At 56.0% G+C, this 269,805-nt stretch overlaps 18 protein-coding genes across 40 annotated transcripts; 6 read left to right on the top strand and 12 right to left on the bottom strand.

Moving 5' to 3' along the window:
- Positions 1-1,442: 1,442 nt before the first annotated feature.
- Positions 1,443-25,905, top strand: ADGRA2 (adhesion G protein-coupled receptor A2). Of its 2 annotated transcripts, XM_064472871.1 has the most exons (19): positions 1,443-1,768; positions 10,285-10,356; positions 14,799-14,870; positions 14,968-15,039; positions 15,315-15,386; positions 15,498-15,661; positions 15,738-15,951; positions 16,613-16,777; positions 17,384-17,585; positions 17,675-17,824; positions 17,958-18,119; positions 18,294-18,503; positions 18,575-18,776; positions 19,030-19,238; positions 19,378-19,505; positions 21,569-21,692; positions 21,858-22,003; positions 22,193-22,282; positions 22,567-25,905. In XM_064472871.1, exons 1-19 carry the CDS (start codon positions 1,551-1,553, stop codon positions 23,777-23,779), a joined length of 3,885 nt encoding a protein of 1,294 aa, XP_064328941.1. In that variant the 5' UTR covers positions 1,443-1,550; the 3' UTR covers positions 23,780-25,905. The 2 variants fall into 2 exon arrangements, with proteins under 2 accessions (XP_064328941.1, XP_064328942.1); XM_064472872.1 differs by lacking the exon at positions 10,285-10,356.
- Positions 25,906-26,350: 445 nt separating this feature from the next.
- Positions 26,351-29,617, bottom strand: BRF2 (BRF2 RNA polymerase III transcription initiation factor subunit). Its single transcript, XM_064472873.1, has 4 exons — positions 29,402-29,617; positions 28,714-28,773; positions 28,039-28,360; positions 26,351-27,321 (listed from the first exon to the last, which is right to left on the bottom strand). Exons 1-4 carry the CDS (start codon positions 29,553-29,555, stop codon positions 26,610-26,612), a joined length of 1,248 nt encoding a protein of 415 aa, XP_064328943.1. The 5' UTR covers positions 29,556-29,617; the 3' UTR covers positions 26,351-26,609.
- A 681-nt stretch (positions 29,618-30,298) lies between these two features.
- Positions 30,299-45,205, bottom strand: RAB11FIP1 (RAB11 family interacting protein 1). Of its 3 annotated transcripts, none has more exons than XM_064472844.1 (6): positions 44,768-45,205; positions 41,112-41,554; positions 40,098-40,893; positions 36,839-36,997; positions 35,517-35,622; positions 30,299-33,509 (listed from the first exon to the last, which is right to left on the bottom strand). In XM_064472844.1, the coding sequence occupies exons 1-6, from the start codon at positions 45,112-45,114 to the stop codon at positions 33,291-33,293; spliced, it is 2,070 nt and encodes a 689-aa protein (XP_064328914.1). In that variant the 5' UTR covers positions 45,115-45,205; the 3' UTR covers positions 30,299-33,290. The 3 variants fall into 3 exon arrangements, with proteins under 3 accessions (XP_064328914.1, XP_064328912.1, XP_064328915.1); XM_064472842.1 differs by having other exon boundaries at positions 36,839-39,121; XM_064472845.1 differs by lacking the exon at positions 36,839-36,997.
- Positions 45,206-46,725: 1,520 nt separating this feature from the next.
- LOC135317132 (prolactin-releasing peptide receptor-like) lies at positions 46,726-49,589 on the bottom strand. Its single transcript, XM_064472846.1, has 2 exons — positions 49,177-49,589; positions 46,726-47,480 (listed from the first exon to the last, which is right to left on the bottom strand). Exons 1-2 carry the CDS (start codon positions 49,587-49,589, stop codon positions 46,847-46,849), a joined length of 1,047 nt encoding a protein of 348 aa, XP_064328916.1. The 3' UTR covers positions 46,726-46,846.
- Positions 49,590-55,143: 5,554 nt separating this feature from the next.
- On the bottom strand, positions 55,144-56,602 carry LOC135317044 (nucleoplasmin-like). Its single transcript, XM_064472585.1, has 5 exons — positions 56,482-56,602; positions 56,171-56,253; positions 55,942-56,061; positions 55,582-55,675; positions 55,144-55,217 (listed from the first exon to the last, which is right to left on the bottom strand). The coding sequence occupies exons 1-5, from the start codon at positions 56,540-56,542 to the stop codon at positions 55,144-55,146; spliced, it is 432 nt and encodes a 143-aa protein (XP_064328655.1). The 5' UTR covers positions 56,543-56,602.
- Positions 56,603-58,462: 1,860 nt separating this feature from the next.
- Positions 58,463-62,465, bottom strand: ADRB3 (adrenoceptor beta 3). The gene is made up of 3 exons (XM_064472572.1): positions 61,010-62,465; positions 59,913-59,980; positions 58,463-59,484 (listed from the first exon to the last, which is right to left on the bottom strand). Exons 1-2 carry the CDS (start codon positions 62,302-62,304, stop codon positions 59,941-59,943), a joined length of 1,335 nt encoding a protein of 444 aa, XP_064328642.1. The 5' UTR covers positions 62,305-62,465; the 3' UTR covers positions 58,463-59,484; positions 59,913-59,940.
- A 13,191-nt stretch (positions 62,466-75,656) lies between these two features.
- On the top strand, positions 75,657-83,031 carry EIF4EBP1 (eukaryotic translation initiation factor 4E binding protein 1). Its single transcript, XM_064472574.1, has 3 exons — positions 75,657-75,877; positions 81,035-81,205; positions 82,622-83,031. The coding sequence occupies exons 1-3, from the start codon at positions 75,730-75,732 to the stop codon at positions 82,651-82,653; spliced, it is 351 nt and encodes a 116-aa protein (XP_064328644.1). The 5' UTR covers positions 75,657-75,729; the 3' UTR covers positions 82,654-83,031.
- Positions 83,032-88,932: 5,901 nt separating this feature from the next.
- Positions 88,933-92,133, bottom strand: NODAL (nodal growth differentiation factor). Its single transcript, XM_064472589.1, has 3 exons — positions 91,905-92,133; positions 90,284-91,065; positions 88,933-90,185 (listed from the first exon to the last, which is right to left on the bottom strand). The coding sequence occupies exons 1-3, from the start codon at positions 92,131-92,133 to the stop codon at positions 90,033-90,035; spliced, it is 1,164 nt and encodes a 387-aa protein (XP_064328659.1). The 3' UTR covers positions 88,933-90,032.
- Positions 92,134-93,613: 1,480 nt separating this feature from the next.
- Positions 93,614-104,446, top strand: ASH2L (ASH2 like, histone lysine methyltransferase complex subunit). 2 transcript variants are annotated; one of them, XM_064472893.1, is made up of 17 exons: positions 93,614-93,782; positions 94,067-94,136; positions 95,896-96,041; positions 96,837-96,925; positions 97,286-97,380; positions 97,516-97,611; positions 97,836-97,931; positions 98,169-98,244; positions 98,945-98,962; positions 100,335-100,428; positions 100,803-101,020; positions 101,243-101,410; positions 101,770-101,963; positions 102,380-102,472; positions 102,822-102,920; positions 103,238-103,297; positions 103,760-104,446. In XM_064472893.1, exons 1-17 carry the CDS (start codon positions 93,643-93,645, stop codon positions 103,865-103,867), a joined length of 1,860 nt encoding a protein of 619 aa, XP_064328963.1. In that variant the 5' UTR covers positions 93,614-93,642; the 3' UTR covers positions 103,868-104,446. The 2 variants fall into 2 exon arrangements, with proteins under 2 accessions (XP_064328963.1, XP_064328964.1); XM_064472894.1 differs by lacking the exon at positions 98,945-98,962.
- STAR (steroidogenic acute regulatory protein) lies at positions 103,912-108,412 on the bottom strand. Its single transcript, XM_064472898.1, has 7 exons — positions 107,808-108,412; positions 107,116-107,229; positions 106,699-106,826; positions 106,459-106,617; positions 105,689-105,873; positions 105,400-105,493; positions 103,912-105,311 (listed from the first exon to the last, which is right to left on the bottom strand). The coding sequence occupies exons 1-7, from the start codon at positions 107,869-107,871 to the stop codon at positions 105,204-105,206; spliced, it is 852 nt and encodes a 283-aa protein (XP_064328968.1). The 5' UTR covers positions 107,872-108,412; the 3' UTR covers positions 103,912-105,203.
- A 2,308-nt stretch (positions 108,413-110,720) lies between these two features.
- On the bottom strand, positions 110,721-120,753 carry LOC135317146 (G protein-coupled receptor kinase 5-like). The gene is made up of 16 exons (XM_064472895.1): positions 120,574-120,753; positions 115,622-115,717; positions 115,364-115,476; positions 114,439-114,516; positions 114,105-114,205; positions 113,939-114,031; positions 113,787-113,850; positions 113,564-113,704; positions 113,294-113,484; positions 113,172-113,209; positions 112,939-113,028; positions 112,635-112,843; positions 112,416-112,553; positions 112,197-112,334; positions 111,965-112,096; positions 110,721-111,860 (listed from the first exon to the last, which is right to left on the bottom strand). The coding sequence occupies exons 1-16, from the start codon at positions 120,623-120,625 to the stop codon at positions 111,741-111,743; spliced, it is 1,794 nt and encodes a 597-aa protein (XP_064328965.1). The 5' UTR covers positions 120,626-120,753; the 3' UTR covers positions 110,721-111,740.
- Positions 120,754-122,271: 1,518 nt separating this feature from the next.
- LSM1 (LSM1 homolog, mRNA degradation associated) lies at positions 122,272-125,730 on the bottom strand. Its single transcript, XM_064472903.1, has 4 exons — positions 125,439-125,730; positions 124,989-125,057; positions 123,945-124,060; positions 122,272-122,791 (listed from the first exon to the last, which is right to left on the bottom strand). The coding sequence occupies exons 1-4, from the start codon at positions 125,728-125,730 to the stop codon at positions 122,621-122,623; spliced, it is 648 nt and encodes a 215-aa protein (XP_064328973.1). The 3' UTR covers positions 122,272-122,620.
- On the top strand, positions 125,679-131,184 carry BAG4 (BAG cochaperone 4). The gene is made up of 4 exons (XM_064472896.1): positions 125,679-125,812; positions 127,691-127,951; positions 128,312-128,554; positions 129,685-131,184. Exons 1-4 carry the CDS (start codon positions 125,729-125,731, stop codon positions 130,186-130,188), a joined length of 1,092 nt encoding a protein of 363 aa, XP_064328966.1. The 5' UTR covers positions 125,679-125,728; the 3' UTR covers positions 130,189-131,184.
- A 6,317-nt stretch (positions 131,185-137,501) lies between these two features.
- DDHD2 (DDHD domain containing 2) lies at positions 137,502-149,870 on the top strand. Of its 3 annotated transcripts, none has more exons than XR_010376248.1 (18): positions 137,502-137,966; positions 139,253-139,443; positions 140,310-140,399; positions 140,756-140,876; positions 141,887-141,976; positions 143,183-143,318; positions 143,946-144,154; positions 144,301-144,371; positions 144,549-144,668; positions 144,881-144,976; positions 145,435-145,563; positions 145,670-145,825; positions 145,906-146,008; positions 146,361-146,525; positions 147,036-147,198; positions 147,492-147,610; positions 148,164-149,516; positions 149,658-149,870. XR_010376248.1 is itself a non-coding variant. In XM_064472892.1 (17 exons), the coding sequence occupies exons 1-16, from the start codon at positions 137,774-137,776 to the stop codon at positions 147,580-147,582; spliced, it is 2,124 nt and encodes a 707-aa protein (XP_064328962.1). In that variant the 5' UTR covers positions 137,502-137,773; the 3' UTR covers positions 147,583-147,610; positions 148,164-149,870. The 3 variants fall into 3 exon arrangements, 1 of the variants encoding a protein (XP_064328962.1); XR_010376247.1 differs by having other exon boundaries at positions 148,164-148,691; positions 148,832-149,870; XM_064472892.1 differs by having other exon boundaries at positions 148,164-149,870.
- Positions 148,219-155,370, bottom strand: PLPP5 (phospholipid phosphatase 5). Of its 5 annotated transcripts, XR_010376249.1 has the most exons (10): positions 155,195-155,370; positions 154,857-154,965; positions 153,359-153,449; positions 153,048-153,111; positions 152,148-152,272; positions 151,578-151,748; positions 150,928-151,242; positions 150,163-150,307; positions 149,648-149,710; positions 148,219-148,272 (listed from the first exon to the last, which is right to left on the bottom strand). XR_010376249.1 is itself a non-coding variant. In XM_064472899.1 (7 exons), exons 1-7 carry the CDS (start codon positions 155,275-155,277, stop codon positions 151,073-151,075), a joined length of 813 nt encoding a protein of 270 aa, XP_064328969.1. In that variant the 5' UTR covers positions 155,278-155,370; the 3' UTR covers positions 150,429-151,072. The 5 variants fall into 5 exon arrangements, 4 of the variants coding, with proteins under 4 accessions (XP_064328969.1, XP_064328972.1, XP_064328970.1 ...); XM_064472899.1 differs by lacking the exons at positions 148,219-148,272; positions 149,648-149,710; positions 150,163-150,307 and having other exon boundaries at positions 150,429-151,242; XM_064472902.1 differs by lacking the exons at positions 148,219-148,272; positions 149,648-149,710; positions 150,163-150,307 and having other exon boundaries at positions 150,429-151,242; positions 154,857-154,937; positions 155,195-155,301.
- A 503-nt stretch (positions 155,371-155,873) lies between these two features.
- NSD3 (nuclear receptor binding SET domain protein 3) lies at positions 155,874-204,605 on the bottom strand. Of its 9 annotated transcripts, none has more exons than XM_064472685.1 (24): positions 204,239-204,605; positions 195,004-195,731; positions 191,388-191,456; positions 190,776-190,935; positions 190,189-190,343; positions 188,859-189,362; positions 187,926-188,052; positions 183,896-183,996; positions 181,400-181,445; positions 180,679-180,809; positions 179,988-180,116; positions 179,202-179,328; positions 178,599-178,796; positions 177,833-178,003; positions 173,376-173,525; positions 170,899-171,055; positions 170,117-170,319; positions 169,540-169,652; positions 168,432-168,701; positions 164,827-164,943; positions 164,350-164,491; positions 163,657-163,763; positions 163,087-163,291; positions 155,874-161,505 (listed from the first exon to the last, which is right to left on the bottom strand). In XM_064472685.1, exons 2-24 carry the CDS (start codon positions 195,685-195,687, stop codon positions 161,264-161,266), a joined length of 4,308 nt encoding a protein of 1,435 aa, XP_064328755.1. In that variant the 5' UTR covers positions 195,688-195,731; positions 204,239-204,605; the 3' UTR covers positions 155,874-161,263. The 9 variants fall into 9 exon arrangements, with proteins under 9 accessions (XP_064328755.1, XP_064328757.1, XP_064328756.1 ...); XM_064472687.1 differs by lacking the exon at positions 204,239-204,605 and adding an exon at positions 202,151-202,285; XM_064472686.1 differs by lacking the exon at positions 204,239-204,605 and adding an exon at positions 200,605-200,742.
- Positions 204,606-209,785: 5,180 nt separating this feature from the next.
- On the top strand, positions 209,786-217,612 carry LETM2 (leucine zipper and EF-hand containing transmembrane protein 2). The gene is made up of 10 exons (XM_064472775.1): positions 209,786-210,112; positions 210,851-211,307; positions 211,483-211,626; positions 211,972-212,106; positions 212,558-212,761; positions 213,836-213,955; positions 214,573-214,683; positions 214,827-214,913; positions 215,663-215,737; positions 216,380-217,612. The coding sequence occupies exons 1-10, from the start codon at positions 210,066-210,068 to the stop codon at positions 216,428-216,430; spliced, it is 1,431 nt and encodes a 476-aa protein (XP_064328845.1). The 5' UTR covers positions 209,786-210,065; the 3' UTR covers positions 216,431-217,612.
- A 10,188-nt stretch (positions 217,613-227,800) lies between these two features.
- FGFR1 (fibroblast growth factor receptor 1) lies at positions 227,801-258,469 on the bottom strand. Of its 5 annotated transcripts, none has more exons than XM_064472772.1 (18): positions 258,241-258,469; positions 251,194-251,402; positions 241,194-241,445; positions 240,355-240,438; positions 239,680-239,855; positions 237,586-237,709; positions 236,644-236,834; positions 234,998-235,142; positions 233,240-233,443; positions 232,515-232,659; positions 232,219-232,340; positions 231,983-232,093; positions 231,651-231,841; positions 231,392-231,514; positions 231,169-231,239; positions 230,523-230,660; positions 229,829-229,934; positions 227,801-229,713 (listed from the first exon to the last, which is right to left on the bottom strand). In XM_064472772.1, the coding sequence occupies exons 2-18, from the start codon at positions 251,282-251,284 to the stop codon at positions 229,537-229,539; spliced, it is 2,451 nt and encodes an 816-aa protein (XP_064328842.1). In that variant the 5' UTR covers positions 251,285-251,402; positions 258,241-258,469; the 3' UTR covers positions 227,801-229,536. The 5 variants fall into 5 exon arrangements, with proteins under 5 accessions (XP_064328842.1, XP_064328841.1, XP_064328840.1 ...); XM_064472771.1 differs by having other exon boundaries at positions 232,515-232,660; positions 233,247-233,443; positions 241,194-241,457; XM_064472770.1 differs by having other exon boundaries at positions 241,194-241,457.
- Positions 258,470-269,805: the final 11,336 nt, after the last annotated feature.

Below are 269,805 nucleotides of genomic sequence, written 5' to 3' on the forward strand. Positions count from 1 at the left end.
GCTTCAGCTACAGGCTCTGGGACCAGCATCCTGCAGCGCTGAGCACAGGAGGGTCATTTCTGCAGTGGAAACTTTGCTCGGTGGAAAAACAGGGGAAAAAAAAAAGAGGTAAAGATGTGGGTACACTGCTGATTGTCATATTTTTACTAACAGGATGATGCCGATCTCCAGGGCTCTGGGTTCCTACAGCTGACTCCCCGGGGCTGGGATGGGCCGTAGGATTGGTGCGATTGGCCATGGAAGAGCCCTTGGGGCTCTTGTCACTCCCTGGTGGGAGGCAGTGAGTGCCCGGACAGGGTCGAGTGCAGGTAGAGAAGAGCTGGAGGAAGGAGGGAACCGCTGGTTGAGCGGCTAACGAGTGTGTGGGGCCCTGGGCTGCTTACGCTCCCAGACAAAAGCGCATGTGGAAACAGCTTGGGAGTATGTGCTGATGAGTATCTCCTCTTTCCGACGCCCACTGCCCCGGCAAGATGTATTTATTTGGAGAAAGGAGTAAATTTCTTTTCCCCTCCAGGAAGTGTTGGTCCTGGAGAGAAACCGCATTCCCAGAGCCGTCCCTTGTCATCCTTCCATGACCCTCTTCCTCTGCTCCCTGGCGCAGGGTCCTGGAGGCTTCATTGCCTGCTTTTGATCCCTTTTGATTTGAAGCTGCAGTGAGCCGTGGCCTCAGAGAGGCCGAGCCCTGGGGGGAGAGAGGGCTGGGGGTAGCGCAAGAGGCAGCGGGGACATGGGAGGGGGGAGTGGGAAGGAAAATATTGAACTTAGCGTGAAAACCAGTGAAGCAAACAGGGAAGGCAAGAAGGGAAGAGTGTTAACTGCGGAGCGGAGGCCAGGAGGGCACGGAGCAGCGCACCCATGAAGCGAACGGTGTGAGTTTGTGCAGGGGATTCCTCCATGGCGTGGGGTCCCAGGGTCCCGGCAGGCACCAGGAGGCCACAGACCCCCCACGTGCAGGAGGGCCCCGTGCATGCCACCACCCTGGACACGGCACCCTGTGCTTGTCGCAGCCGGGATGCTACAGCGAGCCATGGCATCGGGGCCTGTATGGACCATGTGTGCTCTTGGACCACGCTCTTGGTCCAGCCCTCCCCGCTGACTCCCAGGGCTCCAGCTCAGAGCCAGGCTGGGCCGGAGCTTCTCGCCCTCAGGGAGGATGCTCATGTCCACGGGGGCTGCAGCTCTTGGTCCTGTGGGACCCCACGGAGCCCCAGCCCCTGCCCACGGCTGCTCCAGCTCTGCACCGTGCAGGCTCCATCTCCCTCCCACGCAGGCTCCGGCTTCGCAGGACCACTCCGAGCCCCAGCCCGGGCCCACGGGGGACCCCACCTCTCTCCCACGCAGACTCCCACCCAGGGCGGCGGGGGGGGCAGGCGAGCCGATGCCCGGGGCGGGGCGGTGCGGGGCGGTGCGGGGCGGGCCGGGGGAGGCGCCAGGGCCGGCGGCGGAGCGCGGCGGGCGGGGGGAGGCGGTGCCGCCGGAGCCGCCCCGGGGAGCGGGGCGGCGGCGGGCGCGGAGCCGGAGCCCGTCTCCCGTCGCCCGGGGCCGGGGCCATGCGGCGGGCGGCGGCGCTGGTGCTGCTGGCGGCGGCGCTGAGCGGCGGGGGGACGGCGCGGAGCTGCCCCGCTCAGAGCCTGGGCTGCAAGTGCACGGCCGAGCGGGCCAAGGCTACCGGCGGCCCCGCCGCGCCCCGGCGGCGGGTGGTCTGCAGCGGCGGGGGGCTCCCGGTGCCGCCCGAGCCGCGCCTGCTGCCCGACGGCACCGCCACGCTGTGAGTACCGCGCCCCGAGCATCGCCCCCCGTCCCCGGGCATCCCCCCGCCCCGGGGCTGCTCCGGCCGGGGCATCTCCTGCACCGGAGCGCCTTCGGAGGGGTGGGAGCCCACGCGTGGGTCGCGCCGAGTCCCCTCCGTGGGCCCGGGGTGGGGGGGCTGGAGCAGAGCGCGGCGGGTCGAGCCCCGCATCGCCCCACGCCGGCGGGTCCTGGGCCGCGCTCCCACGGCGGGCAGGTGCTGGTGGGGGCGAGGGAGATGGGGGGCGACGTCCCGCGGCGTCGGGGAGCGCAGCACGAGCAGTTCCTTTTTCCCGTTATTTTCTTCACTTAATAAGTGAATCCGCACCAACAAAAGCCTTGGTCGGTTCTGCGTAACCTCGTTTAAATTGCATTAAAGCGGGGTGTTGTGGCCAAAGACTAAGGGACAGGACCCCGCTCTCCCCACGGCGCAGCGGCAGCAGAGTTTAAAGTGTGGACGTGAGCTGGAAATCCAGGAAACGGGCTCCTTTTCCACGCTTCCCTCCGCAGCGTTTGCTGTCTGAGTGCTGGGGGAGGATGTTTTTGTTTGAAAGCGACTGTTCTCACTGGAAATATTTGCTGAAAAGAGATCAGGAGCAGTAAGTGGGGTTTGGGTTTGTGCAAAGCTGCCGCCTGCTCCCTAAAAGCTTTCTCGTGTCCTCGGTGCCGGGGAGGGTTGGGGTTTCGGCCGGCGCTGGCAGCCGGCGCGCCTGCTCGCTGCAGCAGCAGATTGTAGGGTTTATTTATAACTCCAGAGGAGACGTTTGAATTAAAATCTGGTTTGGAGGGTAGGGCCGGCAGCGCCGTTGCTGGAGGGAACATCGCTTTTGCCCCGAGTGTCATCCCACGAGGGTGGCCGTGCCTGTCTGCCTGCCCACGCGAGCGTGCCCGTGGCCTCAGCTCTGCACCCGCTGCTCCTCGGGCGGGTTTTGCTGGACGCTGCGGAGGATTGCGCTGGGCTGGGGGCTGCCGTGCTCCTGGTCCGGTCTGCGCTCGTGTGTTTGAACCCGCTTGGCCACGTGTCCGCGCGCACGCTGGAGTTGCTGCTATTTCTGAAGCATCTGTGGGTTCCCCTGTGCTGTGCCGCTGGCTGCGACGAGGCTTCATTTTGGGGTGGCGATGTCAGCTTTGTGCAAATGGGGCGGCTGCGAAGGACACCCAGCCGATGCCGCCGTCCTGCCCGGCCGTCACGCACGTGGAGCACGTCATGATACGGGCCTGTGCTGAGCGGGCGCCACGAGCGGGGCCTGAAGCGCAGCGGTCGTGATAAAAGCGTAAATCATCCTGGAGCAAAAACACTGAGCTTGTCCTGAGCGTCCCCTCGATGGGGGACGCTGGGAGGTTGCAGGGCAGGTGGAGCTCGCTCTCTCCACTCGCACTCTCCCTCGGGTGGGCTTTACTCTTTGTTTCTTTCCTTCTATGGCCTTTTCTTACGTGTCAGCCCCTCGCAAATACCTGTGGGGACATTCAAGTCCTTTGTCAAGTTGTACTGGGAGAAGCATCCGATTAGGTGCCTGCTCCGGTGCGTTCTCCAGCGCAAGCGAGTGTAACTGCAATGTTGAGCACGAGTTGAGCCCCACTGCGGCCCCATGCTGGCAGAGTGGCCGAGGTGGGCTGTGCCCAGTGGGACAGAGGGGTTTGGAGCTGTCTGTGCTGGGGCCGGCTCCCTTGGAGGGGCCGAGATGACCGTGCAGAAGCATCAGGGCATTACACGATCCCACTAAAACGTGACATGAAACCTACAGGCGTAGGCAGAAACCTACAAATATGCGGTGACCCTGGGCTCTGCTCTCGCGCAGTAAACATGATTTATTCTAAACCCTTTCCAGATGGAACAATCAAAACCAGAGGCTCCAGCTTCGGGAACGTCTCCTGGAGCTGCTGGGGTGCAAGCAGGGAGTGGAGGAGGCAGCAGGGCCCAGGCAAGTGGCAAGGGCTGCACGTGCCTCAGGGGACACCCTGCTGGGGACAGCCAAATCTTGAGCTCTGTGGGTGAGCAGGGTCCCAGCAGGGCTCCTGTGCGTGCCCCGGGGATGCTCAGGTCCCATCCGTGCGCCGGGGATGCTCAGCATCCGTGTTGCCCCAGTTGCAGGAAACGCATGGTGTGTTTTGTACAGAATAACGCTTAAAAGCAGAGCCCTGTTCTAGTCTTCGTCCAGCCTGACCTGGAAGCAGGCGTGCGTTGGTGCTAACGAGCGGCGCTGGTGCTGCACTCGGGGCAGAGGCTGCCGACGCGGGACTGCTGCTGTCCCGGCTGCAGCTCCGGCCGCCCGGGCGATGGCTGGGGACATGCGGGCGGCTGGAAGAGGTTGGGTGGCTGCAGAAGGTCTGGCGCCCTGTGGGTCCCTCACCCTGGCTCTTATTTGGCTTTTTCCCACACTCTCGCTTTGCTTCTTTATTTATCTTTTATTATTAGGCCTGTGCTGAGGAATCCAAGGCTGCCTCAATGGCAGCTGCTGCTTATTTACCCCCTGTGCCTGAGAAATGCTCGCTGGCATCACAGCCTGCGGATGGGCAGAGCAGGGGACAAGGGATGAGGGATGCCTGCGGCCCCGGGGACCTGCCCTGCAGCCGGTGCTGGACTCGGCCGTGGTGTCCCGACATCTCCGGGGGTCGTGGCTGTTTCTCACGGGGAGCAATCCGCCGAGCAGAGCTGCGGCTCCTTTTCTCTTCCCTCAGCCCCTCGCAGGGATTGCTGCTTCAGGAGAGAGCAAACCAGAGCCAAGGCAGTGCCCGCAGATGTGGAGCTGCAGAAATTAACTCCATGTGGGGAAGCCGTGGTGGTGGGAATCAGACCCAGCGCGGATGGGGGTGCTGGGAACCGGTGGCCCTGCTCCGTCCTGGTGGTGGGTGCGATGCCTGGGGCTGTGGTGCTCCTCGAGCTGCAGAATGATGGAGGGACAGGGAGACTGGGCGCTTCAGTTCTTGCCTAAATATCTACAGCCATCCCAGCTGTGTCCTGCTGGTCCTTGGTCCTACCTGAGAAACTCATGCCGTGGTGAGAAGAGCGGCCAGCGGGTACGGAGCAGCCTGCCAGGACCAGTGCAGGCAGAAGCTCTGCCTTCATCACAGAGCAGGCACAGGGAGCCGGCATGGGGATACGTGTGATGTCCGGTGGGCGGGATGATGCTCACAGGGGTGTGATATCCCTGTGCAACCCCAGCAGACATTACAAGGCTTGTGCTCTCTGACACTGGCCCTGTTTTTATACCTAGAGGTTAATTCTTGTCCACAGCTCATTGTGGGGAGGAAGGAGGGATGCCAGCCCTAATGGGTTGGCTCGTCATCCCTTTTTGACTCGTAGCCCTGCAGAGCTCACCCGGCTGTGGCCGTCTCAGCAGAGCTTGCACTGATGCAGCCTGGGGCACAGCGCTTCCCTCGGACCCTCCATCATGGTCCAGCCTCCCAGGACTGTGGCCTTCTCGCGGTTTGGGGCCAGAGGACTTGGCACCTCTCGGGGACATCCCTCTGGCATGGCTGCGAGGTGCTGGGGCTCTGCAGACATGTATTAACAAGGCTTTAATTCCCTCCCCCTCCAGCTGACCCCTGTGCTAATCGCCTAATGGAAAAAGCACTGTATCCCTAACGAGACCCAGATAGCCGCGCCGGCCGTGGCCAGCCCCGCTGTCACACGGGCGGGAGCCCAAACCTCTTCCAGATGTGGAATCCCAGCACAGGCCTCATTTATGTGCACAGCTTGATTGCACAGAAATTACAGATTGTCTGCAGGGAATAGAGGGCTTTGACTTATGACCAATTTCCAGTTCTACTTGAACTCCCCTTTCCGAGGCCGGTTTAGCCTGGGCCCTGCAGATGGTTTCTTTCTCAAACCTTTTTCAGCTTTTTATTTGTTATTTATTGCGCTGCAGCTCCGACAGGTTTGGTTTTTCAGGGGGCTGTGGGTCGCGGTGCTGCCCGGTGCATTGGAGCATCCCAGCCCTGCCGCCCCGCGCTGGCTCTGGAGGTTTCGCCCTCTCTCTGGGGCTTATTTTTCCTGTTCTAACAAAAGCCAAGTGTTGGAACAATAATTTTCACCATCCAAAATAGCCCGGCGTGACGCCAGGCTGGAGGCAACGCCCGGGGCACGTTGCGGGGAGGGGAAGAGTCCCTGAGCGCCCAAACAAAGCGGGGACGGGGCAGCCCTGGCCATGTCGGGGGGTCTCCAGCCCCGTTGGGCTGGGAATTGCGGGGTCCCCCCGGGGTTGCTGCCACCTCCAGAGCCCTTCCCGGTGCCAGAGCCCTCGGCGCCTCTCACCAGTCCCAGGGCCCCTCTTTTCTCTTCCTAAAATCCCTCTGCAAACCAGCGAGCTATGCTCGGGGCGCAGCCTGCGCCATATCTGCTGCGAGCATATGCTTTGAATTAATGCACTTGGAGAGCAAAGCAGAGCCGGCCTCCCCGCCCCCACCGTGCCCCCCCCCCCCCCGTATTAACCTCTGTGCTGCTGCCTGCGCCTTTCCCCTGCCTGCCCGGGCCAGGGAGCCACCGTCTCCCCGCATCCTTTTTTGGTTGGGTCCAGAGGAAGTTTATTGTTTCAGCAGCCCAGTTTCTGGAGCCGTTATTTATCCAAGTGGATTCCAGCACGCTTGAAAAAACAATCTTGTTTTTTTCACTTTTGGCTCCTCTTTTTGAGATGAAAAAAAGAAGGAGAAGAAGGGATCTATCTACCCGCCTGCAGCTTTGCGGGTCCAAGCCCTGGCGCTGGCAGGTTGGAGGGAGGAAACTGAGCCCCTTGCAAGGCTGAATCCCCCCGGGACAGGAGGATGCTCTTTGGGGGGCTCCCTCCCACCGCCCAGCCACCCCGTCCCCGCCCGCTGCCGTGCATCCCCTGCCGTTGCCGTTTGACTCGATGCTCTGGTCCTTAATCCCCGCATTGTCCAGAGAGACTTTTCCAGCCGTCGCTCAATTAGCCGATTATTGTCCCGCCAGCAGGGCTGTCCCTGGCAGGCGGCGGGAGCCCACCCGCCCATGCACCACGGTGCTGGAGGGTCTCGGGGTGGCCGGGCGGGCTGAAGGTGCTGTTTTGGGCGGGAGGATGCTGGAGCAGCACAAGGGCGGTTGGGTGTCGAGCGCTGAGGGTGTGCAGGGGTCCCCCAGCCCTTCCCACCGTACTGTTCTGGGCACATCTCTCCTGGGTTTGGGGGGGGTACCTCTTGCCGCAGCATTTACTGGTGCTGCCGAGGTGAGGAGTCCCAGCCTGGGCCAGAGCCAAGGCGCAGCCGAGCAATGGCTCCTGAGGAGCACAGATGTGCTTTTATGGCTTGCCAAGTCCTACGGATGGCTGGGCTGGGACGTGGGGGCACCGCATCCCCTCTGCACCCCCAGCCCCGCACAGACCTCGGCTAGCATCTGGGAAGCCACCGCATCCCCTGCTCGGCACGCTCCCCGAGCCACCGGCAGCAACAGCCACCTCGGCCACGGCGAGCCAGGGGGACAGCAGGGTTTGCTTCCAGCCTCCCATCCATTTCCCTGCCCCGCTGATCCCTCCTCCCGCCGGGCATGAGAGCGGGGACAGCTCTTGGGGTTCGAAATGTGACCGAGGAGCTCATGTCCTGCCCTGGTCCCGCGTGCTGAGGGCTGGGTCCCAGTGCGGGGTCCCAGTGCGGTTTGGGGGCTGCTCGCCCTCGGCCCCCGTGTGCTGGGTCGGGGTGGCCTCATGGGCACGCTTACGCCGTCGTATTTTGGGGTTTCTCAGTTGATGGCCTGTAAGGGGATAGTGCTGGCGACCAGCGCATGGCTCTGCTGCCTGTGGATGCGTGGGGCTGGAAAGTCCCATGAAGCCTGATGGGAACTTCCTGGGGGGAAAAAAAGAAAAAAGGGAAAATGCTTTAGAACATAATAGCCATAAAAACATCAAAACTAAAATAAAACTGGGTTTGAGGATGTGAGTTGTAACAGCATGACCCGGCTGGCTTCTACAGGACAGGGAAAAGAAGAGCCAGGCTCACTACCTAGAAAAAGTTTATCAGGAAGAAAACTTTCAGTCAAATCGTTCTGCTCAGTGAAATTTTTGTGTGCCAAACACTCATTTTGGTTGAGGACCTCTTCTCCTTAAGGGAGGGCAAACCAGGCGCCGAGCAGTGGGGCATTGCAGGGGTGGGCAGTGCCCGTGGCTTGGGGTGCCCCCCGCGCCGTGCTGGGGTCCCAGCTGTTCCCACGCTCCCTGACAGCCCGTCTGGAGGGGCTGGCGGCTCCGGGGGTGGTTTCGCCCTCGGCCGAAGTGCAACACGGGGAAGGCATCCTGCGGCTGCTTTCCTGGCCGTCGGCGGGCGGGTTGCTGGCCTGGCCGCCTGGCCGCCTGGCTGCAGATCACAGGGGAGGCTGATCCCATCGGGGCCGCGGGAGCGTTGCCTTTTAAGGCGGGGAGCTCTGTTTTTATGGCAGAGGCGCTGATGGTCCCAGGGGTCTGTGAAGAAAGCAAGCATCCCTGGCACCGGGGCTCAGCCCTGGGATGGCCGGGGGCTACGTTCCCAGCTGGGCGCAGCTCTCGGGTGTGCTGGTCCCCTGGTGCAGGCAGCCGGCTGCCTGCTCTCTGCCTGCCACGCTGGTGGCATGTCCATGGTCACAATCCTCTGCAAAGCCCATGCGCTGGGAGCCTCTGGCACGGCCGGGCCCAGCTTGCCTGGGGTGTCCTGCTCCCCCCTGCCCAAAGGCTCCATGTGTCCTTGGCCATGCTGGGGACCGCCCCAGGACAGGACACGGGACAGAATGTGGGAGGTCTGAGACCAGAATCTTGTGCACTCGTCGTCTGGTTTCTGCATTTGCAGCTCACATGGCCCCAAAGGGCTATTTCAGCAGTGTCCAGCGTGTACCCCGGCTCAGCCCCCGAGACCCGTGGTTTCTGCTCACCCCTGCTTTAGCGGAGAGCCCCTGAGGTCCCCCCATGCGTGCACAGCCTGTGGAGGCTTTGCTGGGTTGTGAAATCTGCTGCTGCTGGAATTAAAACCTTCTGGAGCCATTGGGGCCAGCATGGCCTTGAGCAACAGCCCCCACCGACACCGTGATGGGGAATCAAGGCGTGCCGTGGGGCTGCTGTGCCCTGGAGCCGGGGCTGCTCCAGGAGCGATGCTGCTCTGGGAGCATCCCTGCTGCCCTCCGCGCTGGGCAGGGTCCTGGGGCTGAGCCGGCCAGCACCGGTGCTCGCTGCTGCTGTGCTGGGGCGAGCCAAGCCCTGCAAAAGCAGGGTCCCCGCAGGGAGGAAGGGGTGAGACATGGCTCTGGCCGTGGCGGCTCTGGCCGGCAGCGTGTGGAAGCAATTTGCAGGCTGGCGGGGCTGCCGGCCGCTTCCGCTCCCCGCCGCTGGCCAGGTCGCGGGGCCCTGCGGACACGGTGGTGCCCGGTGGCAGCTCCTCATTAGCACAGGATGCGGCCCAGGGCGGGGGGCTGCACTGCCTGCCCCCAACCCTTCCCTCCCCACCACCCTTTGGGGGTTTGGCAGCCGCCCCAGCTGCAGCGCAGCCCCCCGAGCCGGGTCCTGGTCTTGCCGCTCCCTGGGCAGCCCCAGCAGAGGAGCCCAGCCAAGGAGAGCCGAGCATGGCTGCCAGCGGCTGCCCGGGCTGGGTGTTCGGAGGGGATGGAGTTCTGCAGCACACAGCCGCCATTCAGCCCGGCTGCGGAGCCTGCCCGTGTGTAAACAGCCCCGGCTCCAGTGCTCAATAAGCCCTTTTTTCCCCACGCCTCTCTCCCCTGGCCAGGGCTCCAGGGTGCCCTCCCGGCCCCGGCTGACAGCTGCTCCCCCCTCGGTTTTGGATCACGTTTGCTGGCGGGAGCATCACCAGTGCCCGCGCAGACACCCAGGAGCACTAAGGAAGCACCTCTGGTCCCTGAGAGCCAGCTCCCATCCCCAGGTGGGGTCTGGCCCTGCTAATTGCCACTGATGTGCTTTAATGAGCTCCTGGCTGAATTGTTGGGTACTTGTGCCTTTCCTCCCTCTCCTGACACCCCACAAGGGCCCCTTTGCCCAGCAAAGCTGTTTACTTTGGGATAAAATCTCAGCTCTGCAAGGTTCCTGGGACGGCCGTGATGCTGTGACTGGAGGGTGGTGAGGCTGGGGAGGGGGGGTAGCAAAAGCTGGGGGTGCTGTGGAGTCTCCTCCTGGCTGCAGGTCCTTGGGGGTGCCCTCTCAGTGCAGGTGCTGGGGTGGGGATCTTGTCACCCGCACATGCAGCTCCTTGCACCCAGGCCTAGGTACAGGAGCGATGCCCCAAGAGCCAGCACAGCCCCGGGCACCTCCAGCCCGGTGCTGCCACGCGTGTGGACCTCAGCACGGCATCCTGACACGGCCGTTGCATCCCATATGTCCCCACCTGGCCATGCAAGCTTGTTCCTGAGACTTCACCATCATCACCATGCTGGTGGCACAGCTGGGGCTGCTGCTTCTCACCGCGGGTCTGGCCATCCCCACTCCTCCTCCAGCCCCGCAGGTCACCAGGGCACGGATGGGGCTGCCGGGCAGGTCAAGTAACGGGGCTGCCCCTCTCCCTCTGCTCTTCCCACAGGCTGCTGAGTAACAACAAGATCACGGTGCTGGAGAACGGCTCCTTCTTCGGGCTGCGGGCTCTGGAGAAGCTGTGAGTGCCCGGTGGGCAGCTGGCGGGGTCTGGGTGGGGGGCGTGGGCAGCAGGGTGCAGGCAGGGCTTCTGCAGGGTGTGCGCTGGCAGCACTGTGCAGGTCCTGCTCCCAGAGTCGCCCCTGGGTGCTGGAGTGGAGCCAGCCCGGGGGTGCGGGGTTTGCTGCCGGCACCCGCGGGTGTCCTGGGGACCCCAGAAGCTGTGCTGGGGCAGGAGGCACCGGGAGGGGGGCCACACTCTGTGGGGGCCACTATGAAAAGCGACATTGTCCCCCCAAACAAAGTCAACTTTCTTATCTCTCCATGAAAGGCATCTCTATGGAGGGAGCTGTAATAAGGGGAGATTTATGGCCCCCATATGGGTTTGATCTGTAAGTATGCAGGAGCGGGGACCAGCACACTGAGGGCGTTTTGTTCCCCGCCGCAGCCCCGCGAGGGTCTCGCGCATTCCTGCACCGAGCAGGGCCGGGCGGGCGCCCGCTGCAGGACGCTGGCCCGGTGTGACAGCGGCCTGGCTGCCGGCGTCCGCGGGCGTCGTGCACCGCAGCCCGCCTCTGCCCTGGGCATCCCCACAGCGCGCGGTGCCGGGGCTGCGGTGGCGGAGTCCCCTCGGTTGGGCAGCGGGTCCCTGCCCCGCAGTGCCTGGCCCCGTGCTGTCCTGCAGAGCATCCCTCTGGGTGCAGAGGGGCAGGGGTGGGCGGCCGGGGCAGCAGGGAGGTGAGGGCAGCAGGGCACAGGCAGGGGCAGGCAGCGCGCCCGCGGCTTGGGGACCCACCGGGCCAGGCGCTGCCCGTCCCGCGCTGCAGCTGCACTGGTGCGCTCGGCCGGCAGCGGGCCTGGGGAGGGTTCCAGCCCTGCCGAGGGTTTGGCACAACCCTGGCACGCTGGCCCTGCCAGCTGGGGGGCTCGCAGGGGGAGAAGGGGCTCCCCAGGGGTACTGGGACCCGCACTGCCTGCGTTTCATTAGCCCGAACAAGGAAGCATTTATTAACGTGGATCTTGGTCGAGTTACACCTGCCCTGCCCTGGCCCGCAGCGGAGCCCGGCTGCTCCGGCGGGCACGGGGACTGCGGGGCCGTGCTGCGGGGCCTGGGGCGCACAGTGCCCGCTCGTGGCATTGCTCTGGGACGGGCAGCCTCCAGCGGGTGCCAGCCCCTGGGCAGCACCCAGTGCACAGCGCTGTGCGTGGGGTGCACGGCGTCGGGTGGGGTGCAGGCACCCCGTGGCGCACGGTGGCTGGTGCACAGCACTGCGGTTGGGGTGCACGGCGCTGGGGTGGGGTGCAGGCATGACGGAGCACGCAGTGCGTGGTGCACAGCCTTGGGACTGGTTTGGTATTTTAAAGCTGTGGAAACCCCTTTGGAACTGTTTTAAGGGTGAGCGGGAAGCAGTCGCCTTGGGGACCCCGTCTCCCCCCAGTCCCAAGTGGCCAGGTCCTCCCCGGCGCAGTTCCAGCCATGGGGTCACCTCCTCCTGCTCCTGGCACCCAGCTCTCATTAGCGGGAGGGATTAACGTGCGCGCGGGCAGGGAGCAGCCGGGGCCGCCGCCGGTGCTGTGCTCGCCGGGAAGGGCCGTGGCGGAGCCGGGGGGCAGCACCCTGGGGGGACCATGGCTCTGCAGCCCCCAGGGTGCATGGGGTCCCCCAAAAAGTCTCCGAGCTCTGGGAAAGCAGCAGCCCCACGTCACCTCCCGCTCACCTCTGCTGTGCTGAAACCCCATGCGGGTTGGAGGGGGAGCAGTAGCGCATCTGGGGGGGGCCGTGGGCAGCGCTCCCCCGTCCCAGGCCGGCCAGCATCGCGCCACGCCGCGCCTGATTGCTCTTGACAGGAGCCGTAATTATTTTCATCGGGTCGGTCTGGGGCCACAGCGCAGACGTGCCCCATGGAGGGGCTGTGCTGGTACAGCAGGGACATGGTGGGGGCTGCGGGGGGGCCCTCACTTCTGGTCCTGGGGCTTGTGGGACCCAGTGCTCACCCCAGCTGCCTGCTGTGGGTGCTTCAATGTCCCACTATGATGGGGGGAGCCATTCCTGGGGTGTTGGCGGCATGTGGGGTGCCCCTGTGGACCACCGCCCCTCTGGGCTTGCAACTTGGCATCTCCGGTGATTTGTAGCGGCGTAATGAGATTAATGAGTCTGAGCGGGGCCGGTATGCAGCCGGGACGGCCGTGCTCATTAGCACAGCCCCGCTTGGGAACGTCCTGCCCTCCGCTGGGGCCAGTGCTTCCCCCCCTGGGGCTTCGGGCTGCGAGGGGGCTTGGCCAGGTGACAGCAGTGACGGGCATGGAGCCCATCCATCTGTCCATCTACACTGGGCTGCAGTGAGTGCTGCTGCACGCAGGGAGCTGCTCGTGTGGCTGCAGGCTCAGCCCCAGGGTGCTGGGCTCCTTGTGGCTGCACTGGGCTGGATCAGGCCCTTTGTGCCAGGGTTTGCTGCGCACATTGAGGCTCGCTGCCTCGGGGCAGGAGGCGGTTGCTTTGCGGGGTCCCCCACACGTACATGGTGGCAGGGGTTCCCCGTGCACACGCGGCACCGTGCCGCTGCTGGCTCTGGTGCCTGCAGCGCGTCACCCCGCCGGGGCAAGGGGAGGAGGGGGCTTGGGATCGGCGGAAACACGAAGGCAAACAACTGCGGTGTGGAGAGAAGAGCCTTATCGTATATCAGCAGCAGCAGCCCCGGGCCCCTGGCCAGGGGGAGGAAGTGGCTGAGCGAGGAAGGCTCCCCACTGGGCCATGCGCCGGGCTGGTCATGAGCCCCTGGGGCCCAGCATGGTCCCCAGTGGGTCCCATCCCTGGCCAGTGGTCCCCTGCAGCCCCCAGTCCCGGGCTGCACACCAGCCACAGCCAGGGGCGCTGAGTTTTGGCAGCGGTTGTGTTTTGGCTGTTGTGGCCCTGACCGCTGCGGGCTGTGCTGGTGGTGTGTGCTGGGTGGGTGTCCAGCACGCGGGGGTCCCCAGGGACCTCCGGCTGGCCCCAGGCGGGGGACAGGGCCGGCACGGGTGGTCTCCCTGGCCGTGTATGGGTGGCTGTTTGCAGGACGGCTGTTTGCAGGACGGCTGTTGGTGCAGCGGGTGTTGGTGCAGCGGGTGTTGGTGCAGGTGAGCGGAGCTGTTCCTTCAGCACCGGCACTCACCTGGCCCCTGTGCACACCCGCCCGCACACCCGCCCGCACACCCGCCCGCGCACCCGCCCGCACACCCGCCCGCACACCCGCCCGCGCACCCGCCCGCACACCCGCCCGCACACCCGCCCGCGCACCCACCCGCGCACCTGCCCGCACACCCGCCCGCACACCCAGCCATCAGAGCTGCCAGGACATGCTTTTGCCTGTTGGGGAAGGTCAGGAAAGGCAGGCGTGGGCAGGGTTGTTGCACTGGCCGAGCACGGCCAGGACGATGCTGTCCGGGAAGGCGTCACACCGCGTTTCCCTTCCCCGGGGTTTGCACCGCGGGGCCGTGCACCCCCTGCACCGAGCCCAGCACATTTGGGGGTCAGCTGGGGACCTGCAGAAGCCACTTGGGTGCATCGTAGCCTGGAAGGAAAGCACGTCCATGTGTTCACGGTGTGCAGGCAGCATCGCCTGTGTCCCTGCTCCCTGCGTGGCCCCTCGTGTCTCGCCAGTGGGACCCCCATGCCCACCTGCACCCCCAGGTCTGCCTGAAGGGTTTGCACTGCTCCCCTGTCCCAAGCTCCAGCTTGTGGCCTTGAAACAGGGGCTGCAGTTCACAGGGCGTCCCCAGGGCCGCACGCAGAGCAGCGGGCGACCCAGCGATGAGCACCGTGGAGCCTGCTATAAATAAACACAGCGTTGCCATGTGGTTCCCATTTCCTCTCCCAGCCGGGGCCGGTGCTCAGCGGGAGCAGCCTTGCCGGTCCCCTGGGAGCGGCCAAAGCCACCAGCGCTCCTCGGCTCCCCGCCGGGCCGGCAGCCGCCCCACGCCGGCGCACGCTTGGCATGCCTCCGATTAGATATATGCCTCCAATCAGGCTAATAAACCAAACGAGCTTCTTCCGGGCTGCAAAGCCCGTTAGGGGGCTGTGCTGGCAACTGCAGCATGCTCTTATCCCGCGCGCGGGAGGTGATAACCCACCGGGATACGGCTGCTCCGGAAACAGCTGTGCAGGAGGGGATGGTGGCCACCGCCGGCGTGCACGGGCGTGCAATGCTCTGCAGTGCGCGTTTGGAGCGTGCAGAGGGGCTGGCGTCCCCCCGCCCCCCGCGAGTGACGGGCAGCCTCGCACCTTCCCTTGGAGAGATAACGAGAGGGAAATGGGATGGGAAGCTGCTAATCAGGCTCCCGCGTGGGGTTTTGCAGTGCCTGGGGCTGCCCAGGAACCCACGCGTGGGAGGTGGGGGCTGGGGGTGCGCTCAAGCCCTCGGCCCCGCTGCGTTGTGCCAGGGCTCCCTGCTGCACACCCTGAGGTCTGCGTCTGTCTCCCCACAGGGATCTGAAGAACAACCTGATCAGCACGGTCCAGCCGGGCGCCTTCCTTGGTCTCCTCGAGCTGAAACGCCTGTAAGTGTTGGCACAGCCCCCCCCAGGGAGCACCCGGGGCCGCCCCGGGGGGAACGGGGACTCCCCAGCCCTGACGGCCCCTCCGCTTGCCTTGCAGGGACCTCTCCAACAACCGCATCGGCTGCCTGAGCGCCAGCGTCTTCCAGGGGCTCCCCAACCTCCTCAGGCTGTAAGTAGCCCCCTGGGGACACCCTGGCCAGCCCCTCTGGCTCCCAGGGAGAGCCCCCACTCACTGCCCTGGGACATCGCTGGCAGTTTTGCACCCCGGGGCTGTCCCCATGCCGCAGCCCGAGGCCGGATCCTACCCTTTGCCTCTGGCCGATGCTGGGGCTCCTCAGGCTGCGGCTGCCTTGTGCCCACCCTCGTCAGGTGCCTCTGGGAGGTGTTCCCTCTCCCAGCAGGTCCCTGGTCCCCTCCACGCCACCTTTCTCTCCTGTCCCACAGGAATATGTCCGGGAACATTTTCTCCAGCCTCCCGCCCGGCGTCTTCGATGAGCTCCCCTCCCTGAAAGTCGTGTGAGTTTGCGCCCCGGGATTTCGGCACCCGCGGGGTTCCCTGCCGGAGGGTCTCAGGGCCGGTGGCGTGCCCTGGCCCTGCGGGCGCCCCGTGACGCCGGCCCTTTGCAGGGACTTCGCCACCGAGTACCTGACGTGCGACTGCAACCTGCACTGGGTGCTGCCCTGGGCTCGCAACCGCTCGGCGCAGATCTCGGAGCGGACGGTGTGCGTCTACCCCCGGCACCTCCACGCCTTCCCCCTGCGCAGCGCTCGGGAGAGCCAGCTCCGCTGCGGTGAGCTGGGGCCGGGGCGGGGGCGGCGGCGGCGGGCGGGGGCGCGGGCTCACCCGGCCGGCTGTGTCCCCCGCAGCGGGCGCCCCGGAGCTGCACACCCACCACCTCATCCCGTCGCTGCGCCAGGTGGTTTTCCAGGGCGACCGGCTGCCCTTCCAGTGCACCGCCACCTACCTGGACAACAGCACCCAGATCCGATGGTACCACAACCGCGAGCCGGTGGAGGAGGATGAGCGGATGGGCGTCATCGTGGAGGAGAGCCTCATCCACGACTGCACCTTCATCACCAGGTCAGGGATGGGGGTGGGGATGGGAACGGTGATGGAGATGGCGTGGGGATGGGATGGTGGCAATGATGGAGGTGGGATGGGAATGGAGGCAGGATGGGGATAAGGATGGGGATGGGGATGGGATGGGATGGGGATGCGAATGGGGACAGCAATGGAGATGGGATGGGGATGGGATGGGGCTGGGATGGGAATGGAGACAGGATGGGGTTGGGGATGGCAATGGGGACAGCAATGGAGATGAGATGGGAATGGAGGCAGGATGGGGATGAGGACAGGGATGGGGATGGGATGGGATGGGGATGAGAATGGGGACAGCAATGGCGATGGGATGGGGACAGGAATGGAGATGGGATGGGGACAGGAATGGAGATGGGATGGGGATGGGATGGGGATGGGGACAAGGATGGAGACGGGATTGGGATGGGGACAGGGATGGAGATGGGATGGGAATGGAGGTGGGATGGGAATGGGGACCGGGATGGACACTCGTGGCCGCAGGGCTTGCTGGTTTGCAGGTACCAAGTGCCATGGGTGGGATGCCAAGTGTGGGCACCTCCTGTGCTTTGTGATGTGTGTCCTCATGTCCCCAAGCTTGGGGGACTGCAGCCGCCGGTTCGCTGTGGGCAGAACTGCTGTGCCAGCCCGTCCCCTCTGCCCACAGCGAGCTCATCCTCTCCAACATCCACGTCTCCGCCAACGGCGAGTGGGAATGTGCCGTCTCCACCTCCCAGGGCAACGTCAGCAAGAAGGTGGAGATTGTGGTGCTGGAGACCTCTGCATCCTACTGCCCTGCTGAGCGGGTCACCAACAACCGCGGGGACTTCAGGTAGGGACCGGCGTGGTGTGGCCACGGGGCGGGTGCCGCGGCGGGACGGGGGATGCTCATGGTACATGCCACGTACAGCATGAGCGGTGTGTGCTGGGGCGGGGGGCTCGCCACAGGTGACTGGGCGTCTGGTAGCGATTAGCGGCCGCAGGGAGCACGAGCGCCTTTGAAAGGCTTCCCGTGCCGGCGGTGCAGCCCAGCTCCAGCAGCAGAGGTGTTGGAATTTCTCTGGCACGAGACAAAAGGCTCCAGGCACCCGTTGTAACCCTGGTGGGGCCATTACGGGATGTAAATTACTGGTACAGCCAATGTGGCTTAAATTAGTGGTGTCCCCTCCCGCCTGCTGTGTCCCTCTGTGCTGTGCTGAGCCGAGTGGGATATGGGACTGGGTGGGGGGGTGGCTTTCTGGGGAGCATCACCCTCAGCCCCTCCCAGAGCCAAGGGAAGGCAGAGGCTTGTTCAGGGGATTTGGGGGCTGTGGTGCCCATGGGTCGTGGCATGGTGCTGGGCGCAGGGTCCGCACGGGGGAAGGAGGCTGGGGGAGTGCAGCCGGGAAGGGGTATTGGTGGCGAATGCCCCACGGTCACCGTGTGCCTGCACCCGCAGGTGGCCCCGCACCCTGGCAGGCATCACCGCCTACCAGCCCTGCCTGCAGTACCCCTTCGCCGCCGGGCCGGCCGGTGGGGGCTCGGTGGCAGAGAAGCAGGCATGGCGGCGCTGCGACCGTGCCGGGCGCTGGGAGGAGGGCGACTATTCCCACTGCCTCTACACAAACGACATCACCCGTGTCCTCTACACCTTCGTGCTGGTGAGCTGGGGGACCAGCAGGGGCTCGGCCAGGCCGGGGGGGCTGGGCGCAGCCGGTGACCGTTCCCCTGCGGCCGTGCCGCTCTGCAGATGCCCATCAACGCCTCCAATGCCCTGACCCTGGCTCATCAGCTCCGCGTCTACACGGCCGAGGCGGCCAACTTCTCAGATATGGTTGACGTCCTCTACGTGGCCCAGATGATAGAGAAGTTTATCGGCTACGTGGATCAGATCAAGCAGGTAATGAGCGCTTCTCCTGTCCCCTGCTTGTCCCAGCCCTGCCAGTTATTTTGGGGATGGAAAAGCATGAATTGGGGTGTTTGCCGCTGGAGACGGCAGTAGCTCTTTGTGGAGCCGCTTGCTGTCCTCGCAGCTGACGGACGTGATCGTGGAGATGGCCAGCAACATCATGCTGGTGGACGACCACATCCTGTGGATGTCGCAGAAGGAGGAAAAGGCTTGCACCAGCATCGTCCGCTCCCTGGAGAAGATCGCCGCCCACACGCTCAGCAGCAACTCCCAGCACATGGCGGTGGTGAGCGGGGGGCAAGGAGGGGGCTGCCTGGAGATGGGGAGCTGAGGGAGGAGGAGGAAGAGGTTGGGCTGCTGGTGTGGGGTCTCTGCCTGTGCCAGAGGGTCTCTCTGCCCCTGCTGGGGGTCTCTGGCCCTGCCGGGGCTGATGGCCGCCCCGCGGCACTGTGCCCGGCAGAACTCACGCAACATCGCCTTCGAGGCATACGTGGTGAAGCCTGAGAGCTACGTGGGGCTGAGCTGTGTGGCCTTCCAGCGGCGGGACGGGGGTCTGGCCGGGCGTCCCACCCCGGCTGAGCGGGGGGCCGAGCCCATGCCCGACCAGCAGCTGAGGCTGCGCTGCACCACGGGACGCCCCAACGTCTCCCTGACCAGTTTCCACATCAAGGTATGGGTAAGCCGGGGGACTGGGGGTCCTGGGCGGGTGGTCTCTGCTCACTGGCGACCATGTGCCCGCAGAACAGCATCGCCCTGGCCTCCATCCAGCTGCCGCCCAGCCTCTTTGCAAGCCCCGTCCCAGCCACACCGCTGGCTGACTGCAAGCTCCAGCTGCTGGTCTTCCGCAACGGCAAGCTCTTCTGCAGCACGGGCAACTCCTCCCGCCTGGCCGACGACGGCAAGCGCCGCAGCGTGGCCACGCCAGTCATCTATGCCGGGACCTGTAAGGGCTGCCTGTTGGTGGGGGGCTTGGGGTGCCCTATGCGGGGCTTTTCTTGGGGGATGGAGCTCCATGAGGTTCCTTGGGGTGTGTCCTGGTGCTCTTGCAGCGCAAACCCATCCCTGGGGATCCTCATGGGGAGGTGGCAACATGCCTGTGGGATGTAGGGGGGGGGTCCCGCATGCCCAGCCTCCTTTTGGGGGTGCAGACAGAGGGTGTCTCTTGCCCTGCTCACCACCTTTCTCTGTTGCTGCAGATGGCTGCGGAGTAGGAAACCTGTCAGAGCCGGTGACTGTGTCGCTGCGGCACCCTGGGGAGGGCGCGGACCCAGTGGCCGCATACTGGAACTTCGAGGTGCTGGGGGGTATGGGGGGCTGGAGCGCCGAGGGCTGCCAGCTGGCCGCCCGGGAGCCCAACGTCACCTCCCTGCACTGCCGGCACCTCAGCAACGTGGCTGTGCTCATGGTAAGTGGGGGGTGGGCAGTGGGGTTGGGAGGCTTGCCTGGGGGTTGCAGAGCCTGGGGGGTGCAGGACGGCAGTGGGGTGGGACAGGGGAATGGGGAAGGGTGGCACAGGGTCTGATGGGCTGTGCTGTCCCGTGCAGGAGCTGAGCGGTTTCCCCAGCGAGGCACGAGGCGCCGTGGAGGTGCTGCACCCAGCCATGTACACCTGCACGGCCGTGCTGCTGCTCTGCCTCTTCACCACCATCATCACCTACATCGTCAACCACGGGTGAGTGAGCATCAGCGCCGGCCTTGGCGTGGTGATGGCTGGAGGGGGCTGCGCTTGGGTGGGCGTCTCTGTGGGCATCTGGGGTGGCTCCCCAGGCACTGCCGACAGCCCGGAGGAAGGGGTGCAGGGATGGCTGTCCAGGAGATGACCATCCAGGGGATGGCTCTTCAGGATCGTGCCCTCCAGGAGATCAGCTTTCAGGAGGTGGCCCTCTAGGACCTGGCACTTCAGGACGTGGGCTTTCAGGAGATAGCCCTCCAGGAAAGTGCTGCCAGGCAAGTGGTGCTGCCACAGGAGCCCATCTTGGGGCAATGGCTGGATGTGTCCTGCCTTTATGGTGTTGGGGGCCTTGGGCTGGTTGGCTATGTCTTGTCCTGAAACGTGAGGCGTGGAGGAGGTCGGTAGTACTATGAGGATGGGTGTGAAGACCCCCTGAGACTTCGTTGGGTCAGAAATGGTGAGCAGCTGGGGCTCAGTGATGGGGTCCCCCCATAGCTGGGGCCAACAAGCCCCTCAGGCGGGGGGACGGTGAGGCAGTGGGCAGCTGAGTGGTGGCTGGACAGGAGTGGGAGGGCCTTCCTTCTACAAAAGCAGTGTCCCATGAGCGACCGGGAAGGAATGAACAGGGCACTCAGCGAAGGCCAGGAGCAGGGCCAGCCAGCGCATCATCCCAGGCTGGTGCTGGGCTCCTTCTGGGGCCAAGGGGCCTCCGCCGCTCCTCCATCACCCCTGCAAGGCAGCAGCAGGCAGCACTCAGCAGCGGGTCCTGCTCAGAGCCCCAGGCACAGCAGAAGCCCCTCACTGCCCCACAATTAACACCGAGCCCCGCACCAGGATGCAGAAGGGCTCAGGGCAATAGGCACCGCACGAGCCACTCACCAGCAAGCTGCCTTCTTTAAAGCAAAAGAACACAGAAATGGTTGGATATAACAATGCAATGCGCATAGGGCCAAAGTAAGAGCCTCCTGCTATAAGTGAAACAAACACTAATGAAGCTGAGCAATGTTCTCAGGCCACATCTATTACCCTGGTGGAAGAACCCAACAGGTACGATGATATCTAACACTTAACAAACCCTTAATGAGATACATGGATATGTATCTCATATGTATATGTATATGTATATGAGATGTATATGAGATAATGTAAGGCCAAAACATTCCTCTTATTATAAGTGAAACAAACACAAAGTCAAGCAGCATTAGTAGCCCACATCTATTATCAGTTTCTCAGCAATAACCCATTAATAAGTATTATTTTTAACACTTAACAAGCATTTAATGAAGTACACATAAGGCCAAACCATTCCCCTTACTATTAAGTGAAACAAACACTAACAAAAAGTCAAGCAACGCTATCAGTCCGTATCTAGCTATCACCTATTTGGAAGAACCCAGCAGAAATTATTGTATTAAATGCTGAACAGTACTTAATGAGCTACATATAAGGCCAAACCATTCAATTTATGATAAGTGAAGCCAGTATTAGCAGTTAAACCCAAGGAACAATATCAGGCCACATCTTAACTACTACATGGTTGGAAGAACCCATTAATAATTATTATATTTGATGCTGAACAAGTACTTGTTTAGATAAATATAAGGCCAAGCCATTCCTGTTGCTGCAAGTGAAGCAAACACCAGCCAAGCTGGGCAGCGCGATCAGCCCACATCTCGCGGTGGAAACGTGACTGCTGCCCAGCAAAGCCAGGGACAACCCGGAGCCAGGGGCACTAGAAGAGCATCCCTTACCTCCAGCCTGGCTCCTGCCGCCCCCTTCTCCACGTCCCAGCACCGGTGCCTCCCTGCCGACGGCCCCGTGGTGGTGACGTGGCCAGCAGCTATGACAAGACCTTCACCCGCATGTATGTGCATGGGTTGTTCATTAGCCACGCTCCGTTGCCTGGGCAGGGCCTGTGTGGAGCATCCCTCCAGAGCAGCGGAGGCAGGATTTGTGCGGGCGGGAGCTGTGCCATAGGAAAGGGCCCTCTCATGTACTGCAAATACCTGTGCTGCTTGGGGACGGGCAGGAGCTCACAGCTGCCCGTTGTGCCTCTCTTCCAGCACCATTCTCATCCCGCGGAAGGGCTGGCACATGCTGCTTAACCTCTGCTTCCACATCGCCATGACGGCCGCCGTCTTCGCAGGGGGCATCACCCTCACCGGCTACCTGATCGTCTGCCAAGCGGTATGTACCGGGGTGAGGGATGGCCCCCGCACGCTGCTGCTGCCCGGGGCTGCGGAGCCCCGCACAGCGAGGTTTCGCCCTGCTGAGACCCGCAGGACGGTGACTGGCGGGGACACAGCCGTGTCTGCAGCACCCCGCTTCCCGACCGGCGCCTCTCTCCTGCAGGTTGGCATCATCTTGCACTACTCCTCCCTCTCCACCCTGCTGTGGATGGCCGTGAAAGCCAGAGTACTCTACAAGGAGGCGACCTGGAAGGCGCCGCGGCAGCCGGACGGGGACGCGTCCCAGCCGGCCCCCAGGCCCATGCTACGGTACAAACACCCCTTCCCTTGCCCCGGCCCCCATAGGGGAGGAGAGAGCGCGGGGGGGCTTCCCCTGCCCCACGTCCAGAGGCTGGGGCAGGACTTGCTCTGCCGTACAAGCCTATCCCATCCGCAGCTGTGCCGTGCTCTCCCGAGGGCTCGCTCCGGGTGTGCGGTGACACCGTCCCCCCCATGCAGGTTCTACCTGATCGCCGGTGGGATCCCCCTCATCATCTGTGGGATCACGGCAGCTGTCAACATCCACAACTACCATGACAACAACCCCTAGTAAGTGCCCCTGCTCAACCATTCCATCCTCCCCAAACGGGTGGCTTCCGTCGCCAGGGCAGGGGAACTGGCAGCACTGTGAATCCAGGCAAGGTTGGGAAAGGCCAGAGAGATTTTTCCCAAGAGCTCTCCATATATTGGGAAGAAACCAGCCAGGCAGCCAGCACGCCTCTGCAGAGCCTGTGCCACTGGGGCAGGGGTGCCGAGCATGCCGGTACCACAGGTGGCTGATGGCTGTGCAGGCACCCAGGTCTGCTCATCAAAGCCCCTTTCCTCCTGTACAGCTGCTGGCTGGTGTGGCGGCCCAGCCTGGGGGCTTTCTACGTCCCCGTGGCTTTCATCCTGCTCGTCACCTGGATTTACTTCCTCTGTGCCGGGCTCAGCCTCCAGTGCCGACTGTCACACCAGAAAGACGTCCCCGAGCCGCTGGAGCCCCCGCCGCGGCTGGGGGGTGCCAGCGACCTCCTGACAGACTCCGGGTCCATCTCGGTCACGCTGAACTCAGGGCCACCCTGCCCCGAGGCAGACGGCGTCTACTCCCTGCAGGTGCAATTCTGGGCACTGGTGACCACCCACGCCTTGTATGTCGCCCTGTGGACATTCGGCGCCATGGCTGTGTCCCAGCGCTGGTACCTGAACATCGTCTTCAGCTGCCTCTACGGCATCACTGCTGTGGCGCTGGGACTCTTCATCTTCATCCACCACTGCGTCCGGCGCCGGGACGTCCTCAACTCCTGGTTCTCCTGCTGCCCCTCCTACAGGAACGCGCTGCCCATGCAGGCGTACGTCCATCCTGGGCTGGCGCCGGAGGATGGCTCACAAGTCTTCATCGGCTGTGACCCGGAGGCGGCTCGCTCTGGCGCCTCTTCCTCCTCCTCGCCCAGCAGCGCCGGCTCGGCCGGGGGCCGCTGCAAGCTCACCAACCTGCAGGTAGCCCAGAGCCAGGTGGAGGCCCGCCCAGCCGCCTGCCTGGAGCCGGACCCCGCCGACGGCAAGACCGCCGGTGCCGGCAGGCACGCCAGCAACCTCCACGGCCGCAGGAACCACCGGGGCAGAACTAAGCAGTGCCGGGATGGGAAGCACCACCGCTTGAAAATGCTGCGGGGCGCCTCCTCGGAGCATCCCTCCAGCGAGAGCGGCAGCCTCCACAACAGCCACTCCGAGAGCTACCACAGCGGCAGGAACAGCCCCGTCTGCAGCGGCCGTGCGGGGCCGCGGGGCCCCCAGGACGGGGAGACGGCACCCAGCCACTCGGAAGGCAGCGACGGCGGCCGGCGGGCACCCGACTTCGCCGAGGCTCGCCGGAGGAGCGCCAGCAGGGACAACCTGCGGCAAGCCAACGCCGCCGAGAAGGAGGCGAAGCGCCGGTCCTACCCGCTCAACGTGGGCAGCCACAACGGGGGCCTCAAGGGCAGCAAGTACGACATCAATCTGGCCAGCGCCGACAGTGTGGCTGGGATGAAGACTGGCCTCTGGAAGAGTGAAACCACCGTATAAAGGCGGAGAAGGACCATACGGCCGCAGCGCCGCAGCGTTTTCCTCCGGGAGCCGCAGCCGGAGCCGCTCGGGGCGTCTGTGAGGAGGCGACGCTGCGGGAATCGCCACGTGCACTAGCGGGGATGGGCGGCGCGGCCAGGGGCTCTGGCTAACCCCGGGCGGAGGGCGATGCCGAGCCCAACCCGTCCCCCCCCCCACCCCGTGGAGGCTCAAAGCTTCCCGCGGCCGCGCCGGGGTCTCAAGGTGAAAGGCACTTCTTGCTCTTCAGCAGCCTGAATTGCAGCCGTACTTTAATCACTCCTGCATGTCACTTAAGACTGATCCTAAATGCTATTTTATAATATACAGAGGAAACAAATGTCTATTTTTCAAAGCTATATTATTGAATGTATATATGTATAGACAGATCAGTAAGTGATGCGAGTGCCTCGTTACCGACCAGTGTTCTCCGGGAGCGGGCATGCCCCCGGGCACTTTGGCAATAGCCCGCTTGTGCCGCGACTGCAATATCCCCGCCGAGGGGACCACACCGAGCGCCCTTTATGTATAGGCACCGTAGCACCGATGCCTATGTGACCCCAGCCTGAGAAAGCTGCTTTTAACATACGCAGAGAGCAGCTGCTCCATCTGAAATGTTTTTTTTACATGCAAGACTTTTTACCCGCCTGTGTCAGACGCCAGGTTTAGCCCTGTGGGTTACACGGCTGCCAAAGTAAAAGCCATATTGCAAAGCAAGCACAAGGTAAGAGGAGCCTCAGCTCCAAGGCGAGGTGATTGTCTGCACTGTGTTAATGCCAGACACTAAAATCATGGCCAGAAAAGGCTCCCAAGCCCTCAGAGGCATGAGCTATGCAATGGGTGGGCTGGCAGAGCCACGCCGCTGCCGGAGCTGAGACTGACCCTCTCTGCCAAAGCACCAAAGAGCCGAGCCATGGGCAGAGACCCAGAGCAGGTCCTTGTCCTGAACCCAGGGGTGCACGCTCACAAAACACTTGGGTTTGCTCTTAGGAAGGCAGAGACCGCCCTGCCCCCAGCTACCAGCCTTGCACTTGTGTAAGCTGAGAGGAAAGTGCTGGGAGCAGGGGCCATTCCTGGGAAAGTGGGAGAACGATGCCGATTAATTAGGGACCTTCCCTGGACAGGCCACGGGATGCATTCGAAGGGCTGGAACTTGGATAAGCACTTATTTTTTCCCCATTTAAAAAACAAGTCCTCCCTTTTTTTTTTTCCCCTAGCACGCAGATAAAAAAGGCCACACTGCAGGCAGCAGCAGGCTCTGGGAGCCTTCCCCTGCCTGCTCTTGAAGGTTTCCTGAAGCAAGAGGAGGTTGCTTACCCCGCAGCTGGGCAAGGAGCGCCCCGTCCCTGTGCTGGTACAGTACAGCGCTGCCTGCCCCTGCGCACGCTGGACCGGGGCTGTATTTCACCCCTTGTCCAGCACCGAGCCCAGCTGACGCTGACCACAGCCACAGCGTGATGCAGAGGAGGTGGGACAGGAGTCTGGTGCTTGCTCGGCCCTTTCCAGCCTCCCCCTGCCTCAGTTTTCTCCTGCGTACAAATGGGTTTCATTGTTTAGCTACCTCCCAAGGGGCCGCGAGGACGAGGCGGGGGCCGGCGGGGAGGGGGAGCCACAAGTGGAGGAAAAAGCACTTAGTGGCCGATTTGTCTGACCTTCAGAAGCTCTCGGGGAACCCTCACCCCGCAGGGCTGGGGAACCCCTGGGCTTAACGCGGTTCAGCCGCTCCCCACCTGCCTCGCCTTCTCTGCCCAACTGACGGCTTAAGCCGCGTTTCATTACACCCGATAGTTAATACAATTTAAATCCTTAGTGTCGATACCGCAGCCTGCACGGTCTTGCTGATGCTGAGTTGTTATATATGCTTGCTGCACTGTGACAGTATTATATAAAAAGCTTTGTATTATTAATTACACTTTTTTTTTTGTCTGTTTACATTACAAGCAAATGACATATCAACAGAGAGCTTCTTGCAATATACGTGGGGGAGGGAGGGGAAAGTATGCCAAAGAAATGTCTTTAAAGGGGTCTTTTTGCATTTTTATATAAATAGAATGTTTCTAGCAGATATGTTTTGTTTAATATATTAAAGATTTGCCAATCTGCCAACACCTACTGTTATTTCTCGCAGTCTTCGTGTTTAAATACAAGAGTCCACCAGGCATGGAGAGGGCACTGTTTTATTGAGCGAGCAGCACGCTGCCACCAACAGCACTAGGCACACACAACCCAAAGCTGCGCCTTTGCCACAGCTTTCCAGCAGCTTCACATCCCTTATTTAACCAAGGATGGGGCAATTTTCTCTCAGCAAGTTTCTCTCAGTCTTTCCTTGACGCTCACAAACCCATTCTGTCAAAGGAGGTGAAGCAGGTGGTGAAACCGTCCATAGAAAAGCTGGAGCAGCGCTACAGCTACCAGTGAAGGTGCTGGAGACCTTCCCCTGGGCATCACCGCCGCTGCAAGCCCACGGGCTCACCAGGCTCACTCGTGAGGCCGCCCTGCAGGACTGGGACTCACCAAAACACCTTTTGCCAGAGGCTGCAAAGAGAAACCAGCTCTGGCACCTGTGCTTTTATTGATTGCTAAGAGAAATGTAACATGACCTAAAGCACTCCATAAAATGCCCCACTTTGGTCGAGAACATGCAAGAGGACATAGCCCACTCCCTCCTCGTAACCCCGCTCCCTTGGGCGACTTCCCTGCAGCGTGCGATGGCGCTGTCACCGTCGGGTTTCACACTTTTGGTCCCTCAGTCCCCGCTGCCCCGGCGTCTCTGCCACCACCATCCTCTGGACTCTGGCACAGACGACCATCTTCATGGCCAGGCCTTGGCCTTCCTGAAGGCCCGGATCTCCTCTGGGCCCCGCAGGTACTGCTCGATTTCACTGTCGGAGATGGGCTCATCGCCGGTGATGGCAGAGTCTGAAGCGCTCGGGGCTGCCGTCCGCAGTCTCTTCCTCGGATTGATAAGGCAGGGTGGCAGCAAGGGCCTCGGGCCGCCCTCACGCTGGCGTTTCCCTTCCGAGGGACAGCCCTCCTCCTGCACTGCCCCTCCTGCCGCTGGAGGAGAGCCGGGGGAGCCCTCGCCGGGGGCTGCGGCATGCTGCTCCTCCCCGTCCTCCAGGCAGAAGGCACTTTTCAGCAGGAAAATTCGGTGTTGCAGCAGGTCCCCGATGTGCTTGACCACTGTTTTCTTGTCCATGTTAAACACCCTCAGCCAAGCGAGCTGGGAGGCCATTCTCAGGAGGATCTCGAGAAGCTCCTTCAGCCTCAGGTGCGCCGGCGGCGGCAGATCAACACCCGCCAGCTTGCAGAACCGCGCGAAAGTGCAGGTGAGGCGGGCAGCAGGCTGCAGCGACTGCCACGACAGGAATGCCGCGGCTGTGACGATGGGAACAGGGTGACGGCCAGTGACCAGCCACGTCTCGCTGGCCAGCTCCACAATCTGCATCGTTCGGGCGACCATCTTCTCCTTGTCCTCCACAAACGGGGCAGGGATGTCAGCCGCGTGCTGGAACAGCCGAAAACTGCAAGAGCAAAGAGCCCATCGTTAGCACCAGGGTGCAGGGAAGCCTCACCATGCAGAGCCTCAGCTCAGTGTGGGAGCTGGCTGCAATAAGGTCCTTTAGGAAAAACACACCCTCCTCCTGCAATGGGCTTCTGCTCATGTTACCTAGCTAAGTGCTGCACTGCCCGCTCTCCAAACTGAGGAAAAAGGGGCAGGAAGAGAAGAATCACAGCCCAGACTGTGACAAGGGAGGCAAAAAAGCCATCACAGTCGGTAAAAATGCCATCACACACACGCACCATCGCCCCCAGCCCACCAGCAAACACCAGTCCTGCTCCTTCAGCTGCTCACATCCACCTCTGGGCTACTCTGTTGTGCTGCGACCGTTGGCTGGAGCAAGAACTCGATGGAGTTTGTCATTCAAGTGACAACAGAGATGCACTCCCAGATCACAAATTTTAGATGCTGCTGCACCAGTACTGCCACCCAGCCTAACGGGCTCTTGGTAAAAATACCTCCCCCCTTAGCACGCAGGGCTGCGAACTGTCCAGGGAATACTTTTCCAGATGATCTGGTTTTGCCTCAGAGCGTGCAGCAACACCACACCTGCGTAACAGCAGAGGTCACCCTGTGAGTGCTTGTGGGCTTCTGCCCCGGCCACGGCTGCGTTTCAGAAACTTTTCCACCCGTGGTGTCAAACTCAGGACTCTGAAACGGCTGAAAGGGGCCCCGTTACCTGTTGAGGTGTGTCTTCACTAGATCCACCAGGCTCAGGGCCGGCACAGAGAGCCCGAGCTCTTTCTGAAGGCTCAGGTAGACACTGGCAAACAGCTCCTGCTTCGCGTAAAGGAGGGAGCAGATCGTCCCCATCGTCAGGGGCCAGTTGCGTTGTCGACAAGTCACAAAGACACAGCAGCCCCCCAGGAGCTCCTTCTTCTCCAGACTGACCAGGTGGAAGGAGGGGTGCTGCAGAGCTCTCTGGAAGTATGAGACTGCTGTTTCCTCAAACACCGTTGGGAGCTGGAGGACTTTACAGAGATCCTGGACCCGCCTGATCCCTGTGAGAAGAAGCCACCTTTAAAGACCAGCTCAAGCAGCTTCTGATATGCATCTCTCCTCAGTATTACCCTGCAGGCAGCAATCACACAGCCCCCCGCAAAGGTGTAAGAGCAGCCCAGTCCCTGCAGCCCTGCAGATAGTGTGCAAAGATCTCCCAAGTCCCTTAGTGCAGGTGAGGCACTTTGCTGAAGGCAGGCACTGGCTGGACACAGAGCTAACCGCCTTCTTCAGGCTTTACCGCCAGCTCCAAAGGGTTTTAGCATTTCAGAGAGTATTAGAAACATGTTAAACAAACCAGAGTAGCAGCAAGAGAGAATCAGGGTGTGAAGGAAACCGAACGGCACACTCTTACCTCGCTGCAGGCAGCGGCTCAGCTGCTCTTTCTGGCCAGTGCTCTGGGAATATGCCACCTCTGAAAAAACAGCCAGTGTTAGGCCAGATAGTCTCACAGTGACCCTGGGGGACACTGCCATTTAGATTTTGGGCAACCAGGTGCCTGTGGTACTGGATTTCAATTATCAGAACTGACAGGCCTTTGTGGCCACTCAACAAGAGCTGGCAGCATAGATTAAGTTAATAGTGAGGAGCAGGACCCCTCCACAAACTGAAGAAGCAAATGGACTCGGGGCTGCCCCACTACGCTTATGAGATTTAAATGCCAAAGAGCAGCTCACCACCAGTTCCAAGCCCAAAACTTGGCAGGGAAGTGCTGTCGGTCTGACCCTATAATGGAATAACCACACTGGTCTTTTGCTTAGGGAGGGAGGGGTAAAGCGGCCGGTCTAACCCCGGCAGCTCCCAGCGCCGCCCTCCACACGGAGGCCCTTTCGGACACCGAGACCCGCAGACGCGCGGGGTGGGGAAGAACAACGGCCCCTGGCCCAAAATGGCTGCTCGGGGAGTGCTTGGTCGCTCAGACCGACTCAGAAGGGTCAAAACAAGCGTTTCACGGGCAGTTCTGCCGAACGCACACGCTCCCGGGACGCTCGCCCCGCGCCCAGCCGTGCCCGTGACCCCGCCGGGGCCGGGCCCCGCCGCACCTCGCAGGTGCTCCTCCTCGGTGTAGGTGGTGGTGAGGAGCCCCTCGGCGAGGACGCAGCCGCAGGCGGCGCAGACCAGCTGCTGCTGCGCGTAGTGCGCGTCCTCCACCAGCGCGGCGGAGCCGCAGCCCGGGCAGTTGCCCCGCGCCGCCATCGCCGCCGCCTCGCCGGGGGAGCGCTGCGGCCGCCGCACCGCCGCCCACCAATAGCGGCACCGCCCCGCGGTCCGTCCCGCCGCTCCCCCCGGCTGAGGCGCCGCCCCCGCACGCCGCGTTCCGGGCGTCGACAGTTCCGCCCGGGCGGGACCACCGTCCCCGGGCAGGAGGCGGCGGCGGCCTTCCCCTCGGGAGATTCAGCAGCAGCAGGTCGTCATCCTCGTTGTTGTTAGAGCTGTCGGTGCTGAGGCGCGTCCTACCCCAGAGCCCCCCCGCCCCCCGGTTGCCTCGCATTACAAGCAGAGGATGAGGGCGATGACAGCCCTCAGGGGTCCTAAAGCACAGATGGGTTTCAGGCTAAATGGCCCCGAGGCAGCGGGAGGCTGATTTCTTACTGATTTCTCTGCTTCTCTTCAGCTGCCCGCAATTTCACAGCCATTACAATTAGGGACAGGGGTGATTTAACTGGCTCCTGGCTAAGAACCTTTACCACATTTTTTTTTTTTTTTTTGTGCTTTACAGAAACTCTCGATTCTCCTGATGTGGATGAGCTCGTCCATCAGGTTTCCCCACCCTGTGAGGTGTTTACCATGAACTTCCTGCACGGAAAGCTTGCAGGGATGGAACTAGCCCAAAAATACCTTGAGGATGAGGAGTTTCGGGCAGCAGAGCAAGTCACAAGGAGGGTATGAAGGCCTTTTGAAACTGCTCTTTCAGATAAAAAGACAAAGGGATCAGAACACTGGTTTAAAAGTATTTTTATTTTAGTGTTCCATGAAACCAAAAGGCATTTAAAAACAAGTAACCAGGCTAAAAGCAGACAGTATAAACAGGGAAAAACACATTCAGATCCTTCAATAATAAAACAATACATTTGATTCTTAAGGCCCTTAAAGTCAAAGGTGAAATAACCTTGCTGCACATAAAATGCCCATCCCTTTATGCCAAAGAAGGGCTTTAGCTATTATTGCCAATAAAAGACTGAGGTACAAGGTTTGTGCGATGCTTTCACGGCCATGGGAGTTGAAGCTCTGGCAGGCGGCTCAACACCTGCAACCACCGCAGAGGAAACCCCAGGGGCAAAAGCCAGGCACAACCCGGGGCTCACCTCAACGGACATGGCTGTAACTGGCAAAAAAAGGCTGCCAGGAGAGGATATTACAAGTTTTAAGGCTTCATCTCTAAGGAGACGGCCAAGAGCGCATATTACCGCTTTGTTTCTGTGCATGTAACTTCAAGGCGCACGCTCTTGCCAACAGGAACGCACACGATCCAAGCCTCAAAATCCATGCGCCAAAAGCATCGCACGCAGCACCGGGGTGCCTTCTGCAGCTGCGGCTCAGTAGTACCCATATTGTTTTAAAACAAGGCCAGCAAGAGGGAAGAGCCCCATCTTGCTCCCCATGTGTCCAGTTATGACTACCGATAACACCACTTTTGGTTTTTGAACCGTTAAGTCACCGTTCAAAGGCACAACCGGTTTTTCTCTCTGACCTAGAACATCAGAAAGCTGTGGAATAATGTCTAGAAGACAAGTTTATTAGTGAGGTATAGGCAACCTTTTCTTTCCAGAGATCTGCTGAGGCACAAGGAGGAAACAAATTAATCCTTCATCTTCCTCACTATTTCAAGGCACAAGAAGCAGCAGCAGTTTTCAGTAAGGCCAACCAGTACCACTCAAAATTAAAAGCACCAGCCAAGAGCTGAAGATGCCGCTAAGACCTTCTGCGTTTCAGACCCTTCATTCACAGAAGGGGGTACAGTAGGAAAGAAATAACCCCTTCAACTGAAGACATCTTCTCAAAGAAAAATAAAATTAGAAAAAAGTACCTGAAGCCTTATAAGACTCTCAACGCTTAAGACTTTGTTCAACTCAAGCCTCCCATGAAGGAGAGCTCTGCCAGGAAAGCTCCAGACTTTGGTAGTTACTCAGTTTACAGTAATAAAAATGTAATTAACAGCATTTTTTGAGTTTTCCAATAAATGTATACATCTCTAGGCAAATATATTAAACTACTCTTCACTACAAAAATAGAGTATTTGAGAAGTCTCCAGTAGTTTTCAGTGTTTTATGAAAATAGTAAGCAGACTATTAAGAGGTTGATAGTTGATCCAGCTAGTCTAGTCCCTCAATAAAGTGCTTTGCTATAGAAAAATTGAGTTAGAAACTCACCCCTAAGCCAGGAGTGACCCAACAGACCCTTTCAACTTCCAAAGGTAGGAGCGTTTGCTTTGGTCCTCTGCTACCCTCTCTTTTGGTATTTCAACTTTCTTCTAAGGCTTTTACGGACTCTCACAACCCCGATACATCCCAGAGTTGCAAAGAGGCATCTGATTTTTTTTGACCTTTGACAAGAGCTCACCAAAACCAAAAAGCCACATTTAGTTTTTCAGTGGAGGAAGCCTGTTGCGGTGGCTGCTCGATAGCGCTATGCTGTTATTTGCTAACCGATGAGACGGGGAGGAGAACATACCTGTCTCTATCGAGCTGCAACGCAGCTGCACATTAGGGAGGCAAACTGAGGGAACCGACTGTCTAGCAAAACCAGCACTCTCTCTGTTATATAAAATTTTCATTCCATTCTGAGCAGCAAGTCACAAAGAAAACCGTATCAGAATCAGGCACTAGCGCTGTGATGCTCCCACCCCAGGGGAGGGCGGTTTGGTTCCTCTCTTGGCTCTATAACAAACGCAAGTAAGAAAGCCTTGTAAGACTGATCACCTTTGAAGGCCATTCCAAGGAAAGCCCCAGCTCCCAAATCCAAGGTATTTAAATGTAATAAACTGCAACAGTGTAAAGGAAAAATCGTCACAGAACACCCATAGAGCAAGAGACACGAGCCAGGCACGAGTACCATGAAATCCACACCTATTTAAGTCTACAGAACAGAAACCAGGTGTACCTTTGCCTCCCTCATTTGAACGACCTTCAAATCAGGAATTTGAAGTCCATAAGAGGACAGCTTCTGATTTAAAATGCACCTTCGGCCCAAATTCATTACTATCGCTCCTAAGGCAGACAAACGTACCGTGACATCTCAATGTTTCCTGTACCAGAAAAACCTGTAAACCTTCCCCGTGGAGAACTGCTTTGAATCTCATAAGGTACGTATTGGTTAACTAAGCTTTGCTTCTTCCTTTCCAATCTATGGTTAAACTTGCATTCAACTTTTAGGGCATTAATTACTTTTAAAATACAGCCCACACAGCCCTGGTCTGAAGCACACATCTTTGGACTTCTCCAGTGTAGTAGTTTTTTTTTCTTTTTAAAAAACAATCAAATCCTCAAGCTCTACTGTACAAGATTTTTATATTGCACTACAACTTAAGATATGGAAAGAAGAGTAATTGATCTATCAAAGCTGCTATGAAATAAAACCATTTAAAAAAATCTTTATAAAGGATCATCAGTGCCTTGCTGGCAAGCACAACACACCAAACCCCCTTCATCCTTCCTATCGCAAACAGCCTTTGGATTAGACGCCTGACCAAACCTTCCGAAATAATGGAAAGGAAACCAAATAAATATGGTAAGTTGACTCCACTTCTGGACTCCATACACAAGACCTGATGTAACTACTAATCAAACCGAGAGTTGCTCAAGGCAGAAACAGGAAAGAGGTCATTTTCTGTGGGCAGCACAACTGGTACCACCTACTTCACATCGTCTCCTTATTAATCAAACTCCACTGGTGGGAATTCAGTCCTTTGTTCCACCAACTTCCCGAGAGCTTTTACATCTTTCCAGCTTTTTTGTTTCCAGACACTGAAACACGAAGGATGTTTGGGGTTTCTTCCATGACTCTGACAAGCAAGTTATCAATGTAGTCTTCAAGCTCACGCACCTGGAGATCCTTCTTGGTAATTGTATCCTTCTGTTTCAAGACCAGCTGGATCAGCTCATCGTGTGTTAGCTGAGCATAAGCATAGGCAGGATCTGAAGGATCATATTTCTTTGAGAGAGAAGAAAAGCAGGGTCATTACAGACATACGGGCACTTCCACATAGCAACAGAATGATACCTGGTAGCTGGCTTGTGGGATTTAAAGCACCAACGAACAACTTCACACACGGTGTTTTCAGAACTACAGCTGCTCTTCAGAAGTATTACTGTGCTTTGTATCTCATTTTAAAAAATAAGTTCCATCCAAACAACATTTCGGAACATCAGTCATTAGCACTTTATGATCAAGAGCAGCAGGCTGCCCAGGGCAAAGCCGCGCAATGGCCAAGGCACTAACAACGACAGGGAGAGGCTGGCAGGCCAGGCAAGCTTTCTGCTACAAAGCACCTTTTGGGCCATTAGCAAACCTAGCCTGGAAAAATTCATACAAACCACTATTTACTCATGCATTGCCAGAATGCAGATTACCTTTCTGAAAGTATTTGGAGGAAAAAAGAGCAACTGCCTCAGAGTAAGTGTGTGCTATTTACGGCACAGCAACACCATTTACAGAGCTTAGGCAGTCTTCTCCAGGACAGAAGGCAGGCTCAGAGCCAGAGGGACATTAAGCACAGTAACCAGGCTGTCAGTTTTAGCATAAAATCTTTGCATAACGTCAGTTCTGTAATTCACCTCTTCTCCAATTTACGCTGAAAGAATGTCATGCTGACTCCAGGCAGCAGCCCATCCAGCTTAGCGAAGGTGCATGCAAGTTACAGCCATGCACCATCAGCTATCATTGTTTACAGACCAGCACAGGGACGGTTGACTAAAACATACTGAAGACTAGGAAAGCCAAATTCAGGTTAAACAGCAAGAAACACCCACCTACGCCTTTAGCATTTCCCTCTTGTTGTGGTTAGCGCTGTGAAAACACATCGCAACACAGTTTCTCCAAGAAGTCTGCTTTTAACCCTTCAGCAGATTTGGCAGGTACTGCCAGTTCCTCCAGCTACCTTCTCAGGCACTGCACTGGAATGCCAGCCCAGGCTTTTCTTTCACAAGGAGCATGCCTACAACAGGCTCACGTGACTACATCAAGCATAATTTCTTATGTGGAATCAGAATACTAATTACAACTTCTCAACTCACTCAAAATAGCAACATGTCATTTTGAATCATTAACTCGCATTTTCTTCTTTCCCACTTACACCAGGAGGCGGCACTACAGTTATTTTGGTACTAACTTTTCATTTTTCCCAAAAAACCCTTAGAGACAATAATGGTACCCAGGGATTTTTTTCCCTGCTGACCCAGAGATGCTTCTAGCCATTCTGATCAACACGACTTTTAAGCTACGCCTCAAGCCTGCAGGTCTCTTCTGCAGCCAAGATTATGCAAAAAGCCCCTTGATAGCTGAGTGGTTATGCAAGCTGCACAGCTACGCTTTTAGGAAGCAGCTGTGCTTTAATGGCAGGCGCCTGGCTCTCAATCTGCACAGGATATTAATGCAACGCATTACAAGGCAACAGCCACCCTGAGGTTACTTTTGCCACCTTCTCAGCTTTAAGAGCCACATGCTTATTTCAGGGTGAAAATGAGCTTCGGGGACTAACCATGTCTGACAATCAGCAGTGACTAATTTGTCCAGTCTTTGGTGCAGATCCAAGTTACATGGCTCCCACACGTCACCAACGGGACTATCTTCCAGAGGGAGCGCCGCCCGTGAGTGACCCATCAGTCCTGCCACAGCCTCCTCACGGCTCACACACACCCTGCTCGCCTCTGGGGTGGTCCGACGGCACCCTGCACACCTCTCCGCTGAGATTCCCCTCCGCAAACAAGAGGCACCAATTCTATTACAGATCAGTTTGCAAGAAAAAAAAAATATTTAAAGACTGTCCTCACCTTTGGGGACTGACAAAAAGAAAGGTCATGCCCGCCATGGTCTGATAACCACTGTTCTTTTTCTGCTCAGGATATTTGAGGTATGACGCTAGGCAAACTCTCTTGAATACACAAACTCTAAACCAAAGCCTAAGCAGTAAATTGAACAAAGTGCCGCTTTCCTCCATACCTTCACGTTCATCTCAAGCAGCTTTTCATCCATAGTGCTGATGACATTCAGGTTTTTACTCTGAGATTTGTTTGCTGTGGCATTCATTGGCTTCACAGGATGGAGTCTGCAATATTAACAAAGGTTTTTAATGCCTAAGTTATTTAGGCAGTACATATAACACCAGCACTACACAGATCTTCAGACTAAAAACAGATATAGCAAGAAATTGCGGAAAATTCCTACCCTTCTCTATCTCCAGAGAGATAAGAGATTCAGCCTCAGAAAGACAAGGCATTTCTGTCTAAGCTATAGGCTTTTTCTAAGTACACACCAGTTCTCTTTCCACTATCTTTATGGACTTAAGGCATTGGAGATAAAGAAGCAAAACAAGGGAAATACATCCTGAATGGTACGTCACCGAAGAGCCAGGCCAGTCTACATGAGAAGGCAGCGCACAGCGGTGGTTACTCTGATCTCACACGCACTAGTATTTGAGCCTGACTTTCCTAGCGAGAACATATTTGTGGTTCTTGCAACATATCAAGTACTTCTAACTATGCTGGGACAAGCATGTATTATTCCTTTTCCAATCTGAACTTAAGCCATAAGCTGCCAAAAAAGTCATACCTTCATCTGCTCGAGCAGGATTTATATATTGCCAATTTCAGTAGAGGAAGAAAATTTTACTTGTCTCAGCAAATGCCGGCCCAGAAGCATCCTAGACCCTAGATGGAGTTCTGCAGATAAAGCACTGAGGGCTGACAGGTCAGCGGCACTGCTCCTCCGACAACAGCACCCCAGCAGGCAGGAGGAGCTGCAGACAGCTCCGGAAAGCAGCCATGCGTTCGAGGCAGAGAGAGGCTTTAGCTGCATTGCTTGCTGCAATTCGCTTCGAGGCTCAGGAGCCCAGTTCAGCCAGGAAAGGAAGCACTGCAGTTTATCAGGCTTCCTGTGACCATTCTCCCATTTCTGAAAAATGGAGGAATTGCAGTCCATTTCCCCAATTTGATGAAATGACCCTATTTCTAAAAACTGTGACTGAGCTTCCCTAACATTTCTCCTAAGAGGTAGCACCATGATTAATGGCAGATCCCCTTGCGTGCTCTGGGCGTCCTTAGTAGCTATACCAAGACATCTGGTGCCAGCAATGATCCTACGCTGGCATGACAGGACCCAGGCCCTGACAAATCCACAGGCCGGAGGAAGTTAAGGCTATACAATGCCACGTCACTGCAAAGTAAATTCCTGCAGCTGGAGAGACAGATCTGCGCTCACAGAAGGAAAAGCAAGGCTCACATCAGCACTGAGATACTTTCTGGGTATTTCCCGTATTTTCTCACCTGTGCTTAGGAGACACAGTTTCACCACTCTGCTGAGTTTGGTTAGGATATGTTTCAGAGGGTGAAACCCATGCCTGAAGAAGCTTCTTCTTGCCAGAATTTCCTGCTTTATCTGCGAAGCCCTCGGCTGTTGGCTTTTTCGGAGACTCTGCTCTACGACTTGGGGCATCAGAGGGGAGAGAATGAGAGAAAGAGTAAGGCTGGGAAGGACTTGACAGGGAGGAAGATGAAATAGAAGGCTCAAAGAAGTCACAGTCTGCATGCTCCGAAACACCTGCGCTTATTTTCAGTTCTTGTTTCTCAAAATGACTCTTACGCTCCCTAGAATGAGATGTCATACCTGAGCCTGAGTCAGCTACCTGGTTATTGACACTGTGAACATCTACTCTGGCAGGCAGGAGAGGCAGTTTGCTTGGCTTGCAAGCACCAGGAACGCTTCCTCCTCCTCCTGGAGCAGCTGGAGTTACTCGGGCTTCAGCAGAGCTATCACAGTGCTCTTCCAGTTCTTCATGCAAAGGCATTAAATCTAGGGACTGCTTTCCTGAAGTGTTTTTATCACCTGCAGTGACACCACAGTTCTCCTGGCAGTCACCCAGCAGCTCGTCATCAGAGCCTCCCTCTGGAATAACTGGAAGACCAGCCAGTTTCGAACCACGGTCTCCAGTAATGGGATTGGCAGACTTTAAATTTGTAAGACAGTCAAATAAATCATCATCACCTTCATGTTTGAAATGCCTATTGCTGCTGCCATCTCTGGGTGTCACTGGTGGAGCGATAGTCTCTAATGAGCCACTTTGGGGGAGACATCCATGAGCATCCAAGGCTTTCTCATTAGGTAACAGCAGCCCAGGCACAGATTTCATACCATCGCCTGAAGAAGGCACATCACCACTTAACTCACCAGCCTGAGAAACCACCAGGCACTTTTTCAGCGTTAAAGACATCCGTGGTGCTGGTTTTGGAGTGACTAACACCTCACAGCCAGCCTTCCCTACACTGGCTTCCCAAGTGGATGGTGTGTGAGCTCCCAAGGTTGGTTTGGCGGATCCTACTTGAGAAAGACAGTCATTTTTATCAAGTGGAGTTGCTTGGGGCTCTAATGTGGGTGCACATTCTTCTTGTCTCTTTTCACCAAAGGTCTCCTGCTTCTCATTCAGCTCACCCTGGGGGGAAGGTGGCTGTTCAGCACTGATCTCTGGCAAGAGGCTATTACTACACTTTCCATCTCTCTCAAAGTGTTTGCTGTCCTTTGTGCAGGGTTGAGTGCTTACACCACCTAGTTCCATGCCACCCTGAACAGCGGTCCTGCTGCCTCGGATGGGACCTGTGCTGTCACTAGAGAGTTTTGAGGACAGGTAGCACCCCACTTCCAGCTCTCCTGTTGCATCTGAACCTGTCAACATTTCACTGAAATCAGAGTGCTGTTTTTCACGTTCCTGCCCACCCATATCCTCATCACCTGATATAACACCCTGTGATCCATCAAGGAGAAAGGACACAGATTTCCCTTTGCCTAGCTTACTACTTTTCAAAGAATTGTCAACCTGAAGCTGGGGAGAATCCCACTGCTTCTTTGGAGCCAGACCAGGGTTGTCAGAAGGGGTGCCGAGAGGGTTTGATACAGCTTTGACATTACTAGTTAAAGCCATATCTGAAGAGCTCCCTGAAGTATTGCGACCAGGGCGTTCTGCTGAGGAACAGTCTTTATCACAAGGAAGGCAGAAAGGGGAAGAACTAGCAACAGCTTGGAAACCTGGTGCATCTTGCTCCCACCCAAGGTTGGACACAAAAGGATTATTGTCATTAAAATGACAATCAGAGGGGCAAGAAGGTGCAGGTGGGCAAGAGAGACCCCGGGAAGCCTGCATATCAGAGCTTTCAGGATCCCGGCCCCGTGAGCTCTGCCCCCATTCAGCAGCAAAAGGATTATTGCCACTACCAGACACCTGCCCAGGAAGAGGTGCTTTGGGAAGGGAGGCTGCAAGATGATGGGACGAAGGGAAACAGGCAGCGCCTTCAGGATCCAGAGCTGCGGATGCCCTGCCCCACTCAGAAGTAAAGGGGTTCTTGCCATGAAAAAGCTCTGCAGCAAAAGGAGAAGTAATAGATGCAGGAGAACTAGTAATGTTTTCAGAGTCTGGCACTTCAGCTTTTTGTCCCGTTTTAGAAACAAAAGGATTATTGTCACTACTGATATGGTGTACAGAAAGAAAAGCAGGAAGGGAATCAGGTGCAAGAGTAGGAAGCGTGGCTTTGGTTTCCTCCTCTGAAGACACGCCCAGTCTGCAAAAAGGGACAAAAAACTCGCATGTCACTTGCGGATGCAACATGAGGCAGGAACAGACAAGCTTTAGCACCAGACTCCATCAACTCCTAACACTGGAGATGAGTTATACTTGCAAGAGACCTCAGAGCCTATCTGATAGGCTTTACACACTTCAATGCACCTTCACAAAGCACTCAATTTATGTCAGAACACTTCTGCTGTAGAGCTTGCACAGGTTACTGTGGCACTGCTTTTAAGCACTATCTCATCTTTTGCACCCCAAGCAATTTCATTAGTAAGACACTTCATATGCAAGTCGTTTAAACATGAGAAGCACTGGAGGTAAGGAGTTAGAGACAGACACAAAACAGACTTATTAGTAGGACACACCCACACATATAAAAACACATACACATGCCTATATATATAAAAAAAATAGACAGAGAGGGATAAAGGAGCAGGATTTCCGAAAAAGCCTTGTGTACAAATTAACACAAATGTCCTTCATGTTGCTGTGAACAATGCCAAAGCAGAAGGGCTCCAAGATTAACACTTTTGAAGACCACAGCCAAATAAGGAAAAGAAAAGTAGAGATATTAGAACTGGTATTTCAGCCCCTGGGTACGTTCAAGCCACGCAGCTCAGAAGAATGTTAGTTTTTGCAAAAGATCAGCAAGAAAAATCACCCCTACAATACCTGCAAAGATGCCTGCACTCAGAAAACCACTATTTCAGCATCACTTATAAGGAACAACCCTATATCGCTCTCTTTTTCATACTGAGAAAGAACTCAGATTTATTATTTCTTATCAAAGGGCCCAATGGCTAGTTTAAAACCACCAGGTAATGTGCAGAGCAACAAGCTTCAGCTGCATGCAGCATGCCAAGTTGTGAAGCGCTCACTGCTCTGCGGCAGGAAGCAGCCTAGTTAAAGCCTGTCACTGTCACAGCACATCGCTATTTATGTCAGCCTCTGAAGCAAACACGACTGACCTGGGCTTGACAGCTTTGGTCTTCACCGGCACAGCAGCTTTTTCAGGTTTCTGCTCTTCCTCGAAAGGGTTGAGTGTCTGCTTACTTGCAAAGATGTCTTCTGCACGGTGACTGTCTTCTGAGGGATTCCCTCTGCTTAGATCTGCTGGAAGTTCAAGATGTTTGGCCTCTTGTTCTCTTCTCTCTTCCATAACTTTGTTTTCCTCATCCTGAAGGGTCCTGTCGGGAATATTCTCAGCATCACTGGTCTTCACTGCTTCCTTCTTCCCTGTGACCAGAGAGAGCAAGGCAGACTTTTTGTGGTCAGTTTTTTTCGTCTCTTTAATAACCTCGACACTCGGAGTAACACTAGTTTCCAGGTATTCTTCACTGCTAAGCAACTTGTATGACGGCAAAGTCATAGATTTAAAGGTCTCCAAGGATGCAGACCCAGAGAAAGCATGACTAGGAGACGTTCTTCCCGTCTCTTCAGGTCCTTTAGTAGATCGGGAACACAGATTCTCTTCTGAAGCAAAGAGCTGCTTCCTCCTGAAGTGGTGAGGAGAGGGGGAAGAGGCTGGTGTGTTGTCCTTCGTTGAGCTCTCTTCCATATATACATGGCTGCCATTGATACACAGACTAGACTTGGAAACAGGATCGCTTTTGGATTTAAGGCCACTGAATAGAGAGAGCCCTTCTTTCTTGGTGTGGCTAGTGGTTGCTTGGTTTAGTTGCCTGCTGTCCAAAATTGCTGGTTTACGAGATTTAAATACAGGAGAAGGAGAGGACTTCTCTTCCAGGACATTTCCAAAGGCTCCTGGAAAAAATAAACGGTAAGAAATTCAACATGCAAGAAAATCCTGTCCTCTGGCACTTGCTACTGACAACCGCAGCACTTCACAGCCATCAGTGGACGTCAGCAACAGAAATATCCCAAATGTGACTTAATTAGAACTCTGAAAAGCGTGAAAAGCACAAGTGAACCTTTGGAAAAAGGCTTTGTGCTTCACCAGTGTAGTCAGTGCCAATACTCACTTTCTGAGGTCGGAGAGGTCTCAGACTCCTCGTCATCCCATTGCGACTGGAAGTCGCTGGGCCGAAGCCGAACCCTCTCGGTGACGGGCTGCTGCGTCGGTAGGACTGACATGGACTGGGAGAGGGAAGTCTTCTGCAGGCCCGGTTTGGAAAACAGGGTTTTGAATTTTGACTTCTTCTTTTCCTTCTCCACTGACTCATCCTCACTGTCAGCAGGGGAGTGAGTCGTGCTGGGAATGATTGCCGACGCCGTGTCAGAAAGGCCACTGCTTCTCTTCCCCTTGATCTTATCTTTGAGCTTGCCAAAGGGAGAGCGAGACTTGTCTTTCACGGACAGATCAAACATACTGGCTGTCATGTTGCTCCTCATAAACTGGATATCCACTTCAATCTCCCCTCTCTCCTTTTCCTTTTTCCCTGGTTTGGAGCGAAGCTTGTACCACCTGCAGAAACAAGGAGATTTCTTTTCAAACAAGTTCTTGAGAGGCATGGGTAACTTAGAACAACAGAGGGGGGTTATGTCTTACAAACCAAATAAGCCTACAGTGTAGGGGGAAAAAAAAGCAAAGCCTTTAATCTTACAACTACATCATAATCATATGGCCCCAGGTACCAAGGAAAACATTTCTTATTGTAAATAGAAAGTTATTAGTAAAATCTGTTTTAAAACAGAAGGGGTTAAAAAAAGAAGAAAAAAAATGGAAACACGACATGGAATTCCCATATTTCAGCTCATCCACTCTCTTCTCTGCTTTTATCTGGCTTCCCGAAAGAAATTTGCAGAAGCTAGGACTTTGAAGTGGGTGCGAAAGAAGCACCCTCAGAGAGCTGAAACTGGTACCAGAGAGCTTGCGCACACATCCCACGCCCTCATACCTTTCATTCCAGCCTCTTTTCAGTTGTTATCTTAATGCCTCTTAAGCTAAGGAACCCCTAATCAACACAAGGGGAGCCAAACCAAACCTTACAGGGCGTCTGGGCATTTCCACTCACCTCCCGGAGCTCGTGACTGGGGTGCACCAGGAAGGACATTCCTTACAGACAGAATCTTATTCCTTTCTGAAACGCAGCTCCAGAATATTAAGCACTGCATATTAAGCAAGTGCTCAGGGTATCCTGAACTGCAAAAACACCATCTGCATGGCACTACCACATGTGCTCAATTACCACTTAATGACATTCAAACCACATTAGGGTCAGAGAAGAAAGTTATCAGCACTGCACACCAATACTTGTTTGTCTATTGCTGGAGCCGCAGACTTCCCAGCTCCGCAGAATCGACAGCAAAGGCCACCTAGAAAATGCAGCTTCTTCCTCCTTACCAGCTGGTACATGAAAATAGAGGAAGCAAACACAGCATGCAAATCTGCCTCTCCATCAGATTTGCACTTCATTCCTTTGAAGGTGCACTGGAAGCAATGAAAGAGAATGGGGAAAGGCAATTTGCTTCAGAGAAAATTCAAAACTGATGAGCATTAGCTGAAGGAGATGAATTCAGAAATCTGCTAGAGAGAAACACGTTACAGTGAAATGAACACTCAAGCACCACGCTACAGTTAGAGGTTCAGACCTGAGGTTACAAGACACCAGCACCAGGGGAGGGATTTTATAAGGAGACATTCAGTTTTGTCAGGTCCTTAAAAGCTGAAGTCCCACAGCAGCGAGGGAAGCACGAATCCTTTGCCTTTAATGCAAGCCAGCACTGGGCGCTTTTGTTCTAAACCGTGTGATTTCTAGGAGCATCCCGCACTTGTACAGCACCACAACTACTCATTTGGCCGGCACTTTGCCCCGGGGAACGAGCAGGCCCTGTTCGAAAAACCACACGTTCAGCAAAAGGCTGCTTCGCACTGAAACACGGCCATCGCTCTGAGAAGCACACCCCTGCGTCTGCCTCAGAGTGTCTGCAAGCAAATGGCATACCGACAACCTCCCCCCAAAACTACACAATATAAATCTTATCCGTTTATTATGTTAGAGTGCACGTGTCAATCAACACGCATTTATTTTCCAAATAAAGCCAGCCCTTTACACGTACATGTCACCACGGCAGCTAAGCAATGACAAAAGAAACAGGCTTCAAACAGGAAATCGAGGGCTGGGGGCACGACACTAACAAACAGTAATATCAGGAGTTTTTCCAGGAGCAAAGTTGGGGTTCCCCCTCCCTTCTTTTTTTCTTTGGCCCAGACACAAAGAAACCAGGCCGGGAGGACCCGCGACGCTCACCTCGAAGGGCTGACTCTGAACTCTGCTGACTGAAGGCACATCACCCCTCCGCACTGTAAACACATTAGCGCTTGACACAACCTTAATGACAGCCACATTATAATTAAGGCTTCACAAGCATCGACGGCTTTGTCAAGAAAGACGATGCAGATCTCTGCTTTGGCCAAGCTGGCGTTAATACCTGGATCTGCTCAGGTGAGTGAGAAGAGGAAGGTGACTCACCAGCCACCTCAAGCCACATTACAAGGCTGCTGACTCCCAGTAAAACCCTCCCAGTAACCACCCCTGGGATTTCAGCCCATCGTCCCAGTGTTTACATTCAAAGGAGCAAGTATGACACAGAGCTGGCGCTCGGCATTAAAGGAAAACTCTCCCAGCTCGGCGTGCTGCTGACACCAGTGAAGCCAGCCCATACCACACTGAATTGCCTACTCTTACGCATGCTTCGGCTCTGCTAGGTATTTATTAAGAAAAATACATAAGCAGCTGGCTGTAGCCTGTGCTCACTCTCTGTCAGAAGGAGAAGGCATTTCAAGTACATTAAGTTTCTCAGGTCAACCTGCCTGTTCGCAGCGTACCCTGTCAGCACTTGCACATGAATATTGACAAACAAAGCCAAGCACGAGGCAGGACTGGCTGAAAAAGCACCACCTGCATTTCCCAGGCCATCCCAGCAGCCACAGGTCCCAGGACCCCCAGCCTCTTCCATGGGGCAGGCACCCTGGAGCTGTGGGGGGCTGACCCACATCGGGGGGACCCTGCCCTGAAGGAGCACCCCACAGGCCCTCACAGGGCTTGAGAACACCCCGTGGGGCACAGGGGTCCCTCACCACAACCCATCTCCAGTGGGGGACTGGGGTCCCCCACCAGAATCCCAGTGGGGCTCAGGGGTCCACACGGGGCACAGGGGTCCCCCACCAGAACCCCAGTCCCCTGTGGGACTCACAAGTCCCCACGGAGCACTGGGTCTCCCATCAGAACCCCAATCACTTGTAGGGCACAGGGGTCCCCCACCTGGTCCCCACACAGACACACACCCCCCCCTCCCCGGCCCCCATGGGGCACAGGGTCCCCCCACCTCATGTCCCCAGAGGTTCCCCCTCACAGCCCCTGAGGCCCCTCCCCGCCCCGTGTCCCCTCGCAGCCCCTGAGGCCCCCCCGCCCCGTGTCCCCTCGCAGCCCCTGAGGCCCCCCCGCCCCGTGTCCCCTCGCAGCCCCTGAGGCCCCCCCGCCCCGTGTCCCCTCGCAGCCCCTGAGGCCCCCCCGCCCCGTGTCCCCTCGCAGCCCCGGAGACCCCCCCGCCCCGTGTCCCCTCGCAGCCCCGAGCCCCGGAGACACCCCCCCGCCCCGTGTCCCCTCGCAGCCCCTGAGGCCCCCCCGCCCCGTGTCCCCTCGCAGCCCCTGAGGCCCCCCCGCCCCGGGCCCACCTGGTGTGCCGCCGGCCGCCATCGGCCCTCAGGGCCGCCAGGTCGACTTCGGCGCGTCCCAGGAACTTGTCGAGGCCGACGAGGGCGCGGTGCAGCACGGTGAGGCGGAGGGCGGCGGGCCGCGGCGGCGGCGGCAGCTCGAAGGTGGCCTCCTCCCGCCAGAGCGGCTCCCCCTGGCACCGCTCCGCCACCGAGGTGGAGAACTTGTCGCGGCCCAGCGCCATCACGGTGTAGGCGTCGCTGCCGCCGCCGCCCGCCGCCGCCTTGGCCCGCAGCCCCCGCGCCCGCAGCACCGTCACCTGGACGTGGGTGGGCGCCCAGGCCGGGGCCAGCCCCGGGCCCGACATGGCGGCGGGAGCGGAGGGGAGCGGAGCGGCCCGGTGCGCGGTGCCCGCCCGGTGTGCCGTGCCCGGCCCGGTGCGCCCCCGCCCCGCCCGATGGCCCCGCCCCTCTCGCGAGAGCACGGGGCGGGGCCGGCGGGGGCGGGGCCCGCGCCCCACAGGTGTGTCCAGGCGCGTGTGCAGGTGTGCAGCGGGAACAGGGGACGCACAGGTGGGTACGAGGGGTGCGCAGGAGCGGGGGTGGGTACAGCCGGGTGGGGGTGTGAGCTGCTTGTGTGTACAGAGGTGTCTGTACAGCTGGGTGGGTGTGAGCTCTGTGTGTGTACAGCTCTGTGTACAGGTGTGGGTGTGTACAGCTGAGTGTGTACAGGTAGGGGTGTGTAGAGCTGGGTGGGTGTGTACAGCTGTGTACAGCTGTGTGCACACAGCTCTGTGTACAGCCGGGTGTGCAGGTTTGTGTACGTGTGCATACAGGGGTATGTGTGTATACAGCTGGGTGTACAGCCATGGGTGTGTGTGTACAGCCGTGGGTGTGTGTGTACAGCCGTGGATATGTGTGTACAGGGGCGTGTGGGTTTGTGCACATGCAGGGCTGTGCGTGTCTGCACAGGGCAGTGTGTGCACATGTTTTGGGGGACACACAGGTGCCTGTGCACGTCCAGGGGTACAGGTGTGTGGGGGTGTGCAGTCCAGGGGCTGTAGGGTGAGCGGTGTGTGTGCAGGCGGGTGCAGGGCTGAGCCAGCTGACCTGTCCTGGCGCCAGCTCTGTCCCCTTGCCCACTCGGAGGCTGCAGGAAAAGTACCGGCGCTTCTCCAAAAATAATCTCGCAGGAGAAATGCCATTTCCAACACCCAATGTGATGAAAGCCGTGTGATTCATTTAATGAAACAGGCAGCTACTTACAGCCATCACGCCAGCAGAAGGCTTTTCACCCCTTCCTCGCACCCCCGCAGGCCCATTTCCTTCATTAATTTAGAATTATGACGCCGCAAGGCGCCGAAGCGAAGATGCAGCCTGCTGCCCCTCCCGCGGGGCTGAGCACTGCGTCCTCGGGAGCTTTGCTCCCCCATCCCACCTCCTGCTCCCTGGGAGCATCCGCCCTGCACACAGCAATGCTGGCAATGCTCTGGTCCCCCCCTCCGAAGCCTGACAGCCTCGGAATGAGGCTGCAGCAGCCCATCGGACCGCAGCATCTCAGGGTGACCCACAGAGCAGCACATGCAGGGAGCAGCCAGCCCCGGGGACAGCCCTGGGGACAGCCCTTGGGCCATGCACGCTGCCCTGGGGGGCTGCCTGCAGCCAGGAGGGGAGAGGGCAGCCCCGTGTGGGTGTAGCCTGTGCCCCCCACGGAGGTGCAGGTTCACCTTTTGGACCCTCACAGGAGGGATGGGCTTTGCTGGGGCTGGCGGGGTCGTGGATGCGCAGCTGGTGACAGCTGTGGCAATGTTGCAGGGAAGATCTGAAGCAAATGCATTTTTGGTCGTGCTGGCTGCTGTCCTGGAGGCAAAGGGAGCTCAGGGCAGGAAGGGAGCAGAGCCGAGCACCCCAATGCAGCGCAGGCATAGGGAAAGATGCTGCAGCGAGTGCTGCAAACCCCTGGGCAGGCAGAAGGGCCACATTTGCCTCCGGTCCCACAGGCAGGACAGGCATCCCTGACCCTCCGGCAGCGGGGAAAGCTCTGCCATGCACGGGACAAAGTGCACGGCCGCGGAGGGTCTGGGGAGTGGGACCCCAGCCTCAGAGCACGCCGCCAGCAGCCCCGCAGTTCTTGGAAGGGATGATCTTCCTCTTACAGGTGAACATCTTCCGGAGCTCCCCACGGAAGCGGTCGTGCAGCCAGGCGTAGAGGAAGGGGTTGCAGCAGGAGGAGCTCATGGCAAACCAGTGGCAGAGCAGTTGGATGAGGAGGAAGTAGTGCTTGTTGATGAGGTTGATGTCGATGTCCCGGATGATGTTGAAGACGTGGATGGGGAGCCAGCAGACCCCGAAGGCTGCCACCACCAGCACAATGAGGCGGAAGATCTTCCTCTTCCTCAGGCGGTCGAACTCGGCTTGGCTCTGCGTGGGGTGGCCGGGCACAACGCGGTTCCTCAGCTTCACCGAGATGCAGATGTAGGAGAGGGAAACGGCAGAGAGGGGCAGGATGTAGGTGACGATCAGGGTGCCGTAGGCGTAGGCCAGGCGCTGAGTCTCCTTCTCCATCCAGAACTCCTCGCAGATGGCGAAGCCCTCCTGCTGAAACTCCACGTGGTACGTGTGGGCGATGGCGGGGGCCACCAGCCCGCAGGAGAGCAGCCAGATGCCCCCCACCACAGAGATGCAGCTGGTAACCGAGATGCGCTTCTTCAGGGGGTGCACGGTGGCATAGTACCTGCGGGGAGAAAAACGGGGGAGCCCAAGCCCCAGAGCATCCCCCCAGCAGCCCAAGCCCCCTGGCAGCCCGGGAAACCCACAGCCACCATGGCCACCCCCATGGCACTTCCCAGACACTTAACGAAGGCAGAAGGGCTGGCACGAGGGGCTGCGGGAGGCAGAGCCCCACCAGCTGCTGGGAGAGGGCTGGCTGGGGACAGGGACGATGACCATGTCGCCTTGCTCTGCCATGGAGCTCAAGGAAGCACCAGGCCCCCTCTGCTGTTTTGCAAAGCAGGGTGCCCGGCGGGGCTAGGCGTGGAGCATCCCTCCCACAGCCTGTCTCTGAACCTGCCTTGAGGACCACAGGCAGCACTGAGTGAATAACAATAAAAGCTGGCAATTCCTCTTTTACTTCCTCCTTCCTTGAACATCTTCCACTCCTCTCCACGCTGCCTCATCTTACGATCAAAGGCTTGCCCTAAGCGAGCTCCCAGCAAGGGATCTTCAGAGCCTGTAATTTGATTTTATGCAGCTCCTTCACATACTAAATGCTCTGCCCCCTGTGACAGCCCGTGCTGGCGGCTGCTTCGTATCGCAGCGTTCGCTATCGCAACGATTTGTATTGCAGCGTTTCACATTGCAATGTCTGGTAGTGCAACACACAGCGCAGTTGCCCGTGCAGAGAAAAGCACCAACAGCTCTTCGGCACATGCTTTGCTTGAGGGCTCACACTGAAGTCCAAGACCGGCAGAGCCCCGGTGTGGCTGTGTGCTCCCCTCCGTCAGAGCTGGAGGATTTGGGCTGAAATCATCCATTTGGGATAAATCCCAGTGACGTTTTATGAATGCGCTGAGGACAGTACAACTTGGTGGCTGCCTCTTTAGCAGGAGAAACATAAGCAAATCCATTTCACCCCCAAAAAGGGGCTTTTTTGAAGAGCAAAGGAACAACGGTAGCGCTCCTGGGGACATCTCAAGCCCATGGCGAGGGGAGCATGGCTCTGCCAGCAGTCCAGGCTTTCTCAGCTATTCCACTCAAATCTTCCCTTTTATTTGGCCCTTCTCGTGATGGTCCTGCTCTGCTGTCCCCCAGGGACAGAGACGAACCAGCGTGAGAGGCACAAGAGGCACTCCCGCCCTGCTGTAGGCACTGCCGTCATCACACCCATCCCCGCGGGGTTTGCAGCACCTTTCATGAGAGGAGAATCTCTATGGAAACACGGTTTTTAAAACACCACCCCCCCACCATCAGCCCCTGCTCAGGTGCACTCAGGGAGGTTCAAGTGCTCTCCACTCGGGCCAAAACTCAGCGTGATTTGGGTGCAAATTTATCCAGCAAAGTATGAAGAACTGGGTGCAAACTCCAAGAGCCTTGTGCAAGAGCTGTGCCTGCCGGCAGCGCAGAGCTGGCCGCGGGAGGTCTGGATTCTGGTAGAGATGGCTTCATACAGGCAGGCATGAAACCGCACAACATCACTTCCCGACGCAAAAGAGCCGCCAGCCGAACACCCCCACTACGCTTCCTCCGCCCAAGGCCGAGCCCTGATGCTAAAGAAAAGTCCACAGAGAGACTGCAAAGATCCCCTGGATTTTTCTTTTTCAAATTTTGAGTGTTTGGCATGTAACACCCTGAGCCGAGCAAGCAGCAGCCTCAGGGGGACTGGAGGGGGGACAGACCCGGACCCCCGAGCCATCCACCCTGCCAGCGCTTACCTGTCAACCGCGATGGCTGTGAGCGTGAAGACGGAGACATAGACCGTCATGGGCTGCATCAGGAAAACAAAGTAGCACAAAAACTTCCCAAAAACCCAGCCCTGGGGGTTGAAGGCATAGGCCAGGGTGAAGGGCACGCACGTGGCACACATCAGCATGTCGGAGAATGCTAGGTTCCCGATGAAGAAGTTGGTGACGTTGTGCATCTTCTTGGTCTTGCAGATGACGTAGAGGAGCAGGTAGTTGCCAAAGACGCCGACGAGGACAACCAGGGCGTAGCAGGGGATGATGAGGGGTTTGAAGGACTGGATGAGCTGCACCCCGATGAACTGCGCGCTGGTGTTGGAGCGGTTCTGCAGGGCGAGCTCGTAGACAGTGGCGTTGGTCACGTCCCTGTCCCCATCGGGCTCCATGGCTGAGGCTGAGACTTGAGAAGTCCCTCGTTTCAGCCAGCCTCGGCACCCCAAAAATCCGTCGGTCGCAGGTTTCAGGTGTGCATGGGGCGCATCTTGCTCCTCGTCACAGCTTTGCCGTGGCTGTCCTCCCCTGCAGCTGTGTGGGACCCTGCCCCACACCCAGCGAGGCTCCTTGGGACAGCGGCTTCGTCCTGCAGGCTCCTGTGGAGGGAAATGGAAAATCAGGCTCAGGAAAGGGCTGATATTGGTGAGCAGCCCTGCGTCAGGGGGGACAGACAGCCCTGGGCTCAGCAGCAGTTATGGCTTCGGGGGGAAGAGGAGAAGGAGAAAAGCAGCGGGGCTGACTGTGGGGTCAGGGGAAGCACTTACCGAAATCTGGCCTCATCAACACCCCTTTAAATGAAGCGTTTACAGCAATCCTGCCTCTGCCCCAGCCCAGCTGGCACAGAGGGGCAGCTGCTGGCAGAAGGAAAAGGGAAGCGGCAGCTGAGCCAGAAAATAGCTCCTAATGTTTCTGGAAATAACAAAGGACATTAATGGATAAATGAATAAAGATGCTCTGCTCCTTTTACACTGCCTCAAAGCCCCATGCGCCTGCACCCCACTCAACCATCCCCCTAACGAGATTAACCAGGCTCTCCTCAAATGCTAAGTCTGGCAGCAGCCAGCCTGGGTTTCGCTGCTGCTCCAATCCAGGGGCTCAGCCGAGGTATTTTCATAGACCCCGGCACAGTCCTACCAAAAGCAATGTTTTTGTGTAATCAGCTGCAAAGGTAATGGGACGGGGGCCAAGGAGTAAATTCAGGTGCAAAAATTAGATCAGTCCTGGCAGACAAGTCCCTGCCCACCCGGAGCTGCCTCCCATGGGCAGCAGGGTCCTGCCAGGAGCCCCTCGCCAGCAGCCGGCCGCGGGGGAGCGCAGGCAGCACCTTTCCCATCCGCAGAAGACAGTGCTCCCTGCCAGACCCCCAGGACCCCCTGCCTGGTGCAGCCCTCTCTCCCGGGCTGCTCCCACATCCCCTGCCTTTCTCCTGCCCACTGAATCATCTCACCACCCACTACAGTCCAACTTCAATTTCCTGGGCTATTTCCATATATTATCTTCCACTCTTTCCCAGGACAGGACTTGCCACCCTGTTCATTTCTCTCTGTACCAGCTGTTATTTCACCCTTTAGCCCTCATGAACATGATCTAGTAAGACCAAAACCCAGCCAGCAGACTTTAGAGGTCCTCAGGGGAACCCAATGAAGAGCTGCACCCAGCCACAGTTTTGTAATGTGTCTCAGCAGCCCCCCAAAAGCTCCACAGTCCAAATTCATATTAACTAGGTTTTTAGATCAACTTCCATGCACCCTGCCTGCTTCACCCCACGTGTTTGCAAGGCACCCCACCTCAAAGGATGCACTCGGTGACAGGAGAGGCATTTCAGAATGAAGTACTTCTTACCAAATATTTGCTGCTGAATCCAAAGCTGGCCAACTGCCTCCCCCCACAGCCAGCCCCGTGCTGCTCCTTGTTCTGCTCGGGGAGGGATTTTGCCAGCTGAGCATCAGCAGGTAAAAATCCCCTGTAAATAAATTTCTGCGTGCAGAAGCCTCCTTCTGAGATACAGCCTCAGCCCTGCATGAGCCCTCAAACCAAGGGCCACTTTTCTAAAGGAAGCATCTGCAGCAAAGAATTAAGTTGTGCCGCTCAGCAGCGTTTAAAGGCAGCTGCCTTTGCACGGACTGGGCAGGTGTCTGTGCGGGGGCTGCCCTGGGGACGCAGAGGGGAGCAGGACCCCCCCCAGTACCCCTCTCACCAACTGCCAGCGTGTGGTGAGACTGCAGTGGATTTGATCCGGCTCTGCCCAGGCAGGCGGCTTGGCTGTGCACCCCATCTGCAGGCTGCGGCTGCCCCTGCTCCCAGAGCGGGGCCGGATCCAGCCCCCCATGCCCTTTGGATGAGGCGGGGAGACCGGGTCAAAACAACCTCAGCTGGGGGAGGTTTGACTTATTTTATTACAATCAACACAAGCTTCTCATCCCGGGAAAGGGTATTGAGACAGCAGAAGGTGTAAATAATTAAAAGGTATTTGGGGAAACACCTCCCCTGTCCTGAGATAGCGGGGGCTCATACCAGAGCTAGCTGGGCACACACCCACACCAACCAGGCACCCAAGGACAGTAACAGGGTGCCACGTGCACATACTGGGTGCCCAGGTTTGCACTATTTAACCCCTCATTCATTTAGTTGGGTACTCATGGGTGAACTGATGGGGTGCTCATGCATTAAATAATTGGCCACTTATGCACAAAATAAACGGGCATTCCTGCATTTATTAATCGGGTGTTTGTGCAGAAGGGCAGGAAAGGCTGTGACTTGTGCCGGGTGGAGGTGGGGGACCACCCCTGTGCAGGGGAAGGCACAAACATTTCTGCCCAGGCAAAGCCTGGGGCGAGCCCTCGCTCCCTAGGGGATCTCCTACAGCTCCCCTGGGCTTTAGGGTGTGAGCGTGAACATCTGGAGGACACGCACACAGCTGGAGCTGCACAGCACCGGGTACCCAGCAAAGCCATCCCAGACCAGCTCCCAGCCCTGCCATGCTGCGAGTGCTCGGGGCTGAGCATCGAGCACTGTCTTCTTGCTGAGCCCAGGACAAGTCATGCCCACCGCCCTGTGCAAAGCCCATAAACTCCCCAGGGAACAAGTCAGCCTAATAGAAGTCCCTGAAGTAGCTTCTAGCCTAACAGGAGCATCTTCTGTATTAAAATATCATTCTCACCACCCTCTTCTCTGCCAAAACTCTTCTGAGTTATTCCCCAGAGAAAGTCTTTAAGCCACCAGCCACTCAACCGACAGTCCTGCTGCTGTGTCACAGGCCGGCATCCATCCTGCGTACGAACGCTACGAGGAGCTCGGGGCTGCCTCTTCGTGCCCAGTGCCTGCAGAGCCCCGTCCTGCCCAGGGGACGCTGGCTGCCGCATGCCACCCTTGCAGCAGGGGTGTTCTTGCCATGGGGGAAGCTGAGCCCATTTCGATGCCAGCTGGACGGACACAGCACCAGCTGCACACACCGTGCCCAGGGGCCGCATCCTGCGCTGGGGGCCTCCACACCCAGCCGGGCAGGCGTGCAGCCCCATGCCCCACACGCTGTGTTTGTGCCTGTTTTGTCTCCACAACATTGAGACTCATCTATTAATTGCCTGGCAGTTGCCATGGTTATGTCAAAGCCCTCTAGGAGATGCTGCTGTGCAGGATGCAGGACAGGGCGAACGCACCGCTGCCAGGGGCTGCGGGAAGGGGGGCAGAGCATCTCCCCAAGCACCCATCCTTCCCGCTGCCAGGGCTACACTGGCTCCACCCGTGGAGCACGACTGTCCAGGGTCCCACGCTGCATTTGCAGCCATGGCTGTGCATGCCATCCTGGAGACCAGGCTCCAGCAAAGGGCTTGCGCGGGGTGACAGCCCTGTCCCCGTGCACCCACCAGCAAGCACCCAGGAGTTAGTCCTCACACGCTGGGGGCAGCTGGGGGGTGCCTTGGTGCCAGGCCCCCGCCGCTCTTGGGAAGGCACGGGCACATCAGCAGCTGCTTGTGCACTTCGCTGCCGGGCACTCCCCTGACACGCACTGGGAGTTGAAGAGGCCACTGTGCAAATTCACTGGCACTGACCTTAATCTGCTTTATGTTTCTTTTCATCCTGGATTTCTTTATAGGGCTTAATCTGCACTCAGTGAGATGTCTTAATGCAGCTGCTGGATCGTGCTGAGTGGCCAGCATTCACAAGCTTTCCAATTAACAGCACGTTTCATTCCCGCCTGAGGAATTAGGAGCAATGAATTCATCAGCCTTTATTCCTGCTCCTCTGTGGCTGGCACCCCTGCCTGTGCCCAGCACCTTCAGAGCATCTCTGGGAGAGGCAGCGGGGGGGGCTGCATTGCCCCCAGGCTCACGCAGAATGCTCTGGCCCCTGCAAGGCACCTTCAACCTGAGCAGCCCTGGCAGCAGGGTGCAAGGGAGAGCCCGCACCTCCCAGGCAATGCATTGTCATGCTGACCAGCTACAACCAGAGACAGGTCCCGGAGCTGATCCCGGTGGGGAAAACAAGCCAGACTCACCTGTTGCCATGAGAAATGCAAGGGTTGTGGCTCTGACCCTCCCTCCAGAAGTAGCACATGCAGCGTTATAGGCTGGGAGCAAGGGCAAAGGCAAGCGGATGAATTAATTGATCATTATAGTTGTGCTCGTCCCCTCCTCTCCCCCCTCTCTCACCTCCAGAGCTCGGGGCCGTGCACAGCGCTGGCTCTCTGCTCCTCGTCCCAGCGCACATCTCAAACCCACGCATAGAGAAGAGGCTCAGGGTGCTCACTTGCCTTCCGGAAGGTGATGCCCAAGAAACCCCTTCCTGGGGCGAAGGCTGCGTGCGACCACCCTGCGATCCTGTCCACAGGACCAGGCACAGCCCACGCTGGGGGCCGACGTGCTGCCAGGCTGCAGCCCATCAGGGCTGGCAGCTGGTTTCACCCAGGCCCACCTCTGGCCTCTCCCAAGCCATTACAGCGTGACGACAGCAATCTTCCCTCCATGCGCCGATCAGCTCATCTCTGTGGCTTTTTTTTTTATTATAAATGGGGGAAAAAAAAAAAAAAAAAAGACCTATGTGCTCCCTTCCCAGCCCACCCCATCTGCAGATTAGATTCAGGGTTCCTCTTTAAAGTCAACCTCGCTGCCAGCTAATATCATGCATATAATGGATTTGGGCAATTTTTACAATTGGGAGTTTTAATTATATTATTTCAGTGGCTGCTTGTTCTGGGCAGCTTTTGGCTGCGTTTCCTGGGCTGCCATGAAGACGGCAACACAACTTTTGCCTGTTTGGATCAACAGGACGTGGTCAGAGTGATTCCTGCCAGAACAAAAGGACCATTAGAAGGAATCACGCAGGATAATTGGTGCCAGAGCTGCATGGGGGAGACACGAGCACCTCGGCATCAGAACACCGTGTCCTCCCCAAGACGGGGTGGCTGAGCTTATGCAGACACACAAGCCCCGAGTCAAAGCACGGTGCAGCCACGCTGGGGCTGGGGCAGCCCCTGAGCCCCCTGTCCTGGCAGCAGGCAGGGCAGGGCAGCAGCCCACAGCTCCCCAGGGGCTGCTCGCTGGGATCCCCAGCCCCCCCAGACCCACGGGCTAGCACCACGGCCCACAGCATCACAGCAATTGCACATGTGAAATAACTTTTCCCGGGAGGAGGCAGGGAGGTGCCCGAGGCAGCGGGGACAGGACAGCAGGCGAGAACAGGCTGGCACGGGAGCACCAGAGCACAGTCCAGACTAACTCCAGGGTATTTGCATTTTCCCATTGTTATTACAATGAAAGAAAGAGGAAAATAGGGCATTTCTGGGAGCAGAGTAGGAATGGAGAGGGCAGGGAGAGGAGACAAGGGGCGATATCCAAAGCCCGGACAGTTTGTGTCCCCCATTCAAGGATCATCCTGGCGCAGGGCATCCCCACCATCACACCAGCTCCACTCCAAGAGCCGCAAAGTCTTCTCCAAGCTGCAGCTATTCTATGAAGCTCTAGGATCATCCTCATCACCTATGTCTTCCTCTGAGAGCTCTTCCTCATGGGCATCATCTTCCACTGAGAAGAGGAGATGCCGGGCTCCAGTGAGAGGGGTGGCCCTCACCCACTGAGGGGAGGCAAAACCCCCCAGCTGCAAACACAGCCAGCAATCCCAGCCCATGCTGGGAACGGGCACACGGACACCATCCCACCCAGCAGCAGCAAAAGCAGAGCCGAGAGCCGGCACAGACCACCAGATCCATCCCACAAATGCAGACCAGCACTAATCCCCACCACAGACTAGCAATCCCTCCGTCCCTGGGCAGAAGCAGCCCTGCTGAGGGCAACAGCTGCCACTAAAGCCACCACGGGAGCCAGGAGCATCCCCCGTGCAGCCCCCAGCCCACGCACTCGCCCTGGCCCTGCAGCCCAGCGCACTCACGGGTGACGTGTTGCCCACTGAGATAGACCGGTCCAGCTCCACACTTGAGCACAAAGGTGACAGGAGGAACCAGCTCCAGACCTCTGAGGCTGATCTGCGAAGAGCTGGAGCTCAGAGCCACGCCGAGGCCAGCCCAGGTGGGCAGCAGCCCACATTAATCCCTGCAACACTGCCACAGGGCAAGCAACTCCTCTGCACCAGGGAGGGGTTTGCAGGCAGTCAGATGGTCACAGCCAGAGCGGGAAGGAGCCCCCAGCATTGCCCAGAACCTCGACCATGGCTCAGTAGAAACCAGGCCCCCAGGGTGAGGTTATTGCCCCATGGCTGGGGGCTGCACACCAGGCATTTGGCTGCCCTTACCATAGGGAGGACTGAGGTCCGCAGCGCCGCGATGGGCACCGGCTTGTGGTCTCCATAGGTGTTTTTGGAATCAACAGCCACCACGTGCAGCTCGTCCCTGGCCTCAGCCCCCAGGCAGATCTGCAGAGCCAAGCAGAGCCCCCATGGCACAGAGCCTGGCCATCAGCAAGCCCCACTGCTGGGGCACAGGCTCACTCCAATGGGCTCTTCGGCAAATCTCGGATCTCACCGTTCTCAGCAGGACCAGGTGCTCCAAGAAGTCGTTGTCCTCCATCACCACGCAGGTCCGGGTGCCCATGTCCAGCTGGCAGCCTGCAGGGACACAGCATCAACTGTGCACGCAAATGATGCTCCCCCTGTGCAAGCCTCGGGCAAGCCAAAAGCAAAGGGGAGGCTTTGCTGGGTGCACACACCACAAGAAATGGTGAAACACACCCCATGCAAACCCACCCCAGCTCCCCACAGGACACCGCCGCTGTCCCCTCGCTCACTCCTGCCACCAGGTCCCACCAAGCCAGCCCGGGGTGTGCAGCTCCGTACCCCACAGGGCAGCAACGGGCCTCTCTGACAGCAACCTGGAGAAGGGAGAAGAGCTGTTCATCCTCCACAGGGGATCCGACACTGGCAGCGGGAACCAGCTCCTGTGGAACAAACACCAGAGAAAACAGTGTTCAGTTGCTCTGCAGCAGAAACACGACTTAGTAGGGCTGAGAACAAACTATCCAGCCCCAAGAGCCCAGAGCCAGGACAGCAGCACGCAGACAGCTTGCACCAGGACAGTGGCTGGACCAGCCTCCCCTGGGCAGGATAGCATTGCTAAGCGAAGAATAAAACCACCTAGGCACTTATGCATCCCCTGGGGAAAGGAACAGCCAGTTAAAGGCATTTACAGCCAAAGCCAGCTCTAAGAGGACAAGCAGCCTTTCTGCAGCAGGGGAGCTCCGCAAGCAGAGGCAGCTCAGGGCAGTCGGTGCACCTCCTCAGCACAGAGCAAATTCAGCTAATCAGAGCAGCTCAGGGAAGCATTTAATACAGAGAGCACACTTGCAGGCCTCCAAATGCCACATGGGCACCAAGGGCTTTGCCAGCATCAGTATTTAATCCAGCAGCACAGAGCCTAGGGTGTCAGAGGGAGCTGCCCCCTGCCCCACACACAGCAGCAGCCCCAAGGGGCTGCAGGACACATCCCTCCCCACACACTGCCCAGCAACCCTTACCCAGCCAGGGAGAGCAGCACCGAGACAGGCAGGAACACCAACACCTAGTGCCTGCTGCTAATAAAGAAAAGGGGGACCCTCGAGGGAGGTGCAGTTTGGGAATGCAGCGCAGGTGCTTCAGGAGGGCAGGTGGCTCCCCCCAGCTGGCACCAATGCACCCACCACCCCCTCAGCACCACACACCCCCCAGGAGGACCTACAGCAAACCATTAAGCTTGAAGGCAGAAACAGATCTACTTGAACGAGCTTTAGCTTGATTACAGGCAAGGATGCCAGCCCTGTGAGCAGGACACGCAGAGAGCTGGGGTCTCCCATTCCCTGGGACAGCCCCCCTTTCACCCCCTCCCCGGGGCTTCCCTGTGGTTTGGGAAGTTATTCATTAACACGGTGGCTCTTGGGGGGCTAAAGAGCAGCTCCTGGACTGGTGTTGGACTGCATCCCCTTGGCATGTCACTGAGGGTACCCTGGGGACGATGAGGCTGTGGCAGGGCTGGGGGACACGCAGGACCTGTTTGTGCTTGGGGTCAGGTGCAGGGATCAGAGACCAGACCCCCAAGAGCCATCAGAGCCACCAAACTGATGTCTGAAGCTCTAAAATGGAAATGGGCACCTAGAGCTGCATTTTTCTCTTTATTTAGTGATTTCATCCTTGCTGGGTATTAAAACGTGCCAAGGGAGGATCCCAGCAGGGGGGAAACTCAGCACCCCGGTCCCTGGGGCTGCAGCTGGACCCCACAGGTTCCATGTGGGAGCTGGGGCTTCCCCAGTACCGGGAGGTGGCACTGGGCACCTCTGTGCAGGCTCCCGGGGAGGGACAGGATGGCCGGGGCAGCTCGGGGGCCTGCAGGTGCGTGGGGTGCTCCGGGGATCATCCCAGCAGAGGGCTCTCTGCCTCTCCTAAGCAAATATTCACCCTGGTAAAAAAAACTCCTCTTTTATGGTGGGATGGAGGTGCCTACTTTCTGGTGCATTCCCCGGCTGGGGGTGTACAAAGCTCCCTGCAGGGCACAGGGCTGGTGGGTGCTGTGCCTAGCCCTGGGGAGGGACACCCCTGCCTGCTGGGACCCCCGGCAGCGCCTGGCTCTGCCTGCCCTTTCGAGGTGCAGGGAGATGTGACAGGGCTGGGGGCTGGCACTGTGGCACACCTATAGCACAGCTTTTCCCTGCCTGCCCGCTCAGCCGGTCCCTGCCAGCCATACCCCCAGGAGCCTGGGAAGGGGACGTACCCCCGAGCCACGGGCAGCCCCTTGGGAAGGGCACGTGGAAGAAACACCCCTCTGCTCAGCACAGATTCAAAGGCTTCACAGAGTTTCAAAGGTTTATTTCACGCAGAGGGCGGGGGGAGACAAAACAGGACAAAAACTCTACAATCACCGCGACACATTTAAATCATCCCCAAAAGCCGCTGTGCAGCAGCCTAGCGTGGGCACAGCCACAAACACGAGCGCCCGCCTGTGCACGCACCCTGAGCCCTGCTCGCACCGCGGGGTGCGCAGAGGAGCTGGACTGGCCCTGTCCCGCTTCCCACCACGCTGGCAGCCCAAGCTGGTTTTGAAGATAGAGCAAATCACCTCCCTGCCCTCACCCACTGCCCCACGTACCCAGACCAGCGTGCAGGGGCCCTGCGATGAAAACCTCCCTTCTACTCTCCCATCTGACCCCACTGCTGCTCCTCCAGCTTCATCTAAACAACCCCCTGATTCCTGAATGGCAGGGAAACACAGACATCTGCCCCAAATTGAAAGGGAGAAACAGGAGATTTGACAAGAGTATAATTCACATTTTTTGCCCAGTCCCCCCTGCTCAGAGCACCCCTCGCTCCCCTGTGCTTTTCCTTTGCTAAAGGTATCACCGCAGCTCCCAGGATTGCACCCAGCCCTGGGAATGCAGCAGCTGGGGCAGGGATGGAGCGGAGATCCTGGAAAGGGCTTGTGCCTGCAGGAGTCTCTTCTCCCCTTCCTGATGGGCTGTCTGAAACCCAGCCCAGGACGATGGGGTCCTTTGTGAGAGAGCCACTGGCCACTGCATCCCAATGCCAGCTGCACCAAAAAGCACCCCCGGGGAGCTCGTCCCCCATCTGCATGGGGAAAGGCACATCTCCGAGCCTGTGCTGCCTCTTGGTGAGCTGCTTGGGAGCTTTTTCCCAGCTGCCTCCAGCCCTCCAGCACCAACTGCACAGACGAGCCAGCTCCTCAGGCCCTGCTGTGACTGCAAGCGCTCCCGAGGAAGAGCCCCTCTCTTCTCTGGGTCGGTGCCTGCACTGGAGGGTCCTTCCAGCGCCGTGGTCCCCAGCACTGCTCCTCTGTCCCCTTCGCAACACCCCGCCCTGCAAGAAGAGGGTGGGATGTGATGCAGCATCACCCACCGGGCTCAGCCCTTGCAGCTGCGTAGCGCCAGGGACAGGGACCCAAAGCAACTGCCCAAGGGGAGCAGCGTGCGTGGAGAGGGATCTAGGACTGGAGCCGGGCAAAAAGCACCATGCGCAAGGTCTGGAGCTCCAGCAGCCTGTAAGCCAACGCAGCAGGGGCAGCCACCCCGACGGGGGTTAACGCATCCCGGGGCAGGCAGGGAGGTGTCAGCAGATGGCCGGGCTGATGCCAGGCTCACGTGCCCAAAAGCGGGCAGCTGCACGTGGGTTGGCCAAAGGCTGCGCTCCCCCAGGGAAGGCAGCGGCCAAAGCGGACAGAGGAGACGCCGTGAGGGATGATCGCCCCGACCCCACCGCAGGGCTGGCCGAGGGGGAAGCACACTCACTCTCTTCCCGGCTCTCGGCTGCTCCCAGTCAGATGGAAGGACCCGCTGGCGTCTCTCTGCCGGCAAACCTTGAACAGGAGAGCACAGTGTGTGAAGAGCTCAGACATTTCCCACGGTTTACCATCCGTGTTCCTAGGACGGGTGAATCCTTCCTCAAAACACGCGACTCCAGGAAACGCTTTCTGGCACCTCTTTCTGCACATCTCTGCCGACAGCAGCTCTGCCTGCGCTCGCTGGCAGGAACCTCTCCTGCCTTCAGGTGCCAGGAGGAGTTTTGGACCAGAGAAAGCCGGTTAAAATCCACAGTAATCAGAATAATTCAGATTTTGCCATACTAATAAAAAACTCAGGGGGGAAAAGCCCACCCTGCAATTTGCAGGAGGTGTAAATCCATGTAAGGGTGCAGGCAGTGGGCTGGGAGGGCAGAGCCACAGCACAGGCATCCCTGCCAGCCCACTGCCCTGGCACGGGGTGGCTGGCTCCAAGAAGCCCACCTCTGTCCGCAGGGCTGACGGCAGCGAGGGACACAGAGTGATGAAATAAATTCCCTCTGCAGAATTACACTCTGTCAGAGGGCAAAGCGACCCGCAGAGCCCAGGCTGGCAACAGCAGCCCCCTGGCTGCCTCACAGCGGAGGGGCTCCCTGCATTTTCATTCTTTAACAGGAGAAAGTGGGAGCAGGGGGAGAAGGGGGGGAATCACAGGCTTTGGGACACGTTCGTGTTCAGCTTGTTCACTTCCCTATTCACCACCAGCATTTTCTTTACCCAGGAACAGCAGACCCTGTCCTGGAGGGCTGGGGTGTTCCCCAGGAAGGCACAAGGTGGGACTGGGCTGGGACCCCAGTTTTGCAGCCCAGTGGAGGGGCCAGGGTTTTAGGGGAACCTAAAGGCAGAGGGCAGCGGTTCCCAGCCCTGCACCGCTGTGCCTCTCCCATGTACGCCAGGCACTGTCTGCCCTCCAGCTCCAGGGTCTGTCTGCCCTCCGGCTCCATGCTGTGCTGTCAGACCACGGCCCTGCCATCAACATCCCCCCTGATCGCACCCCAAAGGGCTGGTCCCCCAGAGCCCCCCGAGCAAGCACCTGCGGGTACCTACTCATCAAGCTGCGAGCACAGTGTGGTCTGGGTGCCCTGCGGCCGGGACTCGCCATGGGGCCGCTGCCGGTGGCCGTTGCCCTGGGACAGGCTGGTCTCCTCTGTCCGGCTGCTGCAGTGGTTGCTGCTGCCGCCGCCCCGAGCCTCGCCGTCATCCCCAGGGTGCCCAGGGGATGCCACCTTGCTGTCCTCCGAGGGGCCCCCCCGGGGGCTGAAGGCACAGGGGCAGTGCTGCAGGTCCTGTGAGACAGCGTGGAGCCGGCGGTCAGCACGGCGCGGGCAGCACAGCAGCTTGCGGAAGGCACTCCTGAAGTCAGGGCTGCGGCAGTAGATGATGGGGTTGAAGGCTGAGTTGACGTAGCCCAGCCAATTGAGGAAGAGAAAGAGCTGATCTGGCACCAGCGGCCGGCAGAAGACCTTGATGATGTTGGCCACAAAGAAGGGCAACCAGCAGAGCGTGAAGGTGCCCATGATGATGCCCAGGGTCTTAAGTGCCTTGTGCTCCTTGATGGCCAGCAGACGGGAGGGCCGCCTCCGCCGGCTGCTCCTGGAGCTGGGGCTGGGGGGCTCCTGCAGAAACCTCACCTTGTCCTTGCCAATGAGCTGGACGTGCCGCGTGGCCACAGCGAAGACGCGGACGTAGACGAAGATCATGACGAGCAGGGGCACGTAGAAGGAGATGGTGGAAGAGATGATGGCGTAGGTCATGTTGGTGACAAAGTCACAGCAGCGTGGGTCATTGTAGCAGCGCACCGCCTGCTCATCCGCCCCGTCCCGCCACCAGTGGTTCATGATGGGCAGGAAGGAGATGAAGGCAGAGATGGCCCACACCAGGCACACCACGGCCCACGCCCTGCCCTTGGTCACTAGCGCCTCGTACTGCAGAGGTGATGTGATGGCGAGGTAGCGATCCACAGCGATTGCGCACAGCGTCTCGATGCTGGCTGTGACACACAGCACGTCCAGCGACGTCCACAGCTCACACACCATCGTGCCGTAGGGCCAGTGGCCGCTCAGCAGGATGGTGGCCCCCGGCGGCACCACCAGCAAGCCCATGACGAGGTCGGCGCAAGCCAGCGAGGTGATGAAGACGTTGGTCATGGTCTGCAGCCGCGGCGTCTTGGCGATGGCCACGATCACCAGCAAGTTGCCAGCCACGATGACCACCACGGTGAGGGTCAGGGCGGCCCCCATCGCCCACTGCCGGCTCAGGCTGGTGGTCCCGCTGCAGTTGCTGCCGCTGCCCAGCGCTGCCGCCCCCCAAGCGCTGCCGTTGCCTGCGGGCAGGGGAGTCATCTCGGCCGGGCTTGGGGGGGGACGACCCGGGTCCTGCACCCCCGACGTGCGCTGCCCGCGGCCGCCGGAGCCGGGAGCAGCCGCCGGAGCCCGGAGCAGCCGCCGGAGCCCGGAGCAGCCCTCGGGGCGGACCGGCGGGGCTGCAGCGGGGCCGGGCTCCCCTCCGCGCCGCTCCCCGGGCCGCTGCTGGGAGGAGGAGCCTTTAAAGGCGGGGGGCGGCCCCGGGCTGCCCCGCTCCGGAGATCAATGAAAGAAGAGCGGGCTGCGGCACCGCCTCCCCCGCGGCCGGGCACCCCCCGGCCCGCCCCGCTCCCCCCGGCATCCCCAGGGTGCGCCCATCACCGTGCGTCCCTGTCCCACGCCATCCGTCCTTCTTGCGCTCCGTGCACACACCAGCCCCTCACCGTGCGCCCCGGTCCTTCTCTGTGCACCCCTCACCGTGTGCTCCGGTCCTTCTTCACACACCTCAGCATCTCGCCCTGCACCCCTTGCTCTAAGCCCCTTACCACCGTGCACCCGGGACTTTGCTACGTGCCCCCCTCCATACACCCCTCACCGTGCTCTGGCTCTCCCTGGGCAGGACAGGCTGTCCCTGGTGGGGACAATGACACCCCTGTCCCCCCAGCACGAGCAGAAGGATGGCAAGGTGACAGCCCCACTCCCAAAGATGACACTCAGTGCACCACAGTGTCACTATTTAAATTCTGCATTTATTACCCAGATCCCCTTCTCAGCTGATGGAGGAGAGCGGGCAGACCTTTGCTGCTCCCCCTCCCACTTTTGGGTGGGTGCTGGTGTTTCAGAGACCCGCACCCGTGCTGCCTTCTCCACTCAGACTGGAAGGCACTGGGCTGCTCCAGACCCCTGGCCCCGCCGCTGCGCCCAGCTCCGCTCCTCCTGAAGGCCCCTGGGCAGACTCCAGGGCGGGTAATTTTTTCACTATCAGCTATTTATACAAATACTGGAACTTCTAAGAGAGGCACTCTCCAAATATGGCATTTTGAAGTTTCAGCCAAATGGGGGAATGTTGACAAAGAAGAAAAAAAATATGTGTAAAAAATTATCCAGTTGGCATTTCTTCCCATTCATGAGCTAGCAAAACATAGCCCCATTTTACAAGCTTTATCTTTACAAGACTGTTTTGGTTTCTCAAAGCAATCTGATGTGGGTTTGATGCAACCCCTTTTAGGTCCCAGCTCTGGCATTAATTGCTGGCTTGGACCGAGCCCTGGACTTGCTATTTACAGGGCGATTTGTCTCTCCACTGGAACGGTGCATGGCACAAACAAGATGTGTGCGGGAAAAGTCATCGTCTTTTCATCATGGCTGCACATGAAACTCCAGCGTGCATGGGCACACGGAGCTGCAGCCGGGTTTTGCGTCTGAAAAATAAAGCGAGAGCATCTGTGGGAATGCCCATGGATAACAAGGGTGTTGGGCTTGGCTCCATGGAGCCGGCAGAAGCTGGGTACAGGGTAGGATGCCCAGCTCTGCTCTCAGCTCTGCCACCCACCACCCTGCTGGGTGACCAGGGGCTGGCGGCTTCCCATCCTCACCTCCGCTTCCCCGGCAGCCCTGGCTGCCCAGTGTGCGCCCACCTGGCTGGGCTGTGCGCTGGCTCCTGGGTACCGAAAGGGTTGCGGGACTCAGCCCCGGCGGTTTTACAGCATATTCTCCCACTGATGGTCCTTCATGGCATGTTCAGACCATCTCCACACTACCATGCCCTGGAGGGGAGTGCTCCTACCATGTTAAAAGTGAGTAACATACCAACACCACTGCCCTGGTGGGACAAACAGCCAGGCTTTCTTGAGGTGCTGAAGCAGGCACCCGAAACACCACTTCTGATGTCTTCCCTCCGGCACTTAAATGACACTTTTCCTCCCACTCCCAGACAGGATTGCTCGTTGTCCTCCCTTCCCAGGGAGCTGACTTCACTGGGGAGAGGAAGGGAGGGTCCTGGGCATTTCATCAAGGCAGGGGAAGTAACGTGGGTCAGCATCTTTGTCCCAGTTTTACAGCTGGAAAAGCTGAAGCACAGAGATGCTGGGTCTTGCACAGCCCTGACCCTCATCCCTGCTGCTCTAGAGCCCTGACCCCAAACCCCCACAGTGCTGGAGACCCCAGATGCACCCTGCAGCCCAGGGCTGAGGCGCCAGGGGAAGCATCCTCTCCCTTGCCTGTCCCTGCCATGGGCCAGAAACAGTGGCCTGGCTCCCTACCTGCGCAGCCACCAGTAGCCACTGCTGCCATGGGCAGAGGGAGGCCGAGCCAGCCCCGGAGAGACCCGACAGAGAAGTGCTGGCCAGCGGGTCAAGTGGCTGTTTAGAAAACTCTGGGAAAATATGTTTATGCCATGGATCAGAGCAGCTTCTTTGGCTGTTGCTACAGAATAAACAATGGGTATTTAAAAATACTTCTTTGTACAGAGAGAGAGCCCCAGGATGGATTAGGGAAGATCCCTGCTTGGAGAGAGCTGGGATGCAGGGAATGAGCTGCGCAGCTTTCCTTGCACATGGAGCTTCTGGTACCCGTGGATGTGTTTTGAGAGAGGAAACAGATGCCTGAGCTGGTCCCAGACAATGCGAGGGGCACAGGGTCTGCCTGGTCATGGCATTAGAGGGGTGAGACAGCTCAAATAGCAGCTATGGAGCCCTTTGCAGAGGGTGTTCGACAGCTCCTCGAGGATGCCTCATCATGGGGCAATTTCACCTGCAAATGGATCCTAGCACCAGAGCAAGATGTCTGCAAGGTCCTGGATTCCTCTGAAGGTGGTGCTGAGGGCAAGGGGCTGCATACCAGCCAGCAGCATCAGGCTTCCCCATGCCCACTGATGCCCTGGCAGCGAGCAGGAGCCACCCCTTAGAGCAGGGGAGGATGGAGCAGGGGCTTCCTCCACGCCAGTGTTTCTCCTGCAAGGAGCTCAAATACCCTTTCATAGATTCTGGGGGAAACAACTTGGGATCATTCAGAGATGCTGGGCACAAGCCCACCTTTCTCCAGCTGGTGCACCAGCGTAGCCCCCCATGCAGGGCCAGGGGCACCTGCTTTGGCCAGCCCTGGCATCCTGAGCCTGTGTCAGCTGTAAATCACCCTCCCTGATCCTAAACAAAGTTTTTGCATGCTGTCCCTCCTGTTTAAGTGGATATACAGCCTCTGCACTGTTTAATCCCTGTCCCACAGCCTTATCCACCCCAACCAGGCTGCATGCACACCACATCCTAATTAAGTGTTTCAGGTTCACACATACAGCTCTGGTTCTACTAATCCCCCTCACCCAGGGTGTAGGTGAGGCACGATCCCAGACATGTAAAGCAGATAAACCAGCACCTGGCATTTAGCAGATAGAGGGGAGCTTGCGACGGCTGCAGGAGCTTGGCAGACACAAGCTCTGGCTCCAGCCCACTTAGGGGAAAGGCAATGCACCCCAAGGGGCAACGAGCTGGTGTCGGTCGAAGGGTCAGTGCGGCAGCCTGCCTTGGGGCTGCAAAGCGAGCCGGAGATGCGGCGGAGCTGACCGTGTCACCAGCAAACTGGAGAGCCAGACCTTGTCCAAAGCAGGGGTACCCCAGCATGCCTGTGCAGATATGCATGGGATGAGGCTGGCCGAGGGAGGACAGTCCATTTCCATCTGCCCAAGAGATGAATCCAGCCCGGGCAAGTGGAGCTTGAGCCTGTGCACAGGCAGCTGGCGGGGAGAAGGCTACCAGCTATCAGATCCCTGCCCAAGCTCCCATGACCTGCCACCTCAGGTATTAAGCACAGTTTTAATCCTCTGTCTCTCAAGTTCAATTCATAATTGCATCTGTGAGCTCACTAAAGCTGGCTGGGCCCAAAGATGGCAGGCAGGCAGGCAGCGAAGAAGGTCTGAGACTCAATGGGAGGAGAAGAGAGAACGGGCAGCAACAGGCAAGCGCCAGCTTTGCCTCCCAGCATCATTAAACGCAGCACATTCAGACTCTGCCAAGGCTGAGCCAGGCTGATGCCACAGTAGGATAAAACAAAAGCTTTTTATAGCTGGGAACTCTTGGTCCCTCTCTCCCCTGGCACACTGTTTGCATACTCACCATTACAGAACAAGCGATAAAAACCAGCACACAGCAGGAGCCACAGCGGCGTTGCTGCTCGCTGCCATCGCCGCATCAGGCACGCTGACGGCAGGGATGTGGGCATCCCCCTCTGCCTGGGGCCTCACTGCTCTCCCCTTTTGCCAGCCTTCCTCAGTTTCCCCATTGCAGCAGAGGGTCAGGAAGCAAACCCAGCACAGCAAGTGATTGTACTGAAAGCGCCAACAGAGCATTTCAAGGTTTTTGCCTGTCCATCCCCAGCCCTCCCTGGAGCATGGGTGCAGGGAGCGGGGCAGGGGAGAGGCACTACTGCACCCAGAGAGATGTAGTTCAGCTTTGCACCAGAAAGAGTCTGTGCCAGAGTCCCTCTTGAGCCAGGCTTATGTTGCAAAGCATTGCCCATCCATGGAATTCAGAGCCAGAGCTGTGCTGGCGCAAGTCCCCAGCCCAGAGCAAAGGGCAAGGGCAGCCAGAGAAGTTCACCACCACAGCCCTAGGAGAGCCACGAGCCCCAGCACCTCTGGATGGGTACCTCACCCCAACAGCCTTATCAGTACTCATTGCCCCACCATGCTTCAAATAAAGTTTTCCAAGAAACCACACGTACTTTATGCCCCAGCCCAGCCAGGGCAACCTGAGCAGCCACCAAAGCCCTCAAGAGCTTCAAAATGAGATTTTCTTGTGCAAACTCTCTGGGGGGAGCACCCAGGCAGGTATAAGGCAGCAGTCTCAGGCTCTGCAGGCAGGAGTCTCACTGCTGAGAGCTGCCAATCCACATCATATAAACCCTGCCAGCCCAGGACCCCACAGCATCCCCAGCTGCACAAGGGCTCTGAGCAAGCCCTGCCCAGAGACCCCATAAACCCCACCAGCCCCTGCAAGGCTGCCTGCCATAGTGCTGGCTGCCACCAGGGTCCCACCACCTCCCCAGACTCTTTTATTCCTCCCTCCCTAATCCCTAAATGCCTCCCAGGGTGGAGGGGGCTGCATCCCAGTCTAGCATTGACCCCCTCTTGCTGGGTGGCCTGGCATAGCCCAACACCCTGCCCACCCACCCAGGGCCCCAGGTGACACCTGGGGCTGGCACGGGAGGACGGTGAGGACCCTGTGATGCTCTACCCTCTGCCTAAGCAAGAGCTGCTCAGGGAGCATCGTTTTACCCCAGATCCCCTTGTCTGCCCGGTGCGGTGCGGGGAAGGAGCCCGGGGTTTGGCAGGGTGGGCACAGGGCCAGGTCAGGCACTGGGCTTTTGGCAGTGGGTCCTGTTCTGCCTTTAATGTCTGCAGCGGTAATTAGTCTGGGGCTCTCCACACTGAGACTTTAGGAATAGTTTCCATATCAGATTCACGAATCTTGCTTTGAAGTTGTTTGGGATTATCTGTCATCATGTTTCCTTGTCAGCACATAAACACACTGTGATGAAGCTTTAACCCGCTGGGTACTGCCTGTCCTGGGAAGGCTGGAGGAAGCTGTACATAAACTCTCAGCTCTATATAAACTCTCCTCCCCCAGTAAATGCAAGTGCAGCTCTGGGAGCCGTAGCATCATGTCAGCTGGGGATCAGGCACAGGCAGCGTCAGGAAGGGAAAAATTCTCTGTGTCAGAACAATAAATAATAAAAATGTGCTGTTTCACTGACTCTTATGCAAGCTGCTGGTTTTAGAGTTTGGGTTAGTCAAGACATGCTCAGAACCCCACCGTACTTGCACAGGGCAGCATATATATCACCTTTATGGGGATTTAAGCAGGGTTTGTGCTCTGCATCTGGGCAGCGTATACCCATCACACGTCTCGTAGCTCCTTTGACCTGGCTGCCACCCTAGCGCAGCCGCCCCGGCAGCCCGCGGCAGAGCACGGCGGGTAATCCTGGTCCCCTGGCCGGCACAGGAGCCCCGGCACCACCATCCCAGCTCAGGGCAAGCCCTGCTTCCCGCAGTGGCGGGGACGGGAGCATCCCGCGGGCTCTGAGCTCCTGCGTATTTGGGAAGGCGAGTGGCCATCTCACACGCTCACATCCTGTTTTCCAAGCGAAGCTCCTGGGAGCAAATGCATCGATAATGATGAAAGAGGCAGAGTGTACCCTGGGTACCAAGAAGGTCAAAGCCTGCTGCTGGCTGCCTGCGCAGGCAGGGCTGAGGTCACTTAAATTGCTGTTTATTAGCCTGTTCCCACAGTGTTTTGCCCTACAAACACACAGCTTTGGCCGAGGGAGCCGTGGTGCCCTCCGGAGTGAAGGATGGGGCTGGGCAGGGCTGGTGGGATCCCTTCTCTTCACCTGGGGGACACCAGGGTGGCTTTGTGGGGACAGAAGGGGCTGGAGGGGTGGGAAACCTGGCACGGTGAATGCAGCCTGTTACCCCCCGTGGTGGTGAGCAGCATCCCTTCCCACGGGAGTGGAGATGGAGGCATGGATCTCACTGCTTGGGCCGACCTGCCCTGTCCAGAGCAGGCAGCCCCGAGGCCAGGCACTGCTGTTTGCCACCCTGTGGCTGCTGCTCTTCCCGAGGCTATGGCAGTGTTGTGAGAATTAGGGAAAGGGGCACTGAGATCCTGAAACCCAGCCAGTGTCAAAGGCTACACTAAAGCAATCTCAGGTCCTTCTCCTGCTCCCCAAATCCCTGTGCAATTATGTTTTCAGATTAAAAAAAAAAAAATCATAATAAAGCTGTTTTCTTTCCCATGTTGCTGCGGGGAGGCCCTGCAGCAGCAGCGTGAGCAATGCCTGCAGGCAAGTTATTCCCTGTTTCTGACATTTTGAACACACCTCACAGCAGGGTTTCATTTTTGGCATTTCCCATCTCCCCCTGGCCACAGGTACCCAGAGATGTGAGAGCCCTCGTGCTGCTGCCAGAACCTGCAAAGGTTTTACAGATTTTTTCACGAGTCCTTCTCCATCGTTCCTGGTTTTCCTGCGGCTATTGCTAAAGAAAAATGGGGTGGGGAGGAAGGAGGGAGAAGTTTGCAGTAACATTGGTACGGATGTCACAAAAAGCGTGGAAACTGTCGTGAAAAATGTCAGCAACAAAAATAACATCTGAGAGCAGCTGTGCTTTCAGGCAGAGGTTTCCAAGGAAGAGAGGAGTATCCCAACGGTGGTTTTCCCTGGCTCTGCCCCCAGCCATGGGGCAGCAGGGTCAGCCCCACTTTGGGGAGAAAAGGCTGTTTTGGGCGAAGCTGGGCAGGGATGGGGGCACAGGTCCCGCTTGTGAGCGTCAGTAGCCCCATGCGGGGCCGCCTGCCAGCCCGGCCACGGCCACAGGACACCAGCCAAACCGCCACGTGCCGCATCGTGTCAGACCCCCGGTGCTGCCGGCAGCGGCATCCCCCTGCCCCTCCTCTGCCCCCATCCCTGCCCCGGGCACCGTCTGCTGCAGCTCCAGATTGCACCCCCACCACCTAACCACATCCCCGCTTCCCAGTGCCCCAGTCCCCTCCAGGGCCTGACCCTGCACCCGCTGCACCCGTGCAAGGGCTCTCCCCTGCTTGTGCAGCCCCCGGGCTGTGTTTGCTTCCAGCCCGCGGTGCCGTTTGCAGGGTGGGAAAACAACAACAACAAGGAGGAGGAGGAGGAGGAGGTCAGGCGCTTCCCCTCCAGCTCGGGCCCTGGGCTCCGTCGTGGCTCCCATGCCATGGCGGCTATTTTTAACCTGTGCATTCCTCTTGCCTTCCTGACATTTCTCAGAAACCTCCTTCTTGAGGGAAGCAAATGGGGAAAAGGTTCCTCCTCGCTCCCAGCGCTGCACCCTGGAGCTCGGGTCCGGGCGCTGGGAGAAGCAGCTGCCCCAGTGCCCTGTCCCCTTGCCCAGCCCACCAGGACAGGGACCCCCAGGGCTGCAAGGGGCTCCCAGTCCCTCAGCCCTGACAGGTGAAACTCCCTCCCCCAGACTGGGAGCTGAGCAAGATTTCACAGCTCCGGTTGCCCTTGTTGCTGCCCAGAGCCATCTTTCACAGCCCGGCTCCCTCCCAGCCCAGCTCCAGCACCCACAGCGCCTTCAGCCCGGCTGTTTCTCTTGGCATGCCACGCAGGCGCGTGTTTCCATCGGTACACAGTTCACGTCACACTCAGAGCTCAGCTTTTACGCTTATGCAATAAGCACTGCAAGCAGCTTGTTGTTCAGTGACTCCTGGGTGCCTTTGGTGGGGAGAGACGAGAATATGAATGGGGAGGTCCCACGGCTGCAGCCAAAGCAACAGAGAGGTAGGAGTGAGGAGGAGGAGGAGGAGGAAGAAGAGGCAGAGGCTGAGCTGGTTTCCAAACCCTGACTTTCAGGGGAAGCAGAGCCCACGCTGGTAGCTCAGCCTCACCACCTGCAGCAGACCTGCCTGAGCATCCCAGTTCACACGGGATCTGAAACAGCCGCGGGGCAGCCGGGCTGCCGAGGGCAGGTTACTCTCAGTGTAGGCAGGGAACGAAAACCTTTCCCCGTCCTGGGCATTTCTGTGGTTGCGAAGGGCAGCGGTGCCTTGCCCGGGCAGGGCAGGGTGTTGTAAGAGTGGAGAGCCTGCCAGCAGGAACTGCTGGGCTGCCGGAGGGACTGAGCCCCTCCGAGGTCGGGAAAGATCCGATGAATATTTTTTTCCTGGCTGGCACATGGGTCTTTTGGCTCCCAGAATTGACTTGAAGTGACATGAATGAGGGCAACGAGGGGACTTTGGGTGCTGGGACCCCACGCCGGGGTGGCTGCGCAGGGAGCTGTGCAGCCGTGCCCAACCATGCTACTTCTCGCCTGCTTCTGCCCTGGGGAAGAGCCCAGCAGCCACACCGAAGGGCAGGAGAAATGCTCATGAATGCTTGCTGATCCAGGCCAGCTTCCAGCCCCATCTACGGAGCCAGCTGGAGCCGGCCGGCACGTGAGGGCAGGGGCAAACGCAGCTGGTGGCACGTGGCAGAGGGATGACGGGTGCCCTGCAAAGGGCGTGGATGTGGATCCCAATCCACAGATGATCCCAGCTCCCGTGAGCCTGACTCGGTGCCATTTGCTCTCCCTGATCCATTTCCCCACCCCCCACCCCCACAGTCATTTCTGCCAGGCTTTCCCCCCACAAGCAGCCCGACACCCCCAGCCCCTGGCGCAGGAGAGCCCCTGCAACCCCTCAGTCTGGGGCAGAGCTTGGTGCGGGTGCGAGCAGAGCCGCGGCTTGTGCGAGACGCTGGTGGCAAGCGTGTGCCAGCCTGCAGGGATGTCCCTGCCTCTGCCACATTTCCTTTGCAAGAGCGTGAACCAAACGGCACGTCCCCGGGGTTGCACTTTGGGTGCTGAGCACCCCCGGCCAGTCCCAGCCCTGACCCACCCCAGGGGACAGGGACACTGGGAGCCACACTCCGACCCAGCCCTGGCAAGGGTTTTCCTCCCCAAGGGCTGCGGGCAGGGCGGAGGTGCGCTTCCCACGGGCAGGATGGGCTTGTTTACTGGGGGCAACTTTTATCTGCACAAACAGCCCTTGGGCGGGCAAAGTGGATATGGGTTTGTCGTTATCTCTGCCGGCAATCAGAGGGGAATGTAAACACGGATGGGGTGGAAATGCCGTGGCACAGGGACATCCTTGCCGGGGGGTCGCCACGACAGGCAGCAGCACCCAGGGACCCACCATCACCCCGTCCTGCATGGGGCTGGAGCTGGGTTGCCCAGCCATGGGAGAGCCGGGGTGCAGCGTTGGGCTGGAGACAAGCCGTCCCGCAGGGGATCCATGCAGACGGGGAGATGATGGATGGGGCGAGACGAAAGCCGCCAGTCCCTGCTGCCCACCATGCAGAAGTTTACCCTCCCCTCAGTTTATTTTCTTCCTGTCTGCAGCAAACCCTCCTGTAATCAGCAGCCCAGTTAGTATTGGTGGAAGTGCCAGCGGCGATAGCCAGGGATGGGCAGGAACTGCCCCTCGCTGCCCGTCCCCAGAGGCTGCTCTCACGCCAGGGGCTGCGGGGCAGCAGAGAAGGGGGCTGTTCCTCACAGCAGCCCCCGGCTGTCGTGCATGCAGTGCAAACTTCAGTATTTCATGACTTATAAGATGTGTTTCGCAGGAGACAAATTTCCCTACCCGGGAGCCTGCTAAGGGGGCAAGTGTTTTACAAAAAGCCAGCCCTGCTCAGCTAAGAGTGATTTAAACCAGGCCAGTAGCAAAGACACTGCAATTGTTGATGAGCGGGTGAAGGGACGGACACCTGTGAGAAGCACTTCTGCTCCCGGTTTAGAAGGCAATAGTGCGATAACCCAATATCGTGTGAGGATGATGAAGGGCTTTCCAGCCCTCTTAGCTGCTCAGGGAAAGGGCAGGTAAAATGCCCTAGAGATGAACATACCGTAACCCGCAGGTGCTGGTAGCGTGGGCAGGCAAGCACCGGGGCCTGATGCCTCTTCCCTGCCAGCGGGCGCAGGGCGGGCAGCACCAGGGCAGCAGATCTGGCAGCTGGGGGCATCTCATGACCTCCCTGTCCAGGAGCATCCCTGGTCCCTCACGTGCTGCCAGGAGCACCTAGCTCCAGCAGGTGAGGGCACAGTGATGCTGTGGCAGGGCTGGGGTCCCCACATCCCCCTTAATTTCTTTTCTTGATGGTTGTTGGTGCCGTTCATGCACACAGAACTGCAGAGAAAATGCAGGATGTCCCAGCGACAGACGGCACAGTTGTCCTGTCCCCCCCAGAGACAGCACTGATTTATTGCCAGGGGCTGGTTGTTCCCCGGCCCTGGGTCCAGGTGTTTTCCCCTTTCTTTCTTCTTGCTTTTTTTATAAATCTCCAGCCGGTGTGGGAAATGGGAGACAGAGATGGATGAGGAGGAAAGGCTATTGTTAGGGCTCTGGGCTGTGCATCCCGGACCAGCTCGCTCGGTGCCAGCTGGTTTCTGGGGAGGTCTCTCCAGTGGGGGAGATCATATCAGCAGAGTCCAGGAAGGACGTCGCTGGCAGCCCAAGAGAGCAGAGTGTTCTCCACGATGGGCTGGATCTCTGCAGGGCTCAGCAAAGGCAGCAAGAGCAAGCATCTGCATCCTCAGTCCAGGATGGGGACTGGCCATCTTAGAATCATAGAAATATTTAGGTTGGAAAGACCTTTAAGATCATCAAGTCCAACCGTCAGCCCTGACCCTGGGGTCCCCCAAGTGCTGAGGACAGGCACCCCGAAGAAGCAGGGGCTTGTGGCCTCCTGCTCCACCTCAGCCAGGATGTGCCCTTAAACCCTGACCTCCTCCCGGCTCCTTGACCCCGTAATGGTCCATTCTCTGGGAGGAGGAGGAGGAGGAAATGGCAGTGGACCTTGTTATTTGGTGGCGGGATGCCTCGCTGGGTTGGGGGTCACTGCTGATGTCATGCAGCACGGCCGGATATGTTATTTTCCTGCCCCAGTGCTCGGTAATCGATTCAGCAGCTGGCACAGGGCGAGGGCTGCCTGCCTGGCACTGCAGCCTGCCTGGGGTCCCAGGGGTCCTCGGGGGGCACCTCAGCCTGCCCAGCGTCCTGGGGGTCCCTGGGGAGCGGACCCCTCGCAGTGACCCTCTCCATCCCCCAGCCTGGCAGGAGACCACTGCGCTGACCACAAAAATGCTGCCCTGGAGAAAGGGCTTGGAGCCCCCCATGGACCCCCAGCGCCCCAGGGCTGGACCATGGCTCCACCGGGATGAGGTGTCATCCCCCAGGGATGGGGTGGTGGTCAGGGGGCCGTGGGAGCTGCTCAGCCCTGGCTGGCCAGGGTTGGCCGAGCCAAGCGTGGGTCAAAGCAGGCAGGGAAGGAGAAGAAGGGCAGCGAGGTGCTGCCGGTTTGGCCGTGCCCAGCTGCAGGCCCTGGGCCAGGGTCTGGCACAGCGTGCGGCAGCCGAGCTCCATCTGTTGGAGCCAGGGTGATGGCGGGGTTTGGGCAGGGCAGGGGCCGGCTGCGTCCCACCACCACCTGGGCCAGGAGAGCAGCCCAAGCCCCTTCCAGGGACCGTCATCACCACAGCCCCGGCAACCCTACGGTTTTCCAATGTGGGCAAAACTTGGCCAAAACGATGCTCGCCTCCACGCTGGCTCCCTGCTTCCCTGCCATCGGCAGATGTCAGCATCGGGCCGGTGTCGCTGTGGGGGTCAGCAGAGCCCTGCGGTCGCTGCTGGGGGAGCAAGGAAGGGCTGCAGGGCTTCGCCAGCGGGTACCGCAGCTCGCAATAGGAGAACAGGGGGCAGAGGTAGGGTCAGGCCCTTGGCTTACAAACAGTGCGGGGATAGCGCTGCGATAGTGCGGATCCCAGGCTGGGATAGTGGGGGCACTGGTGGGGGCCTGCCCCCTTCCCAGCCATGCCACCCTTCTGACAAGCTCAGGGAGCCCCTCTCCCCACTGCTGGCAGGCAGGGCTGAGCTGCTGGCACTTATCACACTCGTGAGCGGGGGGGTCCTGCTGGAGGGGGCAGGCTCTGCCCTGCCCAAGGGTGCGCGGAGTGGCTTTGTGCCAGGGCTTCATCCCTGGGTACCCCAGCTCTGTCCCTTGCCCAGCCGGGGACTCCCACACAGTGAGTCCAACCCGCCCTGCTGTCCTTCTGCTGTGCTTCGGCTTCTTTTTAAATGTTTTATTTAATAAAATTTTAAGAAAAAAATCCATTTTTTTTCACTGCCCCGAGGCCCGGGCAGCCCTGACGGGAGCAGTCCTGCTCAGGGTGCAGCCCAGCACCCCTCGGGGGCACGGTGTGGGGGGTGCCGGACACGCGTGCAGGCGCTGTGTGCCCCCCCCCCACCCCCTCCCGCGTTTGCTCCCTGCCCCCCGCTCCCTGCCGGAGGTGCAGAGCCATTTGGGATGGGGCTTTGCCACCCAGGCGGGCTGACATCTGTCCCCGCAGGATTCACACCAGGACCACCCGGGACCTCCCAGAGCGGCCACCCCGGCTGCACGCCCCGCGTGGGGCAGGCGGAGGGGTATTAAGCGGAGTGGGGGACCCCTGGGGGGGCGGGGGCCAGGGGGGTCTGGGACCCCCGACGAGGGCAGCACTGTCAGCATCCCCCTGCAGACCCTGTGGGGTCACTGCATGGCGCTGGGTGCAGTGCACGAGGGGCAACGCGCCTCTCAGGAGCGGGGAGCACAGGCCTCGGGGAGTGGGGGAAACGGGACCGGGGGGCACAGGGACCCCGCCAGGAGCCCGGGGCGCCGCGCCCTCTGACCAGACCCCGCCCCTGCTCAGGCAAAACCCCGCCCCCTGCACAGACCCCGCCCTTCCTCGGTCCAAACCCCGCCTCCCCGCGCAGCCCCCGCCCCTCTTCCGGCAAACCCCGCCCTCCCCGCCCAGACCCCGCCCCTCGCCGTACGTCCCGCGGCGCCCCGCGGCGGAAGGGGCGTATCCGCGGGCGGAAGCGGCGGGCAGGGCGGGCTGGGTGGCAGCAGCAGCGCCCCGCTCCCGGCGCCATGTCGGGCCGCTGCTGCCAGGGGCAAACCCCGAGTCGCGACATCCCGGGCCCCGGCAAACGCCTCGCCCTGCCCGACGGTGCCCCGCTGCCGCCCGGCGACTACAGCACCACGCCGGGGGGCACCGTCTTCGGGACCACGCCGGGCGGTGAGCGGCGGGCCGGGACCGCGGCCAGGCCTCTCCCCGCGGGGGGACGCTCCGCGGGCGCGGCGGGCGGCCCCGGTTTTGCGGTGGGAACCGGACGGGCCCTGGGGCGGGCGGGGGCGGGCGGGGGAGCTCTTGCCCCGGCCGGGGTTGCGGCGGGAGGCCCCGTGTTGGCGGGGGGGTGGGGGGCGCTCTCCCTTCGACGCGGGGACGGGGGGGGCTCCCCTTTTGTCCGGGGAGCCTCTGCTTTGCCCGGGGGCTTTGGGGGGGGCCTCTCGCTGAGATGGGGATCTATGGAGGGCTCCCCCGCTTAGGGCCTTCTCCCTTCGGGGTGACCCGGGAGCCCCCGGTGCCGGCTGGGGTGGGTCACCCTTCCCCTGGCCACGGTCTGGCTTAGCAGGGCCAGGCTTTTCCCTGGGAGCTTGGCTGCTGCTGTGCTGTGAGGTACGACGAGGGAGCCGGGGGGCTTCCACCTCCCCAGGAGCACGCCGGAGCTGGTGCAACGAGGCGGCATCTGCCTGGGTGTCTGTGCTGAAAAACAAAGCTGCTGTTTGTGCTTCTGGGTAGCCCTGCAGGGAGCAACCTCATTCTCCCATTTTGGTTACTTATTAATTCTGATCTCTAATATTTGCAGTTTCTGCTGGCAGTAAGTAAACCCTGGGGCTTTTTTTCCCTTTGTCCCAAGTTGCTCTAAATTCTGAAAGTGCAGTGCTCCTTTCCTGCAAAAAGGCAGTGAGTTGGTTCCCTCTTTCTTTGCTGCAAGTCTCTCTGCGCAGCCCCGATAGCTGTGCTGCCTGTGACTGCCAGGGTGGTATCTCTTAGGGGTTCGATCTTCAAATAAGATCAAACTGACTGTGAAAGTTAAAGTTAGCTGTGTCTGCTGCCTGCTCGGAGTGGAGGCAGCTAATTGGGGCTGCAGTACGCAGCCCCTAAGCTTGGTGTTTATCTTAGCTACACCTAACGTGTCCTCTATCCCCGCATACTACAGCGGGGACGTAATGTGCAAAGCTCCCCGAAGGGCTCGTCCATCTGAAAGGCTTTGCATGCACACTGCTTGCTTGAGTGTCTGTTTATTTTGAGTAGTTTGGCTTTCGAGAGGAGCGGCTGCTGTTCCAGGTGATGACACCAGGCACCCGATCAGTTGTGTGTATTTCCAGCTATGGCAGCTGCCTGCGCTCCCGCCGATCGGTGGTTTGAGATCACTTTTTTCCATATCTTTAAGTCTTTTTTTTTTCCCCTCTGTGCTGCTACATAAAAGATCAATATGAACAGCAGGAGTGATGAAACTACTTGAAGTACAGCCAAAAGAACAAACTAAATGGGAGGCGGTGGATGTTTTGTTTGTCCCTCAGACCTACTGGTCTCTTTACAACACAGTATTTCAGGCGTTAAAATGCAGAGAGAAGGGGAAGTCGGCATTGCTGACACACTGGGTTTTTTTGTGCTTGTGCAGAAAAGCTTCGTTGGGGAACTGAAGTTCTTGTGTTATTTTTGCCATATATTCTCGCTTCTCTGAAAGCAGCAAATAACTGAAGTGCTTAAATAGCACTTGCAGTAATTATGCCATGGAAGGAGAATGAGTGACTTTCTCAGCTATATTCATGTGCTCTGAGTAACAGAATAGCAACGAACAATTAACAGTGCTGTACAGTGTAATGAGCCTTCCAGGATTATCATCTGTCTCTGGAGAGTTAATGAATGTCTAGAGTGTGGAGGAGAAGCACGAATGGTGTTTATTGTTAGGGTGTGCGCACCTGGCAAAATCTGCAGTGCTCTCGTGACTCTGGTGCTTTAGTCTGTCCCCAGCCTGTTCGAGGACAGCGCGTGCTGCCAAGGCCCAGCTGCAGACACTGGCGGTTTGCCTTCAGGTGTTGGGTTCGGGTGCTGAAGGGAGGAGTGATTCAAAACTCCTGGAGGACTTTGCGGGGTTGCTGTTAGCCCTGGGTTGTTGGTCTGCCTTCGTGGGCACTGTTGTAAAGAATTCCTTGTCCTGTAGTCTGGAGGAGCTCTCGGGGAAAACCTTATCAATACATTTCACAACAAACTCCACAGGTTAATGCACTAAAGTGTCACTTTCAAGAGTGCTGGGGCCAGGCCAGCTTGGACTCAGAGCCCTGCTGCTTCCTGGGCCGTGCTATCTTCATCTGTTTTCTCCTAGCCTGCGTAGCCACTGACTCAGGCAGAATACTTTGCATTACTCCTTTGCATGTAAGCCCTGACTGCTGTAAAAAATAAATAAGCTTGTGTTTCAGAAGCACTTGTTTTAGGTGCTTTTGTTGAAAACATTCAACATATGTAGCCCACTGAAGAAAGTCTGAGATTTCCTGCAAAACAGTAAATTAAATCTGAAGAATCGGAAGAAAGAAGCCAATCAAGCTTGTCATGCAAAACCTCTGACTAATTTCAGAGAAGAATTGAGGACTGTAATCTCTGAAGTCATCCCTTTGGCTGTGGGCAGCGCTGGGGATGTGAGTGATGGAAAAAGGGCTCAGTGCCAGAGCTAGAAGCCCACAGCAGCAGTGCTGGGTGACTGAAGGCTTTTGAAAAGGTTGTGCTCCACAGCGATGGTATGCTGAGCTATGTGCGTCTAACAGCCGAGTTTATTGACTTGGAAAGAGTAGGGGAGCGCTTGTTTTTCCAGTTGTCAGGCACTTGTAGGTCAGCCTTTTTTGTTAACACCTTTACTCTGGTCTGGCTTTGCTGCTTGTGGCCAAGTACACAAGCTTTTCCTCCTAAGAGTTTTCAGTGCACCCAACACTGAAGTTCTTGGGCAGGTTGCTTTTGAGTCTCCAGAAGTGTTGAAGTGACATCCTGAAATACAGTTTGGATAAAAGGGGCCCATCTGAGGAGGGCAGTCAGTCATGTCATCTTAGGCTCTGAAGCATCCTCCTTCTATCCCAGTAGCAGCAGAGCGGCACACCCCGCTGTGGGACTGGTGTGAGCGAGCAAGGTTTTGTCATGGTTTCCGGACCTCGGTTTGGTGCCAGCAATCACAGAAGAGGACTTTATTTTCCTTTTTCAGCTACCTTCACGGGTCTCTCTGGGCTCCTTGATCCCCTCTGGAAGGGTTGGCGGAACGAAGGAGTTCCCTGTTCTCTGCCAGCACAGGCAGTAGTTGTTTTTCTTACAGCAGTGGTTAAAAAAAAAGGATGAAGAAGCAGGGAGGAGCGTGTAAGAGGTGATGTGTGACCTTTAAGCATAGTCTGTTCTCAGTATTGCCTGTGTGCCTGTCCTGGCTCCTCGCCCGCTTGCTGAGCACACGTTGTAAGTCAAGCCCACGTGTGGTAGTATCTGGGGAGTCCCAGATCCATCACGAGCCGAGATGTGTGGCAGGCTGGAGTGCTGGTGGTGCTTGCAGCGAGCAACGCAGAGCAGGTGGCCATCGCTGGCGCTCGCAGTGCTGCCGGCTCGGCCACGGAGGCGTTGGTTCCTTCAGTGGGGATGGGATGTCTCTTAGAGCTCTGCAGCTCGTGGTGCCTGTGCTCCATCAGGGAGCAGGAAAGGAACGAGGTGTTGTACTGAACACTTCTTCAAGCCTAGTGTTTCATCCTCATGAAAACACTCAAAGCAAGCCAAGTTCTCATCCAGACTTTGCAGGTTGCACAGTGAGGCGCTCGGGTGTTGAGGCCATGGTATAACCAGGGCTCTCAGGGAGCGGAGCTGTTCCCGTGGGGTGTAGTCCTCCATACTAAATACTCTCCCTTACAGCAGGAGAACTGTTATTAACTCAGCTTTACCTGTTGGAAGGAGCCCATTTATGGCCTTGGGCTGTGCCTGTTGTTGGCTGTGGCTGGCTGTCCTGCTCCGGCTGTCTGCAGGGTGTTTGCTTTCCTAAGCTCTGGGCACGTGACTGTCAGAGGAACGTGAACCAGGCGTGGAAGCTCTTGTCTGCCTGAACTGTGCTCTTAATACTTGGTAGATGAGCTGTAGTTCTAGGAAGCCCTGTCCTCGGCTCTGTGAACCTCCCAGGAATTTAACACTCAAGTTGCGGACTATTTGCTTGCCTTCTCAAATCCCGCTAACTGCTGGAGAGCAGGTCTCAATTGGGTTTGATCTCCTGTTGGATCTACTGAAGCAACTCAAATTCAAAATCTTGTTAGTGAAAAAGTTTCCAGCATTTTGGGAGCTCATTAGCAGAGCTTTCTTGAAACATGATATCCAGCTACATTATTTTATAGCCATGCTTCAGAATAAAGTGAGTTTAATGTTCTTGGACAGATGGTAATGGGAGCTTGTCTCCCTGCACATGTGTATTTCAAGTTAGTTTTTCAGGGAGTGCACAAGGAGAATTTGCCTTTCCCTCTTGCTGGGGCAGGAATGGAGCAGTAAGGGCCTGATCCAAAGAAGAGGTTTGCAGGCCTCCTCTTGTGGGGCAAAAAAAGACTGATTTTCAGTCTTTTCTGGGTTAAGGCTGCAGTACGTCTGGAGGGATCCCTTTTCTGTGTGTGGTTTTTGAATTTTTTCCAATGCAATTCCTTTATAAGGAACAGGCTGTTCAGTCCAGTGGTATTCCTAGAAATCCGTGCCCATGGCTGAGCCCTGCTCCCGCAGAGGCTGGCCGTAATGCGCTGGAGCTGGCTTGTTCCGCGCAGGGCAGGGAGGGTGGGATGTGGTCTGGTTAACCATTAAAGCAGGCATTGACAACTCTCTGAATTCAAGCCTTCTGAAAGGTATGCGCAACCGTGCGGGACAGCCAGCACCCGCGACGCCAAAGCAAATGCCTGTGCAGGAATTTCTGCTGGGCAGTGTTCAGAGCGACATAGGGAGGCAGCGCCCGACAACTCGGAAAAGCCTGTTATGTTTATGAGCTGAAATGAAAGTCAGTTAACTGTTTCTTCAGGGTTTTCTGTGACCTTGAGTTAGATCCAGCCCCCTCTGTCGCATGCAGCATCAGTCTGGGCTTCGGAGTCTTGCTCTCTGCACCAGAGCAGTAGCGTTAGTTATTACTTGGGCTTCTGATTCTTTTGTGCCTTTTTTGGCAGATACAATAACACCGTATCTGGCTTTCCTGTGAGGTAGGACAGAATGAACAGAGTAAGTGCTAGATAATAGGTATCATTTTAAGTGACTCCTGTCTTACCCATCTAGCTGTGAAGATGGCCCAGCTGTATTTAATGCATTAAAACACTAAAAACTGACAGTGTTGTTCTCTCCCTCCAGGTACCAGGATTATTTATGATCGTAAATTTTTGATGGAGTGCCGCAACTCTCCGCTCGCCAAAACACCACCTTCTGACCTTCCGGACATTCCAGGTGTTACGAGCCCAAATGTGGAGGAGTTGAAGATTGAGAACAACCATGTCCAAAACTGTGATGAGAAAGTGAGCGCAGGTGAGTGTGTGCAAAAAAACAAGTGAAGTGCCCTGCTGGCTCCAAGCAATACCAGAGCTTGCATGTGGGCTGGGGCCAGGAGATCCCTACAAGCTACGGTCAGTGCTCTGATAGCTTCTTGCAAAATCAAAGTGTGCTTGATGTTATGGGGTGATATAGGTTCTCATGGTTATTAGGTTCTGCTGTGGTCCCGGTAATGTGATGTTTTTTCAGTTAGTTAAATGTTATTTGTCATAATCGCTTTTTTCTCGCTGATTTAGTATTTGGGATGCTGCTATTGAATTAATATTCCTGTGGTGAGAGCATGGGTGCAGCTGCTGCTGCCTCTCTGTATCCTGGATCATTTTGCAGCAGCTGCTTTGCATTTTTGCAAAAGATCAGATTACAATTCAGAGTAGGATTTGCTTGGGGTTTTTAATATCAGCCTGAATTGTGAATTCCTTCTGCCTTTTTTTTTGACACCAAGGCTTCTGGTGTACAAGTGAGCTCAACTCATGTAGCTAGGATATAACACCTGATGTGTGTATATCGATTACCCAGTATCCACTGCTGTCTGTAGGGGGTTCAGCAGAAGCTTGCAGGTGTGCGTAAGGCAGTGAGGTGGAGGTTACTCCACAGGAGAACAGAGGCCACTGGCCACTTTGTGCACACCACCGCTTAACTAAAGGCACCGTGGCGGTGAGCAAGTGAGCAAGTATTGCTCTCACACAGTTTTTTAAAGCTATGCAACATTATTTCTTGAAGCAACCTGAAACTACCAACTATGACTATTTATCTTCTCTAAAAATAAAGACCTGGATGCTCATTAGTTGGCGTCCATGCTCACTCTAAGGAAAATCTTTCCAGAGTCAATATTGCTTAATGTTTATTACACGCTGTTGTGACCTTTCGTGGCTCAGTGGATTCTCTGGCAAACTGAAATGCAGGCTGTGTGCCGGATGCCAGCTTGGTTGTGACTCTCCCAAAGAAGCCCTGTCCTCAGGAACAGATCATCACTGCGCACGGTGGCACCCTGTCAAATTGCGTGAGCTGTGGTAGCAGCTGGGCAGATACTAAGCTGTGAAATGTGCGTTTGTGTCTTTGGTAACAGAAGTTTATGCCAGTGATTGTCATCGACATTATTCTTTACGTTCCTTTCCACAAGGAAACCAGGGGTAGGAATAAATTATTTAAAGGGCATCTTCTCTACTTTTGCTGTTGTCTGTCTGTGGGTAAGACCCCTTCTACGGACAGAGCTTACGTTTTGCTTGTACAAGATGGTTTCCATAGCAAATGTGGTGCCTAAATGGGGCTTTTAATTCCCAACTGCCACATTTCTGGAGCGTAGCTGATGGTTATTTCTTCAGTAGAATATTTGGTATTTAATGTGAAACTCTGAGGACTCATCTGTGGGGTTTTTTTTGTCCCTCTCAACAGGTGAGGAAGAGCAGTTTGACATGGACATCTAAAGCACGTGCCCTGAGAGTGCTTATCCAGTGAAGAACCAGGACCTTGTCTTGAGGATTCCCACCAGCCAGGCTTAAAAGTAGCCCATGCCTTGAGTGCCTTCCTGCTTCCTGGGAAAGGCGGCTTCTCCCCTTCTGAGAACAGAGCGTGTCCTGTTACAAGGACTGAGTCTCAGCCTCTCCCTGGGGGTGCGAATACACAAGCGCAGCCCCTGCTGATGATGGGCCTTGAAGTGCCGGGGGAGACACTCTCAATGATTGTTTTTGTTTCCAGTTTTATGCTTTTGTTAATCATTTTAATACTGTAAAAGTTACAGGAATGCAATACAAGGGAGGAATAAAAATCACCAAGTCTCCTGGTATGGAGATTAATGCAATAAATATGGCTTCTGTCCTTTATTCATTCCAGCAAGAAACTACCAGCTTGTTGCAGAAAATCAGTCAGGTGGTGCTGTGTATAGCCTTGAGATAAACACTGTGCTGTGGGGTTTCCCCTGAAAGACAAAGGCCAAGACGCTTTAAACCCCCTTGGCAAAACATCTGCGCATGTCCCACATGCAACACCTGGTCGCTGCGGGAAGTTTCAGTGTGCTCTGAGCCTGCTTCCAGAAATAGCAAGAGCTGTCCACTGTGTGTTTCTGGATGGTTCTTTTGCAAGGTCACGGTGCAGGTGTCTGAGCTCCTTCTGGTCCCATCCCTGATGAGGGGCAGGGCTCAGGCAGGCTACAGCTAGAAGCAGCTGAAATGCGTTGAAGAGGAGCTACCTGCGGCTGAGGGCTGCAGAGAGGGTCCCTGACTGAGCTGCCTTCAGCCCTGCCAGGGAAAAACCCGAGCTGCCAGCTTCTGTGCTGCAATTCCTGCTTCCCAAAACAGCGGATCTCTTCCAGCATGCAAGCACTTAACTGTGTTCTGCTGGGTTTTTTTTTGATCCATGCTGAAACTTCCATGTTGCTTTAGGCTTGTTTCTCCTTTTTGTAACTTGGTGGGCAGGGATTAAGGCTTGGATTGACCGTTGGAGAAGAGAAGGTTTAACTGGTGGGTTAGAAACAAGCCTGTTTGGTTTTGAGAGGCAAATATTCATCTGAGAAAATAGTTTTGCTGTGGGAGTGTTCAACTTGAGCCCCCAGAGGAGGTATCCAGGCTTCTAGCCTCAGTGCAGTTTAACAAATATGTATTACAGAGCGGTCTCTTAACACACCGCTGCCGTACTGCTTTAGAGAGGCTGCTGATGCTGGCATCTTGTGGTGGTGGTGGCTGAGGCGTCTTGGAGAAGCAGGAGGACACAGCCTGAGCCTCAGACTTCTGAAAAGACAATAAGTGTCTGTTCAAATCAGTCTAGTAGATAGCATTCAAATATCTGCTAATTAAGCTAAATTGTGACATTATGATATGCAAGCCTTTAATAATGAGTAACAGAAGAAACAGACAAAGCAATTGCTACAGATAAGCTTGCTTTTTTTTTTTAAGATAAGATTTAAGTGTTTCTCTGAAACCTTAATGAGAACAGATTCAAATTTATTGCCCTCAGGTGTCACTTTATCAGTCTTGCAGCTCCATACCAGTTGCTGGATTTTGTTATGATGTGCATTTAGAGAGGAGCTGCTATTGCCGCTGGGATATGCGCTGTGACCTGCAGCTGCCACTGGCTTGTCTGTCTTGCTAAATTAATATTTTCAGATAGAAATGGCACTGCTAGATAGCTGTGTTGCTGACAGCATTGTGCGGCAGTTCAGATCCACGTGCCCTCCGAGCCCGCCTGCTCTGGTCACCACGCATCACAGCAACCTCCAGCTTTGGTTTTTGGGGGGAGGCGACAGAAGACTCAGCTTTAGGAAAACTTTGTGTTGATGATAATTTTGTCCAAAACTGGTTACTTTAGGGTAGACCAAAAAAGCCATGACAGGCTGTGGGGTGTTTGCAATAATTAAGTCTATGCGCTCTGCATAGACAAGCTGAAGCTTGTTTTCCTGCTCTGTCCTAAGGAAAATGTTTGCAATTATTGCTTGAGCGTGGGTTTCCAACTGCAGGAGGGTATTGGTGGAACCCTTGGCAAATAGGTTTCACTGGAAAAGGAGATCTATAAAAAAGGATGGGGATTTACCCCTCTCTCTCTCCTGAAATACCCACAGCTATAACGCCTGCTTTAGCCACCTTTAAAGTGGTGACAGTGGTCGGGGTTTCTGTGCAGCTTCCCCGGCCCTGCCGTGTGCTTGTCCTCCTGGCACTGTCCCGCGTGGCTCAGAGGTAGCCGGCCGCGGTGCTGGGCTGGCGCAGGGCCGCGGGCAGGGGCCGGGGGCTGCCCTCTGCAGAGCAGCCGTGAGATCTGGCACCCGCTCCGTGCCCGCGCCCTTCGCCGGGCAGCGTCCCGCTGCGTTACCCGGGGGTGAGGCTCCGGTGGGGGACGTGGTGCTCGTGACCCCGGCTGACCCGGGCGGCAGCGCTGTCCTGGGCCCCTCTCGGGGTTCCCCCTGCCGTGGTGCCGTCCTGAGCTCTAAGGGCTGTGCCTCCAGGCAGCTCTCTGGGCTGAAACAAGCTGATTTCAGCCTTGCTGCTTTTTTTTGCTGTGAGTTTCTGTCCTGCGGTGGCCTGAATGTCGACGGGAGCCTCGTGGTGTTGGGTTTTTATGTTGGCATGAAGGTGACTGCATGGGTTTTTTTGCAGTGTCAGCTATTGCAAGCAATGCTTTTAAATTCTGTTCCCTCCCACCCCCATACTAGAGGGTAACAAGTGTTTAAGTGTTAAGTATTTTGTTCATGCCAGTGACAGCTTTGCATCGGTATCTGCGTGCTTATGTAGATCTGGGGGGAGCATCAAAGCGCCAGGTGCCTCCGACAGCGATTCATAGCCAATAATTTGGAGAGAGGGAGAGCACCCTGTGAAGCACCCGGCCAGGTGCGAGGGGGGGTCCGGGAAGGTCAGGGCTCCTGCTGGTTTCCCGGTGTGGGGCCCTGGGGCCATGGGCTGATCAGCGAGTCACTACCAAAGCTGTGAACGTGTGATGCAGCGACATGGCACTTGTGTGCATCTGCTCTGGTGCAGTTTGTCCCAAGCTCGTGCCTTGAACTTCTCTGTCCGTGGTGTGGGACTGGGCAATCTTAGCATCCCCTGCTCCGGTCCTTTGCAGTTCCTCTCCCTCCCTTACATCCCCAGCCAGTGCTGCATCCTTCAGCCAGGCGGTTTTGGATCCATCCCCTGCATGCATTCATGTTTCTAGCGCTCCAAGCTTGCCTAAGCCATGTAGGGAGCAGCTCAGTGTTTCCAGGGCAGACCCCTGCTTGACCAGGGTTTGTTCCTTGCGTGGCACTTGCACTGACAGGCTGAGGAGCTGCTTTTGCCGCAGGCTGAGCCCCCAGGCGAGCGCAGGCTGCTGCGTGGCTGCCCTTGCGTGCACAGCAGGAGGGGAGGCAGCCGTGGGTGGCTGCCTCGCACATCTGGGATGCTCCGGGGAGGTCCGAGGGACAAGTGTTGGCTTTGTCATTGCATTTTCTATCCCTGCCCCTTTTTGCCTTGAGCAGGGCAGAGCAGCGCGCCCAGAGTGCCTGCGTCCTGCTCTGTGTCCTGGTCACGGGATGAACAATACTTGCCTGACCCAGCCAGTGCCTTAATCCACCGTTTGTACAAATATTACCCTGGGCCTTTGATAAGCCTGTCGGTCTGTTTGCTCTCACTCACTCTTTCCTAGTGCGTCCAAAGTAAACCGTGCCTATCTTCCCTCCCCGACCGCCTGCTGCTCCTCCCGAGGCGCGCGCAGCAGCTCACCCGCAGGCAGGTGGGCTGCGACTCGCTGCCGTCGCCAGCAGCCCCTCCGTGTTCAGCGCAGTGCACAGACGCTGCTCTTGCTTGCATTCGGGAGGGAGCGTGCAGGCTGCAGGGTCCGGCCCCGCACACGGCGGAGGGAAGCTGGGAGGCAGGTAGGGTCGCAGGTCCCCATCCTAAGCCCAGCTGGACTGCGGCTGCCCCACGCTCCAGTGCCCCCCGAGTGCTCACTGCTTGCATCCAAGTCTTGCAGCATCGGTAGGCAGTGCTCCCATTACAGCCAGGGCGCTTTTCCTGCCAGAAAACCTTCCTTGCATTGGGAAGGCTCCATCCTTCCCATGCCAATGTGTAAGGATGCTAAAGCCAAGCCAGTCCTTTTCAAAAGCAGAGACCCTGCCAGCTCCCCAACTGCTTTGGGAGGGCAGCGAGATGCTCTGCTGCTGTAGGGTTTCTGCTCTGCCACAAAACTCCCACTGAGAGGCTGGTGCAAAAACCCATCCCTTCTGCCCAGGTGAGGCTCACGAGAGCATCTCTGAGTGGGGAGACACAGGCAGGGTCTGGCTGTGTGCTCCGGCCAGACCATTCCCTGTCCGTGCAGCGGGAGTGGGGTGAAAGCCTCTGTGTCCCGTTCCTGCTGACCCACCGCCCGGGCAGTGTCCCTGCCTCAGCAGCCTCTGGCCCCGGGATGCCGAAGGGTCGTGCCGGTCCCTTGGAAAGGTGCTGAACGCAGGGCCTGGTGATGCCCGCAGCCCATGCTGGGCAGGACGCCCGTGGCAAGGCTGGAGCTGTCCCCCCCGCTTTATTGTCCTGCGTGTCTGGGCTCCCTCTGTCACAGCTGATGTGTATTGGGGCAGGAGAAGGGCCAGGCGGCAGAGCTCCCTCTGCTCAGAGATTAGGTCTCTGCTCACAGCCCAAGCCTCGCAAAGCCGGACTCACTAGCAGATACCTTGCCTAAGCATGGCAGTGCAGCTTTATTGTCACCATCCGCGCTTTGATGTTTTCCTTACAGCCCTGGAATCTCAGCCTTTATTTTTCCACCTGGCTCTTCCCAGGGAACGTCTGCCTGCCTCCTCCTGCCCCACGACAACTTTTGAACCCACCGTTGGATTTCAAACAGGCTTGATGGAGGGGCAGAGGTCGCAAAGATACAGCTTCCAGCAAGGCTGATGGATGCAGGGGGCTGGGGAGGACAAGGGGGGGTCTTGGGGGGGGGGGCGACTTGGACCAGGTGACTGTGGGAGAGTGAAACCTCCCGGTTTCACTGCTGGTGTGACAACAGTTTCTGAGAGGGATTAGCAAACCTGTGGGGGAAGAAGCAAAAAAAAATTTAATTTTAAGAGCCCAGATTGCCAGATTTCTGTGCGCATCTGCCTCCTGCCAGGGGTTAGCCCCACGCCTCCCTCGCCCACCCTTGACAGCTCCTGCAAATGACCCTCTAATGACGGGATGGTCCCAGTGTGAAATGCTGTCGGAATATGTAAGCGGCCCAGGGGAGGGTCTGCGCAGGAGGGGGGAACCAGACACGCTTTGTTTATCCGCCGGCTGGGATGTGGATTGGGGATAATCAGGCTGGCCCAGGGATGTGGAGTCGGGACTGCTGGTCCCAGGAGGGGAGGGATGGGATGGCCCTGTCCCCCACGGCCACCTGGGCCACCCGCTGCCAGCCCCAACGCTTGTGGTCCCACTTGTCCCCTCCACCATGCTGGCTGTAGCCAGGGGCTGGCAGTGGGACCCCACGTGTGTGCTGTGTCCCCATCCACAGCTGTGGGAGGGGGCAGACGTAAGCCTGGGGGAGCCCAAGACCCACGGCCGAGGCTGCAATGGGGTGAGTTCAGCCAAACCCATGGACTGACCCTTGCTGCCCCAGGAAGAGCGTGTCCCCCCAGGGCTGGCACACAGTGGGGTAGAGTCATCCCCAGGGGCACTTGAGACCCTGGGCATTGAGACCCCAAGCGTTGTCTGGGGCCGGAGCTCTCCTGCTCCGGCTCCCAGCCCCATCGCCCCCCTGGGTGGGTGACCTGAAGAGAGCCTCCTGCACAAGCATGGCTTAAAATTCATTGCTATTAGAGAACATGGACCTTCCCTTTATCTCCAAGGGGTAAATAAAGGTGGAAAATCCCCTCAGCCCTCTTCAATGCCTGCAGGTGCTTCCCTTCTTGCTCTTGAGCAACCCCCCATCAGGGAGGGAGCAGCTTCTTCATTATCTCACACCAACTTTCCCATTCACGGAGCTGCTGAGCACCTTTTGCACCATTTCAGGAGACCCCCTTGCTCTAGCAAGTCACGGCAGCAGCCCCCTCGCTCTGGCTGCTGCTGCCCGGCATTGCTGGTTTTGCTGGGCAGTAACGGAGCAAGCTGTGGCCAGAGGTGATCCCGGGGCAGGGAGAGCCTCTGGGTGCAGCAGATGCACAGAGACCTGGAGGAAATTGCACCCTGAAAGATCATTCAACAGCAAAAATGGACTGTGGAAATCAGCAGAATCTACCAGGCTTTTTAAATATATATAATTTATTGACAAATTATACAACCACGACCCTTTCACTACCACGTCATCCAGCGAGTGGTGGAAAAACTTTGAGCAAAGCTGTCGTTTTACAGAGGAAAGCAGCACATGAGCTGAGATGTTCAGGGCAGGTAGGAGGGCTGGTGGGGCTCAGATCCACCGAGACCGACCTTGGGGCTGCCTTATTTCCAGGGCACCTCACTTGCCTGTGCAAACCCTCTCTGGCTCTTGGTGAATGGATGATGCTTTCGAGAGGGATGAGGGAGCTCCAGGTCCTTTGCATCATTCCCTGCGTAGTCCTGGGTGAGGAGTGTATCGATGGAGGCCGCTGCCTTGCTGCCTGCTGCCAGCCAGCCATCCCTCCCAGGGCTGTGCTCAGCCCCGCAGCTCAGGGCAGGAGCAGGCTGAGATGAACCCCTGCCTGCTGCTGCCCACGTGGAGCTGCTGGGTGGGGGCTCTGGACACTGGGCTAACACATTAACTTGGCTTAATTCTAATAGAAATCTGATAGAGTTTTATAGAAATATAATAGAACTCTTAAGAGAAATGCCTAAACCCTGGGGCAGATTGAAAATCCCGATGGTGCAGATGCTCAGTGTGGGTGAACACCAGTGCTGCAGCGTCCTGCCGAGAGCCCGAGGCTACCAGCGATACCTGTCGTGGGCAAAAGGAGCATTGCCATGCGCAGTGTGTTGGGGCAGGGAGTGATGCTGCCACGGCTCCAGCCCCCCGCCCTGGCTCCGGCCCCTGTGGAGCAGCACCAGCCCTTGGCTGCCCCGGCGCACAGCAGCCACCAGCACCACAACTCGTGGCTAAATGCAGCCGTGAGGCTCCCACCACCTCAGTGCTGCAGCGAGGTGCCCGATGGCCTTCCCCACGCGTAGCCCGGATCCGTCCGTTTACTGTGGCCACACAGCGCTGCAGAGCCGCTAACGCCTGGGCACCCCACTCCTTCTCCCCTGGCACAGCCAGAGCTTCGCCAACGCGTGGGCACACAGGATTCGGAGGTGGCAGGGGCTCAGCGACACCCCGGTCTGCGCGTTGGTCGTGGGTTAGGCGGCCAGTCCTCAGGGCCAGTTTCTGGGCAGAGATGCTCCCCTTCCCGGCAGGGGATGAGCTGGCCTCAGTTGCAGCCGCACTCCTCGATGATCATGTCCTCGTGGTGGCGGACGACAATTTCGCCCTTCTCATAGTAGAGCATGGACAGGGGACTCATCCTGATCGGGGAGCAGGCGGGGCAGGGCACCTGGTTGGGCTTGTAGAGCTGCAGCAAACTCTGTGGGGAGACACAGGAAGGGCAAAGCATCACCCCCTGCCACGGGCCGGTGGGACTGGGGGTGCGCGGGGAGAGCGGAGGCAGCAACCCCCTCTTACCTGTATGTAGGCATGGTTGGTAGGCTTGAAGGTCTCGTCCACAGGCGACGGACACTGCCCTTCGCACCGGTAGGCATTGTATTTTTTGGGGTAGACGATCCAGCTGCCCCAGCCTGTCTGCTCGAAATCCACCATCATGTCCACCCTCCTGCACAAGGACCTGCCCTCCTCCCCAGGGATGGCAGTGGCAGCATCGCTCACTTTGATCCTTTGCTTCTCCTTCCTGTTCCTGCGATGCCGGCGGGTCCCCATGCCCTGGGAGTCGCTGTCACGCATGACGTGTTTGGAGGTCTCTGCTGTCCTGATGAGGCTGTGGTCTCCCGGAGACTTGTCCCTGGAGAAGATGAGCAGCAGGACTCTGTCCATCACATCCTGGGGCAGGGCAGGCTCCCCGTGTCCAGTGTCACTTGAGGTGGGCAAGTGTGTCGTGGCAGTGGCCAACCCGCTTGTCTCCCACCGCTCCCTTCCCATGGGACCGCGGTGCCCAGGGGCCACAGCTTGGTGGAGCCAGGACCGGAGCAGGCTGGTGACCTCAAAGACTTTCCAGGAGGCCTGGGTGGAAGAGGGGCTGCCAGCCACAGTGCCTAGGAAGAGCTGGTGGGCACAGGTCCCGCCGGCCCGGCACCTCCGCCGCTGGCTGTGGTAGATGTCCAGGGAGACATCGCGGGATGGAGAGAGACCGGGCAGGCGGACACGGAGCTCGGCCAGATTCACCTCCTGGCTGCTGGAGAGGGAGGACATGTCGAAGGAGAGCGCCCAGCGGGAGCCGTTCTGCAGGGAGCCTGAAACCCAAGGGGCACGGTGATGGGACCGCCAGCTTTGCCAGGGACTGCCAGCGCCAGAGGGGACTATGACCTTGCATGCTGACGGGGCACAGTCCCTGCCACGGGAGCCTGAGGGTTGGGAGAGAGCAGCCAGCTCCACCCTGCACCCCCAGAGCCAGTGAGAGCACTAGACAGTGCTGGTCCCAGGGAAGGGGATGCCTGGGGACTGTACGGGTCCCTGGACAGGGATGCTCAGGGATGGTGCGGGTCCTAGGACAGGGAAGCTCGGGGGCAGTGAGGGTCCCAGGGACAGGGATGCTCGGGGATGGTGCAGGTCCCAGGGACAGTGTGGGTCCCAGGGACAGGGATGCTCGGGGATGGTGCGGGTCCCAGGGACAGTGTGGGTCCTAGGGACAGGGATGCTCGGGGATGGTGCGGGTCCCAGGGACAGTGTGGGTCCCAGGGACAGGGATGCTCGGGGATGGTGCGGGTCCCTGGACAGGGATGCTCGGGGATGGTGCGGGTCCTAGGACAGGGAAGCTCGGGGGCAGTGAGGGTCCTGGGAACAGTGTGGGTCCCAGGGACAGGGATGCTCGGGGATGGTGCAGGTCCCAGGGGACAATGAGGGTCCTAGGGACAGGGATGCTCGGGGATGGTGCGGGTCCCAGGGACAGTGTGGGTCCCAGAGACAGGGATGCTCGGGAATGGTGCGGGTCCCAGGGACAGTGTGGGTCCCAGAGACAGGGATGCTCGGGGATGGTGCGGGTCCCAGGGACAGTGTGGGTCCCAGAGACAGGGATGCTCGGGGATGGTGCGGGTCCCAGGACAGGGATGCTCGGGGCCGTGGCCCCACTCACCGTGCGGGGAGAGGCTGAGGGCAGCGGCGGCGGCGGCGCGGAGCGGGGCGGGAGGGGCGCGGAGCAGCTGTAGCATCAGCGGGGGGCAGCGCGGCGGGGCGCGGGGCGCGGCGCGGGTGGGGGCGCGGGTGGGGGCGCGGGTCGGGGCGCGGGTCGGGGCGCAGCCCAGGCGGAGCAGGGCGAGGGCGCAGAGCAGCAGCGCGGGCGCGGAGCGCAGCGGGACCCGCATGGTTGCAGGGGCCGCCCGCGGCTGCCCTATTTGTACAGCGTCCCCGAGCACCGCCCCGGGCGGCCCCGGCAGCCCCCTCCCTGCCGCCCCGGCCCCCTCCGGCCCCCCCCCTTCTCCCCGTCCCTCTTCCCATCCCTCCGGCCCCGGCTCCATCCCTCCCTCCGTCCCTATCTCCATCCTCCCTCTCCTGCACACTGCATCTCCCCCCCCATCCCTCCCCATTTCCATCTCCCCCGTTCCTCCCCTTCTCCCTCCGTCCTTCTCCCCCTCCTTTCCTCCATGTCTCCAGCCCTATCCACCCCTGCCTCTTCCCTCCTTCTCCCTATCTCTTCTCCTGCTGCCCGTTCCTCTCTCCATCCATCCCTCCAGGGCTCGTCCCCACCACCAGCTCTCTCCGGCCCTGCCCTGCCGGGAAAGCGGGGAGCGGCCACCCCCTCGCTGTGCGGGGACACTGCTGTCCCCAGCACCCCGCACTGCCCGGCGCGTGGGACCCCTGGGGACGAGTAGCCCCAGCACCCCCCACTCCCAGCAATCCTGTCCTGCTCCTTGGAGAAGGGACCGGGACCTGGGGTACCCCTGGGCACCGCCGCCGTCACTCCCCCAGCCCGGTCCAGGCAGGGGCTTGGGCCCCCGCTTTGTGTCCCCTTCTCCCGGCGCCGTCCGGAGCAGGACCCGGGGAGAGGGCAGGGGGTGCAGGGCCGGACAACGGGGCTCGTACCGCTGGGGGCGGTGGCGGGGGGGTGGTCGCATCCAGCCGGGCAGCGCAGGGGAACGGCACCGGCACCGGCCTCGGGTGGATCTTCCCCGAGGACCCCCCCGAGGGGGAGCCCGATGCGGCTGGGGCTGGGGTACTGCTGGGCCAGGCAGGGGGATGCGGCGGGGGAGCCCCTCTGCCATGAGCCTTTCGCGCTGCAGAGCGAGCGGGGGCGGCCGTGGGGGCTCAGGTCTCCGCGCCAGCCCCCCGCACAGCCGCGCCCGGTCCCGGAGGTGTGGGGGGCCAAGCTGGGGGGGTGGTCCCCGGCTTCGGCCGGCCCCCCCCCCAGCGGGAGGGTTTCGCAAAGCGGCAGCTGGCGAGGCGACCCTCCTCCTTTCCGCGGGGGGAACGTGCTACAGCTTCACGCGGGACCCCCCCGGCGTGGGGCCCCGGTGTCAGAGAGGAGCCCACGGGCGCTGCGGGCGGCATCCTTACCCCCCCCGCCGGGCACCGGGGACCCGTTCCCAGCGGGGACGTGGGGGCTGTCCACCCCCAAGTCAGCCCAGCAGCTGCTTTCCAGGCTTTGGCCGGGTATCGTCACGGCCGAGCTGGGTGACGTCACGGCCGAGCAGGGTGACGCCACGGCTCCCCCCCACCTAGACCCTGTCCTTCACAGCGGTCGCCGGCAGGTGGCGCTGCTCGGCCGCCGGCTCGGGGTGGGCCCCACAGCGAACTGTTGCCCTTTGAAGAGGGAAGTCTCGCGAGAGCGGCGCGCGCTGCCTGACTCCTCGCGAGAGCAGGGCCGGCGGGGGAAAATGGCGGCAGCGGCGGCGGCGCCAGCAGCGGCGGCCGGGATCGTCCCTCCCGCGGCCGAGGGCGCGGAGCCCCCCCCGGACCCTCCCGCCGCGGAGCCCCCGGCCCCGCCCGAACCGGGCGCCACCGACACCGACACCGGGTATGGCCCTCCCCGCCCCTGTCCCGGCCCCCCCCGCGGCCCTGTGGGGGGCTTTCCTCCCTCCGCCACCCCTGAGGGCACTGTGAGGGCACCGGGGGGTCCTCGGGGCGTCCCGCTCCCTCTCCTCGGGGGACCTGGGGATCCGGGTGGCCTCTCTGCCCTGGTGGTGCCGGCGTGGGGGTGGCCGGGTCCCCCCGCCGTGTCGCCCCGGGGGTGGCGGGGGGTGGCCGGGTCCCCCCGCCGTGCTGCCGGGGGCCGCTCTCAGGTCTCGTCTCTCCCTGCAGGGGCGATGCCGCCCTGGCCGATGTCACCGCAGCGCTGGACACCGAGTCTGCCAACGGGAAGGAGCCCCTGGTAGGTGCCCGCGGGCAGCCGGGGCACGCTGGGAGCAGCCCGGCCTGCGGTGGGTTCTGCCGAGCTGGGGCAGGCGGAGAGTGCGGGAGCGGCCAGGGCTGAAGGTGCAGCCCCGTGGTGAGGACACTGCCCCGCCACCCTTCGTGGAGTCACGGCAGGTCCTGAGCTGGAAGGGACCCGCAGGATCATCGAGGCCAACTCCCGTCCCTGCACAGGACACCCAAATTCACACCGTGTCTCTGGGGGCCTTGTCCAAGTGCTTCTGGAATATTGCCAGGCTGGTGCCGTGATGCCTCCCTGGGGAGCCTGTTCCAGGGCTCCACCACCCTCTGGGGGAAGAACCTTTCCCTAATGCCCAGCCTAACCCTCCCCTGGCACATCTCCCTGCCATTCCCTCGGGCCCTGGCGTTGGTCACCAGAGAGCAGAGACCAGCCCTGCCCCTCCTCCTGCCCTCGGGAGGGAGCTGCAGAGCGCCATGAGGCTGCCCTCGGCCTCCTCTGCTCCAGCTGAACAAACCCAGGGACTCCAGCCGCTCCTCGTACGGTTTCTCCTCTAAACCCTTCACAACTGTTGCTGCTGAGCACCACAGTTCACTTGTCCCTGCAGCAGAACAGCCTGTGTGGTGATGTCTGCAGGTCTGTGAGAGCCAGGGATGCTGGGCTTGGAAGTTGTTCTTCCCCCTTGTGGGACATCGCAGGCTGAGGTTGAGGCTTATCCTTGGGATGGCTCTTGGCCAAGCTGCTAGCCCTCTCCCTTATCTTGTTTTGTCTTTTTCCTCACTGCCAAAGAATTGTTATTTGCTAGCGATCTAGTGTCTTCACACAGAGGGCAGGGGAGATGCAAATGTGTAAGATAACTGTGGGTTGTACATGGTGTAGAAAAAGGGCAAGTACAGAATTCTTTTTCTCATAAAATCACAGAATGGTGGGGTTGGAAGGGATCTCTGGAGATCGTCCCATCCAGCCCCCTGCTTGAGCAGGCACACCCAGAGCAGGGGCACAGCGCCACGTCCAGGCAGGGGGTGAATGTCTCCAGGGAAGGGACCCCACAGCCTCTCTGGGCAGCCTGTGCCCCTGCTCTGGCACCCCCACAGCAAAGGAGTTTTTTCCCATGTTCAGGTGGAACTTCCCGTGTTCCAGCTTGTGCCCGTGGCCCCTTGGCCTGGCGTTGGGCACCACTGAAAAGTGTCCAGCCCCATCCTCCTGACACCCACCCTTTGGATATTTATAAGCATTGATGAGATCCCCCTCAATCTTCTCTTCTCCAGGCTGAACAAACCCAGGTCTCTCAGCCTTTCCTCATAAAGGAGGTTGGTTTTTTTTAGCTTTCAGAACTCAAATGTTTCTACTTAACAAACAAATCTCTGGCAGTGCTTGATGCGTTAGGACTAATCAGCATCCCCAGTTTTCCAAGATTGCAAAGTGAGGGGCAAGACAAAGTTGTAGAAGGCAGGAGGTAGTTACTCAAAACCAAAACATGTTCCTGTGGTTCAGATGAAAAGGACTTTCCAACCTGCTAGCTCCAGTTTTAGTTCTTTAAAGAATTATTTTGGAAAATAAATTTCATCCATCTGACAAGTTCTGTCTGAATCTGCACAACACTTCCAGCTCACTCAAGACATGGCCGTGTATTAGGGGGAAAGAAACGTATTTCCTGTAAATTCTTCTGCCTTGACAAGTTACTGCACAAAACTTCTTTCCTGTTTGATTCAGTCAATCTTTAAGCCAGTCCAAGTTTGCTGATCTGCTCTGGTTGTAGGAGGCCGCTGGGGACAACTCTGAAGTCTTGGATGCTCAGGCAGGCTCAGTGGATGAAGAGAACGGACGGCAGCTTGGAGAGATAGAGCTGCAGTGTGGAATTTGTACCAAATGGTTCACAGCAGACACCTTTGGCATTGATACCACGTACGTAAACTCTGCGTAATGCTGGGCATGGCACTTGGGTTAGCAAAAATGGAAGTATTTAGGGTGTCAGTTCCCAAGGACCCCGTCCTGGGCCTTGGGCACTTGGAAACCAGTGTGTTACGTACATAACGAACTTTACCCAACACAGCAGGAAGTGTTTATGTGTGTACATTTCAACTTTAAACAATCTTTGTCCTGACTGCGGGGCTGTCAGAGCCTCCCTTGGGCTCAGTGCCTTAGAGGCCCGTAAATGTTATTTGACAAGCAGAGGGGGCTTCAGCAGACACTCTCAACTGGCGTGAACAAAAAGTAAAATATTCCTGTAAGGGAAAAGTAAATTCAGCTTGCTTTCTAGAACTTACGCGGGACTGACCTTAGGCTTATTAAAACATAACTTTTTTGGTTGTACTTTGCCCCTAAAGAGTATTCTAGACTTCCAGTAACAACTAATTGACTCAGATGGACTCCTTGTCCAGAGCTCCTGGGTTGTTCTCTCTTATTTTGCTGAATGAATTTCAAGACTTCTCTAAAACAAGAAGGTGGCACTTAGCTTGCTTACATTTTTCTCAAGAGCTTTGTGGCTTTTCCTGATGCCCATGATAAACCTGATTTCATGAAATTATCCTTGAACCTGTAAAATGTTTCTGGTTTTGGAGAAAGAGAGAGAATAATTAATTTGTTAACCTGGAGTAATTAATTTCTTAACCTGATGGAGTAAAGAATAATTAATTTCTTAACCTGATGTGGTAAGTGAGGTGTACACCAGAACTTACAAATCAGCGTGCTCTCTTCCAGGTCATGCCTGCCTTTTATGACCAACTACAGTTTCCATTGCAACGTTTGCCATCACAGCGGGAACACGTATTTCTTAAGAAAACAAGCAAGTAAGTGTAAAAGCACGTCTGTTGAAATCTTGTGCAGGATAATCCAAGAGGCTTCATTTTATCTAAAGTCAGTGGGAAGGTTCTGCTGAAACTTCTCAAAAATGACCAGAAAATCCCGTATTAACCATGAGCACATATGGCTTTTTTAAAAACGTTTTGCTGGTTTGCTACTAACTTACTAAGATGGTGAAAATCTTCTGTTTAGTGAGGGCTGCTGAGTTAGGACAGACCTTCTGAGGGCTTCACTGTTATTCAAGATAGCATGGATGCTGTGTGGTTAGCAGTCGCTGTGTACGTGGGTGTATGTTTGATCTTCCCCATGAAGTGTAATTCTAGCTCTGGTATACTTTTGTTTTTAAGATCTCAAGGAAATGTGCCTTAGTGCTCTGGCCAACTTAACGTGGCAGTCAAGGACACAAGATGAGCACCCAAAAACTATGTTCTCAAAAGATAAGGTATGGCTGTTTCAAAAATCATCACGGTTTTATGTAAGCTGTGATTTCAGCGAAGAGCAAGTGCAGTCAAATAATGGCAGCAAGACTGTCAGACCCGCACTGCTAAGACTCAGTTTTGTTTTATTTTTTTTTCAGGATATTATCCCATTTATTGATAAATACTGGGAGTGTATGACAACGCGACAGAGACCTGGGAAAATGACTTGGCCTAACAATATTGTTAAAACTATGGTAAGTATTTGGGGTGAAATTTGTGGAGGATTTTCTGCGAGTGGTACAGGTGCCTGACACTAGTTTGCTGAGGTCTGGGCTTGGAGCTGAACGGTGAAGATTCTGATGGTGATTATGTAGTTGACATGCATACTATGTATTAGTAGTAAACACTATGATTTAAACGCTTGTTAATGAACTTGAAATGATCTTACCCTGTGTAACCTGAACTCCTGCTGTTTTAGTGTAAAGAAAGAGATGTGTTCTTGGTGAAAGAGCATCCGGACCCAGGGAGTAAAGACCCAGAAGAAGATTACCCCAAGTTTGGCCTTCTCGACCAAGTATGTAATGAGAGGTGGAAGGAAAATGTGCCCCGGGGAGCTGGGAGGAAGGGGTGGGGGTTCTGTTTGCTGGTGGCTTGTGCTCAGTTAAATGAGCAAAACTGAGCCAAGCCATGCCGTGAGCCTGGGTTGTGCCACGCCACGTGCCGGAGTACTCCAGCACCTGGGGGTGCTGTGTTCAGGCTTTGCGTGGTAAGTCTGGCCAAGTCTATACATCAGATTTTTTATCTCTTTCAGGATCTTGCCAATATTGGTCCTGCATATGATAACCAGAAACAGAACAACGCAGTATCCACAAGCGGAAGCTTAAATGGCAAGTTCTTTGATCAGGTGGCTTTTCAGTATTTGGGACTAAGCTGGATTTGCCCACCCCTTTAGCTGGGTGTCTGCGCAGATACGTCAGTTGAGACGCCACGGTTAAACCTGTTGTGTGAACCGAGGTTCTGCTTCTTATGTTCAAAATGTGTTCGGCCAGTCTTAGCGTGCCTTTCTATAGGGATAGATGAATTGTACCTTCTTGTGAAGGTTCGACTTATTTCTTCGTGGCGGCCAGCTAAATCAAGGTGCTTGCAAGGAAGCTGAGCTTGTCAGCTTTCTTCCATAATGATTTTAATTTACCTACTTGTATTACTCAGATTTCATGTTTCCCTCACCCTGAGGTTTGAAGGTAGTTGGGGACAGACTGCTTTATTCCTTATAATCGCTGCTTGCGTTTTGCTGTTATTCCTTTCTGCGGAACGGCAGCTGTGCTAACAACTTTGCCTACTCGTGGAGATTACTTATAGTAATCTTACTGTAGTAATATTAACTGCTGATGAGATGTCTTTGTGCCCAAGGCTACGCCGTTTTATATTAAACACATTCAAATGGTGCCTGGCAGGAGGTGTTTGGGGCTTTTTAAAACCCGGGTTACTGATATCTAAGGCTGCGTTGTCTCTGCTTTGTGCACTGGTTGTTTTTTATCTGATTTCTGGAGGATTGACAAATATGTGGTGCCACTTCTGTTCTTACAGGTGGAGCCTCTTTGGGAGGTGAATATTTACGTTTCAGCTTCTAAAACTTAAGTATTATTGTTTGCAAAGCTTTTTTTGCCCAATTACCTTAGAAGCTAAAGTCAATTAAAAATCAAAAGCGTGCCCTGATGTGATTGCAATAGTACTTTAATACAAACCAGCAATTTCCATTTTTAATCTTTAGCAATTAGAAGCTTTTAATTATCATATTCTGCCCCACTTGACTGGTTTAAAGTTTTATTTTCACTTATGTTTATTTCTACTTTGTATGATTTGACCTGATATTGTTGTGGTTTTAAATCTTAATACCTAAACAAGCGATCTGAATCTGCGAGCTGGTGTGGTACCGTGATGGTTTAGGTGGATGAGCAATGACGAACTGGAGAGCCTAAATGTTTATCTGCACTAAAACTAGCAAGTGCAGTTGAGATCATGTCATGTTTGTGCAGAATATGGTATTCCTTCAATGGTTTGAATCCCTTACGCCGTAAGGGGAAGGCTGATAACTAAAAACATAGTCAGCTTTTGAATTATGACACAGTGTGCGGTTTGTAAAGGTGTTTATCTACAGTACATGAAAACTCTATAGTTTTCCTTGTAAATCAAGTGATCTCTTTTTGAAATAGTGTAATGACAAAATGAATATACAACTTGATGTATTAAAACCTTATACTGATACAAGTTTGATAACATTTGACATGTAGCTTTTCCTATACTATAGTTTTATTTATGAGTAAAAATGGGTGCCGTAATACGACACACACTGTTCAACCATAGTACTCATTTTGGTGATACTGAAGAGAAACACCTCTATTGCTTTTCATTTTCCCTCAACTTAGGTGTATTTTCTTTTATAGATGGAAATTTAATGTTAAGTGCTTATTGCTTATCGGTGTCAGAGTGTTTTGCCAGCGTAGCGTGTCACTGGGATGATGACTGCCTAAAATCAGATCGTTTGTGCTGCAGGTTGGGTTTTCTGCCACTTTTGCAGAAATAAATTTGAACTGTGACTGGAATCTCCATGAAAGGAAACAATAATGCTTTTGAACCGGATCCCAATGCCGCTGTCTGTAGATCTTTTGATGACAGAAAAGATTAATTCCCACCTTAAAAGCTTGAGTTGAGCTCCTTTCATTGATAAATCTCACTTGGCTTCCACTCTAGATGTAGGCGTCTCAAAAGCTGACTAGTGAGCTACGTAAAAGTTCTGGATTGTGCTATGCTCATTTTCAGCGAAGCCTGTTTCACGTGCAGCTGTGGAAGAAGGTACCTGAGCTCATGAGCCGATTTTAATTTGGCCGCTTCTGCCCCTTTCTGTTTGTGGAGATTCCATGCTCACGGGCTCTCTCTGATCATCTGCTGCGTAACACGCCGTGGTTTCTGTGTTAAGGGGGAATTGCTGCAGGAGGCAGTGGGAAGGGACGGGGAGCGAAGCGCAAGCAGCAAGACGGAGGGACCACAGGAACAGCCAAGAAAACCAGAAGGTAAGAGGAAAGGTGATGCGGTGGCACGGCGACGAGCGTCTAGAGCGAGGTGTTGCGCGCTAGTCAGGGACAGCTTTACTTCTGATGCCGTAAGCTGCCCTCCCGCCTGTCTGCCCTTGGTAGATTTATGGGGAATCGTGCCATAACCATGTGAAGTTATTGATGGGTCCCACGCTAGAAATTATTTGAAATAGTTGAGTATAGGCTCATTTTGTAGGTGAGCGTATGCTCGTTTCGCACGGACTCTTGGAAGCAAGGCGGCGTGCAGGCCGTGAGCGCCGCAGGTACAGCTCTGTAAGACGTTGTCCTGGGTTGACTTGTGACTGAACCACAGCCACCGTGAGATGCCAACCTGTAGTTTTTGTGTTTCGCAGTGACCCGTTGTTTTCTGCTCAGCGCTTACCACCCCACGGTTATCCTTTGGAACACCCCTTTAATAAAGATGGATATCGTTACATCTTGGCTGAGCCTGACCCCCACGCACCTGACCCAGAAAAATTGGAGCTAGACTGTTGGGCAGGAAAGCCTATTCCTGGGGACCTCTACAGAGCCTGCCTGTATGAACGAGTCCTCCTAGCGCTGCACGACCGAGGTACAAAGCTTGCTAATCATATGCAAGTTGTATAGCCAGCTCTTCTTACGAGGGGCCGTCTTCTGTAACCTCACGCTGCCGGTTATGGAAGTTTCGGACTTAATTGCTTTAAGAGGTGCAAATGTTAAATCCGCTTCTGTGTGTTCGCTTGCCTTTTTGACATCGCCGCACATCAGAAATAGCAAGTGAACCGCTCGTTTCCTTTCCTCTCATCTACCGCAGCTCCTCAGCTAAAGATCTCTGACGACAGACTGACTGTTATTGGCGAGAAGGGCTATTCCATGGTACGAGCCTCTCATGGAGTGCGGAAAGGAGCGTGGTACTTTGAAATATCCATGGACGAGATGCCTCCAGACACAGCTGCCAGATTAGGCTGGTCACAGCCACTAGGTAAATAATTTTACCAAATATTTCTTAGCAGTGCATTCCAGCTGGTTCCTGTATTTCTTTCCCCAGTAATTCAGACCTAAGGAGGGTAAGGCATGTTCAGCTTGCCCGCTTCTTCACTGCTTTTCTGAAGGGGAACCTCTTTCTGCAGGCTATCTAATCTGTGCAGGGCTGCAGTATGGGTGGATCCTTTATGCTGTTGCATGCTTAGCCTTGCCTTAACGCTGTAGTCAATGCAATTGTACTAATGGCAGTCATATTTGTTAGTGGAATGCAGTTGCTGTTCCAAGGCCTGAAGCGGGACACACAGAGGTGCTCCTGCTACGCTGCCTATGCTCACGGTGAAACGCTGGTTTCCACAGGGAACCTCCAGGCGCCTCTGGGATACGACAAGTTCAGCTACTCCTGGCGCAGCAAAAAGGGAACAAAGTTTCACCAGTCGATAGGGAAACACTATTCATCTGGCTACGGACAGGGTGATGTACTGGGGTTTTACATCAGTCTTCCAGAAGATACCGAGACCGCCAAATCGCTGCCTGACACTTACAAAGATAAGGTGAGGTGTGGGGTTCACTACCGGATTAAGCGTTGTCTAGGTGGACAAGTGGAAAACGGGTTGCTGTAGCCTCACTTTTGCCCCCTTTGAGTGCATTCTTTCCATCCTACCTCTGGGTACCGCTGTGGCTCATAGCAGAGAGGTCCAAAGTGCTGCTCTCAAGAAAACAAAATACCCAGAACCACCCAGAGGTTCTGCAAGGGAAGGCTCTGCATGGGCTACTGACCGAGATTGCCCATACCTTGTTTCATCATCTTTTCTCCTCCTGGCTCTCAAATATTTGAGATATGTGAGTCACTGTCCATGCGTACTCTCCCAGAGCAGGGCTCCTGTAGGTCTGCTGTTCTGGAGTATGTCACTAAAGGTAGCAGTTTTTCTGGCTTACTTCTGAGGTGGTTGTTTTCTAATATTTTCAGGCTCTGATTAAATTCAAAAGCTACTTGTACTTTGAAGAGAAGGACTTTGTGGACAAAGCAGAGAAGAGCCTAAAACAAGCACCTGGAAGCCAGGTAAGTTAAGCGTTGGTAGGTGGAGGATGCAGAACCTCAGGAAGAGTGGCGAGACTGGCTCGTTGTATGTATTAATTGCTTGCATTTAATGAGCACAAAGGGAGGCTGAGCATTAGTTCCTCATCAAAAACAAGAACACTTTTATGGATGCAACAATGAACTTAGCCAACCAGCTGCGCCCTTTGCTTGAAATGTTGTTGCTGTCACTTAAGCAATTGTCTGGCGTCAGGTAAAGGGGAGCATAGGTTAAGCTGCCTCTGGAGGGTTGCTTTGTAGTGCTCAGTAAGGTCGTGGAAGTTAACATCAGTGGGGAAAAAAGGAAACCCACCTGTTTTATTTTTCTTTCCAGATAATATTCTTCAAGAATGGTGCCAGCCAAGGAGTTGCCTTTAAAGATATCTTTGAGGGGGTTTATTTTCCCGCTATTTCTTTGTACAAAGGCTGCACGGTAAGTACATATCTTAGGAATGATGTCTCAAAGTCCATCGTAGTTTTAATAATGCATAGAGTATGGGCGCTCTGGGCGTGTGTCAAGCAAGTGAAGAGGAAAGCTGGGAATTATTTTAGTGAAGCGACGCTGGAACAATGCTGCTGTGGTGGGACTTTATCAAACCGCTGAACAAACACCCCCCTTGCATGCCGAGGGTGTTTGTCCATGCGGGCTTGCACAGGGTCCAGGTGGACTCGGGTAGGAGGGGGTGTGGATTAAAGATTAAAGAAATTTGCCCAGTTTTCTTTGGATCTCATCACAAATGTCTTCCACAGGTTTCTATAAACTTTGGGCCATATTTCAAGTATCCACCTAGAGATATCACTTACCGTCCGGTAAGTAGCAACTGAAGCTTTTTACCCCCCACTTTCTGGTAGCCTCATGGTATTTAAACAAAAGGTGTCTGTCTTTGCGGCGGTGGTGGGTGTTGACTTATACCAAGCCTGTCTCTGCCCTCTTTGGTCTTTGTACTCGGGTAGTGTAGCCAAAAGGATTGTATTTTAAAATATTTAAGGACAGATGGCCTAAAAAATAACTAAATTTTAACTACATAGTAGATGCTGTCTTATTCCTCTTGACAGACTGTGAAGTCCCTGTTCTTGCCTGTGTTGGCCTCTTGTATCAGTAAGAGGGCTGAATTCTTGTTTAAGGAAACACTTGGAACTTCCCCCTGCCCAAAACTAATGTTTTCAGGAGGGAAACAGTCCTGGAACGCTGCTGCACAACAGGGCTAGTCCCTCTTTGCCCTGAGCCTGTACTTCATGACACGAGCTAACTGTCCTTCATTCCCTTGGCAGATGAGTGACATGGGCTGGGGTGCTGTTGTAGAACACACGCTGGCAGATGTGCTCTATCACGTGGAGACAGAAGTTGATGGAAGACGAAGTCCGCCCTGGGAGCCATAAATAAAGTAGGCAGCGCAGCATTAACAGAAACGACACAGCGGGCATCCAGTCAACCGGTTTTTATTGTAGAGGAACATGCATCACTCCGAGCGATCAGCCAGCGCCCAAACAAGCCGAAGCCACCGCAGCTCTTGATGGCAGGCGTTTTGTATATTTGTGACCTGCTGAGGATTCACACGCTACCACTATGCTGGAGTCTAAGTGAATGCAGTTCTGGTATGTATTGTGCTAGTTGTGGGCATCTCTTGGAGTCTTCAGTAACTTTTACAGTGTAGCTAGCTGAGGAGGCGAGTATTGTGTGCGGCAACGCCTCATGTGCTGTACCTGGGTTGTAACAGTCACTTGTCAGGGAGAGCAGGCGCCAGTGGGACCTACCTGCCCTACGTACGCTTGCGGAAGCAACACCGGTGCTTCTGCTCGGCGGTGTTTGGCTAATTGTAAACACCAGCTTCCAGCCAGGACTGTTGTAACAAGACTACTGCATGTAAGACTGAAATTTGGGCTTCTGTCCAAACTGTATTTTTTTTTTTTTCCACACAAACTGGAAACCAGTTGAAAAATAAAGGCTTTAACTCTTAATTTTGGTTTGGTTTTTTTTTTGTTTTTGTCTGGTAACTTGTTATGAGTGAGATTTAAACTCAAAATAGCTACACTTCAGCGATCTCTCAAGCTGAAGAGCTCCTTCTGCTCACCCCGTTGATCAAGTTATCCAGGGCCTCCTGCCAATGATCATCATTGCAGAGCTTTGAATGAATAAATAATTTGACACTTTGTGGGTGTCTCTATAGGAAAAATAAATTAGAGTTGCTTCACTGGGGCCAGAAGGGAATGAAATCTGTGTTTTGGGGGAAGGAGGGAAGTAAAATTTGAGGATAAATCTTGTTTGTCCAACTGAGCATGTGCTGGTTCTCCTGCCTTCCCAGGCAGGTGTCTGGGACCTCCCTAATAACTAATTACCCAAGGCCTTTAAGAGCAGACACCACTCATTAAAGCTTTATTTATTGAGAAGAATTAGTTAGGGAGGTGCAGGGGCCTGACTGGGCCCGCACACACTCAGCAGAACAAATGCAGGACTTCTACCTCATATTTTTGGTCCTGCATTTGCACAATGAGCGTGTGCTGGCCCAAGTCAGGCCCCTGCGCCCTCCCTAACTAATTTGTTTCAATAAATAAATGAATAAAGCCTTGTTTACTGAAATAATGTATTAATTGGTGGTGTCTACCACGAAAGCCCTTGGCTAATTACAGCCTGCGCTAATTAAATGGTGTCTGCCTTTCCCTGTTACAAGATTCCCTGCTTTACCCCGAACACAGCCTTCCAACTCTAGGTCCTTGGTCAGCAGCTCCCGGCCGCCGTCTGGGCCAGGCGCCCCCGAAGGTGGTTGGCAAAGTCGACCTGCGTCTGGGCCAGGACCTGGTTGATGATGGTCTTCGGCAGCCAGCCCTGGAGAGGAGCAGGTACAGCCCGTGAGCGGAACTTGCCTCAAGCGCAAGTCCTGCTTCTACCTTGAAGCGTTTGCTGCAAAGCCTACCTTCAGGTCAATGCTGAGAAGCCACGTTAGCTTGGTTTGCGAAGGACAGCCGGGCAGCGGGCGCAGGACCATACACGTGGGGCCGTTCTCAGCTCTGTACAAGGACAGGCGCGCACACGTTAGCAGCGTCTGACTTCGCCCCAGACTTACAGCCCCGCTGACGCACGGGGAGGGGGGAAGTGCAGGTCCTGCTACTGCGACAAACCCAATTACTCTGAGCCCATGCTAGAAGCTAGTGTGTAAATCTGACTCACTAAATGCCCTGTAAGTGACTACAACAGCTGATCACCTTATAAAGCCTTCCTGCTCTGGCATAGCTCCGTATTTTGTGGACATGCCGGCCAGGACGCAGGTGGAGCCGCGTCTCTTAGAGCACCGGACGCTCACGAAGTCCCGTGGTCCGACAATGTTACCGGGGGTAGCGGCCGCCTTCTCGTGGGTGATCACTGTGTCCTTTCCAATCTTCTGGAGAATCTGGACCGATTAGCATTAAAATGTTAATTTGAGGTATTTACTGCTGACGTAGCTAAAAGCTAGCTTTGATTACTGTGTGTTCAAATACACGCTCTTACAAAAACAGTGCTTATAGCGATAAAGATTGCAAGTATGTGCTTCATGCCAGCCCACAGACCATTAGCTTTCAATACCTGAAAAGGGAGGGTGTTTCTCTTACTCCAGACAAGCTGTGGAATAGCAAAATGCTCATCCCTGCACGGTGGGGTACTGTGTAACTTCTCCAGTAACAGAACAAATTTAACAACAGAGCTGGCCCCCTATTTTGCAAGAGCATTCCCTACAGAGTAAGTAACACGCACAACCCCCATCCATGGGCAAGCTGTTAGAGACTCACTCCTGCCGCAGTCGCAACGTGAGCACCACAGAACAAGCTCTACATCCACGGTAGGACGCAGACAAGGCAGTCTGGCCTCTCATTTCCCAAAGAATGGGTGGCGAAACCCCCATGCTCCTGCCACGATGGGCAAAGCGAGTCTTTGGCCCTTCTGCCACGAGACAAAGCAGCACGTGGGTGTGAACGCCTGGCTGAGACAAGGGTCCTACCTTGATTTCTTTGACATTGGGATTCCAGTCTCCCATCTGCTCCATGTTGTCCACCAGCTCGCTGTACACTGCGTCGAGGGGCTGGTCCACCACCACCTCGAGTCGGAACACCTTGCCCACGTCCGGCAGCACCTTGCTCAGCACTTTGTCTCCATTATCCTGGGCGAGGGGGAGGCAGAATCAGTATCATGCGTATTTACAGGAGGATTGTGTCATTCTGCTGCAAAGCAGAGCACCTACCACCACTGTCTCTGTCTTCCAGCCCTCCTGGTCGCCGAGGATGCCGAGGGATTTCTGGAGGGCTTCCTCTCCTTGCTTGACGTAGGACATTTCCGTCTCGCTGAAGGGCTTCTCCTCCAGCCTCGAGCCTGCGCGGGATCGGACAAAAGCAGGGGTGAGTGTAAGAACGTCGCACGGTTGGCTAACACATCGTAACACCAGCTAAGCTTTATCTACATCAAATACACTTCTCTGTCCCCAGGGGCTGGGCAGTAAACTCAATTCCCACCGCTTGCCTGCCTTCGCCGTTTAATAGCAAAAGCGCAGGCGACCCATGAGCGGGTTTTCCTCCAACCACCCTCCCGAGCCCTGACCCATGACGGTCACCACCCGGCAGAAAAGGCCAGACGCCCCCCGCCCCATTTTCTGGTCACTTACTGAGCAAGGAGCTTCTTCTCCGAACCTGGTTAATCCACGTGCTGGGTCCCGTGCCGTGGCAGGCAAACTTGCTCAGCTCCTGGCTGATGGTGACAGCAGCTTGTCTTCTCAGACCTGGGAGCAGAAAAGCGCGTCACTCGCCAGCTGCAGGAGGCTTGCTGGGCTTTGCTCTTTTGCAATTTAAACATACAACATTGAAAAAGCCTCTGCTTGCCTCCTTTTACCTGCTACCCTCGCTGAAGCCCCCACAGGCACAGATTGCAGCTGACTGCCATCGCACGGCTCTGGGACAGGAGCTGTCCTACACAACCTGGGCTTTGCTCCAGGTTCGAGCCACGCAGCACGTGAGGAGCAGATAAAAACTCTGAGGAGCAATTGTGCAGGTGCCCAGGAAAGGCCAGAGGAACCAGAGTACAAGAAAACAAAATCCTCGCAGCCAGCAGGAGCATTAGCTATAGCTACTCTCCACGTTCAGCAGTGGCACGCAGCCGTCCCCCTCGGGCCCCAGAAATAGGTCTGGTGGCAAGAATGGGTCGCGGAGGCAGTAAAAGACAAAACCCAGAAGGCAGCAGAGCACAGGACGGGGAGAGCGTCCACAGAGACCCCCGGCCACCCTGCCGGCGCCGCCCACCGCAGGGAGCCTGTGGAGAGGGGCTCCCCCATCCCCGTGTCCCGGCCCCCCAGCCCCTCACCAGTCATGTTGCGCAGGTGCCGGTAGGAGATGGCGGCGCAGAGCTTGAACGTCGCGGGCAGCATCTCCCTGGTCAGGCAGGAGCCGTGGGCTGCAGGCGGGTGTCTCTGCGGCTAGCGCTCCTCTGCCCGGCCCTCCGGGCGCTCGGCCTTAAATACACCCGCTGAAGGATGCTGGCTTGTCAGCAGAGAGATAAGAGCCATCACTTACGGCAGTGCCCCGGGGGCCAAGGCCAGACCCGGCTCCTCACGCATCTGCCGGTGTCGGGCGAGCAGATGCACGCACAGGGGCGGGCGCCGCGCTGGCACGATGCCCCCCAGCCGCGGTCCAGCCGCGGGGGGCACAGCCAGCTCCCGAAACAAGATGAGGGCAGGAGACTGGAGACAGAGGCACGGCCTCCCCGCTGTACGGTGCTTTGTACGGTGCTTTGCGGGCGACCCCCGTGCCAGGGACAGACCCTGCTGCGTGTGGGCCTGGGGTCCACGGCACGGCTGCCCCCGCGCGGATCATCAGCCGCGGATAACAACAGATAACAATCAATTATGACAGGTAGCAACACATAAAGGTGGATAACAATGGATAATGATGGACACCACCTCACAGCACAACCATCCCGGGATAACCGGAGGCAGGCTCAGCCCAAACTGAGCTAACACCGGACACAAGAACGGGGGCAGCCCGTCCCTGCCCCGGGGAACCGGACCCCACCGCAGAGCCTTCGCTGCGGCAGCACGCTAAAGCCCCGCTGCACGAGACCAACCCCCGCAGGCAGAGCGGGACCTCCCGGCATCGCTGGCAGCGTGAATGTGCGTGGGACCGGTGGGCACCCGGGGTGGCCACGCACGGCAGGGCCGCGCCAGGGATGCTTTATGCACATCGCACGGACAAGAGTGTTTTGGAGGGTGCACAGCCCTCCCTTTTGCCCCACAGAGCCCCGCACTAACACAGCCTGTCCTTCAGGGTATATAAAGCTGAATATTACGTATATTAAGCCACTGAGCCTGGGGCTGGGAGCGGGGGGCAGCCTCTGTACCTCCCCCAAAGGCCAGTTTATCTGCCAGGGCTGGGAGCGGTGGGCAACGGCACAGCGCCGATAACACTCAAGGATGAAATGACATTTCTGGGATGAGTTATGGCCCCAGAGACCAGCGCTCCCAAGAACCCATGAATCACCAGCTGCTTCCTTTGACGTCAGCCCCTGCACCCTCCTGCGGGGAACCTGACCTTCCTCCCCGCTGTTGCAACAACTTGGCCGAGGGGGAGGTCAGCCGCTCGCTGTGCCGGCAGCCAGGCCCCAGGAAACCCCTCACCTCCCCCAGCTCACCCACCAAGCCCCCGAGACATGATTTGGGTCCTACCTGCCATCCGGGAACGGTCCTGCTGCTCCCCAGGACAGCTCCTCTCCAACACATGCAAGAAAAGAGACCTTGCATTGACGCTGGCGCAGCACAATTAGATGGAGGTGCTGGTAGGACCAGAAGGAAGCCAGAAGCTGCACCATCCCTTTCCCCAGTCTTTACCGGGGAAATCCCCACCGCAGCCGTGCTCCCGCTCGCCATCCAGTGCTGCAGCTCCACGCAGGTGTCATGCCCAGGTCCCTGCCACGGCTCTGCCCCAGGGCTGGTCTCCATCCACCCAGTCCCCATATGCCTGCACACGGTGGGAGGCAAAACCAGGAGGGTTGGAAAGCCCTGAGCCCCTGCCGGCAGCCCCCAGCCCCGCAGCCTGGAGCTCGTGCCAAACACACCCCAAACACCGGCGGGTCTGCGGTGCCTGAGGAGAGTGGGTGAGACCCTCTGGCAAGGTGTGCAGCCCCCGGCCCCCCGCAGCTCCCCCCACCTTGCTCTCCCCTGCCAGGGATGCAGCTGGAGCGCCCAGGCTGGGGGATGCAACACCAGGGACGAGGGTGGCAGGGAGATCCCCCCCCAGCGGCAAACCAGCGGGGACCACTGTTATCCCAGCCGGAGCAGCCGCTCCCAGGCACAAGGCCTCGGCACAAGGACACGCTGTTGTTTGCGAGAAGAACCAAAACAGAGCCTGGGCAGAGCCACCCCTCTGGCTCCAGGCTGGGGGGGATGCAAGGGTACGAACCCCTCTGAGCCCCCTGGGAGGGGACACGCAGGGACGGTCACGCTGTGCCGTGGCACGCAAGGCAAATGCTCCGGGCGGCCAGTCCCCAGAGCAGCGCACAGAGACATGCAGCCTGCTGGGAAGCTGTGCCAAAAAGGCATCGGGGACCCTCAGGAAGGTCAGGTTAAGTGGGACCCCGCCACCCCCGACCCTCACTGGCTCCCAACACCACCTCAGCATCTCCTCTGGACGTCCCTCGGGGGTCTCACGCCGTCACTGTGCTGCTGGGCTGCCCGCTGCGTCCGCTGAGCCTGTGAGAAGGGACAGCAGCCCTCCCGCGGCGCCGGGGATGGTGCCGGGGAGCAGCAGCGCTGCGCGGTGCCGCAGGCATCGGGGGCAGGATTCGGGTCCCAGCACCTACCTCGGGCACCGGGAAGGTGCCTCTCCGTCGGGGCAGGAGGGAGCATGGCTGGTCTCGCTGGCTGAGTCCGCGCGTGCTCCGGCACCACTTGCGTGCCTGGGGCAGGATGAGGCCCCAGCCACAGCTTGGACTTGCCTGGACCCACCCGGACCCTTGGCTGGTGATGCTGAGCCTGGCCCTGCCAAGCTGAGGGTGCTGGGGGCAAGAGGGGAGCACGGCCGCATCCTGCACGCCAGCGAGGGGACACCCGGGAATTGGCACAGCCCCCCTCTGGGACAGGCGCCCAGCACCCTCCCACCCACAGGACAGGAGAGAAAAAACACTGGGGGAGACAAAACAGCCACAAAAGCCCCCGCAGCACCCGCTGAGCCCCTGTCCCCCATGAAACGCCCCCCATGTCCCCATGCAAAGTCACCACGCAGCTCCGTTTGCAACTTTTAGCTTAAAAATGTACATCCAGGCACTCAACGTACAAATATTTACAACTGTTTACAAATGTACAAAACCGGATCGAATGTAAACCAAAGGCGCCGGAGGCAGATTCGCTGGGACCCAAAGTCACCGGGGCCTGGGCACCCGTGGCACGGCCCCCCCAGCCCACGTGCGCTGTCCCTTGCACGCCCACGTGCACTGCCTGTCCTTTGCACACCCATGGGTGCTCGCTGCCCCTTGCACACCCAGCCCCATGGGCACTGTGCCCGTTGTGCATCCCACCAGCCCCGGGGCAAGGCTGGTGCACCCCAAGGCTGTCCCGAGCTGTCCCGTAAGGACCAAGGGAGCCCCCCCTACCCACCCCCAGACCAGCCACGTTGGAGAAAATTCCCTTTTCTGAACCTGGTTCACTTTGTGGTGGCTGGAGCAAGAGGGAGGGGGCAGCGTCCCCCTGGGGAGGGGACTCTGTCAGGACGAACCCATCCCTCCCACTGTGGGGACCCTGCAGCATGGCTGGGGGGAGCCGGGGGAGCCAGGGGCACCCCCTGCTCCAAGGCTACCTTTGTTTCTATTTGGAGAGCGCAGATAAACCCGCAGCCCCCCCGTGCCCGCAGAGGTCACGCACTGAGCCAGCGATAAGATAACGGGCTCAAACGCAGCAAAAATAGGTCCCTGCCCTGGCCCCTTCCCCAGCAGCGGCTGGGGGTCAGGTGGGGGTGGTCCTGCAGCAGGAGCCCCCGAGAACAGGCTGGATGTGGGGCTGGGGGAAAGGGGGCTGGGGAGCTGCCAGGGTTGGGGTTAGGCAGACCCTGCTCCTGCCCCAGTGCCCCTCCATCACCCCCTGCCCACACACGTCAGCCCGCATCCATCTGCGCCAGCATCCTGCCTCGCCTTTTCGAGCATCCCCGGAGACCCCGGCCCCTGAGCCGGTCCAAGATAACCCTGAGAGGGCACGGGGGGGGGGCTGGGGGCTGCCCCATCCCAGCGGCTCCCCCGGGACAACGAGAGGGGTCAGGATGGTGCCGGTGCCGTGGCCGGGGCTCGGCAGGCAGAGTTGGCCGCGGGAGGGTGTGAGTTCACGGCGGCCGCGTTGGGAGGGTGGATGGTGGTGCCGATGGTGTACTCGGCCGGCTGCGAGGGACAGACGCATGCAGGCAGTGAGTCAGGGGGACCTTGGCGAGACCCCAAGGCACACCCTGCCCCCCACCCCCTGAAAACACTCCCCCATCTCTTACGTGGCGTCGGAAGAGCCTCTGCAGAAGGCTCCGCTTGGGGGGCTCAGGCAGTTGCCTCCAGTCCAGGTCGGGGGAGCGGGTCCCGTTGGGTCCGAACACATTGAGGTCCTTGAAGCACTCAGTCTCGATCATCTGGGGGGGGGGCGGGCAGGTCACCAGGGGGACAGGCATGGGCAGCCCCGGCGGTGCTGCAGGAGGGCAGGACCGCACCCGTGCCCCGCACCCCCGGTACCTCATTCTGCCAGGGGATGGAGACGCTGCCCGTGGCAAACTTGGCGTAGAAATCGTTGTCGGTTTGGTCCAGGTTGACGCCCTTCACGGTCGAGAACTGCTCGATGTCCAGCACATCCTTGCAATAAACCGCCCGGGGCTGCGGGAGGCAGAGAGCCGTCAGCAGGGGGAGCGGGGCTCGCCCCCCCCGGTGGGTCCCCACCCCACTCCGGCCCCTTACGTCCGGCACGAAGGACGGCGTCATGATACCGGCCTCCAGGCGCTTGAAGTTGATGGTCCTGAAGAAGGGATGGCGCTTCACCTCGGCCGCCCCGTCAGCCCCGCAGCCCAGCCGCTGCTTGGGGTCCTTGGCCAGGAGCTGGGGAGGGGGACAGGAGGTCACGGCAGGGGAGTGGAGCCAGCCCTGGCCCCCGCGGGGACCAGCCGCTCCCCAGCTCACCATCTTGCAGATGGCCCGAGCATCCTCACTGAACTTGTCCGAGTACAGCTCCTGGTCCTCCTGCACCCGCTTCTCCACCTCCTCCCGCTTCACCCGCTCCTTGCGGGCGCGGAAGGGCGACTGCCCCTCGATCATCTCGTACACCAGGCAGCCCAGGCCCCACCAGTCGGGGCTGAAGGTGTACCGCTCGTTGTTGATCACCTCCGGGGCTGCGAGGCACGGCCCCAAACCCGTCAGCCATCAGGCACACCGCGACACAGGGACCCCCCGGGCCAGCCTGGCCGGCGCAGCCCCCCACGCTCACCCATGTAGCCGACAGTGCCCACGCGGCCCCGGATGGTCTCGCCTTCAGGAATCTTGATAGCCAGCCCCAGGTCAGAGATCCTGATGTGGCCTGGGGCAGGGAGGGGGTTGAGGGCAGCATCCCAGGGAAGGGCCACCCCACGTCATCCCCAAAACACAGCCAGAGACCCCCCAGGAGGCACGTGGAGACCCATCTCCAAAGCCTAGAGCCAGATCCAGTAGCTCCCTCCTCACCATCATCATCCAGCAGGATGTTCTCTGGCTTCAGGTCCCTGCAGGGACAGACGGATGGACGGCTCAGCACGGAGCGATCCCACCCAGCCGCCCCGCCGGCCCTGTGCCCACACCCCGCTCACCGGTAGACGATGCCCTCCTGGTGCAGGTGCTGGAGCCCGCAGCAGATCTCCGCCGCGTAGAAGACCACGCGCTCATCCTCGAAGCCGGGGTTGCCCATGTTGTAGATGTGGAACTTGAGGTCGCCGCCGTTCATGATGGTCAGCACCAGGCAGAGCGCGTCCTTCGTCTCGTAGGCGTACGCCAGGCTCACCTGCGTGCCCGCCCCGGCCGGTCAGTGCCGGTCCCGGCCCCCCGCGGCTCCCCGGACCCCAGGAGAGCACCACACGCACCACGAACCGGCTGTTGACCTTCTCCAGGATCTGCTTCTCATTCAGGGCCATCGCCTCCCCTTTCCGCTTCTTGATCCGCTTCTTCTCCAGCTTCTTGCAGGCGTACATCTTCCCCGTGGCCCGCACCTGACAGGCACACACCTTGCGGGGGAGGGGGGGGACAGCAGTTGGGTGAGCCCCCACCAGCCCACCATCACCCTCCTCCCTCTCCCCGTGGCTGTACCTCTCCGAAACCGCCCTTGCCCAGGATCCGGTACTGCCGGAATGTGTCCTTGGTGACCGACTGCCTGAAACGCACAGCCCCAGGCACGTCAACCCCGCTGCCCCCCAGACCCGCCTCAGGACCCCTCAGACCCCGCCAGACACCCCGCTCACCTCTCCAAGTACTTCCACTGCAGGAACCGGTCGAAATACATGCTGTCCCGGTAGTCGGCGAAGGGGTCCCCACTCAGGTACTCATGCAGGGGGCTGTGGGGGGAGAGGGGATGGTTGGTGTCCCCCGCAGAGCCCCCCAACACCCGTCCCCGGGCAGGGCACTCACCGCAGGCAGCTGCTGAAGAGGTCCTTGCAGGGGCTCTTCTGCAGGTCCTGCAGGCACCGGCTCGCGTGGGGCTGGCCGACCTCGGGGAGGAAATCTGGGGACTGCCGAGGGGAGCAGACAGATGCACACCCACGCCCCGGGGTGCATCGCTCCCACATCCTGCCCGCGGTCCCAGCTGGGTGATGGGCGCCACTGGGATGGCCGGAGAGCAGGGATGTGGCTCTGCAGCCACCAAGGGACCCCCTGTGCACCCCCCCGCTGGCCCTGCTCCCATCCCATCCTCGCCCCGTCCTGCTCTGGCTGCCTGGGGTGGGGAAAGTCCCCCAGGACTCACCTCCTGCTTGAGGAACCGACGGATGATCTCCTCCCCCATCTCCTTCCGCTTCTCATCCGGGGAGAGCTCGTAGTCCGCCTGGGATGCCCAGGGAGAGGAGGGTGCTGCAGCCAGCGGCACCGGGCGCAGCCCCCCGCCGAGCCCCCGGCTTCCCCAAACAAAGCACGTCTGTCCCAGCCACGGGGTGAGGGAGCCGTCTGCACCCGTGCCACGGGCAGCTGCCGGCACCGGGGCTCACACTGGTGCTGGCAGCCCTAGGGGGTCTCCCACACTGCTCCCGCAGCAAGTAGGGGAGGGGGGCTGCCAGACCCAGGCCCCCTGCAGCCCGGGCAGCTCTGGTTATTCAAAAAGGGAAAAAAATGTCCTGCAAGAGCTCTAAGAGCCGGCACAAGCAGGGGCTGTTTTACAGGCACGTATTTCCCATTAGCAGCCCCCATGGCTGTCGGGTCTCTGCACGTCCGAGAGGCTCTGGCTGCTCCCCCCAGGGCGCCTGGCCCCCCGGGCAGCCGACCCCACTGCGCAGGGCACGCGCCCGCTGCTGACAAACCGTGCAGTAATGGGAAACACAGATCATTTCGTGATGCTCGTGCTTCCCATTTGCCAGCATCTGAAATCTCCTGGGACCGGGGTAAACCACGCAGCAGGCACGGGCGGGTTCTCCAGCAGCATTCTGAGCTTGCTGGGATGGAAAGCTCCCTTCCCCCGGCACCACCCAGAGAGAAACCCGCAGTGCACTGGGACGGGGTGGTCTCTGCCTCCCCTGCAGCCCCCCGGGTACTGCTCCACAGCCACTGCCCCGGGCTCACGCTGCAAAACTACTGTGGGACTCGGCAAAACCCCGACCAGCCCCAGCCCGGGAAAACGCCTCTGCATGTCACCGTCCCCGAGCAGAGCCGGAGCGGTGGCATCCCGCAGGGTCCCTCACCACGGCGTCCAGGAAGCGGATGCAGCGCAGGAGCTCCGGCCGCATCTCGCAGAACTGCCGGAAGAGCAGCCGGCCGATGGGCTGCTTCTGGCACAGGCTGCCGTAGTCCGGCTCTGCAAGGGAAGGCGGGACGTGCCACGCGCCGGCCGAGCACATGCCGCGGCCCCGCGCCCGCCAAGCCCCAGCGCGGCTGCGAGCCGGCACCGTGCCGGGACCCGCGAGCCGGCTCTGCCCAATCCCGGTGTCCCCCCGGCTCACCCAGGCCCTTCCGCAGCTCATCGCACTGGCTGATGTGCGGGAACCGGAGGATCTCCCTCCACTTCTTGCTCCTGCCTTTCCGCTTGCCGCCACCTCCTGCAGCCGGGGGGGGAAAGAGAGAAGAGGTCACGCTGGTGGGATGAGCATCGCTGCCCCAGCCTGGCCAGCAACAGGATGAACGGGGCGACAGAGCCCCTGCCCAGTCCTGCAGAGCTATCTGGTTTGGGGTTTCCCCCCCATCCCACCGCTGCTGGTCCCCAAAACCCATCGCTCACACACGTACCCGCACCAGGGCTTCAGGCAACTCTAAAATCATGTGGGAAAACGTGCCCTCAGCCCTGGAGAGGGCTCTGACCCCCGAGGAGACCCTCACCCCGAACAGCCGAGAGGACCCCACACAGTCACAGCTCCCAGCCCCGCTCTGGGGCAGGAATAGGACCCCCCTCGGCACTGCCCAGTGCCGGTGCAGGCCGAGCCCGGCGGGTGCAGACTTCGTCCCCGAACAGTGCCGCAGCCCCGCATCGCTCCCTCCTGGAAACATCTGGTTTCCTTATCTTCCTGGGGCTGCAGCAGCCCGGCCTCTGCCTCCTCGGGGACGGGGACTCTCCGAGGATGAGGAGGGGGCAGAAGATGGCCCTGCAGCAGCAGCCGCTCCTCCCGGGCTCGCGGGCGGATGCTTGGCGCGTGAAGTCATCCCTGCAGGGACCTGACATCAGCGCAGCTCTGAGCTGGTGGCCGGCCAGCACCGCCCGCCGCCGGCCCCGGTGACGCCGAGGCGAGCCCGCGGGACGCCGCAGTGCTGGGCTCCGGCGGGGCCGGCGTTTCGGCCGGGCAGAGCTTCCTGCAGTCATCGGCTCGCTTCCTCCGGCAGGAATAGGCCCGCGTCAGCCAGCGGAGCAGCCTTGGTGGCGAGAGGGCGCGGGTCCCCGGGCACCCCGCTCACCCTGACACCGGCAGCACAGGGCCCTGAGCACTTGGCGCCCGAGGAAGAGGAGCAGCCGCTCTCCTCACCCCACGGTGCCCAGTCTGAAGCCCCACAGGTGGCTGGCAAAGGGGTGATGCCCAGGCAAGGACCCTCCACCCGCCCCAGGAGCCATCTGACACGGGCAGCCCAGGCAGCCCCGACCTCGCAGGGATGCTCAGCGGCTGCAGCTTCGTGGCCGGGCTCAGGGGCATGCTGCCCACGCTATTCCCTCCCTGCCGCTTCCACAGACTCTGCAGGTATCAGCCCCCGGCACCCCGCACCGCCCGACGCTTTACGGCGCTCCTTCCGACTTGTTTGCTGTGACAATAAAAATAAATTAACGCTCATCACCCGTGCCAAACACATCTCCCCTGGCTGAACCCTGGGAAAATGCTCTCAGCCGGGCTTCGCCGGAGCTTGCTGGGGCTGGGATGGTGCTGCTGGGGAAAGGCTGCGGGCCGGGTGGGAAGGAGGGTAGCTGAGCGTACGGGGAAGTTCATACCAGAAATGTTTTGCCTCCACCCATGCTCCTGCTGCAGCATCCCCCTTCCCCAGTCCGGGCCCCCCTGCAGCGTGCCAGGCATGGCATAGCCAGGGCAAGCAGGGGAGAGCACCACGTCCCCAGTGCCTGTCCCGTTCCCAGTGCATGCCCAGTGAAACTGCACCAAAACCGACCTGTGGCAGAGCCACCCCAGCTCCCACTGAGGCCCCAGGGCAAAGGGGGTGCAGGGCTCGGAGTGGGGCCTGCTCCTCCACCCATAGCGTGCCCGGGCAAAGCAAAACCTGTCTTGTTCCCCTCCCAGTGCCCCAGCCACCACCACCTCTCCCACCCCAGCCAGTCGCTGCAGCGAGGGAAGCAGAGACATGGGTCCCACCAGGACATGGAGCTAGAGCCTGCGCGAGACCCAGAGACCTCGAAGTAAAGGGGGAAGAAATATATAATCTACAATCCTTGTGCCGAGCCAGCACAACCCTGCCGGGCAGGCGGGAGCCCTACTGAGTGCTCAGTCTGTTCCTGCCGCACAGGGCTGCTGCTGGGGGTTTCAGCTCCCCCTTCTCATCCCAGAGCATCAGGCTGCGCCCCAGGGCCCTGGACCTGTGAAGTGGGGCTCCCCCGAGCCACGGCAGCCCAGGCAGCTTTCCATGCCAGCCAGAAAAGGAGACACCGCTGCCATCGCCTCTGCGGGCAGCGCACGCACCCACGCAGGCAGTGCGTGTGTCCCTAAGGGCAGGGACACCGAGCCCCCACCCCAGCCCGCCACGGGTAGGACCACTCAGCCCATGTCCCCACCACCGCCTGCAGCCCCCCTGCGGAAGCGACTCTGCCCTTGCTTCGGCTTCCCAGGGTGGAGCCAGATCCTGGCAGCTGGCGGAGCCGCACGAAGGGCTGGCAGCCCTTCCTGGCCCGGCGTGGGGCTGCAGGCAGGGCAGGGGGCCTGGGCACAGCCACCCCCCCGTCAGCACGGACCCCTCAGCGCTGGGCAGCAGAGCACCGATGGGGACATCCCAGAAGCACCCGGCCCCTCTCCCGCAGCATCCTCCGCAGGGTCAGGGCAGCCGGGAAGGAGGACAGGCGGGGAGCGGCCAGCAGCCGTGCTGGGGCACCCCGCCGCTGCCCGCTCCCTGCCTGTACAGACGAGAGCCAGTCGCCTGCCCGGTGGCGAGATGCAGCAGGAAAGATAACATGGGAAATCGGCGCTCCCCTCGGCCCTGCTCCCCCCAGGTGAACCGCACCGGGAAACCCCGCGTGGATGCTGCCGCTGCCGAGCCAACCGCAGCAACCAGAAAAGCTGCTGAAAGCAAAATAAAACTGTTCCTCAGCGGAAAGGAGCCCACGTACCAAACGGCACGGCGCACGTGAGGGGGTGTGTTACACCAACACAGCTGCCAGCAGCGAAAGCCCCGCGGCAGGCAGGAGCGTGTCCCCCCCAGGTCCCCCTTCGCCAGCCGGCGTGCTGTGAGGTGGCACCCGATGCCCGGCGAGGCACGGACCCGGCTGCCCCCGCCCCGGCGAGCCATAAAGCCTTACTCACCGCCTGTTATCTCCTCCGCGCCCGCACGCTCCTGGGTTTTTATCCCGGGCACTTCCGCGGGCGGACAAGCCCTTCTGGCTCCCTCAGCTTTAGGAGCCCTCGGGGACGTCAGCTCTCCCTCGAAAGCTCCAGTGGCCCCAGCACAGAACTGGTCAAGAAGCCCAGGGAGTCTGGCTGGCCAGAGACCCCTGCAGCCCTCGTGGGGGAGCAGCCCCCCCAGACCACCTTTGGGGGGACAAAGACCCTGGGAAGGGCCACAAGGTCAAAGCAAGGGGCCCTGCAGCAGAGCAAGGCCCTTTTCTTTATGCAGCAGGCTGCAGCAGCTCGGGGAGCCCCTCAAACCATGGAGACCCCGAACCCACAGCTCGTGGCACCCGCCTACACCACATCTGAACGTGGTACGGGACCACTGCTGCCAGCGCCCCCAAAAGCACCGGGAGCACGGGGTCACCTGGCCAGGCCAAGCTCCCCCCAGCACACCCCGAGGACGGAGGAATTTGGCCAAATGCAATTACAGGCGGCACCAATGGCCACTCCGGGATGTTGGGGCTGGACCTCGCCAAGCCCCCTGAGCCTTCCAGCACGAGGCCAGCCTGTGAGCCCCAAGCGCGGGGACCCCCAGCCGTGGCCAGCGGGGTCTCAGCTTCCTGCTGCAGCGGCTCCGGTCCTCCCCACGCTGCCGGGGAGGGAAGCGGCCGCCCGGCCGGGACCCAGCCCTCGTCCCGCTCCACTTCCCGGCTTCCGGCGCCTCTCACAGCCGCCGCACACCGACATTAACCCGTTTGGCACCCACGGCGGCGGAGCCCCCCTCGCCCTCGAGGCCAAATCCCCCTTCTCCAGCTCTGGCCTGGACAAGGCTCCGGCTCGCGTGGGCGGCCGTTGTGCATCCCGTGGGACAGGAGCAGGGTCCAGCCCCGTGCAGGGAGCATCGGTGCGAACGCTTGGCTGGCGGCTCCAAGCTCCCGACGCCAAGCCTCTCCCTCCCCAGCACGGGCACCGGCACCTCTGCGGCCCTGCACATGGGCCGTCCCCATGGCGTCTTCAGCGCTGCTGGAAGTGACCGCGATAGGGGTAAGGGAACCTTTAGAAACCGGGATTTAAAAAGAAAAAAATATGGGATCACCTCTGAGCCGCCTTTTCCCCCGCCTCGCCCGCAGGGCTGTGCCAGCACTGGTGGCTCTTGGGGCCGTTTACTTTTCGGTCACAAAGGTTTAGCGACGAGGGCGCCGGTTTTCCAAAGGAAACCAAAAGCAAACAAAGGCGCCCGCGCTCCCCCGGGAGCCCGTGCCAAGCCCTGCTTTTGGAGGGGCGCGGACGCCCGCAGCCTTTCGCCCCCCAGGCCTCGCCCCAGCTGCTGGCAGGGCCCGAACCGGGGCAGCGGCGCCGGCACCACCCCAGCTCCGCCGGCGCACCGGCAAGGCCATGTTTTTCCTGGCAGCGCCCGTTTCGCTCAGGCCTGCACCGAGCCGTCCTGGCACCAGCAAAGTTTTGCTCGCGCCAGACACGTCCTGCTGGCACGGACGGACAGACGGACGGACAGAGCAGCTCTCGGCGGACCAGAGTCCCGAGCCCGGGGTGTCTCGGCACATGCACCACTTGGGGAAACGGCACCTAAATTGCTTTTTTAAATTCTCTGCCCCGCGTCCCTGGGTCTGCAGGGTGGGTGGGACAGACGGACAGACACGTCCCACAGCACCGGGTACAGCGGCGGGGCAGCCGCCCCCTCCCGGGGGCTCGGCGATGCCAACCGGGACGAGCCCACCCGGCCACCCCCTACGGAGGGGTCTGGGGGTGCCCACGGGGTGGTGCGGGGGGTGACCCGGGCCGCGGGTGCCCGTCGGGAGGGGGTCGGAAGGAGGGTGCGTGGGGAGGGGAGCCGGGATGCAGCGTGGGAACGAGGGCGGGGAGGGGGAGCGGGACGCGGGCCGGGGGGCGGGTTCGGGGGGTCGCGGTACCTTCGCGGGCCTTGAGCAGGACGGTGTTGGCCACGATGTTCTCCAGCTCCATGGCGCGGCGGGAGCGGCGGGCGGGGGCCGGCGGAGCAGCCCCGCCGCCCGCACACCATGCCCGGCGCGGCGCTGCCCCGGCCCGGCGGCGCGGGGCGGTCCGGGCGCCTCCCGCCGCAACCGGCCGCCTCCGGGAGTGCGTCACCGCCGTGACGTCACGGGCCGCCCCCTGGCGTCACGGGCTTATGTAAGGGGCAGCGCCGCGCCCCACCGCACGGGAGCGCCCACCCCGCTTTGGGGCATCCCCACCACCACCCGCAGTTTGGGGGTCGGGCGGCACCGCCTCCTTGCACCCCACACGGGGTTGGGGGCACTGACCCCCGGGCCCCTGGCAGCAGGCTGCAGCAGAGCAGCCTTCCTCCTCCTCCTCCCACCCAGCACCCCACAGTCCTCCAGAATCGAGACCCCAAACCAACGGGGGGAGCCCCTTCCCACCCACACCACAGGGCTGAGCACAGGGAGGGGACACCCCCCCCCACCAGGGCTGGGGCAGCCCTCGTGGGCATCACCACCCCAACCCCACCTCGCCTCAAAACACCCCACTGCCCCCAAAGCGACAGGGGTGGCAGAACAACAAAACCAGAAAAGCCGTTTCCTCCCAGCAGAGATTTTCCAGCTCCAGAAGCCACCGGCCTCTCAGAAAACCTTTGCTTTTTCCCCCCCCTCGTTAAAGCAAGAAATTGCATTTCTGTGTTTACACTTTTTCTACCACCAAACCCACACCATCCCACTCGACCCTACACACACAAACACACCAGGAAAGACGCGTTTTCCCCCCAAAAGAAAGCAGCCCATGCTGCAGGGAAGCATGTTTCTGGGCTGCCCAGCTGGCGAGGGGGGCCAGCCCAGCCTGCACCGGCTGTTTGCTTTCCAGGACGGCTGCAGTCAGACCTGTTTGTACTCAGTCCGTGCACCGGCGAGCGGAGCAGGGCTCGTCCTGCAGAGAAATGAGACACTTTGGAAAAGAAACCCCACTCGCGGGGACCCACTCTGCCCCCCCGGCACAGGCACTTCCCCAGGAGAGCGTTTCACTTTGCGGGGAAGTGAACTGGAAGAGGTTTCGCAGGGAGAGCCCGCTCCGCTCACCGCCGAGGTTTGCTCTTTCCTGCCTGCACGCAGGAGGCTCCCACGGCCTGGCAGCTGCCCAAAGCCAACCCAAACCCAACCGCTGCCTCTGCCGCTCACCGCCGCGGCACAGGAAGGCTCCCGCCTGGCGCCGTCACCGAACGCCCTGCACAGCATCGGGACAAGCTCGACACGAAGGACTCTCCTACCTGCTGCAGCCGCACCAGCTCCTCCAAAGCACAGAGGCAAGGAGAGGCTGCCGGTGCCCCAGGGCAAGCCCAGCTGCGGCCGCTCTGCATCAGCGGGTAATTAGTGGGCTCAGCTGTGGGGGAGCAGCTGCAGCCTGGCTGGGGGGAGCTGGTGGACCTTGTTGGGGTGCAGGGGATACCCAGGTCCTGCTCCCCATCCTAGAAGGAGGGATCTCACTACATCCTTTAGCTTTTCCTTGGAGCAAGCCCACCCCATGGCAGGACCAGGGGTCCTGTTTCCCCCCTCGGCAGCACCTGGCGGGGAAAAGAATTGGCATGAGGGTGGTTGTCCCAAGAGAGGGGAAAGAATCAGGACCTGAACAGAGGCAAAACCGTTGTTGAGATAGAGGATTTATTTACACGTCAAGGAAAACTCTCACCCAGAGCCACATGAGGAGGAAAAAAGCAAACAAACCCAAAGGACCAAGCAATTTGCCTCCTGAACACAAACACTCATGCTCCCCAGCACGCCTGGCCACCTCAAAGGGCAGCAAACGCCTTCTCTCCTTCTCTGCAAGGAGAAACTAAAGGCATGATTTTTTTTTTTTTTTTACAGTTAGCTGTGCCACAGAAAACACAATCGGAAATAAAAACTGCCTTTCCAAAGAGATCTGCCCACGCAGGGGCAGATCACAGAGCACCCCTCGCTCTGCTGCGGAGGACAGGTCCGAGGGGCAGCACAGCTAGTACTCGTCCAGGGTGTCCGCCCGCGGGACGGAGAGGCCCCGCTCCTTCAGCGCCTGCACTTTCAGCTTCTCCGACTCCTGCTTGGCCTGCTGCTCCACCCGCTGCTCCTCCAGGATCTCCTCGATGGAGACCTGCTGCAGAGGTGTGTCACTCTCCTTCTCCAGGTCCTGCAAGAGAAACAGCCCGTTTAGCACCTCAAGGCAGCCGCCGCGGCCGAGACACGCAGCCCTGCTCACGGGATGCTCCGGGCACGGCTCTGCCCGCGGGGCAGCTCGGGGCTGGGCTGACATCGCCTCCGCCGAGCGCATCTTGCCGGGCTGGCGGGGCCGGCAAAGGTCTGGGGTGGCTCTGAACTCGTGTCTCCACAGGGACCCTGACGCACACCCCTCATGTGCTGGGGCTTCAGTAATGTCCGAGCGCTTCCTGCAAGCACCTGGCCAGGCTCTGGCTCCCGGGGAGAGCGGGCATCGCTGCGCCACGGATGATGTGCTCTGTTGCCCTCGCCAAAGCTGTTGGAGCAGAATGGCTCCTGAGGCAAGCAGCCGAGCCGCGGCAGGGTCTGCCTCCCAAGCTCTGGGCTTGCCAGCTCAAAGGCAGCCCAGGGGTTTGGTCTTGTAAGTGCTCGGGTTCCCCCTGGGTCACGGTCAGACTTGCATGTGCAGGACAGTCTCCTCCAGGCAAGGGCCCCTGAACTGCGGTGCCCACTTGTTGTCCATGAGTCCCGTCAAAAGGTGGATGCGATGCAAAATGGAGGCGCACAACAGGTGGGGATGCAGGTAGGGACCCCCGGGACAGCTGTGCATGGGAGGGGGCTCCCAGGGATCAGCCAGCTGAGCTCAGCCCAAAGGGCCGAAGCAAACAGCAAGATGCTGCTTGATGACTCCTGAGCCCATCCTACAGGGTGGTCCCTAGTGCCAGCAGGTAGGTGACAGCCCCACAGGCAGCCACTACCACCACCCTCAAGCAATGCCACACACAGGCCAGGGCTTCCCCACATCTCCTGCTGCTCACCAGCCCGCATGTTGCTCATGTCATCCCAGAGGGGCTGCAACTGCGGGGTGGCACCTCATCCCCCCTGCCCTCAGATATATGGTGGTGTTTTCATGACGGTTCAGCCTGAACTGGCCCCGGGAGGAGGCTCACATTTCAGGGACAGTGACTGTATTTCACAGCACACTGACAGATGGACACTCAGCTCCAGTGTCTGACTCGGCAGGGCTGCTTGGAGACAACGTCCCAACGCCACCGGCTCCGTCCCAACGCCACCGGCTCCGTCCCAGGCGGCAGCAGGCAGAGAGCAGGCAGGACCCGCTTACTTACTATTTCCCCCAGCAGAACAACGTTCTCGCCTCTCACAACGAAGATGCCTCGAGGGATGTCCCCATACTTCTTGCCCACGTGGATGCGCTCCACAGTCTGGTGCAACACCAAGTTTGCTGCAGCGATCAAGAAAGAGAGAAAATAACCTGTATTTCGCTGTGTTTTCTAGCTATAAAAAGAGTGTCTCTTCCCAGCCAGGCAGAAAACCCATTGCAGCAATAACACCGGCGCTTTCACGCCTCTCGCAGGTCCTCTGAGCCAGATGACCAAATGCACCGAGAGTCTCCAGGGCTGCAGTGATGGATACGGCACCTTGGGAGCAGCCATGAGGAAGCCTCTGCCCTCCAGCTCCCGCAGCCCACGCGGGCAAGGCAGCAAGCTCGGACCACCGGGCCCGAGTCCACCCAAGCACCGTGTGCCGATGGCAGCAGAGAACACAACAGCATCGGTGGTGCTGCAGGTTCAGGGCAAGGAAAGGCGCTCTGTCATAAGCAAAAACATCACCCGCGCGTGTCTTGGGCCATTTCTGCCCAAAAAGGGGTGCTGGAGCATCGGTGCTGGACACAGCCAGGAGGGGGGAGCACCCAGTTCGGGGAGAAGGCGCCACGAAGCACCAAGTCCACGAGGACACACAGGCAGGTGCTTCATCCACAACACAAACAAGCTCTAAAAACGTGCCCTGCGCTCATGTCACTCTGTGAACAACTAAACCAAACTTTTTAAAAACTTGTGTTGGTTTTAGCCAAAGAAACACACCCTCCTGCTCAGTGGGGTCGCTCCTGCAGGTGCTGCAGCCCCTGCGCTAAGCCAGGACCACAGAACGGGGGGCTCTCACTAAACCCAAACTTTACCGTTAAGCCACCGTTTGGGAAGGGAGCGGCTCTGGTAAGTGCGGCCCCGACGGGCACGGGAGCATCACCCAGCTCGTGTGAACGGGACCGTGGGGCTCTCCTCCTCCTCCCCACCAGCCCCTGGCACCGAAGCACGTCCAAAGCCCAGCCTAAGCCTCCTGCGGCGCCCAGCACCCGCCAGCTGCAGACCTACCGAACTGGTCGATGCTGCGGAGGAACCCGATGAGCGTCCGGCCGTCCCGCAGCAGGACCAGGTGCTTCTCTGGGGGGGAGAGAGAGCGGGAGGGGGTCAGCCACGGCCACGCGTGGACACTAACGCACACACCCCCCCCCCGCAGCCCCCACCGCACAGCGCGGGGAAAGCAGCGACGTGCGTTGAACTGCCCCAGCAGCGCGAAGCGGAGCGAGGCCGCCTCCTGCGCAGCCCACGCGTGACCGGTGCCCACAGAGGCTGACGGGTGCAGCGCCCCTACGGAAAGCAGTAGGTCCGACCGCCCCACGGGGGTCGGAGGGGGGCAGCACCCACGGGGAACGACAGGTCCCACGGGCGGGACGGCACCCGTGAGAGCAGAGCGAAGCAGCCGCCCCACGGGGGAAGGGGGGGGCCCAGCCGCCCGCTGCGGGAAGGGCCCGGCGCACTCACTGTCGATATCCTGGATGAGGCTGGCTGTGCCGGGCATGTAGTTCATGGTGCCGCCGCGCCGCCCCCAGCGGAAGCGCCGCCATGCGCCGGTGCCGCCGCCGCCGCCCCGGAACCTCCCCGCCGCCGCCGTGGGGCGGGGCCCACCGTGGCACTGCCCTTTTAAGCACGGCGCCGACCGTACGTTCGGGGCGGCCGCTGATTGGTCCATTCCGACGGGGCCTGACCGGCGATTGGCGGCGGGACCCGGAGGGCGGCGGCCATTGGCGGCGGGGCGGGGCGGGGCGGCGGCCATGGAGCCCCGGGGCCGTACCGCCGAGCCGGGCCCGCCGTGGCCCCCCGGGTCCCCCCGCCCGCCACCGGCGGCGGCAGCGCAGGTAACGGCAGGGAACCGGGGAGGGGGGGGGGAGGCGAGCCGGCCGCCCCGATCCTGGCCGTTGAGCCGAGCCCAGCCACGGGGGCTGGACCCCGCCCGCTGCCCGTCCCGGGGGCGGCCGGGGCCGGGTCTCCGTCCCCTCGGTCCGCAGCGGGGCCGGGGCTATCCCGCGCCGGAGGGCGGGGCAGGGCGGGGCCGCAACCCTTCTCTCTGCCCCCCGCCCCCCCACCCCCGGTAACGGGCAGCCGAGTTCCCCGCCCTACGGACACAGCGGGACGGTTCCGCCGCCCCGGGAGGGCAGGGGGGGGAGGAGGGAGCCGGTATCTTTTTCGCCCCAAAATACACCGCGGGGAAATGCCCCGACCCCCCCCCCTCCCCGAGCCACCCGCACCTTTCGGCTCCTCTCCCACCGCCCAAGGGCCGATCTATTTATTTCTCTCACCTCTCGTCACTTGGTTTCCGAAAGGATCTGTTGGCATTAACGAGCCGCTCCCCCGGGCCGGGGGGTTTGGGCCGGCGTTTAGCTGGAGGGAAATGCATGAAACGATGAACGTGGCCAAGTTTTACCTTCACATCCAGTTCAAGGTGACATTTCTAGGGCATGTATTTTAATGAAGAGCTGACCGGGGAAACGCCGCCATCCTCGGTCGGTTTTGCTGCCGAGGCGGCTGGCGAGAGCCGGCGTCGCCGGCCGGGACGTGCCGCGGTCCCGGCTCACCGAGAGGCAGAGCTGCCTCTTCCCCAGGTCAGTGTGGGGCTGGAGCAGCCCCCTCTTTCAAGGCATGGCCGACTAAAGCCGCCAGCCACGGCGGTGGCGGTGTTGGTACGACAGACCCCGCCGGTGGAAAGGAGCCGGCGGCGGCAGCTCGGGGCAGAGGGGGGAGAAAGCATCGCCGGTCCCGTGATTTGCTCTTCCCGGGATCTGTTATTGTTCTTATTGCAGCAATAGCTTTTTTTAGGGGCCATTGCGCAAATACTGTGTGAAGGGGAAGGCTTTACTCTTTCCAAAGAGCTTGTCTGCTGTCCAGGCGTAACTGTGGTTTGTTTTAATCCTACGGGATGGGTAGATTTCATCCGGCTCTTTCACAAACCCGGGCGCGCAGGTGGTACAACCTCTCGTCCATGAAACAGCTCGCGGGCAAAAAACTGCTTTGCCCAAAGCTACAGGGAGTCACCCGCGAGCTCCTGAAATCCTCAGCGTAATTGTTGCCTGTGTGGTTAGATGGAAGCTCACGTTCAATACACATTGATTACCTGGATGCATTCAGGTGAATTCTCACAGACGTTCTGGACGTATGGACCTTTCATACGACAAATTCAAAGCCGACTGCTCCCCCGGCTGCAGCATGACCCGCGGCTTGGTGATCTGAGCACCCTCGGGCCCCAGAACTGGTAGATCTTGTCCCCTTGCATCATTTCTGTTTGCAGACTGAAAGAGGAAATGAACTTTCCCGCAGTGCTTTTCATCCACCAGTCGGTGACTACCTTGGTATGGTGGAACCTCCTCAGAGCTGCTTGCTGTGAGGAATTGTACATGCATTTCTGAGCAAAGCTTAGCTGAGCGAACCATGGTTAGCTTCTCTTCCCGCCCTCCAGACAAATCTATCCCCCTGCAATGCCCCGACACTGCGGGTCTCCCCGAGCGCTGCGAGGGAAGCGTGCGGCACACAGGCGTTGGCTGGCAGCCAACAGAAAGCCACGTTAGAGGAGGAAAACCTAAAACTGGGGCAAATCAGCTTTGGGGCGAAGGAACCCCCTGGTTAAACGCTGCAGGGATGGTCAGTCCTCTTTCCCCGGGCTGCGGCTGGGCCAGACCGGAGGCCCCTCTGCGCTGTGTCCATGGCCCATCGCCTTTCCTCTGCTCTTCCCTCCTCCCCAGGCAATGGATTCTCCCTACGCAAACGGAGCCTACAGCCCCCCGTACCCTCCGGCTCCCGGCGCCGCCCCGCACTACGCCGGCCTGCCGCAGACACGGGGGTACTACTGCTCCGGGCCCTCGCGGACCCCCTATGCTGCCGAGTCCACAGGCATGTACCGACCCCCGTCACCCGCTCCCCCCTGGAGCTACGCCCCGCCGGACTGCGCCGCCGAAGGGTCCTCTCTCAGGAGGCAGCAGGTTCCTGGCTACTCCCCGCCGCAGGTAAGAGGCCGGGAACCGGCCACAGCAATTTCCAGCCCCGGTATCGGTGCAGCTGCTGTGTTTGCGGTTCCTGGGGCACAAGAAGTTGTTTTATGGGGCTGGAGCGGAGGGAAAGACCACAGTGCCTCCTCTGCTGGATGTGCAGGTCCTAATGGCTGCTGTTCCTTGAGCAGCTTGCCCTGCCTGGTTTTATTCTTATAAAAAATGGTGGTCACCCTATTCTCCAGAGACTCCAAGCTTGTGGCCTTGGAAATCAGGGATCGGACAGCAAGTGTGAAACTGCGGCTGTTCCCAGGGCTGTCTGGAGGGGAACGGTGCTTGGAGTGACTCCGGGGGTAACGCCTGTTCCTTTACTTGCAGACCCCAGGAATGCCCATCCCACAGTATCCATACGGAGACAACAACCCAGGGGTCACACCGCAGGGGCCTCCGCCACAGCCCAGAGGCCCGGAGGACACGTGGGCTCCCCCCACGGTCTATGGGGTGCAGCCACGTTACGCGTGGCCCGCTGCTTCAGTGCACGGGAACCTGTTCGTCTCCGATTCGCACCCACCCTGGACGGGCAGCGGAGCTCCCTCCCACCCTCCTGCGTGGGACCCAAAGGTACAGCTGATGCTTCTACAGCACGTGCCTGTGCTGGGTCCCGGCTGCCGTCAGACCTCCTAGATTGTAGAGCTTTCCTTAAAGCCTGCCTCTGTCCCCTGGGAATGCCCCTTTCTCCGAGCACAGTTAGTTTAGGTAGAAACAAAGCAGCAGGTATCCAGAGTACTGCCAGCAAAATCTCCTATTTGCATATAGAAAACCAAAATCCATGGCTGTAATTCAGGTACTGGAGATACCAGATGTCCCAGGGCAGGTCTTGAAATGGGTCAGACCTTGTCTCACTTGTCCGGCTCCTTTCTCTGAAGCAGAAATCTCTCAAGCACTGCCAGAAATCCTCCCGTAGAGCATGAGACTGACCTGCGGGTCGGTTTGCAGGCTCTGGTATTCCTCTACAGGCGCGTGGTTTGGGCATAGTCATCCTCTACCGGGGAATATTTTAAGCAAAAAAATCTAAGGAAATGATGCCTTTGGTGGGGTCTGTTCACCTGGGCTTCCTCTGAGTTAGATCAGGAGTCAAATGACTCTCCGGAGGCTTGGTCCCCGGGCAGCACCGCTGGCATGTGCAGCAGCAGCCCTGATGGGGGAATGTGTGGATTCAGTGGGGGCTGCTGTTATTTGGGAACAGTCCAAAGCGTGCTGCCTGCAGAGAAGTCTCTTTCTGGAATATCCAAATGGGACCATGTTGAAATCTATTTAGCCTCTCCCCTATTCACGGGTTACGAGCATTCGGTGGCTCACGCTGTTTCTTTGAGGCACACGCCTCTTGCTGGGGATCTGCTCTTTAACGGCCAGGGGCTGGAGCAGGGGCCCCGTGTCCCTCTCTGGGACTTCTCACAGAAGCCAGCCTGCTTGGCAGGGCACAGCGTGCCAGCCCGCAGGGACATGATGTGTTATGGCATCACAGTGTGTGACAGTCTCGAAAATGCTGCCCAGATCCCTGTAACGTCATGCATAGCCCGGTCTGCCCTGTCCTGCCAGGCAGGCATCCCTCAAGGCAGTCGCAGTGTCACCTGCTGCCCAGTTCCCTCAGCCCTGCTTGCCTGCTTTTGGAATGCAAGATTAAAAACCTGGCTTTCAGGGAAATACACTTGAAGATTTTTTGGGTTTTTTTTTTCCCCTTCTGACTGCAGGATACTGCTTACGACAAACCCGAGCAAGGCGCAAACCAACACAGCTACTATTCCGACGTCAATCACCAGCACTCTGGGACAATGAACGACCACAAGCCAGCCACTCCGCTCAACGCCAAGCCATCCCCCTCGAACCCCAAGGTGCAGTACAGCGCACAGCCCCAAATGTACGACAGTGCATCTCGGAAGCTTTCGGCTGGGAACCGGGAGGCTGGCTTTAAACCCGGTGACCAGCCTTCAACAAATTCTGCAGCCGTCCAGCCAGAGATTCAGAGAATCCTCCACGTTTTGGGGGAGGCTGAACAGCTGGAGCAAGAGGTGGAAGAATTTGTAGGAAAAAAGACAGATAAATCATACCGGCTTCTGGAGGAGATGTTGACCAAGCTGCTGTTGGAACTGGATTCCATCGAGACCGGTGGCCAGGACAGTGTTCGGCAGGCCAGGAAAGAGTCCGTCCACAGAATTCAGGCCATACTGGAAAAACTGGAAAGAAAGGGATTGTGAAAGCACATCGGCCACAACACACAGCCTGTTGTTGAGGTTCCAAAGAGTTTTAGTTCTCTTAAATCTCAGCTCTTTCTGCTACGCACTAATGACAATGGAATAGCAATAAGCCCCGAGTTAAAAAAAAAAACAAAACCACCACCACCAAAAAAACCAAAAGCCCAGTGCCAACAAATAACTTGGCAAGGGACAAATTAAGAGAGGTCTGAAGCAGTGAACTCAATTGTTTGTTAGTTCCAGGCTTTGGAACAGCAGCACCACCCGAGGTACTTACGCTGGAGAGGTCTCCGTGGGGATCCGCATCCTCTTCATCAGCAGGAAGAAAATCACTGTACAAAGCTCCCCAAACCAGGCCCAATCTATAGGTGCCTCCTGCAGCCACAGCAGTTCTCTGAACGGCTGGAACGCTTGTCAGATGTTGTCACGACAATACCGCAACGTGCAGCCACAAACCAGGACTCTGGGCTTGTCAGTCACTGTGTGTATTTTCAGCTTCAGCTTCCTCGCCATAAAAACTTGTACGTCGTCGTGGGGTTTTGTTTGGTTTTAGTGCACTCAAGTAGCTACACTGAAGTGCTGCAGAAAGGGACCACGCTGGCAGCCCAGTCAATGCAAGCAGATGTCACGTTGTGCTGTCCCTCCTCTGTCGTGAAGAGCCAGTTCGTGGTGTCCCCCGTGGACGAGGGAACGCAGCCTGGAAATCTCACTTCTGCCACTGAAAAGGACGGGTACAAGCAGAGGAACGATGTCAGAGCAGAGCGGCCCAAAACGGCAGGATGCTGGGTAAAAATCCACTTTTTAATTGTAACGTCCTTCCACACACTGCAAGTTTTGTATTCCACTGCAACGCCATACTCGTGGCACTGTACAATACGGAGGGGAAGGGAACGGCTCAGCCTACTGTTAACCTTCTGGTTACAACACGTTAAGTGAATCATTACTCTGTGTGACGAGATAATAAACCCTGACAACTTTTAAATGTTATTTTGTAATTAAGAGGTCTCAAAGTCTCTTTTCTTTAAAAAGTAGTTGTAGGTAAGGTTGTGTAACTTAGACCTGCCTGTAACCAAAACACCAGCCAGGCTGTCTCAGTGGCTGAGGTTAGGGATCAATGCAACAAGTTACCTCCAAGAATGCTTGTTTGGGGGGTGCCCGGGGGTAGAGTGGCCCCCATCACCTCCCAAGCAGTGCAGATGCTCCAGGAGCCTTCAGCCGTGGCTCTAGGGCCAGTGGCTGTGTTTTGGAAGGGGTCTGGAAGGGGTCTTGGCACGCCCGAGGCTGGGAGTGCCCTGACCATGCCCTCTGCAGGCTGACAGCCAGCCGATGTCCTGAAGGCACCCGGCAGATCCCACATCATTCCCAGACGGGGCTGTGCGCGCAGGCCTGACCTTTGCCGCTCGTTGGATGTGTCTGTGATCATGTGTGGCGGTCAGCCTGCGAAAGTGGCCCCGTCGGAGGTAAGCCAGGAGGGAGCTGAATGTCCTGGGACGCGTAAATGCCTGGCTGCTATTTTATTTCGTCCTCTTTGTCAGGCAGAGAGCAGCCAGGCCAAGCTGTCCGTGCTTTGGGTACAGCACGAAATCTGACTTCTGAGGATCGCTGGCTATACTGGGTGATAAGGCAGATCGCAATAACAGACGGATGCCCTGTTACTGCGCTGCATACAGAAAGCGACAGCCCAGCCCCAGTGAACGCCACCTTTCTTTCTCTGATAAAGGCAGCGGTGTCCGCAGCATCTCCAGGAATTAATCTGTGATTTGGATTTGGGTTTTTTTTTTTGTGAAAGTACTCACGGTAGGGATGGTTTCCACACAACCGGCCTTGCTACTAGTGGCTCTTTAAACCCAGAGGAATGAAGAGCAGCGCTGTGGTGTCTCTACCCTTTTTGTTTTATGGTTGAAAGTCTTGTTAAATGCTGCGCTAATGTCCTGAAATCTTTCCCAAGAGGCTGCTGCGGGTTCACTGAATTAGCCTGATATAGGAATAACTTTATTTATGTTTTTTGAAAGGGAATATGGGCAAAAAAAACCATCAACCAGTCTGAAGAAATACTTGGTGCAGGGGCAGAAAGCTGAGTCCTTGTGCTGCAGGATTGCTAGCAGACTCAGTTCCAGATTTATTGAGTCCTGTTCTTCTGATCCTTTAGTATTTCCCACAAGGTTTGTCTATAAAAGGCTAAGGAGGAGATGAAAAAATAAAGAAGGAATGTAAGTGCCCAGAGAGGCCTAACTTGTCACTTTCTAGAAAGTCAAGAAGTGAAAAATCCAGCCAGTGGAGCGGGACGAGCCGCTGGGCTCGCAGTACGCGGGTAGCAGCCCGAACCCCGCTTTGCAATAGGCAAAGGCTGCAGGGGAGCCTGTGCGCTCGGGAGGCGAAGGGAAGCTCAGAAGGAGAGTACTGGTGATGGAGGAGGGGAGAACAGCCTCTGCTGCATTTCTCCTTGGTGCTCGGGGCATCGCTGAGGAAACCGCCTGTACCTGGCTCGACGGCGCTCCTCTCTGCTGGAGGTGGATGCATGTTTGGTCCCCGTAACTCATATCGGGGAGCGGAGCCAGCCCTGATGAAAAGTGTGACCACCCTACCCTGCCGCCTCACTCGCCAGCCATTTCAGGTTTGGCACCAGGTCCAGGCCACAGCCTCACCACATTTGTGCTCTCTAAGGAATTACCAAAGAGCTCATTTCTTCCTCTGTTGCCACATTTGGTTTTTTATTTGCTTGGCATGGTTGTTGAAATAAAGGTTTGGATTCCCGTCGTGCAGGATCCAGCCAAACTTGTTGTTGCAAGAGATGGGCTGTGTAAGTCACACTTCAGCAGAGAAAGTGAAATCACTCAGCTCGATCAGCACATACTGACTTCCACAGCACAGAGAGCTGCTAGAGCTGCAGGGGACAGCTCGCAGTGCAGGCAGTCCTCCTTCACACCCCTCCTACCAGCAGGGTCTTTCCCGGCTTCGACGACTCAACCCCTTTATAAAACCACCGGAGAACAGGCAGAACTGCAGCCCAGCTTTAACCCTGCACACCCCGCTGGGAGCTGTGGCACAAGCGCAAGGGCCATCAGGGCAGGTCTCCCTCCCCGCTACTGACAGGCTCTCACAGCTCTTTCTGCTCCTGTCGCTTGAGTAAGGCAGCAAAAGACAAACAGGGCACTGATGCGCCAGCCTTGCTGCTTTTTTGAGGACGTGGCGTTATCAGCAGGAGTGCTGCGGCGAGTCACTGCTTACAGGTACACGGAAAACAGCAGCCAGCTTCAGTTAGTCTGGAATCCGTGGAGCTGGCTGAAACTTTATTTTCTGTATTTGTTTCAGTAGCAAGAATTGCATCAGGAACAAAACTGCATTGTTTATTGCATCCTGTTTGCTCCAATACTCATTTCCCTTCCCTGTCAGTTGCCAGGGAAAAGGGGTAAGTAGGTTCTAGCCGTGCAAGGAGGAGCGTGGAGCAGCCCTGATACCTTGTAAACTCAGTAGCACTGCAATGCAGTCAGCTAGGGGAGAAGGAAAAACTGTACACTCAGCTGCTCTATCACCAGTGCTCTGTGGACTGGGACAAAGGTTTCCCGCTGTGGAGACGTAGTAAGAATGATACCTTTATCTATTTGTAAGAAAAACTGAAAGTACGTGCGTGGCATACGAGCCAAAGTCTGGGAGGAAGGAGGGAGGTGGGTTTCTTTGCTATTTTGGTGCTGAACCTATCAAGGTAACATATTCCTTTGCAATATTTCCTCTTCCAGAGTTTAAGTCCCTACACGTGGGAAGGGCTTGGCAGGGGGTTATGTAAACCTCTGGCTAAAAGCACATGAAAGACCAGTAAAAAGTAGGCTGAAATGGCAGGTTATCATTTCAGCGGGGCTGGTTATCTGAACAGCTCTGTGAGAAGACGCATCTGCCTGTGACGTTTCTGAGTCCCTCAGGCAGATGGTGGGTTTTACGTGTTTCCCCCAGAGCTGAGCCGAACGGAGAGCAGGGATCAGGCCATACCTTCCACACCGAGCCTGCAGAACGCTCCCGCCGATGTAACCGCGTCCGTCCCCACCGCGTCCCCGCCGCCTTCGTCTCCTTCAAAGCAGGAGCAAAGTGGGTCACGGCTCGGGTGGCGATCTGAAAGGAGAAAGACGCTGCAGCAGAGGTGCGGGCAGGAGCTGTGTCAGCGCCGAGCTGGCGCGGGCCCTGCGCAGGCAAAGCTGCCTGGACAGGGTTTGCAGCCGTTTGCTTTACAGATGCAAACCTGAGGATTTTAGCACTTCTGGCCATTCAATCTTCCTAGCCAGTAACTGCCGTGGTGGAGGTGAGCACTGGGATGACAATTCCTGGCGACTGGTTTATCTTACAGCATCCACCCACACCACAAAACCCCAAATTAGAAAGCGTGTCCCTGTTTTTATCACAAGGCTCGTCTCTACAGAAACCAAACTCTTACTCCAGGGTTGCCAGTCGCTTCTGCAAGCAGCACCGCCATCAGGTGAGGGTTCCTCAATCTCCACTAAGGTGAAAGGGGCACGGAAGGATTGAAAAACAAACATTAAATCACCGTCTTGTGGTTTCTGCTGCAGAGCGCTCTGTGCCCAAGTGTTTGTCCACACCGCACATGAGAGGCAACTGGCACGAAGGCACGTGCTTCCCGGCGACGCTGCGCCAACAGCACAGGCCCCTGCCCACCCGCATCCGGCTTAGGGGCGAAACGACCAGCCTGGAGTCAAGACTTGGGCCTGAGAGTCCTAATTAGCGCTGGCATCGCCCGCCTGCGAAGACGTTGGGCATGGATCCGCTCGGGCCGCTGCCAGCTGCGAAGGCTGTGCAACTCCCGAGAGCTGCAGGTGCAGGCAGGGCCGCAGGCAGGGCCGCAGGCAGGGGCTGCAGGCAGGGATTGCAGGCAAGGCCATTGGCAGGGGCTGCGGACAGGGTCACAGGCAGGGATTGCAGGCAGAGACTGAGGGCAGTGGTTGCCGGCAGGGGCTTTGTGCACCTGGGTAGCAGGCAGGGCTGCAGGCAGGGGCTGCGGGCACGAGTTGCAGACAGGGATTGCAGGCAGGGCTGCGGGCACGAGTTGCAGACAGGGATTGCAGGCAGGGCTGTGGGCAGGGGTTGCAGGCAGGGATTGCAGGCAGGGCTGCTGGCAGGAGCTGCAGACAGGGATTGCAGGCAGGGCTGTGGGCAGGGATTGCAGGCAGGGCTGTGGGCAGGGATTGCAGGCAGGGCTGTGGGCAGGGGCTGCAGACAGGGATTGCAGGCAGGGCTGTGGGCAGGGGTTGCAGGCAGGGATTGCAGGCAGGGCTGTGGGCAGGGCTGTGGGCAGGGGTTGCAGGGATTGCAGGCAGGGCTGTGGGCAGGGGCTGCAGGCAGGGATTGCAGGCAGGGCTGTGGGCAGGGGCTGCGGGCAGGGCTGTGGGCAGGGGCTGCAGGGATTGCAGGCAGGGCTGTGGGCAGGGGCTGCGGGCAGGGATTGCAGGCAGGGCTGTGGGCAGGGGCTGCAGGGATTGCAGGCAGGGCTGTGGGCAGGGGCTGCAGACAGGGATTGCAGGCAGGGCTGTGGGCAGGGGCTGCGGGCAGGGATTGCAGGCAGGGCTGTGGGCAGGGGCTGCAGGCAGGGATTGCAGGCAGGGCTGTGGGCAGGGGCTGCAGGGATTGCAGGCAGGGCTGTGGGCAGGGGCTGCGGGCAGGGATTGCAGGCAGGGCTGTGGGCACGGGCTGCGGGCAGGGATTGCAGGCAGGGCTGTGGGCAGGGGCTGCAGACAGGGATTGCAGGCAGGGCTGTGGGCAGGGGCTGCGGGCAGGGATTGCAGGCAGGGCTGTGGGCAGGGGCTGCGGACAGGGATTGCAGGCAGGGCTGTGGGCAGGGGCTGCGGGCAGGGATTGCAGGCAGGGCTGTGGGCAGGGGCTGCAGACAGGGATTGCAGGCAGGGCTGTGGGCAGGGGCTGCGGGCAGGGATTGCAGGCAGGGCTGTGGGCAGGGGCTGCAGACAGGGATTGCAGGCAGGGCTGTGGGCAGGGGTTGCAGGGAGGGATTGCAGGCAGGGCTGTGGGCAGGGCTGTGGGAAGGGCTTGCAGGGATTGCAGGCAGGGCTTTGGGCAGGGGCTGCAGGCAGGGATTGCAGGCAGGGCTGTGGGCAGGGGCTGCGGGCAGGGGTGTGGGCAGGGGCTGCAGGGATTGCAGGCAGGGCTGTGGGCAGGGGCTGCGGGCAGGGATTGCAGGCAGGGCTGTGGGCAGGGGCTGCAGGCAGGGATTGCAGGCAGGGCTGTGGGCAGGGGCTGCGGGCAGGGATTGCAGGCAGGGCTGTGGGCAGGGGCTGCGGGCAGGGATTGCAGGCAGGGCTGTGGGCAGGGGCTGCAGGGATTGCAGGCAGGGCTGTGGGCAGGGGCTGCAGACAGGGATTGCAGGCAGGGCTGTGGGCAGGGGCTGCGGGCAGGGATTGCAGGCAGGGCTGTGGGCAGGGGCTGCAGGCAGGGATTGCAGGCAGGGCTGTGGGCAGGGGCTGCAGGGATTGCAGGCAGGGCTGTGGGCAGGGGCTGCGGGCAGGGATTGCAGGCAGGGCTGTGGGCAGGGGCTGCGGGCAGGAATTGCAGGCAGGGCTGTGGGCACGGGCTGCGGGCAGGGATTGCAGGCAGGGCTGTGGGCAGGGGCTGCAGACAGGGATTGCAGGCAGGGCTGTGGGCAGGGGCTGCGGGCAGGGATTGCAGGCAGGGCTGTGGGCAGGGGCTGCGGGCAGGGGCTGCAGGCAGGGCTGTGGGCAGGGGCTGCGGGCAGGGGCTGCAGGCAGGGCTGCAGACAGGGATTGCAGGCAGGGCTGTGGGCAGGGGCTGTGGGCAGGGGCTGCAGGCAGGGATTGCAGGCAGGGCTGTGGGCAGGGGTTGCAGGGATTGCAGGCAGAGCTGTGGGCAGGGGCTGCGGGCAGGGATTGCAGGCAGGGCTGTGGGCAGGGGCTGCAGACAGGGATTGCAGGCAGGGCTGTGGGCAGGGGCTGAGGGCAGGGGCTGCGGGCAGGGCTGTGGGCAGGGGCTGCGGGCAGGGATTGCAGGCAGGGCTGTGGGCAGGGGCTGCAGACAGGGTTTGCAGGCAGGGCTGTGGGCAGGGGCTGTGGGCAGGGGCTGCGGGCAGGGCTGTGGGCAGGGGCTGCAGACAGGGATTGCAGGCAGGGCTGTGGGCAGGGGCTGCGGGCAGGGCTGTGGGCAGGGGCTGCGGGCAGGGCCCCGCTCCCTGGAGGCCGCCCCACCCGCGAGGGCCGGCGCGGCGGGGCCGGGCGTGGGGCGGGCCGGGCGTGGAGCGCCGCCCCGGGCTGGGCGGTCTCCGGGGCCGGGGCCGGGGCCGGGGCCTGCGCTGCCGCCGCCGCCGGAGGAGCCGCCTGGGCAGCGGGGCCGCGCCGGGAGCCGGCCGGGTGGCGGGGCCGCACACGCACGGACACGCGTGTGAGCCACGGGCGGTCGGGGGCGGGGGGGGGGGGGAGCAGCCGCCGGGTCCGTCCCCCCCGCGACCCCCGGGCCCGGGCGGGGGTTTTGCGGGGAGCTTCTTCCATTTGAGGGGGGAAGAAGCGTTTCTGAGGCTCTCCGCGTCCACCCACTCGCGTCCCGCCGGCGGCGCGGGAGCATCATGTCCGCGCCGCAGCCGCAACAGGCGCAGCCCCCCGCGGCCGCCGCCCCCGAGGCTGCGGAGCCGGACCCCGCACGCAGATACGAAGCGGTTGTTCCCCACTGGTTTTACTGCAAGGTCACGGACTCCAGGGAGCGATGGGTCCCCTTCAGCACGCAGGACTCGGAGAGGCTGGAGGAGGCTCACGGCTCAGGTAGGGCAAAAACACGCGTGGGCAGGGGCTGCCCCGTCGGGAAAAAGCTCCATCCACCTCGGCAGGTGGGGGGATTTCACAGCACCGCTCGCCTTCAGCTCCTATAATTTCTATTTTTAAATTGCCCTTTGATTTTAAATACCTTGTCCCCGCTATTAAAATCACTATAAGGAACTGGCCTGGTAAGATCAATGGGAGAGCATCAGGTGTGCGCTCAAGGGAAACACTGTCCGGGAATCAGCAGGAAATTCCCTGAACGCATCCATGGCTTCCACACGGGATGCAAAATTTTCCCTCGGGAATTTTAAATTGGGACTTTTTTTGTTTTTGGCAATGTGCCTACTCCTAGAGCTGTAAACGCATGAACAGCTAAGCCGTTCGGATGCATCGAATGGTCTGACCTCATTCATTTGATATACGCTCTAAATTATATATAACCACACGCAAAGCACGGTGCGGATGGGAGAGCGCTGGCAGGATGGCAGAGATTCCGCTGGGGAGATTTCTCCCGTGCGGATGCGTGCTGCTCTGCCTGCCGGTGCCTGGAGGGTGCTGCCGAGGCAGCGGGCTCTGCCCCGAGCGGCACCGCTGGCCACGCAGCCCTCGTGCTGCCGAGCATCGCCCGCCTGTGCAACCCGCTGCCAGGACTGTGCTCAAAGCACCGCTGCTGCCGACGGCCGCGGGCAGAGCAGCGATTGCCCAAAGGTTGCTCCCATCCTCCCTCTCCCAAGATGCTTTGGATTAAAGGCCGTGCTGCCTGTCCTCAGTGCCGCAGCCGAGCCGAGCACAGCCTGGCACGGGCGCTCTGCCGGCAGCCTGGCCAGCGGGCAGACCCAACCAACAATTTTAAGCCTCTATCGGGATTTGCCTGGAGTTCTCCGTTTTAGAGGAGAGTGGCTCAGAGACCCAGAGACCCGCACCTCCACTGTTAAGTGATAAACTTTGCAAGGCCACAAATTCACAATTTACCGTTGAAGTGAGGCGGGAATAGTTCCTGTAAGCCTGTGCCTGAACTAGAGAGGAAGATAGTTGTAGCTTAATGCCTTCATCTTACCTTCTGCCTTGGGGGGAAGTCTGACCCGGTGCATCTCTCCTGGGATGCCCGCCGACGCTGTTCTCTGTGCTTGGGTACATCAGTGTCTACTGCTGTTGCTGATACATGCTCGTGTGTGCTGCCCGCAGAAGACGCACCAGTCTCATTCCTCTGCTCTGGCGTGGTATACAGCCTTCTGGTAGCATGGCTTTCTGGTCCTCTGGTGATTAATATCAGGCCTTGGTTCCTGCAGGGAGAGACAAAGAAGATCTGGTTGTGCCAACATCGGGGGGTAGGTACGACGTGCATCTGAAGAAGAGGCAGCGCGTCGCAGTGTACTGGGAGGAGGAGGTGTCCGAAGTACGTCGCTGCACCTGGTTTTACAAGGGAGACAAGGACAATAAGTATATTCCCTACTCGGAGACCTTCAGCGAAGAACTGGAGGTAAACAAGCCTTTCCTGGCAGCATCCATCTTGCTGAGAAGCATCTCGGCTTCTCGTTGCCAAATACTGGCCCTGATGTCCCAAACCCCTGCCGGGCGACTGGCACCACAGCCACGCCTGAGGACATGAACTCAAAAGAGGCTTTGGCACGGCATTTTTGCAGCTGATTAATGTAACTGCAAACACTGCCACTGTCTCCCTCCCAGCCTGCTCTAGCTGGGTGGCCTCCCCTTCCTCCTGCCCTCGTCCAGCCACATCAGCATCCTTCTGCTACGCGCCGAAGTGCCCGGGTGCTCTCGGTGTGCCGTGCGGCTCCGGCCTTGCTTGCAGCATCCTTCTAGCAGCTTTGCTGTGTTTTTTCCTGACCCTGCCTGCTCTAACTTCGGTTTGACTCTCCTTGTGAGAATTATCCTTACTATGCTCACAGTTTCACCAAAGCCAAGGGAGTTCGAATGCAGGAAAGAAGAATCATCGTTACAGGGGCCCACTGAACGCTAGGTAGTGTTAGAGACTTCAGTGGTCTGTACTGTTAATGGCTGGAGGCTTTCTTTGGAAAGGTATATATCAGAGATGTATAGGTGTATGTATAAAAACATACATATTTACTACAGTCTGTACTCTGATGTACCTTTTGGTGTTTTTTAATACAGTTCTGAATTGATGGGGAAGTGTGCTGCTGCTGTTAAAGCGGGGGCTCCTTGGGAGCTCTCTAGTAGGCTGTTGCTCCTTGACCTGGCTGATTTCGCTGCCTCTTTTGCAAAGTGTGCTGATAAGAGATACCATAAAATGGGCAGGGAATGTTCCAAGTGGCTGAATCTTCCTGGGAGTACCTTCAGCTGCCTGACAGAGGGTGTTCTTTTCCTCAGGAAGCTTACATGATTGCTGTGACCCTGGATGAATGGAAGAAGAAACTGGAGTCCCCTAGCAGGGAAATCATTATCTTGCACAACCCAAAGGTGAGGAGGGCCTGGTGTGCTGACCAGCAAGGACATCCCTTCAGTTCTCCTGAGGGCCCAGCTTTATGCTCTGGCTTTATGCCATTTCTTTTAATCATGTCTGCTGAGAAATCAATTTAGCCCCAATGGCTGTCCTCTCGCCTACCTGCGATGCCAGCAGAGAGTCTGCTTCACACCTTAACGTTTCTTTTCAACACACCTTTCGCCCTCACTGTGGAAAGGGCTCATACCAGCGCAGTTAAACATCACGGTCTGGTACCACCCCGTATCACCTACCAGCTGCTGTAGCGAAATGTCTCCTCTGCTTGATCATGGTATGCAGCGCAGTTTAATGACAGGCTCTTCTTGTTTACAAGCTGATGGTGCACTATCATCCAGTTGCCACCTCCGACGACTGGGGCTCAACTCCTACAGAACAAGGTCGACCTCGGACTGTGAAGAGAGGAGTAGAAAATATTGCTGCTGAGATCCCCAACGGTGAGCTCACTTCTCCCTCCCTTCCACCCATCCAGAGCTATAGGGCCTGTTTTCCAGCCTGTTTTCTCAAAAAGAAGCTTCCACGATCCTTTACATGAAGGGGCACATCTAAAAAGTTTGTGCTGAAAGGAGCTGAGTGGTTTTCAGAAACCCTCCTCGCAGCTGAGAGCCCGCAGTGTAAACAAATGCGCAGAGGCAGCAGCGCTTCCAGCTCCTGCACCGAGACCAGAGCTGTTGAAAGCACTACAGTGCCTGAAATTCCCCCTGAGGTCTTGGCCTGTATGTTGGTAAAGGAGTTTCTTTCTATGGTAGGGATACAGGGGTTTATCACTTACCTACATGCAGGTGACTTTCTGGTGCACGTGCTCTCCCTGTCTCTGAAGCTGCGTGTCAGCTCTCCCCCCTCCCAGAGCTCCCGGTCAGGCCTCAGGACTTGTCCCCGTGGTGAGGACAAGCAGTTACTCCCATCTAACCCCTTCATTTTCCATGTGTGCACGCCTTCAGGAAAGTGCATATGCAAACTAACGTGTGTGGGAAGTAGAGAACAAGTTGTAACTCCACCTGGTGCCTACCTGAGGGGTGCAGCTACGCCCGGGCTGGGTGGCCCAGCAGAGCTGAGCTGGGACAGGGCAGCTGGACCGAGTCCTCCTGGTCCTGCCCTCTCGCATGCTGAATGCGCCCCAGGGTCGCCTGGGTGAGCTGGGAGGACCATCCACTCCTGCTGAAGTGAGGATGGTGACAGAAGGGGGGACGAGCCGCCTCACCTTTCTCTACTGTCGATCCGGATCCATCCCAGGGTGGGCAGCTGAATTTAGCAGGACAAACAATTTAGAAACGTGAGAAATCCCACTACAGTTTAGGCATAAAATCCAGGCACTAAACTCAGGGTTTTTTCACCTGGCTGAGGTGAGGGTGAGGGGATCCACTCTTCTGCAGAGCATGCGGGTCAGTTCCCCATTAAGGGATCTCTCCTGCAGGACCTGTGCTCTGAATTCTTCTTTCCTCCTTAGGAGAGCCGCTGCAAATTGATCACCTGGTTTTCGTGGTGCACGGGATCGGCCCAGCATGCGACATTCGGTTCAGGAGCATCATCCAGTGCGGTAAGCGTGGGGCCCGGCCTGGGTGCTCTTTCCATACGCTGCTTTTAGCAGAGCCAGTAAACCCTCATCTGCACGGACAATGCGAAACACTGTCAGAGGGCATTCAAAGCATCCCGACACGGTCACGTTGGCAAGCCGCATGGTCGAATTTGCTGACTGCTGTGGGGAGCAGGAGTGCAACGCTCACTAACCCATTAAATCCTACCATCTGGAAAGGTTTGGGCAACCACTTTTCATCACTGTGTTCTGCTGCTGCTCAAAATAGTGAGTTTCCCAAATTGGATACAGATTTTCCAAGTAACTGTCTAAACCTGCTAAACTAATTAGTAACCTGCTCAGTCTATTGCTAGGGGTTAATCTCACTGGGTGAAGTCTAACAGGCAACACCCCACCCAGCAGCTTCTGGAGTGGCTTTGGACCAAAACAAAGGACGCTGCTTCTGGCTCAGGAAACCCCCAAGCTGCGAAAGCCTGGAGGTTAGGAGAGCGTGCGAGAAGTATCGCTGGTCTTACACACTCCTCTAAGCATCCACTGTTGATCAATATTGCAGACAGGGTACTAAACCAAGTAACTCTGGTCTGACCTGTTCATTATTATTTACTCCGAGTGCCTCAGTTCTGTAGGAGAGGTGATCGCTGAAACTGCCTGAAAGCATGACATGATTTAACTTGTAGAGGTCAAGGAGGCTGAGATATTTCAGAGCAGACTGTCTTTAGTTCCTATGAAATATACCTTTGCTTTAATGCAGCCTAATCTTCTATATGTTCATCCGATGAAAACTACAAGGCTGCTGACCACTTGAAATGAAGGAAATCAGCCTTTCTCCCTCACAACTGAGTAATTTCAGGTTCATCTCCTCCCTTCGGACTCCCTTTCTGACACATGCATCGCTGCAACAGATATATTATTTTTTAGATTCCTCAGAGTACTTTTCTTACCCTGACTGCTGCATTGAAGCCCTGCCCATGTAGAAAGGTTTGTTACAGATGGGGCAGAAAGGTCCAGTAAACACACTTAAGGACATGGAGCCTTCCCCTGATCTTGTAGTTAAAGATTCAAGGTCTTAGGGTAGCAGCAGCAGATTAAAGACCCTGGTGGGATTTCCCCTGGTAATGATCTTTTCTTTTATCGTATTAAGTGTTGTTGATGCAGCAGGCTTGCCCTGTAGCCTGGTGGATCTCAGTAAGAGTTCATGCTCTTTTCCAGTGAATGACTTCAGGAATGTCTCCCTGAGCATGCTGCAAGCGCACTTCAAGAAAGCCCAGGAGCAGCAGCAGATCGGCCGGGTGGAGTTCCTACCTGTGAACTGGCACAGCTCCCTCCACTCCACCGGGGTGGACGTGTAAGTGTCCCGGGCAGCCACCTCCTCCGGTGCCGGCGTCCGTGGCAGTGGCAAAGTGCACAGACGGCCTCCTCCTGTGTGAACTCCGCTTTTTCTGGTGGCCACTGCAGGCAAAGGGAAAGCTGGGAGTGTTTAGGCTGTGAGCATGCAGGGATAAGCAGGACAGATGGGGTCCCTTAGAGCACCTCCGTGCCAGACCTCGTCCTCACCCTTCTTCTGCAGCCCTATTTTGCAGAGCACGGCTGGTGCCTGCTCTGATCAGCATCAAGCGGGAGAGGAGAGACTTCTGCCTTTCCCTGGCTGATATCAGGAGGGTCTGGGGACATCCACACCTCTGGAAACTGAGTACCCAGTTTCTGCCCTCAAGTACTGGCTCCCCCCTAGGGAGTGGGGAGAGCAGGTTAGGCTCCTAGGGAAGGAAGGCCAGGCTCTTTACTCCTGCCTGGAGTGTTAAGAGCACAGGCTGTGCTCTGCCTTCATTCTCGGCGTGAGCTGAGGGTCTGGATTACAACATTATGTTCTTTGAGATGGTGGCAATTATCCTCTGACTTTACCTTTTGCTTTAGAAACGTGGTGGGATTTATTGGCACCCCTAACTGCAATTCCCTCTCTCTTTTCCCCCCATAGCGACCTGGAGCGAATCACTTTGCCGAGCATCAATCGCCTGCGTCACTTCATCAACGACACCATCCTGGATGTTTTCTTTTACAACAGCTCCACCTATTGCCAGACCATCGTGGACACGGTGGCGTCCGAAATGAACCGCCTGTACCAGCTCTTCCTGCAGAGGAACCCGCTCTTCAAAGGGGGGGTCTCCATTGCGGGGCACAGCTTGGGTAAGGGGTTTCACCCGCGGGTCCCGTGCGTGTCGCCGTACCGCGGGAGACGGGAGGGTACTGGTCTTTCATCCCAGAAAGGAGATGGCTCGGGGCTTTTCCCCGATGCGATACTGATGCTCTGCCTGCCTGTGCCTGGTTTCTAGGGTCGCTCATTCTGTTTGATCTCCTGACGAACCAGAAGGCTGCTCCCGAGGAGGACGAGCACAGCGAAGAGGTACGCGCTCTCTGGCGGCGCACGGACCCGCGGGGTACTCCTGCGGCACCTGCATGGGTAGCTGTGCCGCTGCAGCCCCACACCGACCCCCTGCTTCTGCGGCGGCTTGGGGACTCCAAAATGCACAGGAGAAAATAAGTGAGCAAAATGGATGATCCCTGATGGGTCTATTCACAGGGGTCCAGGACAACCTCAAGCAACAGGGGTATTGAGGAAGTAAAAGAAATCCTGAAGAAGCTGGAGCTGTCTGAATACTGTGATGTTTTTGACAAGGAGAAAATGGACAGGCAAGCACTGGTAAGGGGCTCTCCTGTTCTGCTGTCTGTCGTGTTTCTTCTTTGCTTTTCTTCCCAGTCCTCCCACGCTGTGCACATCCTCCCGGTACTGAGTCACTCGCACATGGAATGTCTCCGAGGAGCGCAGCAGGAACAGAATGACAGAGAACAGAAATACCTCACCGCACACACCTCTCTGCTCCTGTAATAATATTTGGGTTGCTTATTTTCCAGTTCTTGTGCACAGAGAAAAACCTTAAAGAAATGGGAATTCCCTTAGGACCAAGAATGAAGCTACTTCATTACATCAGCTCCAAGATGGAGATGCAGGTTTGTCCTCTGCATTGCTTGCGTTCGTCAGGTCACACCCCAGACAAAGACCAGCCTTCACCATTTACGACCAGTCCCCGAGCACCCCGACCTCCTCGTTCCCGGCCGTCTTCGCTCAGGCGGCTATCACGGCTTGGGTTTGGCCGTGGCGACAGAGGTGCTTGCTGTTAACGCTCGTGTTACCCTACAGCAGGATCGCTTTGTCCCATGGCCTGTAAGGGTGCTCACAGAGCGGGAGGGCTTGTTCGTGGTGGTAGAGACTGAAGTTAGCGATGCCAGCTGGAGAGGTGGTTGGCTGGAATAGGACGATGCTGCCAAGGCTGCTGTGGTTCTGGAGGATAAGGGATGCTGGGCAGTTCTTTGCCTCGCATACTTGCTCACGGGTGGGTAGGACGGGCCGTGGCGTGGGCTCGCTGCAGGAGCTGTGCTAGCTGGGTTTCCCATCTGTGTTGCTGCAGGACCAGAGAGCAGCAGCTCCCAGGCCCAGCCGGGAACATGGAGCCGAGCCCGGGTCGCCGTCGCAGCGTGACCCTGACAGCACAGATGATGGCAAGAATTGCCAATACCGGGACATTGGCTTAGGACAGGTAACTACCGAGCTCAGCACCGTGCTCTAACTGCAAAAACGCGGTGCTCCTAACACCAGCGTGGCGTTTGTCTCATGAAACAAATCTGAATCTCCCTCTCTCCTAGGTCTCAGCAAACTATCCTCAGCTGAACTACAAGCCCACCATCTTCTTCGCTTTTGGGTCTCCCATCGGGATGTTTCTCACGGTGCGAGGAGTGAAGCGGATCAACCCAAACTACAGCCTGCCCACCTGCAAAGGCTTCTTCAACATCTTCCACCCTGTGGGTATAAGAGCCAGAGCCCTCCTGCGTGAGATGCGTGGAGCAGGAGCCCTGGCTTACTGTCCCCCTCCTCTGTACAGTTTGACCCGGTGGCGTACAGGATTGAGCCCATGATCGTCCCAGATCTGGAGTTTGAGCCCATGCTGCTGCCTCACCACAAGGGCAGGAAGAGAATGCACCTAGGTAAGGGCAAGGGCAGCCCCTCTCATGGAATGGTTTGGGTTGGAAGGGACCTTTAGAGGCCATCTAGTCCAACGCCCCTGCAGTGAGCAGGGACACCTTCAACTAGATCAGGTTGCTCAGAGCCCCATCCAGCCTGACCTGGAACGTTTCTAGGGATGGGGCACCTACCACCCCTCTGGGCAACCTGTGCCAGTGTTTCATCACCCTCATAGTAAAAGATTTTCTCCTTATATCCAGTCTAAATCTACCCTCCTTTAGTTTAAAACCACCACCCCTTTTACTGTACCCCTCTCCTGCTGCCCTGGGCAGCTGTTCAGCCCCCAGCCCGACGCCAACCCGTCCTGCCTTTCAGAGCTGAAAGAAGGGCTGACTCGCATGAGCGTGGACCTGAAGAACAACTTGCTGGGGTCCCTGCGGGTAGCCTGGCAGTCCTTCACTCGAGCCCCACTGCCAGCCGTGGAGGCGGCGAGTACCGACGCCGAAGCAGAAGCAGAGGCTGGCGCGGAGAAGCAGCCAGGTCAGTGGTACGCGTGGGGTGGTGGGGAGCCGGGGATGCAGCACTGCGACCTGCCCACGGAGCAGCGTGCTCAGGCTCCCTGCAGCCAGGCCAGCGAGGTGCCCATCCTGGCGTCAAACCCAGGCGCTGCTGCCCTCTTCAGTGCTCAGCAGAGGGGTTGCCTTTGAGCTGCAGATGCACTTGGCTCTCCAAGTGCTGTAGCCTTCCCCTGTTATTGCCTGATGAAGGGGGAGAAGAGGCAACCTGCCTGCTCAGTAACAGCCTCCTGGGGCTCTTGGCACCCCACATCACTCTGTGAGCCCGCCGAGCCTGGCACCACCCTTCTCTAGCTGTCTCTTGCAATACTATTTTCCAAGAGAGAACCCTGGCAGGGAAGGACCGAGCACTTAAGCTGCCTCTCCTCTGCAAGAGCCCACAGTGGGGCAAAGGGAGGGCACAGTGATGCTGTTGTACTGTTGTGGCTCCTGGTGCCCCTTGGCTGAACCACATTGCACTTCTTCATTCCTTCAGACACAAAGCCAGAGGAGACCCCTGCAGTGGTGAAGGAGGAGGCCTCCCTCATTAACGTGGGGAAGCTGAATGGAGGGAATCGCATAGACTACGTGCTGCAGGAGAAGCCAATAGAGAGCTTTAACGAGTATTTATTTGCACTACAAGGGCATCTGTGCTATTGGTAAGCTTCTGCATAACTGGCAAAGCTTCAAATTCACGTCTGATGTAAGCAGAACGCCATCATTTTTGAAGCCAACATAAGAAAAGCCTTAACTGAGTAAATACGATATGGTCCTGCCTGTAATGCAGGCAGAGCGGGTGGGCAGGGCAGAGGAAGGAGACCATTGCAGTCCTCCTTGCCTAGTACTGTCTGCATGTGCTGAGCACTGCACCTACCCCATAACCATCACGGATGTCCTGACAGAGAGGAGGGAAGTGTCCCCCTCTAATTCCCATGTTCTCCTCCTCTGCCAGGGAGTCGGAAGACACCGTGCTGCTGGTTCTGAAGGAGATCTACCAGACACAAGGCATTACACTGGATCAACCTTTGCCCGGAAGTCAGTGACCAGCCCGTGCTGTTCTGGCCCCTTGATGTAAGTCCTCTTGCCTACACCTTCCTTCCAAACTTCCTAGGACACATCAGAGGACATCTGGTCCATTTGAGGGAATAATATTCCTTATTTACAGTGCTGTGTCTAAGGCAGGAGTTTGCGTCGGGCTTTTTCTTTGGCCTGTCAGCACGTTTGCTTTCTTTCCTCTTATCCTGCACGTAAGCGCTAACAGACACGAGGAGAGCTAATAAACTGCTGCTGCTGACGATAAGGGCAGCAGCAACCATGCCTAGTTACAATCAGTTCGATCCACCAAAGGAACAACTACGTGCGCGGCCCATACTCCAAGTCTCCTGGGCTAAACATTTCTTATAGACGGGTAGCGAACCAGAGCGTGGACCCTGCGGTTCTCGCAGGGGTGCTTTCACCCTCCGCTGCTAACTGCTGGCTGAGGGTAGACTAGGGGTCAGGCACATCCTTGCTTCCTTGCCCTCAAAGCCTAACACTATTAATTGCTGGGTCCGCGAGGTGGGGCTGGATGGATTTTGGTCTGCCCTAGGGCAGCTATTCCTATGTTCTCCTTTTGCTTTCTTAGATCCAGTTCAACTGAGTACTCACCAGGAAAGTCCAGATTTCTTCTCTGCCTTCCTCTCTCCTCTGCTGCTGTGTCCCCCGCATGCTGCTTCCCGAGTACTTGCTGCTACCTGGAGATAAGGATGATTTTCCTCCATGTTGGGTAGTTGCGGGGAGGGGAAAAAATGTCAAGGGAAAACACTTCTGCTCAAACACACACAGCACTGGCACTGCGGCTCCCTGTGGCAACATGTACTTTTAACCCTCCACCTTGGAAGTTATCACACCAGCTCCTCTAGCACCAAAGCAGACGAGCTGTCTGGGCTAGGAACCGACACTGAGGGCCTGACTCTGCTCCTGGCATAGTGAGGAAACTCGCAGCTTGTGACCTTGAGGAGTAAAAGCCTTAAATGCACAGCATGGAGAGAGCTATAGCAGCCTTGTCGAGCGAAGGAGATTGCTGACTTCTCCCTGCCATAACACAGAGCACCAGGCGCAAGGACTGCGGTCTTTGGGAGGTGAAGCCCAGGGCACAGGCGTCTGCAATTAGGTGAGCAGGAATGCATCTACCAGCCATTCTCATCTCCTTGAATTGCTGCTGCGTGGTTTGTGCACCCCTGGATCGTGCCAGGCAGGACTGACACATAAAACAGCTCATGCTAGCGGCATGTTTGTGCACACTTGACCCAGGTGCTCCCGCCTGCTGTAGTGACTTCTCAGCATCCTCGCCCAGCCCACGGCAGCCAACAAACCAAGGGCCTCCCTGAGGCACCACCTGCATCTTGCATAGAACCAAGCTAGCGGCCAGGTGTAACTGCACAGGAGGAAAGCTTCACCTCCAGATCCAGCTAGAGCTGTACTGGGGGAAAGCAGCTGCTCCTCAGCAGCATCTGGGCAACTCGGAGGCCCGGAGGGACAGCCCTGCTGTGCTTTGCAGGGGCACAGAGCAGTGCTACCGTCCTGCTGCAGTGTGGCTTTCAGGGTGGCTACAGGGATCTCATGCCAGCCAGGCTCCAGTCATTGTTTTTTTGGTTTTAAATACAGAAAATGCAGCCAGCGAAATCAGAGCCCAGATCCGTAGGGTCTGGACACTGTGTCCCAGTGACCCCACTGAAGAAACAACCCCAGCTCTGCAGGCAGCTCAGTCTGCAGGTGCCTGGGGCATGCTAGCTCTGCTCCAAGGGGGACGGGGCCAGAGAGCCTCTGGCGGTCCCCCCTTGCGACCAAAACCACCCAGGCTGACTCGCTGGGCTGAGGCTGGGGCCTCAGGGCCAGGCAGAGGCAGACGCTTCAATGGTGTGGAAGGTCGTTGCCGTGACAGCCTTTGGGAAGAGCCAAACCACTTTCCCTCCCACTGACTTTTGCCCTGCATGGGGTAAGGAGCCTTTTTTCCACAGCCTGTTTGTTTTTCCTCCGTTGTACTACGTTATTTGCACTATTTGAAAGGTTTTGTTTGCAGCCTACAACCCTCCTCCCATCCCAAAGGGACTGAAGCTGTTCTTTTACCTGACTGCAGAAACAGACAAGCTGCTTGGTCGGCGCCTGAACTACTGATTGCTAAAGCGTCTCCTACAAGAGTAGGAAAGGAACAGTCTTAACACGGGACACTCTCATGATCAGCTTTTTGAGTTACGCACTTTGTAAAAAAAAAAAAAAGTTAAATACATTTTAAATGTTATTTAATGTCTTTTCCAGTAAAAGCCAAAATAAACAAATAAGTAGATGACCATGGTGTGTGCATGTCTCGGGGGGAGAGGGAGGGGAGGGGGTGGAAGAATTCACACGTGCGCAATTTTAGGGGAAAGTAAAGCTATTTCTGTAACTTCTATTGAAGCTCCAGGGCCACAGACAGCTTATGTGGCCCAAACTGAAGATGAGGGGGTGGCGTTTTCACTACTCTGCTGGGCAGAGGCACACTTGCCTCGCTCTGCTACAGCCTCGCTTTTGCTGTTTGCAGGTACATACACTTGGTCAAGAACACACACATCTCTGGAGGAGACCAGTGACAAATAACTACTTACACCAGTCCTGCCATACAGCCGTGCCTTGAATTTCTACCCTTCCATTGTCTGAGAAAACAAACCACTGTGTAGAGAAACAAGCACCTCTGAAGGGATGCTTTCAGACACCATTTTCTGCTGTCATCTCTTTACAACCGTGTTAAAGCTGCAAGGAAAGAGATACAAAATAAACACCCACCTAGAAACCCCTGCAGACACACCAAAGGAGATGGTTTAGACAGCATTAAACCCAGTCCTTGAAGTCAAGTTTTTAGTACCACAGCTCGTTAAGAAAATTAAACTCCTTTATTTGGCAAATTAGAAAAAAAATTAGGCCTAGCACAATAATACAAATAAGGACCATGCTAGTTTCATCTTCCCTCTCCCTGATTTTATCCATGGTTAAAGACTGCAACCTTGTGCTCGTTACTCCCAATTAGCTCAGCTGTGATTGAAAAGATGGACTCAAAGCCGGCGCCAGGAGCGGGTCCGGCACTTCCTTTCGGCACACGCTTCCCCTAAGAAGGGACGGGACAGCTCGGCTGGATTGAAGGGAGACCACTGATGGCGCTTTCTCTGGACTGGACACAAGAACCCCTGCTGGACGGGGCACACCAGATTGTCACAATTTTTCCAGTTCTTGCTCCAGGACGTTTCGTACCCGGGCTGTCCTCCTGCAGGCTTGTGTGCCAAGTGCCTGGCTCGCTTTGCAGTGGGCCCAAAGGAAGGGATGCCTACAAAATTCAGTTAACGAAGCAGCACAGGCTCCTGTGCAGGACAACTTACCAGCACTGCAGAGCGCGCCTGCTTGGGTTTCGGGTGCATCCTCATTTGAGCCACTTGTCGCAGACCAAACTCCCCAAAGCCTTCCCCTGCCCTCGCACAAGGAGCAGCAGGAAAGGTGCTGGCAGGACAGAGCCAGAGCCCATCGCTATATATCTAGGTGGAAGCTGGAAACTGCAGGCCTTTCTTGGTGCGCTGGCAGTTGTTTGGACTTGTACAGGAATGGTTTGTGGCACACGGAGTCCATCAGAGGAGGGTAATACTGCCGGTAGCAGAGGTACGCAAGCACGAAGCCGATCGTTGAGCCAACCAACACATCTGCGGGCAAGACCAGAGGAGAGTTAGCGTCCCTTTACCCTCACAATCCTCTTCAGTGTCTTCTCCAGCAGGCAGCTTTTCAGCCTGCTCAGACTGAGCTGTATCGCCAACTTGACCCTTGGCTATAAAACTAAGCTTGGCACGTATTTCAAAAACAAAGACAAAGGCATCGTCACCTTGCAGGCAGCAAAAAAACTTACCACTGGAGGAGTAATCAAAAAACCCAAGTTGCCATCAGGGGCTCTGAACTCCTCTGCAGAAACAGGGACTCTCCCCACGCTCAGGGCACCCAGTTGTGCCCCCCCGCCCAGGTCCGCAGGCAGACGCTGACCCACCTTCCCAGTGGTGCTTGTAGTCGCAGGTGCGGGACACGGCGATGAGGGTGGCGAGGAACAGTGGGAGGAGGAAGGCACAGAGGCGCAGAGCCCTGCTTCCCCGGCCAGGAGTGAAGCAGTGAAGCTTCCCAGCTATGTAGAAGGCAGAGAAGGCGAGACCCGCGAAGGCGACTGAAAGAGAAGCGTGTCGCGTCAGGATCGGCTCCAGGCTCTGCTGCAGGCCCTCAGCCAGACCTTCACCCTCTCCCCCGCTGCAGTAGAGGGGCTCAAAGAGGACATCTGTCCTGCCCACATGAGCCAAGGGAAGCAGCAGCTCACGAGCAACAGAGGAGCCGGAGAAGCTGGCACTTGGCAAGCATCCCTCCTCCCAGGAGTTACAGACAGCTTCAGATTACATTTGTCACCCCACTGCTTTGCAGAGGGAAAGTTGAGGCCCCCAAACAGGCCAATGAATGTAGCCAAAGCCATTGGGGAGCATGAAAGCAAACCTAAGCTGCCCTCCCCGCAGGTTTCTGCTCACCACTGTTCAGTGCCTGGGGCTGCAGCGGGGAGGGGATGTGGAAAACTTACACGAAGCATGTCCGCTGGGGAAGCTTTTGCGTCCCTCAGTCACTATGCCAGGGTCGCCTGTGCACACCAGCTCTGCGTTCGCTCGTCCATCTGGGAAGCATCGATAGAAGAAGTCTGGCCGTGGCCTAGGGCAGAGAACAAAGCATGCAGCCCTCGGGCGCGCAGCGCTCCCAGCACGGTGCTCAGGAGACATCTGGGCACCCAGCCCTCCCACGGAGCCACCCACGTCCGAACGCAGTCGCCAGCCACCTCGCACACCTCCCTCCATTGCGCAAAGGGAGGGCGGCATGACCCAGGCTGTGAGAAATGCAAAACAGTGTCACAGCCAGCTCCAGTCCTGCCTGGGCAGGCAGGGCGCAGCAGGCGAGAGCCAGGCTGCTGCAGCACACCCTCACCAGCCCACCGCTGCCAGGCAGGACCTGGTTTAACTCCTGAGGATTAGCACAGGTGTAATCCTCCAGCCCAGCAGAGCAAACGCCATACCAGAACCAAATTCCTACACGGCCTCAACGTGCCCTGGTTGCACGGCCTGTGGGCACACCGGAGCAAACCTCTCAGGCTGTGGCTCGGCACAGGTAACTTTCTGCCACCCTGACCATGTGGCCTGGGAAGATGAAACCATCCCATCCACTCCTGTACGCATGCCAAAGCACTCCTCCCTCCCTGGTGCAGGCCTGAACACACCCGTCTAAATGGTGCCCAGAGACAGAAGGTCCCTGCCGGTGTTTGTTCTAATACTTAATTGTCTTTACAGCTAGAAACCTCACATTCTTTCCAGGCTGAGGATGTCCAACTTCAGCTTCTGGCCCTTGCTCCTGCTACTGTAGTTCTGCTGTGCAGATGTGCCTCCCCTCCCCTCCCCGCACGCACGGCGCAGCTAGGAACAAGCAGGCTTCTCACCTCCCCACAATCAGCTTCAGGGCATTTGTAAAAACCCCGTTCAGGGCGAGAGCAAGGCTGGCAGCTAGGAGAGAGCAGAGAGGTCACATCAGCAGGGTCCCCACCTGAATGTGCAGCTTTGAGGCACATTCAGGCACAGGCAGTGCTCAAACTTCAGCTGGAGCCACACAGCTCAGCTTTGATACCCCTGGCACAACCCCTGTGCCCCAGCAAGAGCAAAGGACTCATCTGTGAGACCCCTGGCTCACAGCCACAGCACCAGGGCAGGCCCCTTGGGGGGCTGCAGCTCTCTGGGATAAGAAGGAGCTCACCAAGGCAGGCTTCCTGCGTGTCTTCTCGGTCGGCATTCATGAACACCCTTGCCAGGACAATGAGCAATAAGGGAGACAGAAATGCGATGAACTGCCACAAAACGAGGAGATTGTTAGGTGTCTGTTAGCGAAGCAGATTTAAGCACCCTCACCAGAACACAACAGCAATTGCTCACAGGCTATATGCTTTACCTCCCCAAAGCCAAGCAGCAACCTCTCCTCTCCAAACACAACACTTCTATCAGAAAGCAAAACCAACCAACCCAGCTGTATTTGCAGCAAACCTTGACTAACCCTGTGCTCCCAAGAGCACGGCTATTCCTCCTGTTTTTCATCCAGTGGCAGCGCCTCGTGTACAAAGCCAGCCCATGGGCTGCTGGATGTTGCCTGTACTGAAGCATGAGAAAGAAAATAAACCCAGGCAGCATAAATAATGCAGCACGCTAAAAAGCCCCTCTCTGCATCCCACTGCTTCCCGTGCTTTACCCACTCAGTACCCACCCGGCAGAGCCTTCCCTCCTCCGAGGGGAGCCCAGCACACCCTCTAGCCCTCAGGCAGCACCTCTGGCACCAGAGCGCTGCTTTGGCTGGCTTCACGCCACTCCTGCCTGCAGCCCCCTCCCCTCCTGCCTGCGGGTGTCCCCCCGCAGCATCAGCCACAGCACCTCGCCTCTCCCCATCCCTGCAAGCACAAGGATTAGCTCTTTGTCAGCAGCACCCACGCTGCTTGTCAGCAAAAAATACAGGAGCTGCTGATTCAGAGCAAACCAGTTATCATTCACAGCATCTCAGGAGAGACTGCGGCTGTGGGATGTCACCCTGGGACATCCACGGTGTGTCCGACAGGCTCCCAGGGAGTCTGCTACCACCTGAGGTCTGGCACACGTCGTGCTTCACAGCGCCAAAGCCGAACGCTACACCAAGGTTTTGTCCTTCCACGCTTGGTGCCCACATCTCGCAGAAAATCAAAAGTGCTGTTTGCTAAGAGAGCGGGTGCTTGCCCAACCCAGGAGCCAGCGCACCTCGCCGAAACAGCCCTGCTTCGAGGAAGAAACGTCCCCTGTGTTGGGCTGCTGTCTACCTGAAATCCAACGCTTAAGAGTGAACAGAGCCTAGAGACCTACGCAAAACACTTTCACAATAAAATGATACTAAAACTTTGCTGAAAAGAGCTGCTCCCAAGCAAAGTGTTCCCATAGTGAGAGAGATGCCATCCTCCGTGGTCCCTCTAACCTGGACGTGAAACTGATTAAGAACAACAGTGAAAAGTCCCCCTTAGTTTTTATAAACTTAGTTAAAATCCCAAAGACAGCCCTGGACGGTAAAGCCTAAAAAGGTGACAAAAATTATTTGCAATAATAATCGCACTTTCAGCGACATGCGTTAAGAGCTGCAGGTACTCGCGACACAGGTGTTTCAGCTAGCAGCTTTGCTTTAAAAGGGTAGTTTGTAATTAGAGAAAAAAACCTAAGTAAAGGCAGGAACCTGCTGAACTTACAAACATGGGCACTGTGGGGACGTGGTCCGCTTCTACGTACGGGTTCTTATAAAGCCACATCTCTTCAGGCTGCACCACGCGCTGAAACGGAGGCAAAAACTCCATGATCCTGGGGAGGGAAAAGGGGAAAAAAAAACACCCAGATTTTGGGCAGGCTTCGCGCACAGCCTGCGGGTCCGGGAGAGCAGGGGCTCGGCCTCCTCCCGCGGCCCCGCGGGAACGGAGGGAGGGGAGCGGGGCTGCAGCCCCGCAGCTCCCGGGGATGCCCGAGCACCGCAGGGCCTCGCCCGCAGCCGGCGGGGGCGCGGGAGCCGCCCCCCCGCCCCGCACTCACTCACAGGAAGGCGGCCAGCAGCAGGGCCCGCACCGCCGCCTCCGCCGCCAGCTCGGCCGCCCGGCCGCCCCGCACCGCCCGCAGCATGGCCCCGCCGCACCACGCCCGCCCCGCAGCGCCGACGTGGCGCCGCCGCCCGCCCCGGGGCGGAGCGGCCCGGCCCCACCGCGGGAGCAGGCCGGGCCTGGAGGCAGGCTAGGCCGGGCCTAGGGGGCAGGGCCCCCCGCCCCGGGGGCAGGCCTTCCCCCACCACCCGGAGGCAGGCTAGGCCGGGCCCAAGGGGCAGGCCTTCCCCCACCACCCGGAGGCAGGCTAGGCCGGGCCCAAGGGGCAGGCCTTCCCCCACCACCCGGAGGCAGGCTAGGCCGGGCCCAAGGGGCAGGGCCCCCCGCCCCGGAGGCAGGCTAGGCCGGGCCCAAGGGGCAGGCCTTCCCCCACCACCCGGAGGCAGGCTAGGCCGGGCCCAAGGGGCAGGGCCCCCCGCCCCGGAGGCAGGCTAGGCCGGGCCCAAGGGGCAGGCCTTCCCCCACCACCCGGAGGCAGGCTAGGCCGGGCCCAAGGGGCAGGGCCTCCCGCCCCGGAGGCAGGCTAGGCCGAACCCCGGCCCGGCCGCAGGCCCGGCCCTGCCCCGCACACCCCCGGTCCCCCCCCCGGTGCCCCGCAACGGGAGGGATGGAAAAGTGTTTCGTCGTTGGAACATTCAGAACAATTTATTGAAGTCAACCTCAAGCAAAAGTTCAAATCAGTGGAATGTCATTAAAAACCTTTCCAAATTAATCCTCACGGAAGCAAAGACACATCTGAATTCCAAAGTATTTGTAAAATAAAAAAGGCAACATCTCAGTAAATATAATGTACAAAAATTATATGTTCCTACCATCACACACATTCAGTAAGAAGCTAAAATATTACAGGCAATTCTAGATACACTATAACTAGTTGACAGTAAGCTAGCTATATACAGGTTAACCAAGCTTTACAGGTTTCACACTATGCAAGAGAACATAGGCCGAACAACAAAACCCCCAAAATATCGTATATCTCAAAGTCTATGCGGCAACATCAAGTCATAATACAGTAATGCCCCAGTGGAACATCGCCAGGGAAATTTAACACTACTTCGTTAGTGTCGAGAGCTTCTAGTCAACTTCCAAAAACTCTTAAGATACCGACTTCAGTGAATATTGATGCTTTGCTATTAAAGACTTGAGTGATTTCGTTAAAATAACATTTCACAGAATCTACAAAGTTTGTTACAGTCTACAGAAATAACGACTCTACAAAGGTCATCCTTACAGATAAAGAGTACATGGGAATGGAAACGGAATCTGCAGGTATCTGTGTTGTGCAACATCTCTCGCGTGGAAACAAACGGGTTTCGTTTCTGACAGCAACCCCCGGCGTGCGCGCACCCCTGCGCGGAGCAAAGCCCCAGTGACCAGCCAGCCGAAACAGCAAGTTTTCTGTGGCAACGCATCGGTTGGTTCGGAAAGTGACACCAGAAATGAGATACAGCTCGACCAGTGAATAGGAACAATTTTTTTGTCGGTGTCCCGTTCCCCCCCTCCCCATCCAGTCTGTTTGGAACCCAAAAACGAGTAAGAGCTGCTGAGCAGGGCCCGGCGCCCGGCTGCGCTCGGCACCCCGGAGAGGAGCCCACGGCCGCCCCGTCTGCTCGGCGAGGCGGCTCGTGCCTCTCCCGTGCCCAAACCCCCGGGCCGTCGGTACCGCAGGGGAAACGGAGAGTGAGCGAATGGCTTTGGCAAATTCACACGCGTTTTCCCTTTTTGATTTCACATTAATTACAGAAGTCTTCTATGCAAAGCACAGACAGAGTTTCAGCTTAACAACTCCCCTCTCTCCAGAGCAGTGAGATAGCCCCTCACAGGGGTAATAAGGACCTGAGCTTGCCGCTCAGGAATAGAATATAATAGGAAACGGCTTTTTTTTTTTCTTTTTTCTTTTTTGCTTTTTTTTTTTTCTCCTTTTTCCTCAGAACAACATTGTGAATACATCCAAAGTGTAGGAGTGTATCGTAAGTGCAAATGTTTTTGCTACACAAAGGTAAGTGGTAGGGGAAAGTTGATGGAAAACAAAGCGAACGGAGAGCGTTACTCCAAGGCTGCCGCCTCTCATGCAACACACGGCTGGAACACGCACAGGTCTGGGACAGCCGCTTTGAAAAACACTCCCGCTCGCCGCAGAGTCACCGTACGGCGGGAGCGGAAAGTAACTTGAGGGAAGTCAGAGACATTTTCAATGTAGTATACAAAAAAAGTTATGCATAAATAAAAAAAAAAAAGCTGTATAAGGAACCGCAGAGCTTCAAGTACATTAAACCCTGAATTCAATGAGGCAGAGGTTTCAATGTTAAAGTGACTACTTCGTACCAGCGTTGGACATCCCCCCTCCCACCCTCCTCCCCCACCCCACCCACATATTTCTGTAAAGTTTCAATATATACAGATTTTATGCTCATTGTTAATTACGTCTAGTAATTGTGTCTTTCCCATTCTCTCCTGAAATTAAGATACGAGAAGTTTTTTAGAAGAAAGGCCAAAATTAAACATTCCAGACCTATTACTCCATTTTAACTGATTCTCTAAGACCATGGTGGTGACCAGAGAAGGTAATTTGCCCACAAAATTGCCTTTAACGTTATCCTTCCTGAGCTGCAAACGCCTTCAAGAGTCTATCGACAGGACAAGTCTACACTAATAATCCGAAAGCTACAATAACTAATGCTTGCACCATGTATTTAGAAAATGGTAGTAACCAGCCATTGCACCATTTGGCCACGGGCTGCAGAACGTCCGCGCTGTGCTAAGGTGCGAACTGTAGAGTAAAAGCTCCAGTAAACAACAAAATCCCGGTAACTTTGCAGAGCGACTCAGACACTGCATGCTATAGAGAGCGCACAGGCGACAGAGCTGGAGTCAGGCGCGTGGTGCCACCTCAAAAATGTAAAACGAAAGGGAGAAGTGTGGTGGTGCGTTCCCGTTACGGAACGGCTGAGGCTTAAACAGCAGGTTTAAGCTCCCCACATTCTGTGGGTTTCTTCCAGGCCTGAGCATGAAACGACCAAACTACCCAATATTACTTATCCCGTTTTGGAGACCACGCAAGTTTAACTCAGCAGCCGACTCCCCCTCTGCTGATGCCAGTTATCAAAACACAGCTGTGCAATCTTTTCCTTCCACAGGAACTGCATTATTGTTCTACTCAGTTTGCAAAAACGTGGTTAAAATGCGTGCTTTAACATTCTGTGCTTGGCATATAGAACAAACCCCCTACAGTTACCAAGATACTTCAAATTAGGTTATCTTCTCATCTCAGAATGTTAAAGTTTTTTTGAAAGATTCACCTGCTATCCAACAGCATGAAATCCAGTCCAGACTTTTTGTTCACAAGTAAGCTCAAACTTATAAACCCATCTCCTCTTTTCCCTTTTACGTCCGAGCCCAGCTGTCAGCTATCATTAATCTTTTTTTTTGGTGGAAAAAAAGGAGCACCTGTAAGAAGTCTGAAAACAAAGTTAACCAAGACATCAAGCGGCATGGCACAGGAGGAGCAGCAGGCCTCAATTCACAGCATTTCACAAGTTTTTAAGCCTTCCGTGAGCCATCACGAGTTCTGCGGTACTCGGCGCACCGGCACGCCACAGCAGGACGTCTCACGTGGCGACTGACGCTCCGTGGCTCTCGTCTGCTCCCCGCCACGGCAAGCGCTCCCGAGGGCCCATCTCCCTCCGGTCAGGAAGTCGCCACGGACACAGAGTGAAAAAAAGCTCGTAGGTGCGCTCACACGATAGCATATTTGCAATATTCAGAATGCTCTAAGAAAATCATCTGAACGTTACCAAGCCTAATAAATAATACAAAGTAAATACATCAGGCCTTACAGACACTGTAGCAAGAGCTATGTTTGGAATTTCTGAAAAGGTTGAACACCCCCAGGAAAAGCTTAAAAAGAGACATTTATCACACAAAATGTTAAGAAAAATAAAATCCTTTTTGTAAATTTTTTTTTTTTTAAAAATACCAAAATATAGCACTGCTTTCAAGCAAGAGTAGTGTTTCAGACATTCACTGTAGTACGGACCACAAGATGAAGTGCTTTATAGATCCCATTAGCCCTCTGCACCATAAACTGACCTGCGAGGTATCTGCGCAGTCAAGCCACCCCAGACACCCACAGGTCTGTAGGAAAGGCATCTGCGGACCGTTCGGAAGATGAACTGCCAGATCAGTTGAAGGGCACAGCAGCGGCTTAACGAGACTGTAGTGTATTTTGTAATTTTACAATTGCACACACAAAAAAATTTCCCCCGTGTTCATAAATTTGAGGACGAGAAGGACACCAGCCAGAGGCAAGACGTACTAAAATCCCACACGTCATGTACTTTTTCAGCCTACTGCTGTCTTGAACTGAGAAGTCACCATGTTCCTGTAGGTTTACGTAAGCACTTTTCCAGAGACAACGTTCTTAATTCAAAGGCTTAATTTAGCCAGATGCCAGCAACACTTGATACCAATTCTTTTTTCATTCAGGATTGTTTTCAATACCCGTTAGCAAAAAGCTAGCACAAAGTTAGCTAATATCAGCATACGGGTAAAAAGTACACTCTAACTATACCGGGGCAGGGGGAGATGCACAGTGCTTTGTAGGATCGGGGCTAGGGGAGAAGGTTCACCAAAAACCAGCTTCAGCCTGGGGAAACTAGTCCCCCTCGGCTCCTCGCACAAGAAATGGAGGAGGATGAAAAAAAACTCTGGGGCAGGAGCCTCCCCAAGCACTCCAAAAGCCTCAGTGAAGGAGCCTGTCTCTGCTGATTAACAGAGGAAATCCAAGAGAGAACTGTCTCATGAGGCTGAAGTTGGCAGCTGTGAACACGGCCCGTTACCCAGACAGAAAATACCCTGTTCGTTGCAGAAGTGCTGAGATGATTCTTAGCTCCAGTAACAATGAAGGTTAAAGTTAGAAGATCTCTCTCAGCAAAAAAATCTAAACATTCAAGCAAAACAAACATGCACGTGGGCCGGATTCCTTAAGCGCTCAAATTTCCTTTGAAGCTAATGGGAGTCTGAGAAGGCGGCAATAAAGAATCACACTAATATAACTGCCGTTAAACAAGCGCAGGCTTGGCAGATGACAAATGCGTGCGCACAAAACAATCCTCCATCTAAAGAAGTCCATGGCAGAGCTCCCACTGGCAGGATTAAGACTTCAGTGCCGGGTGTGCTACGGCATGTGACTGAGGCCGGGTGGCTCTCCTAACTATAAAGGTTTTCCTAATTAGGCAGGATAAAGAAATGACCACTGTGCAGTTAAGCTCTTTCTGAATTTCCACCTGTCTGCAAACACCGATTATAGCTCTCCAGCAAGGAACCATGATTTCTTCCCTCCTTAATGCTAGATCTCCTGTTACGAGCATGTCCAAGAAGCCATACACCTGATTTCTCATAGGAAAAGCCTTACAATAATATCCCTAAGCTAACGTGACATATAACCCACCTTCTCAAAACGCCTTTTAAAATAAGTACGGGAATGGAGTAATTTCAGGGTCACCTGGTCCAAAACCCACATCTGTCTTTATGGCATCTCAATGTTACAGAGTGGGGAGGCTTTATTCTTTTCATAAACTAGACATAAAAGTTACGTTGGCTTTGCTATTTTGTTTTTGAAGACACATTGACTGATCAAAACCAGATCTTCAACACCCTTTAAAAATTAAATAAATAAATATGTTGCTATGCTTTGCTTTCTACAAAGAACATATTTTAAACAGAATACTCTTTTCACTGTCAAAAGGTCTAAGTTTTTCTTTGAAGGCCAAGATGTTTCTGGTTTCCGACAGTAAGAGCTGCTGTAGCACATTCAAGGGTAAAAGAAAGACCGAACAATAAAAAACAAACACCACTGCCTGCTTCTGCTTGCTAAGGTTAAATGGTCCCATTCCCAGTTCACACACGACGGCTCCGATGACAAAGACTGAATGTGTCATAGCAGTCTCTTCAAGTTCATTGCCTGTTTGCCCCTCTACTCCCCTCCCGTTGTTTGTTTTTAGCCAAATTCACTCCTTCGCTTCTTCTACAGGATTCTGTGGTTCCAATTTGCACTTTATCTTGCTCCAGTACTCGGGTGCCACAGGAGATTTGGGGTCATGTGCGGAGCAGCAGAGACGGCCGTCCAGCGCCGATGCCACCAGGGCTCCCTTCTCGTGATCTTTACAGAATGAATGAGGGCAAAACTCACAGAATGAGACTGCAGGATTGCTACAGACGTCGCACTGATGCCATGGACATTCCCACTTTCCTGAGGATGGGAGGGGAAGGGAGGAGAGAGAGACAGGAAGCTGAAATTAGTGCATTTCGGGGACAGCACTGGCCTTTAACCCTTACTTCTTGTTGTAATCGTTCAGATGGATGCAAAGGAAGTTCAGAAAAATCAGCTCTTACTGTAGTTGCTACTTCTGCTTCTCATTTACAAGAACCTCACTGGAAACACTTCTTAGTTGTTTTGCATCTTTCAGGTCTCGCTTGCCCCAAAACATTGCTGCATGCATAACCAGAGCTTAAAACAGTTAGATCAACCTCCTTTGGCATCAAGGCACCAAACGTCCTTGCAAGACGGAGAGGTTGTTTTGTGTATTTTTCTGATTTGTGAGCACCCCTTACTGATCTGGACACAGACGGGTTATCTCCAAATTAGGTTTTAGCTCAGCTGCAGTGTACTTCAATGCAGAAGACTGAATGCATTTGAAAAATAAGTGAGAAACAGCTCAGAGAAGAACAAGTTGTGTAAAAACACGTTTGAGCATAAAAAACCCCAGATCCTCCAAAGCATTCAGACACGTATTGGTACAACCATGTGCTGAACCCTCAGGCTGCAAAGGTATACTGAACATAGCAAAAAAAGAAAAGCAAAAGCTTCTTGGCACTGTGTCCAAGCCTCGCTGAAGTCCCTTTTGGCTCCGTTCTGAGAAACGGAGAGCTCTCTCCTCACAGGGACACGACACACCGCATCTAGTGTGTCGAGACCCGCGTCCCCACGTGTGAGAACAGCACCCAGGTGGGACTCCAGACCTCTAATGAAGTAACGAGCCTACCCGGGCCAGGCTAACACCACCCCCCCGCCCCAAACTTCAAAGGAAAATAAAACCAAACAAAAAAAACCTCACTCAAGTTGCTCTTGGTGCCAAGACACTATCATTTCTTTCTCCAACAAATAAGCTATTTTCAGGATAGCTTCCATGTTTCTTATATGCTGAAAAGGCACATGACAGATTCAGCTTCACTCATGGCAGCCTTTTGGCTCATTTAATCATAGACTAATCTGGACTTCCAATTATTTTCACCAAAGTCTTTGGCATCGGGAAGATTAAAGAGATAATCCGATTGCAGGATTTTGTAAAAGTCCTTAAGATGTTGTATTGCTACATGATTTGAGCCCTGGCTACAAAAAGCTATGCCTTAACATGGAAAAAGTCAAGCGGAAGATACGTGCCATCAGGACAGTAAATCATTTAGACACACTTACTGATTAATCGAGCCCTACACAGCACGCTTGCTATGTCAGTGGTTTGAACGGTCACTTGATTTGCACTTGGTGACCTTGGGACATCAAGATGATGCTTACATCCCAATCAAAACAAGAGGAGGACATTTGATCCGAGAAAGAGATACAATAAGAATGACATTTAAAAGTATTACAATGCCTCTCCGTCCACTGGTTCTCATTTAGGAATGCCGCCACCTGAGATGTATTGTTAAAAATGAGTGGTGCTGCAAAAGCAAACACGTTGCATTTAATGTGAAGGAATCCTGCATTTCAGCCCAAACAGTGCCTTGCTGCACGAAGGAAGAGATGAATAGGAAGCCATACGATTGCTCTTACCAAAAGGTGGTTGAGTCAGGTTAAGGCATAGGAGGTGGTATGCTTTGGGACAGTCCTTTTTATCACACATGACTAGTTCTCCCCCATCTCCACACTGGAAACAGTTGTCTTCATGCATCTGCTTCTGTTCTGTTTTTATTTTCCGTTTCTTCTGCTTTAATTTTGCATTCTTCACCTTCTCTTCGTTTGCCGTTGCAAATGCTGTCTGGCAATTACAAAGATCACAGCATACAGTCACTTTAGAAACCCCTTGCGTTAAAATTGATTTAATCAGCTTTGGGTTGCTACTTGCATGAACTGTGCTTAAACTACATCCACTCAAAAAAGTTTAAGCTATAAAAGCCAGAAACGCCCATCCACATGTGTCTGAATTAACATAATTTGGTAAATTAACTTCACCCAAGACACAGCAGCACTACAGTGCACAGCTAAAATCTTTAGAGACTTGCAAGGGTGGAAAGTATTACACAGACTCAAGTAGAAAGTTAAATAAAACAAACACCTCCCTTTGCCCTACTCCCACTGGACCTCTGGATTTGGGAAGAGAAGCTTCAGTTTTCATCCATGTACCTTTGGACGCACTCCTAGGAAACCACTGCAGTTTTCTGCTCCACAATGACATTCGGTCCTACCATTGCCCAGGCAATCCAAATTGTAATTAAATGTTAACTCCATTCCTAAAATTTAAAGACAAACAATTCACCCACACAGACACTGGGGAAAGACAAGCTTGTGACAATGACATTTCATTAGCATTTATGTCCTCATCGTCTGAGAGACCTAGCAGCAATATGTTTTAAAAGGACAAGCTTGAAATAGAGCGCTGATTTCATAAACTTTGGAAGCAGCAAATTCTGCCTAGATCAGACATAAGTAGCAGCTACGCTATCATACGGAGCCAGGTAAAACGGCAGGTCAGGTAAAACACTCAACACGGAAAGAGAACCCCCACTCCAGACAAATATTAGTGAAAGCATCAGCGCTACGGTAAGCGTTTACGTGACACAGAGTTAACGCTGCACTTCGCAGCGAGCCCTGTAGTTAGCTTTCACGGTAGCTTTCAGCTTCCAACGATTTCTAACTGCAAGATCCCTGCTAAAACTGGAATTCAAATATTTGTCTCCATTCCAATGAATGACAAAGTTCCTATAAAAGTCACTAGTATTAAGTAACTTCAGAGAAAAAACAAACATACATGGCCACGTTAGGAACGCAGCCATTTCAAGACAAAAGAATACATACAGAACAGTGCCATCTTTTTACCTGCAGGAATATCACAAAGAGCAAATAGCCCAACTCTAATGTCACCATTCACCGTCCATTTCTGTGTTTCACAGTTTGGATTACAACTATGGTTCATAAAACGAGAATAATTCCCCTTTGGGCCAGCATCTATTATCCGGTCCTTCAAATAAAAAGACAAAGACATATTAGTACTTACAAACAAAAAATGGTTTCCTGCTGACAAGTAACTACTAATGGCGAAGGCCGCAAAAAATATGCTTATTTTACATTAGCTAAAGCGGTAAGTTTTCCCTGCAGAGTTAGTTTTATGAAGAAGTGTCTGAATATTAGTGCTTACAGAAGTGAGGCAGGCACAGAGTGCACAACCTAAGATACAGGCTTGCTGTTTCACCCCTCCATCCACTCCGTTAGAGAGACATGGAATGATGCTTCTGCCAGCATTTTGCCCCCAGTTTCAAGCACAAACAGTTATATTGATCAAGACAAAACAGTTACCTTCGTTACAGTTAACATATAAAAATTGGTTACGCTGTTTTCATGTGCACGTTTGATCCGCAACCTGCACTCCTCTTCATCAATTAGCTCGCCGACATATTCATTCACAAATTCACCCTGAAAAGCGAAGGAAAACAAAAATAAGAACTCCATGCTTACTACTACTTACGACAATAAAGGGAAGCAGCACAGAAAAAAGCATTTCCTATAAGAACATACTCTAATCATCACAAAAAGCATTAAACTTTAACCATATACCAGGCAAGACGTGAATACGTGCACCAGGTGTTTGTTCCCTAAGCAATAAGCCCGCTCAGAATGAAAAGGCAGCAGAGGCAGGCACTGATTCTGTACTCACAACACAAGCCGTGTTTGTCGGCTCTCTAGAATCCTTTAAAGTTTCGTGCTTTGTTTTAAAAAGGACAATCAGACAATATTCGTAGACTCCTAAGGAAACGGGAGCTATTACTGTGGCAAGTATTTTCACTATATACTTCAATTAGGACTTTTCATAGTCAATAAACGCAGAACATTTACAGTAACAAAGTTTTAATGAAACACAGATTATACAAAAATTGTAAATTTTAAAAAATTAATTGCTAAAAAACATGTTTAAAAGTAGCCCTCCAGGCCAACCACGTGTCCCCAACTTTTATCTCGGGCAATTCAGAAGAGCTGGGATGTGACTGATACCTTGACGCACGGGAGTCAATACTCAGCACTCGCAGCATCACTTTATCAGGACAGCCAGTTGCTGATCGTTTTAAAATAGCTATTTGAAATACTCAAATTCAAGTGTCCAACAAGCACCTGCTCTTTCAAGAAAACTCTGGTAACGTGCGGTAGCAACAGGTTAAGAAGCGCTACCGTCAGCCGTGCCCGGGGCAGACGCCTGGGCGAGCGACTCCTGAGATGCCCTGAGGGATGCGACGGGGCTCCAGGCAGTAACGCGTGTCCCTGCGTGCCCTCACCACGGCTGTCACAGCCCACCCGGGAATGAAGGACGGGGCAAATGAAAGGGATAAGGGTGCAAATCAGGCAAGTTGGGTCAGGTTTCCGAGAGGTAATTCACCTAAGTGACTCACAAGCCTGGCACCCATTAAGACAGACTATTCCAAACTGGCAATCAGAGTCTTATCTAGCACACATTCACTTGATGCAAGTCACTTAGATGCTTCTGAAAATTTTAGCCCAAATCAAAGGGGAAAAACCCAAGCCCCTTCGCTGCCAAGCTGCCTTCAGTTCTGCCTGCGTGTTTGGGAACTCCCCGACAACTCAGCAGAACCACCAACAGTCTTCAGTAAAGCTCTTACAGGACGCAAGTGCATTTATAAAGTTCGCACGTTAAATTCACAGGAGCTCTACTGTAAAAAACCCACCAAACCTACTATAAAAATTCACCAGGTACTTGGGACAGGAATAATCACAGTGTACCGAAAGGTTTTTAAACACAGCTTTTCCCCCCCGACTATTCCTTTAGCTCCTTGTCAAATCAGTCAGATGCGCATAGTTGAAAGAAGTCCCAAACGCAGCCAGAAGTTTCCACCTATAACCGACGAGTGGTCAACGGCACCCTCACCGAAACTGGTCTGTTAAAACACCTCCAGTATCACCTTGCTTTCAGGCATGCTTGTCACAAGCTGCTACATCATAATTCTCTATCTCAGATCTCTAGAGACTGTAAGCTACATTTTAGAAAGCCGATGAGGCAGATGTCTAGTAAAAATGGACAAGAGCAAAGATTTCACAGTTGAAATTACACAAGCCCAAAGCTTTCATCTTGACATTGCAGGACCTCTTCAGTGGATTATCCTACACACTACCCATGCATACAGTTAACTACCACTTTGCTTAACAGTAAAAGCATCAATTCAGGATTTCTTTGCTTTTTCTATACTTTCTGATTACACTGGAAGCTAAACATGTCACCCCACGGTAATCTTCCAATCCGAAACATCTCCGCAGACTTCCAGTCTGAAGAGCGGCCGCTTTCTCTCTACGGCGCGGAGCAGCGTGGCCCTCGCATCGAGTCTGAGTCCACCAAAACTGTGGCCTCTTTCCTCCTAAGGAGAAGCTCCAGGATATTGTTGCTGTTAAGACGAGTGTAAATTCAAACTGAAGAAACTATGAAGACAACCAAGAACAGAGTTCTCTAGAGCAGAGTCTTGAGGATGTGGGTTACGTGACAAAAACAACTTGTCCTGAAGTCTTAAAGCGTCCAGTTCCATCCGTGGCCACAACTGCACCTTCTACTCTTCAGGTACGCTCAGCCACCTCCTTGTTCAGAAACAAGGAAGGCTGCGTGAGTAAGAGCAAACCACACATCCAACCATCAGGCCCATTCCTCTGCCTGGCAAGTTAAAGCGGAGGTGAAATCCAGGCCCATCCTCCTCGCGCTTGCCTCAAAGCACAGCGAGGCTGCAACCCAGCTAGGCAAGGATGCTCACGCTTAGACGTGCACGCGTCTTTGTGTTTCCGTATCAAGTGTTGCGTATCCCACCTGAATCGCCGGCTGGTAACCCCAGCACCGTGTGCAGCGACACGGTGTAAAGGAAAACCAAAGCGATCCACATCCAGTGGCTTCCTGACAGTCAGGGATGAATACTGCCGTTCCCACCTCACTGACTGCACCCACCGACCCTCTCAAAGGCTCCAGCCATTCCAGCATCTAAGCCAAAGCCCGTAAAGCTTCCTGAGGCCAGTCAGACCTTGGTGCTTTTTGTTACAATAGCAGCGTCATTTCCATCAACAGAAATCTCTGTAGCTTCATTATTCTCCTCTGCCTTCTTGAACTTCTAAGAACCTTTGAAGTTTCTTTTCCAACGCAGCCTGATCACCTCAAGCATTTCATTAATCCCCTGCAAATTCTTCCGAACAAATCCAGGCTGAAGAGCTGAACGCCAGGACGGCGAGGAAGCTGACTTGTTACCAGATGTCTGTAAGAGTAATACCGCAAACTCCCCCACTCCAAGCAACCCACTGACGGGAAAACGCCGTCAGCGGGTTGCTGTGTGACAGCGTAAGAAGAAAAGGCAAAAGGAAAGACCTAATAACAACCCCCTGAAAAGGGGCCCACGATTCAGGCCAACTCCACCCACCCTTTGAGCTTCTCTCATATTTTGTAACCGTCATTTGCTGGCTTATGATAAGGACGAGGGGAAGAAAATGAAAAGAGAAAAAACAGGCGACTTATTTTGCCAGCCCCCTAAGATCTCATTGTCTTCAATGGTCTTATTTAGGGAAAGAAACCATCATTCAGACTACTTTTTCCCAGGCTGCGCTCTCCCTTTTCGCCCATTAGGCAGTGAGAACGCATGCACGTGCTCTTTCCCTCCACCAAGAGAACGGACAAATTCACAATCACCTGGAACTGGCTTTTCTTCTGCAAGTATCAAGGTTAAGATGCTTCTGTCAGAACAGCTAAGCAGATTCACCGTTACCACTTCACCTACAGAAGTTTCATGCCTTTTTCACACAAAGCATTTACTTGCACGTGCTGCAATTTTCGTATGCATTCGCGGAAGGTACCCAGAGTTGCAGCATTGGCACATAAAACCACACTGATGGCCACACCACACCACAACCTTTGTCCTCCATAATTCTACCTTTTTAATGCTCCTTTTCGTCCTGAGACCCCATCCACGTCGATCAGTTTTTATGATTTCGGCATCGGGGTAGAGTCTTTTGGTGAAACACTGGTTCTGACATCGCTCTCCCGCTGGGCACACCTGGGGATGACACTCGTACTGCAGCATCCTGTTCAGACACTCTGACTCCAGGCCACAGGGGTTCTCGTCCGATGGCTTGCAGTTGCAGCGAGGGATTTCTGACAGATCAGCTACCTGGATCTGAACCTTCCCTATTACCTTGTTGGACTGTGGAATGAAGGGAAAAAAAGAATAAGTGAAGATGACAACGCACACGGAACACAAACTCAGCAGCTTTATCGGAGGCCAATCATCAGCTGACATGAGGAGGCAAGAAAATAACAATTACATCATTATTTTTCTTCTAGAGCCCTTTGAGGGCTGGTGTGTCACAGCAAGCGTGCTGCCTGCAATCCAGCAGCAGTCACATGCACTTCTGCAGACGGCATCTGCTACCACTCAGCTGCCGACATAACTGCGGACGAACGCCATCAGGGAAGGCAGCGGTAAGCAATTTAAGTGAAGAACATTGGAACTCATGACTCCAGAGAGTACAGCGTGAGCCTCTCCCCAGTAAACTTACTGGTTCAGTAACTCAAAGCACACAAAGTTTATTAAGTACACCACTGGGATTTCTTCCAACATAAACTAAAGACATTAAAGAAACAACACCAAGCCCTATGTGTCCAAAACCGCTGGCAAGAGTTAGACCCTGCAGCCTGCATGAGGATGAGCGGTCAGTATTCCTACCGACACAGAGTTCAGCGTTAAAGTTTAGTACGCTGTAATAGCCAGCGTGTACCTAAGACACATGCCATGAGCTTGAACCAGCAAGATTCTACCTTCGGTAAAACTGTTTTTCAGCCATTAACCCTCCTTCACAAATACTCTGCTAAAAGAATGTTTTAAGGTACCAGAGGAGGAAAAAAGATTCTTGAAAAGAACAGCAAAATTATTTATTTGGATTTTCTTAAGCTTGAGCTGTTGCAAACAACTCAATGTCGGTTTAAATACATAGCTTAACAACGCACGGCATTAAAATAGGGAAAGAAAGAAGCCAACTTACTTTAATGTGTTTATAAGGTGGAGGTTTCCTTGAATTCCTTTCAATTTCTAATGCCTCTTTGCTTTCTCTTTGTGCTTTCAGCTCCTGGAAGCGCTTTGCCGCTTCTTCAAGTGCTGTGCAAGGGAGTTCAAAATAGAACACAATTAGCACCAGCTGCTGCTAATCAACTATATACACATATGTATGTACTTTTTTTTTAAAAAAAAGCTAGGAATAGAACTCTATTATAAACAAAAACACAAGCTAAAAATTACTTATTGCATTATATTATGAATCTATCATCAGGTACTTTTCAGTAGATATGGAGATACTGAACAACGATCCCATGCAGCAGAGCCCAAGCTCCACCTTAACATTTCCCAGTTTGTGGGAGAATTGAACTTGCCCACAACAATACACAACGAGTAGGCACTTAAAGAAACATATTTTTATCTGCAGTCAAGGGATCCACATAACGTTTGCAATTTTACGTGAACACAGAACACTAGTCACATAATATTCCCATGCAGGTTAAGTGGTGATGGAGACACAAACACGTGGAATTTTTGTCATAAACCACTATAAACTTTGATTTTACCTTTCTTGAAGGTCTTGTTAATACTAGTTTGCCCCTCAGCAAAGCTTTTATCTCCTTCAACATAAGGGAAAACTCTGCCCTGGTGTACCCAATAGTAGTCATGTGAACCAAAGAAAAATACTGGGAAGTCCCCGATATCATGTTTGAGGCCCTGTATGTTGAGAGGCACAGACCTGGGATTGCAGATCTCTGCTGGCCACCACCTGACAAGCAGAAAAAAAAAAAACAGAGAAGCATGTAAGTTCCTTCAACTAAATAGCCTTAGCTTCTGAGTTTGCCTAACTGGACTGAGAAATAAAAGCCAGTTATCCTTTCTTAAAGAAATGAGCTCCCTCCTTATGCCATCAAGGCTCCCTTTAGCAATCCTTGGGAAGCACCATGCAAAAGACAAGAAAAGCTCTTATTCCAGATTTTGGAAAAGCCTTGTAAGAACATATGTGGCACAAGAGCGGACTTCTAAGATCACCTATAAATGCTTGCATTCCTGCAGGTGCCTAACAGCAAACACAAGCTAGGACGTCTTTTGTTCTATGAGCCACCCGTGGTTTTCACACGGCTATTTCGCTCTACAGAGCAAACGTAAGCCCAGTCAAGTATCCTTCATTGCCTGGAAAAAGCAGGAGAATTTAGAGGGCGACATCGATGCCTGACACAAAGGAGATGAATTACTGTATTTCTAGTCCTTGTTTACAAAGGCTGAGCTGCTTTGAGTTATCTTCCTGTAATTCCGTAGCACATTTAAAAACATCCAAAGCATTAAAAACCAGAAGTAGCGAACTTGCCTGTAATTTCCAAGCTTGACCCAAACGATCTGCTTGTAACGTAGCTTCTTGCCAGCTTTACAGTCATTGCAATTCCAGCATCCCTCAGGCATTTCTATGTTGAGACACTCAGGGTGAAAGGAGGCTGGGCAGGACTCACAGCATAGCAGTTTTCCACCTTTAAACAAAGAAACCCTGCTTGGTTTATAGAAGTAAGGATTTGCTTCCCCTGTGCACAGCAACTGACATTCATTTTAAATCATCCGCTCTACATTCTCGCTTGCCTCACAGGAAAAATGGCAAAAGAAAGGGATCAAGTCAAACTTAACAACGTTGGTTAAAAAAGACCGTGCGGTGCAATCGTCTAACGTGCAAGTTGTGACTCCTGAACCGCATCACAGATACACGAAGGAGCAGCCGAGTATTTTTCCAACGTGAGGTAAGCTGGCAGGAGAAGGCACGTTCCCAGAGGAAGCGCTGCATCTGCACGCGGCGCCATTAGCTCTTATTTCTTTGGTGATGGCCAAAACAACGAAAACCAAGCAATCTTTTAAGAAACGCTTTTTCAACCAACGTTGTTATGACTGAATCCCTCAGCAATCAGTTAGTGTGCATTAAAAAACCCCGCAGCCTATAGGTTGATCAATGATTTCTGTACTAAGGACGTTATAAAAGAATTGTAGTAAGTCTGTGTGTTCCACAAAAAAGAATTAACCGGTATGAGCACAGTACCTAATGCAGAATGAGACACCACACGAGTTGTCCCCATCCCAAAAGTTCCTTCTGCGCTCAAAGGAAGCCTCAGCGCAGTGGTTAACGTTCGTTTCTGACGTTTACGCTCATGTGGACAAACGTTGCTGTGGCTGGCTTCTCTTTTGGCAGATGTATTAGATGCGGAGAGCCACAGCGCATCTCTAAGCCACCCTCAGCAAACAAAGCAGCTCATACAGCAAGACTTGATACATTACATATATTGTAATATTTTATATACGTATGTATATAAAATATATACACACACATTTTTATAGGTATAGAAATTTTTTAAAAATTAACAAGTTTTTGTGTTCCATACGGAAAATCTGGGAGAGACTTGAGAGTATTTAAAGCAATTTTCCAGCAAAATATCAAAAGAAGTAGGAATAGTAACTCTCAAACATTTATCAGAAAATCTTGTCCACCTATAGACTTTCCAAAATGTCACTGCATTAATTGATTGTTGCATGTCACAATAAGCATTCCTTAAACAGATCAGGTGCATGACCAATACTGTATTTCCTCTGCTAAAAACAGCAAAGTCCAACCGTATGGATTTTCCAGAGCTCCCCAGACCCATAATAAAATTTTTAAAAGTTAAAACTTCTTTTTTTTTTTTGCAAATGCTGTTTCAGAGGAAATACAGACCCGGCGGAAATTACCGAAACATTATCCAACATGGTAAAATGCCAAGAGATGCAAAAATCAAACAAAATTAAACACAAAACTTTCAGTGCTAAGCAAGGAAAAAAAACCAACACTTTGCTCTCAGGATGCATTAGTAAGATATTGCTCAAGCTAAGCAGAGGGCTCAAAATAATTCTTGTTTTCAGGAATTACAGGAACTACTGAAAGCCATTAATCTAGCAACGTTCAAAATAACCTAACTTTAGAATGGTTAATTGGGCACCGTTTCTGAACACTCTCGGGAAATCAAATTTCTGTGGGGAATAAAATATTACATCTGAGTATTTCGTACAGACAACAGTTATCTCCCCAGAAGGTATTCTGAGATGCTACGGCACCGCCCACACCAGAAGAAAACGCCCTCTCCCCCCCGGAGCTGCAGGGATCTCTGCCCAGGCCAGAAGGCATCTCCCGCACTCCTCCACGCAGCGCTGCTTCAGAAGGCGAGCACCCGTCCCGCGAGGAGGGGAAGGAGCACTGGCTGTCGCAGGCTGGCGGAGGAGGAGCACGAGGCCCTAATGGACACATACATACGCAGGCAAAACCTCGCTGCCTTCCCCCTTCGGACATCCTCTGCACGGCAACAGGAGCCACCCGCGTTCAACCTGAAAATTCCTGTCTTCTCCCAGGCTCTGCATAAGCTACCTAAAAGATCTGAAAGAGAACATCCCCCCCTCTTCTTCCGCATATAAAATCAATTTAAGAGGCTGTTGTACATCATCATCCCGGTAAGTACTGAACTGCAACGGTATCAAGCTCTATTTGCCACCCCTTCGCGATAATGCGTAGCTTCCCTGAAGCTGGAACAGCCCAGGCCAGATACAGAGTGATTTAACCTCTTCCAAGGAGAATTTAGTGACAGTAATTATTTTAAGCCCTTTTGTAATAAAAAAAAATTGCCAACAACATGAACACACGCTCACAATAATCAATGAGTGAAGTTTACTGAAAAGCAATAAGTGGTGCTTGACAAGCAGACATTTCTTGTTTGATTTAAAGAGAGAGAAATAATAGAAAAAGCGAAAGTAAAATAAAGAGAAAGAAACTATTTTGGTTACCTTTCTCACATTTCTTTTTGGAAGCTGACGAAGGAGGAGGAATCATAGGTAATTTCATCAACTCAGCACGATTTGATTCATTCAGTAGGTAGTGGGACTTATAGGCATATGAACTGAACAGGGGGTCTGAATGATCCTGCACTACCAACCCTATACGAAACAAACAGAAAGAGATGAGTTGCAATGAAACTACCCATGATTCCGTAAAGGAGAAAATAAAATAAATCGAATGAAAACCTCTGATGTATTTATGTGTGAATGAAAAAAAGGTAAAATGAAGAAAAAGAAAAGTCTGACAGAAAGTGTCTTCACTAAGAAAGAGGTTATGTGTTTGGGAGACTAAATTAAAACGTAACTGGAAAAACCTATGATGAATAAGCTGCTCCTAAGTGGAATTTCAGTTGTGCTTTTGCACTTAATGTATGCATTTATAGAAAAGCACAAGAAAAGCAACCAATTTTATCCCTGGGTGAACCACCCTCCCTCCCAAATGAAAAAAGCAGGCTAATTCGAAGAGCTGGGGGGTGACGGTCACTGCAAAGGTCATGCTGTTAGCTGGGGCTACAAACTGGAAAAGCAGGCGTAGACAAGAACTCCCCATCCCACTTCCTACAAATCTGCCTCTAACACCTTACCTACAAAAGAGTTTTGCCTTTATAATTGTGTTGGAAAAAACAGCGAGGGGGGGGTCAGTGATTCTGCAAAGGCACCGGAGGGGAAAGAACAGATCGGAGTTCTGCCCTACACCATTAGTTTTTAAGTAAAGCTCCACCAACCCTGCCCTCCCACAGCCACCAGATTAAATGCTTTGGAGCAGTCACACACTCTGTTCTCCTACATGCGTTTGAAATAAACGCTGTGTTTGCATTTCTCTGTCTTTCTCCACCAAGAAGAGTTTTCCCTCATTGTTCCAAAGAGCCGGGCAGCCCAGGTGAGAGCCCCATAGCTACAGATCAGAAGCATTAGGGCAGTAATTCATGGGAAGAGCAGAGCGACTGAGACCCAAAGAAGCAGCAAAGATGAGCTACCAAGATAGCCACCAATTCCTTCCCTCGTGGGACACTCGCAGAGCTGAGTGATGTAGAGAAGCTTTCGAACTGGGGTGCCTGAAAAACTGCGGGGAGGAGAACGGCGTCAGCCTACCTGGAAAGCACGTCCTCAGGAGGATTCAAGTATGACCCACACATGTAATTATGTGCTATAATGTGCTTAACAAAGGATATTCGGGGAAGGTCAATAAGAAGTCTTAAAACATACCGTATTTCAAGTACCTCATGATAAGCAAGTTTGTATATTTTATAGATCGCCTCCTATCTATATTTTCTCTCTTCAATAATGTTTTGCATCTAAAGACAAAGTTTCTCCTTCTGATATCAACTAAAACTAACTAAGTAACCGTTCTCGCATACAGATGCCCAAGTATTTCTAAAGCATTCAGTTCCCCATCTCTTTCGGAGCAGGGACTCTCAGCGCTCCTGCCACAGACGCTGTCCTCACCTTATGTCCCTCATGCTGACCACATATGACTAGACAGGACTCAATTCAACCCATCCAGGAGAGTTTTTGCTAAATGTAAACCTCGCACAATCTTTCTTCGGTGAAGCACACTGGCTCCTGATTCCAGCTACGCCTAGTAGAAACAAACCCCACAAAAATTTTCTAGAAGAACAAGTACATAGTTGCTGTAAAATACAGAGGATTCAGTCAGCGGTAGCGGTTCGTAACTTTTCAAGTTCTCGTAACTAAGACTCAGTGAATAGACAGGGGAGGAAATTCCGTCTGCTGGGGTCCAGAGGTTACTTATATTGCCAGAAGAAAATACAGACTTCTGTAGATTCACCTCTGATGAAGCTAGATTCAGGTATAAACAGAATTACTAAAACAATGTCAAATGGGGGGGGGGGGGGGGGGAAGAACAAACAAAAAAAACCAACCCCAAAAACCCCAAACCAAACCAAAAAAGCATGAAAACTTTCTTCTGCACTTCATTTATTTTTTTAGAAATAAATGCAGGTCTGAATCTTCAGCAAGCATAAGGCTCCCTTACTGTAATTCAGTTTTGGAATCCTACTCCTAAACTCTGATTTCTGTGCCGTATAGATAAGAGGAATGCCAAGCGGCCGGTATTCCTCTTCATAAAGCTGGTACACAGGTTCCACCCAAGGAAGGGCAGGAGGCCTCTATTTCACACCTTTCTGTCACAAAGTAGGCAAAACTTGGAGAAAAATTTCCCAAGGAGATTCACCTTCATTCCTATCTGTAACAAACTACTGCAGATTTGTGATCTAGAGTAGTTTCTTCTGTCTTATCTGGATCTTAAGTCAGCTTCAAGCACCTGTAGTAGCCACAGGGTTAATGAGCACAACTTCAAAGAAAATTATTTAGCTCTTTTGTATCATGCAATGTTTTTTGATACTACAGCTTAACGGTGTTTTGAAATTGGTTCAAAACAAAATATTTAGGCTAAATCCAACGGCAGAAGCCTGCCGTTGCTTTCCATTCACATCGTAGTCCAAACAACTTTCATAATCGAGATCAGCGACGTTTGCATCAGCGCGGTTCTCGAACGGCTAGGGTCCTATGACCTACCTCATGGGGGAGCGGAGCAGCAGGACGAGACATCATCCCACCATACAGAATGCTTCACATTAATACTTAGAGGGGCAGACTAAAGCCACCGTTGGACCTTGCCAAGAGACATTTCTAATCTGACATTCAAACCAGGGAAGATCCACAGAAACTCTTCTGTCATAAACCTATATCTGATCCTGGCACCAGACTGACTCCGGATAACTGAGATAAAAAAAACAAAACCAAAGAGCTGAAAATATTATGGAACTCTTCTACGTACCACAAAAATGCTTTTTAATGATTCTACTCCAGCTCTAGAAGACAAACAACTTCCTTCTGCATATTTACGTTGGGCTTTTGGACGTAACTATTGGTCAAATTAATAACGCTGAAGGACAGGTGCTCGCTTTTCTCAGAGGTAGCATCTGATGCAGAATGCCCCAAAGCATCTACCTGCTAACAGAACGCTACGTCACACGTTTCCAGCCAGCTCTGTGTCACAGACAACCAACTGGGTTGGTTTTGTTCTTCAGCCTATGCATTTGTAAGTGCGATAATACTAGCAACCAAAATTAAACAATATATAAGGCTACCTAAACACCTAAAATAGAAGAGCATAAAGACACATGCAGTGTCAAATCTGCACGTGTACATTTACGCAACGCTGCCGGGATTCCCACCATGCATACGCCGTTTGGGGTGGCCCCAAAACGTTCAAATAAGCCCACAAAAGGCAGAACACTGACCCATGTTGCAAACCTCTTTTTACACATTTGGAGGAGCTTTTCTAAGGCTCATTCTAAAACTCACTGTTTCTCTCCAAGCTGCTGGATTTTTAAAATTTTACTTTATTTTAAACTTGATTCTTTGTGATGGCTCCTAGATTACTTGGAAATGAGGAAAGAGGAGGAGAGAGGTAGGAAGAAATTACTCTGCCACCACCTTTCCCTTCCTATTCAAAGGTCTTTAATTACTACTCTGCTCTCCCAAATCCAAGGCAATCTTGCCCACCCTAAACCTCCAACTGAATGAACACAAGTGAAAACAAGTAACTTCAGGATTCATCTCATTTTCACTTTCTTATTAGTGACCTTCAGAGCTGCCGACAAGAATACATCCAACAAAAACTTCTGAAACACTGTGTAAGATACATATTATTCAACACCTAACTGCACCGCTTCGACTAATCTGAGGGAATAATGAGATTTTGCACGGTGTGGCTAAAACAACTGATGCACCATAACTTTTCAACCTGCTACCTGGCAGAACGCCAGTGACTTAGAGAGCCATAAAACAAGTGGGGGGAAAAAAAAGTAAAGTAAAAAGTAAAAAAAAAAAAAGAAAAAAGAGAGCTTTGTCATATGGAAAATCCCAGCATGAAACTTGTTTATATGGTACTGTAAATGTTTTCCTTTCAAAGTTCTCAAATGTCATGGTAGATATAAATTAGAATTAATTTTTCTAGTTCATGAGTAAATCCTACCTTTTAGCCTTAAAAATTTAAACAGTTTTAAGTTTGTGAGTGGTGAAAGAATCCCCTTCTGCTTAACAGACAGTGAATAATAACACAGCATCCATTCTCAGCTCGCAACGGCTGGAACTGGGGGCTCGGCATCCACTTTTTCCTACTGGCAACACAAGTAGGCCTTCTGAGAACCTATTGCTGCTTCTGAATATCAAATATTACAGACCAAAATAGCAAGTGGAAGTCTCATGAGAACTGTCGACCAGGAAGAAAAAAAAAAAAAAAAATCACAGGCAGCATTTAAATCCCAGAGAGCCCTAAGGGAGGGTTTTTTTTAATGAAATACATTATTTTTATCACTAAACTGCACAAGTGACCACAAAAGAACTATAAAAACAGGGGAAAAAACAAGTGTGCTCACCTCTTGCACAAACGAAACAAAAGCCTACATTTACAGCTGATGAGGAGTGATTCCTTTTGGAATGGTTACTACAGATGAGAATGTGGGATGACACAAACAAGCTTCCTGCAGCAATACAGCCATCTCCTGAGTGATAGGCAATGGGACATCTGAAACATCTCACCATGCGACCTGTTCAATATAAATGCAGAGAAATGCACCGTGTCACCCTGGAGTCAGGATATGGTAGAAGACACCACAGACAGATGCACGGCTGATTTTTATTCCAGTCAGAGTACTAGATTTAAAAGAAGCATTTACATCTTTAAAAAAAAGTTTCACAAAAGTCAACTCTTAACTTTCACTTTAAAACTCAAGGTTAAGAAAAAAATACATGGTTTTAATCATTCCAGAGTCTACTTGTTTTGTTTAAATATTTTGGTTAATTTCTAAAGGGATTCCTTTCTTCTTGAAAAATAATTGTTCTAAAGGCCACTACCACTGTCTTTTTAAAAAAAAGACCATCCCTTGGCCTTGCACTACTCACCCTTGGCTCCCATTAAAGCCAACAACAAAAGATGGCTTAGGTGTTGCGGATCCGGGTGTACCTGGGCAGCAGGCTCAGGCCGCTGGCTGCCTTCCCCACCCGTGACAGGTTTAAGTTAATGACCTCATTAAGAAGGAAACCCTTGTTCCTTGCTGCATTAGAGGGCAGAGTTACGCTCACTGTGATCGTGAGGACGCGTTTCAGTTTCCTCCTGCTGTTCAAAGCCAGCTCTATTCTCACCTTTGCTTGCTTTATGAATATCCTTATCCATTGCGCAGGCGGTACAGCAATGCTGCGGGCACCGAAACCCTCGCGACTCGAACAGGGCAGTGGCGAACTTGCGAACGCAGGCCTCGTGATAAAATTTACCGCACGTGTTGACGGAACAGCGCTTCACATCTTTGCCAGGAAGTTTGCACGAAAAGCACGTATGTTCGCCTTGTAAAAGAAGGGATAGGGAAGCCCGACTGTAACGGCCAAGTCTTTGAGATACAAATGTTGTTAAAAAACGTTCTGAAGCGAACAGAGTTACGCTGGTTTGAGCAACACAGGCTCCTTCCCTTCAAACAGGTAAGCTGGTTACTATAATCCACAATAATTATAACTGCTGTTAACATAGAAGTCCTTCATTCTGAGTAAAACCCTAAACAGTTATTACATTTTTTTTTTTCTTACCAGGTACTTGCTAAGTGGAAAATGAGAATCTGGCCTCAGAGGTTAAAAAAAGTAATAGAATAAACCCAAACCCGGCGGCTTGCCACCGCAGTTTGTTCTGACCAGAACACAGCTCCTCAGCAAAGCAGCGAATCCCTCCCCATTTTTCAGACCCGGGAACGCACTCACCGTTTTTACACTCAGTGCAGACGAACTTCTCATCAGGCATCGACTTCAGGCCGAGACACTCCATATGAAAGACACTGCAACACTCGCCCTCGCAGGACACCAGAGACTCGCCAGAGCTCTCGCAGATCTTAAACAAAGAGACAGCTAGTCAGAGAACAAAGGGTACCTGACATACTTGAATGCAAATGACTGCCAGATGTTAACAAAGACTAGAACGTGGCTGAAATCTCATCAGAGCTAAGATAAGCCCAGGGCAGACCTGCTGCGTCTCTGGGCTGAAGACAATCCCAGCACTTTCTGCACCTTGCTCTCACAACAGTGCGAGCCGGGACAGAGGCAGGAGAGGCACTATGGGATCCATCCGGGCTCCTCATTCCCTCACGCACCTGAGGAGCAAGAGCAGCCTGTTCCCTTACTATCGCCCAGGAAACCGGCCAGAAGATTCCAGGATTTTCTCTCCAAAATACTGGAAAATTCTCACTCTGCCCTATCCTTGAAAGACCATCTGAAATCTCTGAATGGAGCAGGAAACGGCATCTACTTTTTTTATTTATGCTAGCAAGTATGAAGTAGATACCACTCTCTAGCTTTTGAGCTTTCTAGCAGGCAGGAGGGCTTATGAGTCCTTTCCAGAGCATAAAAACTCCTAGAAGGCTTGATATTTTATCTGAGAGGTCGAATTATGAGACATGGTTAAAACAAAGTAGCGTAGTTTGAAAAGTCCGTCAGCTCAAACTAACAGAAATGGATGATACATCTCTGGTTTCGTTACAGCACCCCATTTACCTGACAGACAGTGTCCTTTTTATTTGTTCCAGTTCCTCTCCTGGATAAGCTAGAGTCTACCGACTGCACATCAGAAGCATCAGCATCGGCAGTAGCTGATGGGCTGTCTGAACGTTTTCCAAAGCTACCCTACAAAGAGGAAAAATCCAAGGCACTCAAACAAGACACTTTCAAAGGACAAGCACATTCTGAAAAAAACAGCTAAGTCACCACTGATTAAAAGCTCATTCAATATGCCAAGAGATACAAAGGTCCTTGGAAGTTGCTGAACTTTGTTAGGGCGGTACGAGGAGTGCTGCTTTCCTGACATACCTTTTACCTGTGCAAGCACAAAACCCTAAGAGATCTATTTTGCCTTTTCCAGACACCTCTCAGTTTTACACGGAAGTACAGTGGCATCTCCTGATTCCCAAAGGCTCTAACAACCTTCAAAAGCAAACCACGTCAGTGAGCTAAACTACTGTTTTGCCAGACAAAGTAGTAGGAAAATTTGTGAAGAAAGATTGTATCTTTTTTAATATCGATACGATGGAGGGGATTAGAAAGAAAGCGACTAGGCTTTATTTTTTAGACAATAAAAGACACGAAATTTGTAGGAAATACAGCATTCACGTATTTAGCGATATGCAACTGAAAAGCCTATTACACTGACAGATTAAACAAGTCCCTGTGAGAAACAATATGCCTTTACCTGTAAATCATTAAGTCCTCTTGAATCAGAGTCAGATGTATCTCTGTAAGCTGAGCTAGTCAGTTCTACATCAGTTGAGGCACGACTCCTTTTCTTTAAAGGTTTACAAGAATCTGAAATCTCGCTGGCACCTTAACACAACATACTAAAATTAGTTTTAATATATGTTCTCAACTTTTTGCTTAAAATCAATAAAGGAAAAAGAAAGATGAGAGACAACCTGAAGCTGTACTTTATTTGCTAGCCTTAATTTTCAGTTTGCAACTTTGATACTAGTCTAACTCTCCCTGAAAAGCTAATTAACTGAAAACCACCTTAGGAATACCTTCTGACAAACTTCTGAACGTGGTGACACAGTGGAGGAAGCTACTACATTGTCCGACAGCGGATAAGCCCTTTGGAGATCACCTCTTCATCATTCATATTTAAAATAGGGCCAACCACTTTTTTTTTTTTTTAATTAAGAAATGTCCAGAAGAAGGACTTCTGTTTTGTGCTTGCAGCACACAAACAAACACGACCTTTCCAACTGGCAATGCACGAAAGAACCACCACCACCAAAACCCCCAGAAATCCCTCACAAGAGAAATTAAGATCGGCATCTATCGTGTTCATCGCCAGAAAGCATTAAGACCTCTGCAGTTTACACGGAAGGAAAACCATTGCCGAAGTGGGACGAGCCAGGAACTTTTAATAAAGTTTATTTTCGTGTGTAACTCACCTTTCTGCAATCCTGTCTTCACTGCTGTCAGTGGAACCATTTCAACCTGTTTGAATAGGAAAATCCATAGTTAAAACCAGAGGAATTTTTCTCCCTAGTATTAAAAAAGAAAACATTTAAGTTTAAGCGATTAGCATCTCAGAACTCAGATGTAGTCTGTCATCCCCTTCTTAGTGTGAGCCTTCTTGTCCTGTTGGATTTAATCCTAGCTGCCTACGCTGAGTACCAGGAGACAAGGCAGCCATACGTTCACTAGCAAGGTCCTTTCCCATCACTCCCTTTGGGCATGAAGATGACAGGAAAGCTTTATCCGTGTCCGGCAGGCAGGAGCGGGGCTCGTTTTGGCAGCCAACCCTGATGCTTTTGTAAAACCCCACACCTGTGTAAGCGCAAGCTCCCCTTCACAGGTATGACGCTCGGGTTAGTGAGACACTTAATGCGTTGCCGTTTACGGCGCTTCCACCAAGCACGCGCTCTCGAGCTCCTGGGAAGAGGCTTTCTCTCTGTATAGAGCGCTGCAAGGCGCCCAGCGCCGGCGAGTCGGGTTCGCCCACAGCGTTGCAGAGCTCTATACAGCTGGAAACTCAGGGGCAGCGGACACTTAAGCAGACAAGTTTACAATCTCGCAAAAGCGGCTCGAGCTCTCGATCCTACATCGGAGGGACAAGTTTAGAAACTGTTCTGCCAATGTACATGTAACACGTGAGAATTTGGCGACTGTATAATAATTATAGAAGAAGGTTGTTGCCTAAAATCCTGTTTTTAAGGTTAAGAATTACAAGTTATTTCTTTACAACGTGGTTACAAATGCATGTAGAAACACATTTAGTAAATATTTAAGGATTATTCTATAATTTTTTTAAAAAATATTTTATTTTGTTGTACAATAAGTAAAAACATACAATAGAAGGATTTGTATAGGATACATTTCGTAATACAAATATAAAATCTAAACAATCACTTTTATTTCTCCACTAGTCACTGTAACAGTAGCATTAACATTTTGTTTTTCCCATTAATTGTATTCGTTCCAGTTATAATTTTATACCAAGTTGTTGCAGACTAATTTGGGAATCAGTTGCAAGAAAACTTGACTCCGGGTAACAAATATTGTTGCATAATTGTACGAAGTTAGTAAGATTTTTTTTTTTTAATATAACTTAATACATTCAAGGTTATGCGCATTACAGTGCATTTGTGTTTAATTTTTAGTCATATACTTTTCCTGAGAAAAGCACTTTAATGTTCATAGTCTTAGTTAGCTAGATAATAGAAGCAAGCAAAGCTAACTGGGATCCACGAAGTTCATATTGTTGGTTCTTATACCTTTGTTAAATTAAGAAACATTTACTAACATAAAATAACTCATTTGAAAATAGGGAGGCTGCAACACCTCATGACAAGAGGCGAAAGGGACTACGTCAGGTATCTTACGCCCAACATTTAAGTTGCTTTAAAGTTTCAGCAAGAAACTTTACTGAAGTTAGAGCATTCCTCTGCTGAACACAGATGTAAATGCTACGGCATCGAAAGAAAAATATGAAAAAGAACAAAGCAACTGGGTCCACTTTCAATCTCTGAAGTGAATGAAGTGCAAAACAAAGCGTAAAGGGCAAAGAATAAATTAAAATAAAAGAGATAAAAACAATTTTCCCCATCCCATATAAATCTTTAGCCCGACTGTCCCTTTTAAAAAATTCTCACTGATAAAAGCTGTCCTATGCAACATTTTATATAAAATTCTCAGGTTTCAAGCGGAGAGGCCCTTGAGGAGGGAAAAATAAACCATGGATTAAGGACAAGAACCAACAACTTTGACAAACTTGTTGAAAAGTGTACTCAGTTTTTGATATTAATGTCCATCCGCTGAACTTTCCTATTCATTTCCACGCAGAATTTTTTATAATTTTTTTTAAAGCAACAACATTTGTCTGCCTGACATCCAGATTAAAGGAATGCCCTGTACATGTTAGATCTACTTAAGGAAAAGAAGAGAAAAAAAAAAAGTATATCCCAGAAGATCTGTTCTGCTGATGTCTGCCAACATAAAAGTCTGACTATTCATCTTTTAAGTTAAATCATTCTTAAAGTCCATTTTCAAGAGTGGTCAGATTAAATCAGTCTAACTTCATCTGAAAAACAAAACCTCAATACAAACCAGCAGCTAAATCAAGAGCAAAAGGAACCTGGTGGCAATTCCATCAAATAGAAGTTACTGAAACAAGATCGTTTTGCTCATAACAGAAATCTCAAAGGAAACATGGCAGGTTCGTTAGGAGTCTTGCATCATTGGGTTCCCATTTTCCATAGCCTGACTGATACTGTGAAGATGCCAGTAGCAGAGTCACAGCAATGGTATTGACAAGGGGATTTCATGAAGGATAGTCCAAAACGAAACCCGATGGGGAAAAATGGAGAAAAATAAAAAGGCACCAATATAAGCCACAACATTTATGAATACAATATATTTTAACTCTCTACATGGAGGAAGCCAACCTGCTCCTTTTTGATCTTCTTCTTTGGCACAACTTCAGTGGATTTCTCAGACTCTGAGCGGGTTCGAATCGATCTTCTCTGTTGCTTCTTTTCTACAGAACCTGAAGAAGGAAAAAGGTTTCCATTATACAATTCCTTGTATTTCTGCGGCGCAGCAAGATGTTCAACACCAAATCAACAGATAAAGTAACGAAACCAAGACTTTTTCCTCTTTTGAATGTTTTATTTTTAAATTCAGTCCCAAGCTATTTGCCAGCTGGTGCTGTGGCTGCAGACAACACGTTCCCATTCCATAGACAGAGATCAGCTTCTGAAAAAGACACTAATAACAGAGCGAAACAAAAAGCTGGAATCCACTTTAGGGCAAACAGAATTTCTTAACACACCTCTCAAGCAGAGTCTTCACTTTGGTTAATTTTTAACCAAACAGTCCATCTTTGGTGTTTATGGAAAGGTATCGACAATCAACTTCTTGAATTAAAACAAGCTCGAAATTTAAGACGCAAAACACAGCTTCCGAGTTTTCACTTGAAACGCCAGCCCAGTGCGCCTGCTCTGCAGGGGGAGAGCCTTCTCTCGGACCTGGCTGGCACAAAAACTTAAAGCAAGAACCACGCTGTAACACCTGCCATCATCAGGAAATCTGAACGCTCAGCTAGAGACTTCGAGAGGTGAAGAAAAACTCAGCACAAACAGAAGCAGTGATTGTGAAGTGTTGTTATAACTAATGACAGTGAACCATGGAAAACTACTCAGACTAATGAAGGTTATTGTGACGTTCAAGAGATGAAGTAGGAGCTCCCGTTTCTTTGACAACTAAAGTTGGCAAGATCAGAAGGCCTTTCTACGCTGCGGGACCGCCGAAAAGGGCGTATTGAGAAACATGTGCACGACACTTCACACCACGTGCAACTTCTGAAACAAAGTACACCGAGAGCTGTACTGACGGAAAACGGAAACGTGAGGATTTACAATTATCTGTTGTGAAGTGTTATCCCTGTTTTTCAGTTTTGGGCGTTTCACCTAAAGATGACATAAATGTAAAATACTTTGTTTTCTTCCAGGCAAAACTATAAACTCTTGGGACCAGGAATTAGCTTACTGTGCCAGATGGACGCGCTGGTAGAAGTTCTAAACCTGTGTCTTCTTGTTAGGAGAGAAAATATCTAGAGACATAGGCAGGCTTTCATCAGACACTGAAAGAAAACCTTTCAGAAGGACTCCAGAAAGGCGGGGGGGAAACCACCAAAAAGAAGATTCATCTTGATTAATTGGATGAGCATTTTTATCAAGGCTGCGTGGCTCAGGAACATTTCAATAACTAAACTTTCCAGTTGAAAACGTTGTCGTTTTGTAATAACTATTTCTGGAGGAAAACAACTTGTTTTGTTCAAGGGAGAAAGGGTTTTACAGCATATTAACTAACTAATAATTCAGAAATTAATAACTCGGCTCAACACCCGTCATGTTAGCACACATGTAACTTTTGGCTGCAATAAGCAGCCTCCTTTCAGAGACACGCACAACCGTGACGGATGTCGGCACTAAAGCTAGGGGCCATCTTTTGTCACCTTTTGTGTTCAGCCGAAATTCTCTGAAGCAGCTTAAAGTAAATTTGAGCAAGCGTGACCAGCCAGTTCGTTTAATGAGTTACGTATTTCCTCCCTGTGCTGCCCCACTGTAGTAAGGGAAGTAAGAAGCAAGCCCTCTATCGGAGGGAAAACTCCAGAATCAGTGCACCTAGCATTGGCTGAAAGCAATATCGATCAATGCAACGGGCACCTCTCCTCTTCCCGCTCTCCAAGGATCCAGTGCATCACCTCCACAATGCTCCTATCCCGTCTTCGTGCGTATTTTGATCCAGAGTTTCAAGACAGATTCCAGACCAGCAATCTACCTCGCTACTGGCCAGGTCAGGCCAAACCTGTTTTCCTGTTTCAGCTGTATGTGGAGACCAGAGGCACTACGGATCCTCATAGCTGTTCTCTTATTATCAGATTTCAAGTTACAGAATTATTTTCCCGGCATTATGGAATTCTGTATATCTAACTGCAGGTTATCAACAAGGACTCCCAGAGTCATTCTGTAAAATACTTTACCGTAAAGGTATTCTGAAGTTCCGGTGACCTTAAATTTGAAAAAAGGACTTCGCAGTTATGTTCCATGAGAGGGGACCAATAACTGTCTGGACTTTGGAAATGGCTTTGAAAGTGACTGTTTGGAGTGTATACTGAAGGAAAGCTCATGCACTCTATAGGGTGTTATCAGGTGGAGTTTTACGTATCCAAAAGACCTAAGAAAATGAAAAAAGAGAGGCTCAGAATTCTCACCCCCCTACGTCTGAAGAGCCACTGTGAAGGTGAAGCCCTTAGTTCCCAGGCGAGAGAAACAAACCAGCGATCACCTCTCCTGCTGCAAGGCGATTAAAGTAGCAACTGTTTGAAAAAACTGAAGTAGCTACAGCAACTAAAACTGGAAAGAAGAACCACTGCTGACAACAGCAGAGGAAACCCCACTCGCACCAGGACATCCGAGGTACTCAACCTGTGTTGTAAAGTCCCGAAATACCATCCATAAAACAACGTATATAAAAATAAGCCTAATCTAAAAACTATAAAAATACAGGAACTAAGCGTGTTTGCAGGGGACCGTGATCCTGCGTATGTTAACCACTGAGGTTTTTTACCTCAAATCTCATTTATTTTACATTCGGAAAGGGAGAAATAACCAGACAGATAGTTAAAGTAGAAGTGACACGGGGCAAAATTATGAGATATTTTTCTCAAGAAAAGAGGGGGTTTTACCATGGGTACTGTAATAACTCTGCCATCTTTTTTTTTTTGCTTGCATGCCATGAGCACCTGCACATCCTACCGTGAGGGAAAATCAAGGTGTTCTGCTGCAACCTAAAATTTACTTTTACATACCCAATGTAAATCTAAGCGTGTCTGGGACTATACCAAGGACATGACTACAAGCACAGTAACGAACATGCAATAGTTAATGGATTTTACAAGGCCTGTACAAAATCTGTGGCTGAAAAACAGAAGTCTCTGGAGGAACTTGAAAAGCTCTTGGTTTAAGATGACTCAAAACTCTATCTTTTCAGGAACCTCCATCCTTTCACCAAAGGGTATCTGCCTCCTCTTGAGGATGATGAGAGGACATACTGCAGACAAATTTCTGCTGGTGGGGAAAACAATCTCTTTGGAAGAATTCCCATTAGCTATTTCTCAAAAAAAAAAAAAATCAAAACATGAGAAAAATGTTGGTTTTCTGTTCCAAGTCTAGAAAGCGCTCACCTGGTTTATCTTTCTCATTATTCTCTACTACTGTACTACAAATTAAACTTCAAATAGCTTGTTCCAGGCTTTCCCTTTTCAGTCTCAAGCTCCATTATTTGCTTCAGTGATTCTTCTCCCTCAGACATAACACTTCAAAACTTAGTGCTTTACAGTGGGGCCCCTAAAATGCCTTCAGAAGCAAGCATTATCTCGTTTTGCTGATGGAGTTAGTTGAAGCAGTTAAAAAAAAAAATCATTCGCTTTTGCAAAGGTCATGCAGGAACTCAAAGTCTAGGAGGGCACCCATCCTGATTCAGAGCCGTTCCCTGCTGAACTATGCCACTTCCAGATTCTCTTCCTTTGATCCCAGCTGTTGTATTTTACATTTGGTGCCAAAAGCCATTACAATACTCTGCTAAGACACATCCACTACGCTGTCCTCTAAAACAACTTGCCATCTGCTCTCCACAAGGCATCCATCCTTCTAATACGCTGACTTAGATGCTGCAAGTTGCAGACGCTAGAAGTTCAGAGGCCAAACCATCTGATCCCATCACCAACACATCCTGTGTCTCTCAAGCATCTGGGCCCATCATGTGTTATATTAGCCATGCTTGTTACAACTGTTCCGTAAACAGAAAGATGTTAATCATCGTTTTTAACTAATGAGAAAGCGTCGGGTTTGATATTTGAATTTAAATGCTGGATTGCCAAAGTTCCGACAAGGGTTCTGCAATTTTGCCTACCTGTTGACCCAGAAGTTGTTTCAGGAGAGGACGCATTTTGCACCGCTGCTTTTTCATTTCTCTGATTCAATGAAGAATTAAGTTTCTCTTGTCCTTTGACGCTTATTTCTGTTTTGTTACCAACTCCCTTAAAAAGAAAAACAAGAAAAGATTCTCTTACACTCTTTATGCATGTGCTGTTGCTAACAGGCATATTGATCTGAGCCTCACAACAGAAACATTCAACGCTCTTCAATGCAACACATACACATGATATCTACTACTGCGCTGCTTCCTTGCGGAACTTTCCATCCCTCTCGATCTCCCCTTACACACAAGAAACAAAAAATATATATTCCAGTGACTTTTCTAAACATTACCTTCTCTCTAATGCTTAGGATGAAATAAATACCCTCCAGGTAGAGAGGCAGAAGAAGGAGGCAGAGAAATAGTCCTAAACCTTTTCCTTACACTGACTGTGGGAAGCTGCTGTGCACCTGAAGGAAGCTAGGAGGCAGAACTCATTTTAAAAGTCTGTTACACAAAATGTAGTTATTTTTTAATACATTATTAACAGTTTTGTCATCTCATCTGTTTCCCACAAATCCACTGATTTTAAGATTTAGAGAATTTCTGGATTATTTCAATTAGGGAGCTGGAATTAAACAGCTTTAATATTTTAAATGTGTCATGAGCAAAAATGTGACCATCTGTAGGGAGCTCCTCTGCCACCAGCCAAAACGGTTACTGCCAGAGACTTTTGGATGCACTGAAATTAAGAGTGCAGTGCACTAAAAGATTCTGTTGCCACATCTGTCCTTTGTTAGATTTAATCTCTCCAACTAAAGGAACACGTATTGTGAAAGCCTGGTGGACACAAGTTCAAGCTCCACAGTAAGAGAGACTTGCAATAATTTATGAACAAAAGAGGAGTCACTACACATAAGAACATACCTTAGTGGAATACACAAACTGATCGATGAGTTTTCCATCCCCAGCAGCATTCTGAAGGGCAAAAACCTGTTCAATTTTAACAACTGGAGACATGTTACATTTTTGAAGATCCAAGTTGTGCATGGTTATTGAGGCTGGTAAGGATTTTCTAGCTGCGGCTGTTTTCCATGCGATTTTCACAGGAGGTGACTCCTCTTCTTCCACACTTGACTGCCTCCGTTGGCTTTGTCTTCGCACCTCAGCGTTTGAAGGTGAAGCTGCCATCACGTTGGCATGTTCTGGCTGGGTGTTCAGCGCTGGCTTCGGTCGCCGGTTCTTCTTGGTCTCTGATTTAGAAGCAGCAGTCTTTTTGGCTTTTGTCAAAACCTCCTCTGGCTCTTTGTCTATATAAATGAAGGTGTATTGTTCTATCCTTTCTTCCCGAGTCATTTTCAACGCTTTCTCAGCATGGGCAATACCAATATCCCACTGAGCACGCTCTCTTTGCGGCCTTGGTTTGCGAATCTTAAGGAACAAAGACAAGCAGCTAATTACACTGAATATTTTGCCATGTATAGCACTTAAAATGCAATCCTGAGGTTCTTTAAATCTCTCAGGCAGCAAATATGAGTTTACTCTCCATTTTCACGGTATTTTTGAAAGATGGACGGTGAACCCCCTGCTCAGAGCACAAGCAGACACTCAAGCTGGATCGTTATGACCATCACAGTTAAAAGTGTCTGCCCTGAGTTACAACTTCACTGAAGGCAAGAAGAGGCAGCATTCAAGCCCGTAATTCTGTTATGAGACACAAAATTAGCCCTTATTTATCTACTTTTTAAATCCTCCTTATTTTTCTATAAATTCGTTTGCTTCCACATCAACATTTTGATTAGCATAAATATTGACTGAAGTAGTCCATCTACACAGTAAGTAATTCCTGTAGCTAACACTTCCTTTCCAATAAAGCAATGGAAAAGGACATATCCACTAGTATCAGGGCCTGGAATAATGTCCTTTAAGAACTGTATTTTCCAAAGAAGAGGTTAATAGTGAACACACAGACACTGTTTTTATTTGATATTCTAATACAGATGTAAAATTATCTCCAACGCCCACGATGACTACCATCATGAGGAACCAAGAAAGTAGGTTTGGCTATCAGCCTTCTCACATGAAAGTCATAAGAGTAGGGAAACATTTTCGGTATCTTTGCGAAAAACACTTCTGCTAGTGAAATGCTGACAACCCTGACAGGGTAAAGTACTGCAGCGTCCCGGAACTGCCCCACGAGAGTTTCACTTACACAGGCACTGTAGATAACCCTCTACATAATTAGCATTCATCATACCTTCTGTTTCTCAGAGTGGTTGCTGGCTTGCTTAGCAGCCTCAGCCAATAACTGCTCATACTGTTTGTGTCCTTTGTACTCCCGAACCCGCTTCTCGTGCACCCACGCCCTCTCTGGCTGGTTGCTAAAAAACTGAACATGGTATTCACGGGCACCTGAAAATGAAAAATTCTAGTCAGCACTTTCATCAACATCGCTTTGCTGGTTTAACTTACGCTTTCCTCCTCCGCATCACTCAATTCCTGCAGATGGAAGTGCCTGGTTAAAGTTTAGAAATAAGATGGGTCTAGATCTAGAACGGTTTAAGATGGGAAGGTAAGTATACCTTGCCCACACTGAACACTCACACTTATCAGTGTCTTCTCACACGTACACTGACTTGAGAAAAGCGGGAGCATCTGTGCGCAAGCCTCGTTGCACAGGCTCGTCCGCAGAGGTAATTTAATGAGTACAAGTTTTATGCAGTCCCGTTTAGCACACACACAAGCAGAATTCATCCCGCAAAGGGAGTTCAAAGATAAGCTATTTTTAATAAAGGAACAACTACAGACACTTGATATATTCTGGCAAAGATCTTCCTCCCTTACCTCTTGTATTAATTTTGGTATGAACATCAAGCTGTGGATCACATGAAACCATGCAAGGCCACCATGGGTACGTTCCCACCTTGGACCAAACCAGATCGCCAACCTGAAACTTGATGTCATGGGTGACTTGTGTTGGAAGAGAAGGCAAGAACGGCTGGACCTACAAAGAAAATGCAAGCTTAAAGCCACAGAAGAGAGTTTAGCGCACCCAGAGATGTGCACGCTATCCACAGGGACCTGTTGTTTTTCTCTCAGGTATCCCTGACGTGTGATAATCTAACATGAGGTAAGTACTTCTTAAAAACATGACAGAAAGGCGTTACATACAGCTAGGATTTACACAAGATAGTCACTGATAAACCAAGTCACGCAACAGCAACCACCACCCAAAAACACTTCTGCTTTGTAAGCTGATTAAGAATGTTGGTTTGGGGATAAAATAAAACAATAGATAGAGTACCACGAGAGATGTTTTGATGCAGTAATGATTAATAAGACTTTCAAAGAAATAGCAACTGATTTTTCTGACACGTTAAAGGATCCATGTAATAATCACTCCAAAAATACACACACCAGAAATGCAAAAAAGTGTTAATTCATATATGTACTAACCGGGGTTTCCTCCAACACTGTATCTTCTCTTGGTCTTTCTGATAGCATGCTAAGCCTCTCATTTGGTCTCTAGGAAATGGGTAACAATGAAGGGAAAAAAGGAAAACAAACACAAACAAGGTAAGGGGACAATAAAACAAACACACACAAGCATAATAATGAAACCAGGCAGAAAAAATAATTCACAAGAGAAAGGCAACCTTGAACCCAGAAAATATGAATACGATGAATCCTTATGCCCAGTTCAAAACACAGCAGCATCACAATCAAAAAAAACCTTTTTCCCCCTACACTATTTGCATTCCCATCACACCCACATACAACATTCTCCTGTAACAGGAGACAGAAGAACATACACTCAGGGACAGTAAACCCAAATAATTTTCCACTAAATCGATATACAACTTCCAAGAAACGGAGAACAACGTATGAAGGATATCCATAATCACGTGATGAGCCTCACTGTATACCAGTTATTTGCAAAAACTACATTACAAAAATCATATTAAATACACCATACGAAAACTTTTTAAATCGATGTTAAATTGCAAATAGTTGACAAATATATTTGGGGGATCAAAAGTCAACAACATAAAGCCCACGGTGCATTTAAAGCCAGGCTGAGGCACGCACGCAGTCTGTTCTGGCAGAGCAGGGCAGGAAGCGGGATCGCCACCGAACAGAAGCGGGGCAGTGGCCGTGATAGGGCACGGGATGACACAGCAGGTGAGAAGATAAGAGGTGGGCCCTGAGCTATCTAGTGAGCCAGAGACCAGGCATTTGCTTTTACTACAGCAGAGAAGTCATTGGTTAAAGGACTCAGCAGCAAAAAGAGGAGTCAGATACATGCAGTGAGAAACTAACAGACTATTAATCCAAATTATACCTAGTCCATTTAAAATGAAGACCCCACGTTAGTTAATACTGCATGCTTCAGCTCAGGGGAACTAGGAAACGCACGGAGACATCAACTAGAACAATTAAAGTCAGTTCCGGCATAGGTCAGTCATCTCATTTAGAGCTGTCTGTAGAAAATTATCATTTAAGACCGACCACATTAATATTTGCTGGGCAGAAATCATTCCTCCCTGGTACGCAGGAAGCATGGCGACCGCTCCTGCCTTTCTTTTGCTACAGTGAGTTAGTGGAAACTTCACCTCTGCCAGAAGAGCCGAGCTGATTACACAGATTGCAAACTCCTGGCTCCTCGCAGGAAACAACTAACAGGCAGAGTAACAACTTCTCAAAACAAGTGTTCAGAGCTTAAAGTTCAACAATGTTTTCATAACATTTTCATTTCAAATCAGGCTTTCAGGTATGAGCATTGCCCTGCAGTCAGCGGGCTTCCACAGAGATTACAGTGTCAGAGCGAGGAAACAACTGCAGATCACCTTAATCTCAAAGAGCCACACTGGGATAAAAGCGTAAAACAACTCTTGTACCACAAGTTTTGTTTGTTCTGTTAAGATGGTCCCAAGTCTCGTACCATTAATACTAAAGATGATGAAAGTGTATGTGATGAACATACATGAAGATGAAATCATGCAGTGGAAAGCCAAATGGTGGGAGGATGAAACTGAGACTGCACTGGGTAATTCGTAATGAAAACCACTAGCACAAAACCCTGTCCAGGTCAGAGCGATTTGCTGTCTGAAACAAAGGTGAATAACATGAAAGATTTTATTGCAGCAACACCTTTTGAAAGGGAGATGGAAGCTACAAGGAGGGCAAAAGCAAGACCAAGGTTTCAGTGAATTCTGGACGACACATATGAACTGGAATTTGGAATTCGAGAGGTGAGCTTTCAGTTCATTCTGGGAAAGACAGAAGATGTTGTTCCCGTGATAACCAAGTAACACCAGTCAAACAGAGGGACACGCACAGCTGAAGCTTCAAGAGAAGAATCAGAGTCCTTGGTAAGAGGGAGGACAAAATGATAAGGCAAAACAACAGCCAGATGCGGGGGTGACAGAAGCCTGGAACAGAGGCCAGAAAGCCTGGATAACAGACCAGGCTTTAGCTGAACTCTGAAAGTACCAAACTCACTGAGGTTTGATTTAATTGACACTTGGGGGATTAAGGTACAACTGCAGCAGCAAACAAAGGACAGGTGGACAAACAACACAGGAGCAGCAGAGGCATTCAGCAGAGAGCTGACCATGAGAACAGACCCTCTTCCTACCTCTACACGCAGGCGTAACGCGGGCGCGAGGCAGATGCCGTCGGGGCACTGCCTCCCCACCGTAGCTGCCTCCTGGCAGCAGGCTGGACACCTCAGCTGCTACAGCTGCTTGAAAGCGGCTTCAAACAGCATTTCCGAGATCAAACGCAGTCACGGATGGCTCGTGTTTTAACTGGATAGTCCATTTCAAGTCCCGATTACAATGTTTATTACGCTCTTACTGGGCTTCATTAGTCAACTATGGTCATCAAATGTAGTAGAAGCTCGACATCTTGATACATCACCACCCTGACCTCTGGAAGAGGCCCGCCCACCAGAAGGGAGATTTCACAGTTGTAAAACTTGTGAATACCCCGGTAAGGTGTGTGTTTCTGAAATCAGCATGTCTTCCATTAAAAATAACAACAATAATACATTAAGCATATGAACCTGTTATAGCAGATCGGAGTCCTGATCCCTACAGGACAGGACCTTCTCCCAAACCTACCAAAAGCAGCAAGTATCAACGGGTTTCACAGGAACTTACGAGAAACTCAGCGATCTACTGTAACAGCCCAGCCGGAGCTGGGCAATTTCAGTCCTGGCCTGATACGGCAACTTCCCCATTCCTGAGACCCGCCCTGCTCTCTGCTACCCATTCCCTTCAAACGGGGAAATACAGAAACCGGTATCACAGAATTGGCACGAATAAGGAAGAGAAAAGGAAACAGAATGGAGTGGCATATAAAGCTGAAGAAAAAAAAAGCATGGCGGAGAGCACTGAAGGCTGGTAATTTTGTCTCTACTTCCCGGAATCGAAGTCAAAACACCGCACATATATACACACACCCTGTATATGTACAACCCCACTACAAAACTTGACAGAAATGGTAACATACATCAATACTAAATTTTCCCAAAGTTTGCTGAGTCAACTGGTACTTCAAATTTGCCTATCGTTTTAGGATACTGATTCCTACCGGCTTCTACGCATGCTGCATAGCTCTTGGGTTCTGTACATCATCACGATATTGAGAATAACTTTCAAAAATTAATTGCAAGCTGCAGCACTGAATACTCCAAGTAACCCCACTTTCCACTGAATAACCCCGCGTTATTTTGAGAGGCACTTTTAGGAAATTATGCTTTTGGCCAAAAGCTCCACTTTCAACACTGTCCAAAGTGTAGCAAACTCTGAACATGCCAAAACACTAAATAATATTTTAAAATATTATACAACCTTTTCTAACATTTATTTTTATATGCAGTCTTTTCACCAAAACTGTGTTGTCCTAGAAATACAGTTCCTAGCAACCTAACATTGAGTATCTGACAAGTACATAAAGCCTCACGACTTTATGTGTACAACTAAAAGTAAGGAAAAACACTGCCGAAGACGCACGCTCCATCAAGAATATCAGGTATACAGATGGCTGAAGCTATTATTCCACTTACATTTTGCTCCTCTGGTTCTAATTTGGGGATTTTGTGCGACTTGCGCTCTTCCGATCGGGAAGAGTCATGCTTGCTACTTTTTTTTCTTTTCTCTTTCCTCCCTTCATGTTTCGCCTTAGCATACTCACTCGCTTGTACTTCATTTAAAAGGTCCCCACACAGAGAGGACTCAAACAATTCCCTGCCGTTCTGGATAGTTTTGGTTATTTTTAATTTGATCTCTGGTGAGCCAGTCTTCTTTGGAATCACCGTTTGTGAAACTGAAGGTGGTGGTGGAGGCGGTGGCTGTGGAGGGGAAGGTTTTTCCAGAACTTCGTGCGGCCTTGCGTTAGAGTTTTCCATTTGGTAATACTCTGGGGGACTAAAGTTTCTGACTGTACCAAACCCGTTGGCTGAACCATTGGGGTACTGACTGTACGTCTGGTATTTGGCTTGAGGTTCGTACATGTTGATTGTTGGCGGGTAGCCATTGGTGATGGGTGGAAGGTCCTCCGTCGTGGGCGTGGGGTACTGAAAGCCTTGCTGCAGGGCAGTGTCGTACGGCGTTCGTCCACCATCTTCAGCAATGTCGCTGCTGGCATCAAAGGCATCCTCTTGGCGGATGTTGGCTGAGTCAATGAGTTGAGGTGGTTGCTGAATTGTGTTTCCCATGATCCCTTGCATGAAAGAGAAAGAGAAATCCATTGTTCTGCTCCAGCATCCTTAGCTTTCCCTTTTTCTCATAGGGCCTAAAGGCAGGGGAAGGGAAATAAGAAGTCAGTGTAAATCAAAAGACAATAATTAAGCAAATTAAACTGCTAAGAAAAAAAAAAAAAATCTAAAGACCAATTTCCCCCTCTCCATTCAGTAGCCACCCTCTCACGGATTTAGAGAGGGATGGTATTACTGAATCTTTAAAAAGGGCTCTTTACACACTGCAGAACAGCTTTTTCACATGACCACTTTCTTCTTTTCCAGGACATTTAAAGACATGCTATAAGCACCTACAAGGGCTTAAAAAACTATGAGGCCGAGTGTTACAAAGTCAGAACAATGGTGCTAAAATTCCAACCACTCCCTGTAGCCCTCCTAGTTTGTCACTAGGAAGCGTTATTCTAACACAAAGCAGTAAGACGGCAGGCTTTGACCCTCAAGCATACAGAAGATGCCAAGTTCTCTGGACACGATAGTCACTGCAAACTGAGCAAGCCAGAAAAACCACAGGAAGACCACTCAAAACAAGAGAAACCTCTTCTCTTCTCTTCCTCCCCACCTCCTTACCAAAATTCGAGACAGATGAGCAGCCCTTAGGCCAGCAGGAGACCTAAGCCACGGGCTTTTCTGAACAATGGCACAATTAAAGGGAAGAGGTCATTCCACCTCAGCTGCTGGGAAAACCAGTCCGGATGCTGTGACAGCCTCAGATGGGGTTTCCCAACCTCTTCCCTCCTCAGAAAAGCAGAGCAGAGTTTGCACCCCTTGGCTCTCAGCAGCTAGGGAGGAGAGCTATCCTCCTCACTCCCTGCCCCCCCCGCCTTATTGTAATACTAAACACTTGGGGCTTAAACACTAAGTGATTTTGAGGGAGAGAAAAATAGCCCCAGCATCAAAAGATCTCCATAACCTGAGGCTATTCACAGAACTGCAGCCAAGAAAGCCATCATATGCACTTTCAATTTTCCATTGCCTATTAAAACACCAAAATCAGACTAAATCAAAGTTAGATTACCAAAACTCAACTACTGGCTCAGAGAAGGCTTTTGCATCCACCTAAGAAACCTCGATGTTCAACAAGAAGAAATACAGTGACCTAAACTTCAGGTAAGAAATACAAGTTTGCTTCCAAGCAAGGTCAATTTAGCCCTTCCAGAACAAACATAACTCTGTATTATTTATTCTGTCTCTGTGTAGGCATAAAGGAGGGTTACCGTGCCCTTTTGGTCAGGGTTTGAAATGGCATTAACACATCCCACAGATACTTCTCATAACATGAATCTACATATAACCCTGCCCACATCAAATTCTCACCCTCCCAACGCAAGGCATCTCAATACCTTATCTAACAGTTTTCAAAACAGTAAGAACACTTCCCTCCTCTGAGACTGCAAAAACAAATTGAAGTTATAACAGTAACAACTAAGAGCTCGACCAGAATTTTCCTGTATGTTTTCTGGACTCCATACTCGGATTATATTAATGTTTGTCTTCATATTTACTGCCCTGTGGAAACAACTAGGAGCACATTTGTCACCGTAATTAAGCGACTTAGGGAAACGACTTAATAGCACAATGTTATGCAGCAAAATTCACTAATTGCAGTAACTTTTAAACCTCGTGGCTGTAAAACCATCCGTTCTCTCCAGCAGCTCTCTGCACATCACCCACAAAACCAACAGGAAAACGTTACTGTCAAGGGGACGGCGTATCTGAGGGACAGCACATGGAGCAAGCAGGATTGTGCATCAAGGTCAAAACAGAAAACCACCACCCATTCTAGGAAGAGGAAGTGGGACTGTTCGTACTATTTACCAATTAATTGTTACTTTGCATCTGCCAAACTCAAGAGCAAACAACAGATTTCTCACACTAGTAAGAAACTGTACCCAAAGCTGCTTTTATTTGTTACTAAAACCAGGTTCAATCTTTTTTTACTTCTGAATACTTAAAAAAACCCCACGCTTATCTTGAGAAGCTGCAACAGCCCTTCAGTCATCCTGGCACGTCCACTGCTGCATAGACAGAGTCAGAGCAGAAATAGTTTAAGAACTTTTAGAATTGCTCTCAACTTTACGTTTTGTTATTGTTGCTGTTTTCTCTTAATAGCAATTAAATCACCTTCTTTTACCCAAATTCACCGGAAGTAAGACCACCCATTTAGCTTAGCAGAACTAAGCACCAGCACGATAAATAAGGCATCTGTTAAAGTATATCACGCCAGGACCCGAACTTTGGTGTGGCCACACCAGAACTACAAAAAGCAAAAATCAACCTGCAGACAGTGAAACTCTGTAAAACAAGACGCTACATACACAGCATTCTGTGCTTCGTTAAGAGTAAAAATTTGTTCACGTCACATGGCATTCAATAATTATGCTTTATGTTCTCCTGCTTGTAAGTCTGACTAAGAGAGGAAACTTCATAAGTTTGGGGTCCCACTGGAAGATTCTAATCTGACGTTGTAACATAATTTTAACGCTTTTTTTTCTCTCTTGAGGGAAGAGAAAGGATAATTTGTTTAAAAGACATTTTTTCCCCCAAGTGTGGGTTCTTTGGCCTTACAATGTCAAATATCGAGGCAGACTACTCATTTCACTAGACAGTACAGCTCCTCTAACGAGCACGTACCTCATGGTGTAAGAGGAAATAAAACCTCACCCCCACTACCAGAACAACAACTCCTCCTCCAGGCATCACCATCAAGTTTAGAGCCTCCTCGAACCCTCGTCTGCAAATCAGCAAGGGATATTTACATTCAGAAGACTGCCTTGAAACCGTACATCTGTATAACCACCTTCTAGTCATACAACTCCACAAGTACCGACTGAGAACTTGGGCCTCAACTGTTGCATCAGGGAGGAGAAAAAAAAAACACAACCACCCTCTCCCTGACTGTGACCTGTGGGTTACGTGATTTGGTTATCCAGTTCATTCCTCTGGCAGCAGGTCAGTGGCATGTCGATGTGGACAACGTTACAGAAATTCTGATCTGTTGCCAGGCCGGTATGTTGAATTCACTTAAATCTTCCTTAAAGACTTCCCTAAAATTGAGCCACAACATCAGGTGAGGCTGCATAAAGAACACCAGAAAGCTGAGGGTACAATCCACAGCCAAACATTTCAGTTTGAGAAGCACTGAAGTTGTACAACAGCCTAAGTTAAAGGTTTCTGCCCTTAAAAGCATTACCCTATCCCCTCCCTTTGAAATAAGAACTGGCCTTTTTCTATTACACTGGCAACTTTCAGTCTTTCATTAAGATCTTCCACACTTTAAAAAGTTGGGGTGTAAACCAAACTACTCTGTGCAGCATTTCACTAGGACACCAAGGTTTGTTTATTCTCTGGGATGTTACGTGCATATATCTGGCCGATTACCACGTACTGTATTAGGCCATTCATAACCACCCATTCTAAATCCATCTATAAACATCATTCAGAAGTTGATGATCTACAGACTGCTGAGTGATTTAATACTGTTTATGAACCTCAGCCCTGCTCCTAAGAGGAAGAACTCCCTGTCACAAGGCTAGAGCACTAAGCCGTGACAACACTACAGGCTTCTCGTCACGGTCACGTCCATCTTGGGTCTACAGTAAGATGCAATACTTGACCAACATAGCCAGGAAAATCCTTACCCTTACCTTGCCAGGACAGTTTGTTTTTCTCAGAAGGGCTGAAATAAGGTATAGCAGCAAAAATGCAGTTTTGCTAGTGTGGCTGCTAGAAGTTCTCTGCCGATACCTCGGTACAACTATCCCACCAAAGCAGTATTAATGAGATCCAGACACGGCATTATCAGAATTCAAAAGCTGCATGAGAGTGTCTGGTCCCTCTTATCTCCTCCACATACAGCCCTCCAGGTCAAAGTCTGCCCACGCTGTACCACTCTTCACAGCAGCCAGTCCCAGCTGTGAGTTCCTAAAGCTCTCAGCACACTCACTTCCACAGGCACTAACTGAAGAGTCATCAGCATCCTTCACTTTGTTACCCGACAGAAGTTGTGGATTAGTGAACTTCAAAACACTACTTACGCTGGTTTTAGGAGTTACCAGTAAAAGGAAACAGTTTTGATCATTATTTTTAAGTAATTCCTTTCTGGAGCTCACCTGTGTAAAACAGCCCTCAATGCAGCCTATGCGTCTGTCAGGACAATTTGTACACCAGCCTCGCTGTCCTCCTGTACAGGCTGCAGGAGCAAGGATTATTGCTTCACTGAATTGCTGCTCTCAACAGCCTTAAAACACAGGAGGTTGTTCTCCCACAGAGCTTACATCACTGAGAGCTCCTTCCTTCCGAGTCTTTCGCTGTCATCATGGTTTTGCTGCCATCATGGTTAACATACCCAGGTTTTCCCACCCTTCCTCCTTTCCAAAACTCTGCATCAATTTTTTTTTCATTCCTCAGTCGCCACCCAGTGAAGCGGCATCTGGGCTGTGTTAGGCTGAAAGGACAGCCCCTGGAGCTACCAAAATAACAGAACAAAATGATGGATCCTGAACATATAAGAATCTCAGCGTTTAAACCTAAGGAAGGATTACTTTGTAAAAGTCACTCCCAAGTTCTAATGCAAAGAATACCCCACTGTCGTCAAAATATCAACAACAGGCTCAAGAGCCGTACCCACCCTTCCTCAGCAGAGGAGAGCCACCTAAAATTACAAGTGAATGTGGTTTTCAGTGATGCACGTTGATCTTGCGGAAAAGTATTTCAGAACAAATTCTTCTCGCTACAACAACGATTACTCTATTACAGTACCAGCCTCCTCCAAATTTAGTTTCCAAGTATGACCTGTAACAGAAACTGTCTGGAACTCAACCAGCAGGTAAAGAAATTATTTAATTATTTCATGGTTTATAGAAATGGATACTTTACAGCAGCTGGGAAACAACTTTAAATCAACCGTACCTTCAAAACTGCAACTGAATTTCCTAATGAGAGCAAGGGAGTTTGCTCTCTAAAACTGGGCAGCCAGCATTCTGTATCTGTCCTTCCCCACAGCTGTAGGATCTTCTGACCGAGCAGGAAAACACAACTCCCTACAGGCACCAAGACTCTACACAAGGCCACTCTGTGAGCAAATATTTTCATACTGCCCGTGGGAGAGTCAATTCAAAGCATCAGACGAAAAAGTAAATGAAAGAAAAAAAAAAAAACATCAGCAGTACAAGATAAGGCAGGTCAACCTAGCAGAGCTCTTAAAGTGCTCTTTCTTCCATTAACAATAAGTTTGTTTCACTTCCCGTACCAAGCTTCTTAGCTTGCCTGAGTGTAACTCGAAAAAAATCAGCTACACCTTCAATGGCGAGTGCCCAGTCATGGGAAAGTTTCAAAGAGATTAGGAATCCCCTGGGTTCACATTTTTCACCAAAAATTGCACTTATTTAAAGCCATTTTTAGCATGGGTATTTTGCAAGTTCACTCTCAGAAAACAAGATGCTTATGAAGTTCTCAAATATTGCTTTCATGCCGCAGTAAACTAAATAGCAAGTGACCTCTCAGATTATCAAACAATTCTGAACACTGCTGATCCCATTTGATAAAAGCTTTTCTTCCTCGCAAAGACGGAGTTTTGTAGGTTTGCACAAAATACAGCAACACCGTAGGACACAACCTATAAAATATACGACCATGCATGCACCCACTGTGTTTATTCCTCAGTCAGGAAGAGCTCAAAAAAAAAAAGTGAGAGAAGATACAGTAGCTCTGGAGTGCGTAAGAGAAGTTTCCTGTATGTCAGAAGCACCCACCGCTATTCATCACCGAACAGGAGCCCAAGGTAAAAGCTCCCAAGCCTGAGGAGGGAGGACTGTCTCCAAAGCCTGCTGGATGCAGGCCTCGGAGGAACTGCCCGTGCCTAGCCAGAGGCAGCCAGGAGCCAGCGCAAAACGACAGCGCTCTCCCTGCCCAGCCGAGACCCGCGGGGTTCTGTGCACCTCCTGCCCGCTGCTACCTGCTGACGAACCCTGCTCGTCTGAGGCTGGCTACCGCCGCGGTGACGAGCTGACACAACACAACTACTGATAAAAGAACGTAGAATGCACATATTTTAAACTGCATTTCCACAAAACCTTTTTGAAGTAATTTCACCCTTTTCCGTTGACAGCCACCACGTGGGTGGCCCTGCCTAGAGCAGCTGGGGTGGCACTTGCTCGAGGACAGGCATTTTACATAGATGGAAAGTATCTGCTGTGAGAACAGGAACTGTCCTACTGGCTCACTGACTGAGCCGAAAAAGCAGCTATTTGAGTCACTCTTACGTGTTCAGCGAACAGTGTCACTGCCTCGTCACCCTGAGCTGGACTTTCTATCAACAGTCTTGAAAGCAGAAGTTCTAGGCCATCTTTATACACAAACAGCAGCCCAGCTCCTGTCCACATAGATGTAAATCAGAGAGATTCAAAGACCTGTTCACGTCCTGCCACTCCGTCGCTACCCCAGTCACCACACGTACCTTTACTGCCATTTTCCGCGCTGTTTCATTCCAACGTATGCCTGTATCTACCCTGCGCTGGTACTGCCCACCTCAAGGCTCTAATCCACGCAGCAACTATCCTCCGCAGATGTTGGCTGCTACACGTGTTTTACAAGCAGATAGCTGGTTGGCTGGAACACGCTAGGTTGGTCGGGATTTAAGTGATGCAATCGACTACTGTCCCGTTTCCATTCCTCCTCCCAAAACCTCAAGGCCGCCCAGCTGGAACCACATAAACGTACAACCTGGCTTTCGCTGAAGTTCAGCGCACACCTGCCACCAAACCCCTCACTACAACTGAACGTACCCGCGCTTTTTCTACAAGTCGTGTCAAAAACCACCTGGAGGGCTGCCTTTATCAACTGTGACAGCACCCTGCAGTCGCCAACTTATATGAACTGTAGACAGAAATAAAACAGTTATCCTTATTGATTCCTGCATCCAGTATTTGCTGTCTGCTTTGTCACGTTTTGTTCTGGATGTCCTTAAGAAATCATGCATGGAAAGTTTTATTTATGTAGGTTAAGACAATGCCAAGTTTTTCAACAGCACGTAGACTCACTAGCAGAAAAACTCTAGCCTGTGGATTTCTACTGACTTCAGCCGGACTGAGCAGTCTCTACTGGCAGACACTGACGGTGAATCAGAGGCCTCCTGACAAACTTTAAAGCATGTGGTAAGGCTGACTACTTCCCTGTATACCTTTTTAAAGGTGGTTTGGTTTTTTTCTTAAATGCCAGAAGAAACAGTCATGTCTGTAATATGGTTTTGATAAGGCGACTTTTAACAAGTTTCCCAGGGTGACGTGGAAAGAAACAATGGGAGAGCAGCAAAGAAAATGCTACGCATTAAAAAGTAAAAAAAGAAAAAGACAAAAGTGGTGTCTCATTTGTTTTTAGAGCCTCGGGACTGAACTGCGAAACACGAGGGAAAACCTTTTTTTGTTCAGGGACAGTCACAGACTGATATTCATGTAACACCACCAGTCAGATCTGTGGCAATACCAAGTACTGTAAGAGTCATGACAAGCTTTCACACATCAAAACCAGCGTAATAACTGCAGCGTATCTCATGTGTTTCACCTCAAACTCAGGCAAGCCTGCCGAACTGAAAATTGCAAAACACAATTGTATTAAAGCAAAACATGCAGCCTTTGGTCATCATCCTCTACTCCTAGTCTGTAACTTCAGAAAGCCCAGGCTCACTTTTTGGAGCAGTATCTTTTCAAGCAGTTCATTAAAATAAAAATAAAAGAGAAACCCAAAACCCTGCCAAAGCATTCTGTGGGTGCCTCTACAATAAGCCACTGGAAAAGCTAAACACTCATCAAAACAGGCAACAACTTTTTCTTCAACTACGATTATAGGCTACTTTACATTGTCTTTTAGGTTGGTTGGTATATACAGAACTACATTATCGTTAATATTTCACTTTTTCTAACAACAAATTGGAAATCTTAAACCTGTATTGAAATTTTTGAGTGTACTGGCAGTCAAAAAGAGCCGAGTGAGGCACACAACAAAACAGAGGACGATGCAACAGTACTTCAAAAGAAAAACCAGACACAAGAACCAACAAAGCCTCCGCTTAAGGGCAGCTCATCAGAGCACGCACTGGGAACCTTCGGGTCGGAGCACAAGTTGACAAGTGCGCGGTTCGGCCACGGAGGCGGCCCCGCACGCTTCAGGAGAGCGGGGAGCAGGCTCCCGCCCCAAGCTTCTCCCCACGGGAAGGTTCGGGGCTCGCCGGGACCGGCCCCGGGCGCTCTCCCGTTACCCGCCGCGGAGCCGGGAAGGGGGAGCCGCCGGGGGCCGCCGCTCGCCCGAGACCCAGCCGGGTGGGACGAGCGACCGGGCCCCGGCCTGCCCCTCCGCCTCACGGGGACGGCGTGCCCGGCCCTGCCCGCGGGATGGGATCGGCTCGGGACGGCCCGGGGCCCACCGCCCGACCCCCCTCCGCGGGGGCGGCCCCGGAGGCCGCCGCAGCAAACATGGCGGCCGCGGCCCCTTTAAGCCCGGGCGGGCCGCCGCCGCCCCCGCCGCCCGCCCGCCCGCCCGCCGCCCTCACCTTCAGTCTGTTCCATTCTAACTGCCCCCGCCGCGTCCGCCCAGCCCAGCGGAGACAAAGGCCGGCGGCGGGGGCGACGGCGGCGGGCCTCCTCCCGCAGCAGTAGCAGCACCAGCACCAGCAGGCCGCGACGGAGCCCCGGCCTCGATTTCCGCGCCCCCGCCGCTGGCGCCGGGCTCCGCCCCGGGAGGCCGCCCGCCCCCCCCACCCCACCACCGCCCGCTCCCGGCCGGTGAGGCCAAGGGGAGGCGCTCGGCGGGGCGCGGGCGGGCGCGGGCGACCGCTGGCGGCGGGGGAAGGCGGCGCTCCGTGCCGCGCTGCCCGGCTCCCGGCCCCGCTCCCGCGCCCTCCGCCTCCGCCCCCCCGCCGCCGCCGCGCACCGCGCAGGCGCGCGCGCACGCGCCGCCGCCGCCGCGTCCCCATTGGCCGCCCCGGCGCGCCCGCCGCAAGGCACGCCGGGGGATGTAGTCCCGAGGGGGCTGAGGCGGGCGGGCAGCGCCGTGACAGCCCGCCCTCACTTCAACACGGCTTTAAACTCAACGTCACGCCGTGTCCCGGGTACAATAACACATCTTCCTACGGAAGCTGGCGGCTCTGGCAGGTGTACCCTTCGCTGGGTAAAAAACTGGCTGGACACTGAGCCCAGAGAGTTGCGGTGACCAGAGCTAAACCCAGTTGGCGACTGGTCACAAGTGGTGTCCCACAGAGCTGAGTTTTGGGGCCAGCCTTGTTTAATATCTTCATCAGTGATCTGGACGAGGGGATCGAGGGCACCCTCAGGGAGTTTGCACGTGACACCAAGTTGGGCGCGAGTGTCGATCTGCCCGAGGGCAGGAGGGCTCTGCAGAGGGGCCTGGGCAGGCTGGATCCATGGGCCGAGGCCTCTTGTGTGAGGTTTAACAAGGCCAAGTGCCGGGTCCTGCCCTTGGGTCACCCCAACCCCAGGCAGCGCCCCAGGCCTGGGGCAGAGGGGCTGGGAAGTGCCCGGCGGAGAAGGCCCTGGGGGTGCTGGCTGACAGCCGGCTGGGCATGAGCCAGCAGTGCCCGGGTGGCCAAGGAGGCCACCAGCCCCCGGGCTTGTGCCAGCACTGGTGTGGCCAGCAGGAGCCGGGCAGGGATGGGGCCCCTGTGCTCGGCCCTGGGGAGGCCCCACCTCGAGTGCTGGGCTCAGGTTTGGGCCCCTCGGGACAAGAAGGGCCTTGAGGGGCTGGAGCGTGTCCAGAGAAGGGCAGCGGGGCTGGGGCAGGGTCTGGAGCACAAGTGTGCTGGGGGGTGGCTGAGGGGGCTGGGGGGGTTTAGCCTGGAGAAGAGGGGGCTGAGGGGAGCCCTTCTCGCTCTCTGCAGCTGCCTGAGAGGGGCTGGAGTGAGGGGGGGGTTGGTCTCTGCTCCCAAGTATCAAGTGATAGGATGAGAGAAAATGGCCTCAAGTTGTGCCAGGAGAGGTTTAGATTGGATATTAGGGAAAATGTCTTTACTGAAAGAGTGGTCAGGGATTGCAACAGGCTGCCCAGAGAGGTGGGGGAGTCACCATCCCTAGAGGTGTTCAAAAAACTTGTAAATGTGGCACTTGGGACATGGTTTAAGAGGCATGGTGGTGCTGGTTTGACAGTTAGACTTGATGACCTTAAAGGTCTTTTCCCACCTTATTGGTTTTATGATTCTATGAATAAAATCCACACTGGGTGCCCTGGTGCCACAGAAATCCAGCCGCTGGGATGGGGACTGCGTGCTCTCAAGCTATCACTCCATGAACCCCCACCTCACCACAGCACCCACAAAGCGAGGCGAAGCATACCACCCGCTGACGAGATGCGCGATGCCTGAGCCCACTGAGGCAATGGCTGTTCCAGCAGCCCTGGCTTACCGGCACAATGGCAGCTGTGGGCACCGAGCGCTGGGCATGGAACGAGGCATTCTGGCAAAGCCCACTGCGTGCTGAGGGGTTACCGACCCCACTGCGCAGCTGGAACAGCCCCAACAAACTGTGCCGCGCGTTTGCACTGCTGTTAGGAAAGAAGGACAGCACAGCTGAGACGTACCGCGCACATTAATGATGGCCGGGTGACACGAGGCCTGGGCAAAAACCAAGTTCTGTAGCAGAGATCGTAACACACCTTGCGGGGTCTAGGTTTACCTCCTGAGGTTTGGTGTCTGGGTTAGACAGAGAAAGAAAAAAACGCTGTCATCCTCAGCAGTTTCTAATCCTATTTTGGCTGAAAAGTTATGCATTGAGATGTTTGCAATTAATTCCCCTCCTCCACAACCCTCAAGTCTATTTTGCGGAAGAAAACACAACTGAAGTGCACACAATGAATCTTTCCTGCAACAAAAACATTAATGTGCAAGGAAAAAGAAGGAAAATGGAAAGCCAGAAAAGCACAAGAGAATGGAAAGTAAACCAGATGGGAAGATAAGATGATGTCTGTTACCAGATAAAAACAAAAAGTCAGATAATAAACCAAGAAGAATTAGGTAGAGGGAGAGACACAACCCAACATGAAAGAGGAAGCTGAGGAGATACGAGCTTTATGAGCCACTGAGCAAAGATTGAGCAACGATTTCCAAATTCACGGCACTTCCCACTGCCCAGAAAGCAGAGGCTCGGAGCCCACAGCGAGGAGGCGTTTTTCTTGTCTGGGGTGGGGAGGCGGGAATTGCTGTAAGAAAGTGAATGTAAGAAGCGATTCTCCTCCTCCTCAAATACAAAAAGGCACCAAAAATGGAGGTGACCTAGAAACGGCTTTCTCTTCTCCTCCCTCTGCAATTATAAATGCTTAATATTAAGCACTAATGGTAAGGTTAACATTAATATATGGGGGTCCTGATGTTCCTGCAGCTGAAGTAGTCAAGGGATGAGAATATATTTTCTTCCTGATTCCTTTTGACAACTAATGAATGTTCTGACAGGAATTAGAGTTCTTCCTCTATTTTTCTCCTGGTCACTTTTCTTTCACATTACTTTTTTTCTGCACCTGATAGTTTTTACTAGAAATGCTCTGTTGGTTGGGAAAGGGCACGCAGAGCTACAGCGGAACGCAGATGAGGGAAGCACCACTACAGCAGCTTCACCTTCCTTGGCCCCTGAGGAAGGCTAGATGATCCATGCAGGGAAACACAAAACGCCGTTTTGCTTGCCCTGTGCAGGGACTACAAGATCCAGCAGCTACTCCCAGAATAATGCACGATCACAGTAATTAGCGATCCTTGCCAGGATCACCACTCAGCTGGCACTGACGAGCCGGCGGGCTCTTGACCCCAGCCCTCGGATGAGCACTTCTGTTGCTCTGCCGGCACTTGGGACCCCAGCGCCAGACTCCGCATTTCCAGCTCCAGGAGATCATCGCACATAGTTCAAGCCAGCGAGCGACCGCAGCTCCATCAGTAACAGACCCCAGCATTCCTTTTACGCCACACACTTGGGTGCTTTACAACAACCCCGAAGACGTACGCAAGAGAAAACAATATTCTTGAACAATCAAAGAGGTGCTGTGGTCTCCCTGAAGAATGCTCCCCTCTAAATGTGGCGTGCTAATCGCTTCCAGAAGCTGTGCCCCAAACCGCGCTGCCTGTGTGCTTCAGAACGGTTCAGACCGATGCCTGTTCCTGGACAAACAACCTGTGCCCAGTGCTGTTCCCAAAGAGAAGGGGTGGCTTTGCTCAGGGGGCTCGGAATGGCAGTGCAGAGGCTGCAGCTCCCTAACAGGGCTTTCAGCAGGCAGCGTTGAAGCGCGGCTCTGACCCCTCACCGCTTTAGTGACTTTCCTGAGGGCCTGGAGCTTAACGTGGCGAGGGAGCATCCATCCATCGGTCTCCTTTGGAACAGGAGAGCCTCGCCCTTGTTCATGCAGGAAAAACTCTTGAAGACGTAATCTAAATACATTTAAATCGCAGTTTTGAACACCGTGAAAACTAGAAGGTAAATAAGCATGTCCAGCAGACTCTGGTCTGTGCGGTCCTAGAAGCCCTCCCACGAATTCACGTCGAAATACATCTCTGAGGAGACAAAATCAGCGTTTCCAAGTTCTTCAAAGCTGGAGCGCTAGCGCAGTAATGCAGATCTCCCACTCTAGCGTGGCGAGCAAAGGACATCTCCTTAAGCCGGGTTCAGCAGACAGGCGTTTGTGTTTGCCTACTCATCTAGTTTTAATTCCTATCCCGTCACTTCCTCGAGCCTCTTGCAAGGGAAAAGAAACCAAAACAAAACCCTCTTCTGCAACCCCAGGGGACGTGGTTTAGCAGAACCGACTCTGGCAGAAGAAAGCACACAGGAACTGAATTGCACTATTACACGGTCTGCATTAACAACGCAGAAATGTTTTTGACAGTAAAAAAGTATTTGGATCAGTGCTGGGGTGGGCTTTTCTTTTTTTCCAGAACTGGAAGGACTTGGAGACCAGCCCTTTCTGGGAAATGTGCTTTCCAACCAATGGAAGACAGAGCAGCGCGCCACAAGCTCTGGCGCCAGACCTCGGGAGCTTCCTGCTGCGCTTCTTACCCATCTTTCCCCATTTTATCTTATACTTTTAAAAATATTGTTCATCTGTTTAGGCACCCAGAAGTGAAGCTGCCAAAGGGTTACAAACCCTCTTCATGCGGGCAACAAAATGTTTCTTCCCCATTAGTCTCCCAAACACACGAGCCATTTCGAGACCAGGTCTCCTGTCACCTACCAAGAATGCTCCTGCAGCCGCCTGCATGTCTCACCGGATCCACAGACCCACAGCATTTGTCTCAAACATGTGAGGGCTTGAAACTTCCTTCTGACACCTAATTCCACGTGCAAGCTGTTCTTGGGTGATGATAACGCACCAAAGGAGACTCTACTCTTACGTGCCCCGTTGCACGCGCAGCTGCTCGGAGCACATTCTGCCGTGTTTGGCTACAGACTCCAATCGCTTACACGGGAACTCTGCACATAAAAGCAAAGTTTTGTTCCATACGTGAAACTCAAGGGATGCGATCAGTGCTCAGCCGGAGAGCGGTGGCTCGCTATCGCGGGCTGCCAAGCGGCTGATGGCGTTTTCCCTTTTGAATTTGACCGCTCACGAGCTCTCCTGCCTCCCTACCAGGGCCGGGGCCGAGGCTTGGCGGGGTGCAGCAGGCGTGCGGAGCGTAGCTGGGGGCGGCCCTTCCAGCCGGGCGCCCGTCTCCCTGCACGGCTCCCAGCTTCCGCCCCCCCGAGGCACTACGTAGTGATGACGCCGCTACAGCTCATTACTGGCGAGCGCGTGGGGCCGGCGGGAGGGAACGCCGAGAGGAGGGTCGCCAGCTCCCCCCAGCCGCGGCCCGCGCGCGCCCCCTCCTCACTCTCCTTCACGTCACGCCCAGCCCCACCGCCTCGCTACGGCGTCACGCGCCGGCCCGTGACATCACCCTTCACGTCCCGCCCACTCACACTTCCCCACCGCCCTCGCAGCCAATGAGCGGTCCTTTTTGAGGGCACCTCGGGTCAATCCCCGCCCCTCCCTGCTCCCATTGGGTGGCCTCCTTGAGGGCCGCAAGCCGTTCCTTCTGATTGGTCCCCGCCGCCGGGGTTGTGACGCACGGCGATGGCGTGATTGGGGGGGAAGCATAGAGCGGCGCTCGGCGGGCTAGAGCGCCGCCGGCAGGGCGCGATGGGACAGCCCGGGAGGGCCGGGGGTGAGCGGGGGCCGGTGCGGCGGGGAGGGCCCGGCCGGGGCGCAGGGGTCCCGCCCCGCCCCGCGGCCCCGCTCACGCCCCCCCTCTCCGCCCTGGCAGCGGCGCGGGCGGGCCGGTGATGCTCCGAGGGCCGCCGCGCGCCCCGCCCGCTGCCCGGGGCTCCCCGGCCCGGTGACGGCGCGGCGCCATGGCCTCCCGCGGCTGCAGCGCGCTCCTGGCGGCAGCCAGGGCGAGGTAAGGCGCGGGGCCGGGGCCGCCCGGCGCTCGGGGCCCGGTGGCGGAGCGGGACAGCCCCGCTGAGGGGGGGGGGGGGCGCGGGGCCGCCCTGGCGCGAGCGCGCGTGTCCTCGGCGGCTCGTTCACGGCGGCGGGCGCCGCTCCCACGGTCGGTGCGACACCGGCCCTTCAAGCCGGCGTGCTGCTGCGGGGCTCTGCCAAAGGGAGCCCGGCTAAGCGCGAGAGGCGCGGCCTTCGGCTTGTCTAAAACGGAGGGGGTTCGGCAGCTCTCCCGGCGCGCGGCAGCCGGCGGGCTCTCGGCTCTTTCCTCACCAACAGGTCGAGCGGTCCAGCCCCTCGCCTCCCGTCGGCGCACGGCATCCCTTTGCCAGCCGACGATGCTGGGGTGGGAAGGGGCAGGAAGCGCGGACAACTCCGTTCTAAACGCCTGGGGAGAGCAAAAAGGGGCTTTGGTTTTATTTTGTTTGCCACTAGCAAATTTTAGCCAATGCGATTGGTAGAAGGGCTTCCCAGAGACAGCCTGAAGTCTTGAGCTATTCTCCCCCAAGAGAAGAGTTGTTAGCATGGGACAAATTCTCAATATTCTATGCATTGCGGAAGGATCAGGCACTCAGATATTAAGCGAGCCACAAGATTAGTTTCACAAGCTTAACTCGGCGCTGAGAACGCCAAGTTGTGTGTAACGCCTAGGTACCTTAGCCACAACACACTATCACTTGCTTAAATACCTCTCCAGTTTCAGAGGCTCCCATCTTCTGGTGCACTCCAGTTCTCCGTACTCTCCAGCAGTTCCTTTTCTCCAACTCCTGGATTCTCGTTTAAACTGGACTTGCGTAAAAGACTCCGAAAACCAGCCACGGCTGCACCGCGCGCGGCTGGGCACCGGCCTACCTCACTCGCCAGCTGACGTTGCACGAGCGTTTCACACGTCCGCCAGCTTGCGTCAGGAGCTCCGAGACGAACCTCCGCCCCGCCGAAGTACTGTAAACCAGGGCACTAAGCCTGCTGAAACTCCAACAAAGCAAGTCGTAGAGACTCCCGTGGGAAGAAAGTCTTTACGCCAAAAAATCGTGGATGAACTGAAACACTATTACAATGGATTCCACTTGCTTTGGATTGACACCAAGGTGGCTGCCAGGATGGTGTGGAGGCTGTTACACGGTCAGGTCCTCACTAGGAGGGAGAGACGAAGGGTAAGTGCCAGACGTACGAACGCTGTGCTGAAATGATGCTCGAAGAGGCTGACTGTAACGAAAGCAGTTCAACTGCTCAGTTTCCACACTTCTTTGGAACATGTTTTTTGGGTTTTTTGGTTTTTTTTTTTTGTCTGGTTGAATAATAACTTCTGCTGTGCTCTTCTCCGTACAGCTGCTGAGAACTTGCGCGGATCTCTTCCGGCTGGTTCCCTTCCTGGTGTTTGTCATTGTCCCCTTCATGGAATTTCTCTTGCCTGTATTCTTGAAACTCTTCCCTGAAATGCTGCCCTCGACGTTTGAGACTGAGTCAAAAAAGGTGTGTGTCCTTTCTGGCGATGTAGAGTGTGTGCTCCCGCTCGTTAGAACAGCCGTACAACTGCATGAAGAGCTGTCGTTCCCCGCCTGCTGCTGTAAACGAGTATTGGCCTGACAGCCGTGTCTAAGCCAGGCATTCCTAGCGCTTCCCTAGGCAGGACAGCAGAACTTGAAAATTGTGCTGTAAACAGTGACCAGTAGGAAAGCGCACAGCACTTTTGTTTTCTCCAGTAACCAAAGCCTATTTGCTTTCAGTACCGAAGTCTTATTTCACCTCTCTCCCAGAATCCCCTCCCTTTGGATTTTCAAGCAGAATTTATAGTTGTGTTTCATTTCCTACATGAAGGAAGAAAAGCTGAAAAAGAAATTAAATGCAAAGCTGGAGTTAGCAAAGTTCCTGCGGGAGACCATTGCGGAGATGGCCAAAAGGAACAAAGCAGATGCGGGACAAGGAAAACAATTCTCTTCTTACGTGCACGAGGTAAAGGGGCTGTGCTGGGGATGACGGCAACGGTGCTTGAATCAGCGTTAGTGCTGCTGTTCGGGGCAGAGAGGATGGGATCTGGGCAAGGACTGCAGGCAGGTTTGATGGCACAGAGCTGTCCTGTCAGGTGCTGCTGTTAACCTGACGCCCTCTTGCAGCTAAAACCCTACTGGCACGAGCTTTTGACCCGTCTGTCAGAGCTGTCTGCACAGACAAGCACTTCCATCCCGGAGCAACAATGAAAGTTCTACCCTGTGAAATCCTTTAAGCTGCTGCTCAAAACCTCTGTTTCACTTTGGCCTTTTAACTATATCATTCTGTTTCCATCGAGAGACGGGAATACCAGCGTGAGAAATGGGAAGGGCTTCTTCCTTCGAGGGGGAAGAGGATTCGCAGACTGATTCTGGTTCAGTTTGGCTTTTGGCTCTGACGTCTCTGCTTTGTTTAGATTCGTCACACCGGCCATCGGCCCAGCACCCAAGAGATCGTACGCTTCTCCAAGCTGTTTGAGGATGAGCTGACCCTGGAACACCTGGAACGGCCGCAGTTGGTAGCTCTTTGCAAATTGCTTGAGCTGCAGCCCATTGGCACCAACAATCTGCTCCGCTTTCAGCTTCTGCTGAGACTCAGAACTATCAAGGCAGATGATGAAGTAAGTTTAAAATAGCACAGGTGGACCGCTTTGGTGGAACGCACGCTTTTTGCAATCTCAAGTTCTGCCCTCTGAATCACAGACCGCCTGCTTTACATAAGCATGTGTCACTGCCCACGCTCCATCCTCTGATGTGAAGTTTGATATTGATGGGAGTGGGATTCTCCCCAAGAGAGATTCCAGAAAAATACAGAATGGGAGTTCCATCTTCCTGCGCCCTTGCTGCCTTTGGTGAACCGAATGAGTGTGGCACTGCAGATATTGTCACTCTTTAGAACAGCCTTATATTCTTATTCTGGAGCCATACGAACTTGTAAAAATGGAGGTTCCAATTCTGGAATAAATATTGTATGGAAACAGCAGATCTTAACCAACTGAATTGAGGATAAGTTCGTATCAGTTTATAAAGCGGCTGATTTATTTAGCCTGGAGAAGGCCAAGGGGGAATGCTTGCTGTTTTCAGCTGCCTAATAGGGTTATTTAGAAAATGGAACCAGACTTAAAGGTGCATAGCGGAGGGGCAACAGGTAATGGTCATAAGTTGCAGCAAGGGAAATTCCAATCTGATAAGGGAAAAAAAAAAATAATCGGTGGGTGGGTAAACAGCAGAACAGGTTGTCTGGAGGTTGTGAAATCCCCGTCTCAGTCCCTTCCAGCCTACATTTTATGATTGTGTTGGAACTGTAGTTTGGAATGGTGTTAAGAGTCCTATCACGACATGGAAGATATCCCGGAAAAACTCTTGCTAGTAAGAGGTGGCCAGTTCTGAAAGGCATGTGCTGCTAACCACAGGTTCAGCTTTAAAGCCCACAACGCTGACAGCTCTCAGGGTCACCTCTCTTTGAGGGGAAAACCAAAATAACCAGGATCAAAGTTTTTCATCCTCTGTAGCTGAAGACCGTCAACTTTCAAGGACAGAATGAATTATCTAAAGGCAGTTCTGTCTCATCTTTGTATTGGTATGACTCTATGCCCATTTACCTAAGCTGACATTTCTTTGGGCTCGAGCTCATCGAGTGCATCAGGGTTTTGGCTCACTCGGTGCCTAGATAGGAACATTCCTTCTCATTTCAGATGATTGCCAAGGAAGGAGTCAATGGCCTAAGCGTGTCTGAACTGCAGAGCGCATGCAGAGCCAGAGGAATGCGATCACTGGGCCTCTCAGAGGAGCAACTAAAGGAACAGCTCAGACAGGCAAGTACGCTCTGCTCTGCTCTTGTCTGACAAGGCTTCTCTAGGACAGAGCAGCGTGCAGTGTTCAGCTAGAGCAGGCACGGTTTCACTGAGAATTCGTGCAAGTGTTTCTAGATGGATCCTCACCTGCATAGCTGAGCTTTAAGGCATGAAGTGTCCAGATTATGTCTTAGACTTAAAGACAAAACCAAGTAGCACCAGGGCCAGCTAGAAGCAAGATGAAGCAGGGGGGGCGGAATATGTTTTAAGCTTCTAAAGTAGCCAAGATTTGTAGCAGAGCCAACACTAGTCTTTTATAAGCGTTCAAACAGATTTCAGCTACTCTGTAGGTGCTGTATTTCAGATAAGCTGTAGATAATTCAACATACTTAGCTTTCAGTATTGGCTGTTTGTCAGTGGTGATGTTGGTACCTCACTAGTAGCTGGAAACTTCCTCTCTAGCGTGTATTCCATACGGTGTTCTTAACTCTTCAAAACGCTTTCTACTCATTATGGTAGCTTAAAACCGTATTAACTCAAGATAGCCTTAAGATCTTTAAGGACAAAGAGCACTGCGTAAATAAGTACTGACGTAGAGCCAACATGAAACAACTTTTCCTTCTGTTTTCTTCTAACAGTGGCTGGATCTGCATTTAAAAGAGAACGTTCCACCTTCCCTGCTGCTGCTGTCCCGTGCCTTGTACCTAATAGATGTAAAGCCACAATCTGTTCCGGTTCCACAGAATAAGGTGAGCTGTTTGAATAAAACTTTAAGGTTAATAGTTTAACCATTGCGCATTATAAAAACAAAGCACTGTGACATGAATCTTGTTCTTTGATCCTCCCAGTGGACTGAAGTTATAACTGTACTGAACTATATGTTCTTCCGTAGATAGGTGAAACTGCTGAAATCATGACGTCCATTCCTGAAGGTCAAGAGGCCCTAGTGGATCCTGCCCCCATTGTACAGGGAAGAAAGGTTAGAAAATATCAGTCTACGAGTAGGAAAATGAGTGTGTAGTGCTGTAATCTTTGGGAAGAGCATGTGAACAAACCTTTCCAAAGCTGGAGAAAGCCCAGTGTCTGACTCCGCTGCACAGAGCGCATAAGCAATGCCTGCTCTCGCACTGTGTACACGTTTTTGCCCGAGAGCCTCACAGCTGCATACTCTGACCTAAGAGACAATGGGAGGGTGCAGAGATCTGCTGTGGCACATCTTGTCCTGTGCTGGAAACAGCTGCTTATTCGATACCATGTTACAGGCACCCAGCAGAGCAGCAGGCACCAACTTCTAAGTTGCATAAAAACAGAGACCTCAATCCAGGAACATTTAGCTCAGAGAAGCCAGTTAAAGGTGACTTGTTCTAAGCTCTCCTAGTGAACTTGGGCTGAGTTGTCCAGGACAAAAAGAGCCAAAATTCCTAGAGCAAGACAGCCAGAGTGTATGGTTATCAGCATATGGCTAAAGTGAATTCCTTAGCTTAGTCCAAGCTGACAAAAGCAGCGACAAATTAATTTTGTGACAATATTTTGTCAACTGCTAGAAATATTTCCAAATAGCTCTGTTAAATTGTGTAGGGGAAGCGATGGGAATGACGACATACAGCTTTCACAAGCGTGCCTTGCCGGGAGCAGCCTTATTCAGAAGGGAGAAGGGGCTGTTGGGGTCTAGCCAGAGCTTTGTTTTCTGGGAGGGTTCTGTGACTTAAAGCTGCTTTTTCCTTAAAGAATGAAGAACTTGTATCTCAGCCAGCAGAGAAATTGCCAGTGTCAGACGTGTCAGTTAAGCCTCCCCCACAAGAGGTAAGCTTTTAAAAATTCTTAGATTTTCCAAAGGAGATTGTTCTTCACACAGTTTATAGACAAACTGTGGAAATTTGTGCTACGTGATGTTGTGAATGTTAAGTTCAAGGAGCAAGTGAAGAAGTTGTGGACGAGAACTGCATTGAGGGCTGTTAAATACAAAAATACCAGGTGTGACTGAGGGACTGCAGCCAGACTGGGGAAGGTAGCAGAGCACTGGGGAATTACCGGTATGTCCTTTCCTTGTGCTCTGTCTTGATAACCTGCTTTGGACCACGAGGATGGACCAGCCTCCGTCAGAACCACCGCAGTGTTAAGTGCCATTTTCTATCTGTAAAAAGATTCCTGCAGTGACTTGCCTTTTCTTTCACCCGCTTTCTTTCTGTGACTATTTTATTTCAATTTAGCTGCTCACGTATACATCTAGGATCCCCACTTAAGGCAAGTTTGGGAGTCCAGACTGACTTTTACTAACAGGAGAATGCTCCTTTACCCTGAAGAACTTTGTTCTTAGTCACCTTTCATTCTCCAGAGCCGCTTCCCAGAGTAAATGGGAAGATACCTTCTTCAAAAAAGGTTTTGAATTTTGAGAAGCGTTTGCATTGGTACTGCCTAAAATCTGCAACTTTCTCTTGCACCTAGACTAAATCGGAAGCAGCTCAGAGCAGCAAGGCCGGCGCCAATGGAGTCTAGCCCGAAGCCAGCAAGGACTGCCTAATGTGGGAGAGAAGAGCTTTCATGTCTGCACCTCCTTAAAGGGAAGAGTGGTTTTCCAGGAGGCTGCTTTACACAAGGAGGTGTCAGTAGCCCTCAGGGGCCCCTCTCTCTGTTCCAAGCTTATTAGCAGCTAGGCCGTGCTAAGGCTATCTGGGTGGCACCAGCTTCTCACTTGTACTGGATCCCCGACCCCCACCTTTTTAACTTATGTTGTAAATAATGTTAATAATGATGCTACTGTCTGTGCTGTTCCTGAACAGGTGTTTGTGCTCTTAAACCTTAGGAAAGGCAGCTTTTCACAGAATCACAGAAGGGCAGGGGTTGGAAGGGACCTCTGCAGATCATCTTGTCCAACCCTGCTGCTTGAGCAGGGACACCTCGAGCAGGGTGTTTTCATTGTCAGGAAGGCCTGGGCGCAGAATGAGCTAGGCTGGAAGTCCCATAAAGCCTGCGCTATGGTTTGAAATCATCTGCCAGAACATACCCACAAATCCAGGGCTTGCAGCTTGCCCTGCTGCTGCAGCTTTACAAGCTCACGCTCTTGGTCATAGTTAGCGTGGTTTAACCAATAACTAGGGAAGGGAATGACCCGTGTGGCCGTTGTATTTAACTGTCACATTCGTACGAAGGAGAATAACCACAGCAGAAGGAGAACCAGCCCTCCCCGCAATGCTGTGGTTGAACGTAACTGTTCAGAAAGACTTAAGAACATGCTGGACAAGAGCAGAGCAGTGAAGAGGGCAGCTCCTACTGCGTGAGCGTTTGCATTCATCAGTGAGCGCCACAGCAGGCGCCAGACGCTGTCACAGGAGGCAGAGACTTCCATTTTTAGGATCCCACTGGGTCGTGTGAGGTAGCGAACTGGGGACCCCCACACACATTTCACAAGTCCAATGTAAGACTTGATTAAACTGTATCAGGCTCCGAGCTACACATCAGCAAGTGCTCTCAGAGTTAATCCTCTGCAAAATGATTCTTCACACACTCCAGTGTTGACTGGTTTTTTTGGTAGACTCTACAGGAGGGTACTGAGAAGCTGGTTTTAGCATTTGTTAATTTTTCACTTCGTCCTATGTAAATGTTCAGGAATTACTCACATGGATTTTTGAATATGTGTATTTATACTTACTGTAAAATTAAGTTTAGACTTGGTGCTAAGTAGAATGGAATGCCTTTTCTAGAGGTCAGACAGCCTTTAGAACAATCCGACTCAAAAAAAGCCAGTCATCTCAAGGTCAGGTGTTATCGGCACTTTAAACACGTGACTTGAGGCTCTTACTAGCAACGCGGAAACACCTCGCAGAAGACGGCTACCGTGTGCTGTGCTCCTCGTTCTGTACCTGCACCCCTGCCGTGTTAGTACAGCCTGCGTGCAGTGCTGAATAGCTGTATTTAATCGGTGGTTCGTAAATGAGAGCAAATGTTATTTCAATAAAATAACCCCCTTGCTCAAGCGTGACTCCTGCCTCTGCGTAGCACAGCTGAGATGCTGCTGGTAGCCGTTACTCTGCTGACTGAGACAGAATAGCCCTTGGCTACTCGTCTGGCCGACAGGAGCCGGGGCTCCCTGGTAACACCCACAGCTTGAACGGAACCGTGCCCCAACACCTGCAGAGCCCGCCTCGTCTTTCACCCCGTACCGAGCGGCGTACGAGTGTTCAGTGCAGGATTTCACTGGTGTCCAGCACTGAGATCGGTGTGCAGAAGCAGAATGCCAGTAATTTCTGTGCGATGGCTAAAGCATGTAAACAGGGCGATGGAATTCAAGGTGAGCGGGCAGGGCTGCGCGTGGGAAAAGCCTCCCTGTTTTAAAGTGTGCAAGCTGGGCTTGCAGAGCCAGCCTCGTTCCCTAAGCCGTACCAAGGCAAGAGCATCACAGACAGGAGGAAGGTTAGCCTTTCCGATATGGTAAATGAGCTCAGTGTAACTGCGGATGGGATTTGAAGGGCAAAGGAGGGGCAGTGAAATAAGCTTGAATAACTTGTTACTGTGGGGATGGAGACAACCCCAGCCAAGCCGGGTGATCGGGAGCGGGGTTACCTTCGAGTCACCGAAGCTGCTGTGTCAGTGCCGAAGCCGAAGCTGCGTGTGCTTTCCTGCAGCTCCGAGACACGCAGAAAAGCGGGTGCCGCCACCCAAAGGGTCGCTGCCACGGCGCCCTCGGGTTGGTTTGCGAACGGTGTCGGAGAGCCGCGCCTGGGGGATGGCGGCTTAGCTCGCACTAATGAGATCATTGACCCCAGCCCCGCACCAGCGCGTTCAACAATTCCACGACTATCGGTGATGTTTCCAGCTCCGCCGCACTGCCCCAACCCCCGCCCTTGGCCAGCCGTCGGTAGTTCGTATTCCTGTTTCCAAGGGACGTGTTTTTCCAGCGCGGCGCGAAGTGATTAGTCTCCGCAGGAGAGGCACACGCAGACCCCAGCCGGTGCTTTCCCTAAGCTGGGACCCGCCGCCGGTGCCCGCGGGCTGCGCCCGGCAGCACACGGAGCTCCGCGCCCCGCACCCCGAGCCCGCAGCGGGGCGCGGCCGCTGCCGCCTCCCGCCGGCAGATAGCAGCACCGGCCAGCTCTTGCACCGAAAAGGGCCCGAAACGGGCTGCTCGGAGCGAAACCGCCTCGCTCGGGAGCGGCCCGCCCGGCGCCGCCCCGTCCCGCTGCATCCCCCCGCCCCGGGCTCCCCGGCAGCTCGGGAGAGCCGGGCCTCGCAAAGCCGGGCCTCGCAAAGCCGGGCCTGCGCAGCACGTGCCAACGAGAAACCTGCAGAACCCCATAAAACCATGTAAAACCTCACGCCACCCGGGTGCCGGTCCTGTGAAGCCCTTTGCGTTTAAGCCAGGATCCCGCCTCCAGATGTAAGTGACATTCAGCAACCGGGATTAAAGGCACTCGGTCCCTGCCAAGTCAAGTCATCCCGTTACCGCAGCGGGCTCTCGCTTGCTGCTCCCGCTGCCCCTGCGACCTGGGGCTGCCCGAGCCGGCGCGGAGCGGGGACGGCCGCAAGCGTAGCCCTCTCCTCCAGCTCCCACCCAGCCAACAGCCTTGCTGGGTTCGCGCTCCAGCTCCCCAAGCAACACATAAAAGCCACATGTACGAGGTGCGTTGCGAGCCGTTCTCATTTTAAAGAGCTGGCTGCGGCCCTGTAACAACAGAGCAGCACATGGAGAGTCTGGTCCTTGCACGCAACCCTCCGATAACAACCAACGTCTGTGTCAGGGAAGGCAAAATGGGGCTGAGAAATTGTGTTTCTTTCCAGGGCAATTAAGAGCCACAGGAGGGAGCGTTACCCAGAAATGCCCCCTCGGCAGAGCCCGTCTGAAGGCACCCATCAGGGCTGAGGAATTTCAAATTCCCAGAATCAGCCGTTCATTAGCGCAGCGTAATGAAGTGTTTTCAGCACCAACCAGACTTCAAAGCTTTCTGGTTTCTCCGCGCCTGCAGCAGCAGATGAGCTTCAAAGCTCAGACCCCGGCATTGCGTCCAGACCAACTCCAGCCAATGGAGGCAAAACGAACCCCCTCGGACGAGCGCGCTGCGGAGCTGGCCCCGCGCTTTGCGGTGCTGCCACGGGCAGGGAAAGGCAGCGGGGAGATGCTGCCTGCGACCCGGCCTCCCCACAGCCCCCACGGGCAGCGCATCGGGGGGCACAGGCGTGTCGGAGATGGGTTTCCCCAAGGCTCCCACGCACGCGTGGGCGACGGTGCCTGGTCGCTGCTGCTGCAGCCTGCCCAGGAGCCAGTGCCGGAGCCATGCTCTGCCCCAGGGCCCCCAGCTGAGCCCCCACGCAAGGAACACCAGCACACAAATATGCTTCCTCTGCTCCCAACAGCTCGTCACTGCTTGCAGCCTGTGGAAGCAAACCTGCCTGATGCTGCGGCCGAGCCCAGCAGGTACCTGCTGCGCAGCAACAACCGGCTCATCCTTCCCCTGCCCTAACGCTGCATCCAACACAGACCGGTTTGCCAGCAGCCCTAACAGCTGAGCAGGATCAGGCCGTCAGCTTCCCAGCGTAAACAATCCAACAGGGACAGGCTTGGAGAAGCTACAGGGTGGAGAGTCACTGAAACAGCATTATCGGAGGTGTCTGAACACCTGACTCTGGGAACAAGGGTTTTGCATGAACGTGTGTGCCCACAGCCCTCTGGGGAGGCAAGGGCCAAGCACCGAGTCCCTCAACAGCCAGGAATGGGAGTCAACAGCAGCATCATTTCCAGAGAAACCCCAGCTGAGTGCTTGGGCAGGGGCAGGAGCGAGCAGCTGCGGGGAGGAGACCCCTCTCAGCCCATTTCACAGCCTCAGTTATGCAAAAGATAAACCATTCCCTAGAGAGCAACAAAAGCACAGCCCCAGAACAGGGGAGCACTTACCAGTCGTGCCCAGGATGCTCTGGAGGCTGCAGGCTATAGGGCAGGAGCCCTCCTCCTGCTCTGGGTTTAAAGGGACCCACTCGCCCCCCGCCCAGCACAGGGCTCCCTGGGGGTGGGGCCGGCCCTGCCTCCCCGGGGGCTTGTGGCAGAGCCAGGGTGTCCAGCAGGTGAGCAGGGCTTCGGTTGTGGAACCGTTCCTGCTTGCAGATGGTGGGGGGCACAACATCCTTGGGGTGTACCCAGCCCGGGAGCTGGAGGAGGCACCCACCCCCCTTGCCAGGGGTCCTGCTCAAAGCATGGCTGTTCCGGGGGACAACATGGGGCTGTGACAATGTACAAAGCACTGACAGCTCACGGGTTGGGTCCAGTCACCCAGCAAAGGGGGGGGGGGCTGCACCCCAGTGCTGCTGTCCCCAGAGGAGAGGGAGCAATGGCTCCATCCTGCCCAAGCACACTCGGAGCACGGTGGGGGCTTGCTGGGGCTGCCCCGGGCCGATGCCCCAGCCCCTGGGGACAGGCTGCTGCCCGCCTGCCCCCGCGCACGCCTCGGAAGCGCTCCGCAGGCCTTGGCCCTCTGGGGATGCTCGTTCTGGGGATGCTGCACAGCTCAAACCCCAGCCCTCAGCCTGCTCCGGGGTGATGTGCCCCACGCAGCCAGTGGACCGGCATACCGGGAGATCCACCCATGGCCACTCGAAGGCTTTTCTCCCCCCTCCTGAGCACCACAGACCTCTCTGCCCCAGCTCCCAGCGCCCAGGGGGGCTGTTTGCTCCTGCCCTAATGCAGAGGGGAATCAGGACCCAGCCAGGGAAGAGCAAGCTCTGCCAGCGAGCCCTTTGGCTGCGGAGGGGCAGAGACACGTGCCCCCCCTGCCAGGGCTGCTTTGGCTCTGCCGGGCTCACAGGAAGGGGGTGCCAGCCCCAGGGAGAGCCCAGCCAGCACCTGGGGCGCTCACGTCCCCCCCGAGCCGCTCTGCATCCCCATCTCGAGAGGAAACACCCCTTCCCACCGCCAGGCTCTGTGCTGCACGGTGCGATGGCAGGCCTGGCCAGGGGACAAGCACTGCGTTATTCTGGCAGCCTGGAAAGTTAGCAGGGTGTTCGGAGAATTTGGAGTTGAATTTCAAATTGTCAGGGGCTTTTCTGGTCTCGGTGCAAGAGGTAGGCAGAAAATTACTGAGATAATACCCTTAATTTCCTGCAAGTGGGTAATGTTCCCTTGAAAGACTGCCACTCCGATAGTCCTTAAATACATCTTAGGAGAACATCTTATACCACATAATACAGGATAATGAGGGAAGTCATCTCCTGCCTGGTGTTGCAGGCCTGTGACTGCTCCAACTTCTGTGACTGAACCCTTCCTGGCAGTATTTAGCAACCGCCTAGGGAAGTCTGAGGTGAAATGATCAGATAATAGCTCTTTCGGCAGCTGCTTTGCCAGCTGGGCTCGCCCAGCCCAGAGAGGAGCAGCAGGTCTGTCCAAAAGGTCCGGCAGCCCTTGAGCATCCCGCACTGGGTCAAAGATGCCTCTGGCTGGGGATGGGTCCATCTGCTGGGGTCAGGCATCCCCCCAGCCCTGCAGTCATTGGAAACTCACCCACCACTGCCATCCCTAAACAGGGGGCTTAGATACAATATATTTCCTCCGGGTAACCCAAGATCTGGACAAGCTGCTCAGCTCCACGGCCTTGGCAGCTTCTCCGGGGTGTCAGAGGCTGCGAGTTACCCGGCCGAGGCGCCAAAGCACGAGGAGGTCTGTTCTCTGCTGGTTTTATGGTCGTTAACAGTAGTTAACGTGGGAAGCAGTGGTTGGCACCCAGGGCCGTGGTGGGAACCCAGCCCCGGGGCTCGGCTCAGCCCCTAGCAAGCTCGCAGCAAGCTCGCAGCAAGCTGTCCCCGTTGCCTACCTGCTCCCTCTGAGCCCCGAACCTGTGCCGGCTCCCCAAGGCTCCCTCGGGATGCTCCTGCCTCCAGCCCCTGCTCAAGGCGGAGGGAGAGGAGGAGGCTGGCGGGGTGTCCTGGGCGGGACGAAGGCAGAGCCAGCCTGCGCCTGCCGCAGAGGGAGCAGCACATTCCTCTGCTGAGAGGTTTTGCAGATGGAGAGCGAAGAGGGGCTGGCGGGGAGCCTGCGGCATCACCTGGGCGCTGCGCTTCGGCCACCCGGCCGTGGGCGAGCTCAGGGCGAGCCAAGGTGCTCCCCGCAGCCGTGTCCTCCTGGCTGTGCTCTGCCGCGGCCACACCATGCTGGCGTGTGTGCGAGGGGTCGCTTCGTGTCTGTTTTCCTCTTGTGTTATTAATTTAGAAAGTTCTGGAAGCCAGGGCTTGCTCCTTCCCGGTTTTCCTGCGGCGACCCCCAGCCACGCAGCAGGGTTGCCAGCTTCGGTGTTTAGCCTAAAAGTGAGCACAAATTGCGAGCAAAGCCACCCTTCTCCCAGGGGGAACAGGGCGCTGGAGCCAGGCGGAGGTGGGTGAGCCCAGAACAGTCTTGAGCTACTTACACATCTCTGAACAAACCCCATTTTCAGACCCAAAAAATCGCCGCACCCCCAGATGCTTCCCACAGCCCTTGGAGGTCCTTGGCTGCTGCAGGGCTTTCTGGGGGGACAGGGCTCAACCCCCTCCCCCCCGAGCAGGCAGCCAGCCCCTGGGCTGGGAGAGGCAAGTCCTTCCCCGGTGGATTTGTACTGCAGAGCTGCGGAGAGGAGCTCTGGTCCCCCATGCCCCTCGGCAGGCGCCTGTGGGCACTGCGGGGCTGGTGGCCCATGCCTGAGTCTCGGCTCTGCCCGGCGTGCCGGGACCCCAGGCACCGTCCTGGGACCCCCTTATCCCTCAGGCACAAAAAGGGGAGAGTCAGCGGTTTTGCTACATGACCCCCCGAGCAAGCGGAGGAAATGAACCCAGCAGAGCCCCATAAATTACTGGATTCTGTTCTGCAACATTGGGCAAATTAAACCTTGCAGAGATCCAAGGCCGTGTGTGCTTTGGCGTGGGGAGAGCTTTTCCAGCCATGCTGGTGCCAAACACCTTTCAGCCCTCCCCTCGGCTCGGAGAGCCGGCTCCTCCGACGGTTTAGCCTTCCCTTGGGCATCCCTGCATTCACTGCTCCCGGCTTGAAGCCAGGCTTTATGGCACCCGTGCCTGCTGCCGTCCCTCCAGCGGATGCCATGCCGGCGCAGGGGCAGCGGCTTGCCCGGGAGACGGGGGATTTCTGCTGGATGCTGGTTGGAAGCGTCTCCTGTGCCACAGCCAGCCCTGGTCCTTGCGTCAGCCTCTTCTGCAGAAAGCTGTTGGGGAAAGATGCACTGGTCAGCACTTTCACAGTAGATTAATATTCAGAGGGAAAAGCACTGATTTAGTGAGGCCCAAGCACAACAATGGCTGAGATTTATAGTCTCCTGTATTCAAGCATTGCATTCCTAGCAGGCTTTCTGTCTCTGTTATAAATTTGTAACAAAGGAGACGGAGGCTTACACCAGCCTAAAGTAACATAGAACAAGGGCTCAATAGCCAAACCTTGCACAGAACCTCACGGAGTGCAGGCAGCAACGTCCCCGCGTTGTCTTCCAGGGATGGTCCCGTCCCGCCTCTGCCCATCCTTGCGCCCCCGCACGCCCCGGCTGCACCCGATGGGACCCCGGCTGCGGCGCAGGGGTGCTGGGGGGATGCTCGTCCCCCACCTGTGCTGCAGGGCTTCCCCCCGCAGCCGGAGCTGAGCCACGGTGCCGCCACCGGCCCGGCACAGGCTGAGCTCAGCATTTGGGAGCATCCCATCCCAGAGCCGTGCTCCGAGGCCAGCTGTGGAGCGAGGCAGCACGCAGGGGTGCCGAGGGTGCAGGATCCCTTCTGAGCCCACCGCACAGTGGCAGGGCTTGGACGGGAGCAGGAATTGTCTGCAGTTGCCCTGGTTCATAACTGATGTTTTGTTTGGATGAAATGAAGCCGATCCGTGGTGTTTGACAGGGTCTGGTGTGTGAGCTGTCAGGGCAGTGATGTGCAGCAGGGGAGCCTCGCCGAGAGCCGTGCCAAGTTCCCGGCTCGGGACGGCCTGAGCGGACGGTGCGACCGGGGCCGGGACGCGTGCCAGGACACCAACAGCCACCGCAGGGCTCGGCACAGGCGCCAGACCCCCTGTGCGAGCGGCCCCTTCCAGAGCTGCCCTCCTCTTCCCCTGCCTCGCAGCCCCCCATGCCCAGCATCCACCCCACTGCCCCAGGGATGGGGCTGCCCGAGGGCGGGGTGTGAAGGGACACCCACTCCTGGACGTCCCCAGGCTTTGGGGAGTGCTGCCCCGAGCCCCAGGCAGAAGACAGCTGCCGCAGGCTCCCTCCCCAGGGGCTGCGGCCGTGACCAAGCTCCCGCTGAGCCACTCGCGGCCTCCGCTCGGCAGCTCCCCGCCTCTCGGGGCAGGGGGCAAGCTTATTTCCTCGCAAGAAAGCAATTTACAGCTGGAAAGCTGCCCCGGCTTCACCACCACGACCTCCCTCGCGCTCCACTCGCCATCGGCCACGCTGCGAGAGGGGCTGTCGGGGGCCACGCGGTGCCGGGGACTGCTGGCACCCCTCTGCCCACCACGCTCGCCTGCACGGCTGGCAGAGCTGCCTTGCCCGTCCCGCTGCCTCTGCCGGACAGAGCCGGGTCCTGCTGCAGCTCCGAGGCACAGCAAGGGTTGGGGGGGGGCCCGCGTGCCCCTTCGCAGGTTGCCTCTGCCGCAGCTGCGCACATCTGGCTCCATCTTTGCTCAGCTGTGGGTGGCCCGGGGGGGGCCCGGAGTCAGACCCTTGGGTCCCGCTGACCCTGCGGCTGGGTGGGACGTGGTGGGCGGAGGGGGTGGCCGGGGGCAGCGATGGCCCTGGGTGTGGGGGTCGCTCCCTGCGCACCCACCAAGCCACGCTCCAGGAGCCGTGCCATGGGACTCTGCGTCAAGGTGGAATTGCAAAGAAGGTTTCCTGCCATGGCTGGCAGCCGGACAAAGCCGAGCTCAGCGCTGAGCGGAGCAGCCAGGTCCTGGGCCTGGGCCAAGAGATTGTCTTGGTCCTGCACAGCCGGAGAGCTTTAAAAGGAGAGAAAGAGGAAGGCGAGGAGTGGAAGAGACAAAGGATGCTGTGAGAGCCAAACATGCCGCCATGGGCCAAGTGCTCGGCAGCCACCAATGCGCCCGGCCACCCGCCCAGGGGCTCCCGCGAGCAGTGACTCCGGATCCCCCGTTGCTTTGGGGTCATTTCCCAAGGGACCCCGTGCCACCCACCTCCAAAGTTCAGTTGCAGCGCGAAGGGCTGGGGGCCAGGCAGCCCCCCCCGGCAGGGACCCGGCAGCGCTGGGCGATGGGGGCGGACTTGGTCCCGCAGGTCCCCGTGCAGCCCTGAGCGGGGCTTGCCAGGGCGCCCGGCACAGGGGTTGCAGGATGAGCTCCTGCAGCCTTGCCCCAGGCTTGCTGCTGCCCTCGGGGCTGATGGCTCGGGGTCCTGCTCCGTGCGGGGTCGGTGGCGGGGGGGGCCACCCGTGCGTTGCCTCCGCAAGTGAAGGGTGCTGACGCCAGCTTTGGGGTGCCTTCATCTCCTGGAGTTGCCCACGTGAAAAGGATGCCATACCGGGAAGAGCAGAGGAGCCAGAGCTCCCTGCTCCGGGGCCAGCGCCCAGGCAGCACCATCCCTGCAGACCTCCAGGGCTTCGGCTCGATGAAACGCTTTGTGGAGGGACCGTCCTTCCCCGGGGCACTGGGGGTGCAAATCGGGCACCCGGCTGTGCGTGCCCACCCCTTCCCCAGCCCTGCAGCGTGCGTTAGCAGTGCTGCTGCAGTCGCTCTGCTTATTATCATATTTAATTGCCCTCCTGGTAACCCCAGGAAATGAGCAGAAGATTGTGATAGCAGCAGTTTCTGATGATGTAAACACGAGCTCCATCTCTCCCCGCCGCTTTGCCAAGTCGGTCCCAGGGAGAGCGGTGATTTATGGAGCCCCCCCCAGCCCCACTCCCCCTGCTCCTGGCTGCCTGGGCTGCAAGTTTAATCTAGGACTGTGAATTCAACATAAATCACTTGATTAAAAGCTCTACTTAATTTAGGGGGGGAGGGGGGGGCAGAGCGCAGCTGATCGATTTAATTTACACAGGGAAATAGCAACAAGCAGATGCTTTTAAAAGGGCCGGGTGAGGCTGGTGATCCTCAGCCGTTTCATCTTAACCATTTAATTGCTTGGTAAAAGGGCTGGCAGCCTCTCACCACCCCCAGGTGAGCCACCACCTGGCACCCCTGCCTGGACCCCTCCATGCCTGAGCAGCTCAGGGGGCCGTGGGGTGCAGGATGACCCCATGATGCCCTGATTGAGCATCTTCAGCAGCATCTTTAACCTCCCTGGGCTTCTCAGGCGATGAAACGCCTTTCCCAGGGCCAGGGGTTTCTGGAGGCAGCAGGTCAAGTTTAAATGCAAACAGGCTGGGGCTGGCACCGGCCCCAGCCTGGGAGGAGAAAAAAAAAGACAGGAAAAGTGGAGAGAGGGAACCAGAGCTGCCAGCGGTTACGTCAGGAGGGGAGGGCTGCCCAGCCAGACCCGCAGCGCCCCAGCCCTGCTGGATTGCGGGGCCGCGGGGCCGCCTCATCCCGAGCCCGCGGGGATGGCGGCACCTTCTGCAGGGTCCTCGTGTGGGGACCGGTGGGACCCGGTACCTTGTCCCCGGGAAGGGACCTGCCAAGCAACACTTTCTGACACCATCACAGCCACGCATGCCTAGTTTTGGTTGCAAAAAGGAGGCGAATGGGTTTTGGTTGTTGGATGGAGGCATATTTTGACAGGGAATTTTGAAGCCATGGAAAATGGAGCTCCCACAAAACCAGCTGCCATTCCTCGCTACTCTCTGAATGTCACCTTCCCACACCGGTCCCCTGGATGAGCTTTAGTGTCTGGACCCCTTAGAGCCCCTTCCCCATCACCCACCAGCCCAGACCATCTCCCACCGCCCCTCCAGGGATGGGGCCACGGCTGTAAATCTCGGTTAAAGTCTTTAATAATTACAAGAATTCCAGATTCATTACAGAAGAGTTTACAACAAATAATATTTCTCCATACAAAGGCAAAATAAACTTTTCAAGTAATAGCGTCCTGGCTCTGGAGTCTCAACACCAGTGATGGGGAGGGGTGGGGGCAAGCGTGGCCCCTTCCCCGGCGAGGGGCTGCCCCCAGCCAGGGAAATGCCCCGTCCTCCCCGGCACAGCAAACCGGCACCGGCTCCGCAGAGCAGAGCTCGGGCAGCCAGGCACCGCGACCGCCTGCGGGACAGAGACCGACGGGCACGGACGGGCAGAGCCGGGGGGGCACGGCCGAGGACGCTCCCCCGGGCGCCGGTAAGGCACTGGCGGGCACCGCCCGGGGAGCGGGGGCTGCGCAGGGCGTGCGACCCCCAGCCGGGGCGCAGCGGGGCTGGGAGCGCGGCGTTGGTGCCACGCGGCACCGCTCCGGTGTCCCGGTGCTTCTGGGGGCCGGCGTGGGACTGGCGTGACCCCCAGGCCCCCCGCTCCTTCCCAAGGGAGCCAACTGCCGGGGCAGGGGCTGCAGCCCCCTCCCCAGGGCACCGTCCCGACCCCTCACCGGCACTGCCTAAAACGCAGGGCACGCCCGCGCCCCGGCACCCCACGCACCAATATGGTGCCGCAGGCGCTGGGCAGGCGGTGCCCGGCCCCGCCGGAGCCCGGGGGGTGCGGGGGGACGCGGGGGCCAGGAAAAGGCCAGGCACACAATGACAACGTATTCCCAAAAGGCATCGACACATTATTATTATTATGGTTTAATACAACCCCATATAAAACTGAAGCAGCAGCAGCAATTCTTATTGAGGGACCTAAACTGAAATAGGTTTAGAACATAATTTAAAAAAATAAAAACAGCAAAAGTAGCAAAATATATGAACTTTTTTTTTATAGCAACTGATATCTACCAGCCACTAGTACCTTACTACCAAACTGGTATATCTCTGGTAACAACCCTTTTAAAAAGACATGTAAATATATATTCATATTTATACATATTTTTAGCTATGTACACAGGACTTTTGCTTTTAGCACTGGTGTATTTGGCTGCCTCTGTTATCAGTGCTGAGCAATGTATACGCTGCGTCTCCCACTTCCAAGGTACCAGGGGTTTGGTCAGCAAGGCCCGCCGGTGCTGGCACCGCTGAGCTGCGGGACCAGCCCCAGAGCACCTCGGGCAGCGCGCACCGTGCCGGCAGGACTCCCGCGCCGGCCAGGCTTCTGGCACGCCGACGCTCCCCGGCTCGCGTGGCCGCAGAAACCCGGCGCCGGTCTCGGCTCTGCGAGTTCTCCAAGGCGCAGATAAGCCCAGCTCTCCATGCCCTGACGGGACGTGCCGTCCCGGGAAAGGTGGCTGGCTCCCCGGCTGGGCGCTGCCCACGGGGGAGGATTTCGGCTTAACCAAGTGGAAATATTGAAGCACAGACTTCATGGAAAAGAGGTTTTTAAAAAAAGAAAAGGAAACACCAAAAAAAAAAAAAACCAACACCAGAACAAAACCTTTGGGCTGCAGAGAGCTCACAACTAAGGCGGCAGGAGAAGCTGGCATGAGAGGTGGGTGGTTTTGGTTACGTGAGATGCTACAGTTGGGTCTCTGAACCCTATCTGCGATAGCTCAGCACGACCGGGCTGCGCAGGCAGCGTCCGGGCAGCCCGCGGGCGCGGGCACGGCGTGGCAGTCCCCGCCGCAGTGCCACCCTCAGTGTCGCTTCAGTCCGCCGTTGGTGTGCTGAGGGGGGAACTTGGGAAGGCACGGCTCGTCTGGAAGAGGGTCGTGAGAAAAAACAGAGTCCTCTCCCGAGGAGCAGGTGGAGCTGCGGGTGTCTGGGAAGCCGGGAGAATACTGATCCAGCGGCATGGAGAGGTCCAGGTACTCCTGGCAGGGACAAACCCCGAGGACGGGCTCAGGAAGGGACCGGGCATCCCTGTGGGAGCACCCACCCCAGGCAGGGTGGGTGCAGGGGGTGGCTCATGGGTGCCACCTCTCCTACCTGGTTGGAGGTCATGGCCACGATCCTATCCAGGTCTTCCACCAGCTGCTTGAAGGTGGGTCTCTGGGAGGGGACGGCGTGCCAGCAATCCCGCATCATCATGTACCTGGGTGGGCAGAGGGGAGCCGAGGGCTGAGCCCAGACCGGAGCAAGCGGCTGGGGCTGGGGACCCCCACCCACGGGAGCAGAGCAACGCCCAGGGATGGCCACCGGCACTCGGGCTGGGACCCCTGGCCAGCAAAGGCGCTGCTCGGGGGATTCAGGGTTAATCCCCTGCATGGAAGGAAGGGAACTCCCTGCCCACCCTCCTGGCCATGGGTGCTGGGAGTGACACGGGGCTGTTTTGGGAGGAGGATGTATGGGAGCTAAGCTAGTCCCTGCTCTGGGGTCATCCCGGGATTCACTCCTGCGAGAAATAACAAAGGGAGATGATTATTGCAAACAGATTGAGCTGATGTTTCTGCAGGGCTGGGAACTGCTGGGAGAGTAACTCTGAACATCTGCCTGTCCCCCTCCCCGTGCACCTGCCTGTGCCCTGGGCTGGGCGGCCGCACCCGGGGGCTCCTGACCCCACGCCGCCGCTGCAGCCCCAGCTCCGGGGGCGCGGGGGGGGACGCAGTGCCGGTCCCCAGCCGGGCGGGGAGTGTTGGGGTGCCAGCATCCCCCTCCCTCCCCAGCCCGGCGCTGCACTCACAGCTCGTTGGTGCAGTTGCTGGGCTTGTCCATCCTGTGACCTTCCTTCAGCAGCTTGAAGAGCTCCTCGACCGGCACGCCGGGGTAGGGCGAGCCACCCAGCGTGAAGATCTCCCACAGCAGCACGCCGAAGGACCACCTGCCAGGGGCAAACACAGGGCAGACGCTGGGGCACCCGGCAGACGCTGGAGCACCCGGCTCCGTGGAGCTGACCCCCCCACTTCAAAGCTTCGGGTACAGTTAGAAGTTTGCTTGGAGGGACAAGCACTAACAGCTTTGATCTGCTCTGCAAGACAAACGAGTCCCAGCACCAAATATAATTTGGATTCAACATATTTTGTCTACTGATGCTGATTATATTTTCATTACATTAAGACAAATCACATCTGGAGCACCTTGCCACGGTGCATATTGCGTTCAGCAGCGGGCGGTGCTGCACGAGATGCAGCAGGGTGGGACAGGACCTCGGCACGAAGCTGTGAGATGCAGGCAGCAAGAAGGGCCACGTCCCCCAGCTTACAGCAGAGCGCCCAGCAGACAAGCGAGGGTTCCCCTGTGCTGGCAGTTCTGGCTCCCCATCTCCCCCCGACCCAGCCCATCGCTTGCGAAGCCGGGCAGGGAGCAGGCGTCCCGCGGCTGCTACTCACACGTCGCTCTGATGAGTGTATATTCGGTCGAAGAGAGCCTCTGGGGCCATCCACTTCACTGGCAGGCGACCCTGGGACACAAGAAAGCCCCACGTTGGCTCCGTGCTGCCAGGGAGCGGGTGGATCTGGGGTGGGGGGCAGCCCTGCATGCCCGTAGCATCCCGAGCACAGAGAGCACTGCTACACTCACCCACCCCGGCGAAGCCCCTTGCCCACCACTCACGTTTGTTGTCTTCTTGTAGTAATCTATGTGGTGGATGTCACGGGCTAGACCGAAGTCAGCGATCTTCATCACGTTGTCCTCGGTCACCAAGACGTTCCTGGCCGCCAGGTCCCTGTGGATGCACTGACCGAGCGCGGGGCCGTCAGCTGGTCCCCGAAGGCCCCGGAGGGATCCCCACGATGGAACGGGCTGTGAGGGAAGGCTGCATCCTCCCCAAGCCCAGCCACCATCCCACCACAGCCCCCCAGGAGCTCCTCACCTTCTTGGAGGCCAGGTACTCCATGCCCCGGGCCACCTGGTAGGCGCAGGAGACCAGGTCCTTGAAGGAGAGCTGCTCCTCGGGGACGCGGGTGGGGTTGTAGCAGTACTCCATGCCAGGGGGCCGCCGGGCTTGCAGGTACTCCCGCAGGTTGCCCTTGCTCGCATACTCCACGATCACATAGAGGGGTCCTGCAGGGACGGCGGGATGAGTGGCTGGACCATGGAGGGGGCTCCCGTCCCCGCGGGTGCAGGGTCAGCCCTTTCCCAGCACATGGAGGCAGCCGGAGGGGCGGCAGAGAGGACGCCCCCTCCCCACTCGCGCGCCCTCACCGTCCTGCGTGCAGGCTCCCAGCAGGTTGATGATGTTCTTGTGCTTGCCGATCATCTTCATCATCTCCATCTCGGAGATGAGGTCAGACAAGTCCTTCTCCGTGGCGTCGGCTAAAGTGGCGGAGAAGGCAGTGGTTGGGGAGGGGGCAAGGCTGGGTCCCCCTGCATTTCACACACCTGGCCCCAGCCAGGGCTGTGGCATCATGCCGGGACCCCCCGTTTTCACCACCACTTACACTTGAGCATCTTCACTGCCACCTTGGTCACACGGTTTGGCTTGTCCTTGTCAAGGCCGATGGCTTCTGCCAGCACCACCTGCCCGAAGCACCCTTCTCCCAGGGGCTTGCCCAGGATCAGCCTGGCGGGAGGAGAGACCCTGACGCAGGGGCCAGCGGCCGCGGGGGGATGCAGGTCGGTTGCCGGTGCTGGCAGACGGCATCGGCGGTGCCGCCATCCTCACCCAGCTCCCACCCAGGCTGCTCCGGCAGCTCGTCCCCGGGGCAGAGCGCACCCAGCAGCGACGAGACCTCACCTGTCCCGGGGCAGCTCCCAGCGCGGGTCCTCTGGGAGCTCGTACTCGGAGACGCCGGCCAGCATGGGGGTGCCGCTGGAGGAGAGCCGCGAGGGCCGGACCAGCATCACGCCCGAGTTCATGGAGGAGCTGGAGTCGGCCGACACCTGCGGGAGGGACCGTGGGTTACCTTCACGCAGCGCCGGGTGCCGCCGCTGGCTGCTCCCGCTGGGAGGAAGATGCTGACCGGGAGCCTTCGCGCCCCAACCCGCAGCCCCCTTCCCTTGCTGCCCCCAGCGCTGCCTGCAGGCGTGGGGCCCCGTCGGTGCTTCCACGTTGGACCCGGACTAAATAATTTTTCAATTAATTTCCAGCATGCAAATAACCCAATATACAGCCTGGGAGTCCTCCTGCCTCCTCAGTGTGCAAGATACACTCTTCTGCTTGAATATTAAATTGCTGTCAATCCTTCCAGTCCTCCTCATCACCCTCGCTGAGCCGCGCTGAGCGGGGGACGAGGTGTTGTGCAGCCCCCCCCGCTTGCTGTGCTGCCGGTCCAGGGCAGAGCCCCTTGACGGTCCCCACCCCGCGCCACGGATGGGCACAACGCTGGAGAGGGCGGCACGTGCAGCAGGGTGAGATGGCCCCGGATCTCCCCCCATAAAGCCTCACCCAGAAAACTCCCCCCAGAAAGGGCAGGTCTCCCAGGAGGGGCAGTAGGTGCAATCAAACCCCCTCTCTACTTTCTGTTACCTGTCTGCGCAGGGGGATGCTCTTGGCCAGCTTGTGCACGGCCAGCTGGCTGTTGAAGTCCGTCTTCTTGGTGGTGCTCTTCATCTTGTAGATGATGACGGTCACCACCATGCAGGAGATGAGGAAGGCCCCAGTGCAGTAAATGATGATCTCCAGGTAGAGGGGGGACGTCATCATGGCCGGGGTGTCTTCAATAGCTGGGTCGGTGTGAAGAGGGTGTTAGCACCCGCTCGGGCCAAGGAGCAGAGCGGTGTTGGGGGGGAACCCCCCGGCTCCTCCCCGTGCTCGATGGGGACACGCTCTGCATCGCCAGAGGTCTCAGTGCAGCGTGCGGGACAGGGATTAGGGGGGCTGCCCACCCACCCCAGCGGGGAAGGTGCGTGCGTACCCCCGGGGCTCCTCACCCCTGCAGCCAGGCAATGCCTCTGCCGCATCCGCAGGCACGTGCCTGGGGCGGGATGGGGCCCTGGGCTGGGAAGGTGTGAAGCTGGGGGGGGACAGTGCCCGTGTCCCCTCAGCTGGGGCCGTGCGGGACAGCAGCGGTGGCTGCACCGAGGCGGTGGAGCTCTCCCATCAGGGCCTGCTCTGGGGATGCTCTCCTGCATCGCCCCCCAGGCACGGGGCATCGCCGACACCCCCAGGGATGGGTCCCCTTCCCAGCTGCTGTGCTCTGCCCACACGCAGAGCTGCAAGTCCCTCAGGGTCTGGGGGTTACTCTGAGCACGGTGGGACAGAGACAGCCGTCCAGCAGTGCCCGGGGCTGTGGGAACCCAGGAGTTACGATAACAACTGGGAGAGCTTGGAGCAGAGCAGCCAGAAGCACCTCCAGTGGCAGCCATCTGCCATGGGACCCCCAGGCTGGTGGGGAGGAGGGTCCCATCCCCGCTGTGCCGTGGGGCAGGCCCTGCTTTGGTGGCCGCTGGTGGCAGAGGAGGTGTCAACGCTGTGAGCAGCTCAGAGCAGCTGCAGCCACGTGGCTCGGTCCAGCGCGGCTGCAAACCATGGTGAATCTGGCAGGGTGGGAGCTGCCATTGCATCCCCCAGTAGCCCCCTGACCTGACCCCCCCAAAGAACAGAGCCTCAGAGAGAAGTGTAAGGAGGAGTTGAAGCTTTCTGTCCCACCTCCGAGCATACCCGGCTGACAAAGCAGCAGCTGATAACGGGGAAAGTTTTTGGCTGGAAAGCAACAACCATGCAGCACCCCAAAAACTTTCCTGGCTGCTGTTATCAGGCTTTGGTCCGTGCCACATTGATGCCCGAGGAGCAGCATCAATGGGGACAGGGGCAGCTGTCCCCGGCAGCGCAGCAGAAGCGACACACAGTCCCGGCACGGGTCCTGTGCCGCAGGGCAAGGCCAGCTCCCCGGGCAGGCAGGCAGCGCTGCCAGCACCCCCCAAACCCCGCTGCCGCCTGGGCACTCCGTGCCCCCCTGCGCGGGCAGTGCTGGCCTCGCCCCGGGACACGGGACCGTCCTGCTCCAGCGGAGCAGCCCCTGGTTAAGTTCCCCCGGGTATGCATTGCCTGGGCCAGGGAGAGAGCGGGGGGGCAGACCCCAATCGGGGGCGGGAAGGGGGGCACACAGCGGCGGGACGTGTGCCCTGTCTTGCTCCGGCTGCAGAGGGCAGCCCTGCAGCTCTCCTGCTGCACGCCAACCAGCACCGGGTGGGCAGGGGCCGGGAAGCGCTCTCTCCCGGACCACAATGCATACATTGGAAAGGAGGGAGGAAAGGGAGAGGAAGAGGAGTATATACCTTCGAGAACTGTCAACCATGCAGAGTGATGGGAGATCCCAATAGAATTACCCGCCAAACATGTATACTCCCCAGCATCCTCAAATGAGACATTCCTTAAGTGAAGGACTTCCATTTCTTTGTCTGTTGTGTTAACGCCAGCCGTCTAGAAGGAAAAATGGAAGCAGAAAACGGAGAAGCAAAAGACATGAGATCTTCTGGGAAGGAGGCCAGAGAGGAGGGAGAGCCCAGTCTCATTTGCCAGACCCCCGGGGAGCAGACAGAGACCACTGCAGACCTGCTAGAGAGACCCTCAGGATGACCACTCATCCAGGCGGACCTAAGGAGATGCTGGTTAAAAACCCTTCACCAAACTGAGTGCCCTGCCCATCGGAACATGCTGGCAATGGGCTACATGGAGAAATAAACCTCAGGCAGAGGCGGCCGGCTGACTTGCGCGACACGGGGAGGCACGAGGACGCACGAGGACCGAGACAGAAGGACGGAGACAGGAGGGAGACACAGATGGGGGGTGCAGCACCGCGTCATCCCCAGCCACGCGCAGGCGGGGTGCCCGGGCTGGCCCGACGGCAGCACCTGCAGGGACCCGGGTTCGGTGGTGCCGAACCCACCGGGCAGCCCCGGTGTCTGTGTGATGGGGTGGGAAGCGCACAGGAGAAACATCAGGGGACACACACACACACACACACACAGAGCACAAAACCTAGCCGGCCCCGCTGAGTATTTTTCCATGGCTTGTTGCACCAGAAACACAGCAGAAACAAGAGAGCCCAGAGTTTTGTTTTCCACCGCCGGGGACTGACGGTCCGAGGAAACACCCCGCCGGGCGTTCTTCCGATTACCTTTTGCCAGAGGTCTGGTGACAGTGAGCCACGCAGACTGGTTGGCCTCGCCAATATAATTGGAAACCTTACAAACATACTCCCCGCTCTCCGCCTCTGTCACATTATACAGGGTCAGCACCTCCGCATCAGAGCTATTAATCCCCGAGTGCTGGAACAGACCAACAACATGGAGTCACATTGACGCGGTCAGAAACGGCAGCGCCCCGGAGCATCAGCACCGGCTCCGCTGGCGCGGGGGGCTCCTGCCCCCCGGTACCCGCTGCCGGGCGGGAGGGATGGCGCGGCGCACGGGGGGTCACAGGAGGCACGGGTGGTCAGGGGGCTGTAATCCTGCTCCGCTGCAACCCGGCCAGAGGCATGGTTGGGGACGGCCACATACCCCGGGGGTCGGGGGCACGGCTGGGGATGCCCGCACGCCCCGGGGGTTTGCACAGCAGTCTGTCTGCTCGCTGCGAGCGGGATCGCTGGTGCATGGGGCAAACTGCTCTCGCTGGGACGGATCAGGGGCTCAGCTGCCCACCTCCAGCACCGTGCTTGCTCCCCGGGTTAGCCCACCCAGCCCTCCCTGTCCACCTCTCGCCCCGTGCTCCCCCAGGGCACCCCAGTGTGGAGCAGGGCAGGCTGGTGACGGCTCTGGGGCTCCAGCTGCCTCGAGGTGGTCCCCAGCCGCAGGCGGCTCCTCTCGCCCATCAAGCATCGCGGCTGCCATCCCACACGGCTGCCACTGCCCCCTGCTCCTGCCCCCCGGGATGGGCGAGCCTGCGGGGACGCGGGCTGGGGCAGCCCGGCGTGCGGCTTTACCTTCAGGATCTGCACGTAGGGCAGGTTGTCGGGGCCAATCTTGCTGCCGTTCACCTCGATGTGCTTCAGCCACTGGATGTGGGGCTGGGGGTCGCTGTACACCTTGCAGACAAACTCCACGTTGCTGCCCAGGGCCACCGTCTTGTTGGCAGGCAGCCCTGCCTGCAGGATGGGCCGGTGCGGGGACCGCTCTGCAGGACCCGGGGAGACAGGGCACCTTAAGACAGGGCTCGGGGTGCTCGGCCATGGGGAAGCACCGGCCTTGTGCAGGGGTGCTCCTTGCAGCCCCCCCATGCATGAGGACCCCCGGCTGGGGTGAGCACCGATGCACCTGGCAGAGCCGCGGTGTCCCCTCCCGCAGTGGGGCGAGAGCAGCCAGGAGGGGCTGGGGACAGGGACAGGTGAAATCCCAGTGCGGGGACGGGGACCTCAGTACCTACTGGGGGGTCAGAGGTCAAACAAACCTAACGAGGGCCCCGGCCCTTAACAAAGCGGCTGCCACTGTGGTGAGTCAGCATTAACAAACCCCTTTGTTCACCTCGCTGACTGTTCCCTTCAGTTTGCTCAGTGTAATCAAATTAAATCACATTTTTAATGGTTCATTTACTGGCATTTAGAGCAGCTCCACATGTGGAACTGCTCAGACCAGCCTTCCCAGCTGGGAATTATGGCTAATAAGGCGATTAGAAAAAGTTTCTGTCTGGTCTATGAAATTATTTCCACCACAATTAAAAATCCCCAGAATGGGTTGAGGTGGACCTTCCGCCTCGCCTGCTCGCAGACCCACTGTGCCACGGAGGTCTGCGCTGGGGCGGGTGGCCAAGCATGTCCCGTCCCCGTGAGCGCACCCCCATCTTTGCAGGGTGCAGCACCCGTTCCTGCTCGGGGAGGGTGGGGTGGACGGGGACCGAGGGTAAGCCCTGCCAGCGCTGCACTCCTCACCCACGACATCCAGCTGGTAGGTGTGGTTGATGCTCCCGTATTTGTTCTCCACGATACACGTGTAGTTGCCCTTATCGGACGGCACCACCGAGTCCATGATGATGCTCCAGGTTGCGTAGCGGACCTGGGGGCACGGGGACGACGACAGAGCTGGTTACGTGCGAAGCGCCGGTGGGCTGGAGCACACGAGCCCTCGCTCCCCTTCACGTCAGAGCTGGCTCAGCCCCCTGCCCCTGCTGTACAGGCAGGACATCAATCTCCCTTTGAGGTCACCTTTCCCCTTTCCTACAGAGGGACCGTAATTGCTCCCAGCTGTCCCAGGACAGCCTCGCCACGGAGCCAACTGCGCCAAGAAGCAGATGTTGTGAGCCGAACGTGATGGGCTCGCCCGGCGCGCAGGGACACCCCTCTCCAGCGGCCCCAGCATGTGGAGGGAACAGACCGGCATTGTTTCCCCGCTGCCACAGCCCGGGAAGAGCTGCTTCCCCCGGCTGGCCCTGGGGCTTGGACCCGTGCTGCTCCCCACGGCCAGCCCCGCCGGCAAAAGGGCACCGTGCCGGTCGGGGTGCAGCCTGGGTGTTTTACACCGTGCGCCCAGGACACCTCCGTGGGCGCTGCTGACCAGGCACGTTTCCTCTGGGATGGGCCTCGGGCTGAGCTGGGCTGTGAGAGCCCCCCAGGTCCCTCCCAGCCATGGGGCACAAGGACGGCTTTCCTACACCCAGCCCCAGCTGCTGCTGGCTCTGGCTGCGGCTCCTCCTGGCAAGACCTTCCCAAGCCCTGCTCCCTGCCAGCGCAGGCTGCATTCCTCCCTCCCAGCTGGAAACTGGTTATTTCCACAGTTCCACATTTCAGCCCCATTAGCTATCCAGGGCACCACGCTGGCACTGCCCGGGGAGCCGTGGCGCTGCCAGCAGCCCCTCTCCCCCCAGCCCGTGAGCCTGCGTCCCTCCCCGGGATGTGCTACAGGGAGCCGCGAGCTGTGACGTGGCCGCATTCCTGCGGCGCGTCCCTGGCACCTGGCTGGAGCCCGCGGCACGCAGGACCACGGCTGGATCCCATTTGTGCATCGAGCGCAGGACTCAGTGGCAAGCGAGCACCCAAAGCCGCAGCCCCGCGGCACCCAGCGGGCTGGCTCTCGGGGTCCCACCCCAGGAGATGCCTGCTGAGGGGCACAAGCCCAGGACAGGCTGAAGCCCCGCTCCAGAAAACAGAGAGATGATAAAAGGGGACAATAGGGTCCCCGGGGGGGTCCCTGGGCTGGAGCTGCCACCAGCACAGTAGCAGACCCAGATGCGGCCCACCCTCTCCTCTGGGGAGGGGAGAAGCTCGGGGGGTCCTGGCATGCTGGTCCCACTGCTGGGACTCTTCTGCAGCAGCAGCAACACCACTGCGAGGCTGGAGCCGTGAGAAGGGGAAAGCCGAGCCCCCATCCCGCCCGGGGGGACCTGCAGCGGGTGCTGGGGAAGCAGCGCTGCAGCCACCTGCCCAGCTCAGGGAGCGAATGCGGCCCCTGCATGTGGGCAGGGGCCCCCTCCCCGCTGAGCCGGTACCCCTGGGCTGCTGGCACAGCTCCTGCCGACCACCGCTGGGTAACGGAGGGGCCTGTCCACCCCTGCAGCCCCAGGGCTGCCTGGCCACCCGTGGGAGCCCCTGCGCCCGCTGGGGACGCCAAGACCCCCTCTCCTCGGTGCGGGGATTAGGCGCAGACGGAAAAGGCAGGCTGGCTTCATCCTCCGCCCCCTCCCCCAGAGGTTGAGCCGGTGCAAACATGACCCAGAAGCAGGTCACTGCCGTAGGGCTATTTTGCAACAGGAATGTCAGAGGGGCCCATCTGCCCCCGCCGGGGGCTGCGTGGACAGGGGGCTCGGTGCCTCTTAAGCTGCAGAGCCCCTTCTTGATCCTCCTCCTCCCCACGCCGCCCCAGAGCAAGCCCTCCGGCCCCGGCCCCTCGAGGTGTGCAGAGCCTGCACCCGGCCAGACTGAGCCCAGAGCAGCTGCCCGCAGCACCAGCACAGGCAGGGCCAGGGGCTGCCTCCCCATCGCCTCCGCAGGGTGCTGCCCTGCACCGCCCCGGCCCCCCGGCTCCGCTACCTTGTACCCCCCAATGCGGTGGTCGGGTTTGAACTCCTTGCCGTTCTTCAGCCAGCGCAGTGTGGGGTTGGGCGTCCCGCTCGACGGACACTTGAATTTCACCGTTTTGGCAGCAGGGACGGCATGGAGCTTCTTCTCCATCTTCTCAGGATAGGTCCAGTAGGGAGCAATGGCCTCTGGGGAGCAGAGGGAGGGGCTCAGCAAACCCACCAGGGCTTCAGCCTCAGGGAGCTCCAGCATTTTGCTCCTGGTTTATTCCCCAGGATGCTCAGGGCAGGGCTGATCCGGGAAGCTGGAAAGGTGCAGGCAGCTGAGCCTGGCTCTGGCAGGGAGGAGAGCTCCCAGACACTGGGTGTTACCCGTGAGTCACAGCAGCCCTGTGGGGCCCGTTCTTTGCGAGGTGAACGCTCAGCATGCGTGGCTGCAGCAGCAGTTACCCCAAAGTCGCCGTGCCGGCATGTCCCCTACCTCTGATCAGGCTGCTTTGCCCAGGTGCAAAGACCTGCCCCCTGAGCCCTCGCCACTGGTGAGTGCGCTGGGCTGGAGAGGGAGCCCCTGCCCATCCTCGCCTGCCCTTCTCCATCCCTGGACGATGCTTGTCGGTGTGCCCAGCTTCCCCTCGCACCCCTGCCAAAAGCCAGGGCAGCACCAGGGGCAAACCCATCTCACACGTACGGTTTGGCTTGGTGTTATCCGCCTCCTTCTCCTCTGAAGAGGAATCCTCTTCATCATCATCATCCTCCGCGGAAGGGAGCGCGTCTGCAAGAGAAGAAACGGCCCGACTGAACATCCATGCGCGGACCCTTCCCGAGCGGGGCCAGTCGGGGACCGGAGCTGGCGCAGGACTGTGCCCAGCGGGGCGGCCGGGGCAGGGAAGCGCTGATGGGCGGTGGGAAGGCGCGGAGGTCCCGGGTTAACGCTGCGTGTGCCCACCCGCACAGCCAGGGCTGACAGTGCCTGCCATCCCAGTGCTCACAGCCCGCGGACATCGTGGAGCAATTTGCCCCCAGAGGTGATTTCAGAGCTCTGCGCCGTGTGTCCAAGCACGGCTCCTTGCCTGGTGCCACCAACCCCTCTGCGGTGACAGCCGAGATCCTGGGGCACAGAAATGCCCCAAGGCCTCAGCGGACACCTCCCAACCTCGAGCGTTCATTCTTCTCCAGCCTCACGCTCCATCAATGCCAGCGTGGACCTCGGCTCAAGCCCAGCGCATGCCCACTCCTGCTCTCAGCCCCGCAGCCCCCCCGAGACCCACGGAGACAAACACACGACAACCTCCAGCCGCTTCTCCCTGCCCCGCAGCAGGCGGGAAGTCACGGCACCGCGCCGGTAACTCCTCCGGGCACCCCCAGATCGCAGGTCCGCCCTGAACTCACCGCGCAGCCGGGCAGATCCGCGCGTGGCCGGTGCACGTGCCGGCGAGCATGCAAAGGCGTGCGGAGGCAGCCTGCTTCTTGCTCCGCAGCCCGGCCCCGAGGCTGCCCCTTCCCTGCGCGCCCAGGGCCACTACGAACCTGAGACGTTCACGGAGAAGTAGGTGGTCTCGCTTCCCGAGGGGCTGTTGGTCATGCAGGCATAGAGCCCCGAGTCCTCGGGCACCGCGTCCCTGACCTCTACCTCCTCCCCGGTAATGCGCGTCCGGTTGTTCTCGGCCAGCTGGACGCCGTCGCGCACCCAGTTGATGCTCTGGACGTCATCCCTCAGCCGGCAGCGCAGCTGGAGGAGGTCACCGGGGTGGGCCGAGTAGGACTCCACTTCGATTTTTGCTTTGGGCAGAACTGGAGGAGTTAGGAGAGAGAAGAAGAAAGAGAAAAAAAAAAAAAAAAAGGAGAAAAGAAATAGAGACCAAAGGAAACCATGCTGCTGCTGCCGCGGCGCTGTGTTAATGAGGCAACATGCGCTGCTGGGATGCTCCTGCGGCGGCACCGAGGACCGGCCGCCCCGGCGAGCCCAGGGCAGGGGAGCCGGCGGCAGCGGCTGCAGAGCGGAGGGGAGGCAGAGGCAGAGGCTGCGAGCACCCCAAGCAGCACCAAGCACCTCACCCCCGCGGTACGACCTGCTCGGTGGCCGGGGAGTTCAAAAGCACTCACGCGCCCCTTGGTCTTTTACCGCACTGCTCAGCCCAGAGGGGCTTTGAAATGGGGGAGAAACGGGCAACTTGAAACATCCCAGGCAGTTCCAGCTGCTTGGGCAGGACCTGGCCTCTCCCAGGAGCATCCCAAACCCCTCCTCAGCTCTGCCACTGTGCAGGGGTCCCGGGATCCCCACCACCAGGAGCGGGCAGCCAGCAAAGCGGGCTAGGGTCCCCATGCCTTGCCCCGGTTAGAGCGCTTCGAGGCAGGGGTGGGAAGGCCAGGGGGATGAGGGGGCTGCGCCAGGACAGCAGGCAGTGGAGAGAGGGTCTGCGAGAGTGGTGTCGCTGGGAAAGGTCAGCCCAGGGGAGCTCCAGCAAAACAGGTGCCAGCTGCGGTGCTCCCGTTCGCAGCGACCCTGGGCAGGGCGAGCTGCAGCTGCTCCCCGATGCGACATTTGTGTGAGCAGCACAAAGATCCTTTCTCTCCGTCCCCTGCTACGTGATCTCGCCTCTCCTGGCCCTGGTAGTGCAGACACGGCTCCATCTTCAAGCGCTGCCCTCCACCCTCCGTGGTGGTGCACGAGTGGCTTTCCCAGTCCTGGGCTTGGTGCAGACAATGGGGTTTCAAACCATCTCTTCAAATTTCGTGGCCCGAGGAAGGGTTCAGGCTGTCGCAGCCCCGCGGGTGCTGAGGCTCCCTCTGATGGGGTGGGGTGGACGCAGGGTGAGCATCATCCCAGGAATGAGCACCACGGGCTGGCACACACAGCTCCGGGTCCTGAGAGCTGCGGCAGGAGCAGCATGAAGGGGCACACGGCGCTGCTGCAGATGCTGCTTTCAGGGGCCAGAGCTGCTCAGCAGCGTCCTGGAAGTAAGCACTGCATTTCTCCTGCACCTCTGGGCCAGTGGCAGGCCAGCTTCAGCTGGGCCGAGGGCAAGAGCTGATGGTGCCATGGGGGCATGGCCGAAGGTCTCCACGGTGCAACTGCTCCGGACCAGAGGGGTCCAGAGCGGGGCTGGAAAATCTCAACGAACCCTGCGCAGGCAGCCCAGCAGAAACGGTCTGGAAACGTTCAAACTTCAGCTGATCCGTGCGTGTCTCGAGGGCTGTCCCCCCACCAAGGACCGAGGTGCTCGGTGGGCACGCAGCCCACAGGGACCATACTCTGGCCAAGGGGGCAAGAGCAAAGCCACAGCTCTCCCTTGGGACCCGCGCAGCCCCCAGCGAGGAGCGTGGCAATTTGCAAAAGGGCAGCTAATTACAAACACCCACAGCATCAGGGCACGCTGGAAGGGCTGTCTCACTGCAGAACTAGCACACCTTATCGCCCTCACCTCTTGGTGCCCGCCAAGCCGGACAAGCGCAACCTCTTCCCCCACCCACACACACCCCTGAACAGCCGTGGAGCAGCTCGTCCTGCGCCATCAGCTGCCGAAAGCCGGCACAGGGGCTCTGCCTGCACTAAACCCTCCTGGTCAAACATCGCCGCGAGCCGAGGCGGCGCAGGCAGGGAGCGCAGGCTGGCAGCGAGCAGCGCGGGGCTGGGGCCGTCAGCAAGGCATCGCTCCGCCCAGGACTCACCAGCAGCTCCGCACTGCCAAAACCGAAAGCTCCGCTCTCCAGAAGCTCTCACACACCACATCGTGATCTGCACTTTGCTTTCTGGCCACTTTTCTTCTCATACCGACGAGAAGCTTCATGGGGAAAACATCTACGAGCACCTTGAGAGCTTCTCCTTTTCCTTTTGCTTTGCACTTGAAGGAAAACAGCGTGCTGGGGAAGAATTCACTTTTCTCAGCTGCTAGAAGGCCAAAAACCAGGGCTCCAGATCCATCAGTGAGAGGTTACGAAGCATTATAACGTGGAAGGTAAAGACTGGTGGGAGTCTCTTAAGTGGCGGGGGAAGGGTCTTCCTTTTGCAACCCTCATTTTTGCTCACAGCCTTGCAGGACGGGCACTTCTAGTAGCTCTGATTTGTGTTTCAAGTGATTAGTCACAGGCATCTTCCAACGCACACAATGCAGCAGTGATGTCCCGTTGCCGTCTGTCTGAACACCACGGGACTTGGTAACACAACGTCCTCCTGTCTGTCCCGATTCCCTTCTCAAACAGAGCAAGGTCAGCGAGCGATAAACAGCCATGAAAACCCAAACCAACACGAAACACAGAGCTGCAGCCAGAGCCGTATCTGCCCTTATCTCGCTCCCTCCACCCCGCCGCGCTCAGGTCTGCCCCTCCCGCCGACAAACTTATTCCTTATCGGACAGAATAACCCGCAGAAGGTGGCTGGAGCCGCCGAGGACCCCACCATCCACGAACGTCGTGACGTCCCTGTCGCCTGTCCCTGTCCCCCCGCACGCCGGCACTCGAGGAGCCTCGCGCAGGCTGGGGTCCGGCGTCGTCCCACGGCCGCGGTGCTGTGGGCGCTGCCGGACCCACGGGGTCCCACCACGCCGCAACTGAACCGGTGCTGGGCCAGCGCGGGATCGGTTCTAGCCAGCAAAACACCCTGTGGTCCAAGAGCTCATACAGGTCACCTCCTTGCCGAGCCAGCCCTCGGGACCCCAGGGACTCCTGCCCATCAACTCGCCCACAAAGGTCTGCAGGAAAACCTGCCCGTGTTGGCACAGGGAGGGAAGCTCCTGCCAGCCCTGTGCTCCGCAAACACCTCTCAGCTGGACCTGCAGACTGGGGAGGAGGTGGCCTGGGGGGAGAAAAGGTATTTAGGGGGAGGGATAACCTTAAGCCACCCCAGTCTGACTCTGGGGCTCGGCGAGGCAGCGCCCCAGGCTCAGGCGGGTCCCTTCCCATGGGCACAGCATCGCGCGTGTCCCCGGGCACCCCACGCAAGCACCTCCGCTCCTTCAGGCCATGGAACTGCAGGCTTTGCTGCGCCGAGGAGCCCGGGAAGGCGGGGGTCGGGGGTCCGCCGGCGTGCGGCCACATCGCCTTTCAAAGGCGGCAGCCCCCTCCCCCAGCCCCTCCGAGTCAGAGGCTGTTTTGCATTAACAGCATGACCGGGGAGGCGCGGAGGCGTCGAGCGTGATGGACGGGCGAGGGGAGGCAGAGGGCAAGGCAGGATCCTGCCCTTTGGTAACCCAAAGCACATCTCTGGCACTCGGGGATAAGGCGGAAAACACGGCATGGTGGGAACGGCCTGAAAATGAATTCACAGGCTAATGAGCATGTCCAGGTTAGCTCACCCTCCGGGCGGGAGCGGGGCTGGACGATGCTGCTGCGGGGCGGCCCTGGCAGGCAGACAGCACCGCGGCCGCCGCGACGGCCCTGCTGGCACCGCGGCAGCTGATGCACAGGAATCTCCTTGGAAATGCAGCCTCTCTGCAAAACCAGGCATCGCAGTGGGTGCGCCAGGAGCAACGTGGTCCCGCGCTGCCCCCGGCCTGCGAGCAGCCAGCAGCGTGAGCCGTGTAACGACGTGCCCTCCACGTATGTTAATCAGGGTGAGCCCGTTTGACCGCTGCACTCCATCAGCCTGAAACATCTCTTTCATAGGTTCTGCTTTTCTGTAACCTAAACCAAAGCACCAGGTGCAGCCCCTTTGCAGAGCCGCCAGCCCGGACGGCTGCTCCCATCGGGGCACCAAGCAAGCCCCAAGCAGGCCACGTTAGCAAAAGTTTAATCAGCCGGACAAACGCTTGGCTCTCCTCCCTGGGCTGTTGCCTGCCCTCACGCTGCACGGCGAGGCTCTGGATGCTCCCAGCATCGCACAAAGGTTGGTCGGCACTAGGCAAGCCCTGGCCAGGTGGGATTCCTCTCCCCAGCCTGGCTGCAGCAAAGCCAGGCTGCAGCAGCACCGGCCGGGAGCTGCACAGCTGCAGCGGTGCTTTTGGCTCCTTTTGAGCAAAACTGGGCACTGCCGAGGAGCAGAGCAAACGGAATACCAGCAGCGCCCGCTGCTCGCCAGCCTGGAGAAAGCAGCAAAACACACGTTAGATCTGGCACATCTAAACTATCTGCTGTTCCCTTTTTAACTTAACTCTTCAGGTTGGGGAGGTACACCAGCTTCCCAGTCGGGATCCCGCAGGGCAGATCCCCATCCCGTCCCGGTGCAGCAAAGACAGGAGTGCTTACAGCCCGTGGGGAGCCCCGGGGACCCGGGCGAGGCGAGGGGCAGCTCCAGCCCCGGCAGATCGCGCCTCCGCTTTCAAACGAGCCCGAAAAGTAGATGCACGCTCCAACAGCCAGAGCAGCCCGCGGTGGTTTTATTACTTTATTCCAGCTTTGAAATGGAACTGAAAGCGGAGCTGAGCATGGTGAGCGCCGGCCAGATGGACAGTGTCACCAAGTGCATATAACTGTCACCGGCTCCCCCGAGGCTGGCCCCCGACGGGGACGGCGGGGGACAGGGACACAGGGCAGCGGCCCTGGGGAGAGGAGCAGCACGGATCAACCTTCACCCCCGCCATTCCCCGCGCAGCCCGTGCCTCCCCAGGCCTGTGCGCACACACGGCGCAGGAGCCCGGCGCTCCCGCCGCGGGCTGCGATGGCGATGGCGATGGCAATGGCAATAAAGCGGCCGACAAAGCGGCGCGGGGACAATGCGGGCGGGGGGCGCGGGGCCGCGGCCGCCGGTTGCCCTGGAGACCCCAGCGGGGCTTTCCGAAGGTATTTCCTGAAGAAAAAGCACACACATGCCCAGCAGCCCCGCTAATCCCAACAGGAAGCGCTTACCGGGACGTGGGGATTGGCTTCTTTCTTATTTAAAAAGCTCCTGGCCCTGCTGCCCCCCTCCCCATCCCGAGCTGTGTTGGGGGGGACACTCCCAGCAGCATCCCTGCACCCCGGCTGCTCCCGTGGCGAGGCACATCCCTGCCTCCCCCTCCCCGGGGAAAGGCTGCAGCGGGGAGATGCCAGCAGGCAAGAATCAGAGTCTCAAGGCACCCATGGCTCTTCCTTGGGGGGCTCAGGGCAACACCAGCTCTTCCCGACCGAGCCAGCCTGGGAGGCAGTGGGCTTCTCCCCACGCTCCTGTCCCCGGATGCTTCCTCCAGCAGGGAGAGGGGGATTTATGTACTGCTCTGGGCACTCCTGCTCTTCCTAGCCTGCACGTCAAATGAAGCAGCACTTAATTAACAGGCGTGTTGGTAGTTTGCAAAGCTGTCAGAATAAATCCACCCCTTTTCCCCTGGGACACCCCCGGCCACGCTCGGAGCTCTGCAGCAGAGAGGAGCCCTCGGGGGCAGCAGCTCGGGGCACAGACACTCACCCATCGGCTCCCCCCAGGCGTGGGACGGCTGGGGGTGCTGCCCACCCCGCGGGGCACAAACACCCCAATCCGCACACATGCCTATGGCTTTTTGCAATAACCGCTGGCTCTGCCTGGGCCCTGGCTCGCTGCCGGTGCAGGCAGAGGTTGCGTTCCTCTCCCCACATCTCTCCTGAGCAGCCCCGGGCTGTTGCACGTGGCAGGGGGCTCAACAGCCAGCCAGCCCCCAGACACATGGACACCCCCTTGCACCCCCCTCACGTGGCTCTGCTCACCGTGGGGCAGCTCTGCAGCCCAGGCTCTGGCAGAGCGCTGCTGCTTTTCCCAAAGACTCATATATCCTTTTTTCCTCCTCAATTAAGGGCTGGAGCGACAGCATCCGAGTGGAAAGGCGGGAGGCGGGGAACAATGCCTGCTCGACAGGCTGGGAGGGGAAGGCCAGCAGCGTGATGCCCCAGAGGACACGGCGATGCCTGGGGGAGCTGGGGACAGAACGGCTGCAGCAATTGGGGTCTGGGGGAGAGGAAGGCTCGGAGGTGGGGGCTGCTGGGCCCCCCGCCCCAAGCTCCGGGAACAATCCTGGGCTGCTGCCATCAATAGCAAAAGTGCAGCAGGCTTCACGGCTTGGCACGGGGTCTCTAAGCTGCTCGTAGGGCGCCAGCGAGGAGTCGGCTGCTCCAAACCTGGTCTCCTGGGGCAAGGAGGGGGGAGACACCGAAAGCTGCAAAAATGAGGAGGGGGGACACAAAACAGCAGGGAAATGGGGAGGGGAGGACAAAGCTGAGGGCCAGCAGTCCACCCGGGGATCAGCGGGAACGAGCCAAGGAGCCTCGCTGTGCCACCTTCGGGGATGCCGTGGCTGGTGCCTGCACGTCCCAGGCTGGAGCTGTGCCGAATAGCCCCACACGTCTTTGCTGCCGGGGGCGGGGGGCGCCGAATACAGCCCCCGGGTTAATGTTCCTGCCAACACTGAGTTTTGGAGAGAGGAGGAGGAGGAGGCAGCAGCACAGCCCCATGCTCGCAGAGGTCCCCAGAGCTGCCTGGGCTGAGCACGCTTCCAGCCCTGGACCTTTGGCTCCTGTTGGGTCCAGAGCAAGACCCCCTGGATGAGCCGGGCACAACAAAGCCCTGCTCCCCGGGAGCCGGGGCCCCCGCTGGCCCCGCAGATGGGGCCGGGGGGAGGTTAAGCCTGCAGCCAGCTGGGCGGACGGCGGCACTGGGAAATGGGGCAGCCCTCTGCCCCCCACCCCAACAGGGGCCCCGAGCCTCCAGTGGGGGGCTGCAGCCCCGGGCTCCTCTACCAACCCCACCCTGCTCCAGAGGACAGATGCACCCCCCAGGAAAGTACCTGTTGCACTGGGGCAGCCACTGGGGCTCAGCGTGCCCCAAAACGAGCTGCCCAAGGCACGACTCCCCTCCCCAGGACACGGCGGTGCCTGGCTCCCCATGAAAACCTGCTCAGCTGCTTCGCGCCCCCAGCACCCCCCAGGCGGGGATGAGGCAGACCCGGAGCCGTGGAAATGCCTGAACAGCAGCGAGGACAATAGCAGACAAGGAAAGAGGGGAAAAAATCCCCTCGGCAATTTTCTGCAGGTTTCTATTTAACCTGAAGACAAAGAGTGGCTTTGTGAGGGAGAGCGATGGAGGTTGTGCATGGAAATTTCTTGGCTTTTCCCCTTAACTAGAGGTTTTTTTACCACCTCCAAATTTAGGTAACTATAAAATGCAGTAAGTGCCCATTAATATTTTATTTGCTGCAGATTTTTGAGTAACAGGAGCGAGCCCCTGACAAAGGCAGAGTTCCCAAGCCCCCTCCCCACGCCACGAGGAGAGGCGGGCCAGTGATTGAAAATCCTCCTCTGCAGCAAGGCAGGGGCCGCTGGCCGGGCGTGGGGGATTACTCGCTCCCTGAGAAGGGAGCTTAGCTGCCTCAGAACTGGGAGTAAACTGAAACCCCATAAACATCCAGAACAAAGTCCGGGAAAGCTGCTGCCTCCGTCACGGAGGGGACCTGAGCGCAGCCGCCGCTGCCCCCCGGCCGGCGCGGGCGATGCTCGTGAGCCGGGGGCGATGCGAGGGGGAAGGCAGCGAGCCATTTTGTCCGGGGACGTGACGCCCCACGGCGCAGGAGCTGAGCCCCCACGCACACCAAGCTCCCCCGGGGCCAGATCCAGAGCCTGCCCTGGCAGGTGACCCGCAAGGTGCCGGTGGCACGGCCCCAGCTGCGGGTCCTGGCCCAGGACTGGCTCTTCCCATCCCACATGTCCTGCCGGGAACATTTTGTTCCCAGCAGCCGGCCCCGGAGCCAAGGGACGGCTCTGCCCCAGCCGGGCTCCCGCTGTGGCACTAATTGGGCCGCCCTGGTGAGAACCGTGTCGGGAAACATTTCCAGAGGTTATTGTTAGCCCTGGCATGAGGCTGGCGAGGAACCAGCTCCCTCCTCTCCAACCTCTCCTCCTCCACCGCCTGCTGCTGCTCCCCAAACCCTCCAGGGGGCACAGGGCTCCTTAAGCACCCCAAAACCCACCTCTGCTCCAATCAGCCCTCACCCTGAACACCCTGACAGCTTTCCCAGCGCGATAGTCGGGGCCAGGGCTGCCAGTGCTGCTCTGCCGGTGGCACAAGAGCCATCCTTACCCCAAACCCAGCCAGGAAACCTCTTCCAGGAAGAGCAATCTCCCGAGAAAAACATGTTTACCACTGTCAACCGCGTTATTTACAGAAGCGGAGAGCGAGCATGCCAATGGAAAACTCTCGGAGATCATCCCAGGAGTGATGCTCTGCCCAGGCTCCTCTCTGGCGCCCGCAGCTCCCCAGGGACCACGCACTGCTCCAAGCTATCTCATGGGATGTATCTGTGACCAGGGTACCTGCTGCTCAGACCAGAGGCACCGACCCCAGCCCACCGGCCGCAGCATCATGCCGTGCTTCCAGCAGGGATCACCCAGTCGTCCCCCACCGAGGCCGGCGCGGGGACCCCCGCCGCAGCGCGGTTTTCTCGCCGGTGCCAGCTCCCGCCCTGTCCCAAGCCCTGAGCCACAAAGGGAGCTTGGCCTTGGGGACCGGGACCGCGCCGGCAGCACCAGCAATCAGCCTCTCGGGGCTTTGGAGGGAGGAAGAGGAAGGGGGAGTGAGCCTTAAAAAGAAAAGCAGTACCCCACAGACCAGACATTCTTGAGTAATTAAAACCAAAAGGCAGTAAGTCAGAAGTCCTGCGCAGTGCTGCCGGGTCTGTTTATTCTCTGCCTCACCGAGGGGAAGGCCAAGGCTTTGAAATGCTAGAGCGGTGCTTTCTGTCGGGGCCAGCTGTCTCCAGGGCCAGGTGACCCCACTCAGCCCATCCACTGCATCTTGGGGTGCCACCGGGCTCCGGAGCTTACAGGGCTGCAGCAGGAGCAAACCCCCAGCCTGCCCATCATGGGCCACAAGCCCTTGGGAGGCTTTTAGGGGAAAGCAGTGATGAAAAGCGAGGGGGATGCCCTCGTCTGGGGCTCTCCAGCCCCAGCGATGCCTTGCAGTGGTGCAGAGATCAGGGCTGCAGGAACCACCTTGAGCCAGGCCTGGCTTTGAACCCAGCCCTGTGGGCATTCCCCAGCCAGGGGCAACGCTGGAGCATCCCGGGGGTCTCCGTGGGCTGCGTTCATCTCGCGTTGCCAGCTGGCAAAGCCTGCACTAGTACCCTGCACCCAAATCTTTGTCCCCACCTGCTGAGCCCAGGATGACCCCAGCGCCAAGTAGGGGTGGGAGAAGGCTTCACACACGTCTCGGGCTACAGACCGTCGCAGGGAAGCAAGTGCCTTGACACACCATGACCATCCTACCAGGGACACAGCCCCCAGGGCTTTGTATCCTTCTCCAAACCAACAACATCGGGTTTTGCCACAATTTCCCTCCAGGTTTAAAACATCCACTGGCAATGCTAGAACCATGCACGCACTTTTTGTGCCCACGCGAATTGCTCTCAGCAGACAACATGTGCCACGTCCCCACTGGCACCAGTCAGCAGCTCCCGGGCAGCCGGGCGGCCGCACAGCACCCTGCTGCTGCGGGGGGATGTGCCCGTGACCCCGCTGCAGCCCCCACGGCTGGACCTCGTGCCAGCCTCTGCCTCTTCTGCAAGGGACACCAGTTGTCTTATCGCCAGAAGAGAAACGCAAAGGAGGCGGGAGGTGGGCACTCCCCGGCGCGGCCGCGGAGGTTTGCTCCTCTTACCTTGGTCGGGCAGGGTGGGGGCCGGCCTGGCAGCGGAGAGCGTGGCTGTGACCAGCACAGCCCAAAGGATGAGGCACCGCCAGGTAAACATCCCACTGCTGCGGCTACTGCTCGGCGACTGGGCTCCGCAACTCCCACTCCATGGGGACCCCGGGCTGGCCCCGGGCGGGCGCGGGGGGGGTCTCCGCCGGGCTGTCAGCCCCTCCGAGCTGCGAACGAGGAAAGCAGAGTCAGGGCAAGGCGAGAGGCACCCCCACATCCCACCGTCCAGCCCCCTCTGTGCCCGCAGGTGGGCCGTGCTCACCGTCGCAGGCGATGCTCCTCGAGCATCCAGCCCGGACAGCGAGGTGTCCCCGGACCCGCGGTGGCAGGTCCCCGCAGACCCCTCCGCAGCCCGAAGCGACCCAGCGCTGACTGGCAGGGTTATGTTTTCCTGTATAAAAGCGCTGATGTGTCGAGAGTAAAACCACTGGCGAAGCAGAATCAAATGCATCAAAATTTCCCAGAACGGTGGGAGAAATTTTCACATGCCAGTTAAAGAAAGTGAGATTTCTGCTCTCCTCTTCCTGTGCTTAGTTTGTGCTAAGAGGAAGCTCCAAACAGATCAAAATGCTGCAAAAGTTTTGAAACAAAACCCCCCTCGGCCCAAGGCAGGCCATCACAGTGCGGCAGCTCTTAGAAATGGCTCCGTTTTCTTTAACTTTACTCATATGAAAAATAATCTCAAAATCTTGACAAGGTCTGTGGGACAGGAGAAATGTTTCTATTGGGCTTAAAAGGCCACTTCTCCCCTGTGTGAGCACACCCGCAGGCAAACGCCCTCCTGCCTCTCTCCCTTGTTTCCACATCTTTGGCCCCAAACACCCCAGGCAGTGCTGGGGCGCAGCCCAGGACCCCCGGGTGCTCCAGGACCAGCAGCATCTTGCTCTGCTGCTCTGGCCCAAGGCTTCGCCGTGGCAAGCCCCACATATCCAGACCAAAATCTGATGTTGTCTGTGTCACCGTGCACCCCCAGCGAAGCAGATCCTGCTGCAAACCCCAGCCCCTGCCATCCCCTATAGGATCTATAGGGCGTGCACGCAGCCACCCCCTATGGAAACACCTTCCTGGAGCTGAAGGGGTTAGCTGGCGCCTCACCCCGCTCCCTCGCGCAGCAGATCTCTTTCCACCAACAGCTGTTTTCGGAGCGGCCATTTGGGGAGAAATCCCCCGGCTTCCACGGCCAACGCTGCAATTTGCTCTCATCCCTGCCAGCTCTCACGCTGGGCCTTCCAGCCCGCCCGTCCCTGGGGTCCCTGTCCCCTTCCCCTGCCAGGGGGCTGTTCTGTGAGGGGAGGTACCAGAGCTGGGTTCTGGCACAGGGAGACCCAGCGGAGCCCGATCCCGGCTCAGGGTGCCCCGGGGATGTGCCCTCTATGGCCTTCATCCCTCCTTCCCTCTGGCCGCCCCTCCTTCCCGCCGCACTAGGAGTGTGGAGCTCTGCCAAAACACGTGCGGGGGGGGGGGGATGCCGGAGCCAAAGCTCAAGCCCAAGCCCAGCCACCCCTGGCCAACTGTTTCCAGCAATGTGGATGCGAGCGAGCCCCTGTGCTCCACCCCCGCGACACATCTGCGACTCTGCAGAAGCCTGGGATGGAGGTCCTGACGCTGGCCATCGATAATTGTCCCCCTGGGCTTGGCCGAAGAGCTTGCCGTTGAGATCCCTGCCCAGTTAATTGCACAACCCGAGCACGGCCGTGCTGGCCCGGCCAGGGTGCTGCTGGCAGCAGATGCTCCGGGAGAGGTGCGAGGACCAGGGTGCGGACAGGATGATACCATCCCCAAAACCCTCCTCCAGGCTCCGGCAGCCGAAGGCCAGAGCACCTCCCGGGATGCAGCCGTACCTCCATGCCCCGTAGCCCTTGCCGAGTATCCTGAGCTCACCCCGTTTCTCTCCCGACCGACTCGTGCTCCCCAAAGCCCGGCGCCGAGCCGCGTGAACAAGCATGAACTTTGCCATAAGGCATTTGTCTAAGTACGCGCCGTTAAAAGCGGTGAGTAATAATTGTAGTGAGTAATAAGCCGCTACTCATCCTCCCCACGCACTCGGTCCGTCAGAGCTCCGGCCACCCGGCCACCGCCTCTCCCGTTCCAGCGAGGGAGCGAGACCCTCCGTTCCTCTTGCCCAAAATGCCGGCTTTTTCCCGGGGATGGGCTGAGCAGCCGCCAGTGCCAGCCCCAAAGGGCTCCCCTTTAACACCGGGTGCTGCCCGGGGAGCTCAGAGCCGCTGAACAGCCTCTGCAGCCCGAGGAAACCGAGCCGGGGTGCAGGTGTGGGGGCTCCACCTGCCTCCTCCCTGCCCCAAGTGCTCTGGCTCCGACCGGCACAGGGACATTTGGGACCCAAAATATTGACACAAGCAGTCAGGCAGGGAAAAGCGGCAAACACCGGCGTTATCTCCAAGCGCCAGCGCTCCCAGGCGCCGGGCAGCACACATTAAAATAGTTATTGAATGTTAACAATTTATCAGGGTTTGGAAGGGGGAGGTGGAATTCTTCATGGAAAAAAAAAAAAAGTCTCTGGTATTTCTGGAAATTATTTTCTGTCTCTAAGTGGTTTTGTTTATCGACAGCACATGCTCCCCGGAACATGCCCTAATGCGGAGTGTCTGCGTGGGCCTCCCAAGCCGGCCCCTCGCCGAGGGGAGGGATGGAGGGAGGGATGGAGGGAGGGAGGGAGGGATGGAGGGGAGCACAGCGCCTCCAGAAGCAGCAGTTCCTGAAAAATGAGTCAGTGCTGGCTCGGCGCAGAGCAAAGCCCTTCTCCAGATACACCTCGGAGCAGGCGCCTTCCAGCTGATTCAGGGGCTCAACAGCAGCATATTTCCATGGCGTAGGGATCACTCGGCAGCAAGGAGCTGCCCTGCATCTGGGAGAGTCACTGGGAGGGAGAGGAGGGAGGGACACATCCCAAGGTCCAGAGGGAGCGCACGACCCACCGATGCTCAGCTCCCCGGGGCGGAAAGGGAGGTGGCAGCAGCTATGGCTTTGCTAGAAGGCAGACAGGTGCAGGGCAGGGACGCATCCTGCACACGGGAGTCAAACCGAGCACCCTGCCTGCTCCCCCCGGACAGGCTGAGCAGCACCCATGGAAATCCTGGTGTCCAGAGAGGGGTGGATGCTGAAGGGAAGGGGCAGCGTGGACCCTGCCCTCCTTCCCAAGGCAAAAGGGAGCCCGGGGAGCCCCTCGGTGCCTGCCCCTGACCCCCCGGGGGTTGGCAAGGAGTGGGGAGAGTGATCCTACCTGTACAAACAACAGCATGGCTCTTCTCTGTGCTTATACTGCTTTTATAAAAATCCCAACAGGAAACCGTTTGCTCGGGAGGATGGCAGCTTGAGCAGGGTGGGTCTCCAGCTCCCGCCGGGCACCGTCCCCACTCCCCGCAGCCCCGGCACACTGCAATTTACTGCCCAGGGGTGGATTTAAACAACTAAAAATGGAAGCAGTAAGAGAAGAGCCAGGGCTAACTGCCCCTCAGAGACCTGCCTCCAAGACTGCAATTACAGCTGGCCATTACACCCACGGAGCTATTTCGGAGCGGTGACGGCCCCCTGTGCCCACCTGTGCACCCTCCCAGGGGCACACACTCCCTGCACACCCGCGCGTCGGGGAAGATGTTGTCATGCAGCCTTTGCACGCCTGTGCATTCACGAGAAGCAGCCTCGTGCAACCTGTCTCCTGTTGTCCTCGGGCACCCCGAGGGCTGCACTTTCACCTCTCGTCTCTCCCAGGCCCGTGAGTCACCAGGCTGAGCTGTCCCAGGGACACGGCACAAGACGGGACCTTCCACGCTCAGCAGCCTGTGCCAAACGTTTGTGAGCTGAGTGTAGCAGGGGAAGCCCCTTCCCGTCCCACAGCTCATCCCCAGGAACACATCCAAAATGCCCAAAGTAGGAGCTGGTGCTGGAGCAGGGTGCCTGGCTGAGGCACCCGGGGGTCGGAGCCCCGGCTCAGCCTGGGGTTTCCCGCGATGCTGTGCCGTCCCGCGGGGGAGCCCCTGATCTGATCCCCCAGGAGCAGGCTCCATGTGCTCGCATGTAACGGCGGGGTAGCTGCTGCCGGTCGGCCGGAGCGGCTCTGGAGCGGGGCAGCTTGGCCCCCGCGCACGCAGCCGCCGCCTCCCCGTTGGAGCAGAGCTGGCCCGTGCAGCATCCACCATGTCAGAGCGTCCCCAAGGCAGGCGCGCGCCAGGGTGCCTCGGCGCCAGCAACCAGTGTGTAATGCAGCAGGCAGAAAAACAACTGGGCAAGGCCAAATTCAACAGGGAGAAGAGTCTGAGCTCGGCTCCCAGGTCTGCAAGGCTTCAGGAGCCCGGGGTGGGGGCCTGCACCCAGCGAGGGGCCACACGTCCCTTGGGGTGGAGAGGCGGTGACTGCCGGTGGGAGACCTTGCCTGGCACAGATGCACTCCAGCTCCACAATACAGAAAGGAGCCTCAATTTTTCTCTGAGGCTCAACACAAGCAGCCCTCCAGGTGCCCTTGGGGAAGAAGGGCATGCCAAAGGCAAAATTCGTGGGCGACACAGAGAAGAGCCTTCCCCTTGCCCAGTGCTCCTTGCCTCAGCCTCCGGCTCAGGTCAGGAACCAAGTATTTGCTGAAATAAAAAGCAAACACAACTGCAAATGTAACGATAGGGAAAAACTATAATGCCTAAAGCAGACACATGCTTGGAAAAATAAATATCCAACTGTGCTGCACACATACTGCATTAACCCTTCCCAGCCATATGTGCCGCAGCTGCCACGAGGCCTTGCAGCTACCAGGGGTATCTCTAGCACCGAGTTCACTGCACACTGTGGGCAGCCAGCAGCGGGGGAGCCTGGTGTGCAGGGCAGCAGGGATGGGGAAAGGTCCAGCCTCATCCACAGATCTGTGTAAAACCAGTTCAGTTTTAGAAGCATCCTCAAATTCAGGGATCCCTACCCAAGGGCTTGATTTTCAGATCTACAGAGCACCCGTTGGTACCCGGAAATCTCCACTGGGCTGGTACCACCGACTGGTCCAGGACAGGGACGCTGGGATACAACCACAGCCTGCCATTCCCTGCAAGAGGCAGAGGCCCATTACTGGGGCTGGATGGGGATTTTGCTACATTCAGCTCCCGCAGGAAGGCTGCTGGGAGGGGAAGGACGTACACTTCTCCAGCACACGCATCCCCAACTGTTCACGTTTGCCTTCGCGCCCAGAAGCAGAAGGTCCCCAACGGGGGAGGAAAACTGAATTGCTGGGATGGGACAAGCATCTGTGACCCAGCCCCAGTCGAGTGGCCCCTTCGAGCAGCCAGGGCTTGTGGGGCCAGAGCATCAGGGGGAAACCAGCTGGGGCTGGAGGCAACACAGCTCCTAGTTCAGTTTACGATTTTAGGTAGATAAATAAACAGGGATCTCCAGTTCACACCTGAAAGCAACCCGGGCTCCTTCCCAGCACGGCTGGGGCGGAGAGTGCTCCCAAGGCGGGCACATCACGCGCAGCAAAGCCTGGAGCCGGCGGACGCACACGCGGGGTGCTTTTGCAACGGCCGCTGCTCCTGCCTTCGCCCCACCAAGGCAGGGACTGTTTATTTTAATCCTCTCTGAGCAACACAACGAAGAGGCAACAGTGCATGCCAGCCACCACAGAGATTAAGGGAGGAAGTGCTCCTGTGTGGGGAAAATGGCTGCTAGCCAGAGCGGTCTGCGGGGGCCGCACTCCTGCAGCATCCCCAGGGCTGGGCAGGGTGGCTGCCCCCCGTGCCCCCCGCACCCTCCTCTCTGCACACACGCTCGCATCCAGCTGGTCAGCACCCAGGGACCCCCAGCCAGCGCAAACCACTGCCTCCCCCTCAACACAAATCCCAGTTTCGCTCTGGCTGGGACCCTGGCAGAGCAGCAGCCTCCGAGCCCGTCTGTTTTATTAATGCAAGCAGTTGGGCGAACCGTACTGTTAAGGTTTAAACATTGACGGGAAGGAAGCTGCACCAGCCAGCCGTGACACGCAAGACACGGGGCAGTAACTCAACAATCCGGGCAGAGAAGGGAATCGCGAGGCGGCTCCGGTGCTCCTCGGCGTAACCTGAACGCGGCCGTGCTCCGCTCCATCCTCGCACAAGGCCAGCTGGCTGCGGGTGCGGCTCGTGGCCCCGACAGCAAAGAAACCACAGACGCCGCGACCCAAAACGCCACCCGAAAGGCACGCCGGTGCCGAGGGCTGCGCGCATCGGCCGGGCGGGCAGGCGCGCACCGCACGCGCAGCCGGCCGCCGCGGACGGGCGAGAGCGATTCCCAGGGACCTGCAAAGAGTTTGGATAAAGGAGGCTCCCCGAGTCCCCCACCTCCCGGCGGGCAGCCTGCAAACACAAAGGGAAGCGTAAACTCTAGGACCGCGGTATTCGGAGCGCCTCCGTCCTCGCTGACCGCCGCAACGCCCCAGGATCCGAAATCTTAAACAAAACCAAACCCAACTCCTTTTCCATCTTTTTCTGGAAGCCGCGAGGCTCCCGCTTGGCAACTTTTCGGGAACAGGGACCGGGCAGCGACTCGAAAAACACCCCCCAAGCCCCCCGCCGGGCTCCCCCGCGGCCGGGGAGGGGGGTCCCGGGCCCCAGCCCGCCCCGGGGCTGGCGGGTTTCCAGCCCCGGCTCGGCCCGAAGGACGGGCTCGGACCCGCCGCGGGGCTCCGACCGCGAAGCGGCTGCGAAGAGGGGCCCCCGCAGCCCCCGGGGGCTGCAAACCAGGGCCCCCGACACCGGACCGCGCCGGTGTCCGCAAATCACCAGCTCCCGCAAACCGGAGTTCCGCCCCCCCTCCCCCGCCGCGGTGTCCGCAAACCTCCAGCACCCCGACCCCCACCCCCAGCTCCCGCAAATTGGAGGCGCCCCCCCCCCCCCCGCTCGGGAGGGCGCCCCGCGGGGTCCGGTGGCGGCGGGAGCCCGATCCCGAACCGGGGCCGCCCCCCGACCCGCGGGTCCCCGCCGCCAGCGGAGCACAAAGCCATGCCCCGCGGCCCCGCAGCACGGCGCCGGTACTCACCGGAGCCCCGCGGTACCCGCCGCTCCCGGGAACAATGGAGGGGAGCCCCGGCCGGGGCGAGAGGCGCAGCCCCGCCGCCGCCGCGCTCAGAGCGGCCGCCCCATGGCGGGGCCGGCCCCGAGGTGGCGGCGGGAGGCGCTCCCGGAGCCGCGGCCGCCCCGACGAGCCGCCGCTGCCGCTGCCCCGCGTCCCCGCCGTGCGCCCGCCGCCGCCGGACTGAGCCGCTCCCGCACCGCCCCGCCGCCTCCCCCCGGCTCCTCCCCCGCCTGCCTTCCTCCCACCCCCCTCCTCCTCCGCGGCCTGATGGGGCTTGTAGTCACCGCCACCCCACCCCCTCTCGGCAGCCCCCCCCCCTCAGTGGGGTCCCGGGGGTCCCCGCTGGGTTTTGCAGGCGGTTGCTGGCCCAGGCCGCGGCGGGATGCTCGCCTCCACACTCCCACCCTGGTGCTTCCACACTCCCACCCTGGTGCTTCCACGCTCCCACCCTGGTGCTTCCACACTCCCACCCTGGTGTTCTCCATCGCACCAGGGAACCAGCGAGACCTGTGGCGCAGGCAGGGGTGAAGGGGTCGCCTGCACCCCGCTGCCCTCCCTGCCCGGCACCCAGCCCCGAGGCGGCAGCACGCAGGCAGCCGCCCGGAGCCCCCAGCCTAACCCTTCTGCAAAGGGAGGCCCCGGGGCACCAGCTTTCTGTGAGCAGATTTTTAAAGGGTTGCCAGACCCAAATCCTTCCCAGGAGCCATCCACAAAACACCGCTGCTGCAGTCCCTGTTGCTTCCCAGCTGTGTACATCGGCCAGCCTTTCACGGAGGTTTGGAGCAGGAACACAGCAGCTGTAACACAGAGGACCCCAAAAAACTCTCAACGTGCACAGCAGCACGCGTGCCTTCTGCTCAGTGTCAGCCAGGACCACGCTGGGTCCTCGAGCTGGAGGGCAAGGTGGGATATTGCCAGGCCAGCGAACCCAGGCTGCCTTCTACGCCCTCCCAGGGGGGAACCCACTCTGCAGAGCCCCGGTTTGTGCAGCTCAGACGAGCTCCCCCAAAGCAGGGCTGGCTCAGGGTCACACAGATGGCATGGGGCGGTGCAGCCCCTGTGCAGGAGGCACAAATATGGAGCAGCCCTGAGCCAGACTCCAAGTCAAGGTATCCCAAAATGAAGACATCCCTGGCTGGCAGGGAAAGACCTGCGTGAGGCAATGTGTAAGTGATTAAGTTATAAGAGAGAAGAGGACAGGCTGAATTAGCCCTGTCAATCACCAGAGCTATATTTGAAACAAATGCTGGGCATCCATCTTCAGGAGCAGCCTCTTGCTGTTTCAGGCAACTGTTCTGCTTGCCATGCCAAGACCCACTGAATATTTTCTTTCCAGGATGACAGATGTGTGGTCAGGGGGAAGGGGGGCAAGACAACACACCTGGTGGGACACCCAGCAAGCTGAACATGGGGAGAGTTTCGATGACAGCAGAGCCAACCCCAGACCCCACAAGCACAACTCACCCCACGCACCTTTGGGGCAGCCTGGGCAGCTGCTCACCCACAGCCCGGCTTTCCTCATCGCCTAACAGTCGGGGTCAGGCTGCTTTGTGCTGTAGTCGCCCTGCTAGCAAGGCTGCTGGGGCTCTGGCTGGGCACGCACATGAGCTGGGGCAGCTGCACACCAGCTCCTGACCCTGCTCTTCTCCAGAGCCGCCGTGCCTTCCACCGAGCTTTAGTCCCAGGTTTATTAACGTTGGCTCTGAAATGGACCTTCTGGGATTGCACCCTCATGGTGGAAGGGAAGAGGCTCATACCTCTGCTGCTGCTGTTCTGTAGGGATAGTTTCTGCTTGACTGCATCAACTGGACACAAGTTCTTGGGCCTTTATAAATAAAGGTGTTTGCAAATGGCAGAAAAATGGGGAGAACCATCCCCTGCTCCTGGGAAGCTCAAGGATTTGGCTGCATCCCTGGCCTCAGCATTGCACTGGGGCTCAGCGCAGGAGTGACCATGAGCTGTCACCATCTGGTGGCATAAGCAGAGCATGAGCAGGTCCTCCAGGATGGACAGGGAGACGAACGCTCCCCCAGAGGGAATGGGGGACTGCTGAGGGCCATGGCCAAGTCTGAGGAGCAACAGGGCCCCAAGGACCAAGCTGGAGCTCACTGTCTGCCTGTACTTGCAGGGATGGGCAGCAGCAGGCAACACCAGCCCCTGCCAGCCCATGGCTCTTCTCCTGGACCCGGGCGGGGGGTGATGTGCTGGGCTTTTCCACACATGCCTTTTCATCGGTGACGCAATTTCGAGGCAATGCGGATGCTAGTTTCACATGAACCTGGGCTTGTTTCAGTTTAGCCGCAGTTAATCAAGAACAGGATTAAGAAAAACTTAAAGTAGGTCTCAGTTACCACAACAGCTGAACAACTTACCGTGTGTCAGGCAAATCCCTGGGACAGCCCATGAGCACCAGCCAGTGGGGAGCAGCATCAAACACAGAGATTCAGCTCAGCCGGGGGGGTTTACCATGCTGTTGGGTACTGCCCAGTGCTCAGCTCTGCCGTGGAAATCGGAGCACCCATCTTGGGCTTTGTGCTGGTTTAGCAAATCCCACCTCAAACCCCACGGGCAGCAGGGCCGGGGCAGCTCGCTCCCGAGGGAATGCTGTGTCCAGACCAGGACAAGGAAGCCAAACAGGCACCAGGCTGTCCTGCCCCGGCTCCTCTGCTCTCTGCCCACACCACTGCCTCCTCCAAAGAGCACTGTGGTTCCCCGGTCTAAGCTTGGGGGTTTTCCTGTCCTGCTGATGGGCATTGCTCCTGATGTGGGAGCAGCAGGTTCTCAATTAAGAAGTAATTCTTTCTGCCTGGGAGAGTGAACCAGCTGCTGCTGAAACACAGGAGGTGGTAAGGCTCACGGCAGGCTGGCACAGACCCCGTGGGGAGATGTCCCCTCTGCATCTCAGGGAAGGTCTGCATCACAGCCGAGGGGCTCCTGGCCTTGGCATGGCCAGTGTGCAGCTGTGGTCCGGACTCTGCCTCCACATGCGGTCCTGCTCCAGGCTGGCGGCTGTGTCTGGGTCATCCACCTCCTCGGGGGAGTGGCGGGGGGTGGCTGGGAAAGGGGGGGACACTGCGGAGCTGCCCTCACACAAAACACAGCCAGAGAAAGAAAGAGGCTTGCGAGGCTGGGGTTCGCTGGGTTTTGTCTTGGCTGTGGAGTAACAAAGGCACTTGGGAGCAGCTCCCTGGGACTTTGCTCCCAGAGCCTGCAGCTTTCACAGCCTCCCTGCAAGCCCTTCGTCCTCCCACAGCGTGGGGCCACGTGCAGGGACACCCACCCCCTCCTGCCCTGCCTGCGGGGACACCCCGACACGCACCACCCCCGCGTAGGGTCTCACATACAGGCGCACAGACACCTCCCGGGCTCCACGCCTGCCCACGCAGCGCTGTCAGGCTGCCCACCCCTGCCTCCGCTCGCCAGCCCAAGGCCGAGGGGTGGCCTTCCTCTGCCGCCCAGCAAAACCCACCACGGGCGAATCCACGCCATCCCCACGGTCGGGCACGGGATTGGTGGCGGCGATGCCGATGGGCACCGGCACAGCCCCTGGAGCGGGGCTGGGGGAGCAGCCCGTCCTCCCTTGCCCACCCAGGCGGGTTTCTCTGTGTCTCCAGAGCGGTTCTAGCGGGAAGCAGAGTGTGAAGAGGGGGCACAGAAAGTGCTGAGCTGGAGGAGGAGAGTCACAGCACAATAGAGCTGCTCCCCCCTAACCTTGCTTCCCAGTTAAAGATCTCTCCCCTCCTCCCCACTACAAAGAGGCTCTTTTCAATCCCTAATTCTGCATTTAGAAAACAAAAGCAGATGCATCTATTTTATGTTTGAAGAGGGGGAGGCAAGAGCAAATGCTGAAGAACAAAGAGCTTTCCCTGGCAGATCCGACTGACAAAGACTTTGTCAGCTCCGTCTCTCCCTGAAAAGGCCGGAGCACATCAGGGTGCGGGGCTCCTTGCAGGCAGCTGGCTGGCTTGTGGCTTCGAGCCTGTGCGAGAAAGGCAGAGCACACGCGTGGGGGGCACGGCTCCCCACGGGATGCGCACGCAGCGGCGGGACGGGCACCAGCCCCACCGCGGTGAGCGCCGAGCGTGCGCGAGCGTGCACTCCTGCTAACGGGTGTGCTGCGGGATGCAGCCTGGCCCGGGGTTCAGGCGGGACACCCACATCTGTCCCCAGATGGGAGCCAGTGCCAAGGGCAGGCTGTGCCTGTGCCACCCTCCTTCCTGATCCCCAGGACTCGACCGCAGGCTTTCCCCCAGTCCCCTCCCGGCCGGGCAGCAGGGCTTGCTCAGCGCTCTGCACAGATTTCCAGGTGCGTTGTCCAACCTTGGCAAACTGCTTCCCGTCAGCCGGAACATCTGAGTCACAGCGAGCGACTCAGCGTGCTGCCCCAAGGCCAGCAGCTCGCTGGTTGGCAGCGGGGCCGCAGGGACGGGGTCTGCCTACGCCACCTCAAAGAGAAGCCGAGCCCCTCCTGAGGGCCAGTGGCCGACCAGGCCACCCTGCCACCAGCTGGCAGGACCCCGCAGGCAGCCCACCCTCCAGCCTGCAAAGCACCAGCTTCCCCAGGGAAACGTGACATGAAGAATCAGCAACACCAGGGATAAAGCATCAGCTCCATAGCACAATTTGGAAGCAAAGCACTGCCTTTTACGGGAAGCCCAATAGAACTGCTCACCTCTCACCTCTCTCACCTCTCCACTCCAGCTCAATAAAGCATTATTAGTGGCTCTGGCCACAGCGACAGGCGCTGCTGACGCTCAGCTGGACTTCAGCTGCCCAGCCAGGCCGGGTCAGCGCCGTGGCAGCACCGCTCGGCTGCATGCAGCCCTGTCCCAGCCCACACCACACCTGCCCGGGAGCAGCAGCTCTGGGATGCTGCTGTGCCAGGGTAAAGCCCTGGCCGCAGGGCTGCAGGCTGGCTCCCCAGCACTGTCCTTGATCGGAGGTTTCTCTGTCAACATCGAACCAAACTGGTCTTTTCCTTCCTTGGTTGCATCTTAACAGCACTGTAGCATCCCACAACTGCTGCTGCTTGGCTGCTTTTCTAATGGGGATGAAGGGAAATGCATCCTTCAGAAGCTCCTGCCTACAAAACTGCCCAAGCATCATCTCGTTCGCTGAGGAGAGAACCAGCCCCAGGGCCAGAGATGCTCAGGGCACCCAAAGGGTCACACCACGGTCTGCCCACAGACACAGCATTTGGGAGATTAAGCAGGAGCCGTATCAAACAAGCTTAGCCAGGGAGAGCAAAACACCAAAGCCATCCTACTTGCCTTCAGAGGGCCTGAGCCCAGCTTTTGGTTTTTTTTATCACTTCCCTGACATTAGGGCAGTATCTCATTTAAGTCAGAGCTGATATGAGCTCTCTGACCCTGCCCACAGCATGCCCTCACAGGGCAGAGCCGGGCCAAGGGTCCTGGCCAGGTGGATCTACCATGGAGCTTCCCCCCTGCTCAGGGGAGGGCAGCTCCTCCTGCCCCCCCCCACCGAGCTGCTTCACAGCAACTGCTCACGGAGAAACCAGCGCTGGGAGCGGGGCAGGGTCCAGCCCCGCCGGGCAGTGAGCTCTGCTACCCTGCAATTGTCAAATACCAAGGAGCTCATTAAGACATCACATGATATTTTATTGTCTGCAGACAACAATTGGGGCAGACAGTTGCACGGCGGTGTTTGCAGCCAGGCCAGCAGTTAGGCACGTCCTCAGACTGCTGGCCCTCCAGGACAGGCTCCCGCTTCCACCCCGGGCTCCCCCAGGGCTGCTGGGGGGAGAGCAGAGGCAGGGGTGAAGGATGCTCGGTGCTCTGCGTCCCCTCAGGTGCTCCCAGCACAAAGCTGCAGCCTTCCCCATGCTGCTCTTCTGCCAGAGCCGCCAGGTGAAGGATTGAAACATCCACCTGAGAAACATGTTGCTTGAGAGAGACCTGCTGGGTTCGGTTCATGCAGCCTGGGCTCGCCACCAGGGAAGCGCCCTGGGCAGCTCTGGCAGGCGGTTCAGCCCCGCAGTAACTCACTGCGGCGGATAATCCATCACGGAGGGCCTGCAGCCTCGTCTCACCTTCAGCCCATGGGGGAGGCTCTTTAATTTGCTCGGAGGTGAACAGCATGCCCTCGTAAGCGCAGCATGGATCACCCGTCCACGAGGATGATTATTCACTGCAGTGTATCTCCTGTACCAGGCGGGCTTGACTTCTGGCCCCCAATTGATTTGCAGAGGGAAATTAATTACGTTTGTTTGACATTGCCCCTCTCGCACCGAAGCTGAGCTGGCGTGTGAATGTCACACTGTTCCAGCCGGGCTCTCTTGCAGGGCTGTGATGTTTAATAAGCTGTCCCGGGGGACACCAGCACATCCCATTAGCTGCGCTGATGCTCTACGCATCCCGAGGCTGCCCAGGCTCCGGGGGAGCACCCACACACCCAGGCAGGCTCAGAGACCTGGGGACAGAGCGGTTCAACGCCAGATCCGTTCCCTGCGAGGGGGAAAGGGCCAGGCTCTCCCATGGGTGGTGGCTGCTGAGCTGCCCTGGTGACATGAAATCAGGATATCCTGATGGCTGCCCAGGACAGCCGCTATCTCAAGAGCTGGGGCAGGGATGGGGCACTGCCCATCCCCTCGGCTCCCCACCCTGTAAAAGGCTCCTGCTGTCTTTGGATCAGGCCCAAAAGATCTCCAGGGGTAGATAAAGGTGCTGAAGTAAATCGGAGTAATAACAGCAACCTCCTCTGGCTGTTATCTTGCTTTAGCAGGAGGAAGAAGGTCCAGATAACAAATGTCTGTAATTTACAGCATTTACAGTGATACAGGCAAAGGGCAAAAGACAAATCACTTGGGCAGATCTCCTCCAGCCCATGGGGACACCGTCCCTTATCGCACCCCTGCAGCGGCACCGGCAGAGCCCAGCCCAGGTGCCAGCCCACGAGGGCCGCTGCAGCCCCTCTCCTTGCTGGGAACCGGGGATGTGGGGACACGTCCCCCAGGCTGGCAGGATCGGTGCAAGTTCCAGGGGCAGCAAACAGCCTCGGCTGCCACAGAGATCCATTCGGCTGTGGGATTTGCCTCTCTGGCTCTCGCACTCCCGTACGGGCTGGGGCTGAGGATGATGCTGGCCACTCTTCCTCCCCGGGGACGGACACAGTTTGCCTCCTTGTTGCTGCAAAGATTCTGCCACTTGGATAATCTGATAATGGTGTTTTCTGCACACTGTCATTTAGAAGCCCAATGGCAGCTCCTTTCATCAGGAGAAAGGCTGTAATTATGTGTCATTACCCATGGGCTATGATTTTTCTCCCACTACCTAGAGTTGTTTTTTTTTTTTTCTTTCAAGAAATGCTTGGATATTTATAGTGAAAAAAAGCCACAGCCAGGAACAAAACAACTGGGATGAGGACTTTCCCCTGCAAGGGTATAAAATGAAAGCAATGCAAGGCAAACTCTAACAGGTTCAGGGCCTGGCAGCAAGGACCCAAGCAGTTGGGTCCTTGAGTTTTTTCCCAGAGTGATGAGTGAGGGATCCAGCAGATTGCTTCCCTAGAGCTGCCCTCACACATGCTGCTTTGCATCAGCGTAAGGACAGGAGGCAGTGGGACCAGTTGGGCTCAGCCACTCTGCCTCCCCATCCTCATCCAGGGCCTCGGACCCCCCAGATTTGGGAGCAAGGTGCTTGCTGCAGGGCTCTCCCCATTCCCAGACAAGGGAAGAAGGAAGATTTCGGGAGTCTTTGCACTCTGAAGGATGAGTCAGACACAGAGGGCAGCAGGGCATGGCGTGGGCTGCACGCAGCAGCTCCTGCCCAGCTGATACAGGGCCAGGACCTCACTACATCCAGCCTGGCACCCAGCCTGGCAGCAGCTGGGTCCGAGGCCCATTTCAGAGCAGCTTTCTGGGCACATCTGAATATTTCAGTAGCTGATTTTCCCTGGGCTCCCAGCACAGGCTGCCGGTCCCCTTTAACACAGGGAGTTTTCTCCCAGTTCGCAGGCTGCTTCCTGTCTAGACAGCCCTGGAGAGGCCGCTGTATTTATAGACCAGGGCAGAGAGCTGTGCCCGCTTGCTTTTCCAAACCCACACGAGCCTGATGCTGCTGGTGAGGCCGGACGAAGATGCCTCCCACACGCTGGAAACAGGAGGAGGAGGAAGGCAAAACAAACCACAGACAGACCCTAAACTCTCTAACCCCCTCCAGACTGCAAACAGCTCCTCTCGCCTTCCCGTCCGGGATCGCTGCTTTTCTCTTGCCCTTTCCCTGCTACTGCAAACAGCCAAACTTCTCCCTCCCTCCACGGAGGAGCATCATTCCCAAAGCAGAGCCAGGGTTCCCATCAGGCCAATGCATGCCCTGCCCAGAGCACCTTCCCCAGGCACCACTGGAGCTCGCCAGTCCCCCCCTACCAGAGCTGCGCCTCTGGGACGAAGCCCCCGTCAAGCTGCCCTACACCGCACGCCTCCGGGGTCACACGCTCCCGCTGCTCCTGTGGCTTCCCTGGCTGCGTCCTGCAGGTTGGAAATGCTCCTTTGCGTTCACAAGCACTGGAAGCCTCCACAGACACCTGAGGGTCATGGCTGGGGTCAAAGGCACTCTTCTAGAGGTGTCTCCAGCAAGGAGAAACACCCTGTCCCTGCTCATTGAAGAGCATTAAGCTTGTAGGAGCCCCTGGTGATTATATTTAGGTTTTTTTCCAGCTCATTTCTTTCACCACCTGCTTTCAAAACCCTTCCTGCCTTGCTCACCCTGCCCTGAGCAGCCACATCCCCTGCAACAGCCCATCCTCCCCATCCCCATCTCCAGGCCCTTGGAGACCTGCCCAGAGCCACCACCTTTGGCCAGGCAGGGCTGCAGCACATGGCCCCACGCAGCCGAGGGGGAGGAAGGCCCCAAGCCAGCCCAAGAGGGGTCCCTTTGACCCCACTGCCTCTCCTGCGGGGGGACCTGGCATCCCTCAGGCAGCAAGGGACGAGGCCCAGCTGCCCCTGGATCCCAGCGGGACAGGGAGGGCTCCCACAGCGGCTGCAGCTATGACTTACCATCACTGGGTTTCCTGCGGGCAGAGCAGGCACTAACCAGTCCAGGGCCACAGGATCACATTTCCCATCACACAGGAATGTAAACTCAGGAGCAGGATTAACCCCTTGGGAGGGGCGGCCGAAGATGCACGCCTGCTCCTGCATACCCCGAGACACAGCTTCAGCCCCCCCCCGTACCCCTGCCCTCAGCCTGCAGCATCCCCAGGAGTCCTGGGTGGGCAGGGGAAGGCACTCACTGCAGGGATGGGAATGGCTTAGCATAGTACCTGCAGCTAGCCATGAAGTGGTCACAAGCTCTCCCCAGGGCCTTTCCCTGATCAGCAGCTTATAAGAGCACCTGCAGTGCCCGGGCAGGCAAGTGGTGTATATATAGAGAGAGCAAGAGCCACACAGGTGCATAAAAGCTTTTTAAATTAGACTCTTATTGATTAATTCCTTTTGGCTTAACCTGCAGGGGTAGGAAACATCCTCTGGTATGTTCACCTGCCAATATTTGACTTCAAAACACTTACCCTTCTCTTTGCTGATGAGCCGTGATTTCCAAGAAGGCTTTAAATCCTGTTTTAACCGTTTGGTGCTAAAGAGCACAGCCTGGCTCACAAGGTGGCCCTGGCAGGGGTCCTTGGCCAGCTCATGGAGAGCCATTGCAGAGGAGTTTGGTGCCCAAAGGGTGGGAGCTCCTGTCCCCACTGCTGAGCACTGAGAAGGTGACACTAGGCGGGACCCGGACTGGCAAGCTGCAGAGATGCAATGTGTAAAGCCCTTTCAGTTTGCCCTGCCTCCGCGCTGGCAGCGGTGGGGACTCTGTGCATGAGGAATTAGAGGAACAGAAGCTGAACCGGGCTTCCAGGAAGCTTCCCCGTGATGGATTTATAGGCACGGTGCCCTTTTTACAGGAGTTCATGCTGAAAACAAGCTGCAGATGCTCTCCTTGGGGTCTCCAGCAACGAGCTCAGATTTACTGCTGCCGTCTCGCAGCGAGCACTGGACGGCAGCTGCGTGCTGGGCCGGGGGGTCGGTGGCTGCGCCCACCGCTCCCTGCGCTGCAGCTACTGGGGACGGCTTCAGAGAGCCGAGCTCCAGCGGATCGCACCCCCCAGGGCAGCCCCCCGCGTGCGTCCCCCTCAGCAGCCTTGTCCCCATGCTGGGAGTGTGACCACTGCAGCCGCCGGGGCCAGGCACTGCCACGGAGCACAAGGGTCCCTCTGTGCAGAGCCGAGCCCCGTGCCCGTGCCGGGGGGCAGAGGTTTTCCCTGTTGTTCCTCAGAGACCTCAAGGTCAGGCGTTCGCAGGAAGAGCGTGCCGGGTGGCTGCAGGGTCGGACTGGGCACGACGAGGGGGGCCCTTCGCCTGGGGGTGTCTGTCTGCTCCTGTCAGAAGACCTGGGTCTGCCAGGCAGACCGCAAACATCACCAAGTCCTCGGGCTGTGCTTTCCCTTATTCACCAGGGAATTACCGCAGGGCTCCACGCCTAATACAGTGCTGGGAAATCTCAGCTCAAGTGTTAAACCGAGACTCGCAAGATCCTGCTTCTGAGCAGCCCTTACCCCAGCAAGCCATCCCCCTGCCCGTGGCTCTGCCCGTCCCGAAGCACTCGTTCCTCCACCGCGGCACGCTGCAGGGCTGTGAGGACCGAGCGGCCGTGGTGGCATGGCCCCGGAGAGGAACGCCTGCCTGAATTCCCTGGGGAATGGGAATTCTGGGAGCCCATGGCCGAGCCGTTGGCTGGTGGAGCGGCGCGCACCGCGCCTGGCGGAGGTGAGAGCGGGGCAAGGCTGGCCGGGGAGGGAGCCCTGCACGGTCCTGCCTGGCCGGCGCTTTCCTGGAGAGTTTGGGCAGAGGGCAGAATGCAGGCTCTGTGCTGGGCTGCACGTCGGGGAGGCAGGTGATGCTCCAGCCTCTCAAAATGCAAACCGCCCTCGCTGCAGCAGCCTGAGTGACATGAGAGGCGACCCCGTTGCTGCGGGGTGTCAGCCCAGCTGCTGACCCGCTGCGGCCCTGTCTCCGGCAGCTCTGCGTGCCCGGCTGTGGCACCGCGGCCCTTCGGAAACGGTGACCCCTGCCTATGCCTTGTTCAGTAAGAAAGGCAAATTCATGCTGAATAATCATGCAAATTATGTGTCACCTATTCCACTGCTCACCCCCTCCCGGCTCAGCCTCCGGGCTGTGGGGCTGCCCAGCCCCCAGTGAGCCAGCACAGCCGCAGAGGGGCCAAAACGCGGAGCAGACCCTGGGGGCGGGGGTGGCAGCTGAACCCTGTCCCCACATCCCCGTGCTCCTGTGGAAGCCAGAGGTGCGGCTGCCCAGGCTGCAGCGTTGCCCCCAGTGTGCTGGGTCCTGCGGGACCCACCAGCTCTGCAGCAAACCCTGCCTGGCTCCGTCCCTCCTTGGCTGGGGGTGCTCACCCTGAGCCCACCCACGGGGCTGCAGGTGGCCCTGGGGTGCAGGACCTCCACTGGTGCTGTGTGTGCGTGGCCCCGATGTTTGGAAGCTCTTCCCTGAAACGCCTG

This window comes from Phalacrocorax carbo, chromosome 24 (assembly GCF_963921805.1).
Source record: "Phalacrocorax carbo chromosome 24, bPhaCar2.1, whole genome shotgun sequence".
NCBI lineage: Eukaryota > Metazoa > Chordata > Aves > Suliformes > Phalacrocoracidae > Phalacrocorax > Phalacrocorax carbo.

What these genes read in the sequence shown, in the direction of transcription:
- ADGRA2 (XM_064472871.1), top strand. Translation starts at nt 1,551, where the DNA reads ATGCGGCGGGCGGCGGCGCTGGTGCTGCTGGCGGCGGCGCTGAGCGGC. An exon ending in CCCGACGGCACCGCCACGCT is followed by an intron (nt 1,769 to 10,284) that starts GTGAGTACCGCG and finishes CTCTTCCCACAG; the next exon opens with GCTGCTGAGTAACAACAAGA. An exon ending in AACAACCGCGGGGACTTCAG is followed by an intron (nt 16,778 to 17,383) that starts GTAGGGACCGGC and finishes CTGCACCCGCAG; the next exon opens with GTGGCCCCGCACCCTGGCAG.
- LOC135317146 (XM_064472895.1), bottom strand. Translation starts at nt 120,625, where the DNA reads ATGGAGCTGGAGAACATCGTGGCCAACACCGTCCTGCTCAAGGCCCGC. An exon ending in GTCGGTTCCTCAAGCAGGAG is followed by an intron (nt 114,206 to 114,438) that starts GTGAGTCCTGGG and finishes TCCCCTCGGCAG; the next exon opens with TCCCCAGATTTCCTCCCCGA. An exon ending in AGGTCAACAGCCGGTTCGTG is followed by an intron (nt 113,485 to 113,563) that starts GTGCGTGTGGTG and finishes GCGGGCACGCAG; the next exon opens with GTGAGCCTGGCGTACGCCTA.
- EIF4EBP1 (XM_064472574.1), top strand. Translation starts at nt 75,730, where the DNA reads ATGTCGGGCCGCTGCTGCCAGGGGCAAACCCCGAGTCGCGACATCCCG. An exon ending in CTTCGGGACCACGCCGGGCG is followed by an intron (nt 75,878 to 81,034) that starts GTGAGCGGCGGG and finishes CTCTCCCTCCAG; the next exon opens with GTACCAGGATTATTTATGAT. An exon ending in TGATGAGAAAGTGAGCGCAG is followed by an intron (nt 81,206 to 82,621) that starts GTGAGTGTGTGC and finishes CCCTCTCAACAG; the next exon opens with GTGAGGAAGAGCAGTTTGAC.
- LSM1 (XM_064472903.1), bottom strand. Translation starts at nt 125,730, where the DNA reads ATGGCCGCCGCCCCGCCCCGCCCCGCCGCCAATGGCCGCCGCCCTCCG. An exon ending in CCTCATCCAGGATATCGACA is followed by an intron (nt 125,058 to 125,438) that starts GTGAGTGCGCCG and finishes TCTCCCCCCCAG; the next exon opens with AGAAGCACCTGGTCCTGCTG. An exon ending in CCGCAGCATCGACCAGTTCG is followed by an intron (nt 124,061 to 124,988) that starts GTAGGTCTGCAG and finishes TGATCGCTGCAG; the next exon opens with CAAACTTGGTGTTGCACCAG.
- BRF2 (XM_064472873.1), bottom strand. Translation starts at nt 29,555, where the DNA reads ATGGCGGCGCGGGGCAACTGCCCGGGCTGCGGCTCCGCCGCGCTGGTG. An exon ending in CGAGGAGGAGCACCTGCGAG is followed by an intron (nt 28,774 to 29,401) that starts GTGCGGCGGGGC and finishes CTGTTTTTTCAG; the next exon opens with AGGTGGCATATTCCCAGAGC. An exon ending in GAGCCGCTGCCTGCAGCGAG is followed by an intron (nt 28,361 to 28,713) that starts GTAAGAGTGTGC and finishes TTCTTCTCACAG; the next exon opens with GGATCAGGCGGGTCCAGGAT.
- LETM2 (XM_064472775.1), top strand. Translation starts at nt 210,066, where the DNA reads ATGGCCTCCCGCGGCTGCAGCGCGCTCCTGGCGGCAGCCAGGGCGAG. An exon ending in TCTCTTCTTACGTGCACGAG is followed by an intron (nt 212,107 to 212,557) that starts GTAAAGGGGCTG and finishes TGCTTTGTTTAG; the next exon opens with ATTCGTCACACCGGCCATCG. An exon ending in CTATCAAGGCAGATGATGAA is followed by an intron (nt 212,762 to 213,835) that starts GTAAGTTTAAAA and finishes TTCTCATTTCAG; the next exon opens with ATGATTGCCAAGGAAGGAGT.
- DDHD2 (XM_064472892.1), top strand. Translation starts at nt 137,774, where the DNA reads ATGTCCGCGCCGCAGCCGCAACAGGCGCAGCCCCCCGCGGCCGCCGCC. An exon ending in AAATGGACAGGCAAGCACTG is followed by an intron (nt 144,669 to 144,880) that starts GTAAGGGGCTCT and finishes CTTATTTTCCAG; the next exon opens with TTCTTGTGCACAGAGAAAAA. An exon ending in GCTCCAAGATGGAGATGCAG is followed by an intron (nt 144,977 to 145,434) that starts GTTTGTCCTCTG and finishes GTGTTGCTGCAG; the next exon opens with GACCAGAGAGCAGCAGCTCC.
- NSD3 (XM_064472685.1), bottom strand. Translation starts at nt 195,687, where the DNA reads ATGGATTTCTCTTTCTCTTTCATGCAAGGGATCATGGGAAACACAATT. An exon ending in TACCAAAATTAATACAAGAG is followed by an intron (nt 190,344 to 190,775) that starts GTAAGGGAGGAA and finishes TTTCATTTTCAG; the next exon opens with GTGCCCGTGAATACCATGTT. An exon ending in TATTCATAAAGCAAGCAAAG is followed by an intron (nt 178,004 to 178,598) that starts GTGAGAATAGAG and finishes TATATTGAACAG; the next exon opens with GTCGCATGGTGAGATGTTTC.
- ADRB3 (XM_064472572.1), bottom strand. Translation starts at nt 62,304, where the DNA reads ATGACTCCCCTGCCCGCAGGCAACGGCAGCGCTTGGGGGGCGGCAGCG. An exon ending in CTGTGCTCGCAGCTTGATGA is followed by an intron (nt 59,981 to 61,009) that starts GTAGGTACCCGC and finishes CTCCTGTTCAAG; the next exon opens with GTTTGCCGGCAGAGAGACGC.
- STAR (XM_064472898.1), bottom strand. Translation starts at nt 107,871, where the DNA reads ATGCTGCCCGCGACGTTCAAGCTCTGCGCCGCCATCTCCTACCGGCAC. An exon ending in GAGAAGAAGCTCCTTGCTCA is followed by an intron (nt 106,827 to 107,115) that starts GTAAGTGACCAG and finishes GATCCCGCGCAG; the next exon opens with GCTCGAGGCTGGAGGAGAAG. An exon ending in GAGCAGGAAGGCTTTATAAG is followed by an intron (nt 105,494 to 105,688) that starts GTGATCAGCTGT and finishes GTCCTTGTACAG; the next exon opens with AGCTGAGAACGGCCCCACGT.
- LOC135317044 (XM_064472585.1), bottom strand. Translation starts at nt 56,542, where the DNA reads ATGAACAGCTCTTCTCCCTTCTCCAGGTTGCTGTCAGAGAGGCCCGTT. An exon ending in GCCCGTTGCTGCCCTGTGGG is followed by an intron (nt 56,254 to 56,481) that starts GTACGGAGCTGC and finishes GTGTCCCTGCAG; the next exon opens with GCTGCCAGCTGGACATGGGC. An exon ending in CAGTGGGCAACACGTCACCC is followed by an intron (nt 55,218 to 55,581) that starts GTGAGTGCGCTG and finishes TCCTCTTCTCAG; the next exon opens with TGGAAGATGATGCCCATGAG.
- ASH2L (XM_064472893.1), top strand. Translation starts at nt 93,643, where the DNA reads ATGGCGGCAGCGGCGGCGGCGCCAGCAGCGGCGGCCGGGATCGTCCCT. An exon ending in CCAACGGGAAGGAGCCCCTG is followed by an intron (nt 94,137 to 95,895) that starts GTAGGTGCCCGC and finishes CTCTGGTTGTAG; the next exon opens with GAGGCCGCTGGGGACAACTC. An exon ending in AACAAGCACCTGGAAGCCAG is followed by an intron (nt 102,473 to 102,821) that starts GTAAGTTAAGCG and finishes TTTTCTTTCCAG; the next exon opens with ATAATATTCTTCAAGAATGG.
- PLPP5 (XM_064472899.1), bottom strand. Translation starts at nt 155,277, where the DNA reads ATGCTGCGGGCGGTGCGGGGCGGCCGGGCGGCCGAGCTGGCGGCGGAG. An exon ending in CTGAAGCTGATTGTGGGGAG is followed by an intron (nt 152,273 to 153,047) that starts GTGAGAAGCCTG and finishes TCTCTGCCCTAG; the next exon opens with GCCACGGCCAGACTTCTTCT. An exon ending in CTACAAGCACCACTGGGAAG is followed by an intron (nt 151,243 to 151,577) that starts GTGGGTCAGCGT and finishes TCTTGCCCGCAG; the next exon opens with ATGTGTTGGTTGGCTCAACG.
- LOC135317132 (XM_064472846.1), bottom strand. Translation starts at nt 49,589, where the DNA reads ATGGAGCCCGATGGGGACAGGGACGTGACCAACGCCACTGTCTACGAG. An exon ending in ACAGCCATCGCGGTTGACAG is followed by an intron (nt 47,481 to 49,176) that starts GTAAGCGCTGGC and finishes TTCTCCCCGCAG; the next exon opens with GTACTATGCCACCGTGCACC.
- BAG4 (XM_064472896.1), top strand. Translation starts at nt 125,729, where the DNA reads ATGGAGCCCCGGGGCCGTACCGCCGAGCCGGGCCCGCCGTGGCCCCCC. An exon ending in CACCGGCGGCGGCAGCGCAG is followed by an intron (nt 125,813 to 127,690) that starts GTAACGGCAGGG and finishes CCTCCTCCCCAG; the next exon opens with GCAATGGATTCTCCCTACGC. An exon ending in CTCCTGCGTGGGACCCAAAG is followed by an intron (nt 128,555 to 129,684) that starts GTACAGCTGATG and finishes TTCTGACTGCAG; the next exon opens with GATACTGCTTACGACAAACC.
- NODAL (XM_064472589.1), bottom strand. Translation starts at nt 92,133, where the DNA reads ATGCGGGTCCCGCTGCGCTCCGCGCCCGCGCTGCTGCTCTGCGCCCTC. An exon ending in CCTCAGCCTCTCCCCGCACG is followed by an intron (nt 91,066 to 91,904) that starts GTGAGTGGGGCC and finishes CTTGGGTTTCAG; the next exon opens with GCTCCCTGCAGAACGGCTCC. An exon ending in CCAACCATGCCTACATACAG is followed by an intron (nt 90,186 to 90,283) that starts GTAAGAGGGGGT and finishes GTCTCCCCACAG; the next exon opens with AGTTTGCTGCAGCTCTACAA.
- RAB11FIP1 (XM_064472842.1), bottom strand. Translation starts at nt 45,114, where the DNA reads ATGTCGGGCCCGGGGCTGGCCCCGGCCTGGGCGCCCACCCACGTCCAG. An exon ending in GACCTCTCCGACCTCAGAAA is followed by an intron (nt 40,894 to 41,111) that starts GTGAGTATTGGC and finishes TATTTTTTCCAG; the next exon opens with GAGCCTTTGGAAATGTCCTG. An exon ending in TGCTTGAGATGAACGTGAAG is followed by an intron (nt 33,510 to 35,516) that starts GTATGGAGGAAA and finishes TCTCTCTCAAAG; the next exon opens with AAATATGATCCTTCAGATCC.
- FGFR1 (XM_064472770.1), bottom strand. Translation starts at nt 251,284, where the DNA reads ATGTTTACCTGGCGGTGCCTCATCCTTTGGGCTGTGCTGGTCACAGCC. An exon ending in CCTACGTGCAGATCCTGAAG is followed by an intron (nt 235,143 to 236,643) that starts GTAAAGCCGCAC and finishes TTTTCCTTCTAG; the next exon opens with ACGGCTGGCGTTAACACAAC. An exon ending in TACACTCATCAGAGCGACGT is followed by an intron (nt 230,661 to 231,168) that starts GTGAGTAGCAGC and finishes TGCCCCTGGCAG; the next exon opens with GTGGTCCTTCGGCGTGCTGC.